Below are 239,581 nucleotides of genomic sequence, written 5' to 3' on the forward strand. Positions count from 1 at the left end.
TCAACATATGTTTTCTTTCAGATAGATGGATCACATTACATAGGGAACACACACAAAATGTATTAACAATGTTGGAGCTTTCAATAATAGTATGTACTTAAGATTACGAGACATTTTACTACAACATTACAAACAGCTGCATAGCACATTTTAGTGCTACAACTGGATTCGTAAAATAGCATCGTTGCCTGGTTACATTAATCATGTAATCCATACTAAGCATCTGAATTTCTTCAGCAGAGACACTGTCACTGAGCTTACCAACAGAGAACATGGGAAGTGTGTGTATTACTTTTCTATCAGGTACTATCACTGTTTCTAGACCTCTGTAGTATCTGTATTTCTGTAGGCTCTTGCAGAGGTTACAAGAAGAATATCCTAGCAGGCGGAGAGCAAAATGTGAATTTACAATTCAAAGTTCACCTAGATAAAGTCATCAGAAAGGGAAAGTAACTGCTGTCAGACGCAAATGCACACCTTTCTCAACCTTCAGTGAATTGACTTATCAGCCTAGTGAATACTACTCATGTTTGCTCTGACCACTGCTTTATCTGAAAAAGCAGAAAAGCATAGTTTTAAGGTGAATATAATTGCTACAGCTAATCTGTAGATACTGGCACCTCTGCTCATGTATACAGAAAAGGGCAGGAGCCCTGTCCTCCACTCGTGTTCAGCTACCCTGTAACACTGTGTGAGTTAGCCTTCATCCTCCCAGGTTGGCAGCTGTGCAGTAGGAGAGAGGTGCAGTGTTTCTGAGTGAACAAGTAGTCAGCTTTAAAATAAAACTATTCTTACATTTTCCCTTAGCAAATAAGATAAATATTTGAACTAATGTTACGGTGTTATGTCATGTTATTTAATGCTGTCCTCTTGTAAAATATGGTAGGATAGCCACATATTACAATATTGTTGTGCACAATTATTACTGCTGTGAATTTTTCATTCTGTTCCACTTCTGAGACATGTTAGAGTATCATGTATTTCACCCACCTCTTAAATATATGTGTAAAGTCTGCAGGCAGGCATTACTCATGGTGAGCTTTTCCACAGGACCTCCCATTCAGGTGAAAAAGGTCTGTAAAGCTTCTGAGGTTTTTGGATGACAGTTCACCCTCATGAACTAAGGGTTAGCACATTTATCATCCATTAGAAAGGCCAGATTAGTTTCAGAGGGAAAATATTAATGACAAATGTGGGTGTTGGTTGCAGAATATATGTGAAATGACGTAATGTTCCTGTTGTAGAGCTATATCTGTTAACAGGCTCACTCACCCGCAGAAGAATTGTGATCCTGATTACTAAGGAAAACCATGCCAAAGTTTTACAAACCTAACTAGAAACCATTTTTATGGGGTCGATTTAGAACTATCCATCATCAACCGTGATATTTCAGATGCATTAAAGTAATGAAAAACAAACCAAATGACTTTGTAGAAGTAATAAACTTCTAAAGAGAATTGGTTCAAGAACCCGTCCTTACTTTCATAAGACTTCTCCTATCACCTTCCCAACCCCCTTCCCAAATAAAAAAATAAAGAAAAATAGCCCCATCCTGCCAGCACCCATACTGTAAGGCTTTTTCTTTGATGAAACACTTTATATTTAAAAGCTACAGCATTACATCCAAATACAAACTTTCAGCCAAAAAGCAGGGAAGACTTTTCCACAGGAAAATTCACAAGGTACTTTTGCCTCACAGCGAATCAAACCCTGGCCACCTCCTATGGGTTAAATCACGGCAGACCATAAACTGAGAGTAACTAGCGTAATTGTTTCTGGTAGGTATTCAACAGCATTACTTAATCCCCATCTGTTCAAAGTGAGAAGTATTCTATAGCGATAGGCCTGTGTGCTTTTTAATAAAATGACATATATAATGACATATCATCTATTCAGCATATAGCCTACTATTCTAATATGTGTGTGTCTATAAGATATAAAGTTAGAGAAAGTGGGTTAGGCAGTGTTTTTTTATTACAAACATTACAAACAGAAACTGTGTGAAGTCTCTTGTGTTGTTGTTTAGAACAAATACCTTATCAAATTCCTTCTTTGTAATTTAAATTGGTTATTGTTATTGAAATGAGGAATGATCATTAGATCAGCCCTGGAAGAGTAACATGATGTTAAAAGTTGTCCCTCACAGTTTTGTATTACATTTAGATTAGTGAGGGAAAGAAAAACAATTAACACAAAAAGGTAAATGATGTGTTCTAGCCATTCCAACTGATAAGTCACATTCAAGCCAGTTAACTGATTATATTAATTTTTTGCAGCCATACTACTAAAGACAAAACATATTACAAATTGAGGCTTCCTCACAGAAATAGACTTAACAAGTTAGTTGGCTTCAGGAATTACTACAGTATTGAATCAGCACATCTGTCAAGAGCTTCAGAATCACTTGTATCCCAGGCATGAGAAATATCCTGGTGGTGTAATATAAAATTCCCCCTTTTTTACATCATGGTGGAATTACAGTTGAAGAAAACCAGCAGCTGCTTTTGACCCACAATGCATGCTGCCAAGTGTTATGCAAGGAGTTCAGACTTATTAGATTTGCTTGCTCTGTACTCTTTTATAATGACTATGAAACATGAGCCCAATTCACAGGCTCTTTTGCCACAAACACTATTGCCTCCCTTACAAGATACTCCTATACACAAGGCTAAACAACCTGAGTGGTTTCCTGAACAGCTAAATGATGTCAAAAGCCTCGCCCAATCTCCATGTCTAAACATCACTGAGCTTTTATAGAATGTTTCACTTCTTATGTTCCTCAGAGATTTTCTTCTCCTTGATCTCTAAAAGAAATGGACTTTAAGTAGTGGAAAAATGCACCAGAAAGGAATGGCTGCATTCCAGCAGGACTCAAAGCAGAGGTTGGCTATACTACTTACGAGGGACTTGGCAACTACTTATTGTTAGTATACATTACTATGTCAAGTCCTGATTGGCCTCTTTCTCTCTCTCTCTCTCTCATATGTATGTGTGTGTATATATATATATATATGTATATAAATGATTTCTAAAAAAATTTTTATAAAAAAATTATTAGCAATCAGACCAAATGTCTTCAGCTCTAACAAGCTTATACAACCAGGCCTAGGTAATCTTGCCAGTCTCCCTTCTAAAGATTTTGCTGTAATTCACCACAGCTGTCTCTGAAATGCAAACCTCATGTGAAGCAACACTGGTATGTACTAAAGTTCCAACCACTTAATGCACGAAAAGACTTGCAGACTGACACACTACTGACCGCACATGGAACTGAGCCACGGAGCTTTCTTCAGTCTTTGATCTTTTCACTTTCTCATTGCATATCATAAGTTTGGTGGCATGGGAAAACCCTTCACTGGTGAACATTTGACATTTTCTACTATAGTATATAGAACTGAAACTGGAGTTTTATTTGAACATATGTAACTCAACCAGAAGTAAAGTTATAGCATTTTACAATCTGGTTATGCACAAAAGTGAAAAGTGAGAAAAGTCTTTGTTATCTCTTCTGTCTTTGTTATCTCTTCACTCAACTGGTCTCTGTGAATGTATCCTTCTTTGTTTTATTTGCATCACAGACATTTTGACAGCTGGTATTTGATTTCAAACTAAATTGTTGTACATACACTATTTCACTGTGGCACATAACTATACAAAAAAACTGACAGCTTGACATTCATTGCATGAGAAAAGCACACATCTAGCAACGTTTTTGACGTGCACGCAGGCTGACTGCATTGTTAAACTGGCTCCTTACCTGATGGGATATTTGCAGGCATACAGTCAAGGCAGGGTTACAAGGTAGCCTAGCTAATGCCTAAAATAAAAACATTTCAATGTCATTTTGGTAAAATAGTTTAGTTTTTCTTAAATAGAGATGTCAAAGTATATTATTGGAAGGAAACCCACTATTGGTCAAAACCTGATTTTTCATCATTTTTGGCTTTTTTCCTGAATTCAGCCATAGTGATGAATGAACTGCTACACATATAGTATTCATGTGTGAATACAAGCCTTTTTTTCAGGGCAGTTGCCTATTTCATAGTTGCCTTTGTTGTCATTGGACCTTTTGCACAGAAAAAGCCCTGGAGATGATGAGAAGGAGGTTAGATCTTTTAAGAAGTGTGTTACTTGGCTGATGTGAGAATGCCACAAACGCATGTACAGGTGGTGGTTGAGAGTTTAATAGAATTACACTGTGTTATTATGATTACAGCTCCCATGGCCAAGCTTATGTCAGAACAAACCGATTAATTCTGATGTTCATGGGCTCCCATGAGAAGATATAGAAGATGTGTGGGCATGTATGAATGTCTGTGTATATCTGTATGTGCGACAGAGGAGAGGAATCCTCCCTGTTCACGCTGAGCAAAACAGGATTTATGAGGGATACATTTTGCTGGATCACTCTTGTTTCAGTTCCAAAAGCACAGACATGGGAATATCCTGCAGTGAGCAATTTCCCCCATGCGTAACTGGAACTCTTCTTGGCCGGTGGCCTCGATTCATTTCTTCCCACTCTACTTTCTCATGCTGTATCTGTCTCTCCCTTGCTCATTCTCTCCCATTTTGTTCCATGGATTAAAATGAGGTTTTAATCAATTTCACTAAACACATACATCAATCTAAGACTCCTAGAAAGTCTTAGATTGTCTTACAGCAGGCATCCTCTCTTCCACTTAAAATATATTAGGAGAAAGAGAGAAGGAGAAAGAGAATGAAGGTGAGTCTGTTGCCAAATCAGCTGAGGTTCAGTACATAATGCCAAGAGGTGCATGTGTCATCACACTACTACAAATTTTGTACAGTCAGCTACTACTGTTCTACTGCATAGACACAGACACAAGTAACATAGACACAAGTAACATAGACAGGTTTCTCTAGCTAATCTACAAGTGTAGCTAGTTTCTAGCTAGATAGATAGTACTAGAATACCTCATTTGGTCAACCCTTACCCTTTTCCAGTGGCTGAGTTCTGGGCAGTGGTAGCTCAGTGGTTAAACTGTTGGACTTCTGATTGGAAGGTTGTGAGTTCAAATTCCAGCACCACCAAGCTGCCACTGCTGGGCCCACGAGCAAGGCCCTTAACCCTCAGTTGTATAAATGAGACGAATGTAAGTTGCTCTGGCTAAGTGCTGTACCTGTAGTTCTAGCAACAAATTTTGGTGCTAATGCTAGTTACACAGACTAATTACATAGATAGGTAGGCTAGCTAGTTAACATTATTTTACACGTAATGGTGTCATCTATCTTGACCAATCGTTTCATTTAGTATTAAAACTAAAACCATAGTACTAAAGCATTCATTGGCTTAAATGGGAGTCAGAGAAAGTGAATGAAGAGAAGAGAAGAGAAGAGAAGAGGGAAGTTGGAGTGACAGCATTTCAAATATATTAACAGCATGGGTGGTGCAATGGACTGCTCCCACCACAAGCACACTGTCTTTTCATGCATGCATTTGTAATACCTTCAAAAATGGGCTTATTTTAGCTAATAAGATAAGAGTTTTTTTTTAAAAAAATAAACTAACATCTTGTTTCTATCCACTTCTGTTTCTCCAATCTCTTTTCCACCAAAATGTGCAAACCAGGATATTATTAAACGTGAGAAGGAGATTAGAACATTATCAGAATCCAGGTGCATAGCAACACAGCACAATCATTTAAACAATCATATTAAAATGAAATGTAAAAACAGTGAATATATACTCCTAAAATAAAGTGTGGGGGCTTTATGTTTTCTGGCTTAATCTAAATAAATCACACTTAAACCTCCTTTTCTGTGGGAAAATTTTCATGAAACCATGATTCAATCCATTAGAGAGGATCTGCCCAGCTGCTGATTTTTTGTGTTTTTTACACACTTAATCAAGTGGAAAGGTTGTTACTTATAATCCCCTTTACAGGAAACACAGGGTGTCTTATGGGATGACGACATTCTGGAAGGTCAAATTTCAGGGAATTTTATGGTCTCTTATCAGCCTATGTACAAGAGGTGGAACTAACAGAGCACACTGGAATGGATTGCTTATGGTGATCATTCAAAAACTGGTTTATGATGATATCTTGTACCATGTTGTATACATAAAATGTGAAATTAAATGTTGATATATTTTTTCTTAGGTTCTAAGCTCATATATTAAACCACAACTGACAGTGAGATATACATAAGATATACATTTATATGCTTTTTAGCTAATCATATTCAAGCAAGACTAGCAAAAATATAATAATTATTTTGGTCTTAGGGCACTAAACAGCACAGAAAATACTATGTAGATAAGCGTAGGCTCTTGTTTAAGCTTAGGCTCCAGTCTTATATCTACAGTTGTTCTTGGCTGTCTGAGTTTCCTTCAGCTGAAACTCCAGTAGAAGAGAAAGGGGAGAGTAGGAATGGTGGCTTTTTAAACAATGAACATCATGGGTGGTGCAAGAGGAAGGAACACCACCATTTGCTACTGATCCTCCAAACTCTGTTATTTTATACATTTATTAAATCATCACCTTTTTTTAAAGCAATACTTCCAAAAAATTGCATATTTTAGCTAAAGGCTTGTTCTTTTCAAAAGGTTATTTTATCTCTTAGGCTCTAAATCAGGGGTTCTGAAACATTTTGCAACCAAGGACCTCATTAAATAAATTCCATGATCCCCCTCAGTACAGATTTAATTCATAAACATAATCAAACAATTCTAATATTAGGTATTTCTTCAGTCTCTATTCCTATAAAATGAGCAAACCAGAATTTAAAAACATCTGTTCCCTCTGAGACCCTCACTGACCTGATTACTTGGGGTAAAAATAAGTTATAACTTTAAGACTATTTTGAAACTGCTAATTGGTGCTACGATTAATTTTTTGTGCACAAACTCAAATGTAGTGGGAAAATATAAACTAGGATTCAGTAGTGTGTAAGTTGAACAGGCTCAACAGGCTGCAGGTCTGCATATAGTGAAAAAGAGATGTACTCAGTCATCCAGTTCACTGTTGCTACTAAGCATGAGTATATCAGAGTAAGTCAGAGACCACCCTTTTGTTTTCAGTCAGTTTTTAGTTTGATTCAGTGGCAAACAATCAATGGGGAAATGTACAGTACAAAAATTCCATTTTCAGTTAAACAGCCATTAATTATTTATTACTTAGCCAGTACTTATTTATCCAGGTCAATATTAAAGTTAGTATTACAAATAAAATATTTACAGATTTCATACTATTTCTACTGTTGAAGAACTTGACCTGTAATAACAACATAACAACAACAACAAACATTTTTAAAAAGGCATCAAATCATTATGATATTTGATAAAATGAAATGTCTTCAGGACAGAGAACTTCGCAGGTTCTGGGTTCTCTGTAATATGATGAACTATTCAACTGAGAAAAATAGTAAAAGCAAATATTGCATGAAGATGAAATCTATCCAAATCTGCTGTTCACACCCAATTTCCAAATAGTCAGATAGTTAAATGCTAACACACACTTTTAATGCCCAATGTTAATTGTTGCTTCTAACAACTAACATATGACATTTATTCAGTCACTATATGGTCCTTTATTCATTATAATATTAGTCAGTTAAGAAAATCAGAAACAATAATAAAGAATAATGTAGCTTGCATAAGAAATACACTATATGGTCAAAAGTTTGTGGACACCTGACCATTCACACCCATATGTGCCTTCTGAACGTCACATTCAAGATTTATTGCCCCATTTTTGCTGTTATAATAACCTCCACTCTTCTGGGAAGACTTTCCACTAGATTTTGGTGCATGCCTGTGGGGGTTTGTTCATTCACTCATAGGAGCATTAGTGAGGTCAGGTACTGATGTCAAGCAAGGAGGTCTTGGGTGCAGTCGTGGTTCTTGTTCATCCAAAAGGTGATCCAGGGGGTTGAGGTCAGGGCTCTGTGAAGGACACTCGAAGTTCTTCCACTCCAACTTTGACAAACTATGTCTTTATAGACCTTACTTTGTGCACAAGGGCAGTGTCATGCTGGAACATTTTTGGGCTTCTTAGTTCCACTGAAGGGAAATCTTAATGCTATAGCATACAAGGACATTCTATACAATTGTGTCCTTCCAACTTTGTAGCAACAGTTTGGGGAAGAACCACATATGGGTGTGATGATTAGGTGTCCATAAACCTTTGGCCATACAGTGTATATGTTGCTGACTTTTGTTGTAGTCATAAGATAAAATAACTGCAGTTTGTGATAGTGGACTGAGATTTTTGGCCCTGCCCTATATATTACCAAAGGTGCAACTCATACTTTTCTAGGCCACTAGATGGGGTATTTAAGCTCTGTACTGAGAGTACTGAACAATGCAATACATTCTAAATTGATCTGTCTTGGTATGATGGTCTAACTTTCAGTAACCACTGATCAGGGCTGTGGTGTATATCCCTGGAGCCTATCCTGGGAACAGTGGGTGTAAGGCAGGAATACACCCCAGATTGACCTCCATCACAGTGCATCACACATACAGTACATACACACATTCACTTCTAGCCAATCAACCTTCTGACATGTTTTTGGTAGGAAACTCATGTAGAGAACATGCACAGAAACTCCACACAGACTCAGACTCGAACCCGGGTGCTGTTCGGCACCAACGCTACCCACTGTGCCAATTTATTGTACATTAAATTTGAAGCTATTTTAATAAAAAGAAAAAGAACAAAGCTCTGCGACTCTGACCGGGGGGGGGGGGCATGGTGGCCTAGTGTTTAACACCGTTGCCTCACACCTCCAGGGTTGGGAGTTCGAACCTCGCCTCTGCCTTGTGGGCGTGGAGTTTACATGTTCTTCCTGTGCTTTGGGGGTTTTCTCCGTGTACTCTGGTTTCCTCCGCCAGTCCAGAGACATGCGTTGTAGACTGATTGGCATTTCCAAATTGCCCGTATTGTGTGAATGGGTGTGTGTGTGTATGTGGTTGTGCCCTGCGATGGATTGGCACCATGTCCAGGGTTTCCCTACTTTGTTCCCAGCGTCCCCTGGGATAGACTCCAGGCTCCCCACGACCCTGTAGAATAAGCAGTACAGAGAATGGACGGGTGGATGGATGGATAGATGGATGGATGGAGAGATGGATGGCTGGATTGACTCTGACCAGCTTACTGAAAGTGAGTTAGAGACTGAGAGCAGTGCGTTTCTGAGGTTGAGCGCTTTCATGTGCACTTCCCGTGTTCGCCGCACGGGGGCAGTGTTGTCTAAGCGGATATTCAGGCTCTCTCTTGCGAAGCAGGAAGAGGCGAAAGCGGATCATTGACGTCCGAGCAGCCGCAGGAGCAGAGGTGCGGTGTCGACGCTCTCAACTTCACTTACGAGCGAGCCACCTGCAGAACAGAGCCACAACACACTACCTGCTCAGAGAGCTGCCCTGGAGCTGACACCCCGGACTTTTTCTTCTCTCCTCCTCACTGAGGCGTTTACTTTCATTTCGTGAAGCACAGCTGAGGAAGCGAGACGTTAGACCTGACTGCTGCTCAGATTTGTGCTGGCTGTCTCTCTCAGCATGGCTGCGACCACCTGTACCAGGTTCACCGACGAATACCAGCTCTATGAAGAACTGGGCAAGTAAGTTTACGAGTGCACTTTAGACACCATGAAAAAACAACAGCCCTGGGCTTTATGGCTGCTGATTTAGTCTTGATATTTTTTTTTTCAATGCTTTGCATAGTTTACTATCTAACTCCTGCTCTGAAATTTGCATTTTTATACTCTATACTTGTGCAAAAATTCAGATTTTATTGTGCATTTTAGTTTGCAACAAACATACTTTTTAATTCTCGTTTTTTATATGAACTCCGACGCTAGAAACAGCTGCACTGTCTTAGTGTTTATTGGATTAATGCCTGAAGCACTAAACACCCCATTGCTCAATAAAACATCAAACCCAGGGCTTTTCCACACGTAGGCTACAGTGTGTAGGAGCCGTCAACCAATCAGAGCCAAGCAAGCTGTGCTGTGCTGCATTCTCATTGGCCAGCGCTGAATGAAGTGTAGGAAAGGTACTCTAACATCTTATATTAATGTATACTGTAGCCTACATGAGCCGAGCTAAGCATGACCAGACAGTTTCAACTATTTGAATGTGGGGTTTTTTTTGGCAAAGAAAGTACTTTTACATGACAGTTCATCTTTCATACAATTCTAAATGAAGTACAACAGGATACTGAGTGGAAATCTTATGGCCAAGCTTATGGCCTAACAGAAATAGTAGTTAGGTAGGTCACCTCTCCAGACCTGACCGGCTAACGTTAGAGAAGCATACAGACACTTTCTCTGTAAAATAGTTAAAAATTAAGTAGCATTGTTGGTCAGGCAGCACAGAGGCACCTTGAGGGTTTCCTCTGGGTTTTCCGGTTTCCTCCCACCTCCCAAAAACAAGCCAGTAGGTGGACTGGCAACTCTAAATCGCCCCTTGGTGTGAGTGTGTGTGTGTGCGCGTGTGTGTGCGCGTGTGTGCACACACATGGTGCCCTGTGATGTATTAGTGTCCCATCCAGGGCATATTCCCTCCTCGCGCCCAGTGTTCCTGGGATAGACTCTGGATACACTGTGACCCTGACCAGGATAAAGAGCTTACTGAAAGTGAATGAATATTGACAGTCACAATATTAACACTGGATAAATCACTGATCTGAACTTTTCCGATTTTTGCTATGATACCCATATCAGTGCCTGATGAATACTGGCTGATGCCTGATATTGATCTGATACTGACATCCTTGCAGTAAGTCAGTGGGATGATGGTGATGTGCTTTAAGCCAACTTGTGTCCAGTGTTTACATATAAGACTGGCAGTCAATATAACTTGTGTTCAGCACATAAAATATGTCAGCTCTGATTTGATATCAGAATTTCAGGCCTGTACTGGTCTTAGTACTGATACATTATTGATCTGGTGTATCTCTACTTCTGTAGAACTCTCAGATAACTCTATGCTTATGTAATCTTAAACCTTAATGGTTCTACCATGTGCAAAAAATCACTGAGGGGGAATAAATAAGACCGTAAAGAAGGATGTGGACAGAGACAAAAGTCCAAGTACAATTTGTGCTACAAGAATAAATTAACTGAACTGCTCAGTTCAAGCTGACACTTTATTGATCCCGAGGGAAATTGTAGTGTTACTGTAGCAGCACAACACTTTACATGTCATAACGCTATAATATTAGAAGTGTTTTATAAGGCATGAGAATCTTTACAAAAGTACCAAAGATTGCAGTTATTAAATAATCATTAAAAAAAATACTGCGCTTTAAATTATTGCCTTGAAGCCGCGGATGTCTTCAGATCCTACTAATGGCTCCGGCTTGTGCATTAAAGCTTATTTAAACCGCTTATCTATCTGTGCATTAGACACAAAATTGCTTTTTGTTGCAAGTTTCTGCTTTCCATTATGAGAAGGGAGAATTGACCACTTCCGCTAGACTATTATAAGCCTATTTATCTATGCATTAAGCACTAGATGTGGATTTCCCCCTAATGCTAATCTTCATATTTGAGAAAAGTTGAAGGTGATGTTGCAAGGATGTAAAAAGGAAGATTTGGTGAAAGATCTAACGTGAGGTTCAAATGAAAGTGTAGAGTCAAGAGGAACACCGAACAACCTGCACATTTAACAGACACGCCATTAATGTCAACGGAAAATTCAGACAGTCAGGATATTTGGGTTTTGGAACCTTCTTTCCAAACATAGACTTATTCTCCATCACTAAATTGTTCTAGTAATGTTGACTCTCCATTGAAAATGCTTCATAACACATATTCAGTTATGAATAGTCAGTATATTAAATAACTATGATTATGAGCCCTGTGTATAGGAATATTAAACCCACTTGGCTTGATATGGCTGTAGCCGTATGTACTTTACCATAATTACTTATTTTACTGATTGTCTAATCATGGTGTTTAATGTTACACTTATGGAAAAAAAAACATTTTTGTGAAAAAGGGGAATTCCTTTAGCTTTTATCGTATCATGTCTGATGCCATGCGCTTGCTTGTCCACGTGTTTCCTCACAACTGATTGCTAGCTTTCAGTTTAGATAAATGAAGCATTTAATAAAAATAATTTGAAGTGCCTGTGAAGTGCTAATAATAACGAATACCACAGCAGTGTTGAATTCTTGAATCTGACTGGTCAGAAGGTGTTGATTAATTTTCTCTAACAATAGTGCCAGCTGCAAGGCAAATTACAGATTTATACCGATGTGCTCATTCTAGTCTCGTTAGGCTTGTGCGATATAACGATTAAATCATCTCTACACAATAGTAGAGTGCCACGATGTCCCGTAACTTTTACTCCAATTATGTTATATTATATTACCAGACCTGCTAACCTTTACACATTTTGCGTAGGAGCGTCACAATTTAACATCGGAGTACATTAGTGTGAGTTATCACTCGAACGTAGGCAGAAAGAGCTTCCCAATAAAATAGGAGATGAGCCAAACAACATATGAAATGATTTGCGCAGGTGTTTTGAACACTCTGATATTAACTGACAGCACCTGTAAGCCCCGCCCCCTTCCTGTAATTTATATTTACATTATATTTGTTAGGACTGCCATCGAAAAATTGATCTGTGATGTTTATTTAGTATTTTTGGAAGGGGTCCACAGTCTGTAAACGGATAAAAGTTATAAGATGTCATTCTTTAATAAATAAAGAAATTGTGATAATGGGAAATTGGCAAACAAATCACTTTGTGATGTGGTGTTACTGGAAGATAATCATCTTTGGGATGCTTACGCTATCTATGCTTTAGTCAGGCCTCATCAAACCACCCCACTGAGGATTATTTTCCTATGACGACATATTCTGTCATGTAAATTCCTTACAGATCATCTGATTCATTAAAAACCGCAAGTATACTGCTACATTAATAATTTTCCTACATTAATTTGAGCGAAATTATTACTCTCTTTGGATATTGTGAAATAATCATCTACTCTATCTGAGGTTGGTCAGGATGCATTTTTTGTTGTGTTTGCGTATTTGTACTTGCGTTATTGTCATTAACACAAATGCCAATATTGTGATAATGTGAAATAGCTCAGAAATAACAAATTCTTTAATTGGTAATGTCATTAAAAAATTAAAAAAATAAAAAGACATTTGTTTTTCTTACTTGTTTCCCTTAATGAGGCAGTATGGTGATTGATGCTAATAAAAGATATAAGAGGAAGGAAGAATAGCACTTCTACACTATACCTCATACATGTTATGAAACAGGAAGAATGTCCTCTGACAGCAGAGCAAGTGTTTCACTGATCTTTAACATATTAACACGTAGTTGGTTCAAGCAATTACAGCTTCACTGTATCTTGTGCAGGCCTGTTCGAGTCAGTTGTTTACACGTTTTTTTTTTTTTTAATTAAATAGCTACATTTTTTTTTTTTTACTTTTAAAACCTCACATATTTGCATATCCTTGAATCTCACAGTTTCAGTCTAGCTTCCTGAAGCCCCACATCAGCAGCAGGGAGTAACACTTACACCTTATTCATTCTTGGTCGACTGCTTCTTTATAACACTATTTAGCAGCTCGTTGAGCTACTATAAATGTTTAAACTAGGTTTTGCCTTTGTCTTACAGAGGAGCCTTCTCAGTGGTGAGACGATGTATGAAAATCTCCACTGGACAGGAGTACGCTGCCAAAATTATCAACACCAAGAAGCTGTCTGCCAGGGGTGAGCTCTGAAGTCTGATTGTTTCAAGTGGTCCTTGTTTGGAGAGCAAAAATCTTGAAATTAAGCCTTTGGAGATTCATGAAGCGCAGGTTTACCAAAAAGTGACGGAATGAAGTATGTGCTTAGACCAGTGTAAATATTGTTCATTCACTATTAAAGCGCTGGACTAAGTGATAAGTGCCTGTTGAAAGGTTTGTCTAGCGGTCCAGTAGAACACGGATCACTTCAGGGGTTTTACTTTCATTAACGTCTTTTCGGAGTATGATTCTATCATGATCATACTGTATTTGTACTATAGCTGGAGCGCTTGGTCATGAGTATGCTGTACGTCTTTTCTTTAGTGTACACCTGAACAGTATGATCAGTGGTTTTTAATACAGTTGTCTTCTGTCATATTTACCAGAAAAGAAACCTGAGGATGGGTGTATGGATTTTATATAATATTCTCTTAATTACATTAACCTAGCCTGATCAGTGATGATGTAATTATAAGCAAGAAATGCTGTAGTAAAATAAATCATACCTCAGGCAGCATATAGAGACCCCAACTAAATAATATGTTTTAAAATGTGTCAGTTTTACTCACCAAGTCTTGGCCCACAACCCAGCACCCACTCTGTGAGCTGTCTGGCCAGCTTCCTCACCTCTCTGGCACATTGTGACTCAGTTTGCCAATATCATGATGAAGCTGGGGACTGAAATTCTGTCTTTTCATGTGTGTCAGTGGCTTTCACTGGCAGCTGTTTACTGCCAGAGTATGAGTGTGTGAGAGTGTGTGAGAGTGTGGGACGGCTCTGATGTCTCTCTGTTGACTCACAGTGAATCCTTAATAGACCGCTGAGAAATGGAGGTTCTGTGTGCAAAGGAAAAGGTGGCTTGTCTGCTTGTTTTTTTGCACGAGAAGTGGGGTAGAGTGAGTGGCGTGTGACAGACGGAGAGGAGTGTGTGTGTGTGTGTATGTGTGTGTGTGTGTGTCTGAGTGAAAACTGAAAACGGTAATGTACAGTATGTTGATTTACTCTTGATTTGTCGGTTGACATTTCCCGGGGTTGAAATATCTGCAAGTAAGTGTGTGTGTATGTGTGTGTATGTGTGTGTATGTGTGTGTATGTGTGTGTATGTGTGTGTATGTGTGTGTGTGTGTGTGTGTGTGTGTGTGTAAGAGAGAGAGAGAGAGAGAGAGGCAGATGGAAAGAGAGCGAGATGGAGAGGGAGATGGAGAGAGGAAGATGGAGAGAGATGTTGAGAGAGGGGGAGAGGGAGATGGAGAGAGGCAGATGGAGAGAGAGGAAGATGGAAAGAGAGATGGAGAGAGGAAGATGGAGAGAGATGTGGAGAGAGAGGGAGAGGCAGATGGAGAGAGAGGAAGATAGAGAGAGGAAGATGGAAAGAGAGAGAGATGGAGAGAGGAAGATGGACAGAGAGATGTAGAGAGAGGGATGGAGAGAGGGAGATGGAGAATGATTGAGAGAGATGGATAGAGGAAGATGGAGAGAGATGTGGAGAGAGAGGGAGAGGGAGATGGAGAGAGGCAGATGGAGAGAGAGGAAGATGGAAAGACAGAGAGAGATGGAGAGAGATTGAAAGAGGTATGGAGAGGGAGACAAATCTCTTTCTCTGCCGTGTGTTGAAGGTCAGCTCTGAGACTCGGAGGAGGGATTCCCCTTATTTCGCAGCTCTGTGCTCTGAATAGAAATGAAGCTCAGGATCAGAATCCGTCTCTGCTGAGATTCATCAATACTGAGCCATGGAGCCAAAGCGCAAACTTTTTTTCAGACCCTGTGTGTGAGATTTAATGACATAACAGTAAATTAAGGAATTGAAGAGTATTATTTTGGAAACCTTTGACTTTGATTGCATATGTTTATTTAACAGGCACAAATTATAAGTGCAGCAAAATGCAATTCTATCATAGAGCTGAAGCTTGAGTATATGCTCTCACATCCTTCCAGACACCAGTGCAAAACACAGCTGTTATTTCCCAGAGCATAGCTTTCCTTCCTGAATTGACATGCCATCTGTTTAGAAAAGTAATTCCTGTGTTGGTGTTGATTTGTGCCGTAAAAATAACTTTGTGGTTTTTGAGGTATTATAACAGCTAGGCTGTATTACAGTGCAAGCTCTATGGCTGAGAGTTCCTTCCACACATACAGATTTTTTTTTTTGAAAAACATAGTTTTGGCTTTTTACCCTGGCTCACTGAAAATGAAGTCCTCAAAAGTAGATAAATTTTAAAATTCTCTTTTCATGTGGATGGGAAGAACTTATGTTATTGATTAGTCTTAATCTGTGCTAGCGAAACTGATGTTCTAAATGCAAGCAGTGAATGAAAGTCTGTATAAAGTCTCCTCATTATGTGCTTGTGTCTTTAATAGTTAACACTTTAATAGTTATGAAGCACTTTAAAATCCATAGACATTCCTCTTGCCTTCAGGGAGCCCAATTTGGGTCATCACCTGAGAATGGTGACTGGAATTGAGAGCAGCTTCAATCATTTTTGTTAGCCTTTAGGGTAAACCGACTCGCTAACCTAGACTACTTTTGGGTTCTTCGGTATAACTTAAGAAGATTAATCACTTTCCGTCCCTCGTGTGTTCCCTGGTCCTCAAAAGACACGTTGATGCCCCTGAGCTTCACTGGATTTGGTTTGTAACCAATTCCAGTTCCAGCAATCTGCACTGGTTTTAGCCTCAGTTTTTTTTTTCTTCTTTTTTTTTTTGTGTGTGTGTGTGTGTGTGTGTGTGTGTGTGTGTGTGTGTGTGCGCATGCCTGTATTGCCTGGGCTCATCGTAGCAGTGCACTGCCCATTAGTGAGGACAAAAAAGCCCTGACATTTTGTTCTAGTTAAATCATGAAAGTGATTTTGTTTGAGTTGGATGAGACTCTCAGTTCAGTTTCTGAGATCAAATTGCTTTGTTCTAGATGATCATATGGCAGACATGTAGATTAGTGCTTTATTCTCTAAAACTGACCAAAGGATTTGTAAAATCTGTTATCTAGAAGCCTTGCAGCACTGTTTAAGATGTTTCATATACCAGAGATCAAAACATTTTGTACCTTCTGCCATAATAATCTGTCCAGACACCTTGCAATGTGTTTTCCATCCTTCTGATGGGGATTAGAGTTGCAGATGTTACTGTCAGCTCAGTACAGAAGTGTTCATCAGTAAGCCTCAGTCGGTGTTGCTCCCAAACACACTCAGGACTAATAATATTAATGTGACTAAAACATGTATTATTTGGAAGGTGTATGTATATTTCGAATCGGTATGGAGATCTTCAGTCCATTTGAGAATCCTCTGGCTCTGCCCCCGTGAGAAGAAGCTTATAGACTTGTTTATGTGATTAATTCTGCTTAGAGTGATTTTCAGATTACCTTGTTTGGTCAGACTATTTTTGTTTTATGTTGTATTGTTCAGCCCAATGACTGAAATTTCATCTGCTCTCTTGCCATTCACTAAATCTCAAACGCAGTTTCTGTCACTATCTGCTTGGCATCTGCTTCGGAGCGAGTTCATTTTCAAGAAAAGCAAGATCCTGCTCCCAGTGTGGGTTGTGAAATGCTTTCATTTCTTGACCTCTCCTGGCACAAAAACAACAACAACAAAAAAAAAATTGTAGCAGCTTGCTGTCAGCCAGTGCACTTCACCATGCGAAGAGCATGGCTGGGAATGAAATTCACACATCTTATATTGCAGTGTATACTTTGCATTTCTCTGTTCTGTTTTCTCCACACAGAGCTTTCCGGAAATTTATGCCATGCAGAAATATACTACTTAGTATTTAGCCTTTTACATTTCTTCCTCACTCAGTTAAATAGCTTGTGGTTGACTATCTATCTGCAGTGTAGAGATTTCCCAGTGATAATCCCTAATTAGCAGAAAATGGAACATTTCCTGTTATGCTACTTTGTGCTTGATAAAACTATGGGCTCTCAACAATTCAACAACATTTGTGATATTTTTCAATCTACTGAAAAAGGCTCAGAAGTTAATGGTGAGTGTGGAATTCTATCATGGCTAGAATTGTGTGAACTGAAAAGGACCAATATTAGCAGCTTCATAAAAGCAAATTTCTCTTTTAAAATGGTTCAGTTGCGCAAACCCTGCATCAGATTCCCTTTTTCTAATACATTTATAATGAATATTCTGTTTTTCTGTCCCCATTTTAAGTTCAGAAACACTGAATTTTGTACTGTTGTTTTTCTAAATAAAATGAAGTTTGCCCTTTTGTCCAAATCTCAATTATAGTCAGTAAAGTGGTCAAAGGTACTGATAGCAACGATGGCTATAGATGAAATAAATATTAGTAATGCGCATTGAGGGAATTGCACTGTTGCCATGGTAAATGAGATGTGTAGAGGGAAGGGTGACATTTTGACAGGTAGAAATAATGTTTCTGTCTAATGCTGAATTCACACCTGCATGTCCCAAAGCTTTGTTGCTGTGTCCTGAGAGTTGTCAGATCAATCCACAACGTACATACTACAGGCATGACAGTGCATTTTATTTTTATCAAGGAAAGTATTGTCCAAATGTACAAACATGTCAGTGAAACATAGGGGATGGGGACAGCCGTTTTTGGACTGGATGTAATTACAACACGGCTCAATAAAAACATGACATGAGATGGTGGGGTAGAGAATAAACAGCCTCTTCTCCATGAGTATCACTACTGTACAAACACTTTTCTACGAATCTACAGGTAGCACAGTTGTCCCGTCTTTGTAGATTATCACAGCAACCTTTACGCATTTTGTGTAGGAGCTCCACATTTAAACATCGGAATACCGTTATCACTCTAGAATATGCCAAAAGAGTTTTCTTTTTATCAAAAAAAAAAAAAAAAAGGCAGATGAGCCAATCTGCATATGAATCTGGAGTGACTGACATCTCAGGGGTTTTGTACTCTCTGATGTTAACTGACCTCATGAAAGCCCCGCCCCCTTCTCCCTATCTCACAATAGTATCGTGTAGCATGAGTATCGTTAGCATTAGTGTCTTGTCTCGACTCTGCACTGATGCGCCTCCCTCGATTTCTGTCACAGTAAATGGAGGATATTTTGGGTTCATTAACGTGCAATAAAATCTATCAAGTGTGTTTGACTTGAGTATATAGTTAACATCAGTGCTAAAACTAACACTGTACAAATAATTATAATGGTAATGATAATTAGAAGGTGTCGGTCAGCGCAGACTCATTCAAACCCTGTCATTTGCTGTAAAACCCTGTATATACGTGCACTCCAGTTTCTACCTATGACAAGTGAATTCGAGAAATAGGATAACGTTTTTCAGTGTATAGAAAGTCTGATTTTAATGGATTTCAAAGGATTTCTATGGTTTCCACTTTACTTAGGTGTGTGCGTGGAAAAGGTGTACAACAAAGGCCGCACAATAAACACAACCTCATGCTTTGTTTTTTGTTTTTTGTAATTATGGAGTGGATCTAATGCAGCTGGTGTGGACTGAAAAAAAATGTAACTGCCATGTGTTTCTATTAAATTGTAAATTGTTTGTTTTTTGTAGCTGTTCGCTAGCATGAAATGCTCTACCATATTTATACTACTACATTATGCAACGCAGTGTTATTTAGCTATAGGATGTTCAGTACATTATGACACAGCAGCTCTCTGATACACATTACTAGCTACATTACCCCCACCATAGCTACATTACCCCCACCATACTTCTCCCCATCATGCAGTACTTCTCCCTAGCGTGCTCTTCTTCTCCCCATCATGATTTACTTCTCCCCAGTGTGCTGTTCTTCTCCCCACCATGATTTACTTCTCCCCAGCGAGCTGTACTTCTCCCCGACCAGGCTGTACTGCTCCCGAGCGCACTGTACTGCTCCCTGAGCACGCCGTTCTTCTCCCTACCATGATGTACTTCTCCCCGAGCACACTGTACTTCTCCCCGAGCGCGCTGTACTGCTCCCCGAGCGCTCTGTACTTCTCTCCGAGCAGGCCGTACTTCTCCCCAGTGCGCTGTACTTCTCTCCACCACACTGTACTTCATCCCGAGCGCTGTACTTCTCCCCGAGCAGGCCGTACTTCTCCCCGAGCAGGCCGTACTTCTCCCCAGCACGCCGTACTTCTCCCCGAGCGCGCTGTACTGCTCCCCAGCGTGCCGTACTTCTCTCCGAGCAGGCCGTACTTCTCCCCAGTGCGCTGTACTTCTCTCCACCACACTGTACTTCATCCCAAGTGCCGTACTTCTCCCCGAGCAGGCCGTACTTCTCCCCGAGCAGGCCGTACTTCTCCCCGAGCAGGCCGTACTTCTCCCCGAGCAGGCCGTACTTCTCCCCGAGCGCGCTGTACTGCTCCCCAGCGTGCCGTACTTCTCTCCACCATGCTGTACTGCTCTCTGAGCGGGCTGTACTTCTCCCTGAGCGCGCCGTACTGCTCCCCAGCGCGCCGTACTGCTCCCCAGCGCGCCGTACTGCTCTCCACCATGCTGTACTGCTGTCTGAGCGGGCTGTACTGCTCTCTGAGCGGGCTGTACTGCTCTCTGAGCGGGCTGTACTGCTCCCCAGCATGCCGCACTGCTCCCCGAGCACGCTGTACTGCTCCCCGAGCACGCTGTACTGCTCCCCGAGCACGCTGTACTGCTCCCCGAGCACGCCGTACTGCTCTCTGAGCAGGCTGTACTTCTCTCCACCACGCTGTACTTCTCCCTGAGCACGCTGTACTTCTCTCCACCACGCTGTACTTCTCCCTGAGCACGCTGTACTGCTCCCCAACACGCTGTACTTCTCTGCCTCCAAAGCATGTGTGTTCATTTCTGTCACACAAAAACAGCTGAGTGAAAAAACCGAATGCCTGCAGGACAACAGAGCCTTACCTTATTATTATTATTATTATTATTATTATATACATAATGGGATGATCAGATCAGGACATTTTGGAGGGATTTGAGCAGATACCCAGATACAGTTAAGGGGTTCGCAACTTTCCTTACATCTCAGCGTGGTATTTTATGTGGCATTGTACATGCAGACACTTTGAGAAGGATGTGAATTTGCTTTTGTAAGTGGCTCTGTTCCTCTGAATTCCTGTCTGGCTTTTTTCTCAGGCAGTAAGTTGAGTCATCTCAGAGAGTATGTCAAAAGGGATGGACCGATGAAGCTTTTTCAGTATCTGTCAGTCACATTTCCTTCTCTTTTATTTCAGTACTGAAGTTTCTGGGAGTTCAAAACACACATTTGCACAGGAATTTATGAAGTCTGGTGATCAGTTGGATGGAATGTTGTTATTTCTGCACACATCTGTGTTTATATGTAAATACACGTCTTGAGATGCATGCTTTTATGCATGTTGTCTTAGGCGTTAGAGCTCAGTGGATAATCTCACCGGGATGCTGTAGACTTGTACCCAGGAACTGCTGCTGTAATTAGAAAGACTATGATGTTCATATTAAACATATTTTAAGAGAGAGTAATGAGTAGGAGAGTAATGATCTGACATTGCTTTTTGAGTCTCAAGGTTTCTTCCTCTTGTCATCACAGGGGGTTTTTCCTCGCTACTGTCACCTCTGGTTTGCTCTTTGCAGATCTAAATCTCCATCCAGATTTCTGTAAAGCTGCTTTGTGACAATATCTATTGTTAGAAGCACTTTACAAACAAAACTGAATTGAATTGACATTACATCAATCACTCGGTGCAAGTAAATAAAATTGAATACAAATTCATGCTTGCTATTAAATTTGCACACACTGAGGTTTCCTGTTGGCATTTCAAAGCTTATATTAAAAGAATTCAAACAGAATTTTAACAATAATCTGTCAATTATATGGCTGATCTCATGTGGCTCAACCACAAAAGCAAAACCATACCTATATACGGACTTCTATGAGTCTTCTAAGCACACATTATATAACATTCTCATTAGTCTTTTCTTAGCTCATTAGACAGGAAACCACAGCAGGAGTCATGCATGAATGAATAAATGAATGAAAGGTTTGTACTATTACACCAGTGGCAGGTGGGCTCATGAGATGTAGAGCTGCTCGTTTTGTTTCTCAGTGGAATTCAGTTCAAGAACAGCTTTGATTCTGCATTTTCACACAGGCGACCATTGCACAAAACAGCATGGCACTATTCCTCCTTATTCTCTGTGACCAGCAACCTCACACACACAAAGCCCAGCGAGTGCACAGAAGAAAAAAGGAGAGAAACAGAAAGCTAAGCTGGAAGTGAATTTGAAAATGACTCAAATGCCTGCTTTATTGTGAGTGGGAATAAATTCGTTTTAAACAAACGTTTAATTATTGGCATTTCCAATTACTAAACAAACTATGACTACATGTATGAACGCAGGTGAGTGAATCATGACTGCACATGCTGTGTTGCTCAAAACTCATCTGTGATGCATTACACATACAGCGCATTTAGAGTAGTTTATGAGTCGATCTTGGCAGAAGAACAGAAGTAGCGACTAATTATTTAACCAGCTGTTAATGTTGTTGGTTTCCTTGTAAATTTGCGAGGACACGCTGCGGTCTCGACACTCTAAAGTGATTAAAGCTTTATACTAAATAGGACTTTGGGTATTGCAGCTATAAATAATTCAAAATGCAGATGTTTATTCACATAAGTCTACTAGGAAAATATAGCTACTACACTCTGTTACAGTAACATACGAATTTAATATTACGCATATTTTTCCTTAGAAGAATCTTGAGTGAGAATCGTGATCGCAATTCTAAGACAAAAAATTGTGTTTCCTGTATTTCCTCAAGAATTGCACAGCCCTAATGTAATGCTAGTAAAACACTGTGTTTGTGATCTGTGACGTTAAGACCTACCACAGAGCCCCCATGGCTGAGCACAGCATGGGCTTGCTAAAAATAGCTCTTTTAAGGCTAGAGAGTGCAGTGAAGTGAAAGACACTGATGAATGTATACAGGGGTTTTACTTGAATTCTCTCTGAAGAAATCCTTCATGCCTCGTTTGAGTCGTTCTCCCTCCTCCTGCCTTTCTCAGTGGCAGATCACATCTGTCTGTGTGGGAGACTCATATGTGACGAGACATCCTTCAAACAGTGAGAGCATGACAAACATATTCCTATGTTCGCATTTTCTCATTTCCTTCCATTTTGAAGTATTTTTGCTGAATTCGAAGGTTCAATTTGTAATAAGAATCTGAAATGAAATGTTCAGATGCGATACCTAAAATATTATCGGAGGTTTCGTAGATTCATTTTAAGGCATGAAGCAGTACGGAAATAAATCTTATCATCATTTGTCTCTCTTTAGTTTCTGCCTTTCTATATGTGGATATTGAATCCATGGAGAGATCCACTTAGCCTGCCAGATGAGAGAGCGAGAGAGAGATGGATGTGTGTTATATAACCAGAGATTTCTCTCATTCACAAATTCAGCAAAGCCAGAATACGAGCATGGACCCTGGTCTTTCTCATGCTATCTGTGTTGCTCTTCTTTTCTGCTCTGTTCATGCTGAATACAAATCATAGAACATTTGCAGTTTTGTGCAGTTTCATTCATTTGCAGTTTTGCGCTTTGTATTTTTTTTCTTGTGTTTGCTGATAGAAATGAATGTACAGATAAGCTGGAGATAATAGAAAAGATCATAATAATGCCATCTGCTAAACATCGTAATGACTTGTAAGTCTGTTTTCTTTTAACAAACTGTCTGGAAAGGGCCATAGAGTGTTTTCTCTAAGGAGCCATCTCAACTCTGTAATGAGCTACAAATTGTCCCTCTGATTATCTCACTGGCTGTTAGTAAGAGAGTAAATGCCTGGCAATTGTTGATTACATCAATTCTGCCATGTTTCTGCATTTAAAATGATGAAATGCTGGTTGTGGAGTATACAGTACTGTGCAAGAGTCAGAGACCACCTTTTCAGTTTTCACTCAAATGACCATGCAATATTTTGTTAATTATTTGGTGGGTCAATATTAAAGTTTAATATTATAAATAAAATATTTACAGATTTCAAACTGTTTTTGCTGTTAAAGACCTTTGTGTGATTTTCTGTTAAATACATTCTCCCAGCATTATAGTTCAATATTGTTATTGTTCATAAATCAAACATATGTCTAGCTAACAGCCTCACCATATGTTATTACATTATGATAGCTACCACTTATTAGCCTATAGTCAATTATGTTTCTGGGCAACCGGTACATGGGACTGGTTAGCACACTGGAGCTTTTATTTGCCTAGTGGGCTCGCCAATTATGATTTTCCAACCCCTGAACAGGACATATGTTTGAGAATCTTTAAGGGAAATCCAGTAATTGTTGTCATAGCGTGGGTCAAGATATTGGACATGGGACACAGTTAACAACACAGTTAATTGAGAAAACAGGCACGTAATCGAAAACCAGGCGAATGGACTTATAGAAGATGATGGCTCTGACCTGAAGGTGCAGAGTAATACCCATAACAAAACTTTGCAAACTTTGGTAATTGAAATGCACAGGCTAATAAGAACACAATTCAGGAAGGAGATAAGCCCAAAACAGAAACTAAAAACTGGAAGCCAAGATGCAGAACAGGGAATCCAAGATAGTAAACATATAGTAGAAATATTTGTACTATAAAATGACGCCTCATTCTCTGTTCATCAGTTTAACAGCAACCAGATGCGATTAGATCCTAGTCTGAGTTTGCTGGTTTGCTGAGTGTTTTTTTTTTTTTGACAATATCTATCGCATCTATATCAATATCTATGGATGAAATATGATATTTAGCGAGTTGTATCCATAGTATAAACAATTCTGACTGCATTACCAACAGCGTTGCTTCATAAGGTTTTGATCAGAGTTCAGATTTTATTACCTGTCAAATGGATGATATTTGGGAGTGAATAGGTTCTTAGTCATGACACCTTCAAATGCATTTACCAAGTTACTTTTTAAGTGTAAATTGGTTGTCTAAAGCAAAAGTGCTGAAAGTAGGAATGTTATTTATCTAATCTCTATCGAATGATTTATCAGCACTATGTGATAGATGAGGAAGAAAGTCCACAGCTATGGGGGAACCACAAGATGTCAACAAGTCAATAGTAAGTCTTTGATCATTAGTCACAGTCCACCAAAGCAGACCCCTCGAGCTGAAAATATGCAGGCATGAATCCATAAATATGTGGCCAGGTGTCTGTGTAATGGTTTTGTGTAAACCTGCTGTAGTCAGAAATGGCATAAGAAAGGTGAAGGTCCCAAAATCTAAATAAAAAGTGACTCAGCAGGTAGATGAGGCTTTTGTATCTTGTGCACCACTTAAGCACGCACCCGAATCACAAGCAAAGGGGGATTGATCCCTTGAGTGTTCAGTTGACATCCTAATTTACACAAGTAGGCCAGTGGCCCTGAGGAGAGTTTAGCTTGGCTTAAATAGAACCTTTTTGTCTTTCAGAGTATCAGTCTTCGGAGGTCCAGAGATGTCAAGCCACTTTACAATAAACAATAATCTCTTCTCTAATTCAGAATTTCTCATGTAGAAAGGTTCGATGTTTGTGATATTGCACACTGTTTGAACAGAAACCAACAAACATTCTTATTTTTTTTCTTAAGACATGTCTAAATGTGTCATTGAAGCACTGAAGTTCCATGGAAGAAGCATATCACTTTATATAATAACCAATATAACTGAATTTCATACCAAATGACTGTAGGCTTGTTAATGAGTGAGGTCTGTTTGACTGTAGGCTTTGCACTTTCTCACTTAAATATTAATGCATGTTTGACAGATGGTTCTTGTTGAGAACTGGATGAACATTTGCTCCTCTTTCACTCAGAATGATCACAGTGTAAACAAAAACCACCACAATGTTTTCATATACGCTCACATTTATTATTACTGAACACATTATTGTAACATTTCAAACACAGACATCTGTTTATTGGTGGTTGCTGCTTATTTTTTGTTAATTAGCATATATATTATTGAAATTCAGAAGAAAAGAGTGGACAAAAACAGAAAGCCTGTGGTTATGTCAATTCAAGGAGATGTAAGTAAGGGAAAGTGGACAGGTAGCATTAGTGGTAGTATCTAATTTTTTTTTAAGTATCACAGCAAGGGTTTGTGAAGGAGTTAATTCTAGTTTCATCACTTTGGGAGGAAATGAAGTTTTATTGAATTTCCATATTATTCTTGGAAGGCCTATAAATTCAGTAGCAGAACATTAGACCCGATAAAAAAAAGTTTTAAGTTTATTAGAACTCACTGCCTGACCTTTCTTTACTAATAAGAAGTAGATGTATAATTATAAAGTTTAAGATTAGGATAGGAAAAGCTTCTATGCAGCATATCGTGATACAATTAGAAAAAACAGTCATATATTGTCTGTATTTTAAACTGTAATTAGATTATTAGTCACTTTGTACAGAACGTGCTGGAAACAGAACTTCGAGTGTGTTCATGAAGCCCTGTCAAACTGCTTCTTCAGTCTCTGATCCATCCATCCTGACAGGTTGTCGCTAAAATATTAGAGCAGCTTGTGCTTTACACTTCCTGTCAGCTATCTTCTGGGATTTTTTTTAAAGGATCTGACAGTGTAAAAAGCATGACAGGCTTTTTTATACGCTAAAACCTGTCCAAGATAAGCAAAAATATAGTGCTTACATTGTTTTTTCTATTCCATTCCAGGTAATGCAGCTTTATTGAATTTTTTCACATTCACATTTTTTTACATTCCAGGTAATGCAGCTTTATTGAATTCCAGGTAATACAGCTTCTACCAATAAACATTTTCGGATTAATCTTCATTCTTGGAGCCAGATATAAATACACGCTTAAGAAATTACGAACGCTTATAGGTTCTTTGGTCGTCTCTCTGGTGGAACCCTTATTAGTGCTATGTGTAATGTTTCTCTGTCACTACATGGAAAGGGTTCAAGCAGATCCTTTTTGAAGGCTATGAACTCGTAATTATCCACTGAACCCTCACTTTTTGTTGTGGTTGACTGTGGCTTCTGTAACATTTAGAAAAAATGTCACAAGAGTTTAATGTGTTGAATTTTTTGTTAGATGTGATCAAATGAATGAACATGTTTCTGTAAATTATCGTGCCACTAATTTACACCTGGTATGTTCTATTACGCAAAATTGTGGCAAAATCTCACACCTGGGAGCAAACACTGCCTACAGCTCTGAGATGCTAATTTGCACCTGGTTTTGCGAGTCTGACATTATCACACCCAAAACTAGCTGCTACTAATTTTCCAAAGTACATCAAACGGAATATGTAATTATCCACAATTTCTTACAAGTTCTCCACCCTTTTTTTGTGCAGACCTCCTACTTTTTGTGTGATCCTGCCTCAAATGCATTTGTATGAAGAGGAAAACGGTGCTTGAATTTGTTATTTAGACTTGTACATCTTACATGCAAAGTTTTCACACAGAATGCAGAATAATTACACCTGAAACAGGCAAAAACAGCTTGTAAAACCTGGTACTCAGTCTCTGGCTCACAAGACAGTGATGACCATTAGACAACAATTACAGTGTTGAATCAGCCTGAGAGCTGAGATCTGAGCAAGGAATGGAAAAACGAATGTCTCCTCTAGTAATTACCTCTGTCTGAGCAGCTCTCTCAGAAAAATATCAGCCTGCTGGACAAGGAAGTACATAGAAAAGAAACAGAGATTTAAAGAGATTTCCAGGCTGTGTGCTCTTCCTACCATGTATATTTGTGTCATTCGACTATTCTTTTTTACCATTTTGTTAAATGGTAAAATGTTATTGTTGCCATATGGCAACAACGCACGATAATGGAACTCTGGTACAGTGGATATAAAAAGTCTACACACCCCTGTTAAAATAGTAATGTAAAAAAAAAAGAAACCAAGATAAATCAAGATACATCATGTAACTTTTCCACCCTCAATGTGAAATTACGACATATAAAAATTTAGTGAAATACAATCAGAAACATTTTAGGAAAAAGAGGAAGAATAAAAAACAATACCCTGGTTGCATAAGTGTGCACACCCCTAAACTAATACTTTGTTGAAGCACCTTTTGATTATATTACACCACTCAGTCTTTTGGCTAAGAGTCTATCAGCATGGAACATCTTGACTTAGCAATATTCTTGCAAAAACATTCTAGATCCATCATATTGTAAGAGTATCTCCTGTGCACAGCCTGCTTTAGCTCACCCCACAGATTTTTAGTTGGATTCAGGCCTGGGCTCTGGCTAGGCCATTCAAAAACATTGATGATCTTTTGGTTAAGCCATTCATTTGTTGATTTGGATGTATGCTTTGGGTCATTGTCGTGCTAAAAGGGGACATACCTTGTCATCTTCAGCTTACTAGCAGACACCTGAAGGTTTTGCACTAAAATTGGCTGTTATCTGTAGCTATTCATTTCCTCCACCTTGATAAAAGCCCCAGTTCCAGCTAAAGAAAGAATGGTTTCTTTTTTTTTTTTTTTTACATCACAGAAACCTGCCATTTTAACAGGGGTATGTTGACTTGACTTTTTATATCCATTGTATGTGTATTCGTGAATTGAAACAGGCCTACACAGCAAATAGACACTAGACTTCTCTAATAGTATATTTACATTTTTCACACTCAAAGTAAGAAAACCTGTAGTAATTTCAGACATTTTGAAATTAAATTAAAGACATACGTCATCCAAAACATCTCTTGGATTAGCCATACTAAACTCTGTTGACTCTTTTGAGTATGGGAGAAGAAAAGCAAGTCATCATTTCCTATGTCTTTATATCACGCAACCTGTTTCTGTGTAAGCTGTGAAGATATAGATATATGTGATCTTCAGTGCTGTTCAAGATTTATTTGTAATTTGTAAAAATTCTGAGTTGACTTTTTTAATTTAAACTTTCATGGTTTTCACTTTGGTCATCAGCTTCCTACATGACCTTGACTGCCTTTTGGCTACCGGCTTACAGTGGCACCAATGGACTTTGGCCCTCAGTTCATCTCTACATAAAAGGACTAGTGCAGCAATCCTTTAGTCTTTTAGTCTGTACAGGTCTGTCACCTCCTCATCTGTACACTCCGCTCAAACAGATAAGGTTCCAAATTTCAACTTTGATGCCAATACCACTCTCAGCACCATTGTGCTTGTTGTCTCGTACATAGATCGCTAACTAGCTGGGCCAAGTATTTGTCGTAACTTGTTGTATAGCTGCATTACATTCTGGAACTTGAAGTCCAATGTTTGCTGTCTCCACTACTTCTTCTACTCCTTTCTCATTGATATGACGTTGAACGTTGCTGGAAAATGGCGAGTACAATAAGAAGCCCCTGCTATTTTGTTTTTAGGAGGTAACGGCATGACCTGACTGTTATTCCTTATATTTGATATTGTTGAATTTTTTTTTTTCTCCCATTAAATGTCATTGTAACTGCACTAGCAATGTCCCCTTGTGACATCATCATGGGACACAACGGCTGACTTCTCACAGGAATAAGAAAAATAAAGTACCAGTCAACAAATTAGCACCAGAATCTCTATGCACACAAACATTCACAAATATTTAACTATGAAAATATTTCTTTCTCTCAGGCTGGAGATTTCCTTTAAGGAGGACACTGAATGTGGTCTCTGATGTTTCTGACTTATCTTGTACATCATAGTTGAATCTAGCACACCTACAATCAACACCCCATTGGGCTGCTTAATTATTTAACCTGTTGACTGACAGGTTTGACTGTCACACAGCATGCAGGGAAGCCCCATAATTAGGTTATTAATATATTTGCAATGTTTAGATAGGTGATTACTGCCATTACTGGCGTAAATTAAAAACTAAGGTATACCAAACATTCACACCTGACAGATCTTCCTGTTTCTGATTTGCACTACATTTACTGATAGATGTTATGCCTTTGTTTAAGACAAAAGCTCTGTTTGGATGGGATAAGATTTCCTTGCAGGGGTTATGTTTGGGTAGTTTTGGTGAATGACAGGTGAAGGACATCTACTGTCTTCTATTATAATGATCATCATTATAACAACCAAATTTGGAACTGGAATTGGAATTGTGTTTAATCATTTCATGTTTGATTGTTTAAAGCAAAGTGTATTTATTTTGCTAGTATAAAAGAATTATTACATCATGTATCTTTGCCAGAAAAGAAGTTTGATATCACTTTGATAAGCTTAAAGTCTGGCCAAATAATTATGTTATTGTTAAAATGTTACATTAGGCCTGTAACACAGATGTACATATATCAGAACCTGCTTTAATTCCACTTCCATGATACTAATGAAAGAAGTAGCGCTTCCAGTGTAACCCCTGTGGATCTGATTGTAGTCTCCACCCAAAATAACCTGAGCCGATGCCAACAGTGCAAATCCACCTGGGCCAAAGTACACAAAATGAACTCATACCAACCCCAGGGGTAAAAGCATGTACTGAGGTGTGTCTGTGTACAAAGCGTATTTGTACAATTATACTGTACCTGTGAAAATGAAATCTCGGCTATAACTAATAACAACAAAAATTTATTTCTTATTGCTGATCCTCACGAGAACATACATGTCTTTATTTTATGGAAGTGATTTGTTCTAAGTGGTGTTTTGTTCTCAGTGCTACTTAAGTGTACAATAGGGCAAGTTCATCAGTGCCTAGTTTAATTACCTCAGTATTTTTAGTTATACATGACTGGAAGTTCAGACTAGCATGATTATGAAAATTTTGAATATTAGTAGTCTTCATACATTTAAAAAAATTATACATATTAACTATGTTTATATTGAAACATTTGTGATTTGCTTAGTGATCCTGTTCCTGGCTGGCAGGAGTAAAACTCGATGTGGTCTTTTGCTGTTGTAGCCCATCCACCTCAAGGTTCGACGTTTTTGCATTCTGAGATGCTTTTCTGTTCACCACAGTTGTAAAGAGTGATTATTTGAATTACTGTGGTCTTCCTGTCAGCTTGAACCAGTCTGGCCATTCTCCTCTGACTCCTTTTATCAACAAGGCATTTCCGCTCACTGCTGTTCAGTGGATGTTTTTCGCACCATTTGGGCTAAACACTGTTGTGTGGGAAAATCCCAGGAGATCAGCAGTTTCTGAAATGCTCTAAACAGCCCATCTGGCACCAACATCCATGCCACAGAGATCACATTTTTTCCCAGTTCTCATGTTTAACGTGATAATTGCATGAATGAGCAGGTGTACAGGTGCATAAGGGGTGTGGTGATTTTTGCAAGACCAAACTGCGCAAGCAAACCCAAGGACACGTTACATTTCCCTTTTTCTTGCCATCTGTTGTCACAGACTTGTACACTGATTGCAGCTGATAGCTGTCTCCTGACATTACGTTTAATACACTGGCACTACATCCTGCATTGTGATTCACTGCAGTGAAATCATTGCAGAAAGAGTCACAGCTCGTTTCCGGAGGAATCAAATTTGTTCATTTTTATTTATTTATTTATTTTTAAATGCACTTTTGTTTCTTTTCATTGGACTGCTGATTCAGACACATTATTTATGATATTATCTGAGGGATAGTCAGAGCTGAGCAGTGCTGAAAATAAGCTGGGTGACTTTCAGTTGCACTTTATTTAATGTTGTGCTGATGATTATAATCAAGTTTCACTTCACAGTGGAAAAAGCACCGTATTCACATCAACATGGCCATTTTTTTCATGTTATGAATAGGTGGGTCAGCAATGCTGTCTTGAATTGAACTCCACTGTACCACTGCTGTGCAGCTGGTTTATAGGTTCTTAAAATTTTTTTATTTGATGGCGCTTTACAGATATTTGCCTTGAAAAATAATACACAATGCATCTAAGTTTAGTGCATTTTCAATTCAGTGTCCAAAATATATTTTACTGCAAATAATCTCAAGCAGAGAATCCTAAAATCGTTTTCAACATATTTTCATGCAGACTCTTTGTCATTAATGATTGATCTACCAGCAGGTTTTTAAATGTTCATTTTTTCAGCTGTAATGTGGTTCATAGTTAAAGTGTCTAGACTGTGGCTTACAGTGGAAAGTAGATAGCAGCTGGAGTTTGTTGCTTGTATAAACTGTGCTGGTCCTAATGACTGATTCTTAATGACAAAGCTGGCATCTTGTTTCCTGTAGAAATGATGTTTTTAATATAAGTGGCTTATTTTCAGGGCGGAGCTACTTTTCTGAGTATAAATAAACAGTATTTTTGATTTGACATGAGTTTTTAAAAATCCAATGTTCAACTTCGCGACATTTATTTACAATCACTGATAAAGGGTAAAAAAAAAAAGTAATTTAGCCCCAGAAGTATAAGTCAAAGGACAAAAAGATTTTATGTAATTAAATTTCAAAGCCCGAACAAAATAAAGCAGTTTCCTGATGAAAGTCTGCACTTCAGACACCAAATGTTTAGTCAGCAGCGAAAATGTCTGAGACAGTGGAGACAGATGAGTATCTCTGGCCCAATTTATCAGGTATCTTCAGTTTTAAATGGAAACAACATGGTAATAATCTGTAAATGGAGATATCAACATTTCATAGCTCAACATTCAATGGAAACAGTTAAGCCATTATCTAGCTGAAGTGAGTTAGTCTAGCTAGCTCTAGCTAGCTAGATCTTTTGATGTTTTACAGTATGATCTGTATTAAGTCTAAGATGTCACTTTGATATCTGTTAGCTACTGCTTGTTGTGTTAAATATATGTAATTACTGCTACAGTCTATTGGTAACTCGCATGTATGAAGTAACATGAGCTCGCTAGCTAGGTAATAAACCTTACAAGTTACCGAAACCCATTCAGCATTTGGCAAAGTTAGATAGCCAGCTAACGTTATTTTTTACAAGCTGTTGATTAATCAAGGTAGTGTTCAATTCCGTTTAGCTCATTTGGTCAGTTAATGTAATTGTTTAAAAAATGCATTCCTCAGATATTTTTGGATTAGTTGTGTCTAGTGTAGAGATGTAAAGTTAAAAAAAAAAAAAAAAAGTTGTTTCAAAAGTAATTACTTAGGTAGTTTTTCACCAGAAACTTTAGACTTAATCAGTCTGATTGATCTGGTTACTGATCAGAAGGACAGAGGTTCAAGCCCCAGCGCTGCCAAGCTGCCTCTGTTGGGCCCTTGAGCGAGGCCCTTAACCCTTTCTGCTCCAAGGGCACCGTATCATGGCTGACGCTGTGCCCTGACCCCAGCTTCCTAACGAGCGGGGATACGTGAATAAAAGAAATTCACTGTGCTATAACGTATATGTGACAAAAGCTTCTTCTTCTTCCAACATTGCTCATTTTGCATTTGGATTAGGTCAGAGGATCAAGATTGAGCTGGACTTGACTTCTGATGCAAATAAACCTCATGACTTTCTATGTTTTTTTTTTCTTTTGCTTTGCATAGCAGGAACATCAAATTAGTCTTTCTTCCACATTAGTTTTATCATGAGTGATTTTTCCATGGTGGTTTCATGTAGTCTAAACTTACTAATAGTGTACATCTTAGTAATATGTCTTCTTTGACTCCTTACATACAGTATGTGTTGTGGAAAGATGCTGCATAACCTAAAGAATCTGGCCTGTTGCTTTAAAATAAGAGCCCACGACTGTATGCAAATGATTTATTTAAATTTGGTGTGAGACATTTACATAAATGGAAATCTGCACTTTGAATACGGAAACTAGTCCATTGATGTGCTATTGCATTCTGTGCAAAACTCCTTCTTTACTCATTCTTACATTTTACCTTTTAAAAACGAGCACATTTTTAAACCTGTTTGTCATCTGAAGCAATCAGATGTTGTTTACTAAATACAGAACTTGATCTTCAACTGTGCATAACAGCAGCTGCACGGACTCTTAGACGGTTCATTGGAGCAGAGGACCAAAACATGAAAGATAAAGAATGGAAGATGATAAAGCTAGACTAAAGAAGGTTTATGGTTGAAGATTAGAAAAGGAGAATCCAAAGTTTGCTAAGAATTAAGTAAGAAGTATTAGACCAGCATGTCGTGTTTTATCATTGTTCCTAGGAAGCTGGCTGACTAATGTTTTGTGCTTTAAAAGTTGAAATAGTTATGATTTGTCTAAGATGGCTCATGACTGTGGTTGTAACAGTGCAAAATGGAAACTTCTAACCAGGGCTGATTCAAACTGTCTAAACCACCACAGTAGCAGGTCATATCAAGTGTGACTGTAATCTAAGCAGCACTAGTTTGAATGTGACTCACTGATGTTTGAGGTTTTTTTTTTTTTTGCTGGGAGGGAACAGGAAAGGTTAGAATGTGTACATGCATGTGTGTAAGTGTGTGTATAATATATAAATTATGACTACCTCTATTCTGTCAATTTTAATGTCTGACCATAATACTGCAACCTGACAATGTTTAGACTTTTATTTTTATTTATTCAACTTTATTTCTATCATGGGAGGTTTGAATTTGTGTTTCTGATTTGTCAGTAAGTGTTCATTAAATTTTATTTATACCACAGCACATTTGAATTCTCTAATCACAAGGTGACGATTAATTTTCTATAACAGCAGCTCTGACAGTAGCTGTAACATAAATGATAGGGTTACATCAATGCATTCGTTCTAATAACAGAAGAAGAAGCCTTTATTTGTCACATGTACAATACAGCCCCTGGAGCAGAGATGGTTAAGGGCCTTCCTCAAAGGCCCAACAGTGGCAGCTTGGTGGTACTGAGGCTTGAACCCCCAACCTTCTGTTATCATTTCTATAGCAACAGCTCTTTCACAGGGACTTGTATGGCAGACTTGTACTGTATGTTCGACATCATTTTAGCCTAATTCTAAACAGTTTTTAAAAAATAAAATCTGTTATTTATCAATGAAAAACATTTAATCATTTGATTTTTGTTAGAATCCATTTATGTAACATTTATGGGAGGAGTCTCAGGTGTCAGGGCTTGGTAAAGGTAAATTTTTTGCCAAAGGAAAGTTTTCAGCCTGGTGAGGGAAAGATCGTTTAAAGCTTCTTTAAAGTAAATGATTACAAGAACTAGCTTGCTTACTAACTCGTGGACGTTCCATAACATTAAATGTAACTATAAAAGGTTAAAAAGTGCAATGTAATTTAATTGTTCATTAAAATAAAATTTTAATTGTAATCGTTCACAAATCCGTGTGGTATAAGTGGAACAATGCACTACCACAATTTGTTTATGTGACAGAAAGCCCTATGTAACAGTTATGGAAGGAGACTCCAGTGCCAGTACTTTGTAAGAGTTAAATGTATAGTTGTTTCTTTAAAGTATTTCTGGAGAGGGAAAGATTTGAATGAAAGACAAAAAGAGAGGTAATTTTTGGTGAGGGTTTAACAGTTTATAGCTAAGACAAGTGATAGTGAGGCCTAGCTTGTTTTGAGTTTCACTAAATGTAACAAGCAGAAAAAAATAGATTAATATTAAATGCTGTTCTTTAACAAAGAAAAATGTATAATTTGCAAGTTGTTGCCATGGTATACGCACAATAGAGCACACTGATTCGTGCACCATCACCCCACACTGTTGTTAATTTTCCTATAACTGCACTCATTATTGGCTTTTATGCATTTATTATTTACTTTGTCCTAATGCATGGGCACTCACCTGATCCACTGAAGCTCGGTACTGCTTCAGAGGTGTATCACACCTGATGACCTTTTTGTCAGGTTTTTTTTTTTTTGCACTGACAACACAACGAGAATGTCAATGTCTCTAGCTATTGACCTAGCTGTAGTGAAGCTATCAGCCACCCACCGACTTCCTGAATGTCTGCCAGCCTAATGTATTTACACCAATCGTTGTAAAATGCCTTGTTTGCTTAGTGACTCATGTTATATCCACTGTCCCAGCTGACCCTGCCCCGAACAAGTCCACTGAAAACATGGTCTCCTCAACTCAACACAGCACCAATATCAGATTGCCCTATTTTGATTTCAGCACATTCATCTCATACCAAACTCAGTCCACTTGGGCTCCATAAAGTACTCAGCAATTCAATCTGGGACTTTTAGGCAAATCTTAATGTTAAATAGGGTTTTGTAGGATTCTGTATCTATATCTACTAACTAAGGATGTAACCAATTATGAACACATGTCTACCTCTCGGTTTTTTGTCCAGTGTTTTCCAGTGTTCCTGGGGGCATAGTGTTAGGGTACAAATTTAATTTAAAAAAAATACAAACAAAAAAAAAGGCACAAACAAATGAATGAACTAATGAACAAAAAAACTCGCATACTTGCATTCTTATGTATTTGCTTAGTACTTACTTATTTATTACTTACTTACTTATAATTTTCATACTTTCTTACTGCTTATGTACTTATTATATATTCACTTTTTACTTATGCACTTACATACATAGTTACCTACTTACTTACTTACTTACTTACTTACTTACAGCTTTAAATCTGCATACATATACGAATATTTGGAGCCCAAAACAGATACAGTTAGACTCATTGTGTTGCACCCATACTACCAACACCTCCTCTTGACTGTACCACACTGCAAACTTCTCCAGAAAGTAGTCATGTCTGTCTTTCATATTAACAGTCCACCATTTCATTTGGTTTTTACTTGTGTGAGAAATCCTGCAAGAACGTGCAAACTCATTTGGGGCTTCAGGCAGCCCAAGCAAAACCTCCACTGCTGTCTGACTAATGACACCAGAACATCTGGTGCTGGTCTGGCTGCCTCAGAGATGGCTTCTACCCCCAGTCTGTGTATTTTCCTTTGTGTGCTTATAACTTTTTGCCATCTACTGAACGGTCTTTGCTTCATAGTCTTTAACTGAATGTTTTGAAGTTTCTCAGCATTATCTTGTTCCTGTCTGTAGAATCTGGGTGTTCAAAGGGTGTTGTTAGTTTGCTCCATTGGGATACTAATCCCTGAGTCAGATTACTCTCTTCTCTTACTGTATGCGTATATTTATGAAATGTCAGATTTCTCATGTGGACCTTGAAGTCAGAAATCCTTACTCTGTAGGTACTATCTGGTTAAATCTCTTAACAAAGCTTTGGAGCCATACACACCAGGATGACTCCAGCAAACCAGCCTCAAACATCTAAAATACAGCACACACCCACACACACTACTGGTCACCAAGTTTACCCTTGTCCCAGTTTGAACCAAGCATGCAATACTATTGCTTTATGAACAATTTGGCTGGTACCACAACTGTGTGGTATTTGTGAGTCAGACTGCCAACGCAAGTGTAAACGTGCCCTCCACTTTAACCCCCCTCCAGCTTTCCTTTTTAGTACACTCTTCAGATCTCTCTGGCTTTCTCTGTGCACACGCACACACACACACACCAACAGTCATATGCACTCCCACCCTCCTACGTCCCCACTTAAGCGCACACACACCGCTACACCTCCGCTCTCTGGAAATCCCTTTAGAAAACAGTTATCCTTGTGTACACACATACTGTCCATATTGATTCCACATCTGGCCTTCCTCCTCTGTGAACACACACACAGTCTGGTCCCTAATGGAGATGTCTGTAAACTCTGTAGTCTGTTTGCCAAGTCTGTAATCACTCTTAATGAAAGCTTAGTTTGTACGAAGATATCTGAGATAATAATGATATATAATAATAACATAATGGTACAGATAATTTAATATCTGATTATCAAATACTCAGTTAACATCGTAATACAAAAGAAAGCTAGGTGAGTTAGTAAGCTGCAGGGGTGTTTGTTTATTTTGACATTTCTCCTAATTTTGCTATGTGGGAATTGGAACTGCATTTAGAAGGAACTGGTGAGGAACAAGAGCTGAATAAAATATGAAAGCCTTCGATTCAAATTGCAGCACTGGGAAGACAAAGATTGCATTGCAGCACTGTTAATAAGCATAACTAAAGGTAATGGTCTTCATCACAGTTCCTCAGAGGTGTATTTATTAATTTGGTCATGGAGCTGGAATTCCATTGTGTGTATTTAACAGCCCTCTGTTTTCCATTTCCATGGAGTTAATGATGACAAATGTGTTTCCAAGTTCATTCTGTGTAACTTTGCCCAGAAACACATCACACCATCCACGACTCTTGTGAAGGTTTTCTTGCACATTTAGTCCCCCACTCCCTACTGATCCCCTCCCCATCCACCTTTTCCCATGTACATACCAGACAGCAGGAAAGGCAGGTGTAGACTTGTGTGGAATCCAGGTGCAGTTGTCAAAAATACAGGATATTATAGAAACGTACATTTCTGTGCTGTGCTTTATTCTTGACTTTGAGCCACAATGCATCGGACACTTCTGTTCGAAGTAGACATACAAGTTAACAAAGAGCTGTTGTGGAGCTGACAGTGATGCAGGATGAATGAAATTTCCACCAACTGACTCTAATTGTAAGGTTCTAGCAAGAACAATGAGAGCCCCATGAAGGTAGAAGCAAGTGAACAAGTGTTTGCAAGTGCAAAATTGCTAATTTCTTTCATGTCTTTCAAGCCAGGAGTGCGATTCAGCCGACTCAGAGTCTCTAATTATCTAATTAAGAGTTAGGTTTATTTGTTAGAACAGGAAAAAAATGAGCTGTGCAGTACTGATGGAATTCCTCAGCCCTGATTGTACAATTATGTTGGCAGCTTGAAATTTAATATCATTACACAATCACTGAAAGGGTTAGAATCTAACTATGTACCATGTATACTAATAGAATCTAACTACAAACTCCATGCATTCGTCTTAAACCTGGTTAGGGTCATAGTGGATCTGGAACCTATCCTGGGAACACTGAGCATGAGACAGGAATATACCCTTGACAGAACGGCAGTCCATTTCAGGGCACCATGAGCACACATTCAAACCCAGGGCCAGTTTAGAGTCACCAGTTCACCTACTGACATATTTCTGGGAGGTGAGAGGAAACAGGAGAACCCAGATGAAACCCACATTGACATGGAGAAGGAAAAAAAAATGCAAAATTTAGAACATACAGTAACTTGACCTCAAGCTCAAACCGTGGACTAGCTATATACTCCAAACACTATTTATACAGAAAAGTATGGTATGTTTCGAAACAAATAACATCATGATAAACATTCTCTAAAATATAACATTCATCGTCCATTTTTAAAACACCGTTTCCTCTCTCTCACATACACACCCATAACCCAACACTGGAGTGGGTGAGGAATCGAGCACTCGCTCGTCTCACAGCTGGACTTCGTAAACATGTCAGGATACACACACACCCCGACACCGGGATACACACAGACGTGTATATATACAGAGAGAGAGGTAGGGGGATGAAAAGGAGACTTTTGGTATCCGTAGTGGAATAATCCTACGCCGTTGCTATAGTGACTGTCAGATGGTCCTTTGAGCCATGACATCATCCCACCTTCTAACAAGCAAACACACTCAAATCTGTGTTTTCTCTGCATGCATTTGAATGCTTGCTCTGATTAATCATGTTTAGATTAAACATGAATGACTAGGAATGGGAAAAATAAAGGGATTATTTTATATCTTGATTCTCTGTCAAGATTCAGCACCATGGCACAAAATGTGACTGGCTTATACATAGCGTTAAAAAGCCAGCATTGCAAGGAGGCAGTGACATACTTTTATCAGAAACTTTAATCTTTTAGGTTTGTTTTTATTTATTTACCCATACACAACTCGTATTGCTCAGGATTCATGTAAAAATCTACCATCTTGAGCAGCTGTGTAAAATCTAACTTTACCCCTGACCCCTGACCCCCAACACAGTGTAACATGGTGTTATAGAATCTGTGTAGTACACAATATGTCTGATGAAACGATATTTGAGATTCAATTACAGAAACAGCATGACCCTGAGTGCCTGTTCGAAAATGTTCTGCTTTCATATGCCAACTGTATATACTTTGTTCAACATTTATACATTTAAACCTAGAAAAGTATGCTAGAGATGATGTGCTTTTTTTTTAACCTTCCTTTCTACTTTGGCCAAAAGGTACATACTTGTTCTGACTTGTTTTTACTTGTTAGGCAACTAACAGTAGAACATGGGATGGAATGTTGAACGTTTCAGTTTGATTTTTTTTTCTTCTTCAAATAGATAAATATTCTAAAAATGTTAATAGTATTTGAACACTGAAATTCCTTCTGACAGCCCTCATGGAAAGACAAGCTCAAGCCTAGTGCTTTTCATGACAAAGGAAAATGATCATAATATGCTAGTGGACACGTTCTAATGTAGGTTTTAAAAATAGAAGGCATAAAGAATTGTTTACTATTAATGTCATGGCTCACTAACTGGAAATCAAATCACGAGATCCCTAGAGATTTGCACTTCTCAGATTGAGAAGAGTGAAATAACTGATGATAAGAAGTCTGGATGTGGTTTTCATATATTTCTTTTAAACACCTAGTAAATCTGTGCAGAAATGTTATAATTGATTCATTAGATGAATCTTTTCTGTGGCATTATTTGGGCATATGTTTAGTTGATTGGCCATCTGAATATGGGACATCTAGTGAGATCATTCCAAAATGTGTGATTATATGACGTGCATTCATTTGCTTATACTGTAAAATGAATATTACTGCATCTCAGGTGTGTGGGAAATCTTACTTTCATTCCAGACAAAAACCATGAGGGATGGACATTTCATAAATCCGTTAAGTAGCCCACCTGGCAAATTAAAGCCCCACTGTGCTGCCCAGTTTGGAGGCCCAATTAATTATGCTAAAAAGTGGTGACTAATGTAATTGAACTCAAAGATATTACAAGCAAATTATGTGCATTAATATGGACTATGGAAAATGAGTGACTACTTGAATCCCTGGGAAGATTGGACTTATGTAACCAAAGTCTTTATCCTCTACAGATAATGTCTCTGGAGATGAAGCTTTATGCCCTTGACAAAAAGGCAGAACATTTTTTTGGATAACATTAGGGCTATAAGCTGTGGTGTTCCCTCATTGCACAAAAAAAATGTTATTTGAGTCTGACTAGCATCTTCATCTTTGCTTGATGAATTTTTTAGATGCGAGTAGTGTGTATAGTGCTAGCGTTAGCGTTATGTAACAGTTTTTGTGCTTCACTGTTCTGTATTTTGCTCAGTTTAGTCACTGTTTCTGCAATCCTTAGTATTTCTGATTCTGGAAATATTGTCTAACATCTATTAAAAAGACTTGGAAAAGAGCGGCCCATGCCACAGCATTGAGAAGCTCTGCACTACTGAGAATTACTCTATATGGCCAAAAGTATGTGGACACTTGACCATCACACACATATGTGGTTCTTCCCCAAACTGTTGCCACAAAGTTGGAAGCACACAATTGTATAGAATGTCTTAGTTTGGTGTAGCATTACAATTTCCTTTCACTGGAACTAAGGGGCCCAAACCTGTTCCAGCATGACACTGCCCCTGTGAGGTCTATGAAGACATGATAAGGTTGATGTGGAAGAACTTGAGTGGCCTGCACAGAGCCCTGACTTCAACCACACTGAACACCTTTGGGATGAACTGGAACAAACTGCACCCCAGGCCTCCTCACCCGACATCACTGCCTGACCTCGCTAATGCTCTTGTGGCCAAATGAGCACAAATCCCCACAGTCATGCTCCAAAATCTAGTGGAAAGCCTTCCCAGAAGAATGGAGGTTATTATAACACTGAAGGGTTACTAAATCTGGAATGGGATGTTCAACAAGCACATATGAATGTGATGGTCAGGTGTCCACAAACAGTGTTTGTGTTCCTTCAAATCTCTCAAATTACAGATCTGAAAGTGCCACAATAATTTATCCAAAGAGTATGAATTTAAATAATAAATCTATCTTACAGATCCTGCTTAAATAGTTGGGAACAATAGTGTTACATCTTTAAATTATGATAATTGTACACTGTTCATATCCTCTAACTATGCTGTCTGTCGACACTGTGGGGAAAAAATGCATCTACAGTATACAGGAATGACAGGCTTAAATGAACCAGGCTTAAATGTACATTATGAATATTTGTGATGCAGCTAAAGCTGGATTTACACTGCTTTTGTTTGTCACAGACAAAATCACATATCGTATAAGAATTCTTTGGTCGTGAGTTGAGATCATAGGTCTTAGAAGACACAATGAAAGGCACACACCGGTGGCTAATTTAGTGCCACTGCACTAAATCCAAGTTCTTGTAGAATCAGAAGTTTTAAAATGAAAATCTAAGTGTGACTAGCACATGGTGAAACATAAACGAAACATGGGATTTAAAATAAGAGCGGTTTGTTGAATCGTGGCAGCAGAGAGAATGTCTCTTTGATTTCTCATCAGAGTTCTACCACAACAGACAAAAAGATGACGCAACATGGAAAGAAATAGCGGGAGAATTACTGCTTCCTGTTTCCTTATTACATAAAGCACATGTTGAATTTGCATTCATGTTGTCCTCATGTTTTCCCTAGCCAGGAACAGCGCCTCCTCTTTGCCTGTTAAAAAACGTTTAGTCACTGTTACCCTAAGAACCTGTTTCTGTGTACATGAGTCCATTTTCTGCATAAGCTAACATTGCACTGAAAGATGATGTAAGCAGAACGTAGTAATCGTTAATCACAGGCCTATCGTTAGAGGATATTCATCATATAGAATTCAGCCAAGGTTTTATTGGGATCATCTCATATAATGTGACATATAGTCATTTTATAAGACTGCTGAGATCACGTAGTGTGAAACTGGTTTAAGAGAAACAGTCTAAGGCTGTTGCAGCCATGCAGAGAAATATTCTGCTTAGTGGGGAAAACTGCTATTTATACATTGCAAATGATTGCAAACAACACTGCTGTATATATATGATGAATCTCTGAATAATGATTACCATTAAGTGATTTTATAAACAGACATTGCATAAATATTTATCAGGACTACTGATATGGCTCCTGGGTATGAAAATGTTTGTAAGGAAATTGTGTAGTTCTCCCCCGCCCTTTACTTTTTCGTTTTGTTCTTGTGTGTAACCTGCATCATCAGGCTTTTGAAATGAATTTGTTTATTGGTGGGGAAAACAATGCTTTGTGTGAGTCTGGAGCTCATTTGCATAGGCTTGGTGCTATCAGATGAGGATTTGCATATTCAGATGTGGGGGAGGTAGCCAAAATTAGAGCAGTTTAAAAAAAAAAAACTCTTAATAAAACCCACAGAAAAATGAAGGGGACTCGGCAGAATTGTAGCACCTCAGAGAGTCTCTGTAGACAGCATTAATCATGAGCCTGAGAGAGAGAGAGAGAGAGAGAGAGAGAGAGAGAGACCGGAAACAGAGAAGTGGATTAATGCTGCATTCTACACAAGTACATAAGATTCAGAGACAAAATCAGACAGAAATAAGGATGACTGAGATCGAAGGATAAATAATGGAGATTTCATAACTCGTAAGAAACCAGATTTTAATCAAAGGGTTCGTTCAGGAAATGGCAAGCATCCATCATCCTGTACAAAGAGTAAGACAATGAAGGACCTGTGTTATAAAAAATTTACTTTTTTAAGCAAGGGCTTAGGAATGTCTGCAGGGGGTGAAATAGATATGTGTGTGTACACATCATGCTCTTTAATAGGTCTTGGGTTTGATCACTGCTGCAGTAATTCGATCATGTGTTTCACGGGTTTCTCTCATTCTTTCTGGAGCGCCACTGACTGAGCAACTGCCTGTGGTCTGTTTGTGTGTGTCAGCTAACAGCAGGAGGTCTTTTCCTATTTATCATCATGCTGAGTGTTTTGCACACTTTTTTTCGTGTCTTACTTGCCCAGGCAGTTAGCCTCATTTCCATAGAGACACATACATATCTAATATTTCTGTCTAATATTTCTGGAGCATGATTAAAAGCTCCTATCAGTTTACAGTTCATTATTCATTAGCGAGCCCACAGGGAAAGTGAACGCTCCAGTATATACTTGCCCAGTTCGGTGTTTTTATATAGGCGACTCGTATGGAGTCACAGTTATGAGGTTACAACTTTGTGTGAAAGGAGCACAGGGGAAATATCAACAGGAGTTCGCCCTGGGAACCCAGACAATAAGGAAGTAGAATTATTTCATGGCATTCATAATGAGGGCTTAATAGTATTTAAATTATTTCCTCTTTCCCTTTCCCTCAAACTTCAGAGTTCAAAGTCATGTGATGTATATCAAGTATTAGCTGAAACCGTACTGAATATCATCCTTAAAATTGATTCTGTACAATATTTCTTGACAAGGAATTATCCCACAGTTACTTTATATATCGGGTATAGGTCATTATTCATTATTTAAGCTCCAGTGTACTTGCCCAGTTTCATGTTTTTGTTGCCCAGACTAGGCTAACCTAACGTAATGCAATAACATATGGAGAGCTAGCTATTGAGTTAAGTGTATTAATACAGATTAAGGCAAACAAACAAGTGTATGAATTCCCGGGGAGGGGATGACTGTGTAGCCATAGTCTCTATACTCTTCTGATAAAGCACATCATGTTTGCACCCTCGACAAAAAGTGATCGTCACCCAGTTATTGTCAGATTTTTCAGCCATGGTGTTTTCTCTTCGCATCTTTTGACATGTTTAGAATGAGGTGACTGCGTGTAGGAAGTGGGCCAGTAATATTTGATCTGCAATTTTTGCGCAGCTGATTTTTCTGCCTGGCTAATCTCTTTTGTGTGTCTGTGTGTGTCTGTGTGTGTATTCTGATGCCACACAGTCCTATTAATAGAAACTTGTACACGTACACGTAAACACGCACACATTGCTCTTTTTATTCTTTATTCATCACTTACCATTTTTTGATTTTTTCTTTCCTCTTTTCACTGTTCATTTTCCTATCATGCAAAAATACACCTGTTCCTTTTTCTACTCAATACAAAAAATTTTGCTCCTTGTGCATACTTACACGTTGTATTGCAATGCTAATTGAATAAATGAATGATCTTGAACTACCTTGAGAGAATTTCAGGAGAATTATGAAACTTCTTTTTTTCATTCATTGCATTGATGCATGACATTTAAAGCTCCACACCATAAAGATTAATCAAACATTGTTTTTTCGTGTCGTGTCTGTGTGTGTTTTTTGTCTTACAATTATCATGCCAATTTGAGAGCTGACTCAGAAGCTCTCCTCAGGAATGCTTACGGGACCAAACATGTCAAGCCACTGTGTACTGAGTATAGAAAAATCCACCTGAATCTGTCTCGGTGAAAGCAGTCCAAGAGAAAATTCCTCCTATTATATCTGGAAAAGCATAGCTTTTTGTTCTTTGAGATCTATATGAAGGAGCTATTGAGAGTTTTTGTGTTTTGCAGGTAATCCCTATTAAATCCATTATTACAAACAAGGAAAGGATATGGTAGTCTCTTTCCATTTTTCAAGAAGGGTCTCTGCCTAGAGGAAGCCATCCACCAAAACTCTGTGACTGGTTGAAGAAGGAATTAGTCAGAAAAGTGGCCAAGGCAAAGTTTAACATGATGCTACCACCACCATGCTTCACTATGCGGATGGTAGTTTAAGGTTGATGATCAGAGTATTGTTTCTGCCAAGCATAGTGTTTTGTGCCAAGTTCAGTTTTGATCTCATCAGACCAGAGAACTTTTTTCCGCATGTTTGCTGAGTCTCCAAGATGTTTTGGGCAAACTCCAGGTTGGATTTCTTATGGCTAACCACTCTTCAATAAAGCCCAGCTTTGTAGAGTGTCTGGCTTATATGGCTGTTTTCATAGCACCTTGGTCTTCATGATGTGTGTTCTCTAACAAACTCTTGAGATCATGTTGCAATCTAATTGCACACACATCGATTAATTATTTATATATATATATATATATATATATATATATATATATATATATATATATATATATATATATATATTTTATATATATATATATATTTTATTTTATTTATATCTTTTATGGCTCTTCTGAACTGTTTCAGTGTATGAAATATGCTATATAAGTAAAGAACATTTATATAGCTAGTAATTATGGTTAGTAATTTAGTAATTTAATAATTGAAACTGAATTTTGAGTCTAATTTGAGAGCAGATCACGTCTCACTTTTGACTGCTCCTCTCTTAACAAATGGGTGAACTGCATCAATAGTCATACAGCTGTTGGTGTGTACACACACAAACACACACACACACACACACACACACACACAGACCATGCCTGAATGAGTTTGCAGAATGATGAATGGCACATTGCCATGGAAACATTTGTCTATTTATAGTTCCTGTCAGAGTACAGTAATGATTGAAATCATTACCATATTCATGAACGCACATCACCTTTTTAGGTCTTCTGATCTTCAGTGTCCGCCTTTAATTCTGCTCCTCCTGTAGTTAAGACGGCCTACATCAGGAATAGTTTCCCTCCTTCTTTCTTTCTTCCCTCCAGGCTAAGAGAGACAATCTTCATGGGAATGGCCACATTTATAGACCTTAATCTAGATAATCTTTAATATGATTTTTAATGAGGGAGACTCCTAGTTTCTGTGTGTTTTTCCGTTTTTAAATGGCTGCCTGTCCCTTTTTCAGCAAGGTATTTTTTTCTCTGCTTGAGTTGGAGATAATAATGAGGTTTATGGCATAGAAAAGTGGTGGTGTGTGGGAGAACAGGAATATGTGTTTTTGTCCTGTATTGTAATATAATTATATTTAGACAGCCCTGGGATTAGTGATTTTTTTCCCATGGAAATCCATTCTTTTGTATCACTTACACTACCTGTCATAAATTAGGGGATTTCTAGCCTTTCACAATGGCTTTAATAAATTGTCTTTGTCTGTTTGCGATAACATGGCATATAATAAATTACCCAGGTTGGGAATAAGTATCGCACTTGTAAGTATTTACAGTAAATAAACAAAAAACAAACAAAAAAACATAGCAGCTATAGCACCTACCTTTACAGTTTATTCAATTAATGTAGTATTTGTCGTCAATATACTCAATTAAGGTACTATAAGTGTTGAAATTATTACAGAAAGGCATTCTTAAAAGCCTGGTAGAGGTTAGAAAGAAGATAATATCCAACCATGGTCAACTTAAAGGGACCACCAGTAAAGAGCTTGCTATTTCTGTGACCAGTGTTGCCGTTTTAAAGCCCATGGGATTGTAGCCAACATTGGGAAATTGACCCAAGATTGAAGAAAATAATTCTTTGAATGGTGGTGGGGAAAAAAGCACAGTTTCAGTCATTCTGCTTGTCGTTGTCTGAAGGAACTTGGGCTCCATGATAAGAGACCCAGGAGGATCTTACTTTTAAGAGAGAAACAAAAAAGGGCCTGACTGGAATTTGAAAAATGTATGTTGATAAGCTACAGCCATTCTTGGCAAAAAAAAAAGAACAACTCCCCAAATCGTTCACAGAAAGGAACACTATCATTACGTCAAACATTGAGGAGGCTCACTGATATTTTCGGATTGCATTGCTGCCTCAGGCGTTAAGTGTCTTAACTCTGTGTTTTGGAGCGAAGCGTACAGCCCTGTGTCAGAAAGATGTGTCTTAGTCACAGGCCATGGGTGTTCCAGCAGGATGATGACTCAAAACATACCTTTTAAAAGCAACCAAGAATGGTTGAGAAGAAAACATGGACTGTTCTGAAGTGGCCTGCTAAGAGTTCTGTACTGACTCCAAGTGAACATGTGTGGAATAGCTGAAATTTGCAGAAAATTGGAGCTGTTTGTTCAAGAAGAGTGGGCTAAGCTACTGGTCGAGAAGTGTAGGAATCTTACTTAGAGCTACAGAAAGCACTTGACTGCAGTTATTGCCTCCAAAGCCTGTATTTTTCTCTGTGCCATTTTCATTTATTTAGTTAAGTCAGAAATCAAAAGCAAAGCTTCTGTTCTATTAAATGTGAAATTAAAAAAATGGTGGATGCCAAATACTTTTGTCAGTTTTTACTTAGTTCAGAGAAAATGAGTTTTTTTAATTAATGGGAAGTGTAGCAAAACCTTTGTCTGTATAACATTTATATGCAGTTCTTTTTCTGGCTTTCAAGCAGTTTACACAGCAATTTAAAAAACTAAAATTTTTAAGTGCTGAGCAAGTCATCATACGTTTTTTTAAGGAACGTCTACCCAGGCAATTTACTACAGGTCACCCACACCAACACCAACTGTGAAAAGTACCTCAGATTAAATAAGGTACTAGATCTCTTAGAAGCCTGGTGTTTTGAGATATGAAGTGTAGCAATATATAATGCAGTCTGTAGTACTGACGCTTGAGTGTAAGTACAAGATGAATATTTTTTGTGCTCTAGGAATATGGATTTTTCACTGCTTGTGATTTACCGTAAAATCATATACAGAAATAAACCATCACCCATAACCCATAGCCTAAAAAAATGAACATTTGCACCATTTCAGGTTTAAGGAGAATAGGGTAGGGCGTAATACTACTACTACTACTACTACTACTACTAATAATAATAATAATAATAATAATAATAATAATAATAATAAGCTGTGAAGTCAGGAACTGCTTGCTGGCAGTGGCAATCACAAAAACTGGTGGATGGTGGATTTTTTGGTGATTATGCAATAATGGGAAGTAAAAATTAAAAAACATGAGTGCATATTCGATCTAATCCTTAAAGATTGTTTGTCTAATGTCCACATGGTCTAACATGTACCATGTCACACTTCGTTAAAGGCCTATTAATAATTTTAGGTTAAAAAAAAAAAAATTCATTTTCTTTCACCATTTTCTACTGAAATTATTTTGATGTATCTCTTATAAATATAGTGTATTGTTAACTGATGTTAACTATATACTTGTCTAGTGTTAGCTAAGCCAAACATACATTGAACATACCTTGATAGATTTTACACCTGGGGCTTCCAGGTGGTGTTTGTTAATATTGGAGTTAAAAACACCTGTGCAAATCTTTTCAGGTTAATGTGTCATTTTGTTCATCTTACATTTTATTAGGGAGATTGCTCTTTGGGCGTATTTTGGAGTGATAACTTGTACTAGTATGCTGCAGTGTTAAATTTCGGAGTTCCTGCGCAAAATGCCTAATTATTGACAGGTCTGGTAAACATCACTGGACATCATGGCAGTGAAAGGTAGTATAGTGAATATTAAATTGTTATATCATATAAGCCTATAGGTCTATTGTATATTTTAGCAGTTCCATATAATAAGCCATTTAAACTAATATATAAGCTATATATATATATAAATATATATATATATTATATATTATGTACAGATCTGTTTTCAGCCCTACTTACCCCTATATGTTTAGTTAGAGCGGAAGTGAAAGAGGGGCTCCATTTATGAATGTATGCTTCATTTTTGTTTTTAATACAGAATTCTGATAGATAACTCTTTCTACCAGAGCAGTGTTATCGGTGTGTGTGTGTGTGTGTGTGTGTGTGTGTGTGTGTTGTGTTTGTATGGGTGTTACTGTTCAGTTTACAATAGAGTCTTTACATTGTTTGTATTGTAGGTGTACAGGCGCCGTGTTGCTCGTTGACGAGGCCCGTGTGACACGATTGAAAATAGCCGCTCCATTTCCCGCATTCTCTCTCCGTCATTTGGGATATTTGTGAACTGGGTCACTTTTAATATGTGGAAGATCTAGATCTCAATGATGCTCATGGAGTCAGTAACAACTACTGAGAATAATGATGTGCCAACACTTAGCGCGATCAAGACATAATTATCAAAGTTGATATTCTCTAAGGCATCAAAGCATTGGTGTGAAAGGATGTACTCTAAGCAGATGCACTTGCAACAAATAAACTTTAATTGCTGAAATCGCTCTTGGTCACCAATTCACTATTCACCATATCATCGCTGTCTCACAAACAATCCCAATATTAAAAATGACCTGGTGAGCTGACGTCGCAAGAATACAGAAGTATTATAACCGATTTTCTGTTTTAAATACACTATTAACGTGTACCTATTGGCTTAACTTATTACATTTTTTCTTATATTCATTACCAGACATTGGTATTCATCTTGACAAGTACATTACAAGCTGAAAGAAATAGCTATGCATTGTGTTTTTAGTGTGTATAAGCTATATTTTAGTATAAGATGTATAGAAATTACAGTGCATTATGGGTCGTAATATAGTGGATTATACAGAACATATTGTATAAGGATATATATATAATATAATGTATACTGACAATGATACAAAGTGGATGGTACTCAGTAGTGCACTATATGGTAAACAGGGTACAAATGCAGACATAGCAGCGGACTTGTTCATTGTCCTTCTGCAGTTTCTCTTACGCTAGGGCTTAATGTTCATGTTAAGTGCAATAGCGTGCAGTAAGGGTGAGAGATCTGAACATGGACAAGTGTGTGTAATCCGGTTATGTCACAGATTACCCATCATCCCTTGTGAGGACAAATAAGATGACTTGGGCCAGCTGCACTGAAGTGGTTCACACAGGATTATGACTGTTGAAGCGGATGTGATTGGGTAGAATACATAGTGTTGTGAATCACATTTGATTCCATTGGTCAGGATTCTGGTTGAGGAAGGGAACTGGAAGAGTAATACCTCTGGGAGGAATTTTGATTGGCTAAGGAAGTGTGGAGGTAAAACCTCACTGGTGTTTTACGCAGTACTCTAAATACTGTGATTATAATCTGGATTATGGGACTCCAGAGTTTAAGGTTCCCATCTGTGGCCTTCCTCTCTCTCCTGTGAGAGTGACAGTAGGCCTGGAAATGGAAATAGTGCCCAACTTCCTAGTCCCCAAAAACATTATAGTGAAGTATGGCTGTTCTATACCTACTCGGCAACATTACTCAGTTATTTTCTCCACTGTGCTTTTGACCGTGATAAATAGTGCAAAATAGTGCAAAATAGTGCACTCTATAGTGAATAGGGTGTGGCTTTGTGCACACTTTCAGGCACAACCTGTAGGCCCTTGTTTTTTTTTTTTTTTTTTTTTTTTGAAAATAGGGGTAGGAATTATGCAAGGACTAAATAGGAGGAAAACTGGATAAAACAAATTTGGATTTTGCTATTAAACTATTTTAACTGAATACTCACTGGATTAGGGATGTAACCGAATATGGTCTTTGGAGGAGGGACATTTGTGTTGGTGTTTTTTTTTTTTATTTTTTTTATAAAGAAACTTGCCAAAAAGGATCACAGGGCATCTGGTTGAGTCTTAGGAGTTTGCATCAGGACTGGAATCTTGTGGGACACAGCAAAAAGCCACACAATTGTGGTTTTTCTCACGACACAGGAAGCTCACAAGATGAACTTAAACTTTGTTTAGACTTTGTGCAAAATAAGTAAATTTGTTAGAACATATCGTGGACAAAACAAAAATAACAACTGCTCAAGTGGGATTAAAAAACACTCCTGCCCACTTTTCGCGAGTGACGTAGCTGAGATTGAGGAGCAGTCACTTTGAGTTTATACCCAAATACACATTCAAATATTTGCAGAAGTAACAAATACAGATAGTGACATTGTGCTACACCCCTTGTTACACCATTGTATCCCCAATGAATATTTGCTCTGTTTGCATTCTGTATATTTCTTTCTCTAACCTTGTGTCTACAACCCATGATTCCATGTTGGACACTTTCTCTCTGAAGCTGAAAGTAATTTTCTTCACCACTCCCTCGCTCCTCAAATTTCCGCCAGTCAATATATGACTCAGCTCACATCAAGCAGCTGAAATAGTTATTAAACTTTACTAAATGGAACAAGTAAAGGATCCAGTGAGTTCATTTGGAAGGCAGTCACAGCGATCATGCTGTGGAAACTATTCGTGCTCTGTTGTAGAATCCATTTGAAGTGCTGTAGTTAGTTTGTCTAACCTTGTGCTTATATATTTAATATGGACATTCATAACATATAATGAGACCTTTAAACTGATTCTGGCTTTGTAGAATAATAAAAATATTCCTAATAAAATCAGGGAAAGACCTTTTTTTGGGAAACATCTCCATGGCCTGTGACTAAGAACCGCTGCTTTAGGGTAGATCTGTAGGGCAAACTAAGGTACTGTTTCTATTGTAAGACAGATATTGTCCTTGTTTTCCTGCAAAGTCTGAGAGAAAGAAGAAAATGTGCCTCCCTTTTTCATGTCCTGAATTGTTTGGGCTAGGTTCAGGTGTTTTTTTTTTTTTTTTGTGGTTTTTCAGATGTAGGAAAATTTGCCTGAAACCTGGCAACCCTGGTTAATTATGTTAGCTCTACTGTGTATGTCTCACACACTGAAAACACACCGGCTGTACTGAAAATAGTTGAACAAAAGTGCATCTAAAACTGCTCAAAATGAGCTTTTTTTTTTGGCTTTGGCAAAACCCTCACTGGGGCCTGTGGAACCTCACTGGGGTCTGTGGAACCTCACTGGGGCCTGTGGGACCTCACTGGGGTCTGTGGAACCTCACTGGGGCCTGTGGGACCTCACTGGGGTCTGTGGGACCTCACTGGGGTCTGTGGGACCTCACTGGGGCCTGTGTGTTGGGACTTGCTCATCAAGGGCGCTGTTACAATCAAGAAAGAATGCAAAATAGTATGCATGGTAATAGTGTCATGTTAAAGTGACTTGTCATGTTTACAGTGTATTTAACATATAACATTTTTGGCTTATTTTAATGTGCTGTTTCTATTTTCATAGATCACCAGAAGTTGGAACGTGAGGCTCGCATTTGTCGTCTGCTTAAACACCCCAACATTGGTGAGTGCCATCGTACACAGAATAAATTTACATGCAAACGTTCAAATCCAGCTCAGGGTAAAATGCGTTTACCCTTTTCTTCATTTTCCACTGAAAATGGACATGTTGGCTGGAAGCATAAAAAATGTCACTGCACATACTCTTGATAAACTACATCAACAGATTTTAACCTCTTTATTAAAAGCTCAAGAATAAATTTCCTTTTACTGAAGAGGTGTAAATATGGTATCAAAGCATCGATGAGTAAGATAGACACAGTATCCCTCCTCACACACAGTTGCTCGGCGTAATGAAGCCTGTTGAGAATACCATGTTTTACACTATTCAAAGGTTTTTTACCTTACAAGAAAAGAAATCTAAAGGTGGCACTGATTAATGCTTTAATATGGTTTTTCATTGTCGGAGTAGTAACAGTGTACAGTCAGTTGTTTTGAGTAAAAGAACACGTTAGACAGAAGTCATGCCTGGGAATATTGTTTTGTGGGTTGATCAATATTAGGCAGTCTGTAATTCTAGATTTATTGGAGGAAAAACTGAAGGCTTTACTGAGGTTATTTATTATTGCCTTGCTCTCGTTTGACATTTTTATGAGATTATATATGTATATATATTTTCCATGTTTCACTCCACACCACATATACCTGTAATGAATTTGAATCAGGCCTAGACCAGACAGGATAATGTTCTACATCCTACCTCGGGATGTTTTATGTAAAATGAGTCTCACTAGTTCCACATTAAGCTTTGCAATCTCGAGCCAAATGATTTTCTATTATAGTTGCTATTAAAATCATTCATACTTTACAACATTACAGCAGTGTCTATTCTCACATCGAGTCTCCCAAATTATAGTGGTTGCTCCCTTTTTTTTCCTTATAACAGTTGCTAGGAAAGCCTGTCTCCCACAGTTTCTATGGAAACAAGAGAGAGACATGGTGAATCACTGCTGAGAGGAAATGCCTGAGAAATTGAGACTAAGGGGATTCCTCTTCCACTTTCTTGGTTTCTCTGGCTTGCTTTGTACACTCCTATCAAAAGTCAAACCACATACATACTTTTCAACATACATATTGTTGAAAAGGGTTGGGTGAAATTATAAGAAAGACACTTGTCTTACCTGTATTTTGCATACAGTGGGTTCATGAAGTATTCAGACCCCTTCATTTTTTCCACATTTAACTGTATTATATATTTAATTTAAAATGGATTGAATTACTTTTTCTTGGGCATTAATCTACACATAATAATACATATTGACAACATGAACATGTTTTTAGAAATTATTGCAAATGTTATAAAAACAAAAAAATGAAATCCTTCATTTAGTATTCAGACCCATGGCTAAGACACTCCAAATTGAGCTCAGGTGCATCATGTTTGCTTTGATTGTGTCTATAGAACACAATTGAATTTCTGTGGCTAATAAAATTGATTGGACATGACTTAGAAAGGAACACACCTGTGTGTATAAGGTCCCGCAATTTGCATGTCAGACCAAAACCAAGCCATGGAGTCCAAGGAACTCTCCATAGAATTCTGTAATCAAATTGTGTCAAGACATAGATCTGGGTATAGATATAAATCCATTTCTATAGCTTTGAATGTTCCCATGAGCACAATCAGTGCCATCAGTGTGAAACGGAGGAACTCTATAGAGATCTGGCCAAAGTCAGTAACTGGGCAAGAAGGGCTTTGGTCGGGGAGGTGACCAAGAACCTAGTAGAACTCTAGCAGAGCTTTAGAAGTCCCCTGCTGAGATAGGAGAACTTGATGGAAGGACAACCATCTCAGAAATACTTTATTAATCTAGAGGGACTAGATGGAAGCCACTTCAGAGTAAAAGGTGTATAAAGGACTCTATCAGTATGGTGAAGCATGATGGTGGCAGCATAATTCTATGGGAGTGCTTCTCAGAATGTATCTGCTGAATGCAGCCAAATGTAGAGAGGTCCTTGAAGAAAACCTGCTCCAGAGTGCACACGACCTCTGACTGGGGCGATGGTTCACCTTTCAACACAAAGACAAACCAAAGCATATGGCTAAGATAATGCTGTTGTGGCTTCAGCACAAGTCTCTGAATGTCCATAGACTGAGACCTAAAAATGGCAGTTCTCAGAACCTCCCCATCCAGTCTGAGTGTGAGAGGATCTGCCAGGAAGAATGGGAGAAACTCTTCAAATCCTGGTGTGCAAAGCTTGAAGAGACTTACCCAGGAAGACTCTAAGCTGTAATTGCTGCCTAAGGTGCTTCTTCAAATTACTGAATAAAAGGTCAGAATACTTATCTAAGTGAGACATTTCAGTTTTTGATTTTTAATAAAGTTGCAAAAAAAAATTTAAAAAACTTGTCACTTTGTCATTATGAGTTATTGTGTTTAGACTGATGGCCAAAAGAAGTAAATGTAATCTTTAATTTAAATCTCTAACACAATAAAGTGTGTAAAAACTGAAGGAGTCTGAATACTTTTCAAAGCCACTGCATATTATAAATCTATATAAATGCTATTTTTATGGTTACTTGTGGTTATTTATGGTTTACTTTTGTTTTGATAAGAGACAAATGATGTTTGGACATCAGGCTTGTATAAAAAGTGATATATTTGAGATATGTAGAGGTTTGTGTCAGTACATAATAAAGATGTATGTGTTTATTTAGGCTTAAAGGGGTTTGTAGATGGAATATAGACAGATCTGTGTATAGTGTGGGAATTGAAATTGGTCTAATGGATGAGATCTTCTCTTGTAGACATCTGTCTATAGCACACTCTCTTTCTCACACATGCATTCATGCACGTACACAGTGAGACTAAATGAATTGGAAAGTGGGTGCGTCTGTATCCTGTGTTAAATCTAATCAGCCATCTCTTTACATCTCTTTCGATCCCTCTGCCCCTTACAGTGAGACTCCATGACAGCATATCCGAAGAGGGATTCCACTACCTCGTCTTTGATTTGTAAGTAACTGTGTGCATGTGTGTGTGTACGTGCTTATCTTGGTGGCCAATAAGGGTGAAAATACACCACACTGGCATGCAATTCAGGGTCAGCTCCTCCCGTTATCAAATATAACCAGAATTGAGGGTCTGGCAGCCTGCTAATGAGCACTGTTGGCAGTCTGGATGAACCCACACTAATTGGCTGCATTGTGTGTGTGTGTGTGTGTGTGTGTGTGTGTGTGTGTGTGTGTGTGTGTGTGTTCCAGCTGAGATGTAACAAGAGATAACTAAGCAGCTAATCAAATCCCTTTTTTGACATCCTTTCACCTGAAACTGGTTGGGACCAGTGAAAAACACTTCCTTATTTATTTAGTTAAGTTCAACACAAAACATCAGATTTATGGCATAGGAACGTGGAAAAAAGTATGGAAATTACAAAAAATATTAAGTATGTTGTAAGTATGGGATTTAGTACTGAAACTCGTGAATGCTTTTGATATGGGAAGGCAAACACACCATGCGGTCATTATTCAAGTGGTTAGAGTCTTGAGAATGCTGTTGCTAAGTGACTGGAACATATGGACACATTCTAAAGACTACAGCTAATAGTTTATGTTGCTAGGACGTTGCGGTTAAGTCTTTTCTAAGACGATGTAAAAGCACATTGTCAACTTACAATTTTACAACTTACAGCGAGCTGTGTAATGTGAGAAACATCACAGCTTATCTAGGGTGTTACAATTTGAAATTTTCACTAGTCTAAAAATATCATGGTTTCGTGGTATCACTGTAGTAACCCGAATGTTGTGCGTTTTGACATGCTTTTCTGCTTGCCACAGTCAACGATAAGTAATTGTCTGATCATACACCGTGACTAACCATGTAGCCATGACACTGTATCAGCCTTACTCTCAGCTCACATGAAATCTACTCATAAACATGTTGAACACACACCTTCATTTGAATGTATCATAAGACCTAAGATACAAAGGTTCTAAATCTATTGTCTTTGAACAATATTTTCTGCCCTAATGCAGCCTCTGTAATGCATATCTAATGCACATTTAATGTTTTGCCATTTCATGATGCATGCAATGACCTTTAAAAGCAAGAATGATGTACACTGAAGCATTAAGTGTAAGAACAGATGTAGCTCTTAAGTGTTAACTTGGAGAATTGAGTTTTAACTGTTTCTGAGTATATCTATAGAATATCTACACTTTTTTTCCCTTCATTCTACCTTATGTAAAGCTGGTTTAGTTTTTTTCTAATGCTGACTGGTGCTGCTAAACAAATATCTAATTGTGCTCAAAGAGCAAAAGATCATATTGACTAGAGACTTGCATATTGACAAGGAGTCAATTGACTTGCTTCACAGTGTGACAATCCAAATGCCACCAAATGTTTTGCCCTTTACTGAATCTGTATATCGATATTCCCTCCATAAGAGCACTTTTTTCCATCAGTCCTTCTCCTCTTTCAGACAGTCTGTCTTTGTCTGTGCCTCTCACTCGTACCATCACAATCTTATCTTGATTGTTTCTTATATTGTGACTAGAATTATTTAGACCTTTTTTAACTGTTTGCTTTCACTGCCTTAAAAAAGAGTAATTTAGCCAATTAGGCTGTTTTCAGTTCTGCTTTTTAGTTTGAGTACATACATTCAGTTAAGCATATAAAACCTCTTTGTTGCCATTCAGTGTGTCTCAGTGGTCTCACTCGAATAGACCATATGCTTGTACAAAGAATGAACTTTGCACAAATTGTAACTGAATAACTTTTAGACTAATAATTGTGCTGTTAGGAAGCACAAACAAGCAGAGATGCAGGTCTTTGATGGGCCTTGCACTATGGAAACGACTTCCAGTATAGCAAAGACTACCCAGGTCAATATATACACTATATACTATACATGCACCCCTATGTATACACTAACTATTTATCCACCAAAGCATTCTTAGCAAGTGTGCTACACAGGTCTGTTGTTTGTGCTGGAAGCATGCTAGAGTATTATTAATGTCTCTTATTTTCCCTGAACCACAGAATGAGGTTTTAGTACAGGCCATGTATATACTGTATACAATGGAGGGGATCCTGTAATGTGTTAGCTATATCTAGCTTTTTCATAATTCACTTCAGGTCACCAATATTGGACAAGAAAATGAGTAGAATATAATCTGTTTCATATAATGTCTGTGGGATTAAGGTAGCATTTCAATTAAAAAAAATCATAACAAAATACATTAAAATACCAATCATTAGTTTGGGATATGTGTAATTTGCTTTTTACCATAAAATGTCAGGAAGATGGCTGCAGGGTGAAGAGAAATGACTGTGTTAAATTTTAGGTCTGTCAGCTATACTTGGCCAAGACCAAACAGGGGAACTGTTCTGAAATGTTGCTATATTACAGAAACATATGTTTTACCTGTTGTTTCCTTTTAAGCACCTCTGGCTTACCCATCACAAAAGGGATAAAACCTACACTGGCACAACAGGTGGCATTGGTGGCTCACAGCTCCAGGGTCCATGGTTTGTTTCTGAGCTCGGGTTGTTGTCTATGTGGAGCTGTGCATGTTCTCCCCCATGTCCGTGTGGGTTTCCTCTGGGTTCTCCAGTTACTTCCCACCTCCCAAAAAAAAAAACATGCTAGTAGATGGATTTTACACTTTGAGTGTGTGAAAGGTTGTAAATGGTGCCCTGTGATGGACTCGTGTCCCATCCAGGGTGTATTTCCGCCTCACACACAGCGTTGCCAGGATAGGCTCCGGATGCCCTGAGACTATTATCTGGATAAAGTGGTTACTGAAAATGAATTAATGCTAAAATGCAACTGAAAGGTACTGGAAGCTATTATGGAATTCACACGTTCATTCTAATACTTTTCAGAGTCACAGGAGGGGAGCTGTTTGAAGATATTGTGGCCAGAGAGTACTATAGTGAAGCCGATGCCAGGTTAGTATCCTCACACCATGGTAATGAATGGTTTTATATATACCACTGTTTATATTAAATACAGTACTGATATAATGATTTCAATATATTATTTGGGGTGCCACGAGTGTCTTATCAAGAGTTGCATCATTTTTCAGAACTAGGAAATTACTGTTTATGCTGTTATGCTGACAAATAACAAAATGTGCTAGTGACTTAACATCTTGAATAAGATAAAAAAAGAATTTGATCTACATACAAAATGTGAGCAATGACCGTTAAAATGTGTGTTTTTTGTTGAGTATCTTGCTTGCTGTGCACCTATATCCTTTCATACTTTCTTGTCATGAGCTATACCCTAATGCTTTTAATGTTTGTTTCATTCCTGGTTAATGTAGGTAGAGTTGTTTAAAAGAAAATTTAACTGGTGTTTTTGCAACAGTGAAAGTACTCTGCCCTGTTTTATATTTGTTAAATGTTTGGTGTTCATTGTGAAAAGTCTGTAGTGTATGTTTTATTCACTTAAATAACCTTGCATTCAGTAAGATGTAAACAATAACCAAATAATCATATAAACTGAAGGATTTTTCCTGCGTTTTACGTTTTCCATTTGTGGGACGTTTTGTCATATGTTTGATTGTGCTTGCTGAACTGTACTTCTCCTCTTTTGCTTTCCTGCCATGTCTTTCTCTCCCTCAGTCATTGCATACAGCAGATTCTAGAGAGTGTAAATCATTGTCACCTAAGTGGTATTGTCCATCGAGACCTGAAGGTTAGTATGACAGGTGGAAACGTATGAAATCCTGGCTTGGCTCTCCAGATGAACAATTAACAACCACTTGACACTGTGGATGCTGTGCTCTTTTAAGCTCACTGCACCCACCTTATCTTCTTCTGGTCTGCATCGGGGGTTGTAAAGGGGGGAAATACAAAACCAACATGCATGTAGTGTCAGAGAGACATGCTCTAACCAGTGGCTGTGAGGTTTGACTCGATGGGATGTTTAGATGGAGTAGCCTATAATCTGATAGAGTAGCTTATCAACTTTTTAGGAAGTAATTAACATTGGAATCGAATATCAGTATCCTAACAGGGTCAAGCCCACAGCCACCCCTAGCACAAACACCACTTCTGCTTTGAGATCAATGAAAGCAGGACAGGGAGAAAACTGATAGCAATGATACCTGGAAAACCGAGTTATCTCCAAATATGAGCTCAGTATTTTGACATTGCTCAATTTCCAATCAGGTTCTTGTCTAAAAGTGCATTGACTACAATAGGGTTAGTGCCCCACTGCTCATTTATGTTCATACATTGTAATTGTTTTTTTAAAAGTTAAAACATCCTCAACATTTTCAAGCTTAATAAATCAAAGCTCTTTCTAGAGGCCATGTTGAGCCTACTTTCATCTAGTCCCGTTTGGTCAACTTCATGACTTCTCTAGCTTCCCTGGTCTCAATGCAAATGCAGAGTGTGTGTGAGCTCATGACTAACCCACACCCCCCTGGTGTTTGCATGCAGTCATTGCATTCAGCAGATCCTTGAGGCCGTTCTCCACTGCCACCAGATGGGAGTGGTCCATCGCGACCTGAAGGTGAGTAGATGCATTAGGGGGTCTCAAACACTAAATTCCTTATTCTCTTTTAATCTGTGCTTTGATAAACCAATCAAGGGACATTTTTCTGTGCCGCTCTTTGATTATGTTGATGAGCTGGTGTTCCTTGATGTTCCTTCAGGTCACTTAATTTCCCATTTCAGAATGTCTGGGGTGCTGGAGCATACAAAATAACACCCAATGATGATCAGATAAAATTGTTTTAGATTCTTGGCTACTGAGATCATTCCAAAAGTTATGCACATTTTAAAAAATCCACCCCATTTTCCACCAATAATGGCAGTGTTTTCAGTGTTGTTCCATCTAGTCAAAGCCTAAATTTAGCCTTAGTTATTCACTAAAAGTCTTGATTTCTAGATTAAGTAGTGGTCAGTAATGTTATCTTGAGACATAATACGATAAACTTGCATCGTAAAGTTTTGTATGACTTAAAATAGGCAGCTATAAATGAACAATAGTGTATGCCAAGATATATCTTCGCCTAGTGCATGATAATGTTATGTTAGCTGAAACTACATCTTCCATCCCCCAATGCACCAGTGCCAAGGTTCCGAGTCCTGAACATTAATTTGCTAATCAAATGAGCCAGGTGCAGCTACGAGTGTAATCCTTCCCCTGCGTTTAGAGTCCAGATTCTGTCGTGTGATTGGTCGTTGCTACAGTGTTACCATGGCAAACACGCCGAGGATTGGGTGTGGTGGTGGGGAAGTCATTAGAGACAAAATATTAAAAGAAAAGAGAATATTGTTTACAATGGGAAACTAATTTAGATATTTATGTTTGTGCAAATATGTCTGGCTGGCATTATGTTATTGTTACACACACGCACACACACGATGCAGTTACATTTGTCCAGATTCATCCACTTTAGTTCAGCGAGCATGAAAGCATAACACAACTGTATGAGCATCGTAAGCATCCACCCTTTTTTTGGTTCAGGTTTTTCCATTTTATTCTCAGCTTTAAGACGTCAAACCCCCACACCAGACCTTTCTCTCTGTCTCTCTCTGTCTTTCTCTCTCTCTCTCTCTCTCTCTCTCTCTCTCTCTCTCATTCACTGTCTTTTTTCCACATATTTTTTACACACAGCCACAAAATCTAATCACTGCTCGTAAGCTCTGTTAAGCTCAGGTGTTTGCGCTTTATTTGTTAAAGCTCTTCTGAAGTAGAAATGGAGATTATTATGGAGATAAAGGCACTCAGAATGAATTTACATGTCAGTAGAGCAGGTTGTTGAAAGGCCATTTATTTGTCTTTGCTCTAAAGCAAATTTGAGCATACGTCTATATTTTGGCACACTGCAATATAAATAGATTTGTTCAATTATTACATGCGCACTATTTTTTCATTGTCTTCAGTTGGACCATTTTTGAGATTTGGCCGTTTCTGCAGGTCAGGAATACTGTGAGAAGGTGTTTATCCTGGCTTGCACTGCCATGTCTGCACCCCCTACCCCCATTCCAAAAATATGTGAAGAATGAATATAGGAAGGGCATCATGGTTTGCTTTTTATTGTTAATTTGAGAGCATGTATTCTATTACATAATGCCTCTTGTACACAAGACTTACCAGATGTCCTTTTTTTATTGTAAAAATAAGAACCGATTGGAATTGTACACTTCATACCAGTTTTAGACTGAGGTATCTGGGTTTAAAAGGTATGCAAAAGCAATGGCTGCACTGTTGATGTTAATGTAGCAATGGCTGCATTAACATTGATTGGACTCCCCGTAGCATGTTAGCACCTTATTAGCACAAACGTTTCTGCATGAGTCACAGAGAATGACTGCCAACCTAACTGCACCCAAATGAGCTAACCTCTGGACACTTTTGTTAGAACATTAGTTCAGCTTCTTTTAGTATTGTGCAATGTACCTAGATAAGTTATGTACAGTCTCAATTACATATCACTGAAATAAAAGCTGAATGACACATTCATTAGCATCTATCACATTCACTAGCCAATTCTTATTACTTATAGGGACTCGTTGGTAATATTTAGAAATCTGTATGGGTTGTGCATGTACTTTTGTATTGTCCATAGATGTATTTTCAGTTTCACTTGTTTATTGGGTTATGCATAAGTTCTCTGTCCAGGTGACACATATATTAGATGGGGGATCATAACATTTTATATTTGTTTAGTATAATATTTTTTAATCTAAAGCATATTTCATTAACAGCTTCATCTTAAAAGTTTTTAAGTGCAGCTGATGATGATTTATTGGCTGCACCGGTACACTGATGCACCTACCCTGTTCTCAAGGATCTTTTTAATGACTTTAATTTAAGCTTTGATCACGTCTTTTATACATCTTCAACTTCATTGGTAGCACTAGTGCATAACCCTGTGGGCAAATGTTTTGAGAATGACCTGGGTCAAAAATGATTCTCTTAAGAAAGAGCATTTTATCTTTATAAATATTTATTAAACTGTGACCACAAACATGTGAAGCCATGGTGGGTGGGAATATAATTTATAGCATAATTTACACTCACCATCCACTTTATTAGTGGATATACATTCATGCAGTTATCCAATCAGCCAATCATGTGTCAGCAGCACAATGCATAAAATCATGCAGATACAGGTCAAGAACTTCAGTTAATGCTCACATCAAACAACAAAATGGGGTAAAATGTGATCTCTGTGACTTTAACCATGGCATGATTGTTGGTGCCAAATGAGGTGGTTTGAGTATTTCAGAAACTGTTGATCTCCTGGGAATTCCAACACAACGGTCTCCAGAGTTTACACAGAATTGTGCAAAAATCGAAAAAACATTGAGCGAACCACAGTTCTGTGGGTAGAAATGCCTTGCTAATGAGAGAGGTCAGAGGAAAATGGCCAGATTGATTTGAGCTGCCAGGAAGGATATAGTAATTCAAATAATCACTCTTTACAACCATGGTGAGTAGACAAGCATGTCAGCATGCACAAAACATCGAACCTTGACGTGGATGGGCTACAACAGCAGAAGACCACATTGGGTTCTACTACTGTCACCCAAGAACAGAAAACCGAGGGTATCTTGGGCACAGGCTCACAGAAACTTGACAGTTGAAGATTAGGAAAAAAATCATCTAGTCTTTTTCCAGTCATAAACTGTCCAGTTTCGGTGAGTCTGTGCTCATGATAGCCTTGGATTCCTGTTCTTGAATGACAGGAGTGGAACCTGATGTGGTCTTCTGTTGCTGTAGTCCATCCATCTCAAGGTTTGATGTGTTGTGGGTTCTGAGATGCTTTTCTGCTCACCATGGTTGTAAAGAGTGCTTATTTGACTCAGCTCAGACCAGTCTGGTCATTCTAATCTGGTCATCTCTCTCATCAACAAGGTGTTTCAGCCTGCAGACCCTCCACTCACAGGATGTTTTTTGTTTTTTGCACCATTCTGTGTAAGCTCTAGACACTGTTGTGTATGAAATTCCCAGGAGATCAGCATTTTCTGAAATATTCAAACCAGCCCATCAGGCTCCAACAACCATGCCACGGTTAAGGTCACTGAGATCACTTTTTTTCGCATTCTGTTGTTTGATGTGAGCATTAACTTAAGCTCTTGACCTGTATCTGCATGATTTTAAATGCATTGCCTTGCTACCACATGATTGGCTGATTGGATAACTGCATAAACAAGCAGGTGTACAAGTGTTCCTATTAAAGTGGACAGTGAGTGTGTAAATCAGTATTTTGGGCTTTACATTATGTTCCTTAACATATGCAAATCTTATTACTTAGTAATGAAGAATTTCAAAGATTCTATGAACATTCTTGATCCAGGTCTTGTAAAAGACAAACTCAACATAATGGTTCTTTGAATGTAAATCACTCTGGTCCCAAGTCACATCTAAAGCTGATATCTTTGCCTTTGCACCTAAAGCCAGAGAACCTGCTTTTAGCCAGCAAACTCAAGGGAGCTGCAGTGAAACTGGCTGACTTTGGCTTGGCCATTGAGGTGCAGGGAGACCAGCAAGCATGGTTCGGTGCGTATCTATCTCGACACACAGCCATTGTGTTCATTGTAATTCAAATTACTCCTAGCTGAATTCACTAATATAACTGTGTTTCGTGTGTGTGTGTGTGTGTGTGTGTGTACACATATATATATATATATATATATATATATATATATATATATATATATATATATATATATATATATATATATCTCAGAAGGGGGGAGAAAATGTGATCTCAGTGACTTTGATTGTGGCATAGTTGGTGTCAAATGAGCTGGATTGAGCATTTCAGAAATCTCATGGGATTTTCAAACACAGCAGTCTGTGGAGATGGACAGTTTGAAATGGACAAGTTGTAAAAATGTTGTCTTGTCTTTTTCCAATCTTCAGCTGTCAGTTTGGGTGAGCCTGTGCCCACTGTACCCTCAGATGCCTGTTCTTTGCTGACAGGAGTGGAACCAGATGTGGCTTTCTGCTGTTGTAGCCTATCCACCTTAATGTTTGATATGTTGTGCATACTGAGATGCTTTTCTGCTCACCACAGTTGTAAAGAGTGGTTATGAGTTACCATAGCCTTCCTGTCAGCTTGAACAATTCTGGCCATTCTCTTCTGAGCTCTCTCATCAACAAGGCATTTTCACCCGCAGAACTGCTGCTGACTGTATGTTTTTTAACACCGTTCTGTATAAACTCCAGAGACCAGAGTAGAGACTAAACTCTAGAAAATTCTGAAATACTCAATCCGGCCTGCTTGGCACCTACAAAAACACAGTCAAAGTTACTGAGATCACATTTTCCCTATTTGAATGTTTGACGTGAACATTAACTGATGCTCTTGTCCAGTATCTGCATGATTTTATGCATTGCACTGCTGCCACATGTAGTGATTGGATGAGCATGAATGAGTAAATGTACAGGTGTTCCTAATAAAGTGGAAATTGGGTGTATATTACAGTATAAAATATATGAAGGCCTTCTCATTTGTGCTTATTTCTTGATTTAAATCTATTAATACAACGTTACTAAGGAAATAAGCAAAGCTCTATATGGCTTAATGGATTCTTCATCTTAGAGCAACATTGACATTCTTCTGTAATTTTTTCTCTCATTTTATTCCTCTCACAGTGGACAGGAATTAAGTAGTTGAAAATGTTTGATATCTAAGAAGGGATATCTGCATGATCTTTTATTTATATTGACTTGGGTGTTGGTTCATCATTGGTTCATTCAGTTGCAAAAATATTTCTGTAAATATATCTGCTATTATTAATATTATAATGATCAAACTCTGTTCTTTGATGCATGAATGCTTATTGGATAAGTCCATTTCCTATCTTTTCTGCCCAGGTTACTAGTGTTCAATCACAAACTAGGATTTTGTCTCATGCTGTAGTGTTTGTTACAGTATCACATACACAACATGGTGGTAGATGCTTAAATAACAATTGTATTAATTATTTAATATAAATCTGTAATGTAAACAGATGAACCAAGCGAGTCTTCCAGACACACCTTGAGCATAGAAGAAAAGGGCTTTTGATGGAAAATCCCAAGTAATTATATATTTCAATAGACTAACATAATGCACGTTCAGCCCCTGGTGTCACGAAGCAGCCAACTCTTTAATATACAATGAGCCAGCTGATACTCAAAAGGACCAGGCTAAACCAAAAAGAAGAAGCCTTTATATAGGTGCTGCACAGTGTTTGTTCTATTCACCTTTAATTCTTTTCTAATATGGCTGCCTTATTTATACATACTTGTTTCCTAATGAATGAAGGGACATTATTTTAGAATTTATTTATATAATTATTTTGCTAATAGACCGCGGAACAAAAACATATGTGACACTTAAAGGATTCACATTTAGTAGACCGTTTTATTGGTTGCTCAAATCCTTAATTTTGAGAATTATTAATAAAAATAATTTTTTTTATTTCTCTCTTTTTCTTTTTCTCTTTGTTTGTTTGTCTCAAAGGATTTGCTGGCACTCCTGGTTACTTGTCTCCTGAGGTGTTAAGGAAGGAACCCTATGGGAAGCCAGTTGATATGTGGGCCTGTGGTATGTGTTTCACATCTGGTGTGTTTTTACTGTCATAAATACACTGTTGATTTTTTTTCCCGCTCTCCACCTTGTGTATGCATGATGACATATAGTCAAATATCAGGAAACATTTATAGGCAGGCAAAAGTTGAATGATACTTACTAATCATACATAATATGACCCAAAGGTTACATTAGCCAGATGACAGTTGACTTTATAATCCCTTATCTTTCTGTGATTACACAAGCATTGGAAGGTCACAGCTCCTTTGACTAGCAGCTAAGCCTTTCTTATCATTGTTTCGTTCAGTTTCATGTGTGATAGAGAAGGTGTGGATGAGGGAATTAAAGAAGTGTCTGTTTTGACAATGAGAAAATGATGACTATAATAGAAGGCATGCCGAAATTTCCTCCACCACAAAACAGTGATACGGATTAAACACTAGGTTGTTTCTGCCTGTCGCCTGTTGAGTATAAACATGTTTGAAAGCATTTTATCTCCATTACAATACCTATCCATATCCAAAAGTAGTCTTAACTGACATTTTGCAGGCATTAAATAAAATGCATTTTTCACTCCAGAACATGTAGGAATCCAAACATATATTTGGACAGATATTGTACTTCTCTTGCCTTATCTTTTTGCACCAGATGTATAAAGGAAGGGAACAAATTTATTTGCCGAGTGCTGTAGGAAAACTTTAAAACTTCACAAATTATATGTTTTCTATTTCATACCAGCCTTTTCATTCTAACTCTGTCTATTCTAGGTACTTAATTTAAAGATGAACACTTGTGACCATGCTGTTTTTTTTCCTTTGATGGAGAGAGTAGAGGAAAAGTCAGCAGCAAAGGTGTATAGCTATAACACCAGATGTTTCATGGTCAGTGACTGCATACCTACAAAGGGACTTGTATCTGGGGTCCTCAATCTTATCCACAAAGGATTGGCGTGGCTGCAGGCTTTCATTCCAACCAAGCAGGAGTCCCGCCTGATTCCATTTATTTAATTAGTTGATCTTAGTCTTCAAATGACTGTTTGGTGTGTCTCCTGTTTGGCTAGGATGAAAGCCTGCAGCCACAAGGCTCCTTTGGGGATAAGATTAAAGACTCCTGACTTATTCGGTGCCCTCCAGAGTTATTGGAATTATGTAAATGAGCAAACACTAATATATTTAAAAAAAAAAGAAAAACATGCAGTAAGTGAAATGTGAGGTCAAACATACAGGGACAGTTCATGTTGCAGTCGATCTTTACAGGGTCCCCTGTATCACCAGTCAAAGCACTCCCAAAAATGATGGTTATCAGGTGCTTTTCCTTGTCTGCGGTCACCAAACATGCTAATGGTATGCATGACTATAAAGTTTGATTCTGGTCTCATCTAACCACAACACACAATGCCAGTTATAGTTTCACTGACTCTTGGTAGAGTTCAGTTACTGCATGTTGTGAGATGTTCTCAGGAAGGGCAAGTTTTATTATTATTATAAGAGTAGCAGTTTTTCTGGGTCTTTCCTGACCAGCATAAAGGCACATAAAGTGCCAGACAAGTAGGCATGTGTTATCGGTCAGCATACAGTGTCTGCATTGAGGACCAGAGTTTAATTATGTCACACTGGCCAAACTCGAAATTCCTACCACAAAAGTTGATACACCAGTATATCTATAAAACGATCGAAATATCTGCTCAAAGAACAGTATCAGCACAAGAGTGATTTTCATCCGCAACAGCCTTAAGAACACTTTAAGTGATTCTCAGTCTCAGTCTCAAAGTATTGTAGTTGTACCATTTATGTTACAAACTCTTTGATACATGACCTCCACTAGCTTTAAGGAATCCATCCAGGTGATCCGGTACAAAAGGAAGTAGAAGGAAGGAAAAGCATGATACAGCAGAAGCCTTTTATAGGCTCATTTATAGGCTGCACAGGTGTGATCATGGTCATGAGGTGAAAACTTTGCTGTTAGTAGTTCCTCAGCAAGGAAATTAGCAAATTTCACTAGCTACAAAGGAAATCTCCCTGGCAGTTTTCCACTCAGTTGTATTTGAATCATTGTGTAATATGTTTATTTTATACAATCAGTTTTGCTCATTTTTATGAAGGGTACTGTGTGGTAGATGGTACTCAAGTAAGGTAGGTGTACTGAATAAACCGAGTCAGCGTGTGTCAGTGCATCATATTTAGCTCTCATTGTTGCCAACAGGTGTGATTCTCTACATATTGCTGGTGGGTTATCCTCCGTTCTGGGATGAGGATCAACATAGACTTTATCAGCAGATCAAGGCTGGTGCATATGATGTGAGTTTTTACACACACACACACACACACACACACACACACACACACACACGACACCAACAAAAATATATTCTTCAATCTCTAAACATTCAACATTATGTTGCAGATAGGGTGAAAGAGATGTGACAGGGACAGAACACTATATTATCCAGCTTGGCTTTGCCTCAGAGCACCTAAATAAACTCTATTTAAACCTTCATTATTTTCCCAAACCTCTTCACCTTTCGGTTCCTGTGCAAGGTTCCTCTTTTCATCCTGCAACTGGAGGTTTTGCTTTCATAATTACAGCTGCTGCTGAAGTTCTTCCATAGCTTCTGCTATATGTTAGTCACTTCTATATCTGCTGCCCCTGAAGACTCCTGATGGTAGTATATAGGTGGTCTCTGTACAGTGGATACACAGTAGTAACTCTAAGATGTTACAGTTTGGCACTTTGATAATGTCCTGGAATCTCTGCATGTGCATGACAAAGCAGCAGTTAAAACTCCTTGGGAATCGGCTGTTACGTACACAGACATTGACCTGATCTTATGTTCACATTAGGAGCAGACTTGTGTATACCTACCTCACATGGATGGATTGATTGAGGCTCATTTGAAGCTGGAAAAAGCCATTTTATATAGAAATGCCAAACAACTAGTATTGCTTTATACAGTTGTACAGTCACACGATGGCTAACTAGCTGTAAGCTACACCTATGTACGCTGAGCATAACCAAGCATATACATACAGTCTTAGACCTGCAACTGATGCATTTATGTTGCCTGCTACTGTTTTCTAGCCAGTGTTAGCAGTGCCTAATATTAGCAGCTTAGAGCATGGTCAAGCAGTCACATTCACATTCATTAGCCATGTCTGCTCTTACACTGCTGCCTTCCACATCTTCACACACATCCTCTGAATGAAAATGAAATTGTGTGTATATATATATATATATATATATATATATATATATATATATATATATATATATATATATATATATTTCATCTATATTCCATCAAGACTGCATAATTCATGGAATGTGTGTGTTGTGTGCAGTTTCCTTCTCCTGAGTGGGACACGGTGACCCCAGAGGCCAAAGATCTGATTAATAAGATGCTGACTATCAACCCTGCCAAACGCATTACTGCTGCAGAGGCCCTCAAACACCCATGGATCTGTGTATGTATTGTCTTTCCCTCTCTGTCTTCATTTCTCTTTCTGACACACACACACCACAAAAGCTGTCTCTTATTAACAAGTTCAATTTCAATCTTTAGACGTAATCTGATGGCTTATCCTTTCAGCCCTGCGTATTATTGCTCCTAATTTTTGCCTTATTCCTAATCTTGTTCTGTTTTATTTTAATATTACGTTATATGTCCTGTTGAACAGCCTTTGTGATTTTCATTCCCCTTAAAGTGTACTGGTAATTTTTCTTTACTGACGTACACATACCTCTGCATTATACACTAATCTATTATTACAGCTGCCTACATGCACTATGTATAAACATGTCTAGCAGTGTACTATTTATATATAGAAATGTTTTTAACTAATTCCTCTGTTTCCATAGCAACGTTCTACAGTGGCCTCCATGATGCACAGACAGGAGACTGTGGAATGCCTGAAGAAGTTCAACGCCAGGAGAAAGCTAAAGGTCACACACATACACACGCTCACACACAAACACATACACACACAGTGGGCCAGAGCCTTAATATTCAGACTAAGTTGTGTTAAGTTTGTTGTGTTAAGTGTACTTTTGGTGCAGCTGTATGAAATACTAGGGAAAAAAATCAATCATCAAAAAATAGGAGGACTGTCACCTTCTTGGACTTAATCATTGCCTCCTTGACTAATGTTTCACACAGTCATGACCTGAGCCAGTTTAAAGTCTCTCGCACTCCTCTGCTCTATATTCACTCTTACAGGGAGCGATCCTGACCACCATGCTCGCCACAAAGACCTTCTCAAGTAAGACTTGACCCTGTTTTTTTTTTCTGTTTTCTTGTTTTTAAATGCTTTTTGAGTTTGTCGGATATTTCTATTCTTCTGTCAGTAGAGTAGATGCAACAGGTTCCTCCAATATGATTTAGAGACAAGCTGTCCATAAGAAGTCTGTTGCAAAATTCTCTGTGAAACCGTCACATTAGAATAAAGAATATATGTTAGTGCCCGCATATGTCTGCTTTAAACTACTAGAAAAAGGTTAAATCTAGTGCTCAAAAGGTTTCTTAAGTTTGTTTAAAAAAATGTTTTGTAAAAGGTTTCATAAAAGCCCATTTCGAAAGCTAGAACTATCAACCAATTAAAGACCCCTTGAGGAACCATGTTTTCTAAGAGTGTATTATTACTGTGTCTAACCACTGTGGGAAGAATCATTGCTATTAGCCTGGCACGTACATAATGTTGTAATCAGCTATGCAAGCAGGAGTTAGCATTATTGTAGTAGCACTGATTTAGACTAAGAATGATTAAGGTTGTGCTTATCATGGAAGAGGAATTGAGAAGAGCTGAAGGCTTCAGCTCAGTAAACAGTAAAGTGTAGGACTAAGGTAACACCAACAAGATAAACAGTAAACTACACTCAATAGACAGTATTAAAATGAGTTTCAGAAGTGTTATTCCCAGAGACACCAAAACTGTCCTGTAAGCAATTTGCATTTCTTAAGCATTAGTTTTATGGGACGATTACGTTTGTCAGTTAGTGACTTCCCCAGAGATCAATGATTCACCATCAAGTTCTCTTTTGTCAAGTACATGTAATATGTAGGGCAATGCAGTTCTGTTTGCTAGTCTTAGTGAATGGGCTTCAGATTGAAATTTCTATATTTCATGTTCCCTCAATGATCAGCTGATGTATAATAATATAGAAGAATTGGTTTCATATTAATATATGCTATTATTCATTGTTTTGGTTCTAAAAATCTAATCAGCTAAGCTAAAATCCTCGATATACACACACCTGTGACCACACCACAATAATTGACTTCTGTAATAATACTACAGGTTTTCCCCCCAATTTGGTTCCACCAATTCTCACTCACTTGCCAGCTCTCTCTTATCACGCGTGCTTCCTCTAAGACACGTGAAGTCAAAGTGTGCGTCTTTTTGAACTGCTCATGCTGCATCACAGGGCAGCGAAACACACTCGGAGGAAAACGCTCTGTAAAACGCTCCGGCCATGGGTGGCTGTGGCATCGTCCGCATTCAAACTCGCAATCTCCCGATGATAGGGCAGTATCCCAATGACTTTTCTGTTGTTCTACTCGGGAGCATTGCACCAAGATTTAGAACTAATAAAACTGTTATGCTACATCCATCGTTCTGTCCATAGAAGAATCTTTGTCCACTATGTCACTTAGCAACCAAAGCTTACTCTTGACAGACTGCATTGCCTGGAGAAAGAATTGTTTACAGTGAATATTATCAACAATTAATTAATTTATTTATTTAAGCCTGGATTTTATCATATTGTTTTTGTCACTGTTTTATAAAAGCCACTTGGCGTCATGCCTAGGAATGTGCATACCTGTGATAAAATCAGTGTAACACATGCCCTCGAGTGACTTATTGCTTTAATAATTTGTTGTGCTCTTAGTGTGTTAATGCAGCTGTATTTCTGATACCTTTGGCATAGCTCTCTGTAGCCAAAAAACAAATTTTAGTAATACAAAACAAACTTTTACTTGTCACTAAATCATCTATATTCCTTTGTGATTTTCTTTTTTAAGTGAATCTAAATATTCAAGATCTCATGTGTGTTTGTGTGTGATTGTGTGTGTGTGGGCACTACATGAAACTCAGATTTCCACAGATAATTGCACAGTAGATTGAATAATTATAGTTGCATTACATAAATTACATTGTCAATCAAAAGCTATTTTTCTCTTTTTATAAGCGCTTTTGTCTCACTGTCACCACCTCCACTTGCGCACGCTTCAGAGTGTGAGAGAGTACACTCCTAGTTCGCCACCTGCTACAGAGGGAGATGTGTGTGTATGTGTGCGTGTGTGTTGAGGTCACTGAGATGAGAGGGTTGATAATGTTAATGATCCACTCTCTTACTTTAGTACTTACTTTTATATGACTCTTTTCTCTTACTCAGAAGGGAATCCATACAAGAAGCCTGATAGTGTTAAGGTAGGTTGAGTACTCTTTCTATTAGTCATTTAAAACTTTATAAAGATGTAAAATAATGCATGGTGTTGAACCTTGAGGCTTCGGTTTATATCATTTTTCAAGCTTGATTGCAAAAGCCTACTTTCCTTTCTTTCCTTGCATTGCAATACAGCACATTGCAACTGTTATACTGACAGACATGCAACTGTACTCAGATCTCCATTTCACATGCGAAGCCCCAAAGTTAATGTAACCCCCTCAACCGTACACTTCCTCTCTGTCATCCCCTAACATTTGTCCTTCTTTGCTCTATACCAGTCAGCTATTTGAACTTCATTCATGGTGGGAAATTTACATCTAACGCCACGTGCAATGTTGTGATGAGTAGCAGAAGGTTGTACATCTGCTGTGTGAAAAATCCAGGCCTGTGCCATTCAGTGAGAGTAGTTTATGATGAGTGTGGAGGATCTGAAGCCTCTTTTCTCCAGTTTTCAGTTTGCTTGGATAATGAAAGCATTTTAGACAAAATCAAGGGTACCAGATACCCTTGGGTCATCCCAAATACCAGAGGGATGAAGGAATGTTTTCTCCATTTTCATATAGAATGAAGGATGGGAAAGTTGTGTTTATTTTAGTGCTATTTGTACAGATGAAAAAGATCTGATGAGTATGCACACAAGAATCAATTTCCTGATTACCGAATGAGCATGTTGTTTTTGTTTCTCAACTTTGTAATGCAGAAAAGGAAGTCTTTTGCAGAGTTTGCAGTGGTGAGAATTCTGAGGTGAACGTGTAAGGCCCTGTACTTCCTAGTAGCTTTAATATAGTTTTTAAAAGCAATTTGTAGTATAATGTCCTCCAATAGAAAAGTTTATGCAGCAGTAGATTAATAAAATAAATTTATCTTCAGCTTCATTGCCATAGAGGACAGTTGTATTTGAAATTCCTGTAGAAATAAGTCTATGTATTTAGAGCAATAAAACAAGTGTGCAGTGGGTCTCTTTAGACATATCTGTGCCTCAGTGATGAAATAATTAATTTTATCTTTCTGTTGACCAGGTTAACTGTAAGGTGGCTGTCGTGCTGAAATAGAGACTAGGCCCTCGCCCAGAACATGTGGCTTATCAGGGCTGAATAAAAATTCACTTAAATTTTACTTACTGTCTTGACTGTTGTGTCTCATAGAACCCCATTTATTGTTCTAATAGAAAGTGAATTTACCTGGGCTGAGACTGAAGTGAGGGATTCTGATATCATTTTGATATGGGATTATTATTTATTCCTTAAGAAGGTGTACTTTATTATGTTCAATTCCAGTTTCTGTCTCTGTTCTGAAAGTCCTTTTTGTCAAAGAAAATGGATAAAATAATGAATACTGAATCACTTAAATAAGATCAGCGTGCATAATCTTTTGTGGTTTTCTTGGAACGATTCAGACTGACCTCATTCTACCTCAGCAGGAAACAGCAGCCTGGAAAATGGACTGTATTGTATCAAGAAAAAAAAATAATTCTAACAAAAGTCAGGTTCTTTGCTTCCTTCAGGAAATAACTGAACAACTTACAAAAACATCTCTGTTGTCAATTTCATCATTTTTCACCCTTTTCCCACTGTAAAAGGCACTCTTATAGTCAGACATTTTATTTAGTCATAGTTAACAATAACCTTGTATGACATCAAACCTGTAGTGCTAATGCCAAACTAACTTTTTGGACTCAGTTGGCTGAAACTTATGATAAATTGTTACTGTCCATTTGGCGACTTATTAATTTACATCACATTAGTAAAGGGATAATTAGCTGGAACAGTTCACAGTTTCTAATCAGCTACTGTACATACTGCTTACTGATCAATAGCTCCACACATATGCAGAATGGGTCGCACCATTTCCTGTTTCCTCATTGGACAGCTTTGCGTGTCTTGTTTCTGTCCATTCCCCCTTTTAGATCAACAACAAAGGCAACGTAGTCACCAGCCCTAAAGAGCCAGTCCCCTCTCCTGCTCTGGTACTCTTTGTCTGTGTGTCTCTGATCTCATTATGCCTCATGTTTTCTGCCTTTGTTTGAGCATTTCATCCCTTTCTTGTGTAATAATGAGTGGCACGTCAGTCAGAGTAATTACTGAAACAGGAAGCACTAATTATTAAACACTAATTATTAAAACAGGAAGGCACGGTTAAAATATGAATTATGCTTGTGATACCTTTTTAAGTGTAATTTATATGGCGTTTAAACAGTATCATTAATAGAGAGCTAGTGATTCAAGATGAATTTTGAGACTTGAATATAAGCAAGCTCACGGACACTGTTCTGTGCTGCCCTCATGCTCTCTGTTAATGATGGTGTTACTCTGTAAATTTTGTGCCACTGTTTACTCACTAACAAATTATTACACTTGAAGGTGGAACTGCTTTGTTATGTGTGGATTAAATTACAGTGGGCCATAAGTGCATTAACAAACTTTAAAACACAACAGCGAATCGGAAAACGCAACAACAAAAACACAGCGTCAGCATTAACTGAAACAGAAAAGTTAGGTCCTGATTGAACATCACATGCTCGTTGCTGATTGGACACGGCAAATGACTATGACAGGGAAAAAGAATTACAATTTTTCAGTCTGTTATCTAAGCTACCTATTTTATTATTGCATAAATAAAAGCATCCGTAGATCCATTTAGGCTCATATTTCCTCTTACTGTAAACATACTCCATCTCTGCTTCCCAATGTCTCTCAGTAGCCAATCAGCAACGAGCATGTGACATTCAATAAGGACCTCCCTTTTCCGTTTTGAGTTAATGTTGATGTTTGTGATTTTGCTGTGGCGTTTTCGCATTTGTTGTGGTGTTTTTGGTTTTGCCGTTGTGTTCTTGGTTTTGCTGTTATTGTTGCTGTTGTATTGTTGTCGTGTTTTCTGATTTGCTGTTGCGTTTTTTTGTTTTTTTTTGCTGTATTTTGCACTGTATTTTGGCTACCAGCTCTAGCTCTACTAGAAACTGAACAACTGTATGTTAATGCCGTTTATCATTTATTTTCATTAATTTCAGATATTTTTAGTCATCAGTTTGCATGTTTTCCACACACACACACATCTTTTTGATCATGGTGTGGCTACAACCTTCCACTGTACAGTACTTACAGTCCAGTGTTTTTGGACAACCACACACAGAAGCTGTTCATGTGACATTTATTTAGTGAGGTTCATTTAGGTTAAATATCTCCTGTCACTTTATGTGACACTTGTCTCCTTCCTACAGTGCTTTGTGTGCTCCAGCTAGCACTACTGGCAATGTACTCACTAAATGCCATAGTCTTTCTCAGTGCTGTGTTGTGTTACTTAATTCTAGTAAATAGTAAGTATGCCTGAGTTTTTGTTACAGATAAACAGAAGTGCACAGCAACTTTTCACACTCTTGGTGTGTTCCAGTTGTATGTTGTTTTATTGTAAACAGGATTTATACATCTTGTGATTATAATGCTTCCTCTAACCTCATCACTAACATTTAGAGAGATGCTGTATTAAGGTTTAGATGTCATTTTGGGATGTTTAAATAATACTCAGGTTCTGATCTGTAGTTCCTTAATATTGTTAGCATGCCTTAAACAGTGTCCTTGTCTGCCATACATTGTAACCTTAAAGCCAAGCAAACATTGTACAATTTTAGAAATTGTATTTGATGACAGCTGGAACTGCATGTTTGAATTGCCTCTAATGGATGACATATATCTACTAATTTTATGCTAACACTGCACGGTTAGCCTAAAATGTCAGACAATTCAATTTACTTGTCAGATAGCTCAGTCAGAGATCATTTGAGCAGTTCATTGGACATTATGACTCCTTCACACTGCATGTCAGACAGCTTATGATCATTGCCCAGTGACCACTAAATCAGGTTTAAAAAACTGCCTTAAATCATATAGTGTCCATCTGGCTTCATTTTAGCATATTGTGGTCATGATCTATACCTGCTTTCTTATCATTCTTCTGCTGTAGTCTTTTTTTTTTCCCTAAAGACCATCAAGCATACTTGAATGTAGTTTTGAGTTGGCTAAAAATTTCCACTTTGGTAATATATTTTTTTAAAATGGCTATTAAATAGCTGCTAATGTATTTTTGGATAATGCTTTAATGGGTTTTATTTGTAATTAACATTTCAATTATTTTAAGTATGTTTAAGATAAGATAAATGAAACATGTTTTTCCCAAGTTTAATCCAGAACAAAGTAATGCTTGGTGACCTTTACACTTTCACATTCTATGTACAAGAATGTCATTTCTCAGTCTGTCTCCCTGATCCTCTTGACTCTCTTCCTTTTCTCTCTGCACCTCTTGATCAGGAGCCTCAAACTACTGTTATCCACAATCCAACTGACGGAAACAAGGTATTATGTATATAAACGGGTTTGCTAGGATCAAGCTTGCTCCATCGTGAATTTTACCTAAAGGGATAGCTGGTTTAATGACTTTAAGGGCTGGCAAGACTTTTTTCTGTCCTAAATCCATTAGCATCGCCTCATTAGAAGCTGCTGAGCAGAACAACAGATTTTGAACATAGGATTAGATGTCATCTTGCAAAGTATATCATTATCCACTAATGTGTAGAGGATGCTGTGCATGCCTGTGTTGCAAATCTTGTTTTCTTTTTTATGAAGTCTTACGTGGTACTTATGTGGTACGCTGGAACTTTTCAGCACATTTCTTGCATGTTCGTATGCTTTTCGTACATTTTGTGCGCTGTGCATGGGGTGTGTATTTTGTGGCCTGCCTCATAGGGAAGATGTTTTCCAGACAGTGTGGAAGCTGTTTAAAGGGGTTGTTAATATGTTTGGGGAAAATGCAGACTAATAAAACATGTCTCTCCAAGTTTCCTCATGATAAAACGACAAACAGCATCAAGAGCACTGAAGTATATCTGAACAACATGATATTTTGAAATGATCCTTACTATGCCTTTGAACCATAATGTTAATTTATGTTATATGTATCCATGTTAAATTCATATTAATATTCCTCTTCAGGAGTCCTCAGAGAGTGCCAACACCACCATAGAAGATGAGGATGTGAAAGGTAAATTATACACGTTACACACTTTAGTTAGCAGTGTGGAGTTTCAGATTTTGATTCTGCTCACTCATGCTTCTGTTTGCTCCATTTAATAACCATCACTGACATCCATCTTCCTGTTAATCAGCTCAGTTTATTTCTTCATCAGGTTACCACTGACTTATTTTTGGCTGTGATCACAGCTGACCCTATTTAGCCACCTTTATGCAAAAATTAGTTAGACTGACTGATTAAATGAAGGTTACAAGTTGAGTATTACTATTTAAAGTTGTAGTAATTTTAGTATTCAAGTTGATTTCAGTGTGTAAACTGATGTTTAACTGTCTACAAAGCCAGTTGGTTGGTGGCTGGTTGGTGGATTCATTGTTTAACATTGTTTAACTCATACACATTTAACCAAAAAGATTTAAATATAAATGATTTTTTTTAATTGAATTATTTGTGCCATGCTTAAAAAAGTTATCTGTGTAGCTGTGCCGTATAATGGCATGACCATGCGTGAATAGCAGACATACCGAAAGCATACCACAGTTTCTCTTTATCGTGAAGCAGCCTATTAAAGAAACGCCAGGCTTACTGGTGCTTATTAACAAGGAAGTGTTCCCTGTTCAGTCCTTATCTCCCTCCCTGTCTGATACTTTTTGTTTTTCTTTCGCTGCTCCTGCAGTCATTATGAGACGAAGTATTGAAATCAGCCCCAAGCAGCAATTTTCTGTGTGTGTGTGTGTGTGTGTGTGTGTGTGTGTGTGTGTGTGTGTGTGTGTGTGTGTGTGTGTGTGTGTGTAGGAGTGACTGATGTTCATAGGGTCTTAATCTCTGTCAGCTCATTAGTGAATTGTCTGTGCAATGTGCTGTCCAACAAAGCAATTACTGTCTACTGCTGGTTACAGCCTGATCCTTTCACAGGAGAGCAAAAAAAAAAAAAAATTGGAATCATATCTTTTTTCCTGCTTTTGTCTTTGGCAAAGCTGAGATCAGTGAAATTAATATTTACTGCTGCACATATTTGCAAAAATGCTTTTGAAAAGGTTGTCTACCTATCTTTCTGCCTATCTTTATCTTGTTGGGAAACTATCTTTAGTCTTAGGATTGAGGTCTGCTGTGGTCTGTGGTCTGCATTACTCTCAGTGGTGGATTGTCTGTTTTGTTTGGTGAGTTGCTTAAATAGTAATGCACTTAAATAGTTGAATAGTGAATAGTACTTAAATAGTAACTTCTCGAGTAGACTAGTGGACTGGAAAACCATGTCAGGTTGGATTTTGGCTCCCAAGTGGCGCAGGAGAAGATTGCAAACCTCCAACACCCATTCTTGGCAAAGAGTGTGAGAGAGCAAAAGCTGGCCATGTTCACTGGGTGGGAGGAACGGCATTACTCTTTCCACTAACAATCAGCCTGACACTAACTAATTGTGGCCATCAGTGAGCTTGTGTATGTGGAAGACGGCACATAGTGCTTTTCTCCAAGTGTGTTCAGCTGCCCTGAGTGGAAAAAAAGATGCTGTGTCTGGCTGGAAGCATGTGCTAGCTCAGCTTTGAGACAAATGACTAGATTGGGAGAAAATGGGGTAATAAGACAATATGGGAGTATGAACTTGATGCAGATTTAGCACTTTGTATCCTCTGGTTATTGCATCCCTTAATCATGATCACAGATGTCCAGCAGAGTCCCATGCTAATACACCTGCAAATTACCTGGCTGTACATAAACAGTTAATCCAAGAGAAGTCACCAAACTAGGGTACATACAATACATTTACATGCAAAACAAACCATAATCCTCACCAAAAGCCTGAGTTAAAACTATAAAGTTCCCTTGTTAATCCAAAAGCACTGGAAACATTCTAAGAGTTGGAAAGTCAGTCTTGATGCCAAAATGTTAGAAAAATCCCTTTAACTACATACAGATTCTGAAAGATAAAAGCTGTGACTGAAATGATCGTTGTAGGGAGCAAAGTATGCAAAACCTACCATACTCTTTTTGCATTTTTCCACTGTTCCTTCTGACTTTCAAGGTTTTCAGCAAGTTCCTTGGAAGTAAACTATATTAATGATGATATAATGATACATTTCCACTTATTCATATCCTTTTGTTTTTTCTTTTTCTTTCTCCTTACACTTTTACTGTTGTTTTATCCCTTCACCTTTATTCCATGTACAATTATATGCAAATATATCCACCGACCTATACACCTACCACAACCCCATACTTCACCTTCTCATTCCTCATTTGTCTGACAAGTGCACCACCTGCTGGATGTTACTAGAACCTACAAGCACAGGCGCTCTTTCTCCCGTTCCTCCTCTTCCTGCTCTTCCTCCTCTTCCTCTGTCTGGTGCCTCCCTGTCGCATTGCCAGGAGCAGAGGAGTGCTGCAGCTATACACTCAAACTGCTCCTGGTTGTTTATTTGTTAGTCTCCCTCTCTGCCTTCCTGGCATTTCTCAACATGAACTGCGTAGAAAGTTGTGGTCAGTGCTTTAACCTTGAGCCCCCACTCAAACAGCCTCAGCCACTTCACAACCACATCGCCATCCAGTGTAAGTGTCTCAGGGACGAGTACACAAGAATTAACACAGCTCTGAGCAGATTAGTTGGAGTCATGATAAATAATAATCATCTTTATGTGTAAAGATTCTTTGTTGGGTTTAAGATCAATTTAAAATTTTGCCAAAAACACTCATGATCATGTTGAAAGAATGTACGAATAAAAATTTGTTTAAATTTTGAGTTGTTTGTTATTTTATAGATTTTTGTTTTTTCCAGTTATTAGGCTTCAACGTTTAGTAGCTTTACTTCTGGTCATGCATTTTGAGCATGACCTATACAGCAAATGCGGTGGCAGGAGATGAATGTGTTCTAGCAGTGCTCTCTGCTGGTGGAAGTCAACATCACACCATTCCCAGTCTAGTACACTGTGCAGTGTCACTAATAAGCTCAGCGATACGTGTGTTGGGATTCAGAGATTTAGAGTAAATGCTAAGGGTGACTTAAAGCTTTTTAGCACACAAATACATTTTTTGTAAATGTATTTTTGAATGCATTTTTGTAAATGTATTTATTTATTTTTGAATCTGTCTTGTTAACATTAAAGCCTGTGGAAGACTTTACTGGTTCTTTTGTGATATTAGTACTGCTCGTGAAAGTCCTTCTTAAGAATTTACTGATGTGCTGTTATCTGTACATAGATTAGGCTTATCTTTTGTTGAAGCCCATTTGTTTAAGATACTTGTGCTTAGGATTTAAAGGACTTTTAAGGAAACTTCTGGAAACCCCTCAATTTGAATACCCTCTGTTGGTTCTCCTGTGCATGAATGTGCATAGGCATGCATTTGCTTACTTAATCAGTAATATCAATATAGTATTGAATAACAAGCATTTTCCTACAAACCCGTCTTCTGCAATAGACATCTGTTGATTGTTTTTGAATGTGCAAATTTGGGTCGTTTGCCTAGATTTAATTCATGCCCATATACGTCCTAAGGGCCTCCATGGACCAGGAATCACAGCAGCCAGTTATGGTGCTGCTAAGTGTTTTTATGAGCTTTCTTTCTCATTATAATCATTAGGACCTAATGACAAGCAGAATAAATATAAACAGTTGAGCAGACACACGAATCGTTTTCTGAGACAGCACCTAGTATGGCCACCATGTTGCGAGCTCCTGAAAAAATCTTTTAGTATTTTCGTATCTTTCATCTTTTAGCATTTTACTTTTCCCTTTACCTGTACTTTATTCTTAGTCTTACTCACCATACATTACTCTTTTAATGTGTAGTGCTTATAGGAAGGTTTTTCTTTTCCTAATACACTTTTGCAATCCACATTCATAATTATTTATAAAGCTCAATGAGTCTAACTAATACCTCATTTATATTAATAGCCTTATACATAAAACATAACATAAAAGTCATGATTAATATATACAAAATTAATATATTCAGGAATTAAATACATAAAGCTTGTGTGTGTTTGTGTGTGTTTGTCTGTTTTGTAGAGCAATTAGTCACATTTTTGTGTATGCAGTTATATAATCCAACCTCACATGCATGGATATGTCTGATTTTTTATTTATTTATTTATTTATTTTTTAACTCATGCCTAAAAGCCATTTTGACATTTTCACACCAACATGTCGCTTGTTTTCTCTTCAGCACGGAAGCAGGAGATTATCAAAGTGACCGAGCAGCTGATCGAGGCCATCAACAATGGAGATTTTGAAGCTTATACGTGAGTCCATTTTCTCTCCATCAGATCACTGATATTACAGCTGTCCATTCATGTAGTAAAACGGTTTCTGTGCCCTGTTTATGTTTGACAGCAAGATCTGTGACCCTGGACTGACCTCTTTTGAACCTGAGGCTTTGGGGAACCTGGTGGAGGGAACAGACTTCCACAGGTTCTACTTCGAGAACTGTAAGCTATCACTGAATAGATTAAGTGCCAAAGCAAAGTACAGTTGAGTGCAAAAGGTCACCCGTTGTAGTGTTTTGTTAAAAACAGTGACAGTATTTCCAACATAGCTATTTTAAGTTAGCAAGTCTTTGTTAGCAAGCTCAAGAGTTTGTATTGTCAGTAATATGCTGTAGTTCATTTTTTTATTATTGCAAATGAGACTATCAGCAGTAATTTGAGAGAAAAGGAAAATCTGACCTTTTGTACAAAAGAGTTAACATGGTCACTATCACAGATTTGCTTAATTTTAAATTGTGATTTAGAAACAGTGCAGATTCTTCAATACTGAATATTCAAAATATTGAACATTTCGTTTCGTTACTTTTAAGTTTTATATGTAAAATGTTTATAAGTTTTATCAGAGAGTTTACACACACAGTTACATCACAGTAACAAATCAGGGAAATCAGGAAAACAGCCATCACAAGAAAAATGTCGACCTTTCCCTGAGCTGAAGAAGGAGTTAAAAAGATGTCATTGTGTCCACCAATGGTGAAAACCATAATTAAGAAACACAGTCATAAAGAATATTTCCAAAGAGTGAAAAAAGTGCCAGGCTTAGAAAAGGTGTTTAGTGGCAAATGGAATAAAAGTTCACGGTTATATCACATTTGAAACTCTGACTAGGATAAACCAGTTACTAAAGATGAGTGAATGAAAATATTTTTATGACTTTTACTAGTATACTGCTTGTGATAATGAAGGATTAACATGTTTAGCATTTAATGTCTTGTTGTTTCATCATTTTAGTAGTGCATAACCTAATGATAATAATTCAGCATTCTTTTTGTCTTTTTCTGTTTTCAGCTCTCTCCAAAAGCCACAGACGTACCATCCACACTATCTTGCTGAATCCTCACGTGCACCTGCTGGGAGAAGACGCTGCCTGTATAGCCTACATCAGACTCACACAGTACATCGATGCTAACAACATGCCTCGCACCATGCAGTCAGAGGAGACTCGGGTGTGGCATCGCCGTGATGGCAAGTGGCAGAACATTCACTTCCACCGCTCAGGCTCGCCAACCGTGCCCACCAAGTGAGTATGTGTGGGTGTGTATTGTTTATATATTTGTGTGTGCATGTGCGTACAGTTGCAAATGTTTGGACATCCCTCACCAAATTACCTCTGCAACAAACTATTAAAAAAAAAAGACATTTTCTGCAAATGAGTTTTGACAACCTTCTAACTCAGTACTCAGTAACACCCCTTTGCTATCACAGCTTGCAGATGCTTTTTGTAGCCAGCTTTGAGTCTTTCTATTCTTGTTTTAGGAATTTCTTGGGCCATTCTATTCTTGGGCCATCTTGCATGCACAGAATATTTAAGATCTCTTACATACACTATATGTGTCAAAAGTATGTGGACACCCACAACCTTGTGGGCCTTCCCCAAACTGTCGCCTCAAAATTGGATGCATACAATTGTCTAGAATGTCTTTTGGAACTAAAGGTCCTAGCCAAAACCTGTTCCAGCATGACAATACCCCTGTGCACAAAGTGAGGACCATGAAGACGCAGTGTGCCAAGGCTGGTGTGGAAGATCTGGAGCGTCAGTACCTGACCTCACTAAAGCTCTTGTGACTGAATGAGCACAAATCCCCTCAGCCACGCTCCAAAATCTAGTGGAAAGTCTTCTCAGAGTGGAGGAACTCAGTATTAATGCCCATGGTATGTTTTGGATCATTGTTCTGTTGTAGAACCCAGTATTTTTTCAGCTTCAGTTTCTTTACTGACAGTGTCACATTTGTTTCTAGAATTTGCTGATATTTACTGGAATCCATTCTTTCATCTACCTGTGCAATGTTTCCTTTGCCACTGGCTGCCACACAACCTCAATCAAATGCTGCTACTTTTTTCTCCAAACATACCTTTGGTGATTGTGGCCAAACATTTCCATTTTTACTAATTGCACTAATTGCCAAAACTAATTTCCAAACTTTTGTGCCCAATTACAATTTATTTTTCTATTTTTTATATTTATGAAATATAGAGGAACTCTACATTAATATTTGCTGAAAAATGTTATTTTTTAAAATAATTTGTTGCAGAGGTGTTTACGTGTGTGTGTGTGTGTGTGTGTGTGTGTGTGTGTGTGTGTGTGTGAGACTACAGTATGACTGTAACACATATTTCACTGTTTCACAGTTAACGAGGCGTCCTGAGCCACGCTGCTCAGTCTAAGGGACTTCATGTTAGATGGCCACTGAGTGTCTGCTTTATTCAAACCCCACCTTTACAACTTCTCTACCCTGTCAGTCTTGTTTACATATCATCACTGCTGGACTTTAGCCTACATACAGGTGGGGAATTAATATCATTTTGTATTAGGACATGTGTGTATGTGTGCTACTCGCACGCTCTCCTCATAAACCATTGATGTTGAAAACGTATACATTTTTTTTCTTTTTTTTTTTTTTTAAATTTAATGTTTCCATTTTCTATGGTGTGAAAGTAGGGAGTCACACTTGCTGATATATCTTTGGGTGTGTGGGTACATCAGGAAATGAAATGTTTGATCGCTGTACACAATCAGATACAAAGTCAAACAGTACACAGACAAATCTGGGTGCATGTATGACATGATCATATTAGAGTGATTATTAATCTAGGCACAATATCCATCACTGATCTTGAGGATATGATTAACAGCAAATCACAGCCACTTCAGTCTTGTTTCAGTGCTTTTCTATCTTAAGTGCAATATGGCAGAAAAAAAAATATATGAATATGACAAATGAGCTTGCTTTTGTTTTTTTGGTGATGTTTTTGTGAAGTTGTGTGAAGTGCTATTCCTGCTTTATCTTTTAGAGAATTGACAGTTGACCGTAATCTTAGTTCTGCGAGCTTTGTTCTGTTTTAGGCTGCTATGGCCTAATGGGTTTAGCATCAGTAATGTGTAAAACTGACAAAGGAAGCACATTAGCCTACAGTTCGCTATTTTATTCTGATGCTTTCAAACTCATCACATTAACACAGTAGAAAAATTGAAAAATTTCAGTTAAAGAATGTACTTTACCAATCAACACGAATAACAGGTAAATCAAACTGTTTTATTTCAGTCACTTATTGTGAGTTTTATGCTTCTGTTTTGATTTTTATATTGTTTACTAACACTTGATGGGGGTATTCTGAAAAAAAAAATGTGTTTTCTGTATTTTTTCACTCCTTCCTTAATTAATTAGCATTAGCTGTTATCATGTAAAGTATGAAACATCTTTTACCAACTCATTTTACTTTTATGTACTTCTTTGTTCCTCAGTGTCATATGTATGCTCTTGTGATGGTTCCCTGCTCAAGGGTGAAGTAGAATAAATGGTTTATGCTTTATATTCCAGACTGTCCATTTAAACTGAATGAGAGATGAGTAGTTAGTCCCATAAAGTGGTTGCAAAACCTATTACTATTATCAGTGCAAAATTGCAACAAAAAAAAATGCAAAATAGGAAAATTTGTAAGTAGAAACATTTCACAGATTAATATAAGCACAGTTGATATTATTTGGTTTGATAAGTATTGGATTTAAATAAAGCTTGAGTTTGTTTACTCTTGATTAAGACCTAATGCTTTATAACATCAGTTTGTGAAAACCATAGGGAGAAAACCTGAATTTGAGACTGATAATCAATGTTGACTTTAGATTCAGTGTCTGAAATGCTGTCAGCGGTTTGAGACATGAAGAAAATCAGTTGTTATTTTGTTCCATTTTATTTGCTTTATTTTTTAATTTTAGTTATTTTTGTTACTTTTTTTATTCTAGTCCAGTTCCCTTTGAGCTTTTTTTGCTGTAACTAGAAAAAAATCCCCAGTTACACAAACCTGTACACTAATCAGAAGTACAAATACTCAAGCAGTTAAAAAGGACACAATAAAGTAAATAAATAAACTGTGAAAACACCCTTGTGTTTGTCAGTTAATAAATATTCATTTAAGATTAAGAACATTAAGAGATATAAATAGTTTGTATATGTGGATGCATAGAACAACATATTACTGTGCACAGAAAAACATATTACCACCACAATGCATGAATAAAATATTCCTGCCTAATTTTTTTTTTTTTTAATGTTAATCTTCAATTGGGTTAAAAGTCAGGTCTAATGGAAACCTGTTAGCAATTTTGTTGTTTCTGTACATAAAAAAGAATAAGTAAATAAAGTAACGGTTTTTCTTTCATTTTTTTGTGTAAACATTTTTATAAGGTGTGTCCCATGTTAAATAAAAAGCCCCAGGCACCAGCATGTGATCTACATGATATCATTTATTATCCGTCATTTACACACTGCAGCTGCTGTTTTTTGTTTATTAGTCATGAACACATGCCTTTATAGATGTTCATCAGCCTAGAAACAAGCTTATTCATGAAACAGCTGTTGTTTTCAAACAGTAAATGTCCTGCGCTGCGTTAATTATTAATCAGATATTCAGAGTCTGGCTGCACCCCCCAGATCTCCCAGATGAATTACACAGGATTTTCATTTGAAGCTTGAAATAAATTTCAAGAATAGCTTTATAGTACACATGCTAAATGTCCATCATAAAAAGATAACTTGCTACTCATAAAGACCACTGAAAATTTCACATACACACTTATACACACATTCTCTATGGGCAATGAACAAAATGTAGGAGTTAAGAAGTCGAGTAAACAAAAATTTGTATCATTTGCTATTATTTGTTACTCATGCCTTCTTAGTTGAGATAGGTTGTACCTTTGTGGCCATCAGAGCCAACATTTGTTTCCATTGTCACTGTAAATAGACCATCAAATTTGACAGATTCACAAAACATGATAAGAGAATAAAACTGCTACCACTGCATTCACTAAAACCGTTGTTTATAGGCAAAAACAGGTATATTAAAGGATAAAGACTGACCACAACCCGAAGGCGAGAGATTGTAGTTTACAGTTCTTACAGTCCCTTCTTAGCCGTCTACTTATCAGTAATATTAAAACTTTTGCAGCGAGCAGAGTAGCTATGATCCTGATATGTGAGGCAAGAGAATTGGCAATATGAAACCATAAAAGTTGCTGACCTTGAAGGATTTCCCCTTACTTTTTCATCACATTTCACAGTGTGTTTAAAACCATTTAGTTGTTTTTTGTGTGACTGTGTGTGTGTGAAGTTTTAATCGTCTAAAGTCCTTAGGGATTTCTTTTTTTGTGATTTTATGAATGGATATTTCAAAGTATTCAGAACTGATCATAGTTAGCTATAAGTTTGTAGGGTAGTGTGATAGCCATAGCAGATTGAGTTGACTACAACCTAGAGAGGAGGTGGTGTTATTTAAGCTTTGTTTTAGTTTACAGAGTTAATCTAAAAGCAGGTCAGTGTGTCTACACTGCAGCTTATAATGTTCATTTTTTGAACATTAGAGAGTTATGATCATGAGTCATTAATAACAACTATCCTTTAAATATTAGTGAACATGTTGAAAAATTGGAGGGAGCAACAAAATTGATAAAGTTACCTTTAATCATTGCTAATTTCTTACGTGCAGACGAGGAGTAGAAGTGTTGTGACTGGAGATTAACATGGTGAAGAAACACACACACACACACACACACACACGCACACGCACACGCACACGCACGCACAGAGTAAATAGGGCAGACTGAATCCACTGTGCCAAGCTGTTGTTGCCTTTTAGAACAATATGTGAAGGACCAACAGAAAACGAGCAGGAACAATGTGCTAAGCTTTCATTCAATATGACTCCCAAAAAGCACATTAAAAGCTGGCATCTAGCATTTTTTTTTGTGTGTGATTTTACATTTATACTGCATACAAGTTACTCAAGCTCATTCTGGGTATCATGATGAACTATGACATTCATTCTGTTTTTTACATGATCTCAATACTGTCCAAATGTCTTGCATTTGTGGTGCACAATAAACATGCCCCAGTAACAGACATTAAAAAGTCAGTTATCCAAAGCCTGTGGACAGAATTTGAGCTAATGAACCGTAACATGTTTAACCGCAGTAGTGCATTGGTGCAGTTTTACGGCATGTATGTAGACAGTGCAGTGCATGTTGGGATATTTTTCCATTTCCATTCTAATATTTACACATCTCGTTATTTCAGCTCTTAAAGAAAGGGGTTTGTGGAAGAGGGTAATGTCCAAGATGTTTAGTTGCTTTTTTCCATATTTAGGATTATTTTCTAGCCAAAATGTTAATTTAAAATAAGGTAAAGCTATCTTTGGTCACAAAGTAAGAAAAATAGGAAAACATCGCATCAACAAAAATATTCTAGCACACAAATCTTTCCTTTTTTGAAACGGAGGAAAAAATTTTATATAAATAAACAAAAAGAAGGGTCAGGAACATGGGAAGTTGCTGTCATGGTAATAGTGAGAGACAAAGTGACAAAAGAGGACAATCTGATCTATTCTGCCAAGGATTTTGGGAGGCTTGCCACAGCGCAAATAAATGAAAAGGTAATAGAAATCAGTCGTCTGTGTCCTGCTTTTCCTCTCTCTCCTCCACCTCCTCTGCCTCCTCCTCCTCCACTTCTGGTGTGCAGTAGCGTTGGAGCAGTTGGTGTAGGTGCTGCTGCAGGTTGTCAGGTTGTAGGGACTCCGGAGTGTCCTCCAGTCGCTCCAGGTGGATGTGTTTGCTCTGGCCGTCCCTCACCACAGTCTTCTTCTGAGTGCGTGTCTTACGCATGCGGGTCCTGCAGGTAGATGATCACAAAGAAAAGTGAATATACTTACTGTACATGATAGTATTTAATCTCAACACCATTCCTCCACTCTTCATTTTGACCTTTTCCTGTATATATCTGAGAACATACAAAATATACTAGTGAAGTTAATAAGGCACATCATTACATACACATTCGTAAGTTCACAAAAGCCAAGCAATATTAGATTGATTTTATCATGCTAGTGTTAATAGGTTACAAATATATTCGTTTATATTATCAGGGCTTTCACTTTATTTCTGAATTCTGATGTATAAGATCTACATTTACTAGGCTTTCTATTAGTAAACCTAAAGCTAATGCTGTTTCCTGATTGAAGCTTTAAAAAAGTACTTTACTGACACATATGCAAGCATGCTTAGCAGGTATTAAAGAGCTATAAGCTATACTGAGGTCTGCAATCTGCTTTCACGCCACACTCTACAAGTTTAAATTCATTCATTGTTATGTTATTCTCATATATCACACCAAAGCACTATCCCAACCTTCTGATCATAGATCCATCCTCCTTCACGATCTCTTTCTCCACTAAATGAGGCAAGAGCACTTTGTCAAAGCCCCCTGCATAACTCAAAGCCTGGACATTATAGGACAAGTGTGAAAGAAAGCAGTTCAGAGGTAGGAGGGTAAGTCAAAAAAGGCAAGTGTTTACATTGGGGTCCAAAATTTGGGACCACATTGAAAATCTGGATTTTTTTTTTCCAGTTAAAATTGGAAATAAACAGAAGGTTTTAGAATTTTGAAATATTTAAAACAAAGACAGTAAATGTTCATGATCTTGCATCTTTAATATTCAAGATACTGCACTATGTCTAGGTCCCTATAAATGTACAAAATGTGTGATATTGGCATTGTTAACTGCTTTTGTACAAAAGGTCAGCTTTTCCTCATGGGTAATCTCTTCTCTTGAAGCATGTGTTCAGACGACACTCAGATGGATTTGGTCTAAAATCATAAGGTTTTGCACAAACTTGTGGCGTCCATGCCAGCTCAAGTGCACAATGTCATTAAAGCAAAATGGGGACATACCAAATACTACGAAAATCTGAAATTCATGTAGATATTTCAAAGGTTCTCCTTTTTGCTCAAGTTGTCACTAATATAATTTGTAATGAAAATTGTTGCATTAAATAAGAAAAGAATGCAAGAATAGAAGCATTTTTGCTAGTGGTCTCACTAGACCCCACTCTATACAATTGAGTGTAAAAAGAGTATAATAGTAAACTTTTGCAATAAAAAAGTATATTTATTATAGATATGCTCTTGGATTAGAGGGATCCTCAAAGGATTTTTTAAGGCTGCTTTGGTTTCTGAAGGGTTTCATCCTGGAACCCTCTGCATAGCATCTTTAAGGGTCCCTGAAGAGCGAGAACACTGGTCCTAGAGAACCCCCTGTACTGTACATTTTAGTGTTTTCCCTGCTCTGCTAAAGCTAAACTGTGCAAAACAGGGTTCTCCTTGACTATGGTTGGGAACCTCTGCACCAGAGGAACAAGGTGAAGAACGTTTATGGCTTGTAGATTTAACTCCTTTTTGTTAGAGTGCATATATATGATATTTTCTGATATCGTCCAGTTTTGAGTTTTGGGGGAAAAAACAGTACTATGCTAATTTATTGATGATTGAAATTATGAATCATAGAATTATTTCACATAGTGTTTTAACACATTTTACAGACTGCATCTGAATAAATGCCACAGAATTCAGCTGTGAACCTTTTCAAAGTCTTCTTTTGCCGAAGGGAGGTCTGCTGACAACGAGGAGTCGCCAATTTGCTTTTCCATCCTCTCACCCTGCACCACCATGGTTTTGATGACCTTGCTTACTTTACGACCTTGGGCATTCTCTCCTTCAAATTCGGAGGCTGTTGCCTCGCCAACAGGTACAGGTTCAGAAAACGTCACCTGAAAACATATTTTATTTCAAATGACAGACCTTATCAAAGTCTAGGAATTTGCTTTTTCCAAAGACAGAAAATATGCTCTACACACATGTACCTCAGTCTGGTCTCCAGCACTCCTCACTACTGTCCTTTTCACCACTTTGGAAAAACCATCAGCATCATCTACAGTGATAGCTTCTTGCTGAGCTCCCTCCACCATCATTTCCTCTCGCTCTACTCCGTCTGCGGACACATACTTACGGATAATTTTCCTTGTGATCTGTGTGAATGCAACAAAAGACATAACAGCATCAGTACAGACAAAGGAAAGATGGTACAGGAAAAAGAACAGATTGTATGCACTATGGGATGGTACACTTTACATTACATTAAGGAGTATTAAATATGGAAATAATACTAATTGCAACTAAACACCTGAAGTCCACAGTGTGTTCACTGAAGTGAATAACATAAAAAATACCACCCTCAATACCAGAACTGATTTGATAGGTCTCAGAAACGTGGTAGGAAGTCTTACAGGTCAATACAAAAGAAAACTTAAAATTAAGGTTAGATCTTGGGGCAGAATTTGTGTTCCTATTTTTTACTTATATGCAATACAATATATTTGTACATTTGTATATTTTTTATGACTGAACTTTATTCATGCATTAGTACATTGTAGTTTCACCAGAATACAGGTGCCGTAACATTAAGCATTACCATTTTACTCCACCCTAAAATGAAAACTATTAATTTACCTTTTTGATGACTATGTTTCCATGCTCATCTGTGTATTGCTCCTCTGTCACTCTGTGAGGGGAAATTTCTGGCAATTCATCTCCCTAGATAAAAGCAAAACACCAAATATAAATTATACTAGACAGAACAGAGTCTGTGTGTAGTTTTAAATGTTGTATATGTTTGAAAAGCCCAGACTGCCTGATACACTATAAATTCACACAGTGAATTAGTATTAATTGTGAAGATGCTGAAAACACTGTAAGTCATTTGAGTCATTAAAAATAAAAATAAAATAAAATAAAATAAAAAACACTTAAAAAATGAGAATGTAATTAAAATATTTTATTGTTTTTATTATTTTTATTTTATTTTATTGACATATGGTAAGTGTTAGTATTTACCACCTTCCAGTTTCTCTAATGTACTCTATTTGCACCAACTAGGTATACATCTATCTTATCTCCATGAGCAATATTATGCAAGAACACCAGGTGCAGCTAACATACTGTAACAAAATGTGATGTCTTATGTGGCAAGCACACCAAAAATGAAGTGAACGGACAAGATAGAGTGCAAAACAAGTGTGACTCATGTTATCTCTAACCAAGTTTAATGCAAAATCAGTACATACACAGTTAACAAAGATCATTTTCACTTGTGAGTAATATCAAAATATTATATTTCGCACACCTAAACAAATACCTGGATTATAACTCTGCGTCGAACCACTCGGGTGGTCAACACCTCTTCCTCTGAACTATCAGACAGCAAGCCTAGCTCCTCTGCTATTTCCTGAGAACCCGACATGTGTAATTGTTATAAGAAAAAAATTTTTATATATTCTTAAATACTTGTAACACCAAGCCAAGCCAATGCACTACACAGCTTCCGTTTTACCACTTTTTTGCATTTCATGTTAGCTGATTGCTCACACTGAGCCTCATTTATCAAGCTGGATACAGACACATTTATTCATAAATCATTTGTTTGAATAACAAAAGATTTATTTATAACTACAAAAGAAGTCTGGTATTCATGAAAATCCTGTAATTTCAGAAAAACATTCATATCATGCTCCTGGGTGTGTGAATTTACATATAAGAAGACTAACTAATGTACACCTTGATTAATTGTATTCAAATCATATCAATTGAGATGAATTACTACACATTTATATGCGGATTATGTTTAAATAGCTGTTTAAATAGCTGTGTATTTCTGTTAATTCGTTCGTTTCATGTTAATGGCATATTAATAAAGAAATATTAAATATAAATGAAAAAAAGAAAGCAAGTCAACATAAATCCATAAATTAAGAAAATTAAGACCAGTCATTCAAATAAGAATGCCACTGAATAAAAGAATGACATGCTATAATGGTATTTTCTTTTTATGTTGTGCAACACTTCAGTAGAACCAGCACTAAGCGACCAATAAGTGACCGATCTTTTATGTGTCAGGCTGCAATGTGCCGTATAATGCCTAGTACGCTGCGTGACTTCCTATGACATATAGGATACACACAGGCTGCATGACTTCCTATGATACCCTCCTGCTTTCCTAAAACAGCCTCAGGGAGGGCACATGGGCACATTATTAAAATAGTAAAAAAAATTATACCTTATATATATATATATATATGAGGTAATAGTTTCCCTACACGATGTGCTTGGCATCCATGATCACCTGGGTATATTATATATTTACATTGATGTTAAACCATTTTCTTTCATTTCTTTCACACAATTTCTATAATTCGGCTCCAGATTTTGGCCTTTTCAAGGGGTTGTTACGCTGTTAAATAGTAGATATATTTATTGGCTTAGACAATTTGCCTTTTAATTATTGTTTCAGTACTGTTTGCTTTGCCTTTTGTGGGGTTTTTGGGCATCACTAAATGGGTGATTGTTATTCATCAACAAGATCAAACAAAATCTTCATTTTTTTGAAACTTTTACAAATCTGGTGGAAATTTTTTTGTTTGGTTTGGCTTAAATATTCACACACAACTTTACCAAAAGATTGATAAATGAGGCCCATTTTTTGTATTTTATCTTTTCATCAGCATTATTTTAGACAAAATACTGGATAAGGACTGTTTAAGGTTAATATACATTACATGAAGACACTGTGGAATTTTAAGCTGTTAAGCAGAAAACAGGTAAAGAATAAAAAAAGGCAGTAATCAAGTTCAGAAGGTGAGCTTGGTTAGAAAGTCATTCACACAATTTGCATTTAAAGTCCCCATGAAATCAAAATTAGTGTTTTAGAGCTTTTTTATGAGACACTTGCTGCTATAAACACCAATAACACAGCATATATATTTATATATTTAAAAATGTGTTTGATAGATATTCTTTTAATTTTATGGATAATGATTTCTGAGGAAATTGTGAAAAATCATCTATAATTCACCCTGTACTCATCCAATTCGCACCCAGTCAAATGCTCTTTAGAACACATCTGTACTGCCCTTTGTAAAAAAAAATATATATATATATATATATATATATATATATATATATATATATATATATATACATATATATATATATATATATATATATATATATATATATATATATATAATTTTTTTTAAAAAACTGGATGGGTGGGACAAGTTAGCATTAAACATGATCATTTGTGTAGCTGTGGTTGCACAGCCTCCTGCATGTTATTCTCTTTCCAAATAATCCCTTGCTGTTCTGAAAATATGGTTGGAGTTTACATGAAATTATACTACGGTACAGAATATGACAAAATCGTAGTGGGCAAATTGCCAGTGTGGCATCCTATGCAGTTGAAAACAAGCTTTATTCAAACATGTGGCCTCTGATTTAGCTGCTTTGCTAAGCCACAGTTGAGTCTGTTTTGATTTGGAATGAGGCGTGGCATTTCTCTAATTGGCTGTTGTGGAAATCAGTCAACCTCTTCAACCCCTTTCCCTCCCTGACTTCCTGTTTCAAAAGGAAATACTTTGGATAATATGGAATAAAATCATGGATTTTCATGGGCACTTTATCTGTACTGAGTAGTTATGTGTCATCCATCAGTGTTGCACTACTCAGATGTCAAGTATCAGTATCAGGTCAGTATATTAGATTCAGTCATGGGACAGCTACTCTCAACCTGGGAAGCAAACTGTGCAAGCTCTAGTTTCACTTATGCGCAAAGGCTTACCCTTCCTAGGGAATCATCATCTTCATCATATTGGCCTCCCTGCCTTGGAGGTAGCTCTTCAGCATAGGAGTGCTCATCTGCATACCCATAAGGATATGCTATCTCTTCATCATGTTCACCTACACACTCATCCTCTGGTTCAAGAACAATGGGCAAATCAGTTTCCTCACTTCCCCAGGATGCTGGGCATGGGCTATCTTGGCTGTCTAATTCTGACTTTTCTGTTATTTTGGGCGTGGCTGACAAACAGTCATAGGCTGGAGTGTATGGTAAGGATGAGGATTCTTCAACATGGTAAACAGTTTCAGAATCAAAAAGTTTTTCTGATCTCAGCTCTGGTTCAGATACATCTGAAAATGTTTGTTGACAATCAAAGAACTCAGTATCTGACTCTAAACTATCTGCTTGGACAGGCCTTCGGTTGGCTTTCAGGTCAACATCCATCAAACTCTCATCTGTAGATTGAGATATCTCAGATGAACTAGGAGCCAAAGCAGTTTCCATGGGACTTATTTCACTGGAGACTAACTTTGGGTCATCAGTACTAAGTGCAGACACTGTTTTCTCAAATTCAGAAATTACATAAGGAAAAGTGTCAAAATACTGCTTCTCAGTGGATAATTGTGAATTAGTAGGTAGCTCTTGGTTAGAACATAATTCACTAGACACAGATGTCACAGAACCCAGACCAGTGGGTAACACTCTACTGCCTAAAAATGGTGTTCTCCTAGAACTTGACATCACATCTCTGCCATCAGAAGAGGGAGAACTTGAAATGGATAAATTAGGAGTCACTGTCCTGTGAGATTGTCTATGATTGAAGTGGAAAGGAGTTGTATGTATTTGACATAATCCAGATGTTTCCTTTGGCTGCTCGAGTGACTGCTTGAGTGGTATCATGGGACATCCAGTTTCCAGATTAGTACTAACAACTGTTCTTCCCTCAGGTATAAAGTGTAGTGACTTTGGGTCACTTACACCTGGTTCTATGTTACCTTCACTGGTCAAAGTAGATACAATTGCTTTTTGTTCTAAAATGGTCACACTGGCACTTTGATTTTGGATTTGTGAGGAGTCATCCTCACTGCCACTGGTATTTTTAATTTTTATTTCTATATTATGTTTTTTTGACTTAATATCCTTTTCTGAAACGTTATCCTGCAGAGCCTGAAAGGGAGGATAAGCATGAAATCAGATATATACTTTGCTACATTATTTGCATCAGATTCATGCAGACATATGCACTCTCATGATAACTGCACTATGTATTGAGAACACCAAATCACACAAGACTTGTTTTACAATTGAGAATTGTTTCACAATTAACCATGCAGATATTAGATATAAAGCCTTTTGAAAGGTCTCAGGACATGTTAGATTGCATTCAAAGAATTCGCCACACTAATTGTACAGCTCCTAAGGGTGAATTCACATTGTTGGTAAATTAGTGGATCAAGAAGAATCAAAAAGATCTTTCTGTCATGACACAAACATTATCCAAACATTTCTCCAAGGTGTCATACACTGCAACTAAACCACGGTGGCATGCTAAGCTGCTTACCCTTGTTTTGAATTCCTGCTGGCCTATTTTGGAGGTAGGGCTGTCAGATCTTTCTTCAAGACCCTGCTTGTGCTGAAGCTCCAACTCCTGTTCAACTATCTTAATTCTCTGATGATCTCCTTGGGTGCTTAAAATACTTCTACCATCTCCATCATATGCAGATATTTTCTTTACTTTGTTCATCGCTGGAGAGGATGCCTCTCTGGGTTCAATAAGCTTGGCCTCTTGTTCTGGTTCCAAGACAAATTCATGCCAACAGGGCAGTGTTCTGCTACCACTATTTAGGACATAATTGAAATTTCTCTGGCTCTGTGCTGATGTTGCCAAGTCAAGCAATGCATCATCACTTGCCGAGTCAGATGTGTTGTCTGGCATGGAGTCTTTACACTGTGTTTGAGATGTTACTGACTCAGGGGATTCTGGGCGGCAATCAATATCAAATATCAGAGAGTCAGGTGTAATATATACAGTGGGTTCTCTCTCTCTCAGTGCTTCAGGGGATGGACCTCTGCATGTAGACTCAAAGGAAAAAGTGGGGGATGATAACGATCTTGAGTCGCATTCTGATAATTCATAACCAGGTGATACTGGCCTTTGCTCAGTCTCTGGCCAAAGTGATGCATATGCTGAAGACATCCAATTTATATCACATTTTTGTAAATCAGACATTACTGGTGATATATGTATTAAATTTGTCACTGACAACTGCCTGAATTGGACGTCATGTTCATATGGAACTGGTGAAGGGGCTAAGAATTCAGGTATAGGAGAGTCTGGGGAAAGTCTTTGAAATTCATTTACAGATGACACAGACTCTGGGGAAGGGGGTCGACTTCCATACTGAAAAATCATTGTATAAGGTAATAAAGGCATATGCTCAGGTATAGGCGAATCAGGTGTGACAGGTCTGAATTCATGTACAGATCTAACAGACTCTGGTGATGAAGCTCTGAGATCATCTGAACTTTCCAGATATTCATGCCCCTCAGGTGTATACCGAGATATAGAATCAGCAGAGTTTTCTTCAGGAAATTCAAAAGATTCCCTATCATATTTCCTTGACTGTGTTAAGGGTAAAGTTGAGAATGCTGTTTGATTTTCAGGTATAGTCAAAATCTTGTGGGCTTGCTTAGAAATTTGAGAAGTCTCATGAGTAAGGGCTGGTATTTTATAACTCCCTTGATCAGTGATGCCATTAGACTCATCCATTTTGCAAGTCTGAACAATTTCCATTCTACAGCCAGTATACTCAAACACACCTGTTTTGGGACTGAACATTTCACCCTTGTAATGGGGGTCATGTATGTGAGATATAAGGTTCAAAGGAATAGTTTTGTATACGAGTTTGTATTCAGGCACCATTTTGATAGTCTCTTGAAATTGAGGATATGACGTAGGTCCAGATGAGTCAAATGACTCTCTACTTTGTTCAGCAGTAAATAAATCTCCTTCATAACCTTTACATTCTCTAGTTTCTGAATGTACTGATTCAGCTGAATATGTTTTATATCCACACACTGGCCAAGTACTGTCAAACAGTATTGTCTGAAATTCTGAAATAGGTGAGTCAGGCGACAGTGGTCTATTTTCATCTGCTGATACTACTGAATCAGGTGAAGCTGGTCTACAATCAGAAGGAACAGCAGTGAAAACATTAAACTCATAATCTTCATGTGAAACCATAGATTCAGGAGAGGATGATCTATATCCTGTTACTGACACAAAATCAACCAACATTGTTGAGTACTCTGGTATTGGTGAATCTGGAGAAAGTGGTCTACATGCAGTAACTGAATCTGGTGAAGATCCTCTAATCTCCGATGCCGAGATCATAGACTGTGGTGACATAGCAAATAATTCATATTGTACTGAATTAGTAAATAATGATTCAGGTGAACATGATCTATATCCAGAAACTGGCAGAGTACTCTCAAAGAAAGATGGTCTGAATGCTTGGATAGGCGAGTCAGGTGATAATCGTGTGTTCTCATCTATTGATGCCATTGAGTCAGGAGATGATGGTCTATGATCAGAATCTGCAGTACTGACAATGTTAACCTCATAATCTTTATCTGAAGCCACAGACTCAGGAGAGGCTGATCTATGTCCTGTTACTAACACTAAATCAACCAACATTGCTGAGTACTGTGGTACTGGTGAATCTGGAGATAGTGATCTACATGAGCTAATTGAATCTGGTGAGGATCCTCTAAAGTCTGAAGCTAAGATCATAGATTCAGGTGAAATAGGCCTGTACTCTGAGGCGGAGTCAGGGCTAAGGGGTCTAGCTTCAAATTCTGACTGAACTGAGTCAGGTGACGCTGGCCTTTGCTCAACAATAAAAAAGTATCCAGGAAATGATTCATGTTCTATTGAATTGGACCATACTGACTCAGGTGAACATGATCTATACCCAGAAACTGGCAAACTACTCTCAGGAAAAAATGGTCTGAACTGTTGTATAGGTGAGTCAGGAGATAATGGTCTATTCTCATCTGCTGATTTCATGGAATAAGGTGATGATGCCCTAGAAACTGTGACAGCATTTGTCTCATTATCATCATCTTCATCATAATTTTTATCTGAAGCCATAGACTCAGGAGAGGATGGTCTATGTCCTATTACTGGCATTAACTCACAGAATAATCCTGAGTACTGTGGTATTGGTGAATCTGGAGATAGTGGTCTACATGCACTAAATGAATCTGGTGAAGATCCTCTAATATCTGAATCTAAGATCAAAGATTCACGTGACATAGGCCTGTACTCTGGGATGGAGTCAGGGCTAAAGGGTCTAGCTTCAAATTCTGATTGAATTGAGTCAGGTGACTCTGGCCTTTGCTCAACATCAAACAGGTCTCCAGAACATGATTCATTTTCTATTGAATAAGAACATACTGATTCAGGCGAACATGATCTATACCCATAACCTGGAAGTGCATGCTCAGGAAACAAAGATCTAAAATCTGGTATAGGTGAGTCTGGGGGTAAGTAGTCATTAGCAACTAATGATGCTACAGATTGAGGTGAGGTTCTACAATCAGAACTTATGGAACTCAAAATATTTAATTCATAATCTGAACCTGACCCTAAAGATTCAAGTGAGGATGATCTACAGCCTGTTACTGGAACCAGTTCAGAGAACACTGCTGAGTACTGTGGTATTGGTGAATCTGGAGATAGTGGTCTACATGCACTAATTGAATCTGGTGAAGATCCTCTAATGTCTGATTCTGGGATCATAGATACAGGTGACATAGGCCTGTACTCCGGGATGGAGTCAGGGCTAAGGGGTCTAGCTTCAACTTCTGATTGAAATGAGTCAGGTGACGCTGGCCTTTGCTCGATGACAAACAGTCCTTCAGGAAATGATTCATTTTCTATTGAATTAGAATGTACTGATTCTGGCGAACATGATCTGTATCCAGAAACTGGCAAACTACTCTCAGGAAAAAATGGTCTAAACTGCTGTATGGGTGAATCAGGTGATAATGGTCTATTTTCCTTTGCTGATTTCATGGAATCAGGTGATGATGCTCTAGATACTGTCCAAGTAACAGCATTTAACTCATAATCATCATCTTCATCATAATCTTTATCTGAAGCCATAGACCCAGGAGAGGACAAGCTATGTCCTATTACTGGCATTAAATCACAGAATAATCCTGAGTACTGTGGTATTGGTGAATCTGGAGATAGTGGTCTACATGCACTAAATGAATCTGGTGAAGATCCTCTAATATCTGAATCTAAGATCAAAGATTCACGTGACATAGGCCTGTACTCTGGGATGGAGTCAGGGCTAAGGGGTCTAGCTTCAAATTCTGATTGAATTGAGTCAGGTGACTTTGGCCTTTGCTCAACAACAAACAGGTCTCCAGAACATGATTCATTTTCTATTGAATAAGAACATACTGATTCAGGCGAACATGATCTATACCCATAACCTGGAAGTGCATGCTCAGGAAACAAAGATCTAAAATCTGGTATAGGTGAGTCTGGGGGTAAGTAGTCATTAGCAACTAATGATGCTACAGATTGAGGTGAGGTTCTACAATCAGAACTTATGGAACTCAAAATATTTAATTCATAATCTGAACCTGACCCTAAAGATTCAAGTGAGGATGATCTACAGCCTGTTACTGGAACCAGTTCAGAGAACACTGCTGAGTACTGTGGTATTGGTGAATCTGGAGATAGTGGTCTACATGTACTAAATGAATCTGGTGAAGATCCTCTAATATCTGAATCTAAGATCATAGATTCAGGTGACATAGGCCTGTACTCTGGGATGGAGTCAGGACTAAGGGGTCTAGCTTCAAATTCTGATTGAACTGAGTCAGGTGACTCTGGCCTTTGCTCGATATCAAACAGGTCTTCAGGAAATGATTCATTTTCTATTGAATTAGAATGTACTGATTCTGGCGAACATGATCTGTATCCAGAAACTGGCAAACTACTCTCAGGAAAAAATGTTCTAAACTGCTGTATGGGTGAGTCAGGTGATAATGGTCTATTTTCCTTTGCTGATTTCATGGAATCAGGTGATGATGCTCTAGATACTGTCCAAGTAACAGCATTTAACTCATAATCATCATCTTCATCATAATTTTTATCTGAAGCCATAGACTCAGGAGAGGACGGTCTATGTCCTATTACTGGCATTAACTCACAGAATAATCCTGAGTACTGTGGTATTGGTGAATCTGGAGATAGTGGTCTACATGCACTAAATGAATCTGGTGAAGATCCTCTAATATCTGAATCTAAGATCATAGATTCAGGTGAAATAGGCCTGTACTCTGGGATGGAGTCAGGGCTAAGGGGTCTAGCTTCAAATTCTGATTGAATTGAGTCAGGTGACTTTGGCCTTTGCTCAACATCAAACAGGTCTCCAGAACATGATTCAGTTTCTATTGAATAAGAACATACTGATTCAGGCGAACATGATCTATACCCATAACCTGGAAGTGCATGCTCAGGAAACAAAGATCTAAAATCTGGTATAGGTGAGTCTGGGGGTAAGTAGTCATTAGCAACTAATGATGCTACAGATTGAGGTGAGGTTCTACAATCAGAACTTATGGAACTCAAAATATTTAATTCATAATCTGAACCTGACCCTAAAGATTCAAGTGAGGATGATCTACAGCCTGTTACTGGAACCAGTTCAGAGAACAATGCTGAGTACTGTGGTATTGGTGAATCTGGAGATAGTGGTCTACATGTACTAAATGAATCTGGTGAAGATCCTCTAATATCTGAATCTAAGATCATAGATTCAGGTGAAATAGGCCTGTACTCTGGGATGGAGTCAGGACTAAGGGGTCTAGCTTCAAATTCTGATTGAACTGAGTCAGGTGACTCTGGCCTTTGCTCGATATCAAACAGGTCTTCAGGAAATGATTCATTTTCTATTGAATTAGAATGTACTGATTCTGGCGAACATGATCTGTATCCAGAAACTGGCAAACTACTCTCAGGAAAAAATGGTCTAAACTGCTGTATGGGTGAGTCAGGTGATAATGGTCTATTTTCCTTTGCTGATTTCATGGAATCAGGTGATGATGCTCTAGATACTGTCCAAGTAACAGCATTTAACTCATAATCATCATCTTCATCATAATTTTTATCTGAAGCCATAGACTCAGGAGAGGACGGTCTATGTCCTATTACTGGCATTAACTCACAGAATAATCCTGAGTACTGTGGTATTGGTGAATCTGGAGATAGTGGTCTACATGCACTAAATGAATCTGGTGAAGATCCTCTAATATCTGAATCTAAGATCAAAGATTCACGTGACATAGGCCTGTACTCTGGGATGAAGTCAGGGCTAAGGGGTCTAGCTTCAAATTCTGATTGAATTGAGTCAGGTGACTTTGGCCTTTGCTCAACATCAAACAGGTCTCCAGAACATGATTCATTTTCTATGGAATAAGAACATACTGATTCAGGCGAACATGATCTATACCCATAACCTGGAAGTGCATGCTCTGGAAACAAAGATCTAAAATCTGGTATAGGTGAGTCTGGGGGTAAGTAGTCATTAGCAACTAATGATGCTACAGATTGAGGTGAGGTTCTACAATAAGAACTTATGGAACTCAAAATATTTAATTCATAATCTGAACCTGACCCTAAAGATTCAAGTGAGGATGATCTACAGCCTGTTACTGGAACCAGTTCAGAGAACACTGCTGAGTACTGTGGTATTGGTGAATCTGGACATAGTGGTCTACATGCACTAAATGAATCTGGTGAAGATCCTCTAATATCAGATTGTAATAACACTGACTCGGGTGACATAGGTCTGTATTCAGGTGAAGATCCTCTAATATCTGAATCTAAGATCATAGATTCAGGTGAAATAGGCCTGTACTCTGGGATGGAGTCAGGGCTAAGGGGTCTAGATTCAAATTCTGATTGAAATGAGTGAGGTGATGCTGGCCTTCGCTCGACATCAAACAGGTCTCCAGCAAATGATTCATTTTCTATTAAATTAGAAGATATTGATTCAGGTGAACATGATCTGTATGCAGAAACTAGCACACTACTCTCAGGAAAAAATGGTCTTAACTGCTGTATAGGCAAAACTGGTGATAATGGTCTGTTCTCTGCTGTTTTCACACTGTATTCAAAAACAGTAGTGTTGGGGCAGAATGTTTTACCTTTGTACTGGGGATCATGTACTTTACTCATAAGATTATGAGCTTTTCTCTTAGTGGCTGCAACTTCACTTTCCTTGGTTGAGAATGTTTCAAGATTAAATGGGTTTTGGATTTGCCCTGTTACACTAGGCCTACCTTCTGACAACCTGATTGTATTCGGTTCATGATTGGACACAGAGTCACATGGATCTGTGGTTAAGGTTTCAGCATCTGCTCCTTTTAATGGCATACTTAATTTACAGTCTTTCTGACTACCAAGTCTATGTGTCAAAGTAGATTCAACCTGTTCAGGTAGCTGGGTATTCCCTTTTTCTTGTGTTTCATTTTTTGATAACTTTTTTATCTTTTGACATTTTTCAACAGGTACCTTAGCAGATAAATCTAAACTCATTGGTTTTTTGATGTTTTCAGAGTCACTGGATGTTAACTCTTTTTCAGATTCCATGTGTGCTGTCTGTTTGATTAAATGTTTGGTAGAATCAGGAAGTAAGGGATGTTCTAAAGCACATTTATTTAAGCAGTTATCAATTTCCAAAATATCAGGGGATTGCTGCCTGAAACCATGGCTTTGCAACAACTTAGGTTCAGCATCTGATGTAAGAATATTTGATAATTCTGTCTGTAATATTAAATCTGGTGAAAGTGGTCCAGGGATATTTAATGATGATTCTGAATCTGGTGAAGATGGCTGATTCTCAAACAGTTTTCTTGTGGGTGTGTCTTGTGGGATCAATTTGTGTGCTTTGTCTGAAAGATCTGACTCAAGTGATTCAGAGTGATATTCTAAAGATGTATACAATTCACAAATTGGTACTGAAAAGTTTGGTGTTGTGGAATCAGGTGAAAGAGGTATGTGTTCATTTACAGATGAAAATGAATCAGGTGACAAAGGTCGACATTCCTCTGAAAATGGTATAGGTGAAATAAGTTCACATTCTTTGTCTGAAGGATCAGATACAGATAAAGATCTACATTCTTTTATAGGCATGAATTCATATACATTTTGAACAAATCTAGGTAGAGGTGAATCAGGGCAAAGGCCTGAATTCCATTCATTGCCCAATGCTGCTGATTCAGGAGATGATGGTCGACCTGCAAACAACCATTCTGAAGACAATTCATACCCTAAATCTGAAATCTCAGATTGAGGCGATGATGATATAGATCCTTTCACTTGTGTAAGATAGTCAGATACTTCTGGTGTAAAACTGGGTATTGGTGAGTCACAGGAAAGCGACTTATACTCATTCAATGATACTGTTGATCCAGGGTCAGATGATCTATCCACAAAGATATCAGAAATCCAAGGGTCATGCTCAGAGTCCAGGGGAGTCTCAGGGGATAATTCTCTGTCTAACCTGTCAATGGTAAAGGACCCAGGAGAAAAAGATCCATTTGATTCAGGTGTAAATGATCTACATTCAGTCCATGATCCTGGTGAAACTGGTCTATCTATTTCATCAGTAACCATTAAAAAATATCTTTGTGGACTGAATTGAGTGCTTGACTCATGCACATGAAAAGAGTACAACTGATCCGAGTCAGCAGAAATCCTAGTTGTGTCCACTTGCATAGTAAATTCTGGTGCTGTGTATTTACAAACTGGTGGTAGAGGTGAATGTGGTCTAAAATCAGGTACAGGAGAATCAGGAGAGAGAAGTTTATGTTCAGTACCTGATGCTACAGATTCAGGTGAACATGCTCTTAATTCATCTATCAGCATACATGAGTCTAGTGAGCCTGATCTGTACTCAAATGGAATTGGTGAGTCTGGTGGTAGTGAAACAGTAGATTCAGGCGATAAGGATCTATATTCATGCAAAGATATTTCCAAGTCACCTTCATATCCAGATACAGAAACTGGTGATGATGATCTACACTCAGTTGGAGACATCAAATAATCTTGCATGAAAGGCTTAGACTGGGGTATGTGTACTTCAAAATCGGTACTGAACTTTAGAGAGTCTGACTCATCCATGATAGGATTTGATAAAGAATTTGTCTGCCCAGTTGCTGAGTCAAGTGACATCTGAGTACATGTAGGGTCAATATTACTTGCTGCAATTTCACCCTCATGCCAAGGCAACACCTGATTTGGGGGTGAACTACAAACTGTCTTAACATTTTGCAGTTGCTCCTTGGTGGAAATATTTGTGTCGGTTGTTTCTGAGGATACAGAACCAACTTGATCAACATTTAAGGCCTCTGCTGCATCCACTTTGTTCTCAGTGAAGTCCTCATGTTCATATGATTCAAAACTCTCTGTAACTATGTTAATATCTTTGCCAAGAGTCTTTGCATAAACATAATCTTCACCAAATAGGGCTCTGTAGAATTGATCAGAAATCTCCTCAACATGGCGCTTCATGTACTCAACACTTGGCTTCTGGTTACATGGCAGCTCACACACAGATTTTACCTCGGCTTTTGGGATTGGTATTTCCATCTCACAATGTGGATTTTCTGTTATTGATGAAGCTTGTGCTAGTGTAACTCTGTCAGAAACCATTTTGTTTGATGGCTGAAAGAATGGAAGTGATGTAGGAGACACATTATGGGAAACATAATCCTCAGGTGCTTGTTTGAGGTCTGCAGAGAGCTCACTGAAATCTGCCTCACTATGCTCCGATTCCAACAAGGTCTCTTCAAAATCTGTCATTTTTATTTCTTTTTGCTTTTGTCTGCAGTCCCTGGGTAATTCAGTGGATGTAATGATCTCTCCAATATACTCATTAATAGGGATGTGCTCAGATTGTCCCCCAGCTGCTCCTAACTCTTGTAGTGCCTCATCGTAAATGGGATTTAAGTGCTGTGACGGAATTTTGGAATGTGATTTGAACTGCTGTGATGGTACTTTGGAAACAGCTCCCTTTTTGTAAACTGGGCCATATTGTTGAGACTGGAGCTTCCATGGTGCAGTTTTGTACAGGGTAAAGAAAGGACTTACTTTTTTGACAGTGCCAGGGAACTGTTGTCTTAGGCCAATCATCTCAAAACCAGACAGTGTTGAGCCTGCAGCCACCCTGTAAATAAATATGATTTTAAAAATAAAGTAGATTTAAAGCTATTGGTTTGATAAATGACTGAGTGAGATCTTCAAATGACTCACTCTTCAGCTTTATCTATGTGCAGCTGCAACTTCTCTTTCTGGGTATCACTGAGTGAAGATACACTAGAAGAGAGATCCTCGACAGATACTAATGGAGGGTGACGCCCAGACTTTGGCCTTCTTGAAGTGAGCTCTGTGTGGCGGACTGGCCTAGGGCTGTCGATGTCCTCGTGAAGAGCTGAGAAACCTGGATGGGGATATAACACTGTTGTAATTCTGGCTTTAAAAATTAAGGCAAGACACTGTGAGCTACAAATTGAGCAATAGTTCCACATCTTAACTTGGGGTTACAACTGCAATTATATCTGCCTAATCTTATCTTCTCTTCTTTTAAATTATATATTATTTATTTTCATATTTGTCAAAGTGGATGTTATGGTTACCTTCACTGTGGTCCAGTGATATAGACTGCTCCATTTCTGCATAGGTATGTGATGAGTGGTCCTGAGTGGACTGTACGATCTTTGCTTCGATGAGATGTACAATGTCCATACGGTTAATCTTTGTGAGCTTTGAGATTAAAATGCTTTCTGTGGAGAATTTGAAAAGATTCAACAAATTAAATGCGCATTCTGTTTATGATCCATTTGACCATTCAAATCTGAGATTTAAGCTAAATAAAGATAGTTATGTCTGATCCCATAATGTCTAATAACAATATTATCCACTTTTTAGGACATATTATCTTGTGTTGATGACCTACAAGTCAAGTGGATATTTTTATTATGACATACAGTACTATTCTACAATGTCTTGGTTTCTATTTGTGGCAAATAAAAAGTAGAACCAGTGAGCTAATCATTTAAATGAGTATTTAATACACTACTTGGAATAATTGTGACATTTTTATTTACTTTTAGAACGTGATTAACAATCCTACCTGTAGCGTTTGTCCCCTCTCTTTTTGTCCATAGTCTTATGAGTGCATGACTTTGGTCTTGTAATGAGTTTGGATTCTCTACTCTTATCTGACTGACCTGCTCTTCATCAAATTCAAGTTCACGAGCCAGCTCTAGAGGAACAATAGAGAACACGGCAATGTTTGAAAGAAGACAGTTTGAAAGACTGTAGAGCAAATAATATTGCTGGAATTTTAAAGGGAGTAAGAGCTAATTTGACTTACTGATGTCAGAGTTCTGTTTAAATTGTACATACAGTATTTATGAATACAAAGCCATCCGACCCACTGTGTGTTATCATATCTGCCAACTTACTGAAAGCAAGTAATAAACCCATCAGAGCACACATATAATGTGTGATTTTAAATCTGCTAGAGGTACACAGGATATGGGTGATGTATGGATCTTTGGACCATGAATCTTTCTGTCAATGTTCCTGTGATATCACCAAATACTAATGCTGCTTTTACCTGTCCAGCTGAAACCAAGATGATCAGCCATTACAGCCAATCGTCCTTCCTTCCTGTCAAGCTCATCCTGTGGATCCACTGCAAATACCATGGTCAAGACACATAAGATGCCATCACCAAAACACATACTAAAGAACTAAGAAAAAAATGGTCCCTATAATTTTGAATAGAAGCAGTCACAAAAAAGATCATATCCACCACCAATATACACAAAATATAAATGAAATACAGGTAGGTGACAAATTAAAAGGGAAAAAAAGTACTGAAAAGTGTTGACCCACTGCAAGATGCCAGAATAGCTTTGATATGACTTGACACAAGTGTCTGGGACTGTACTGGAAAAATGGTGGGGCACTTTTTAAAAAGATAATTGCTTAGTTGGTGTTTTGATGATGGTGGTGAAAAGCGCTGTCTAACACATTGAGATCTGGTGGCTGCAATGATCGAAGTATAATATTTACATAGTTTTTAAAACATTCAGTGAGCCCTTGTGCCCTGTAGATGGGGCATTGCCATCCTGAAAGAGGTCAATCTCATCCCATCCCACTCTACACTCTAAGGTGACAAGTGAACACAAACCATGCTAGCAAAATATCTCCCACAGAATAATAGAGCTACCAGTTTTTCCTTTAATTTGTCACCCATCTGTATATAATCACTGGCTTTCTCTTGCTTTTACTTTTACTATATGTTTTTAAATGTGTTTGAATTATGTTTGAATTCTAACCAAAAATCATCAAACAGATATCAGAGGTATTGTGATTAGCTAGATTAGCTGTGATTAGGCAGGATTTCCAGTATGCATTTTCAGATATATGTCAGATATATATATATGTCAGATATATTCTCTGAGAATACTGTAAAGGTTTTTTGTTCTGGTGTATACTATGAACTATAATGCACTGCAGGAAATTTCAGGGAAAATATTGTAATTTGCCAGTAAACTTAATTCCATATGTGTATCCCTAAATGTATAGATGTATGGCAGCAGCCATTTCAGCATGCTATGAAGTTTAATACTTTAATACATATAGCATTTATAAAATCATTCTTGAAAATAGTCTAACACATACAAGGAAAAGAGACAGACACAAACACAATTCAAACGTCACAAAAGCACCAGAAAGAGTTGAAGCTTTAGCTACAAGACAGAGAGGCAGCACCTTCATTGCTAATGTGCTGAGGCAGATGAGAGAGAGAGAATGGGCCCCTTATGATGGGGATACCTTGACTTTGGACTTGGGCTTTATCAGCAGGGATTCTTTCCATCTGCGTCTCAACAGGGTCGTCCCATCGAGGCCTAATGACCAATGGGTCCTCAGGAAGAGGCATCTGCATGTCAGGGAAAGGCTCACTTTCTATTACTGAGACATCTATGGTGCTGCTTTCATCGTCCGACATGGAATCTGCCTCCTCTTTCTCTTTTTCTGCTTGGGCCAACCTTTCCACTAGCTTAGCTGCCTCATCACTAATCTCCTCAAAAAAATCAATAGACTTCTTGCGCCTCTCGGATGGCTGATCTTTTTTGCCAGTTGTAGTGGTCTGAGTTGGTTGACCAGGCTTTCCCCTGACAGGTAGCTTCGATGGTAATGTCTTATACTTGTTGGGCAACTCAGTACCTGCTGGACGACCCTGGTCCTTTTTTGCTGGTTTCTTTGTAGAATCACTTTCACAGTAGCTCTTGGCTTTGATAGACCTTGTCACTCTGGAGCTTACAGAGGGACCTGTGTCTGTCTCAGATTTTCTCCTTGTTTCAGGTTTTACAGGCAATTTAGACTTTTTCTCCTTGGGAGATTTCACAGATAAATCATGCTCTGTCTCCAATTTGTGGGATATAGCTTTTATAGGGATTCTTGATTTTGGCTTCTCCTCGTCCTTAGAGAAGGACTTTTTCTGAGTAGATGCAGTATTACCTTTAGAGTCAGGCTTTGGTTTTGACTTTGATATCATTTTGGAAGTTTGGTATGTCTTTTCAGGGGCTTTGGGTAGTTCTATCACTGAGTGCTCATCCTCTGGGGAGGAATCTGAGGACTCTTGGTCCTGCTGGGAATAAACTGATCGGGTTACTGTTGACACTGCTGTCTGGACATCAGTTATGATAGTGTCTGAAGAACCAAGATCAGTCCCTGAAGAACTATCTTCAGGTAACTTGTCTGTTTTTATTTCTACAGCTTCTTTTGCAATGTGGTTTTTATTTGTTTTGGGTGAAGCAGAAACAGCCAAATTAAAGGGGATTGTAGACTGTGAGGCATCTGACTTAGAAGCTATACTTGATTGATCATCCTTAGCTGTGGAGTGAAGGGATATGTCTGTAGCCGCATTTAAAAATTCCTCAGTGTCTTCTGGTTTAATCTGCACAGTGAGGTTTATGGCAACCTCTTTTTCTGCTCTAGTATATTCTGCACCAGATTCTTCCCTAATCTCTTCTATAAGTGCCTCTTCAATTGGTTGCTCTCCTATTTGAAAATAAGCAAAACCTTCCTCCTCATATCCCCTTTTGGTCATGTCTATTGCTCCACTTCTAGTCATTTCAAATAGTTTACCCTCTTGAAAAAGGAAAGGGTTTTGTTCACTTGTTGGCGTGCCTTCCTCGGTGGGCGTCCTTCCCGGTGTGGTGTCTGGAGTTGCACCTTGGGACTGTCGATCTACTGCCAGACCCAAAATCTTTTGCTCCTCTTCTTTGACTCTTGCTGCAAAGGCATCATCATCTTCCCGCATAGCATTCCAGTTGTCTGCCAGAGTTTTTGCAGTTACCCCTCTAGACTTTGTTTTAGGAAGTTCTTCCTCTAAATCATCTTCTTCAGTGTCATCATAAATACATATTTGTGGTTTAAATGTTTCCCTAGCTTGCCCAATAATACTAGAATCACTTTCAGCCCTTACACTTTCCCTGCTTAAACCTAGATCAGATGTCCCTGCAGGCCTTAAGTGATCACCTTTAACATCATCTGTTATATTACATTCTATCTGACTATGTGATTTGCTATAAACTCCGTGGTAGTCTGAAGCATCTTTTTGCATTTCACCCTTATCATCATATTTGCTTTCCCTTGACTTTCTATGGCTTTCCTCTTTTACTTCAGGAGGTATATTGACTGTCCCTTCATTGCTTAATAATTGTTTGTTGGTCTGTTCTAACTCTTTCATACTAAGTGAATGCATTTCTTTTTGTAGAAGAATCTGATGGGCTTTTGCTGTGTGCTTTTCTGAGACAGACTGAGGTCCCTCCATTGCGGATTCATCTGTTGATGCTGCAGTGTGGGCCATGTCCTCAGATGTTTGAGGGATCTCATGCACACCTGCTGGAAAAGGAGAGGGAGGTTGTACTTTAATAGTAGGTTCAACAGACTGTGCTACCTCTGACCCTTGTTTTGTCTCAGTAGGCCCAAGGCCATCCACTGAGGCTGTTTCAACTTTGGATTCAGGCCCAATCAATATGATGCTTTCATGTCCTCTTTCAGACTCATTCATGGTCTGAGAGAAGATATCTTTGCTATTGCCCTTTCTGTCTTTTTCATCTTGCTCCATCTCATCAAATGTTTTTATTTTTGCAGCCATTTTAAACATCTCTTCCTCAGGGGTGAATTTCCTCTGGGTAATGACACACTCCAACACATCTCCCTCTGCATCCTCAGGTATGACAGATGGAATTAGGAACTTGGAAAGGACCATAGGGTCTGGGGTTTTGGGATTGAGCTCATAACTTACCTCTTCAGAACTTGGGGTGTCAGGGGAAAAAGGACTCTTACCCGAACTCATCAGCTGGGATGTCTGCTTGCAACTGTCATCGTCGACACTACACTTCTGGTCTCTGGGGAGTCTATGCAAATTTTCTGGGGGTAACTCGGAAGCTTTGGAGGATGTCGGGTGCCCTGCAGTCACACTGGGTTGCTCTACTGTAGCAGGCAAGGCGATGATGTTTTTTTGTTCTATAGGGCTGCCTTCTAGAGAGTCACAGCATGGGGAGTCTTTAGTTGGACTAGGTTCAATTGAGTCTGGGGATTTATGGGAGGAGTTGTCTTCCATAAGGGGACTACCTTCTAATGAGTCCTTATGACTAATGGTTATAGAATCATCAGCTACTGGACTAATGGTCTCTGAATCTTGATGTCTAAGAGGCAATACTAAACCACTATGACCCTGTGTATCAGCCCTTGTAGCCAGGTAGTCAGCTGAAGTTGACAGGTGTTGACCATCTGATGGTTCTTCGTCACTCAAAAAACTGTCTATTGTTTCAGAACCCCTTTTCATTAGTTTTTGAGATTTTGGTGGTTTAGTTGATGTCAAAAGAATGTCCTCATCAACAGAGAATTTTTCATTAACAAATTTAACAGTTTTGCCCTGAGAAGCAGACACAGACTCACTTTTTGAAGGATAATCCACTGCATTTTTCACAGATAAGCATCCAAGAGTTGCTGTAGATGCCTGATCATCAGCTGTCATTGCACCAGTGGAAGAGGAGTCAGACAGTTTACTTGTCTCATCTTTGGCTGTAACTGTTTCTACTTTTGAGAGCTCTCCATCTATATATTGACCTGGCCGTTTGGGTGATGATGAAAGGCTTTCAGGACTTGTATCCAGAGTTTCTGCCATGCCTTCATGTTTGTCACTGTCCTCTGAGCTCATGTGAACTTCGCCTTCACCTATGCTGGCACAAGGGGAAACAGCTTGCCCTTCAATTTTGTGACTGTCAGAGCTGTCATCAAGTGCATCTGGGCCACTATAAAGTTCAGACACTCTAGTACCCTTAGACAAATCTTGGGTTACTGGAGTAGCCAAATTTCTCTGGACTGTAGGCTCTGCTGATTGTAAGGCAGAAGTGACCTCATCTTGTGTTTTTGGCATTTTAAGTTCTTGATACTGAACACTGTCTTCTGGTTCTGCTCTTACATTGGAACTTACATCTTGAGAATGTTGTATCTCTGTGCTAATCTGAAGTGCTTTTATTTTCTGTGGGTCAACACATTTTATAGTTTCAAGTGACTCTTCTTGTCCAAGTGATGATGCTTGAGACTGGGACTGTGTGGACAGAGTCTCCTTTATTTGAACTGTTTTTGTGTGCTTTGGTCCAGAACTTGCTTTATGTTCAAAAAGTCCAGACTTTCCCTTCGAAGGGTCTTGTCCTGTCTGAAATGCCTGCATGAGTTCCCTTACTGACATAGTCTCTTCTAGTCTCTCTGACTCAATTTTTGGTGATTTTATGGGCGCTTGTGTTTTTTTCGTGGTTGGTGTTTTTTGCTCTTTAATAACAGGAGATGATTTTTTTTCTGAAGACCCAGGAGAGGGTTTGCTGATAGGCTGCTTGCGGCCTCTTTGTTCCTCCTCCACCTTCTTTTGAAGAGCTTTAACTTTATCTTTAATTGAGCCAATGGGTGTTTCTTCAACTACTGGAGAAACAGGTGACATTTTTTGGTTTGTGGGGGCATGTAAGAGGCCATCATCTCGATGTGTTTTTTCTGTTCTCTCAATAACAGAACCTGTTTTTGAAGTGGGCACATTGTATTCGTCACTCTGTCCATGAGGCCCTTTTCTTCGAATGGGCTTTTTCACTTCAGCCACATGTATTTTCGTATCTTTGATCAGAGTCGGTACAATTTTTTTGCCACCTTTGCGCAAAACAACTTCGGTGAACTTTTCCTGTACCACACTCTTCGGCACTGTAGCACCAGAAGTCACAGGTACATCTAGAAAGTATTCTTTATGGTCTCCATCACCCTTTTGTGTCTGTGAACCTCGGCTACCTCGAATATCCTTAAGAAGTGCTTCTTGGGTCTCAAAAGCTGCCATCATTTTGGCCTCCTCAATTTCACAGTCTGAAAGAAGAACCCACTCCTCATCCTTTCTATATTGACGACTTTCTGCTTCTGCTGATTCTTCAACAACCTTATCTTCATATGTCCCACTCCTTAGAATTTCATTAACTTTCTCCAAATCCTCTTTTACCTTTTCCATTATTTCAAAAGGCTCCCCTGACACCTCCTCCACCCCTTTCTCTAGACTACCCCCATGCATAGAGTTTGACTTCTCAGAGGGATCAGTGGTCAGAATGGCAGTCATTTTGATCAGATCTTGTTTCATCTCTGACACCTCAGAGAGTAAATCTGGGCTTGCAAGGGCAGGAGAATCTCGAATCAATTGAGTTTTCAGGATGGATGTCTCTGTAGAATTTTCAGTATCTTCATCATCTTCCATTTACAAGGAGGACATTTAAGGAGCAAATTAAACAAAAATTTAAATTAAAGGGAACAAAGATTTGAAAAAGAGATCAGGTTTGGATTGGCACAAAGTTTCAAGGAACACAACAGGATTGAATGTTGTAAGAGTGAAGTAAAGACTAGAAGGACAGACAACAGACTTACAGGGATGAATAACAACTGCAAAGCAAATTATAGGCAAATCTTATAGACCTTAGGGGAATAAGCAGGAAATAACTTGCTTATCTGAAGTCCGCACAAAAGCACATTCACACATTCAAGACAATGGAAAAAAATCAACTAAAATACCAATTTAAATAAATAAAAATAAATAAAAACAAACATAGGTTCTCATACAGTGGAGGGCCAACACAGATAATCATTTGCTCAAGTAAACTCACAAATAAACTCAGGTTTACTACAGAAATTAATTAGGGTGAACGAGAGAAATAAACAATGTGTTCAAAAACTTTTTTACTTTCCAAAAGAAAGCCAGTGATATAACATTAGTGTTTGTTTTTCAGGAATAAAGTGATGGAAGTAATGATAAATTACTTGTCTGTGATCTAGTCAAGCTTAAATTAAAACCTAATAAAAATAATAATAAATAAATAAAATATCAGTAGATATAACTAGAACAACATGCAATGAAGAAGGTAATGTTAAGCAAGCTGTCAAACATAAAGATGATTATACTGTTTGCACCCATTCCCAACAACATTCACACACACTTTATGTAAGTCAAGTTATTTCCATGCAAAGCTTATTAACTTCTAATAGGTAAGTATCTAGTAGGTACTGATTCCAGCCCATATAAACAATTAGACACTTCATTATATTAAATAGTGTGGTAATGAAAGAGATCACATGCCTTAATCAATCTATGCAAATAAATGTAAATGAATTCCATATGAATTCAAGATCATGTCACCATTTTTACTTTCTGTCAATCACACACTGATGTGCACATGCATGCATATTAATTACTTTAATTACATACTAATTTGATGTTAGTTTGATGGATATAGTTGAGGCCAAAGTTTACATACACCTTGGCTAATGACATTCAAAATCAATTGACTTAAAAAAAACTCAACCGTAATTGACTTGCCAAATAAAATGTATGGTAACGTGAATTCAGTGGAGCTGTGAAAGACTGATATTTATTTTCTTTAGTCTAGGTGTATGTAGACATTTGGCCATAAATGGGTGGGTGGATGGATGGATAGATAAGATATACTAAACACAGGAAAAAGGAAACTACTTTGCTTTGCAGTTTGTTATAAATTTGATGGTAGGTGGAAAGCTATTTAATGACACAAATATCACATTATGAATTGAATTTCATGTTGCATGTTCATACAGGGACAGTATCTTTTTTAAAACTTGCCAAGAATTGAGGGAACCAGGGATGTGGGAAGGCATTTTACATTGGAGGTGCTGGAATTTTAAGCAGCATACACATGGTGTGTTCTATGATGTCACATCCAAGTGTAGTCAATATTATATACAACAGAGCAGTTGAATTCTCGAATCTGAAGGTGTTGATTAATTTTTTATAACAGCATGTATTTTATAACTGAGTATTTGCAACTGTAATATGAAAGATGATATGTATATATTAATGCACTCTTTCTAGTACAACATATCATTCCTATAACAGCTCATTTACAGGAACTTGTATGACAGACACTCCAGATAATCAAAGCCTAATAAACGTTATATAACAAAAAAAAAAAAAAAGGTGTATACTCATTGATATGGTGAACCTTTCCATTAAGAGACAATTATTGAGCATCAGCACTTTGAAAAATTCAGTAAATTTCCTGACACAGGAGTTAGTTCCTGTTAACACTTACAATATAGCAGCTATAAACAGTTATTCCCTATAAACATGCTACTTGTCATGTTACTGAGAAACCAAAAAGTGCAAACTCCTCTGTCCTGAAGACTCGAATCTCATGGATGTAAATGTAACTACGAGCAGTTGAAAAGTGCAATGTGTCTTTTTCTTTAATAAATTAAAAATTGTAATCACTGGCAAATCTCTTAGTTATAAGAGGAATACTATATCCAACATACAAACTCAAAAAGTACTCAAAATACTAAATTTTAAAGTTAGCATATTTTTTTATTCGTTTATCTATATATTATTATTATTTTAGCATTTTCAGTTAAAGGAATCCTAAAACACCTGGGTGCTGCAACACCCTGACCTCCCACATCCTTGGAGGGAACATAATGGAAAATGAGCGAAAGCTTCAAAAGATTATACTGTCTTACTTAAGTCGTGACAAGCTAGAGGTGGGTTAAATGGGATGCTGTGCAGCACCTCATTACCATTGTTATAACTGCTAAATTATAAATGGCAAATTATGCAGCACATTCTTTAGTAGTTAATCTGTATGTGAGTTGGTTAAAAGCAAACTTGTTTAATGAATGACAGATTAGAACTAGAAAAGAGAAGTGTCTTACATCTTCCAAGTGTTTGGCTAGTCTGCAAAGATAAGCAAGTAAAATAATTGTGATTAGTTGTAAACTACTGACTAGATGGAAACATCAATAAAAGAGAACAGAAACAGCCATGATCCTATTAGGTTTGGATAGGGAGGAACTCATTGGGCAAAACAACAAACACATTTTGCTATAAATAAAATATGAATTCTGTATATATTTCACTACAAATATACTTTATACAATATACAGTGGTAGCTCAGTGGTTAAGGCGTCAGGCTACTCATTGGAAATCCTAGCATCACCAAGTTGCCACTGTTGCGCGCTTGAGCAAGGCCCATAATCCCTAAATTGCTCAGTTGTATCCTTTCTCAACTGTAAGTTGCTTTAGATAAAAGCTTCATACAAATGACTAAAGAGTAAATTACATATGCTTTTTAAAGCTCAGTCACTGAAGATCCGGTGATCAACATATGCTCCGTTTTAGAAAAATATAATAATTTGACAATCTGTGAATATGTAAAACATTTTGTAACAATCCGAGCTAGAGGCAAAATGTATTATTTAGTAATTACAGTGGCGGACCTTAACTGTCTACAATTATAGAATTAAGCTATATAATAGCTACACACTATAAATTTCTATTATTCCTGAGGACTATGCATTTTTCACCTGGCCATGACAATTATTTGAATATTTGTAGTATAATATAAGCGAAGCAATTGAAAATAATAATATTTGTAAAAAAAAAAAATAATAAAAAAGGGAACTATTGTTCAATCATTATACTACAGAGGAAATAGAACATCCAAAAGTGTGGATGTTAAGAGAATAGAGGAAAATATCTCCACTGTTACCTCCTCATCAGGCTCTTGGTCTGAATCTGATTCCTTTGAGGAGCAAGTAGCAGTAAAAGAGAAGGAGTAGAGAGAGAGAGGGGGAGAGAGATTGAAAGGGAGACAGAGGAAAGGATAGAGAGAAGAAAAAAGAGAGAGCATGCAAAGCAGTTACCATAGCAACAGAACTCTTGAGCCAGCCTCTGAGGCATAGTATGAGAGGGGGTATTTGTGGAGGACATACACAGCCTAAAATGCTCTCACAGATACTGTTTTTGTTACCATTACTGATTAGTGATTATTTGTAAAATGACTTATTTGCAAATAGTTATTCACCTAATCATAACTAAAACATACATTACATAATTATAATTAATATAATTTTAACCAAATCATAAATCCCTAATCTAATCAGAATCCTAACCCTAGTATTACTGCATCTTAAAAGTGAAATGTATAGGCTTGTAGACCATAACTGAGCATGACGTTAAAATTGTGTAATATTATGTTTTAAAGTCTCCATTGTGTTAATTTCAGTTAGACTAAACTGAAACATAGCTTAATGTAACAGTGTGCAGTAGATATTCCAAAAGATTAAACTGTGAAATCAATATTTCATTTGATAGAAATAGTGAAGTACAAGCATAAATATTATAAGAATTCATGCACTCATTAAATGTAATAAAATAGAGAAGCCAGAAAGCATTCAAGAGACATCAGACATTAGATTTGTTGTGGTCACAGGTGTGTTTTTGGTTTTTATACAGTATCATTACCATGCATTATAAAGTGAGTGGTGGTTAAATTACCTTAGCATAAGCTGGTAGAGTAATATTTAGGTTGCATATAGCATTGTGGGCCAAACTCCTATATGATCTCGGCTCTTTCATGAAGGACAATCGACCACAAGGCTCCTGAGTATTATCTCGTATCTGGAAGATTTCCAACAAATAACCAAAACATTTTAGCAACAAAAATGTTACTCAGAACAAAATACCTCTTAACTTGCTCCTACAAGGAAGTAAATGTTTTCAAAAGAAATACACACAGCATGAATATGTTAGGGAGCTTACCTTTATAAAGAGGGCGAGTCGGTTTTCTTTGAAGGCAAAAAAGCTGAAGATATGATGTTGGCCGCTCTTGGTGAGGGGGACTAGATTCCCAAAGCAGTCTGCATAGATGGGTTTTCCTTCTAATACCTTCAATGGAACATCACAAGGATTATACCATTAAGATTTAGCCCTTATTATACAGGCTTCAATAGCTTACTTAAACATTTAATTTTTCAGAAATGAAGACAATTTTTACAGTGTTGCTAAAATGTAAAATGAGAGTTTTATGACATTTTATTTATTTTTTTTTATTGGGTATTAGTTTTTATTTCAGTAGAACAGACAGATAATGAATGGATATGTACAGTACTGTGAAGACCCAAAGTAGTTTTTAAAAGATGGTGAGCTCTACAATATACAAGCAGTGAGATGGTGCTTTTAGAAATGTGCCAAAATGCCTCTTTATGCTCTACAATACTTGTAAAGAGAAAACAGCTCATTTAATTTAGAAAATTCATTTCTTTCCTTCTGGGATTAATAAAGTGATCTATCTATCTATCTGCCTGCCTGCCTGCCTGCCTGTCTGTCTGTCTGTCTGTTGGTCTCTCTGTCTAGTTAATAAACTAAGACATAGTGAGTTTCACATTACAAATCTTACAGAGAACACCTGGGATGAATTTCTAAAAGACCGAACACATAATTTAGCCTGGTGAACAATTTAGTAAATAGCATTTCATGTTACCAAGTACTTTTGATAACATGAACCTCTACCATACCTCTACATCCCGACTTCGAGCCACCTCTGTGAAGTTCTCCTGCTGCTCCAGAGTTTTATCTATCTTGTCATCAGTCATGCAGAAACAGCGCAGGCGTGCCTCTATTGGATCATGGGTTTTGGCAAAGATGACAAATTTGGCCATGTAGGGCACACAGATTATCTCCCGATACACCTGTGTGGCGAAGTTGACTGACTCGTGGGCCTGTCGACAATCTATTAGCCAGAATCTAAATAGTGAGAGTTAGAAAACACAAGTGCTTTGATTGTCCTGTGATTAAAAAAATGTAACATGGATTGATATTAAACAGAATTACATAAAACTACCAATCTACCTTGCAGAGACATTTGTGGTGAATGACACACAGTCATTGATAAAAGTTAAAGGTGTGGTTCCAGTAATATCCTCCCACTGAGCTGGTGTCGTTCCACCTTGTTGAACACAGAGCAGTGGAGAACACTAAGAACTGAATTCTTAATCACAGGCCCCTCCTGTTCACAATTATTTATTTGTCTATAAAAACATAAAAACATGTTCTGTTCATTGTTTAGCAACAGATATACTGTTGACCCGGACACCTCTCTTGATTTCAAAGCAATATAATTCAAAAATATAGTTAACATAGCAAATACATACTAAATCTATCTCAATTATCAGACATTTAGGAAAACAGACACAGACAAAGCTCTTTGCATGATCCTCCTGATTGGAGAGGCACATGAAAGATGGAGATCTTTCTAGAACTTCTGTACTATAAATATGCTTTTTTAATAAATATTTAATTTATTAGAGAAATTCATTAGAGAAATTCAATTTAATATAATGAAAATTTGAAATTGGATTAATAAGCCGTTGTTCATTTGTTTATACAGTTTTGCTCCCTCACCTGTGATACTGCATAGCAAGCGCAGTGTTGGTGTATCTCCTCCAAAGCCATTGTGTATAGGGTCAGTGGAAGTCTTGGGGACAGGAATGGTCATGGTGATGGGTTTATGGAACTTCCGCCTACGGGGCTCCAGGGTGACTATAGGACTAAATGTAGCTTTGTTCCCCAAGATCTTTCTCACCATGTCTACATTCACGGGCTGAGCCTAATTAAGAGAAATAAGTAAACCAAATACCAGGACTTTCGTTGTAAAATACAGTGGTAATGCAGCTGAACAGAGAGAGTACTTTCTAGTTTCCTGACCTGAAACCAATAAGGCAATAACTACTGAAATACTGAAAGTAAGAATAACACTACTTCTTGAAAAAGGAATGTAAAAATGAACTGCAATACCTGTAATCCAACTCGAATACGTTTTGTAAGTGCTCCTTCTGGGAAGACAGCCTGGACTTGTGGTACCACTGTGCTGCTCAAAATCCCACCCTCTGGCCCAATCAAATTACTGTCCTGTTTGATCCGTGAGACCACCGCAAAGTACTGTGGGAAGTCCCGGGTTATTATGCGGCAAACACGCTTCCTCTCCAGCTCTTCTGGAGGGTCCAGGTCTGATGATACAGGACAATGCCATACAATTATTATGAGATGTGGAATAAGAAATGAAAATATTTTGAAATGACATATAAGCCAACCACAAGCTTAAACAATGAGCAATTTATTGAAATCTGAGAGGATGAGAAGTAAATAGATTATACTCCATGTTGAATATCATTATATTCTTTTCCATAAAGCAGAACTTAATTTCATAATTCTATCCTCAGATTCAAAAGATTTTATTTTATCCTTCCTGACCAACAAGGTTAGTGACAATCACCCAGATAATGTATGCAATGTCAAAAGGAACCAACACATATTCAGACTAACTGAAAACGTGTTTGGCAATAATTGCCACAATCAGGCCACTGGGATGGGAGATGTTAATGTTGCAGAACCTGGAAAAGGTGTACAGTGATACCGAGGTACCAGCAGCGCAGACTTCCTGCAGTGACATTCCTCTAAATAATCTGCATGACCAGGAGGCGCTCCTTGTAGAGTGGCATGTCCAGCCAGTCTATAGGCCATTTGATGATGGCACCACCCAGTGGGCAAGTCTTTGCCTAAACAAGGGTTAGGGTAAGTATCCTGTGTTTCTGCTGTATGATAGATGAACAATTGCTCTGAAGATGGGATGGCTGTCATCCAGTCTAAATAGTACTGTAGGATGTATACTGGACACACGTTTACCTTACAAAATTGGGTGATGTGACCTTAGACAGAAATCCTGGATTCAACCACAATGTCTCCCTAGAGTAATCTGGCCAACAACCCATGCATGGAAATCCTGTTGCCATAGCATGTGGTTCTCCTACTATTTTTGTTGAAAAAATGCAGTTTTCAGAGACATCCCTAGGCTCCTAAAAGGTGGCATTAAGCTACTCCAGCACAAGAGGAAGATCCCACACCTGTGTTTGGAGTTATTAAGGGGTGAATACAGGCATTAGGAAAATGCTTCTTATTTATCTTATTACAGGAAGGTTGTAATAAACTTATGAGACCCCACAGAGGTATTGTCCTCGTTGCTGTGGTATGCTGAGATGGCATCCACTTACATTAGCATTAGGGTGCATGCCATTCAAGGAACAGCGAGCATCTTCAACAGGAACTGGTACGATGGATTAAGGGAAACTGTATTTCAGCCCCAGTGTTGCATGTTAGAGGAATGTAGCTAACTTAGCCAGCTCAGTATTGAAAGTCCAAGGTATGGCAAGAGAACCATGGAAGTGACACAGAGTCACAGGCCCACTAGTCAGCTAGATGTTGCAGGATGTGAAATACTTGAAGGAGAGAGCACTGAGGGATAAACTAACCCAGTGGGGAGAAGTGCCACTACAGAGCATCAACACAGGGCAGATTTGTAGAGATAAGCAGCATTGCTCATAGTCTCAGAACAGGCAGAGTTAATCAGTGACAATCCAGAGGCAAGGCCAGGCGGCAGACTAAAAAGCTAAAATACACCTAATGTGTATGTAGCATTGAATGAACTAGTCCCCGGGATACAGCTACATACATGTAAGAAATATAATGTCACTACATGATGCAGAAAAACCAGTTCATGTCTTTGTTATCTTCAGGTTGGATCTAGGCTCATATCTAGGTTGGCATAAACAAGCTCCACTTAGTCCTTACTAGAATCAGAAGAATTGATCAGATCATCTCTATCTTATCCACACTGCAGTGGCTCCCAGTTAAATTTCTCATTGTTTATAAAATAACTCTAATGACCTCTAAAGCACTTAATGGTCTTGCACCACAGTACCTGAGAAATCTTTTGGTCTTTTATTATTTGCCACACCTACTTTGATAAAAAAAGTGCAGGCTCTTCATTAGTATCTAGAATAATGAAGACTACAGCAAAGAGCAGAGCCTTTCCTTACAAAGCCCCCCAGTTGTGGAACAGCCTTCCAATTAGTGTTCAAGACTCAGGCACAGTCTCAGTCTTTAGGTCAAGGCTGAAATCCTATTTGTTTAGTCAAGCCTTTTGTTAATATGCTTTTCTCTTAGGTAAAGTTGCAGATCTGGAGACTTCATAGTCATATAGTGTTTTGGCAAACTGTTTGGATACTGTCTCACCCTGACTCTCAAGCATTCACTCAGGTTTGTTGATGGAGGAGTGGTGGACCTCTTTATGTCCCAGGATGCCCTAATGCCTGTGTTCTGGCTCTCCCTTTTAGTTATGCTGTCAAAGCTTGTCCGGCTGGAGTCCCTGCTCGCAATTTGTATACAATCTACATCCTCTTAAACCACTATAGGACAAGAGCATACCTAATAATTTGTTCTCAAACCTTTCCCTTTTCTCTCTTTTCACTCTCTGGCTCTCTCTCTCTCTCTGTCTATCAAGTTGCACATGTTGCTCTTGTGGCCTGATGAGATGCCAGTGATCCTGAATCTTACTGCCCTCTTGATCTGTCTGATTTATCTTCTTCCAACTTCTCTTTGGAGCTTCCTTCACCTGAAAATCACTTGCTGCTTCTGACGATGGCCCCACATGGATAGTCTAAATTTTGCCATGAGACTGCTATAGATGACAAATTACTACACCACATGAATACCCTAAACATTGTCGTTGATGGTCTCACTTGGATAGTCTAAAGATTGCACTTACTGAAAACAGTCTATACTCACTCACCATGTCTCATTCATTATTCAGTGGATAACTTCACTTACTGTAGATACTTAAAGCACACCATATGGAGTTATCTGTTTATCATCTTGTCACTACAGTCAGACAGGTATCCTGTCTGATAGTGTCCTCTCATTTCATCTGCCTCAATGAGTGTATATTTTATACATTATGCCTTTCTAGTGATACGCTATATAAGTCAAGTTGGCTTTCCCTCATTAGCATTGATGGCCTTATTAGCATCTCTCACTGCACTGTTTGCAAAAATATTTTCAATTTTCAATTCAATTTATTTATATAGTGTTTTTAACAATGGACATTATCACAAAGCTACAGAAATCCAGATATGGATTTAGATACCTAATGAACAAGTCAGAGGCAACAGTGGCCAGGAAAAACCACCTGAGATGACATGAGGAAGGAATGGAATAATGGCTGTATGACAGTTGTATTTATTGCAAATACTTTGTGACTTTGTTAAATGTTATTGTCATGCATGTGTACATATGTGCACAAGAAGGTATCCATAAAATAGAACTGCATTTTTCATGTCAGAAGCCCACCTTCATCCATGCCATTAAGGATTTGATTGAGCTCCTCCTCTGTATATTCACACTGATGCTCTTTCCAGCTTTCTCCTGTCTCACTGCGCAGGATCACCAGTTCTCTCTCCTTCCCCCTCAGAGCAGCAAAATGTGGAATCTCAACAATCACTGGTCTGTAAAAATTACATGAAAATGGGTTTAATTAAAGATACATTCTGCAAAAAGTATTAGTATGTGTCTTAATTATATGCCAGCTATATATTACTTGGTTGTTCATGTACTGAAACACAAGTTACCACACGTGTCAAACTGAAGATATAACACACATGTAGCACATATACAGATAGAACTGGAGCTGATTGTAGTGTTCATTCCAGATGTTTTAGTGCTGACGTAAAAGCATACAGAATCATCTGAAGGCAGTCCAACAACAAAATAAGTCTAGGTGAAAAAATATGCAACTTTAATGGCATAGAGTGTAGTTATGTATATTTTGAAACACAATGACTACAAGGACTATAACCATAGATATAAACATGTTAGATGCCTCATTAGCCTGAGCCAGACCTTTAAAACAGCTCATTGGTTTTAATTGGGCTTTGTATCTCACAATCAATTTTCAGAAAAATGCCATGAATTGTGCAGCTTGTTATATGAATATAACAAGATGCAATTTTTCATAGGTAATATCTGGGACGTTATGTGGGAATTAAAGCTAGGGTCACCTAGCTTCTTTTAATTGACTTTATGTTACAAGTTGATTAATTCATTAACAGTTTTTAACTGCGTTAATTCCATGATTTTGTTATTGCTGATATTATTGTTATATGAAATAAATGACTGCCTTGCATTCTTTACTCTGATTTATTATTATTATTATTATTATTATTATTATTAGACTAATATCATAGTCATATTAATAATTGGTTTGATAGATTTAAATGTACCTAAAAAGTACAAAGTCTAAGAAAAATTTTGTGGCAATCAGTTAAACATAATGTAAATTAGGGTAGCCGTGCATCTCTCCAGAATTTTAATGGATAGCAAATCTAACTCTCCAATTTGGTGGATGCACTGGCGTATTACTGTAGCTAGCAACAGTGGCTACTGCAGCATCTACTGTTCCTATATCTATGGCAACAACACAAACCATTTCAATGCATGTTTAAGAAGCCTGCCATGCTGTGCAGAACTCCCACTTTTCTGCAACAGGGTTAGACATAAATCATGATGCAAGGCCAAAAAAATGAAATGGAAAAAACACCAATGTAAACTAAAAAAAACATTAAAAAACAAATTATTACAGTCTACTATCAACACACACACTAATTTGTGAGGGAAGAGACTTTTAAAATAAAAGAAAGACAGAAAAAAAAGGGATATGGGACCAGCATCCATGGATTGTTTCATATGTGTCACTCCTACCCCAGGAATTTGGTCCCTGGTGGCCCCAGCTGAAGGATGCGGCTAACCAAACTCTCACCCTCATTCAGAGGGGGCGGGGCAGTAGGGAGATGGAGCTTACTGTCATCCAACAGCAGCGGAGGGAAAAGAGAGCACAAACAGTTTGGGGCTGAATTCCCATCTTCAGTGACATTTTCTATCTAGGCCTCCCGAATTGTGGGTTAATTATACCCCCCTTTCATAAAGTTGCTTCAAAAATATTTTAAATTGTGTTGTTGTTTGTCATAACTTAAATCATCATTTTTTTATCCATAAGAAAATGTTTCAGGGTCATATTCAGAGTTATGCATGTATATTATGTGCTTCTCTTATTACAATCTTATTAAAAATGTGGCATCTTAATTGGAGACAATACTCATATATATATATATATATCATGCTAATTCTTGCATTAAAATTTGGAACTCCACCTACTTAAATGTGCCATATTTATAGCAGATGGCTACTTAGTCGTCTTATACATTCAACCATCGGCATGTTTTCTTTAAAGAAGTGCAAAATTGCTCAAAACGTTGGCATTTGCACATTGAGCTTTTTAATGTCTGCCAGTATTGGTACAAATATTAGACTATTTCTAGTTCATTGTGCAAAAATAGGATGTGCTCTGTCAAGCAGCCAATCGATGTGTATGGAACACATTGCTAAATTAAGAAATTTGCAGCAATCACGTGATTACCACAACTAGTACCCTTTCTGTTTCCTGATCTTGACAATCAGCCTTATTAAAGACCTATTCACAATATATTAGAGTCCTATTAGATGTTTATTAGCATTGCTTTTAAGATACCTCATATTGTAATTAACAGCACATGGGAGAAAATGCAATCTGTTTTGTCAGGTTTATTTCTGGCTTAAAGGAAAGTGCTTGTGTTAAGCCAGTAATCCAGACACAACTGAAAACCCCCTGTACCAAGAGCTCTATGGAAATAAAGGCAACCTCAGATGTTTCAACTGCACACAGGTAATTATCTGAATGGACCTCCCAGACATTCACCTGCGTGAGCTGACTCTGAGTACGGAAAAAAAACATGTACATATTGGTGTCATTCATGAGCTAAGTTAAGATGTCAACCCTGAATATGGCCCTCAATCCATAAAACAGCTTCTACTGGCATTTAGTCATCCACAATAAACATATCAAATCAATCATGGATTGTTTTTATTAGTGGGGAGTTTTGCTTTGCAAAATGGATAATCAAGCCTTAGGGTTTTCCTTATGGCAAGCTGTGAAGCAAACAAAAGTCTTGAATGTTACTGCAAATGTGTCTGATTAAGCGCAGATAGGAAATACAAGCTTTTTTAATGGAGGCAAAGGAGAGGTAAGTCTTTGAAATTTATGCAAAAACAGGAAAAAGCCATTGTATATAATGTTATATAGTTAGACTGTACAGATGTTCAGCCCTTGAGTATTAAATAAACCATTCAGAATCAATAAAAAAATTTTATTTAGTGATGAAGTTTTCAGGTGATCATCAGCCTTTGGTTAGGTTTTCGTCATCTCACATACATGACTGTTACTGTAAAATCAGAAGGGCTTACCCAAGAAATTGAGCACCAGATGGTCCAACCTCAATAATTCGGCTAGCTAACCCATCTCCTTCGACCATCGGGGGCATGGTCGCTAAGCGATGTCGTTTCACTAGTCGACAGGTTACTCGTGTTGGAGCACTGCACTTCCTGGGGGGGATGATGATGCGCAGGCCATTATGGCGACACCCTCGCATGGCACCACCTCGGGCATCCACCATAAAACTGACAAGAAAGCTGCAAATGAGGCAAACATCTATGTCAGCATAAAAAATCTGCTTTAATATAACAGTGCAAGCTTTTGCTCCTAAATTGAAATTTCATTGTGATGTTCTTTTCCATGCAAAGACACACCAAAAAGGAAGCTAAATGTGGCAGGGTAAACCTGTGTGCACAACACACACACACACACATTAAATACCACATTCAACAGTAGAAACATTCCCCGGCATGCTTGAAATGTATGGTACTGGTACACTGTCAGGATTCACATGGGCACAGCATTCAGATGACTGTGTGTAAATTTAGGGAAAACAAGACAGTCATAGTGGGGTAGAGAAGGATAATGATGTAATGGTGTGAAAACATCTTGAAAGGTGAATGGGTTGTAAAGCATTCAACACAGGTATTGGAAATACTATGTAGTGTATTTCTATGTTGGAACTCATATTATCCATACTAGTATTGTGAATATAAGATCAAATATATAAAATATGCTTTCCAGTTTAACCAACTGTACACAACTGCACAGCAATATTGAATACTTTATAATATTTAACTTGATAGAGATAGTTAAGGGAAAGCATACAACACAGCTAGAGTTGAACATCATTAATGACCTAACAGGGAGTAGACAATAAATGATAAAACAGATAACATATGTTAGTGTGTTTCTGGTGCAATGCACAGTTTAATAAAATGATAAGTACATTCACTGCCATAAATGTGAGATTTTTTAACCTGCAATGATTTGGGCAGATAATAATGAGTTAAACACCATATCCATGTTAGCACCTTAGGCATTAACAGGTCACAGCAGACACTGTAAATATGTTTCTGTATTTTAATTTGGGATTGATAGAGCTGACAGGCAAAACAGATGGTTTGCACAGTGCAAGAGACGGGGGTCAAAGGTCATATGTCAAAATGCAGCCAGTCACCTGCTGCTGTCATGTTCATGGCACGGAGAGGAATGGCTGGAGAGAGAACAAAATACTCATCAGAATATAAGAGAGAGAGAGCAAGAGAGACAGAGAGAGAGATGGAGAAGCAGGGAAGCATATAAAGTGGAGAAATAAGCTAGGGAAACTGAGATCTTTTATAACTTACAATTTCATAAAATCTTGATAAAAATCTTCCAACAGGTAAACACCTTAAACAAGCCTTCACCTGGGCTCCAATGTTGTCATTCTTAGTAGAGGTTGATGCCTCAGAGGAGGGTGTGGGAGCCATATTATCTCAACGCCAAGGAACCTCAGCTAAGATGCATAACTTAACATATTTTTCAAAAAACTTTGTAGTCTACACTGACTCACCCCAAGACATGCCTAATGGGCCAGTCTTCTTTAACACTCTCAACTTTACATTCTCATATCATCTAGATTCCAAGAATGTCAAAGCGGATGCAATATCACACATGTGAACAGCAGATCCAAAACCCACCACAAACAACACCATATTACCAGAGTCATGTTTCATCTCACCCATATGCTGGGATGTCAGCAACCACATTGCCTGGGTCTTTTCACAATCACTCTGCTACTGTCAAAAGCCCTCCAAACAAGAGCTATTTCCATTTTAATCTTTGTGATGCTACTATAACCTGAGCTCATACCTCTATTGCCTTCTATAATAGAAGAGATTTATTTATAATTGCATTATCCGTTGCACCCAGATGAGGACGGGTTCCCTTTTGAGCCTGGCCCCTCTCAAAGTTTCTTCCTCATATTGTCTCAGGGAGTGTTTCCTTGCCACTGTCGCATCTGGCTTGCTCATTAGGGATAAATTCACATATTTACACTATATTTTTTGTGAATCCTTTTATTTCTGTAAAGCTGCTTTGTGACAATGTCCATCGTTAAAAGCGCTATACAAATTGAATTGAATTGAATTGAATTGAATTATTGCCACTGGCCAGCCATGGGTTTAAAGTATTGGTGGGAAACCATGCTCCAAGACATACAAAGGTTTGTTAAATCATGCTCCTTAAAAGAAGCAAAGGTTTTTTCTCCCAAATGGCAAACCCCTGCCCTTACTAGTTCCATGATGTGGTAGACTTCATCACAGATCTGCCAGTTTTCTCATGGCCAAACCACCATAATAGTGGTTATAGTCCCTTCAGCTCGTTCTCCTTCCTGTCATACCCACAACATTCTAAAACAGCTAAACTTGTTTCAGCACGTTTTCAGATATTTGGTATCCCAGAGTACAATTCACATCTGAAATATGCAAGGGATTTAGTTTGACCAATGGCTATCATCCCCAAGCTAACATATTGATCCAAGGTTCGAATATTCTGGACCTTCTGCAATGATTGCCATTGAATGCCCAGGACTCCCTATGCCATTCAACCACCAGGCTTACATGTTCAGTAATTCAACAAATCAGTGATGTAAACTACAAGTCACAATCGCCATGCAAATCTCCAAGCGTCCATGTTTCCCTTCACAAGCCTGTCAATCTTAGTCTACTACATGATGTTACCCCAGTGAACCCCACCCCAATGCTTGACATAGAAGGAACACCAGCATATTCTGTAAGAACCATCTGATTCTTGTTGTCACCAAAGGGCAACTCCAGTACCTCAATTACTGGGAGGGTTACAGCCCAGAGGAGCACTGCAGGGTTCCCGCAAATGGGGTCTAGGACCCCATTCTCAAAAAAAGAGTTTCACTCTCTTGTTTTTTTTTTATATGGTAATGTTTATTTACCAGTAAGGCAAATTAGATTATCTGTCTACAATGCAATCTATTGATTAGATATATTACATGTCTATTAGCCAAGACATTTGATAGACATTGATAATAATGGTGCTAAATCTTCTTTTATGAAGTTCAGTCATTTTCCAGCTAGAATTCTGTATGGTAACAATCAGTGAATAAGTCACAATCACATTTTCAGATATTAGAGTGTGTGGGTCTATATGCCATACCCAGATTGAGCAGCACTGGAGGAGAGTGCAATATTGTCCAGGTTTTCCATTTCCCAGTTCAGTCTAAATGGGTCCTTCTCATTAGCAAGAGATGACATCTGGACACAGTTGGTGAAGATGGTATATGAACTCCAGTTAACGCTCTAAGTCATAACTCAATTATTTTAAAGAAAACACAATAGTGGACCTCACAGGGCACAAGTGACAATAAACAGATGTTCATTAACAGTAATGCCATATTGCAAAAATTTGTATCTGTGTGATTTTACCTGGTAACTATGGATTGTATTATCCACCATCCCATCATGCTTTGGGGAGTAATAGCCATGACGATTAGACATATAGGACCTGTCCATACTGCAATGACACACAGAACAACCAATGAGTTAGGGATTCTACCAAATGCGGACAATGCCAAGATTAAAATTTCAAAATTATTGCCCTCATACCTTTGGAACCGACTATGTGAGCATTAGAAGAATCAAAAGAATTAGAAGTTAGCAGAAATTGTCTATTATAGGATCTATTAAAAAGAGATGTGAGTACTGAAAACACTGAAAAGTACAACTAAAAGTAGTACCTAAAAATATACAGTACTGTGCAAAAGTCTTAGGCACCCTATTTTTTTTAGTACAAACTTTGTTATAGATTTTTATTTTATGACTTCTACGTTATCGAGTCAGTACAAAAACATTTTAGATTTCCAGCACAAAATTAAATGTTACAGAAAAATGTATGTCAGTAAAGAAAGCAGCATATTACATAAGAGACACTTTTCAGACAAAAAACATAATGAAGGCTGCTGGGTTTTGCTGCAAAAATAAGAAGCAAGTGTGACAGTCAAAGTCTCCAGAAGAACTGTGGCTGGTTCTGCAAAATGCTCAGTAAAACTTACAGCTCATTTCCTTATAAAACTGCACAAATTGTACCTGAGACTAATTTTTTTTTTTAAAGCACAGAGTCATCACATGAAATATTGACTTTGTTCCATTTATCACTGTTTACTGCACTTTACACTAGTTATTTAATATAGAAACATTTAATATCATTACTTTTGAAGGCATCTTTTCTATACAGCATGAGTTTTGCACAGTACTGTATATATGCTCATATCAATGTTTTTTGGAATCTTGCAAATAATTCAATTTTTGTTACATATTTCAATGATGCATGTGGTACCTTTCGGACTGGCTGCCTTCTAGACTGAACCTGAGGTAATTCATGCCATCCAAGTATTGACCAGGCAGAGAGTCGTCTCCCAACTCCCTCAGGTCCTCCGCTCTCAGATATTCTCCTCCGTCGCCTGTCATAGTGTCCTCACCTGTGACATAGGCACAGACATATGAGAAACCATTAACTGAAGGTCCTCACAAATAAAATTTTGATATATTATTATATTATTATATTTGAATGTCTAACCAACATAACTAAAACGCATACATATTGAGCTGTCCTCATTGTAAACAACACACGTTATGCAATGCACCATACACACAAACAAAAGGTATGTGTGCTTGCAATAGGGGTTACTGCCTCTAGAATTTAGCATGAAGGTACTGACACTCAGCAACACTAAACTGAAAGCACACATTTCCTCTTTTTTCTGGCATCAAGAAATGCTCTACATGGCGTATTGCTTCAACAGCTCAGTGCTGACACAATCAGTAAAAATAATAAAGCATCATCGCTCCTGTTGCCAGATCTGACCAGCAGGGATAGGACTTCTAGGACTGGCAAAAAGCAGCAGGGAATATTGACAGTAAAAATCAAACATACTGAAGCCTGAGAGTGGACTTCTGTTGTCAAAAGCATAGTGGCTGCCTACAGGGTAGAACAAGAATGGATATTTATAAGAGAATAATTGTACTGTAGTATAAGGCACCCACTAGAGAGATAAGTGTCTAAAATAGTAGTTTGACATTGAATACGACTGTATCAGTCTTATACTCTAACCACAAATGCCACAAAAATATCAATTAAAAATTTTTCAACTTATCTAAAACAACTAACATGCCTACAACCAGGATCTAAATTTTTGTGAGGCCACATTGTCACAGATGATATATCACAATGCTGAATGTGTACTACATCAATTGCTAATATCTAATACAACAACTTAAACTTGAATTAACATTAAGTGTTTATACTGTATATAGCCATAAAAAAAGCTTGTAGCCTAACCCAATCAGCTAAAATTACTGCAACTAGCAATCTGATTTGGTGTCACATTGAGGTTGCATTTTACAAACCACCAATTGCCTGCATAAACACTCTCAGTTATATATTTTGTCACATATTCTCACATATTTACGTATATCATAGCTATGTCAGATGGTAGCCTGTAATATGTGTGTTGAATATATCTCAACAAAAAGTTAAAATCCACAGCATAGTGACTCATGAGAGTTATTCAGTCATTGGGCAAACATTATGCATCCTCCTCAGCTGCTCTGAGGTCAGTTGAGAACCAATTATCATTGCTGATTGGGCCTTGGATAGTTTTTCCACGTAGTAGACTACACTCTGCCACAACATTATCAGCACTTCACTGTTTCCATATTGAATATGAAAACTGGAGAGGTTTTTAAATGAGAAGCAAAAAAATAAAATAAAAAAAATAACCTACTGAAACAACCCTTCCTAAACTACTGAAGTCCAGACCTCAGTGTCCTCATAGCTAGTTATGGCCATGGCAACAGACACTAGGGCATTTCAGTAAATGAATCTGATACAGCTTCTAATTATGGAGCTAGCACTACACCATAAATATCTAGAATCTTAAGTAAGACTATACTGCAATCTATGCTGCATTACAAATAAATAGATAATTTATGAATAATTTGATAAATAAATAAATCAACAAATTATTCTCAAACCCATTATGATAATAGGATATTCAGCATACTGTAAAACTGTTACTGTGTTATAAGTTTAAGGGAAAAAAGTTTCCAACTCCATGCAATGCACACTTAGTACGTGAACAGTGTTTAAACAATTAACCATGTATTCAGTTAATTATTGCACACGTTTTTTTAAACACCTGGCAATTCTGCATAGCAACCAAGCACTAGTAGTGCCTTGTACCTTCATCAAAGGAGTCATCAGACATAGCACCATCAGCAGCCTGCTTGAGTGCTACATGACATGTCATATCAGTAATATGAGTAAAATTTATTTAGGAAAACAGACCTGCAGATTATATTTTAAAAGGAACAAAATGTTTTGCTGATTTTGAATCATACCTTCCTCATCAGACACGTCAAGGACCTCAGTCATGGTCTCTGGCACATTCAGTTTGTGTTTCTCAGTCACGGTCTGCATAAAAACACAATCATCGCTTTACCACATAGCCACAATAAACAGGATCTGTAAAACTTCATAACGTGCTGATTTTCAAATTAGACTCACTGTTGTTGTGGTAATGACCTCCTCTGTAACCACTTTTAATGTGTCCACCACTGAGATGTAACCCAGACGTCGAGCGATGGCAAGGGCCGTGTTTCCATTCTGAAAAAACAGCTTTCAAGAATTAGCGCAAATCTGCTGTGTGTGTGTGTGTGTATGTCTGTTTGTCATCTTCAGCCACTCACCGCAGTGGTAGCATTGGGTTTGGCTCCATATTGCAGCAAAACGTTGATGATATGTGTGTTGCCCTGTTGTGCAGCTTGGTGGAGAGGTGTGTATCCATTCTGAACACAGGACACAGAAATGTCACCTTCAAAATGTGTTAATTATGTTTCTTTATGCTGTTTAGGACTAATATACCTTTGTCTTGGCATTGACACTGGCATTATTCTTCAAAAGGAAGTTGACCATCTTGGCATTTCCATAGTGGCAGGCGACGATTAGCGGTGTGTACCCCAACTAGAAGAGAGATGAGTCATATATTTTTTTTTTTTAAACATTTTTGAGGCAATACAGTTGTCAACTAAAGATATGCGATATATGAAGATGTTGAACATGAATCCAATATGAATTCTATGAAGTTTGGTTAAAAAACAAGCCTAAGTTATTTATAATATTATACTTATAATCGAGTATTATATGGCAGTTTTTACCATCTATGGTAAAAAGCTGCTTTTATCTAAAGTGGCTTACAACGGGGATAGGATATAATTTAAAAATACCATGTTACGAGTCTTGGTTGAGGGCCCAAAGTGCCTCTCTGACAGCCCTAGGATTTGAACTTACAACCTTCCAGTTGGTGTCTAGTGGTTTTATCATTTTTAAATATGCAAATTTTTAAATTTGCTTTGCCCCTGCACTGTGATATGTCTAAATCACATATAATATTATGTTTTCTATCATATTTCATTATTTCCTTGGCCTTTTAAAGTGAATGCACTGCAATAATTCTCTTACTTTAGTTTGCTGGTCGAGGTTGGCACCATGTTTAACTAAGATTTCAGCAACACTGACTTTGTCTTCCTGGGCAGCAAGATGAAGAGCTGTAAGTCCACTCTTTGGAGAAAATAAACAAGCGACAATGTGATCAATAAGACAGAAACTACTACTGAACCGATACTACTTATATATTTCAGTAGCCTTCTGAATTATTAATTGTCATACAGAGTTCAATAACAATAACTACAGAGAAATTATTTACAAAACTCTACAAAAAATTAGCATAGAAAAAAAAGTTAGCATAGCGGTTGATGGTTAAATAAGAGTTTGCATGTTGCACAAATGAGTCTTGAATATACTGAATGATGGTCTCATTCAAAATCCTCAATGATAAATTAATGGAAAATTCATTTAAATGCACTATATTTATTCATTAAAGGTTAATCCATCTCATTATTTGATTCCTTCTTTCCTGTATATTAAACTAATTAGAAAGAAATGAAATACTTATATATCTGAGATGCTTCTTGACTCAGCTGCTCATCTGTCCATTGGCAATATTAATGACTGTATATACACACTATGTGTATTTCAGTATGACTAAAACTCACACTTAACTAGTTTAAAAACATCAACAGCATCCCTTCAGGTTGCATTGACAGGCATATATTACTCACTGTGGATTATAGGTTTGTTTTTCTCTTTTAGAAATGTTGAATGGTAATTAATCCAGAGCTGTGTTTATTGATAGCCTTTTTGGTAAGGATGTGCATTACCAAATTAAACATTAAAATACTATAAACTTCACCACTAATAAATCATGTTAACAATGCAACAATTTAAACAGGTATTAATAAATAAGATTATATTAATTGCCTCCATGCCTAAAAATAAGTACACAGAAATTAGCATATATTAAATGACAACATTTTCATAAATATGAATAACTGAACTCAGGTCTCTGGGCATAAACATTGGGACATATCATTCTACCTTGTTGATGAATTGTAGCAATTAATCAACCTTTTAATTGGGTGATGGTTCATATTGATTGATATGGATATACTTTACCCATAGATTAAATAATTTTTGCTTTATGTAGGTGTTCATCATTTGGCTCCTTTACTGTTTAAAAAAAATCAATGAATACAAAAGCTAATTACTTTGTTAACATCACTTACTGTAGGGCATATTAATACTTGGCTTGTTAAGTAAGGAATAAAACAATTTGGGGCTTGCTGTTATATGAAAATAATCAGCAATGGGTTTGGTTTGATGAGCACGTCCAAATAAGTGTTATATTCCACTTATACCGCAATTTGTCAGTGAATGTTGTAATTTTTTCTGTCATACTTTTGAAAGTGTACTTTTAACGGTTTATAATGTTGTGGACTAAAGTTATTTATAATGTTGTGAACTAAAGGTAGTTCCTGTTATCACTTACTATAAACAGTAGCTATAAAAAGTCGTTTCCTCATCAGCCTGTCTTTTGTCTCTCTCGAAGTTAATGAGCCCAAAAAAAGCAGTGTGTCAAGTTACCGAGAAATATATAAAGTCCTCTGTGCTTTAGACTTTCCTGTGATGGAAAACTTACTGGCTATTACAAAGCACTAACACCTGAGACTCCTTTTATAAATGTTAATTAAATGCCTACTAACAAAGATTATTAGGCTTTTGTTATGTGGAGTGCCATACAAGTCCCTGTGAATGAGATGTTACTACAGAAAAATTAACATAATTGAATGAGTGTATTCATAGAAATCTGTGATTTGAACTACATTTGGCACTACTGTTAGAGTTGTGCTGTTATAAAAAAAAAATTAATCAACACCTACTGACCAATCAGATTCAAGAATTCAAAAGTACTGTAGTATAATGTTAACTAACGTTTTGCTTACAATTCAGCTTGATAAAGTATAAGGTTCCAAACTTCAATTTTACACAAACCCAGAATCAAAATTTCTATGCTGTTGTTTTGACAGCAGCTATTTTTTATATACTGTATTGTACTGTACTTATATCAAGTTACCTTAGTGGGCACATTGACATGGGCCCCTTTCTCCAGCAGCAGGGCCACCATGTCACTGTGGCCTTCCTGAGAGGCCAGGTGAAGCGGCGTCACCCCCTGCTTGGTCTGGATGTTGGTTTCTGCTCCATACTGCAGCAGAGTAGTGGCAATCTCCATCTGGTTCTTCTTTGCAGCTATGTGAAGGGGAGTATATCCGTTCTGCAAAAAGGAGAACATGGAGATGGAATTAGAGACAGAAACTTGAGAGAGTTTACAATGAGTGAGCACCAGTGATAGAGAATTGCAGAAGGCATACCGCCACCCAACATTAGGCAAAAAAGCCCATGATGGTGCACTCTCACCTTGGCCGTTGCGTGGGGTGAAGCCCCTTTGTCCAAAAGCAGCAGTGCCACCTTCTGGTTATCATAATGTGCAGCGACATGGAGAGGCGTGAGACCGTTCTATAAGAATGAGGGTCAGTGCATACAGTTTAGAAGAAGCTGTTAGAAGTGCAAAGTCAATAAAATACACATACACACAAATGCGTATATAAGAGAGCTGTGTTACTAGAGATTGTTAATGTGTTAATCTTATGGCAACATGTTATTGTTTAGATTAATGTGCAAGCTGGGCAGGAGCTATTATCTGGTTTCTTATTAAAGAAAAGAAACAGAAATATTTGGTTTATTATTTTATAAAAGATCATATTATCACCAAATAAAACTATGCTTACCAGGGCTCTTGCAGTCAACATTGTCTCTATGGCTTTCTTTTAAACAACAGTCCAAAAGAGTCTGTGAATTAGGCTCTACTGACTATGCACAATAACATTGTAATGTATATTATATAGCAAGTCTGTGTTTCAAGAGCTGTTTGTCTCAAACATTTAGTCAAAATTACAAAGGAGTAAAGAAGTGATAGATTTAAAAAATTTTGTATATCTCAAATGCTAAGCTGATAGTTTGTCAGCCCTAAAGAGTTTTTGGAAATGCATTTATTACTTTTTGGTCCATTTCATATAGACGTTAGCATGAGAATGTTGTTCTTACTTTCCCTGATGCATCTGCAGGGGCTCGACGCTGCAGCAGGAGCTTTGCCACATCAAGGCTTCCATACTTAGATGCAACATGTAAGGGAGTAAATCCTTTCTGGAAGCGGTTAAAAAAAAAAAAAACACAACAAAGTAATTTCTTTGACAGAATTATTCGTCTGTGGGAACTATGTGCTACTTATGACTTTGTATTTTTTGTGCTATAGATTTCAAGGCCTAAGGGTGTACAGGGTGATTTAAGCATGTGCTAAGTGATCACATCTATTTATTAAATGTTCAATTAATACCTATAATTAGTTTTGACCTGCTTTGTAGGTAGGTAAACATAATTTCATTTTCACAATTTCCTTTATATAAGCTGTGCACCATAAAAAATAAAATGCTGATGCAATGTGCTGCAGTCACCTTTCTATCGCCACAATGAAAATACAAGTTCTCAGATACACACAGCAGGGGGTGCTAGTTAGTCAGTGACTAATCTCTGAAAAAGGTGTGTCCATGAAGTCACATGATCATCATGTTTAGCCCAGTTCTGTCAGAAAAAGATCCCCTAAATAATACTGCCATTCCCATTCACTATGATTTAAATACTAATGAGGAACGGAAGTGGAAGAGCATCCAAGTCAATGCAGATGAATTTATTAATAATAGCTAATTGCTGTACTGCAGTAATGTGCTGCAGCCTGAAGTGTTTTAAACCTCTTATACCACAGCAAATTGACAAAATGACAATTTTTAATTAATTAATGAATGACACACTGTGCTTTTTAACCATTTATAGCTACATTTAAAGGTGTGAAACAACCACGAGACAGGTTAGTTCCTGTTATGTTCTTCTCTCACCAGCCTCTCTTTTCTCTCTCACTTTAAGTTTTTAATAATAATAACAAAAAAAAACACCCTGGCATGTTACTGAGAAACCGGATACCCCAAAGTCTGTCCTTCCCATGTCTTTCCTGTTGTGGAAAACTTACTAACTGTTACAAAGTGCTCACACTGGAGACTCCATCCATAAATGTTACATAAACATCTCTTTACAGAGAGTTTCACCCTATCAACAGTTCAATTTTTTTTCTTTTTTACATACCAACATGGTATTTAATCAGTTTATTATTATATTATGTGCATAGAATTATGTGGAGCACCTGCCATACAAGTCCCTATGAATGAGCTGTTACTATAGAAATTATAGTGTATTAGAACATATGCATTAATATTAACCTGTGATTTGAATTACAGCTGCACTATTGTCAGAGCTGCAGTTATAAAAAAAATAAGCACCTTCTGACAGCTCTGTGGTATAAAATCTACTACAAACATGAATTCAAAAATGTTTGCTTTGGAAATTAGTCACTGGATTACACAAAAGATTTTCTAAATAAAATTAAGTGTTTCATGCAAAAGTAAATTTTAAGAAGATTTAATGAAGTATGCATATTTTTATTCATCATAAGAATTACTAACGCTTCCTAAAACATTTTAATTGCAGTTAGGTTAGCTGCCTATACATAGCATGAATTAAGCTAAACAGTCTCTGGGGTATTGCTCTTGGGTTCATTCTTAGGTGTTATAACACATTTTTATCTTTTTTTCCTCCCAAGATTACTATAAATACTCAAAAAACTAAATACTGAACAAATATCTTCACTTCGAGTGCTTAACAACAGTTAATAGATCAAACATGAGCGTTCATGAGTACCTTAGAAACAGTAAAGGTAGTGAGGGCAAGAGCATATTAAAAATAGTGTAAGGATGTAAGGATAGAACATTCCTGGCTTGAGTTACATGCTGTTCATCTCTCACCTTAGTTGGTAGGGAATGAGAAGCTCCAGCCTCAAGCAGTACTGATGCTACGTCCAGCTGCCCCTCTCGAGCAGAGATGTGCAGAGGTGTGTAGCCATTGGTTGTAGAGGCATCTGGATGAGCCATATGCTGCAGCAGAAGCTGGACAATCTCTGTTTTCCCCAACCGAGAAGCGATGTGGAGAGGAGTCTGGTCCTCCTATTAGAGTGGAGGAGATGTGGAGATCAGTGACACAGCCAAATAGAAGTACTGACATAAATGACAAAATTAATACATCAATATAGCTAAGAAAATTCAAATTTGTAAAAATGTGTCATCTTTAGAAGGATCTGGCATTCTTTCAAGGGTTTAGAAACCAGAGAAACTGTATATGCATCTTCAGGTCAGATACCAGCTGTTATAATTTCATAATTGCAACTTCATTGGTAAATGTGTGTGTCTGTTGAGTCTCTTACTCTGGCTCTTGCATCTACCATTGCTCCATTTCTTAGCAGGCAGCGCACCACTTCCACCTGGCCAGCTCGAGCAGCCATATGCAGTGCTGTCTCTCCACGCTAGAATTAAAAAAGGTATGAGTCAATTACACACACACACACACACACACACACACACACACACACACACACACACACACACTAGCAGTACTCACTATGTTGCTGACATCAGGAGAAGCTCCATTCTGAAGCAGCAGGAGAACAATGCTGAGGTGGCCCATGAAAGCTGCCACATGTATAGGGGTGAGGCCAGACTGGGGCAAAGAAAGCAAAAGGCAGGATGAGGGAAAGGTCAAATGAATACAATATCAACCAGAATTATTGGCGCCCTTCATAAAAAAATTATATTTTCCAGTCAAATAGGAGAAACTATTTTCAAACTCTCATTAGAACTACTTTATTTGAATAATAGTTTTAGCTTTTTCATAAAATAGCTTTTTCAAAAAATATGTGCCAGAATGATTAACATGCCTATGTAATATTGAAAATCAAAAATCAAACAATTGTAAACATATTTTCATTTGTTCTCAGTCACCAGGAACTATGTTGATTTCTTTAACCATGTCCTGTGTCCCAGGGGTATAAATTAGAGGTTACACACATGTAAAATCCCTTCGTCATTCTTTACAGTGGGAAAAAACAAAGAACTTTCAACTTTAAAAGACACAGATAGTTGTTGACCTGCACATATAAGACAATGGACATAAAAAACACAAAGGCAGTTCACAATACCATTAAGCACAATCAGGACCATAACAAAAATTTCCACATGTCTAAAACAGTTGGGAATTTACCACTGTGGACCCATGAGTGCACACAGTTATGAAGCAAAGGAGTCCATATTATCACAATTTTAGAAGTGCACAGTTTAACTGATTCTTGTGGATGTCTAGTTCCTAAGTACACTTTTGAATGCCACTTTCACAGCAAAAACTTTTTCTTGCAACTGTAACTTCTTGAGCTCATCTCACAATACACAACACCTGACCTTCACCAAGTGTTATGGCACTATGAGAACTATGGCATTTTGTACTGTGGTGATTTGAGCCCAAAATCAAACTTTATGGTCATGCACATCACCAGCATGTTTGATGTTATAAGGGGACTGCATAGAAGGAAAAGCATCTGATATCCCACTGTAAAATATATGGGTAGATCACTGATGCTTTGGGACTAATTTGTGGCTGACGATTTAGGGGAAATTTCATGAAATTCAACACGTACCAAAATATTTCAGCCCAAAACCTGGTTGCTCTGCCAGGAGGTTAAGACTTGACCATAGATAGAGCTTTCAGTAAGATGATGAGTGAAACTTACTTCCAAATCAATATAGAAATGGTAAAGACACACAAAAATCAGTGTTTTGCAATGACCATTTCAGTCTCTGAATTTGAATCCTACTGAAAAACTGTGGTGTGAATTGATGAACAAACCTAAGAACGTGAAGGAATTTAAAATGTTTAAAATGCAGGAGTTTCTTCCAACTTGTTAGACATTATAGGAAGAGACACAAAACATTATTTGCAAAAACGCTGATGATTTTGAAACCTGTGTTATGTAGAAAGAATTGCACTACTAACACTTGTATTTTCATTTTTTCTCATTTTAATGAATAGTGCCAATAATTCTTGACAGCGCTGTACATTTGTCGGTGTATCTGCGTGTGCACACCTCAGTGATGGCCTGAATGGAAGCTCCATACTTGACAAGAAGCTCCATCACCTTCACTCTGTTCTTCTTACAGGCGATATGAAGAGGTGTGAAGCCATTCTATAAAGCACAAAGACAGGTTCGAGAAGTAGGCAAGACACCAACGTGCACCATTATCAAGACACCGATGTGCACCAATACTATAAGCTAGGAATTCAACTAGCAATTCAGTATCTAAATCAATAAATCAAAATGCTGAAGGAATAGAATCCTGTCTTCTGTATTGTAATACATAAAATAGGGCTGAGAGTGAGGGGAATAGGAATGGTACCAGTGCCCGAGCGTTGGGATTGGCCCTTTTGTCGAGCAGAAGCTTCGTGACTCTGTAGTGGCCACAGTGGGCGGCAACATGGAGTGCGGTCAGGTAGTCCAGTGTAACATCATCCACCGGCGCCTTATGCTGCAGCAGGTGTTTAACACACTCGACATGGTCACCCTGTGCTGCCATGTGCAGAGGAGACAGGCCATTCTGGTTGGAGACAAGAAGTGAGAGGAAGAGAGAATGAGTCACACACTCGCATCATCCTATAATGCACAGGTATTTATATATTCATGTATGAGCTGGAGAATAAAATTAAAATGCCCTATGTGTGTCAGAGGGGTTTTGTTTGTTTGTTTAAAGACATTTGGTAGAAAAAAAAACATCTTTCAAAAAATGAAAGGTTTTATTTGAAAAACTAAAAGATACAAAATATTTCATCTTGGTTAAGGATATTAAGTTTAGAGTTGACTTTTGCAGTATACAGCTACAGTTATACATACGTCAACAGGAATAACCCCAGGAATAACAGGATAATAATATTAAAAATATTCTAATGTAGCTGTGTGTGTGTGTGTATATATACCTTGGTTCTGGCCAGAATTGGAGCTCCTCTTTCCAGCAAGAGCTCCACTGCTGTGTCATGTCCACTCCTTGCCGCACAGTGCAGAGGTGTGAGGCCATCCTGTAGACAGACACAGACACATACACACACACACACAGTTCAAATAAGCATTTTCATTTCAATACACCACTGGATATGACCCACTTGCCAGCACCCTCTCTCTCTCTCTCGCTTTCTCTGTCTATACACACACGCGCACACACGCACACACACACACACACACACACACACACTATGCCATGCCATGCCCTTGGACATTCTAAACTGCCTCTGTCATCAGTGTCATGTAAAAATATCTCACAGAGTGTGTTAGGTTTCCGACTGTTTTATTACAGTGAGGTTTGGTTGTTGTTTTTCTTTAGTAGTAATTAGAAGCTCTCTCTGGTGGTCTCTAACATATTTATACCTACAGTGAGTATAAAGTAAACACACCCCTGTTAAAATGGCAGGTTTTTGTGATGTAAAAAAATGAAACCAAGATAAATCATGTCAGAACTTTTTCCACCCTCAGTGTGAAATTACAATGCTGTGTTCAGAATGAACCAATCACATTCAATCTCAAGTTCAAAAGTAATTATCATACAGCTGTTATCAATGAAATTATTCTGATTAACCCCAAATAAAGACCAGCTGTTCCTATAGGATTTTCTTCACATCTTCTTGGTTTCATCTGACTTCTGAAGCCATGGTCCATAAAGAGCTTACAAAGCCTGTACAGGGTCCCACTGTCAAAAGGTATCGAACGAGAGACGTACAAAAAAAAAGGTACAAAAAAATTAAAAACATTAGATGTACCATGGAATACTCTGAAGGCCATCATCAACAAGCGGAGAAAATGGCAAAATCTTAACAGGGAAGCCGCCAAGAGACCTACAGCAACATTAAAGGAGTGCATGAATATCTTACTGAGTGCATGAATATCTTACTGATTACTGATAATAAGTACTGATTACTCTCTGCATGTGACAACAATCTCTCATATTCTTCACATGTCTGGGCTATGGGGTAGGGTGGCTAGATGGAAGCCCTTTCTCACAAAAAACATCCAAGCTCAACTAAATCACCCCAAACTATGTGGCAAAATGTGTTATGTTCTGATGAGACCAATTCCAAAAGGTAAAATAATTCCATAATTCCAAAAGATATGTTTGGTGCAAAAAAAAAAGCACATCACCAAAAGAACACCATACCCACAGTGAAGCATGGTGATGGCAGCATTAGGCTTTAGGGCTGCTTTTCTTCAGCCAGAAGTGGGTTTTTTTTTTTTCGATTTTAGTGCAAAACCTTCAGGTGACTGCTAGTAAGCTGAAGATGAACAGGAGTTTCCCCTTTTAGCACGACAATGACCCAAAGCATACATCCAAATCAACAAAGGAATGGCTAAACCAAAAGAAGATCAGTAAACATTGTAATTTCACATTGAGGGTGGAAAAATTTTGGACATGATTTATCTTGGTTTCATTTTTTTAACCTCAAAAAAACCTGCCAATTTTACAGGGTGTGTACACTTTATCTATTCAGTAGTTGGGTTTTTTTTTTCATCTGGATGATGTACTCATTCGGCATGGTCTTCAGTAGTCAGTTTGTTCTTGTTTAGACCTCTTGTTCCTTAACAATGTATCATAATGAACATTTGTTCTCATTTTCAATCCTGGCACTGACAGTTCACCTTAAAGCTGACAGGAAACAGTTTTTGTTGTTGTTTTACTTATTTTTGTGAATGAACTAATGAACTGGGCAAAACAGAACTGAGCAGCCAATGTTGAATTACCCATTGTGCCATGAAACTGTATATAAGTAGACAACTGTATATAAAAAGGGCTGTGATTTCTACACAGTTCACCTGATATGGATATATATCCCCTTCAAATTAAGCTCACTGCACTTTAGTCAGGATTTCAGATTCAGAGCCAAAACAGCAAATATATCGACCCGCTTTGTGTATTTTTCCGTAATGTATGTTGTAATTGTGAAACAGTGTGTTTAGCTCAGCACTGTACTTGGCATATTGCGATGGTAAGCACCAATTATACCATGAGAAATAAACTGAGTCATATAAAAATGGGATCTGTAAATGTGTAGTTGAAAGGTAGACAAATACCAGACACATCAGCACTACTAAAGCAACGCACCCTTGTTTTGGCATCAATCTTTGCCCCTCTGTCCAACAACAGCTGGACCATGTTTGTATTTCCCCTCTTAGATGCCACGTGTAATGGTGTGATTCCGTTCTGCAAGAAATAAGATATAAACAATCAGAGAGATAACCTTACTGAAGGTCTGCAAAGGAAGTTACATAAAACAATCTGAACAACTTAATGGAGCATTCCGAAGGTGTGGTTCATTAACTTCTCTTTGTGCAAATTAAAATGCTCCATCTTAAACAGGGACACTGCCTGCTTCTCATAATGAACAATGTCCAACCCACTTATATTCACTGTTCAGAATGATTAGAGTAAAAAAAAAGGTGCCCAGTAAATTGATTTAAACTGCAAATCATCTGCAAACATAGGGGTGGACAGATCAGTAGCTATTTGTTTTTTATCCATAGTTGCTCAGCAGACAAGTAGGTTTAACAACATGAAAAAGGGACGATTAACTTCTAACAATTTTCACTTCATTTTCACTTTCATTTTTTAAATAAAAACATATTAAATAAGCAGGATGGCACAGTGGCAGGTCCCCTCAGTTTGGGTTTATGTCTGTGTGGAGTTTCGCCTGTTCTCTCAATGCCTGTGTAGCTTTCCTATGGGTTCCCTGGGTTCTTCCCACCTCATTAAATATGCCAGTACATGGATTGGCTAGTCTAAATTGCCTTGTAGATGTGAATGAGTGTGTGAATGTGCATATGCACGGTGCCCTGCAATAGACTGGCATCATATCCAGGGATTATTCCCGCCTCACGCACAGCGACTCCACGGATAGACTCCAGATCAACCATGACCCTGACCAGGATAAAGCATTTACTAAATATGAATGAATGAAGAAAATGTGGCTCTCAACACAAGAATGACCTTAACAGGGCAGCAGATTTGGTCAGTGGTTCAGTTTAGGATGAGGGCGTGGAAAAAAAAGGACTGAATGTTCACAGAAAATGTGCAGACTCTGGCACTCTGGCATGCTGAAGAGGCATTACATTTACATCTAATATTCTTTTTAGTCAGAAAGTGTGTGTGCATGTTTATGTGTGTATGTGTGTGCACATTCCGATACACACCCTTGCAGTAAAATCTACAGCAGCTCCTCGATTTAGGAGTAACGTCGCCACATTCACGTTCCCATAGTGAGCTGCAATATGCAGTGGTGTAAATCCACTCTGCAACACAGGGGATAAAAAAGAGCGACACAGGAACACACCACTTAACACTTCACTATAAACACATGCTCCAAAGCCACACTGTCAGTAAGTGCTGATCTGAGAACAGCTTATCTGTCCCCAACATTCACTATATTATCATGAATTTACACCCATAACTTAGATCTCAAGCCTGCACTTACTGACAATATGGGCTTCGATATGAAGAAATGCATCCCTGACTTCACTTTCTATCTATTGTAGTGGCATGCACAGTCAAACATGGCATCACATATCAGAAGATGAAACAGAAAATACATTTCTAAAGGAAGTTCAGTAAAGTTATTCTGTCCTATAAATGTGGAGAAGAAAAAACGAAACATAAAAAAATGCAAACCTTACGAAGATCTCATATATAAAACTCAGATACACACATTCACAGAAACATCAGAGGTCACAGGCATGCAAAACAAAAAAGTATAAAAGCAAGTGCATACAGAACATTTTTGGTAAATATACTATTTTGTACAACAGAGGACAGGAAATGAACAAAAACGAGAATCCATAGAATTATGAGATATCCAAAATAAAAAAAAAAACAAAAAAGGAGCATTATCCCACAGTAGTTTGTATCAGGAACCGAATCAGGTTAGGAATACGAGAAGATAGAGATTGGCTGAGCAATCTGAAGAATGTGAAATTCTGGCCTTACCTTTCCATTCTGAAAGTCACAGTCCGAAGTAATGTGAAAACATCATTTACAAAAATGTGAAGGATATATTGACTATGTGATACACATTCAAAGCTGGTGCAAAAAAAATCTATGTGATGTATCATGCTATGCAATATCTGAAAATAATCAGATAATCACAACCAAACTGCTCACAGATTTTTAAAAATGTTTGCCTAGCATGCAAAACAAATCAATAAGTCATGATATAATATGGCCTATTTTAAACAATTCAACCATATTCATGCACATTTATTTTGCACTTCTTGTGTGTGATTTTGCTATTAACGTTCGTATACGTTATACATGTTACAGATAAAGATACATGCTGTACTTTTCAATATGGGAAATTGATGTTGATAAAGTTTAAATGTTAACAGATTACTTTTCATTTAAAATGGACATTTTTAATATTACAGCATAAGGATATAAATTATAATCCACTGATATGAAGAACTATGCACTGAATAAAGGCAGCATGCAGAATAAAAAGAAATCCCCAGTGTTGTGTACTTGGCTGAGCAAAGAAAGCACATTTTGACAATTAAGTATTACCCAAGTGTCAATTATCAGACTAAAATTAAATGTTTGCCATGTATTTGCCCTGTACTTTCACTTGCACTAGATACTTAAATTCACAACCATTCAATCAATTAATAGGGGTGTATTGTTAAGTTGTAAAGTATGTAGGGTTTTGTTTATTTGTTTGTTTTTAAATTTCAAAAGTGCAATCTTAATCCATGAGGGAGAAAATTATAGACGTTTGGAGGATGCAGACTGTAATATATATTGGATTTGCATCCTCAGTTTGTAACATACCCATATTGGCAAATGAATATTCATAACCATGGCATAAAAACAATGGAATGTTTCAGGCAAGCACAGTTATGATGATAGAAATAATGTACATATTGCAACTCAGCAAACCCAAAAGAAATCCAAATTATACTTAAATAAGATGGATAAAGAGCCAGCCACACAGAAGTTAAAATATTCCAGAACATTAAAAAAATAACAAAATAAATTCCACATGCAATGCCAATAAGTGTAATGTGAAAATTAAACAGCAAAAAAAAAAAAAAAAAAAGCAGATAACCTGCTGAAAAATATTTATAACTAGAGAAGATCTCTACCTCAGTAGTCCTATTGACCATCATCTGTTGCAGTAAAGAATATGAAGGGAGAAGCATTGTTATGTTTTACACACACACATACATACATACATAGAGTACTCGCATGTATTCATGTTCTGCATGCACATAATTCTCCATTTTTCTTTGGAATAATATACTTATTTCTTTACATAATTTGCACTTTCTTTGTTTTGATATTACATTAGCAGGTCAAATACTGACTAGTGGGCAGTTGTGAAGATTATTTTTAGCATCTTTAGTTTCCACTAAGTACTAGGATATAGCTTAACACACCTAGCTGCCTCCACCAGGAGGTCAAAGGCTGTACATGAATCGTTCAACAAAATCAGTTTTTTTCTGTGATAATCTCTCTGTCTGGATTTAAACCCTATTGAAAACCTGTGGTCTGAATTAAATACAAAAGACTTTGAAATGTTGTGCACTGAGCAGTCCAGGATCCTCTGTAAGTGTCTCCAATTTAGTTATACATTACAGTACAAGATTCAGTGCTGATTTTCCAGATAATAAATGCAGGAATACTGATGCTGTTAAAATAAAACTTTATAATATCCCTATATGTTTAAGCTCAAAATCTTGCTTAATGCATTTTTAAAATTCTTTTTATATATAAATTTTTGTTCATTTTCAAATAGGCCACCAGTGTGTAGCAACATACTGTGCATTGTATCAATGACTGATTTAAGAAATATTTAAACATATGTTAGTGCTACTACTGATAATTAGGATTTTTGAAAAGTATGTTTAGTGTTCATAATTATTGTAAAATGGGAAATTGGGAAGTTTGGTCTGTTTGGACAGCCAGGGGACAGTACAGCAGACAGTGCAGAGAAGAGTTGTGAAGCTTTTACTGCTTGTGTTAATTGTTTGTGTTAATAGTGTTAAAGTGTAAAAAGTGTTAAACACTATATGTTGCCACAAAGTTGAAAGCACATAACTGTATAGAATGTCTTTGTATGCTGTAGCATTAAGATTTCCTTTCACTGGAACTAAGGGGCCCAAACATGTTCCAGCAATGACACTGCCCCTGTACACAAAGCAAGCTCCATAATGACATGGTTTGCCAAGGTTGGAGTGACCTGCACAGAGCGCTGACCTCAACCCCACTGAACACCTTCTGGATGAACTGTAATGCCAACTGTGCACCAGGCCTTCTTGCCCGAAATCACTGCCCAACCTCACTAATGCTCTTGTGGGCAGGAATTCCCAGAGCCACTTTCCAAAATCTGGCCTTCCCAGAAGACTGGAGGCTGATACAGCAGGAAAAAGGGAATGGGATGTTCAACAAGCACATATGGTGTGATTGGTCAAGTCTCCACATATTTTTGGCCATACAGTGTATATACATCAAGCTCATACTTAATGAAGAGTAATACATAGTAAATAGGAACAGAAAGACAAGCTTAGACAGAAGCATTAGACAGTTCTAGCCTTAATTACCCATTACCTTTGGCCTCAGATGAGTCAGTAGTAATTTCCAGAGAAAAATGGGTACATCTAAATCAACACATGCACACATTCTTTTTATAACAAAAAAATGTAACCTTTACAGAGAACTCATGCTGAAACTAAATATGTATATGGATTTACTCAAAAGTAAAGTGTGCACAACTAAAACTGATATAGTGTTATAGTCATATAGACAAATGGAATGATAGAGAAAAGAGAGGAACCCGGATAGCATCAGGATGAAGACACAGCACACAGGCACACTGAGACTGGAGAGGAGAGACAAAGAGAAATGGAGACAAAATCTAGCGAATGAGCAACAGTACAACATAGAATACACAATAGAAACGATGATGAAAAAAAACTGTAGCACTGTAGATCAGATTCGCACATGAGCTACCCAACAGCAACATGAGCGATTTAGAGAGAAATGGACAAGATGGTATAGAAGCACCTAACAGTTAGAGGATTAAATGTAACACCATGCACATTTTTATTGCTCTTATATTCAAAACAGAGATACACTGTGATTGGTTAGCCTCATTTATTTCTTGTCCTCTGTTCCTCTACCTTGGACTGGACATCTGCATTGTGGTCATTCTGGAGCAGCAGGGCAGCTGATTTCGTGTCATCCTTACGGGCGGCAATGTGCAGGGCGGGGAGGCGCACCTTCCCCTTAGTGTCATTCTCCAGGAGGATGGAGACAACCTGATTATGACCCTGCTGTAGAGCAATGGCCAAAGGAGTGAAGCCATCCTGCAAATACGATATAGTGATAATTACATTTAATCCAATATAAAATGAGTTTTGAGGCATATAAATCCATATTGGATATCCAAGATACCTTTAACTGCATTTACATTGAGGGCCTTGACACACAATTCCAATATTTTGACACAGATCTGATTTTTGTCCTGTTTGTTTACATACACATAAAACTTGAACCAAATCCACTCCTCATGTTTACATCATTCTCGCTGCCAAAATGCACTAGGCTGAAAATGGCATTTTTTTTAACCATTAGCATCACTCTGCATATAGTGGTTCTGTTGTTTTCACAGTAATTATGTAGTATTTTGCCTTAAAGCCAGGACCAACTTACGCTTGCTCTGACATGGCCTAAGAAATGTTCTTGTAGACAGCCTGCTTACTGTAGCTACTCTGTGGGGTTTTTTAATGTTTGTATCCTCCAAGAGATTGCTAAGAAAGTTAATGTTTATATCCCCCAATAAATTGCTAAGTTCATTTATTTCATCTGGACTCCGCTGACTACCCTTTATGATCCACGTGTTGTTTGAATGCCAAATGAATTTTGGCCTAGCCTATGGTCTTTGGGAATGTTTAGATGTGAGTCAAGTGACCAGATATCAGATATGTTTTGCATTTAGAACCTCATTTATATGTGGTCCATACCAGATGTGGAAAAGTATGGATAGTTTAGGTATTAATCTGTTTCATAAGTCATTAAAAATCTGAATGGGTTGGCAATGTAAACGCAGCCTTTGATAAATGCCCAAAGACATTTCTGGCAAGGTTAGCATGGTTTGAACAATATACCAGCAAACTTGGAGTCGCTTGCTTGTTTCTTTTTGTTGCTTACCTCTGTTGCTGTGCTCTGGTTTCCTCCATTTTCCAGAATGTAGCGAACTACATCCAAATGGTTCTCTTGGGCAGCCATGTACAAGGGAGTGAAGCCATTCTGTAGCATAATGACACACAATAATTACCTTTCATTTAGCACAGCTATCAGCAAATAGCACCAGGACAAATCACTAAACACTAGGCTCACTTGTGACTGTGCATTGATGTCCGCTCCACGTTTGACCAGGATCTTTACCACATCCCCCTGGCCTGCTAGAGAGGCAATGTGGAGAGCTGTGTTTCCTTTCTGTAGGGAAAGCACACATTGTTTCACCAGAGCCAGTAAACAGAAAAAATAATCCAGTGTTGATGCCTAAATTTAAATTCAAATTTACATTTACATTTATGGCATTTGGCAGACGCCCTTAACCAGAGCAACTTACAATAGTGCTTTGAAGTCTATCAAAAATACATTCTGATATTGGCTCACTAGGTCACAAACTAGGAATACCATCAGTCCAAAACTCTGTTGGGGATTTTTTATTTATTTAGTTTTTAAATTGTGTTAACCCCACCAATATCAGCCCTTACAAAATCATCCCTTGCTTTATAGGAATATCAATTATCATCAAACATAAGCCAAAACATTTCTGTTTCATGTAATATGACATTTGTTAATATATCACAGGGACATCAATAAGCAGCAGAAGACCATATCAGGTTCCACTACTGTCAGCCAAGAACAGAACAGAGAAACATCTTGAGGCTAGAGTGGGCATAGGCTCACTGAAACTGTGCAGTTGAAGATTGGGAAAAAAAACATCACTTAGTCTTTATCCAATATTTAAATATCTTTCGCTCTTCAGCTATATTAGCCATCTGCCACAAATTTCGGAGTGTTGTCGGTTCTGAGATGCTTTTCTTCTCACCAATTTTGTAAAAAGTGGAACTGGCTAATGAGTGTATAATATTCAATAAATTAGTATTATTTATAGATTGTACAAATCTATATCTAAGTCAAAATCATACGCAAAGTAACAATATAATAACTAAAAATATATGAAGATATGTCAAAATTATTAGAATATCTTGAAATAGAAAGTTATTAAGTAAAAATGAGATATTAAGTAGAAATATTGACTTCAAGATTTTTCACAACTTGCATTTCAGGCCTTCTGTACACAAATATGCTATGTACAAACACTGCATTAACTATTTATATATGGCATGTGCTTTAATATATTTATTCAAAAGTGGGATTGGAAATAGTGCCCTGAAATAAAGTGCATCACTGCATGATTATGTGGCGCTCATAGCTAGACAGCACTTGTGATCCAATGTGAGTGATTTAAAGCTGCATGTTCATATCAGCACACTCCCACTGATGGAGCATAATAATGATAAAAGGTCTTAGTTATAAAAGGTCTTAATTAGAAAGGCTCGTAATGATAGAGAGACAAAAACAAGAGGAATGGTGATGATTTATCAATTCCAACAGAGGGAGGCTGGAGTATCCAATTAGGGATTTAACTGAGTGTGTGTGTGTGTGTGTGTGTGTGTGACTGTGTTAAAGGTTAATGATTTCTACAAACTAAGCTTAATGGCTATATGCATGAGCATGTACTGTTGGTATACGATTATTTGAGATTGTGTTTCATCACAAGACATCTAAAAGCAATTCTCCTTGGTGCCTTGGTAGCTTGAGGAGAGTAAAGCGTGTCTGATTCCCATGCTTGAGATAGCAAGTCATTTCTGAGTTATGATCTCTGGCCATCCTGTCTGGCTCCATCATTCCAGAGCAGTCAGAGAGAGTGATCATGTGACATGTATTAAGTTCAGTGCATTACACTTGACTGGAATAACCATATAATTGCTTTAAACTCCTTCTAGGATTCCTAAAGAAGCTATTAAATATTGAATTTTTAGAAACTGCACATTTTTTTTTTTTTACATAAAAAGCCTGGTAGTGTATTTTGAACATGCAGTCTCAGACAAGATAAAGTTGCTATTCTTTTTATGATGGAAAAATGTGGAATGTAACTAACAACTTGGGATGGGTTTCGCAATAACGATTAAACTTAGTAAAGAAAAACAACATGAAGGACGTACGTTATTGGGACAGTTTTGCCTGAAAGTCTTCATTATTAGAGATTTAATGAATAAGCTGTAAGTAATTCTTTGTTGACTCTGCCCAGCCCAAGTCTGGCGAAAAGCTGTACGAGTCGATAGACAAACAATCGATTCACAGTCCGTAGGTAAATTTAATAGATAAATCAGTGACGTAAACAGCGTAAACAGATGCAGACAGACAGTACTTATAAATAGCGTATGATTGAGGCTAGAGTAATCAACAATTTACAACAGAAATTGCATTTGTTTAGAATGCATACTAATTGCTTACACTAAATTTAACTTAAACAAATATCTAATCTCCTATATAAAAATACTATGTAACCCCACACACACAGTGACACAAGCTGAGGCTCAAATTTAAGACACTGCCCCTACAAAGTGGCCATGCAACCCACTGCTACACCGTGCCGTGGATGATTCTACTAGTCAAGTTAACACTACGGCAATGGATCATACTCACTCTAATTGTGATGATTTTTGCATAGAAATTAGCAACAGCAGTTGAGGTAAAATTGCACACAAGCACCGAATAACGAAGTACTTAGTGAATAACAAATAGGCCAGGTTACTCGTCAATTTCTGAACGAGTTATATACTACATTAGTTATGAAAGGTTTCTGGAAAACTCATTAATTGAAGAATGTTTTATGTTGAAACCCATCCTTGATCAGAGCGCGAAGAAATCACATTTAGCTAGCAAGTGTGTAGTTAGTTTGTAGTTAGTGTGTAGTTAATGTTTAGTTAGGCAAACTGACTGTTTTTACCACAGCATTTATTAAACTGGCTAATTACACAATGTGATCTAAATGGGAAATTCCCAAGTCGATTTCTTAAAGGTGAGGTGTTAAAATATGTTATAGGCAGAAAAACCTGATCTTTTGTCATTTATTTTTTAAGGCATAACAATTTATAGCAGTTTGGAATTTACTCCAAAATATGTTCCAGATCTTTTCCTGATGACTCATCGTAAGGGTAATGTTTCTGTCAGTGACTAATGATGTGAGATTTTAACATCAGTGCACCACACTGTGTGCTAGAATTGGCCAGGCTTTAGATACATTCCAAATTCCATACATACCAATTAGTTACGTGAACTTCAGCCCTGTATGTTCACAATCCTTGTGTTAAGACTTTGAAATACAAGAAACATAAACTGAGATGTATTGATATGAAATTTTTTGACAATACAAAAAAAAAAAACCCTTAAAACCAAAAACTTAAATTTTAAAACCAAAAAATCCAAATTTATTTAGTTTGTTAGTTAACCTTAAAAAGAAAGTGAGGCAGTTAGAGTCTTCAAATGTTTGTGTATCATTGTTTTAAGCAAATGTTATGTAACATCCTATCTTGGGTTCCAGCAATTAAGAACATATCTTACTTGCGCACATGAGATAAACAGTCTTGTCCTGAAATAGATTAGTTCTGTAGAGGCAGAAATAATTGAGCTGGTTAGATAAGTCAAGTCACTAATGTGATACTGTAACATTAAGCCAGAGTAAAACCTAACAATAGTTCATTAGCCCAGGAATCATGCTATTTCCCTAAGGTCCATTTCACTCCATTGGCTCAGTGCTCAGATGACACATCCCAATAATAGCTAGTGAGTAGTCGGTATGTTTTCATGTGGTTGCCAGTTCTAGATATTACCAACTGTCAAGGCACTGCTGCTTCAAGGGCCCACCTGTATATAACATTGCAAACCTTTCAGCAAAAGCACAGCAAGCCGTAGTCTCTTCTCATTCCTCTCACAACTAATCCTGCTACAATTTATTAATCTTCAGGAAGAACTCACCTTCGTTGCAGCATCCACTGCGGCGCCTCTATCCAGCAGCTCCTGAACAAGATCCATGTGCCCCTCCTTAGCTGCCAGATGCAGAGCATTGAGTCCATTCTGTAGAGACAAAAAAACAGTGAGGAATCAACCAGGATCATATGAAAAAAAAGAGAGGCAAACAAACCAAGTTTCTGTGTACCTCCTTATCCATTCCCTAATGTGTGTCCTGACTGGAAGACTTTACAACACTATTACACACAAGAGGTTTGACATAAATATCAAAGCAGATATGGATGATCCCGTTTATGCTGTGTCACTTTGGCACAGGGAGGTGCCAAAGGATTTTGAGGGTTCATTCAAGATATTAATAATACTGGCAATGTCAATGTATCTGGCAGCCCCACACTCAGTTGAGTAATATAAGTGTACCTTACATAAGATTGATATATAGGTTCACTGATGCCAAGCACAAAATGTGACATATTCCTTCAAATTTCATTTAAGCTATTTTTTTTAATTTAACAGAAGACCCTAAAATGCACCACAGAAACGAATGCACTAGCAAACCCATAAAAAAACTTTTAGTGCACTCCAAAACAACTACTCTGAATAAAATGGCAGATGAGCTGTATGCCCTAGGAAATCAGAGACACTGCTGCTAATCCAGTTCTACTAAGAATATTGATGTGTCTTCCCTCTTTTGTTGCAACAAAAGACCATAGCCCTATTCAGACTGGATTATATTTCCATGGGGAGCTGAGGTAATTCCATCATTTGCAGGTGCTCTTCTGGGATTTTATTTCCATCCAGATTTGCTATGTCTGTGTTTTCTCACTCCTCCCCTGAGAAAAATACAGACCAAATTACCTACTGTTTTTTGCCTAACACTTGACCACTGATGCTCACTGTATTAAGTTGCCTAGTGCACATCTTCTCGAAATGAGAAAAAGCAGAATGTTTTGGAGATGTTACTCAGCAGCTTACTTTGTATTGGTTGTATAACTTAATCTCTATGCTGCATACATTGGAAACCCATTAGCAGGAGAACTAAAATAAAATCAATCAGCAAAGCACAATACCAAATGTTCATTAAATGTGCTTTTATAATGATAGCTATAATAGGCTATAATATAATACTACAATACCGGCAGGTATAATGCCACTTTATATTCACATATACAACTTTCAGTTTCTAGAAATTAATAAATGAGCAGTTTTATCACTGTAGGTTCATTAATCATCTAACATTAGATGCTGCCAAATAAATAAACACGATCATACGATCATGTCGGACACAGTCATCTGGGTTTGTAGACAAAACAGCCTGCAGCAACTTTAACTGATATCCAGATGTGAAAGTTTTGTCAGAGACATGTCAAAAAAAAGATATTACAGATATCAACCAGTGAAACGAATTGTATGAAAACTTTTTTTTTTTTTAATTTGAGGAATATTTTTCAGTGTTGTTCAATGCAGCTTTGCGAGGATTAAGCCCAGCCAACGAGTTTCAGTTCAGCCACTCACAGCAAAACTTTTCACAAGTGTAGACCCTCTGTTTGGAATGTTTAGCTACAAAAAAAAAAGAAATTTAAACATAATACAAAAGCTGAGAGAAGACCTCATGACATGTCATTATCAAGCTACACTATATGTATAAGTTTGTGGACACCTGACCATCACACTCATACTGTGTGTGGGCATCCATAAACTGTTGCCACAAAGTTGGAAGCACACAATTGTATAGAATGTCTTTGTGTGCTGTAGCAGTACAATTTCCCTTCACTGGAACTAAGAAGCCCAAACATATTCCAGCATGACAATGCCCCTGTGCACCAATCGAGATCCATGAAGACACGGTTTGCCAAGGTTGGAGTGGAAGAACTCAAGTATCCTGCACAGAGCCCTGACCTCAACCCCACTGAACACCTTTAAGATGAACTGGAACACTGACTGCACCCCAGTCACCCCTCGCCAAACATCAGTGCCTGACCTCACTAATGCTCTTGTGGCTGAATGAGCATAAATCCTCACAGTCATGCTCGAAAATCTAGTGGAAAACCTTTCCAGAAGAATGGAGGTTATTATTACAGCAAAAGGGGACTAAATCTGGAATGGGATATTCAACAAGCACATATGAATATAATGGTCAGATGTCTATATACTTTTGGCCATATAATGTATTTCTTACCCATAAAAACAGGATCACATCATCAGAGGTGCTATGTACTGTACTGAGGCAAAGTTTTGCTAAAATCAAAATAATATTAGGGGAAATTATGAGATTTTTTTCATGCACATACTTTTTTATGTTAATGAAAAACTGTCACATCACCAGCAGATTACAATATATTCAACATGTGGCATGCCTTAACATGGTATAAAATTTCTTGAAAAATAACGTGAATTTAGATTTTTTTTCTTTAATAAAAACCAATATTGTTACTGGTGTTTAAGACATCTTATATTTGCCACAAAATATAACATAACATGTAGTATATTACACATACTTTCCTCCACTTTGGGACAGAACCCAATCACTGAGCAGAGCACATTACCCTCTGTATCAATCTATGTAAGTCTGTGAAAAATGATGTTTCTAATCTATGACTGTCCTCTGAGAGTGGTGCTGTACTGCAGGTGGGCAAAATTTATGAGGATCTCTGCTGCTCACATTCAGAGGCACTTAATCCATCTCTCTGCATACACCCCCACTCTGTCCTACATTCAGCCACCAGCAGCAACACAGCAGTTTAATCACACCAGACCAAGCATGGAAGAGCACCTGCCGAAAAGCTAAATTTGATTACCGTGTCCTCTCAAAAGCTTATTCTGTTATGCTACATAATTGCGGAGATCTGATTTAACACAGTGTTCCTAGTCATCTGTTCAGTTGGACAAGAACGAAATGTAATTTGTGAGAGATAAAAAAAAAGTCCCTGAGTGACTGACTGTTATTCTGACTACAGCAATCACTAACAAATCAACAGTGGATATCTTAATTAATCTGTAATTACATGTAATAACTTTATGTAATATGGCAAATAAGATGTATATCTACTGTGCTATAATAATGAAATGATTAATTTTAAATTCAGGGGAACAGTAAATGATGAAATAAGTGATATGTTTCCGGCAATCATGACATCAGTCCCTGTGTAATGCCTAAACCCAAAAATAACCTGAGGTAAAGACATATATTTTACTGGATTTATGAGCAGAGATTAATTTGCTACAGCACAGCTAGATGCACATGTGAGGATTTATTGATCATAATGTCTGATGTGTGACAGATCACTGTCAAAGGAACTGACTCCTAAATCACATAGGAAGGAATGACAGTAATGGGGGAAACAAACAAATATTTACAAGCGTTCTTTTGTGGTCTTTTGTGTATTTTTCTAAATCTTCATCAGAAGATGATGAATAGAGGTGAGAAAACCAACGAATTTATTTATGTCCTGGGGAGTAGTATTTCCTCCGTTAGATTTAAAATAAAATGGTTAGCACATGGCAGTTAGAAATAAAAAAGTGAATATGAAGCAAGTCAAAATTATGTTTTGATTAAATTAGGGATTAAAAAAATTATAGAGCTTCAAACCAGTGCAAGACAAATGTCTTTCTCTCTGTAAATTGCATTTATTTAATGTTTTTAATTATTTTTTTATGACTAATCATTTCATTCTCTACTGACTGAGCCGGTGCAGTGCAGCATGTGAGTCTTTCACTCACTAGAGACTGAATTATCTCTCCACATAGGTCATGGTTCTAGTGTTTCAAATGCCTGGTCAGAACAAGGACACCACCCACACGTGCATGCGTGTGCTTTTACATATCTGTGAACGAACTATCTCCAAATTTCCCTTACCATTTTGGTTGTAATGATTTAAAATATTAGTGACATGATTGCAGGTTACTCCTGGACAGCGGATAAGGAGGGAACACTCAACACCCCAGTCAGAATGTGACATGTGACTGGGCTTTAACTACTGCATACACACTGTTTCTATGGCGCCGTTGGAAATTTGCTATCTATCTGTCAATACCAGATGATGAAATACATGGTAATACATTTCTAAGTAAATGAATGCTACAATAAAAAAAGATTAAAAGCTTTGTTTTTGCAAGGTTTTTATATAATTAAATGCAAAAAAAATCATGTGGCAAAATATTTTAGCATGTGTGATCTACTTTTCCTGTTTGATCACAGCAATTTTGAGGAATTTAGCTAGAAAATCTAACCAGCCATGTAATCCTATAGACATAAACACTTGCTGTCAAGGGTGGTAGTTATCAGTAACATATCTCTTTCCATCACGTCAGCAGATATGGAGATCAAGTAAGAATATATGAACACCAGGTTTCACAAGGATAGATGTAACAGGAGTGATAGGAAATATGATAAGCAATGTCTGATATGCAGGCTTTGATACCGGAGATTGGACAGGATCAAGCTGAGAGGAGCTGTATCTGATTAATTCAGATACAGAAGAGTCTTTTAGAAGGAAGCTGTTGAGCAAGTGCTTTGAAACACTTGTGAGGCTTCATTGTGAAAGAACCAATAGAACGACTGGGGAAAGTCATTTCTAGGTCTTACTGAATTTGTCATTAAAATGTTGGAAAGTCCACACAGTCTAAGCACTTGGGCAAGAAGGCTAGATGAATTTAGGTTTGTAAAATAATTTAATAATTAAGCTCATCACTATGAGCACAGAGGTGATGTAATGGAGTGAGTAAGTGGTGGGACTTGCCTGGTCATTAGAGGTTTTCCTAAAAATACTCCTTAAAAAAAGCACTGGAAGTACCAGTGCTATTGTGGGTCATTTAATTTGCACCATTTTATGCAGTTAATTCAGTTCTAAACACACATCAAGACATTTTATTCGCTGAGATTTTGATTTTGAACGACTTTTTTAAAAATTCTCTCTCGGAGCACAGCATGTGCTTCTGTTTATGTTTTGCCTTTGTTTTGGTTTTGGTCCTGTCTCTGCTCCATCATGTCATTGGCTTGTTCCTCAGGTGTGTTCACCTGTTTTGTGTTGACACTTGATTTATACCCCAGTGTGTCTATGTCTCACTACAAAATCTTGTCAGCTGTATCATGCATTTGTGAATCTTGCGTTTTCTAGCTTTCTTTCCTTGTTCCGACCCTCGTCTGTGTTACTGTTCTTGATTAAGTATTATCCTTGTTTATTGCTGCCCGCCTGTGTTGTGATCACCACAATGGCGTTGATTACGATTGTCTTATTCATCTGGATGTTACAGATTTGCAATTCCAGTGACAGCCACTTTATTAAGAAGAGCCCTTTGATATATTATTTTTATGTGATTTAAGTCATTTAATCAATTTTATCTGCAAAGTTGCTTAAGTCTAAATATATCAAAATGCTAGGTCAGTGCAAGGATACATGCAAAGAGCCAGGTTAATTTCCCTCCAAATTTGCATTATATTGCCAGTCATCTCTAAAAGTAAGCAAGGGAAGCCCTTGGGATATACTGACCTTTGGGAGTTAGCTCAAAGTGTTACTGTAGCTTGTTGCTAAGCAACACCCTGCTTCACTGATAGCAACATAAATGATGTACTAATCACATTTGTTAACTTGAGATTTTTACATCATCCATCACAGGACAGGCACAACTGGATTCTGGAAAATACATTATGTTTAACATGCTGCTAAGACAACACTTACATAGCAACCCCCTTACCAAAAAAAAAAAAAAAAAAAACAGTTTGGTAACTGATTCAGGAGAAAGAAGCTATTTAGATACATGTTTCTTTTTCCCTCTTCACTAGAAAGGTCACATGTGTCATTTAGGACTGATGGACTAATGCTTGTGCCGCAACCCTTCAGGCATGATTAGTTATTGAGCTAAAACACAGGATTCAGGCAGGGGAATACAATATAGAGTCTACTAATGGTGGACTCTATATCACACTATAGTATCACACTCAGTATCACACTAATGAATTCATCTAGTTAGGGATTATACTGTGTATTTTTGTGAGAAATCTAACCTGATTGCAAGTGCTGATGTCCACACCGCCCTTCAGGTACTCCAGAACCTTATCGATGTTCCCAGCTCTCGCAGCCCGTAAGAAACTGGTGTTGCTGTCCGACTGGATAATAGAAAAGAGAAAATGTTATTATTAGTGAGGATTCTGCCAAATGAAATTAACCAATTGATCAGGGGTTAGAAATCCTGCCACAATCATGTTTAGTATTCTGGATAACAGTTTAATGTGTTTTTTTAGTTTAATGAGATGGCAGCTCATTATGAAGACACACTTCGTTAAGCTTACCATCCCAATGCTTTACTAATATCATATATAACTCAATAGCGGTACAATGAATTTTCTTTTTAATATAATGCCACATAAGCAATATCAAGTGATTTTAACAATATTTTAAAATAATTTGCTTAGTCATTTGGATGGATATGATCACACATGGTTCTATTTCAGATGCTGTGTTGCTGAAGAGACTGCTTGTATTTAAATAGTGTACAGCAGTGTAGAGCCATCTGGAAATGAAAACTGATCTCACTAATTCCTTCTACATTTCACCAACTAGGAATGCAGCCTTTTCCTAACTCCTGTGTTTTGTGATAGTGATTCATTACAATTCTAATCACATACCTTCATGACATAATTGCAGTATTGTACAATAATCTTTATTACTGCTTATAATAGCAGGACTTGGTTTACTGTATCAGCTGCTTCCAAAAACACAAGGTGACACTGATATATATATAAAAGCGCATGACTATGCAAGTATCAATATGATAGTCAGCACATTAATAGTTATTTCCCTAGTAGCAGCAAAAATCCAAATGAATGCTGTGTAAAGTTGCAGCGCATAAATAGCAAGAGGACAGGACATGGAACATTGTGGACAGGACATTATATATATATAGGAACATGACTAATGATAGTTAAGCTCTTTAAAAAAGTACTTTTAAGTTAAAAATGAAGTTAACTAGCTGGCACAATGCATGTAGCTTGCTAAGTGCTACTGGCTATGAAATTACACTAGCTATCTAGTTAACTCACTAGCTTCTCCAATCAATCCCCTTTCTCTAATCTCTCTAATAATGCAAATTTGACAGGACAATAAGTTTAGACAAGCCTATGCTCTCTTACAGAAAGTATGTATCAGCTGATATTCTGTCAGACATGTCCTCAGACAAAACAACCTGGATATGAAACATAAGCTTGAATAACCTTACTGTATTTTGCAATTATATAAAGATAGTTAACTAAAAATCACTGTGATAGTTAGCTAGCTAGCTACCTAGCTATGCCATTGGGGAGACAAAAGTTTGTTAGCAAAAATAAAATCTGACATTTTAGAGAAGGTATGTGTAGATACACAATTACATTACTTTATTGTTACATGAAATATAATTATGTGATTTCTCCATATGTCCCTCCTCAAGCTGAAACTGTGTCCAATGATGTCAAAGCCATATACTTAGCCATATATCCAAGCTGCACAGCAATGTCCTGACTTTCAGCTCATAGGCTTAAAAGCAGACATATTATGGTTAGCTTCAGTGTAAAACACCTGATAGACTAAAGGATAAAGTATGTTAAAAATCAGAGCATAGCAGGACAGTCTCAAAACTCCATGAACAAAAGCAATGGGTATTTAGCCATTTTCTCTGCATATTATATTGGTGGTGATGGGAGTAGTGTAGCTAACTACACATGGCCCCTAAATGAAGATTGTCCTTGAGATGCCTGGACTAAACGGTCTTCATTTTCAACAGAAGAGTGTCCGCAGTGACTACATTTTCACAACAGCCAAATATTTGTGACCCCTAAATGCGAGTGTAACAATATGACAATGAACTGAACTGTAAATTTAAATGTTTTGGATGCAAAAGATGCAAACGGGTTTTAACTGCATTTTTTATTTTTTCATTTATTCAGAATATGCATAAAAATATTAGTGAATACATAATATTTGGTCCAATTATGTCTTATGATTAGCATTCTTGAGCATTCTTATTTCAGTATGAGATTCCCAGACCAGCAGGAGGATGAGATATGGACTACATAGTGTACGTGCAGATGAATCATTATTTCCAGAAACAACAGACATGCTGTGAGAACACTTCAGACAAAGCACTTATTCATTTAAGGGGCACACAATCAAAGCTGTGTGTGTGTGTGTGCAAATTGCACCAACAGTTATGGTTTTAATCAGTTTCATTTATAGAGTATCTGGTGTGATCATCTTGAAAGGGAGGACATAAATCTGAGCATACCAAAACCATGTTGTTAGGTTTTTGTTTTTGTTTTTTTTAATCATTGCCAATTCACATGACAGCCACCAGCCAGTGTGTGTGAAGTCTATCGTTCTTTTTCTTCAAGACACATGAAGCCAGCTATAGACAAAATTGCTTTATTATTCTCAATCCTGTCAGTATATGTATATGCAATTTATGTATGAAATGAAAAATATGAATTAATAAATGTATGAAAAAACATAGTCCAAATGAGTTCAAATATCTAGGAAAACAGATATTACTGAAAACAGCTGCGTGGGTGTGTGTGTGCGAGAGAGAGAGAGAGAGAGAGAGAGAGAGAGAGAGATAGAGAAAGAGAGAGAAGCACAGGCATGGTTTAAACCAACAATTCAAACAACTTTAATGGTGTACTGGTTTTCAGTGCAGCAAGCCACATGTTTTTTACTCTAGCCACAACTTTTACTCTAATGACTATCTGCTCTCATTGTCAATTTAGACAAAAGAGTTGCCCAAACGCATATAAGAAGAATTCTCTCTTTGAGAATGACGCAACCTGTTTGTTTTGGTGGTGCCACTCCCTCAGGGGGTGGCAGCAGGCGCCAGGATCCAAGCTGGGCATGGATACACCCTGCTGTGCCTGCTATATACACAGGAGCATCCCAGGATAACACTCAGGAGAGTTAACTACTGTATCTCTCCAGGGAAGTGGGGTGATATTCAACCAACTTACACATCTTTGCTCTCAAATGTCCTCTAAGCTTGCTTTGTCTTAACATGTGAATAGAGTCTGTGTTAGTCCTGTATTAGTCTAATCTATTTAATTCCTATTCATGCCTTACTGGCTTTGCACATTAGTGACTCTCTCTGTATAAGTAACATAACTACATGTAAAGCACATGTAAAACTGCTATAACTTCACAGATCTAGGTAAAACATAATGTATATGATAAAATAATGGATAACTGCTTGACCTTGTGTCAGAAATTAATGTAATGCACCATTAAAAGCAATCCACACCACTCATTGTATGATATCATTTCGCCACTCATTGGCAAAAAAAAAAATAAAAAAATCACAGCAGTGAAAAGGGTGAAATACAATGTTCAAACTGTATTGCTTTTCAGTGACATACAGAAAATGCTCCACACTGAAAAGCAAAACCTTCCTTCAACATTTTCCATAAAATACTGCCTCATCTTATGTAAATACTTCTTCACAACTCCATTGTAGTTATTTAATTCACTAGTTAAAAATTATGTTCATCTTTTTCAAATATGTTCTTTCCAAAAAAAGAAAAATCCAGTTCACGTGTTGAACAAATAGATTCTATGTGTCACAACAAATCACTGAGTTTCTACACACAAATCAGACAGCTTGTTACTGACAATAAGGGAGTGGGCTGATTTCTTTTTTTTCTGCATTCATGAAATGAAATCAGATTAGATTAGCTGTGTGGAATATAGAAGAGAATTGTTACAAATTCACAATAGTACCAGTGACAAAGCAGCAAAACCCCCTGATAATATTCAGAAAAAGCCCCATTATGTTGCAAAGTCATACATTATCCTCAGCTAATCATCAATATGCACTACAGATAAAATATCTGCAAACAAATAAGGTTTTGTGCCCCAGATCATAAGCGAGAGCTAGGGAAAACTGGCTGATTGTCCTTAAACTCCTACATAACATATCTGTAGTCTTTCTATACAGCCAAGAAAGCTTAATAATTTTCCTAAGAATGACAGAAAAAATTTAACCTATGCAGAGACCTAGGACTGCTATATGAGTCACTCTTCTTATAGAGAGCTAAGTAGTAAAAGGTAAGTTAAACCAATCATTTAATACTTGACCCATACAAGCTAACGAAATAGCTTTCATATTATTATACTTTATAAGGCGAGGAGCATGGTTTAGTGTGATCCACCAAAGCCTAGGAGGTAAAGGTGAGGTGTATTCATGGTCAAGTACACACATATAGCTCCCACTCGATATATGGGCCAACAACATAAAACAACATTTCCTGTTGAGTAATTTTGGGAACCAACTGGCTGGGGTTTGTTCAGTTAGCTGACTTAGGACTCAGGGGACACTGACAAGTAGGGTGATATGAGGTGTGCGGTGGATGCACTTCCTGGTACGTCGTGTGACTGTGACCAGATGGAGGCAAGCAACGGGGTGCCCCTTGGGTGGAGACCAAAAAGAAGGTGATACAGTGAGACATGGTGGGGGGGTGAGAGGACCGTCCAGTGCTGTACATCAGCCATCACTCTCTGCTACTATTTATTGGGATGTCCTTTCACTCTCTGTTCTGACCACAATCTCCTGCAGTGAATCCACTACATGAAGGATGCCAATGCACGGATTACTCATTGGTATCTGGTAATGGCTTTCAACCTTTTAACTTCACAGTGATCCACAGGCTGAGTGTGCATATGGTAGTGACTGGCTTTTTCCCCCTCCGGCCTGCATCATTTGGTAGGGGTATGTGGGAGGCAGGGGCTTGTTTTCTTGTTTTTACATTACTGTCCATCTACTGTGCCAAGTGCATGAGCACAAATTAAAAAATCTCATGTGTCCTCTTGCCTTGAGTCTGCTCTGTTCTCTTAGCAATGTACTGTAAGATTGTTACACAGACAAACTCATACATAAGAACAAAAATATCAGCACTCTCAGCTTGCAGAGAGCGCACTCTTATATCTTAGCTTGAAGGCCAATGAGTGACTAGTGTTGCATAAACCATTCATCCACAGAGAGCTCATCTGCTCTAATCAGTCCACTGATTAGAAGGAGTTATGAATAATACAGCATTTCCCTGAGTAACATTGCTGAAAACATCCAAGCCCTGCCTAGTGACTAGAGAGACCACTGTCTCAGAAACCATGACAGCAGAACCTTTCATTGGGCGGATACAGTATGCTCTTATAGCAGTTATGAGTGTTTTTTATTTCAAGTTGTGTTGTTGCCTAAGAGATGAATAACATGAATCATTTTCAGAATCATACTGAAGTAAGGTTTTTCATGGAGGTGCTGTATAAGCCATAGGCGACATCACAGTCAGTTTCCCAGTGACATTTTATACTCTTATATAGCAAAAGGTTCATTTGAAAGAGACGAATATATAGAACCAGTCAAACCTGAACAGTGACTGAAGAATTGGAAGACATAAATAAGCCACATGTAAAAATGTCCCTGTGAAATGAACCTTCTCTACACCACCCAGATATGCGGTCTTCTTAAAATGGAGCTTGTGTAAGCCTGGATTGTTGTTCATTATCCATAGCCACTGCATCCAACTGCCGAGTTTTTGATTGGACTACTTACATTTATCAGGCAAGATAAATGTCCAGAAAATCTTGAGTACACACACACACACACAGACAGTGTGTGGCACCTGCGTATCATTAAAATCTATTTCTGGAAATCCTATCATCACACTGAAGCATGTGTGTTCACATGCCACCCAGCAACTATCTGCATGACATTCAAAGTGCCTTTGGGGTGCCCAGGGTGCCCATAAACAAAATAACACTCTCCAGTAACAATCATAAAGTCTTCCTCTTAGGTAGGGCTGCAACAACTAATTAACAAAATCAATAAAATCAACAATAAAAATGGTTGGCAATGAATTTCATTATCAATTAGTTGAACCGAGTTGTGAAGCTCGCTGTGACACACGCTACGTCATCTCATAAAAACACATTTGATTGAAATGGCACTCACAGAGAAAACAACAGAACCTTCTCTACAGTATGGAAACTCTTTACAGTACACTACTCTGCTGGCCTCATGGCATAACTTCTATTTTAATGTGAGTAATGTCATACTTTTGTGAGAACATGAGAAACAGTGGAAGCATGCTTGAACCATCCTCACTAACCGCCTTGTACTGAGTTTTCCAACCTCATCCAGTTTTCTGGCTGTATCGCACATTTATGGTTATATATATATCTAACTTTCCTGCCCTATCAGAAAATATATTCTCGTGCTACAAATAGGGAGCTGTTGTATGACAAGTCAATGGTTTGAAAATGAACATTGTCTCAGTTGAATGATTAGTCTTCAAAACCCAACTCATATCATGCAGTGCTATTTGAATCAATTAGCTTGTAAGAAGTTAAGCTATTTTTCCAACCCAGTAGTGCTGATAAATGATTGTGTATTCGTAGCATACACAATATATTGTATATTTTTAATATGTCTTGTGTGTCATCAAGTCTCCATTATGCTTCTGGTTCACATCAAAGTTGATAACAAAAAGAGTCAAATCACTAATTCTGGGCAATAAAACCTAAGAGTCAACCCCAAAGCTTTGGATTCTACACACAGAAAACGTTTCACCTCGCGTACACACACGGCAAGCTAAGTGGATTTAGCATCGGAGAGTGTCAGTTAGCGACATAGGTAAATTTATATTTTGCTTTTATTTTGAATTTGTCTGTTTGGAATTTGAACAAATCAGGGCTTGAAATACATAGTTAAGAAGCGTACAAAATATCATCACCTTGCGATGCTTAGTTTGAGTGTCTCATTTGGTTGACATGAGCACTCGATAATATTCTCGTGCTGTGACATTATTTGATAAATGTCAGCAATGTTGTATTGTAGCTTGTGATCTGCTATTTAATTAAGCCTAGTTAAGAAAGAGTTCTGTATTAGCACTGCAAATAAATAATTTTTAAATATATATTTGTATTTAATATATTTTTAAAAATCGGGTGATTAATCGATTATCAAAATAATGGTTAGTTACAGACCTAATCTTAGGCTAACTGCATCAGAACTAAAAAAAAAAACAAACAAAAAAAAAAAAATCCCAATAGAAAGGCATCAGAATGCAAGAAGCAGTGAATTATACTTGATTATAATAGTTCTGTCAGTAGTCAGCATCTTATACTGGAGAAATGCTTTGTATGCCACACACATAGAAATACACTTCTAAAGAACTCTAGCTGGAGCAATCTGGCTAAAGATGAATTGATTGTCCTGGTTTGATTTATACCACTCAGCCATGTGACATGATTTGATTTCATCTCTTCAGCAATACCCCAACCTCAAGGACACAGGATGTGATGAGAGGACAGTTTATCTGAGTCACTAGCCATCACAGCCAGAAGGCTGAAGCACAGTTTGACTGTTGAGATGAGCAGGGATCCTGGCACTCACTCCACTTTCCTTGTCTTTGGACAGCAACAAGGTCTAAGGTATTAAAGGTAGCATATTTTATTAACATACAAGATGGCCCCCACATGCAGTCAGTCAGTACGTTAGTAGTGCATGGCAACAGGAATGAAAATGGAGGTCCTGCTGCCCTGCGAGTTTCTTCTGACCCCAACCATCCTCTGACACATTTTTCCAGTTACAAAAACTATTCAGACTCTATAAAAAGTGTATAAAGTTAGGGGATTCTGTCTCATGCTAGAGTTTGGCACTTTGGTTTTAAACAAGATAAGATCTTAGATCCAAGATAGAGATGTACTTTTTCTATGTTATATTCGTCTCCGTTTTCCACCACATTTTTGTAGTTCACTACATAGGGTAGAGTGTACTGCTGCCCCATCCAGGGTGTATTCCTGTCTCATGTCCAGTATTCCCAGGAATTCATACACTCCAGATCCACTGAGACCCTGACCAGGATACAGAGGTTGTTCTGTGAGAATTTGGCATCTCATTCTTGTGTAGTTTTAAAGAGGAGTTTACACAGTGTACTTGTGCACATTTGTATGATATATCCACGCCTCTCCACAATGACAAATAATATTTGCATAAAATCCAACATTTCACACATTGATATGGAAACCCAGCAGCCAGGGATGCCTCAGCCTTGACTTGCCCCTAAGGGATATTACTTTTACCCTTCCACATGTACTCAAGGCATGCAGATGAGTATGTGAGCAATGCAATGTCCTAAGAGAATCCAAAGATTTCTACAAAGAAAAACCTTCATTTTTAGCAGAAAAGTAGACAGAAAGAGGGCATTAAAATACAGGATTCTGAATAATTAATAAATAACAATAAATAATTACCACGATAGCACATATATAGAGCACATAGATTTTGTGTATTGTGAGAAACAGCTTCAATGGATAAAACAATAATCTTTACATTAAAACATCCTACTCTGCTCAGCCAGGTGGCTCACTCTTCCTAACCTACAAACACAGTTTTAGACACTTAAAATAAGGCACATACCATAAAACACACTTCCTCTGTCTACCTCTATCCGGTCAGACCACTTCCATACTGTCAGACAGTGTTCTATTTTGAGGATAGGAAAGTATAGTGTCATGTAGGAATTTGGTGCATCTATGTATCTCATATTTATTTCTATGTATGTTGCAAATGAGCCAGTGGTCAAATCAGTTCTGTAACTGTAGTATTGTATCTAAGGAATCTGTTTGGCAGTCTGAGAATCCCCAAGTATCACCAAGTGAAAGCTGCAGACCTGCAGAAATCTACAGTCAGATCATCCAATCTGTACACTGCAGTTGTGATTTTCAAGCAGGAAATATGAATTGGCAAAAATAAAGATAAGTGTTTGAACATGTGCCATTCTGCAACTGTATGGATCTGATCAACTGTTCAGTCACATAACCAATTCACAGAGGCTGGCAAAAATAGCAATAGAATAGAACAGCCATAAAACATATCTGCACAACATGTAAGTATGAAAATATGTCAAACATGTCTTGCTATAGATAAACTCAGCAAGGAGCCATGCTTAAAGATTTGTTTAAAGATTAAAGTTGAATATTATGTGCAGCTGGGTTGCAAGTGGGCAACGTAATGATTTGATTTCAAGTCCAAAACACCAAGTAATGACATTAAGATGCAAATCTGCAGATTCTTACCAAGGGTTCGGTGCTCCAGCTCTGATTAGAACCATCACTAATGGAATCAGGATTATTCTGCTCTGGGCTGTCCTCCGTTTCCTTGGGCATTTTATGCATTGCTGTGTTGCCCATGGCAACTACGCTTGAACTTCATGTTATTACAAGTTTCAAGCAAAATGAATACTAACTAATACTAAACTAATATTCCTTAAGCTCCAGTCTTGTGTCCCACTGGAGAGCACCACGCCACTTTACTCACTTGTTTATTTGCTAGTGTGACATCCAGTTTCTTCCATAAACAGAAAAGACCTTCTACTGTTGGCTTCCTCACTGTTCATTTGAGCCTCAGCTATTTTTACACCCACCAACTATGCATGTGAATGGAGGGTCAGTGGTATGTTTGGAACAAGAGAGTGTACAGGAGCATGATACAACCAAGGGACTAGTGTAAAGGCCTGAAGATGGGAGCTACTCTAAATGACCAAAACAATGCTATGACACCATGACAACTCAGGCAATCATGTCCTTAGAATACCTAGTAATGGGAAAATAAATCATTATGATTTATATGTATACACTGGGCCTTATTTATTATTCTTTTAGTACAGTTTTTGCAGAGCAAACCAAATCCACAACAGATTTACAAAAGTTTCAGTAACGCTGATAAATGCAAATCACACATGCAAAGTGTGTTCGCAAAGTGTGCAAAGTGTGTTCACGACACAGCTGATATACATTAAAGTGATGCTCATCGAACTCCATAAGAGGCAAAGCTCACAGAGAGCCGAAAATGACACAATGATGACTAAACCATGTAAGAGCACCCCCTGATCACAGCGTGTGCTAAATGTTCCAGTAATTGCAGTGTGTTGGCCACCAAAGACAAGAGACACTCTCTTCCTCTTTTATAGCATGCCATTTTTTGTAATAACTGTCTAATTTTTCTATTTCGTTTTATTTGTCTTCATGTATGGATTTCTTTTGGACTGCTTTCTTTCAAGACTTTAAAATTAATGACTACATTTTTACAAAATCTTCATTAAATTTGTGTGTATAGTTGAAATAAATAAGCAATTTAAACACAACAGTATAATCTGTATATAAAATGCAATAACTCATCAGCAATCATGTATAGGATTTGCCGAAGAATTGAAGTTCACAATAATGAGTCTCCTTAAAACGCTCTTGTAGGAAATGATCATTTTTTTCCACTGTATTCTCATGAATACCATATTTCTTGTGTAAATGCTCCTACAAAAAAAATTAATGAATATATCTGTTTGTACCCAGCGTGAGATATGAGGCCCACTGTGAGTAATGCATGTGGACTCTGTGGAGCTGAGCCTGAAGTATTTTTGATTAGTGAAGATGAAGGATGAGATTACAGCATTTAGCTGTAAACAAATATTTGTTTGTTTTTGACATTCATGCAGTCCATTGAGATAATAATGGATCATGGATGATGTACCCTCTGGTTACATTATACTACTCTGGTATACCAAGTTACGCTAATGTATGACAATCATCAGCATCATCTTCAGTAACCGCTTTATCCTGGTCAGGGTTGTGGATGATCTGGGGCCTATAGCAGGAATGCTGGTAGCAAGGCAGGAATATACCATGGATGGGATAGCAGGTCATCACAGGGCACCCCATACACACTCATTCATATCTAGAGTCAACTTAGAGTAGACAGTCAACCTAATGGCATGTTTTTGGAAGATGTTTTTGGTCAAAACTCATTCACTACTAGTTAAGTTTGGGAGAAAGACCATGCCTGAAGCTCCACTTTCTTTCTAGTTAACTTCTTATAAATTCTCATCACTAGTGAAGTTTTCACACCCACACCTCCCCATCTCACCCCTACTATTCTACTATGACTATACTACTAACTCCTACCCCACAGTCTTTAGTGGGCAGCCTGGCTATCTAGCACAAAGCAGAGGTGGCCCAGAATTCCCTTTCTGTGCAAAAGTAAAATTAAATGCTTACAATGGTTCCCACACTACCCAGTTAATGTTATGAGATCTTGTGCTAGCAGTATTATATTAATTCAGGAGACTCCAAAAACATCCCCTAACACATCTATTGATCCTACTCTCATGATCAATAATTTGCAACTCGTTTAGCTTTCGACCCCAAGAGCGGCTCTTCTCATGTCTAATGTATAAAGCAGTCCCTCGAGATGTGGTATGATTTATCAAAGCTGCAGCACACTGACATGTAGGTATGTGTGGGAGGCAGAGTTAAATGTCCCCATTCTTCCTAACAGACACAGAAAAACTGAAAAACATGACCCAGCATTACACTAACTGTCTTGACCTATACAGGCTACTGTGCAAAGTCTAAGGCACATCTAAAGAAATTATGTAAAGCAAAAATGCCTTCAGAAAAAAAGTGCTGTTTTATAAGGAAATTAATTGGTACGTTGTTCCAGACTTGTAGACAAATTTGGTAGAATTCTTCTGCAAATTAAAATCTTTTTAAATTTCTTTTTTATTTTTTTCTTTTCTACTGATAATCTGGTGCAACAGTCATTGTCTTTCAGACTGTCTTCAACCTTACATTCACTCCAAACGACAAAGCAACTGGTGACCATTCATTGTCTATTCATTTGTACGTGCAAGACACAAAGCTACAATTTCAGCGAGAGTCATAAGCAACAAAGCAACATCACGACAACCAACATTTAAATTGAGATTTTTATTCAATTCTATACAAATTAGGTATGTCACATAAAAACAACGAATCCAACAACTGCCTCAAATATTACCATGGACCAATCTGATAGCGTGTGTAGTCCAACGCTTCTTCAATTCCCTTTAGTTCCGCTCACATCTTTAGTTCCTATTTGCAATTAGTTTGCTTTTCCTGTTTAAGGCACAATAGAAGAAAAATGTATAACCATGGTTTCGTCTTATCCTGTCAAATAGAATTTTAACCTGTCTTTAAATGTGTATAGACATTAGGAAGAAAAATATACCTTGAAAGGAAGTAGCACAGATCATTGGTGCCTCTGGTGATTGCACTAACTGTAGCTAGCTTGCTTAACTAATTTACACTGTCCACAAGCAACAACAGTAATTAACGATACAAGCCCCAAAGAGACAAACTACAAGAGACACAAGTGACTTGTTGTGTGCACTGGAGGGTTAGGCACTGGAAAAATCAAATTATGAGAAAAGTGACAGCTGTCAGTTTATTAGAGTTTTTATGTTTCAGTCATTCATTTATCTTCTTTCATTTCGTAATAACACTCCCTCTTATGCAGCAGTAACCACTAGTAACATTTGGATAGAGGAAGCACGCTATAATTGTGTTATGCTAGCACTTGGACACAAAAACAAAACAATCAAAAAACACCAATCACTCACATGACTCTTCCATATGTTCCTCACAAATGACCATAATGACCACTCCATCAATTAGTCTGAGCACTGATTAATCCTGAGTGCAGATTTTCTGTCAGTTTTACCCACACTACAACCAAATTGCAGTTTAATCCTTTGGTAGGTGCAGAACACAAACATGTTTAATCTGTGGTAAACCGTATGTAGGGTTGGGTGGGGGTGGTGCACTGAAAAAAGGTGTACTCTTCTGCTGAGTGAAAAAAAACATCTGTGCTAATGACTAAATGTCTATGATTACACAACGGTATAGCATTCATTACACAATCATCAGGGGTGTGGTGTAACAGGCATGCAGGGCTGGAGTTTGTTCTGTGGAATCCTACTTTTCGAGGAAAAAAGTCATAAATCACTAAATCATAATCTTTATTTCTACTTCTTTGGAAACCCTCATATGGTTTTGCAAACAACAGTCAGTAGGCATTCTGCATTTAAAATCTTAAATCTTAAGTTCTTAAGACTAGTCTATGTCTACAAAGGACTATGTACATCTTTGACATAAATTTATTCATTTCAACTACATATTCTTGCCTTGAATATCTGAAACACCCCAAAGAGTACTGCAGTCCTTATCATTTACAGTAGCTTCAGAAGTGCAGGATGTAAGGATGGAGAGTAAGGATGGAAAAAAAAGAAAGGAGTCAGGGGCTATGTTGCCATAGAAACTCAGACAGCTGGACTGCAAGAGTTTATTGCAGAGCTTGGTGTGTGTTTTTCTGTGTTTTCCACATTTAATCTGTATTACACTGGCTATACTGGATAGCTGTGGCATGGTGGAAGAAGATTAAATAAGCAGGACACATGTGTTCTAGTGCATTATTAAAGCCAAATATACAGAACTCTTTTAAAATGATGTTTATGAAAAGGGGAAATAATAGCTTGGCATTGGTTAGACATTATAGGGTTCGTGACTGACTCTGACAGACACCTGAGCAGATATGAGTTATAAAGCATTTCCTTAAAAAAATTTTTATATATATATATATATATATATATATATATATATATATATAGAGAGAGAGAGAGAGAGAGAGAGAGAGAGAGGACATAATACTAAGATTAAACTAAATAGAGTAGACAGTAGATAGTAATTTATAATTAATTAGCATTAGTTCATTTGGGAGACACATTTATCCAAAGCCATAAGTGAGCAGAATACAATCTAAACATATTGTTTCTAATTTACAAGAAACATATGACATACGACTTAGGAGGATAAATCCATTTAAGAAAATAAGTTAATCTTATATAGTCCAATTCTTTAAAAAAATCATTTAAATGAATTAAAATGGTTTTCAGACTCTGTACTATAAATTGAGTACTAATGTATTTCAGGAAATGTACACAGAGTGTAGAAATGCACAAATTGCTGTTTTACATAATGCTCTCAGATTACTGTCTAATGCACAAACGGATTGAAAGTGTATTCATTTAGAATTAAAAAAGCTGGATTATCAGACCAGTCCACAGAGCCAGATGTGGAGTATTTTAAGTCAGTTGATTTAGAAAATAAACCCGGCAGAGAAGTACACATAGCTCTACCCCCTTCATAACACAGGATCATGCTGAGCAGCAGGCTGATCCGGTCACTCGTATCACGACACGTGTTGTGCTTTTGAGTACTTCTAGACCTGACTGTGGCAGGCTGTTTACCAAAGATATATTTAAATGCATCTAAACACGACCTGAGTCCATCAAATATCTGAATATGTAATAAAAAGAACTGGAAACACTAGATTTTTAAAACACATCAAAAACATTATTTTACAATTGGCTGAAGCAGAAAAGTTGACAACATTAAAGAAGAGAAAAAAAGAACTGGTGAAAACCATTGTTTTGGATAAATTATGACTTAGCAAGTACATGTTCCAGTTTCTCTGTGTGCTTGGCTGATCTTCTGATTTCATCACCCTCTTCAGAATATTCATATTTTTAGTACACACTGAGGTTTGTGTGTCCTTCCAGCACTAAAAATTGTGATATTTAGATGGTAACACATTCAAATGTCTCAGTACAATACAGTCTGTGTATATTACAGTTTTTTTCAATGACAAATTTCTTCAAACTGAAGTCAACGCTCTCAAAAACAATTAACACTGTCTTAATTGAGCAGAACTGTGTAATTCCTTCTCATAACATATACAGTTTATAAAACAAAAAATACTCAAAACTACAGTCATGTCATCTTTTGATTAAATAATGCACTCAGCTATAACCAAACAGGTACACTAAAATATATATATGTTTTTATGGGTCTATTATATGAACTTGTCACCCCATATACATTAGTTATGAGTTTATTTCTGGGCACCTGCTGAAAAATGCAAGTTCATATCGAAAGTGCTGATTGACAAGCATTTGCCTAAATAAGCTTCATCCATAGCCTGTAGAAATGTTATTCTGTCACATTTCATATATTTTCTTTTTCCAGTAAAAGAGGAACTCTTCAATACGATTCAGAAAAGGAGGCTATGATGAAAGAAACGCCATTAGGGCACGTGAATGTGTGAACCACCACAAACATACACAATTCCAGTTGTTCCCAGTCTTGCTCTTGGGGAATGAGGATATTGATTCATTAAAATTAGCATTCTTTCTATACTGCTCCTGTCCAGCATCTCTCAGAGAGAGAGAGAGAGAGAGAGAGAGAGAGAGACCATGTCTGAGTGGCTCTCTGTGCCCTTCCTCTCTTCTCCTCTACTCCTTCTCCTCTTCCTTTTCCTCTCTACTGTTTCTCTAAAAATGACTCATATTCTTACACTGCTTATACTCCTTACCACTCTTTTCTAGGCTCCATGACATTCAAATGGGATTCTTTTTTATATACACAGGAATTTTTTTGATAGACGTGTGAACTATTTAAGCAAATTGCTCTCCCATAAACCTAGAGGTAAATATGAATTTGTTATGCAAGGGTGTGAAGACTGTGAGTTTGACACAAATGACACGTGAACATAGACAGTCCATTCATATTCTTATTATGGGTTAAAACCAACAAAAAGTCAGTTTAGGTTTTGATTACTATAGCAAAGATTTTAGTACTGGTTTTGAAAATATGGACACTTTGGTATTTGGTGTTTTATGTCTAGTGTTGTGCAATATTTTCAGCAAAATGATTAGCTGTTCAGATGAGTGTCAATTCTTTTGACAGCACTGAACTTAATTTGGAGAAATGTGCTATATCCAGTGAGGGAAAACTATAACCACACAGGTCCTCCATGCTTGTCAATTATTCAGCAGATTTATAAATAAACAGGAGCTAACTGCACAGAAGGACGTGGACTCTGTCTGGCAGAAGTTAGCAAGCACGAGAGCTTATTCTCATTTGTTTTGTAAAGCATTAAAATGGCTCCTCGCTTTGCAGTTTTCATCCCCAATGCGTGAGTTTCTACATATTCCAGCTTCTCATGTGAAATTCATGAAGAGTCTAGAGCACTTCAGAAATGCAAAAAGAAAGGAGAGGAAGGGAGGTGATTATCTGTCTGCTACTCCAGCTCTTACTTTTTAGAGGGAGCATCAGTTAAATTTTACTTAGGCGCAAATTCTTAATAAAATTCGGATTACACACATCACACCCACACACTAAAATAAATTAATGAATAAATAAATTTCAACCCAGTTTGATATTCAGCCATAACAAAGCAAAATGTAATGCAATAAAAGTGCATTTGTGTGTTCTTTCCATATTTACTTGAGCAAGATTAAAACGTAATCGCCATTGAAACTACACTTATAATATTTAAGCTACCGCTGCTGGACACGTGTTATACATAACTTGGGACTAAGATCATCTTTTTAAAACTGATCTGCCACTGCGTTTTAGTACCAATGCTTACTCACTTACTTTCTCATTCCTCATTTATTTTTACAGAAACTTGGCATTACAGCACTCATCCTATATTGTTAATAGCTAACAATATCATTTTTGGCTGTTTGCATCTTTTGGCTCTGTGGATGTTGTTCCCACCAAAGCCATTTTATAAATATCAGACCACCATTAAACCCACTTTACACAGCACTGCTCTTCAGAGTCAGGCCAACAACTGACAATTCTGTTTTATCCAGGTGCACAACCTACTGACATTTGTACAGTAAGACATGGTGAATGTCACTAATTTTTTTCTCCGCGGAGCTTACTACGGTCATTACAGGCAGCAAACTCAGGCCCCACAGTCAATCTACAACATTTTACATTTCAATACTACAAAAGTAACAAATCCTAACAGAATGCTGCTTTACTTTGCTTTACTAGGTACTGACATGGCTAAATAACTACTGAACATGAATCAGTGACCTAAATGGTAGCTCCTTGTTCCTTAATGTGACAAGTCAATAATTTGTGAAACGTTCAATTTGTGAAACATTTAATGTTTTCCCCTGCAACCCACTATTTAAAGTGCGGTTTAGTTTCTGTCCAACTGCTGCAAAGTATTGATGTTACATAATCATCAATCTCTGTGCTGAGTAAATTGCCATTTCAACAGCTTGTTTTCTGTTTCAGATTAGAAAGTCTAAATATTTTTTTTACAAAGCTGTCTTCAACAGTTCATGATTATAGTCATTTAAGCAATAAGCGCCTCAGCAAATAACAGACACAAACAAATGCCATGCAATAAAACTGCAGGAAACGTATAATTAAGTGAATGTCGAGATTTTTTTGGTTGGCTTATTTTAATGCTGACTGAAACCCATGACAACTTTGTGCTGTTTTCAGTTTTTCATACACAATGAACGAGCTTCTCTTTCGAGAGAATGAGGCGAGACAATTTTGAACGCTGTTCAATCTCCTTGGAAACAAAACATGGAGAGTGATCATATGGGAATCACTGTAAATTACATGCCTGTGTGCATGTCGTGCATCCCAAACACATCTTTATACAAACAGCCTTTCATCAAATATTAGGAATGCAGTGTTAGACATGCTGCATTCTACTGCTTCTCAAAGATATGCCCTTGATCTCACATTCCTGTGTACAATCAGTGGATTCCCAAATACACAGTCGCATAGCAGCAAATGTACTGCACGCATATGTGATGCTGCAGTAGGACTCAAACCAGGCTCAGTGTGACACCGGTCACCATGTTATGAGATTAATGAAGCAAGACAAGACAGAGATGCTGACAAAATGCTGAATGTGGTCGATTTTCATCAAAGAGGTGCTGAAAGGGTGCTTTGCTACAGTGTGAGCCAGAGGAACGGTGTGATAGAGCAGAAATATATACGCATGAAGAGAAACTGGCAAGGGCTTGATGTTAAGATATGAATAAATAAGGGGCAATGAACCAAATAGTGGCATCAGGACAGTATCTGTGCTGCCAAATTAGGTTAATTCAAATATCCTGAGGCATCAAAATCATCAGAAAGAAGGCTTCCCCTTATGACAACAAAACGTAACAGCTGCATAAGAGCTGCATAAAGAGGTGTATATGACTGAAGACTGAGAAAATGTTTAGTGGGGAGGTGAAAAAGAATATGAAAGTGGTGGAAGAATCCTGGAAATCCCTTGATTTAAAAAAAAAAACGCAGATGTAGCTGATGTAACTGGAAGTGAGATGGTAAGGGTGGAATGAAATTCAGGGACTCTAGGAAGCATCAGTGCCCATGTTGCTGATGAAGGTGGCATGAAAAAAGCCAGCTTGCCGTGTGGCGTACCTTGCGTTTGCGCTCAGCCCGTTCTCGAGAGCGTCTCCTTCTCTCACGTGCCTTCTCCAGCACCTTCGTGTCGGGCTGCTGGTCCATCTCCAACCGGGCCTTTTTGAGATGCGCCGCTGCGTGCGCCATAATGGATACACGTTCTCCACAAGAAGAAAAAAATACGAGTTGAGAGGAGAGGAGTCCTATTGGCAACGGCAGGTGACTTGACTGCCCAAGGGCAGAGAAGGACCACCTGCTCTCTTTGCAAAGGCGCAGAGAGAGAGAATGAGATAGACACAAGAGCCCTCTGAATAGACTAGTCCAGGCTCAAGATCAGCCTCCTCACTCTGGGTAACAGCGTCCAACACAGGTGACGGAGTGTATGTGAGAGAAACAATGCAAGAAGGGAGGGGTATAGGATAAGATCAGAAGTAAACCAGAGAGAGAGAGAGAGAGAGAGAAGCTGTAGTCCTCCCACGACAGCTCTCTGAATAGACTAGTCCAGATCAGACTCGTTTCTCTGGGTAACAGCGTAAGATAGGTGACGCCAAATGTGTGAGATAAAGGATGGTGTACAGAGATGGGAGAAGCTCAATAAGTAATCCCGAGAGAGACAGAGTGAGGGGGTGACCCATCCCTCTGTGGCCACACTGCGCCGCTTTAGCACTACATTGCCATTAACAGTCATCAGAAAAACATGACGATGCGACCAATCACATTTCTCACTTCCACACTGTACCCACTCGCTGGGACAAATGGATGCAACCATGCGTGAAAAAACAGAGGGGGGAGGGAGATGAAATATTAAAAGCAAGCACCTTCCCCACCATCCTTCACCACGTCTGTAAATTTCCTTCCCACCCGTCAGGAGGAGAGAATGGTGCAGTCTACTTTCACATGAAGTCAAACCGAGCTTGTAAAATCCCAACACACATACAGAATGTGGGATCCTCCTCTGATACATCTCTGTCTTTCCTCATGTTAAAGAGGCTCCAGAAGCCACATCAAAGAGAGTGTGTGTGTGTGTGTGTGTATACCACTGCATCCATAGCAATCGTTCATTCTTTATATAATGAATACAGTCTTCAGTCTGAATAATCATTAATAAAAGTATTTTAAGAATAACAAGCAACCCATGAAATGGCCAAGCCTCTGTTCATCTATAAAATTTACATTTATTTTAAGCTAAAAATAAATTATTTATTAGAAGATATGCAAACAAATTCATATATAATAAATATTTTATAAACCCTTTTCAGCAGCCATATAAAGGGATGCCAACAGTAAAACAGTGAGATCCGTGTAGCAAAAACAAACAATTTTGGCATGAAGCTTCAGCACGTCACACACACCTGGGTTTGTTTCACTATGGTGCCATCTGCTGGCTGATTCCTCTTCTTACATTAAACACTAGAAAAGAAATCAGTAACACACACAGACCCTTTTCTTTGCCATCAGAAGACATGCTTTTAAACTAATCAATAGCTATTACAATAACACTTTACTATAAAGTCCACAAATGAGGATATATTAATACTTAACTAACGCATTTATTATGCATTAGACTTAGTATTCGAATTCAAATTTTATTGGGCACACACACAACCATACACAGTACGACATGCAGTGAAATGCTTTTTTCGACCGTCCGTGACATAAAATGGAATTACATAAACCAGAATTTACTTGTATACAGGTAGAAATGGAAAATACATAAATATAATATAAGGAATATAAAAGATAGGTGTTTCAATAGTAACAACTCACAAAAGAACGTCTGTGGTGGATGCTCCACGTACTGTACACGTGTTGATATAGTGATGAAAAAAAAAACTTTTAAAACATAAAAATTAATGCAAGAATATGCCCTTTGTTGGTTATATAGCTGTCTAATACATATGTCTCTAAAACCTGTTTGTATATGGCTTCTACCTTTTTCATATCAGGGAAGAACAGGTCACTGATTACCCTAAGATAAACGGCAGGATACAAAGGCATGGTTGGTCTAACACATGCAGTTCTAAAAACCTCAGCCACATACACACACGTACATGTGCAACACACCCACACACCCTCACACACACACACACACACACACACACACACACACACACACACACACACACACACACACACACACCCCCACACCCACACACATTCAGAGCTAAAGACACAAGGAGTGTATGTTCATACAGATATATCATGACATGTTTCTCGCTAGTTCTAAGAATCACTCAGACACACTTAAGAGAGAGAGAGAGAGAGAGAGAGAGAAAGAGAGCAGATGGCTTTCCTTTTTGGCACATCCTGAAATCATGGCAGTGTCATGCGAGCCAAGAAAAAATGATTCAGATGATGGCAGGGAGATACATTCTCAAAGGTTTGATACGGGTTAGATTGGCTCACTGGTTCCCCAAAACCCTTCTGTAATGCATGGATATGTGCACACACACACACACACACACACACACACACACACACACACACACACGAACGGAAACAATTCTAATATCACAAAGTCCAGCCCAACCCATAGGTTCGGTTATATTCATGAGCATTGATTTCTCTAACTGAAATAAATTGCAGTCAATAAAGTCTCAAATCCTCCTGATAGGCTTGTGGTGTCACATGGAATTTTGGTGTATCTTTTAGTCTCATCCTGCATGACCTATAAGCACCACAGCAAGCTTCAGCAGCATCAAATGTCAGGTTTTTTCAGCACAGTGATATTTAAGCTACCAGACATAGATAGCAAATAAGTGGAACTCCGCCTAATTAGAGCAAAATCAAGCATTATTTCTACTAAAATACAAATAAATACAATATATAGCAAATATTTTTTTCTCAATTATATGACTGGTTTGCTGTTTTTATTCATTTAATAGAGTCATATCATGATATCATATTAACTCATAATAAGAATAAAAATAATAAAGGCACTACTATCATTATCCTACACTCACAATTCTTGCAAGATTTAATAAAGAAGCAATGAACGCTGTTCTGATTAGCAGTGTGATGGTAGTAGAACTTGGTCTATTTTAAGCACTGCTTCCTCCTTCGCTGTTTGCAGCTTTGAGTCCCCATGGAAACAAAGCCGAGGCGTTACCAAAGGAGACGAGCGGCCCTCCGTGCATTTTCATCCTGACTGGAAGTCCCTAGAGTTTCAGGGCATGAGCCAATCAATTCACAGCTGAATGCAGTAGGAAAAAAGTAAGAGACACATCATTTTGTGTGTGTGTGTGTGTGTGTGTGTGTTGGGAGGGGCAGGGTGTTGGTCAAATATCCCCTTAACGATAGGAATATGTAACAGTTTTGGCTTCCCCATAAGGAAATCTGCTTTTTCTAGGGAAAAAAACAGCAGCTTTTATTTAAAAAATGAAACAGCTGATTATTTTATATTATTTTATTTTCAAATCTAAAAGGGCCTCTTAGGTTTATATTTATTTATAGGAATAGCATTATTTAACTTCAGTTACACATGTGAATGGCATTACCCCACAAAGATGTTTGTGTGTGTGTGTATGCATCTGAAAGAGAGAGAGAGAGAGACAGGGATAAAGAAAGAACCTTCAGTCACAGCCAAATATAAAAAATCCCTTAAAATCCCACCTACACCGATGATCTCATTCATCGCCTGAGTACCTGGCTTGTGAACAAACACACACACACACACACACACACACACACACATGTACACACACATACTTGCTCTGTTTTGTATTGAATGCATTTCAGCTGCACAAAGACGCTCTCTGAATGAACAACACAGGCTCCTGGAAGCACAATGTTTAAACAGACTGTTTAATTATACTGATTATATTGATATATTAATCTTAAACCGGAGAGCTTGTTTTGTATAAAGATGTTGTCCTGAAATGTTCAGATATCCCATGCTCTGTAGTCTCTGGTGCACGGTAAAGAAACAAATCACAAACAATGAATGAATACACACTATAATTCATCACACATGAATCCTGTTTGAAAGCAAAACAGAGACCAGTTCTTCCACAAAAGAAGACTGTGTCCTTTAATTATTGGCAGTGCTGACAACTGAAATAAGGGGCTCGATTAGAACAGGGATTAGAGTTAATCCGGTGGTCGCATTAGGACCCGCCAACTCGCGTGCTTTTCACTGCTCTTTTTGGCTGTTGTTTGTTTAATTAACGATTTCAGCCAAAGGAAGGCAGGCACACTGGACTGGAAAAGTGGCTCGTCAGCTAAAACCCCCACACTGCTGCTGAAGATCAGAATTCACAAAGCCACAAATATAATTAATGGCAGTTAAATAGTTACTGCCACCAAGAACCCAAGGGAAAGAAAAACAGCAGATGCAGGTGATACATCTTTGAAATATTTATTTCTAAATAACAGATGTGGTTTAGTGTGATACATCTACAACACCATGCAGTAAGCAATGCACATTTCGGATCTTCTCACTGCAGCAACTCTTTCTAGTAATAAATACCTCAAAGCACTGAGATGTTAAATAGAAAGGCATGAATTTAACCAATCTTATGCTATGCATTTTTAATAAAACCAATCTGTATCTGTATTTGTTTAGTGGTCCAAATATTCATATCTGTATTCAAATCAGATGTTCTCTACCAGAAATGTTTTTTTTTTTCATGTGGACCCCACGACTATGCCCCAGAAACACTGGAAAACACTGAGGAAACAGGCCTGCTGGTATTTTTTCTTTCTCAAATTATAACAAATTATTGCAATTTGCAGAACATAACTTTATTCTATTCCTGAACCAGAATCCCTGAAGAAGCTTCTTCTATCTAATGTGCCTGAGTAAGCAAGCTGTGTTTCTGCCTCTGTGAGCTTCATACTTGTGCCTTTCAAGCATTGAATGAAAGTAAAAACCTTGTGCTTGCACAACTTTTTTCACTTCATCCTGCAGGATCCCAGTCCTGATGTACACACCTAGTCTCAACATGAAAAAAATACAGCACCTCCTATTCATATCTGTACTTATGTTCATCTAGAACCAATCTGTTCAATCTGAACAATGTATTTGCATTAATGGACACTGGATGTCGGAAATAAGAAAAGAAGCATATGATCTATCCAGTGTTTTGCACAAACCATGTCATGTATGATGTCTATGATATGGATGACAGATGGGAATAGCAATCAGTGCAACTTCATATACATTAAATCTATTGATATCACTGTTGCTTTTTAGAATTCCTATGTATTTTGCAGGAGAATGGGTTATCCTTACCTGGACAGTTGCTCGAGTCACAGTCCGTCCACTCATGTATGTTTGTGGACAAGTGCAGTCCTTTGAGCAATATCCAGACACAAAACAATGGAAGGAGGAAAGAACAGAATGAGAGGGCGGACAGATCCACTGTGAGGGAAGGCCATACAGACGGTCACTGCAAGTCGAGTGGATTACTGTTCATCAGGCTGGAGGTATTAGCACGCTGTGATATCACACACACACACAGATGCTACCGAAATAGCTTACAGGATTAAGCAGCTAGATACAGTGAAGTCTGTTCATCTGATCCAGAATCAGGCCTTAGCTTGAAGAGTGAACACACAGCCATGCTACACACTCCACACAGACCTACACACAGGACACACACCCAGGGGGACATACCCCTGAAATCCCTAGCACAGAATTTCAGCATAGATGCGATGTTTGTGATTGTGTACACACATCAGATATTTGTGTGTTTGTGTGTGTTAGGGTGTCAAATCTCCTCTTAAGCCTTCTGGATGTGAACTATAAGCACATCCACTCTACTACTGGATTCCTTAAATAACAGCACACTCTCAGAGATAAGAGTGTTTATAAGTTGCTACTTGTACTATCATGGACTAATATCAGACAAAACCTGGATGAATTAAAGAATGGTATTTGTGTGATATTCTAAGAAAATAATCAACAATAGGAGGGCCGTTACCACATCACATCATGCAGTGTTTTATTCCTCTTATAATCACAGCAATTTGGAGATGCAACAAACTGTATTTATTAAATACTGACAAATCATACTTTTTTTTTTACAGTTAATGTTGTGGAATATCCATATAGCAGCTACAAACAGTCCTTTCCTCACCAGCCTCTCTTTTCTCTCTCTCTCTTGAAGTTAATAAGACAAAAGATGCAGCTTGTCATGTTACCAAGAAACCAGAAAGTGCAGAGACCTCTGTCTTGAACTCCCGCAAGGCAGAAAAGTTAAAAGAACATCTTTTCATCAAAGTGCTGATGTAGTGTCTCCTTCCACTACAATAAGCATTAAATAAGCGTTAGATAAGCGTTCTTCTTACAGAATAAGCGTTCTTCTTACAGAAAACCTAAGCATAGCAATGACTACGCATTTTGCTTGGATGAATAACAACTCTACAGAAAAAAAGGTACTACAATGAGTACATTAATATAAACCTGCAGCCGGCCATGCTGTCCGGGCCACGCTGTTACAGAAAATGAATCAACACCTTCTGACCAATCAGAACCAAAAATTCAACAGCATTGTGATATAAGTCAAAATAATGTTAGTGTCAGCCTCAGACACTCTGTACACAGTATAGGAAAAAAAAAGCCTAACCTAAAACTAGTAGATCCTAATTGAAGTGTATTTGGAGCACTCATGTCCTATCGAGTTACTACATCATGGACATGTGATATCACATACTTCATAAATGGTCTCTAACATGAGTCAATCTAGAAACACTGAAAGGCAAAGATGCTAGATACAGATCACACATTCAACCAGTCACTTTGCAAAAACTGGGCAGTGAATCACAGCCAGAGCAGACACTGGAATGTGCGCAAGTCGTCTGGACATTATTATAATGCAATATGCATTTTTTTTACTTGGGTCATGACCTACAGTCCACTCATTATACCATATGTTGAATGGTATATAACAGACAGATTTGTATATACTGTTTATCCTGGATTGAAGTCTTAATTCTCAAAGCTGAGTCTTGAATCTAACTCATTTAATAAATGTAGTGTTGCTAATATGTTGTAAAATGTTTCAAATCTACATACTAACAAACAGTGAAATAGATGTCTAGACTTACTAGATTCCTAGATTTCTTTATAGCTTGCTATTACAAATACAAAAGAACGGTAGACACAAAATCACCCAGATTTAGTGTGACTATCCTTTGCCTTTAAAAATCGCATCAATTCTCAGGTTCAGTTGTGCAGTTTTATAAGGAAAGACCTTACTTCAAGCATCACGAAGAACCTGCCACAGTTCTTCTGGAGACTTTGACTGTCCCTCTTACTTCTTCAGAATGTGTTTAGCAATATCATAATTTGTTTATTACTGCTTTATATAAATGGCACTCAAAACTGTCTCTGCTACGTCTATTGGTTTTTAGGAAATAAATGCTTGAGAATCTAAATTTGCTCCATTCTACTGGCACAATAATGCAAAAAAATTCAATATAAGACATGCTAAAATTTTATATTTTCATGTCTACATGTGAAGATAGATAGATAGATAGATAAAAGACCTCTTCCTAGGCATGTTTCATCCTAGGCTTAAGGTGATCAGTCAGAATGACTTTGTATTGATTTGCATCGATGCTTCCCTCTAAGGGGACAAGTAGACCCAAAGCCTGCAGAAAGATAGACAGACAGATAGACAGACAGACAGACAGACAGAAAGGCAGACAGTGCTTCAACCAGGACAGTTGTGTAATTAAAAAAAAAAAGTAATAAAATAATTCCCCATATCATTGTACAGTGAACTCATGGGGAAGGTAATAGGCGCACTAAGCCAAGAGAGTTTAATCAATGAAATCCATCATAATGTGTCTAACAGGTACAAGCTTACTTGGCACAGTAGAATAATATGGAATGGGACACCTAGGACTCTTTAAACTAAGCATGTCAAACAGCAGCTAATCTGCATGCTTCACGTGAATAATTGATAATAGAAGCTAATGTCATGGTATTTTTGGCTGCTTGAAAGGACAGCCGTGAGTGGGAGGCACTTTTTAAAAGCATTAGTGCAGGTTGCCAAACTGACACCAAAATGCAAGTACTATTTAGTGTTAATTTATAGTTCACACTAATTGCACCCTAACAGCTAACTTTAACCAACATCTGCTACTAAAATATCATGACAAGTCACCAGTTTTGCAAAAGCAAAATAAAAAGTGAATGAAATAAAACCTACGTCAGAGGGAGGAGAGAGAGAGACTGTCCTATCCCGAGACACTGACAAAGTGTTTGATAATTTTAACAATGAAAGATTTTAAGAGAGAGAGAAAGAGAGAGTGGAGAGAGTTTCAACTGGGTTAAAAATATATTACCTAACATTTCTAAGCTACACATTTATTATGTACTTATATTAATATGCATTTGTTTCTACCTAAATTATCATTCATGACAGGCCATCACTCAAAAACACAAAATCAATACCCCGTTGTTCTTTTTTATAGATCCTCTTGTTTTTTCGTTGAGCTTTTCGTGGTGACATGTGGTTTGATGTGGTCCTCTACGTCTAAAAGTAGTCACCTGTCTATGAACTTTCATCCCTGAAAATAAGCATCAGCTAGGTTTTCATAAATATTTACACCTCCGAGGAACAGCAGTCAACATGGTGACATTTGCTCAAGTGGCTAATTCCCAATTTCCCATCCCTGTCGTTAGACACAAGTAGCACCCCACAGTCCCCTATGACTTAAATGAATAATGCATCAATGGATTGGGGGCAGCAGACAGACACATTATTCAAGATGGCCTGAGGCTTTGCAAAAGTGCAGGTGTATGCTGGTGCTCATTAAGACTGGATTTCATTTCCATATTTTCAATTTTGAAGGGGTTGACATTCTTCAGTCCAATCTATACATGAAAAGCAGGCAGTGAAAATTGAAATTGAGCACCTCTGACACCAGCTAATAAACCTTACGATAGACATAGATATTCCACAATGCTATGTAGCTTCTGGCTGACGTAAGATGTAATTCTACATTTCAGTGTAACAGCTGGTGAATGTGAGGTCTGACATCAAGTGAGTAAGTAGGCTTATAAATGCTGACTGTCGAGAACAGAGTTTCAAGTGCAGAGCCAAATTGCCAATCACTGTTCTGCAATCCACCTTAAACTATAAGGAAACTTTGACATTTCAGAGAAAAAATGTCACAGAGCAGTAGCAGCTCTCAACTCTGCATAGTCCTTATTCATAACTTCATGCATTTTAAATTCCATTGAAATATGGTCACTTCTGCGGCACGATTTTTTTTATGTTGCTATAAATGTTTTTATTGATTTGCTCTGATTTGTTCTAGATGCTGCACAGAGTTATTATTACACCTAGTGGTCAAAATGAGAACTTCAGCAAGTGCTAATAAATGTCCACTGTGACAGAAATCATGCTGCCCCATGTTCAGCGGAGGAGAAGGACAGTTAATGATAGGGTTGCCAGATTCAGCTAGTTGAAAAATACTCTGTCACCACTGAGATCTTGTTATATACAGAAAATAATCAGAATAAACTTTCCACAAATATAGAGAAAGGGAAGTGGGAGTTATGGAGTGGAAAATGTCCATAAATCGTCCTTATTTCCTACACAAACACTGACAAAAAGAGTAATAAAATAATAGTAAAAATGTGTCTTCCTTTTTCAATGCCTGAATTTTTTGGGGCTAGTTTCAGGTCTCTTCAGGATGGAATACACATGCTTTATTGAGCACAGTTGAACAACGGTCCATATAAAACCACTCAAAACAAGCTGCTAGACTGTATGCTGGATAACTGTATGTCGTCGTCTCTCAACTCTGCCTATTACGGGGTTATTCTAAAAAATTCACTAGATGGTAGCTTATATCATAACCAAATGTGAGAGCCTCTCAACATAATTTTGTTTGAGGCTATGACATTATTAATTTCTTTCAGTCCCACCAAAATCTATGGTCATGAGATGCTCCTGTTACAGAGGAAAGTCTTTGTGAATCATCTGAGCAAATTTCATTAAAGCAATATGGCAAAGTTGAACCAAAGTGGACAAGACAGTGTGGCATTGTGTGAGCTGAACACAACAATGCATGAAGACAGTGTGGCCTAAACAGAGGTAGAAAAGCCTCAGAATGGTGTTCCCTCTGTATCAAAAGAACATTGATAGGATCTCAACAAAGCTTTTCAAATGGGAAATGACACAGTGTCCAGTGTTTCAGCTGTCTGACATTTTCAGAAAGAGAAACCAGGCTTCAGCTCATAGTCGGATCATTATACACACTGACACACACAGTCAATAGCTTTCTTGTTCCTCTGGAACCGTCTGAAGACGCCACTCACTTTCTCACACTCTCTTCCTCTGGGTGTGTCATGCACACACAGAAAAATCCATGAATTGCAAGAGAAAAGCCATGAATCAAAAATGCCTTAGAATACCAATCGGATATAATATAAGATCGAAACAACATATATGGACTAATTTGTGCTATTTTTTAAAATGGTGTAACAGTAGATCTATTCCTGAAAACACAGAAACCATTTCCAGTAAAACCATGATCAGCACAGAGATCTTCCATTACATAAGAATTCCCATGATAGTCGATGCACACCATCACAACACACCCAGTAACAAAGAGAATCTGATAATAAAGGTTTCTTTTGGCTGTTCTTGCTGTTGTTGCATTGTAGATAAGAAACCAAGCTGTCGGAGGGCTCTGTAGTCATTAATCACAATTAGCCAACAATACACCATTCTGACAGGGCCAATGTGCGCAAATGCAGTTCGCTCCATAGCAAATGCACTGTGCTCTGTCCCAAAATAAAGCAAGCCTTGTTACATACTATGGCATCATTAGCATTTATTAATCATTTATTATCCACACACTGCACCGATTAAAGAAGAGAGATGAAGTGTGCTAATCAGTAGGGACCACTTAAAAAGTAAAAATGGGAAACACTTTAACAGAAAATGTTACCTTGTTCCCATTTTAAAAGACTGAATTAATTAATTTATTCATTCATTTGTTTATTTATTCATTCTTTTCAATAAGCAGTTTATCCTGGTCAGGTTCAGGACATGGGACTCAGGACCACAGACAGAATACACAAATTATTATTATTATTATTACTTTTTTTTTTTTCCAAATTTATTGTCAGCTCATTTTTGGTGCAATGTCTTATTGAAAGGATTTTTTTCTCAGTAATATTTTTACTCATAGTTTCACTCATTTCAGTGAAATAAGTGGTAGGTGATGGATGAAACAATGAATTCTTTATGAATTAAGAGCATATTAGAAGGAACCTTATCAAGCACTACAGAGATCGGGTTTCATAATCCCTCACTGAATTTAAAACTGCAAACTATCACACTTATCTAAAGCAGCTTTGCCTCTGGGGTTTAAGCACTGTCCTTGTCTCATTTGGTGGTAGAAATCAGATGAACTGAGCAAAATATCAGAACAAATAGGATTGCTGGACCAAATGGCTTGCTTGCTCTGAACTGGTTCTGTAACTGGATTGCATCCAACACTGTGAAGATGCAATATATATATATATATATATATATATTATGTACATATATATATATATATATATATATATATATATATATATATATATATATATATTATGTACACATACATTGATCAGCCATAACATTAAAACCACTGACAGATGAAGTGATCGAAGTGATTGTCTTGTTACAATGGCACCTGTGTTGGAAGCAGGAAAAATGGGCAAGTGTAAGGATCTGAGCCAATTGTTTGACTAGACGACTGGGTCAGAGCATCTCTAAAACACCAGGTCTTTTGGAGTGTTCCTGGTATGCAGTGGTTAGTACCTACCAAAAGTGGTCCAATGAAGTACAACCGGTGAGCCGGCGACAGGGTCATGGGCTCCCAAGGCTCACTGATGCACGTGGAGAGTGAAGGCTGTTATGCCTCTATGACCATAATGCAAATGTTGGGGGAGAGACAGTGAAAATGAGTTTGTTAAAAGACCTCACCAGTGTAATGAACACAGACATAAAGGAGAGAAAGAGAAACAGGAAATGAGGAGATATGGTTAGATGAGAGTAACAGCTGAAGTAAACGCAATGAGTGATGAAAAGCAGAAAATGAGACACCAGGCTCAGTAGGGAGGTGTGTGAAAGAGCCAAAGTAATTAAACTTTAGAAGTAATAGAAGGACGAAGGGAAAAAAGCAAGAGAGCCTTCCGGACATGGCATTGTAATCAATCAATTTAGGCAGGAGTTCCCATTTCCCAACCTTCCTCATGAGATGGAATACTGTATATGTGTGTGTCAGAATAGTAAGTAATGTCTAGTTACTCAAACATTTCCTTAGACAATAAGAATCCAGTGGAAAATTGTCAGTGAGACCAGAATGCAATAAACCAGAGATCCATTTTTTTTCTAGTAAAACAGATAATGTGTTTTACAATAAGAACCTCTGTGTGTGTGTGTGTGTGTGTGTGTGTGTGTGTGTGTGTATGTGTTGTTGGACAGGATATGTGAGGTGACAATTTATCTCTGACTGTTATAACACAGGCCTAAATATAACACTTTGTGATTGGTGTATCAGGAAATGCGTGTAATTGGAAATGTCACCATCTATCCTGTCAGAGGTAAGAAAAGTTTAAACAAATCCAATTCCATTAGACATGGCTGCCAGAAGGGTTTTTTTAATGTCTTTTGGTTACCCTTTCTGTCACTTATATAAACTCTGAACTGGAAGCTTCATGCATTTTAAACAGTGACAAAGATGCTCTGAGATCTGAAAGTGAGCTTTCTGAATTTATTCATGTGCCTTTTATGAAAATAAAACAATCTATACAGAGATATATAGGAAGAGAATCATTACTGCAAATCAGTACAAAGTTACTCTGACTTATCACCTATGATGAAACATTTCTATCCTAATAGGACTGGTCTCTTTAAAAATGATCCCACCCTCATCCACAGGGCATGAGGGCTCACTGAATGGTTTGAGGAGTATAAAAATGATATATGAATCATATGCTATGGCTGTTCCTTATCATACGACAGCTAACAACCAGAGAGTCTGAAGGTTATCACATGCTTCCTCCGAGACATGGGAAGCCAATCAAACTCATCATATCAAATTGCTGCAAATGCTGCGTCACAAGGCAGTGTAACACACTCTGAGGAATCTGTCTAAACCTCTTCCACATACATGAGCTCACAGACGCCCACGATTGGCTAATGTCACTGTGAGTGACAGGGAAGAGAGAGTATGCCATCCCGCCCACCCAGAGAGCATGGCCAATTTTCCTTCTTTGCTTCCTTAAAACAAATTGGAGTTTAAGTGAAAAGGAAACTAAACAGAGGGTAGAAATTAGGTAACTTGCAACCTGAGGAACACATTTAAGGGTTACATCACAATCATTATGTGTATATTTTTTTAAAGGACCAAACAAGAATCACCAACACAAAGACACAGCTTGTTATTCACAAGCCTTCAGTGTTGCAGTGCTCTACAAATACTGGCCTCTTACCGTGCCAATCCATTAATTCATTCATAAGCAATCTGAATTGGATAAAAAGAGATAAAAGACAAAGAATGAACACATCCATAATGTCAGTGGGAAAAGAGCCCTGTACATTTCAAAGGATCAAATAATTGCATTAGCACGAAAAGAACTTTCAAACATGAACATCAATGACACTTTCCAGACATCCAGCTCATTTTATAAATATCGCTTCCACTCATTGCACTAATTTTCCATGGCCTAAGATCCATAAAATAAATAAAACAGTGCATTAAGTAATAGCACATTAAATAAAAAAAAGACTGTTTCAGATAAACCTGCGCATATTATCGAGATTTGGAGTGCTGGAAAGCAAATTAATAATCAAATCCCTTCTATATATCATTACATACAGTGTACTGTTTCAATATAGTTCTGTTAAACTGTTTCTCATTTCATGTGAAATAGTATCTAATTACTATTTATAAGATTCAGTAAACACTGTGCAAATCAGTATGTATGAATCTGTTATTAATTTAATATAAATCACAGTGGATCACCACTATCACTAGATCACCACCACAAATCTATAAGCCAAAATCCGAATAATCCCATTTACAACTATTCAATTCCAGAGTATTTCCCCAACAATGAATATGAATATCCTTAATATTATTTTGCACATGACATGTATACAGTAACAGCTGGTCACAAAACAGAACTCTTCCACTATTTACACTATTTGCATAAAACACATGCCAAAAAGATTTTCATTTCATTATTTTTGATCAACTGTAGTTTAAGCATTGAATCTTTTACTACTCTAGCAGACCTTTGTTTTTGTCTGAATTAACCATTATTCTATTATTTTGTAAATACATTAACAGCCATGCAGGCTAAACTGTGTAAAGGTACAAATATTGACAAATGACGCTGAGCCGCTACTCATTTCCTTAGAAATTCACAAGATAACATTCAAAAAATGTGTCTTAGTTCTGCTTTCATATTTTTTCCAAAAACTGATTTCATACTGTGAATAAGCCTGAAAAATTTATAGCCTCCTTTAGAGAAGCAGCAGTCGATCTGATGAATGCCTCCTCATCCACACAAGCACATAGAGAGAAATTTATCCTCAGTATCAGACTGGCACATAATTTCACCTGACATTTTTATGGTCATTTTTTGCCTTTCTTTTGGCAAAAATAATTCAGTGTCACTGATTGAAAAGTATAGAAACCAACTGCTAGACTGAAATCATGCTGTAGAATTCACAGATATTAACTTTGCCATTTACAACTGACAGCTTATTATAGTTGTTGCAAAAATCCATAAAATCCCATCCTCTGTAGCATTCAGCACACCCCAATATACATGTGCAACAAAAGAATCAATCAACAGCATAACTGAGTCTCAGGGAAAGATCACTATATAAACTCATTTCACTTTGCAAAAATTCAGGTCACTTCATGATATTTTAGTAATTGATTTCAGGACCAAATTTGTCAGCTGACAAAGTAAGTCCAGAGTGGCAAAATCCACAGCTAATAGAAGTAGTAAAAAAAAAACTAAAGATAGCTCTGGACATGAAGTCTGGACAGATGTAGAAATGCTTTCATATTCCCTTAAACTAGATGTGTTTCTGTTCTGGAATGGAGCGACAGGATGGCAGACACAGGTGCCATGGAAACAAGAAGACAGGCTTAAACTAAAAAGAAGAAGAAGAGAGAGAGCATGGTTGGCTCTGCCCCATCCCTTGTGAACATTTATAAGCAATTTAAGCTGTGCTTGTACAGCGAGAGGAATTAGAGGTCAGAAGGTAGAAGTGCTGTTTGTGTTGTGTGTATGTAATCTGACATTCTATCAATCAGAGCCAGATTTAAAGTGAAATTAAAATTATCTCTTAGTGTTAGAGACACCACTAGGACAGTATAGCTAGAAAAAATATAAATTCTTGTTTTAATTTTATAGTTCATCACTTCTGGGGAAAAGAGTGATTCATTCTGTACTAGTCTTGCAGCCGTCAAATCAAATGCTCTATACAATGCTTTTATATCCCGCCCCCCGGGGGTGTGTCTTGCTCTACAGTAGCAGCTCATTAGCAGCAAAGATTTTTGCTGTTGGTTCTCCTTTCCAACCATCTGTTGGTGTATTCAAGGAGTTTATTTATTTCAAACAGGGTTGAATTTGTGCAAATTCTTGGTTATGCACTTTTCAGAGGAGTCTTAAATGCCAAGGATGTCTTGCTACCTAATCAAGAATGTGATTCCATCTGCATGCACGGTCTGGGCTTCTCCATCAGTAAGATTAAGTAACACAAAGTTATCAATATTTATCAAAGCCTAACCCTTTATCTATAAGCCTAGCACTATCATGTGTCAGATGCCTCCCGGGGATGATCCTGTAGCTCTCTGTCACTGTCGCATACAGTCAACTTCAGCTCAAACATACGGCATACAGCATAAATCCAAAAACACACGGCCACACACTTCACCATCTAGGTTATTGAGCTTGTTGAAATTCACAGGCTTGGGTGAATCCACAGCTGAAAAAAAAGGCTCTTGTTAAACTTTTCACTGTGCTCCATATTTAGCTACTTGGCTGAAGAACTGTAAAATCAGTTAAGTACTTCAACACCCCATCATCCTCACTTCCTGTTTCAAAAGGAAATACATCAACTTCCAAGCCATTTCACAGGAACTTCAAGGAAAGCCTGAACAGTACAAAAGCAGTTCTGAGTTTATTCATTGTCCTTCCTCAGGCTTTTCATTCACTGGCCTGGAGATGAAGGACTGTAATTAATTAGCAAAGCTAAAATAGGTCTATACATACATTACTGTCCTAGAAGTCAGACAATATACCTGACACGACTGTGACTGATAGGCGGCAGATATACAGTCTGGGCTTTTAAATAAAATGAGCCCAAGCCTCACTTCGTCATACCATTCTGTATATTTTTCTTACAAACGTTGGTGGAGCTGTTGCGCTTGATTTTGATTCCACAAAAGATCATAATAATCTGCCTTAAGACATTTGTTAACAGCAAATAATCTGATGTGGATGCCAGAAATGAAACCTGATATCTTTCTTTCTTTGAAAGCAGGGTGGAAGGGGCTTAGCCCTGTTAGTCCATTTATACCAGCTGCCTCTGCTTGGTGCGCATTATCATTTATTATTCATTGGTACTAATGAAATTGCACTAATGCATTACAATGCCATAATTTACACACCCCTTCACAAAGTTACTTAAAACAATAGCATTTGTGTTAATTTAAACAATTAATAATGCAACGACTGACAAATAGCTATACCCTTGAATGAACAAAAACAAAAAGTAAATGCAATGGGGCGTGAACACTGGCCTCCCTGTGATGCTTGTCATTAAGGGGTATTAAGTGTGCGCCTCTATAAAAGCACTGCTGGCCTACTTTGTCTCAGCTGGTCAGACCGCAGGTTCTAATCACTAGCTGCTTTATGGGGTGCTGCTAGATTGATGGTGATACATTAAGTGACTTCTCACTTTCTAGATACACAAAACAAGGCTTACAAACAAGCGCACACTGCTGATTCACACAGTCTATGTTTTTCTCTTACATCTATCTGTTTCTCTGCCTTCAGACAAAGGGATCGTTCATAAACAGGGTGGGGCTTCTCTCTCTATTTTCTCTCTCTCTCTTTCTCTCTGCATCTCCTTCTCTCTCAGATTTGGTATGAATTTCAAATTAGACAAATCTCTGGCCAGAGTGCATGCGATCATGTCAACGATGATCAATATCTCTCCCTCATGCCTCCTCCTCTTTGATTATCTCACTCCATCTTCTACCCCCATCCCTCTTCGATGGGCCATGTTATGGACCAATCCTCATAGAGCATGACTGTTGTCTAGGTTACGGGCCCCACCCTGTCTAATGCAGGAGAGCATGCATGGGGCAGTTGAATCTGGACATCCCTATATTCTTGTTTCATGTGACAAGGTAAGCAGAGAGAAAACTACAGACAGTTGAAAATTCAATTTTGATGCAATTTGATCTCTGATCTTTGTTTTGCTACGGCATTTTGTTGCCATGGAAACAGATGAGCTTCATGGGTATTTCCCATCTGTGTTGCTATTTGCCTTCCAGAAGACGCTTCAGGAAGGCGTCATGGTGAGATGGTCAAGAGAGCATCGCCAAACAAGCACAGACACAAGCGCCAGGTCTTTCATGTAGTGTGCAGATCACATGACTACATGACCGAGCCCCACCCATTGTGCTCCCAGTTCTGGCTATGCATATGCAGTGTTCTGTTACTGGCTTAATGACCAATGTCATCTTTTTCTGAAAGTGGTGTTGTGTTAGTGAAGCTAGTTCAGTTACCTGTTTTCACTCATCTGTAGTAAAAAGAACACAAGCAACCGAAAAAAAAACAAAAAAAAACAAAGGGTGTGGCTAAGTCTGATATATTTGGAAAAATAATACAACACATAAATTATACAGTACAGACATAAAGACAGATATAAATGATCAGCTGCGTAACCAGAGCAGAAACCTTCCAGACAAGTCCCAGAATGGACTGGAAGCTTCCATGACGATTAATGCTTTCTGAAAGGCATCACCTCCCTGCAACTCACACTTCACGTGGTGCTTTGCTGTTTCCCAGTGAAACAAGAGCTCGTAAGCTCAATATAGAAAACCACCTTACACAGTGTAATGCTTTCACTGTGGGTACAGACCAATGGGCCACATGCGTGGCAACAGTTTCAAGAACTGCATGATTCCATTCACGCCCTTTGGATAAACTGTATTACTGTTGCAAAGCTCTGAGCCAGAAACACATCACCTACAGTTTCAAACATTACAGGAACAAGCTCTCAAACATCAGAGTCGATTCTGCTGTGCCCGCTTGTTGAGGCCAAGCTATACGACTATACCCACTGCAGAAAACAAGCTCATGAGTGAAGCATAATAATAAATAAACTCTTAATTACGACCTAAGCATATCCTGATACGATTAATTGAATATGACACTATTTTAACTATAATGTTCATAATAAAAATTGAAATCTGGGCCTGTATCTAAAAAATCAACAATAGAAACATTAATATTGCACATTTGAAGATGTGACTTCCATTTACTGCACCATAAGTTTCAAGATCTAGGCTGAATAGGTTATAGTAACACAAATTAAATCAGGCCCTTCCATGGCCTAGTAATTCTGCAGTGTCGATCGATACCTCTTCTCCAATTAGGATTGAGTCATGCTATCACTGCATCCCAGCAATTTTCAATCTCTCCGTTTTACCAAACTTGAAAAGAATTTTTTCAAATCTATCACACTAGTGAGAGGGCTTGATCTCAGATGCTCAGTTTTAAAAACAGAATCTCGGATTTCTTGCTAAACGTTTAGCATCATACAGAGCATCATTTCAGTTAGTTAAGCCACAAGCTATGAGGATAAAACTGCACATTTAGAAGTCCTGTACATGAAATTAGGTAGATATTATCCCTTAAAGTAAGAACTTATTATTCAGATACTTACCTTTCATCATAATATTAAGTAACTACTACGAATTATTCAGGAGCTACAGTAGACTAGTCTAGACCCACATGATGGGTCCTGGCAGTGTGTTAGGTTAAAAATCTGACAATGCGAATTTTATACTTATTTTATACATTTTGAACAGAGTTGCACATATTTCAACCTGTTATTACTTCAGCCAGAGATAAAGGCACTCTGTATTTCTACAGCGTTCATCAGAACAAGAGCTTCTTCGTCAGCAACATCTTCATCAGCCTTTAAACCTGCTGCTGAGTGTACACTGCTTTGAATGCGATATGCTAAAGTGCTAACTGGCCCCCTGGGAACATGATGCTGTAAGAGATGATGGATGCGAAGAAAATCATATATACTTTGCTCCTTAATTATGCATGCCTTCAAGAAGTTTGACTAAAGCATTTTGCAGCTGTTCTGAAAGTGTTGCACCCACTTACAACTGAAAGACTGGAAATTAAGGAAGCAAAACTGTAACAGTGTGACCATGGCAAAAATGCTGTACATTGCCATCAAAAAATTACAGCATGTATGTATATTGTTGCTAGCCATCTTTGCATTGGACCTACAACTTAAATCAATGCACAAACATGAGGACCTTTGGTCAATTCTCAGCCACTAGATTTAGGCACAATAAAGCTTTGACATGCTTTTAGACATCTATTCTCAATTGCATTCCTAGTGTTCTACGGGCTTGGATTGATACACTGTCAACAGGCACCCCATGCAATGTGACTGACAGCAAATTTGCTACTTTACAAACTCAAAAATATGATGTGAGCGATTTAAAACAAAATGTAACAAATGACTCATGCTTGAGTTTTAACACATTTTGCATTACTAACATCAATGACATTCCACAATATTAACCATAATAAACATAATTCATTAATTCATTCATCTTCAGTAGCCACTTTATCCTGGTCAAGGTTTGCAGTGGATCTGGAGCCTATCCCAGCAACACTGGGTGTGAGGAAGGAATACAACCTGGATGGGATGTCAGGCCATTGCAGGGCACAGTACACACACACATATTCACACCTAGGGGCAATTTTATGTAGCCAATCCACCTACCGGCACGTTTTTGGGAAGTGAAAGAAAACTGAAGAACCTGGTGGAAACCCACAGGCATGAGGAGAACATGTGAATGTTTGCACAGACAGTAACCCAAGCTCACGATGGACCTGGGGATGCTGAAGCTGTGACGAGGCAACACTACCTGCTGAGCGAATGTGCTGCACATAAATATAATTAATTCTACTGTCGAATCTACTGTATATTTGTCAGTGTTTATGTATCTTATTTGACAAGTAAACACTGACATGTTAAGGAGATGACGTGAACCTTTATTTTGTTAATGATATTTTAGAATCAAATAAGCTCAGTATGGTCTAAATGGGCCACTCATTAGCTGAACTGTGTAAATACATGCCATTAAAACCTAACAGACCTGTGCACTTGTGCTTAACCCTGTCCTTCCTTCCCTCATTAGTGCTACACACAGAGAAACACTACTCCACCCTTCTCTTCTGCACTGATTAAACCCCAGTCGCCTTGCCCCTGAGCCTGTGGAGGGTTCAGTGGGGGAGGGCATATCAATAATTCAAATACTGAGCCCTCTTTGCCCTCTGCATCAAGAAAGAGACTCGGGATAAACGAGGGTGTGCTCATTCTGCTTAAAGCCATTGTTTCTGCACTGCAGCCGTGACAGTCGCCCTACAGCAAAACATTCTGACAAACTGGAAACTACCAAGGTCTTCCAGCATCATAGGAACAGACCAACAGACCATGCTGTATCTGAGCAAACAAATCCAAATAATTCTACTCATAGGAATTGAGAAAAGTGATTGCCATATTGAGCAAATTCTATAAATAAAAGCTTCTGTTTACACTTTTTTTCTCTTATGATGCTGGACTTAAGGGACACCCAGTTTTATTAGCTGAAAATGTCTTGTTAATGTGATGCTTTCAGAACAGTGGGCAATGTGAGACAATGCTATTGTATTTTATGCACAATAACTGACTATTTTGTATAAATAATACATAATAAAATGTTATATTGTGCAAGTACGACAGCAGGAATTACCACACTTTCCATTCCTCCTTTTAAAAATGGTATTGTTTATGAAAGCGTTGCTAATAATATTCCAGTTCACAATTAAGACCATGTGATGAGTCACCAGGACCGTAACCAATCCAATAAGCTTAACTGCAGTTTGATTGGTTCGTGAGATCCACTGGATGTGGTATTGTCGATGAGATCATACACAGAAACAAAGATCATACATGGAAACATCAAATATTTCCTAATATCCAGCAGCATTTAACTATGAATGCACTATGAATTCTCGTCCAGGAGTAATTAAGTATTAATACACAGGTGCAAGAGACAAGAACAGCATTCTTTCACTAGCACGCCCACCTCAACAAAACACCCACACCCCAGTGCATACAACGCTTAGAGAAACACACAAAATACCTCATTTATTCTTGATTTTTTGAACAGAGGAGCTATGTACAATAACAAACACAAAGAGACGTGGACCCGCCCCATATTCAGAACTGATCACCACCATGAGGAACAAAGGTGCTTCACGACATTCCATAATAAATGAGTGAGAGTCTGTTAGAGCCACCGTTTAATGCATCAGAATTTTAATGGAAACACTCGATATAGAAAAGCAGTGCCATATATATTAATTTAACCACAGATAGGAGGGAGTACACTCTGGAGGATATGTAGCAATAAACACAGGGAAGAACAACATGATCAGCACTTCTTTTGGACACACACGCACACAAACACACACACACACACACACATATAAAATTCATCTATTGTCATTGCATCTTTATTCCCAAAACAGAATCCTCATTAAGGCAAGCGCCCTGCAAATAATAACATCTGGGCATCAAGCCACACACCCACCCACACACACACACACACACACATACACACACACACACACACACACACACACACATGCACACCCAGCATGGCACCTGCCTACCAGTCAGCCTCATGGGACAGCATCAGGCAGTGCTGCCCAGAAATGAATCTCTCAACATAGCACAAACAACACTGCTTCCCTGCGTTTCCTCAGACCTGCTGCTCTAATACTAACTGTCTTAAATTTACTTTTAAACACCATGCCACTAAATCAAAAAATATGACTGAACCATTTCTAAAAGATTCCTGAGAACATAACAGGTGTTAGTCAACTGCACCAAAAGTGATTCATCATTTCATTAACGGAAAACACTATTTGTCAATACTCAAAACCTCTCTCCATATCTCAGGTACTTAGAGATGTGCACACATCCATTCCAGAAACCAATCCCTCCCAAGTGGAGTTGCTGTTTACCTTTTTGGGTTTCCTCCTTCTTCCTCCAAGCCCGTTTAATCTGTCTGTAGCCTCCATCCTCAGATGGGACTGGGTGTCTTCATTCATCCCCCAAAACTCTACTTTTTGTTATTTTGACTTTTTAAGTCACTAAGTGGTTCATCTGCTCCTCCATCCAACAGAGCTCCTTCCACACCCTCCACTCTATTAGTCTATACTGACACAGGCACTGAGTGGAGCGCAAAGCACTGGAAAAAGGGGGAGTGGCTCAAGGATGCCGAGAGAGAGAGAGAGAGAGAGAGAGAGAGAGAGAGAGAGAAGGGGGGAGGGGGAGAGGCAAAGGGGAAGAGCACAATGGTGTTGCCATGGCAGCAGCTGCCACTAATGTTTATCTGGAAGTGTAAGAGAAGCAGCACGACACACCAGCTCATGGCATGTATGTGCTTGTGCATATATGAAATATACATGTATGAAATATATATACACACACACACACACACACACACACAAACAGTCAGGTCTATATGTATTTGGACAAGTAAAACACAATTTTTGTAATTTTGCCTCTGTATACCACCACAATGGATTGAAGCAATCATGATATCATTGACTTTCAGCTTTAATTTAAGGAGTTAAACAAAAATATTGTACTAATGGTTTAGAAATTACAACCTTTTTTCACATAAATCCTCCATTTTCACAGGCTCATGATATTTTTAATACTTAGATACAAATCCTTTGCAGTCAATCAAGTCTGGAAATGCTGAATTTCCTCCTTTGAGATGCCAGGCATTTACTTCAGCTGCCTTCAGTTGATGTTTTTCAATAGAATCTTTAAATTAAATTTTCTGCCATTTCACTTTTTGGGGTTACTAGACTTTAAAATGCTGTAACATTCCCTCAGAAGGGATACCTGCAAATAGTAGAAAATGTAGTATATACTGTAGTGTATTAGAAAATACATTTATACAAAACAACCTGGCAAATGGAGTTCATGCCCAGTCCCTCCAAATATCTGTCTCCCTCTCTTTCTCTCTCTGCCTCATTCTTTCATCAGTCTTATGATTCACTGATCTAGATTCGTCACTACTCTTGTTTTTCACTGTTCCCACTGAAAAGCCTCCAGCAGCAGACGGCATGTGCTCTGATTGGCAGGAGGTTGCTCTTGACCAGACACTAGCAGAGGATAAAATGACTGTCTTAATTATGAAGAATTCTGAATCAAACTGTGAAAACTGTGTTCAAAGAATGTAATTATCATTGCACCTCTGTCAGTCAGAGCAGATGTGAGCTGAGAACTTGTTTAATTGGGTTAATTGGAGCTGTTAGCGTACGGACATGAGGCTTGCTCTGCCTTACTGTAATACGGCAACATCACCACTGCCTCCTTGTGGACATACACTTTTAACTACATCCTAGACATAAAGATGCTCCCATTTATAAAAAACAAACAAAAAAAAAACTATGACCTTTTAATAACTGTTTTGGCCTAATTCTGCTCTTATTATGTATAGGATATGAATAACACAGCAAGTGACCACTCTAAAGCGTTTATTAAAAAAAAAAAGTTAGAATGTCAAAAATTCCATTTTACAGCTTATATTATAATAAAACTGAGAGTATATATACACACACACACACCACCCACCATGCCGATGATAGCCTCAGATTCCTGTTCTTGACTGAAAGGAGTGGAACCCAATGTGGTCTTCTGCTGTGGAGCCCAATGTGGTCTTTTTCAGCATTTTGTGCTACAGTAGCTCTTCTGTGAGATCGGACTAGCCTTCGCTCCCCACGCACATCAGTGACCCTTGGGCGCTCATGACGCTGTCACTGGTTCACCGGTTGTCCTTCCTCGGACCACTTTTGGTAGGTACTAACCACTGCATAAAGGGAACACCCCACTAGACCTGGCGTTTTGGAGATGCTCTGACCCAGTCATCTAGCCATCACAATTTGGACCTTGTCAAAGTCGCTCAGATCCTTACACTTGCCCATTTTTCCTGCTTCCAACACATCAACTTTGAGAACTGACTGTTCATTTGCTGCCTAATATAGCCTAACTCTTAAAAAATGCCATTGTAACAAGATAATCAATGTTATTCACGTCACCTGTCAGTGGTTTTAATGTTAGGGCTGATCGGTGTGTGTGTGTAAGGTTGCGCATATATATATATATATATATATATATATATATATATATATATATATACATATATATATATATATATATATATATATATATATATATAAGCAACCTTGTATTTAATGAGCAACTTTGTTTTTAGTTTAACATTCAATGCCTCCTTTATCTTAGAGCACATAGATTCTGTCTATTTTTAAATGACCTTTAAAAAACACTCCATTTTGTAGTGTATAATTACAAGAGCCATGAAAAATGCATGACCTCAAAAGTTCTATAGCTTTACTGAGAACTGTAGCCTGTTTCTGTTATTCCATCTTTTTATGAGGCTTTCATAAGAATGAGGTATGAGGTTATAATATGTTTTGTTTGGTTCACAGATCTAGGCAACATGAGCAACATTCATTCATTCATTCATCTATTTTCAGTAACCTCTTTATCTTGGTCTGGGTCACAGTGGAACTCAAGGCACGAGGCAAAAATACACCCTGGATGCCAGTCCATCACAGAGCACCATGCACACACACATTCACACCCAGAGGCAATTTATAGTCACCAATACACCTACATGCATGTTTTAGGAAACAGGGAGAACATGCACAGATAATTCAAAATGACAGAAAGCCGAACTCAAGATTGAGTCTGTATCTCTGGAACTGTGAAGTGGCAAAGTTACCGGCGCATCACTGCGCAATTAAGCAAAAACCTCAGCTTGCACAAATCACCAATGTCATTATGTCCATTTACATAAAAAAAAGAAATGTAATGTATTTTAAATTAAGCCACAATTATTGATTGGAAAGTTTTTTTTAGAATATATAGTGTAAACTTTTTACTGCCATATGGACTCTTTAGAACTTTTTTCCTCTCTGAATATATGATTTGGCCAGTAAACATCTGTATGAGACAAAAGAAAAATGTTAGTGGTATCATATACTATTTATTTTCTGTAAAATGTTTTTGTTGAAATATACATTGTAATATAATGTAAACACTAATACAATAAACACTAATTATTGTAGTGTAAAATATAAAAATATATAATTTTGACACTAGACACTATATACCATAAAGCAGTCTGAGTTAGAGTACAGATGTGGCATGACTTTTCTATAACTGACACAGGTCTCCTGCCATGGGTGGATGTGCATTCACTAACACTTACTTTATATAACAGAGATTGACACCAGGCTTATTTAATGTTTCTATATGTAGGCCATTCAATGCTATTTGAGCTCAAGGGTTAAGGAAAAATCAATGCTAACATGCATCATTTGGCCACCAGTGACATACAGTCCAGATACTGTATGTATACAATATGTCTGTGATCATGTTATTTTTTCTCATTTTTAATAAGCAGTTCATGGAATATTCAACATTTTTCCACATACAGCAGCAAAGACGTAGCAGTGAAGACTTAGATATCAATTAAGTGTCTTTGTAAATGATAAAGAAGTACAATTCTACAAGATGTATATATGTAATTCTGGTTGTTGTTATGTTGTTACTGTAGTTATTATGTGCTACAACCCAAGAAAGGCAACATAAAATCAGAAATTGGTGTCAGAAAAATTCTAGTTCATTGAGAGGTTTGTGTGTATGTGTGTGTTTTTGTCACAGACACAGGACAGTCAAAGTGTAGCTGTCGTCAAGGCAACGGGGCTCTCTTCAAAAAGCTTTAAACCTCTTGACTGGCCTTCGCCAGCACACACACCAACAGACACACATACACTCACACACACACACATACACACACACACACACTTGACTGACAGCCTTGTGTTATGTGTGATTCAAGGCCATCTTTGACAGGCAAGTAGCGGCTGCCTGGAAGTGCATCGTTATATTAAGATATATTTATTTATATAATAAATTATCCTTCCTTACATGATTACAGCTTGGGGTCCCTGGAGGACTACTGGTTAGGCCTCGGTGCTCTCATCACCGCGGCCTGGGTTTGATTCCTGGCCAGGTAAACAACCCCAGGGTTGTACATGACAGTGCACTTCCAGTGCCAGTCCCAAGCCCTAGATAAAACTGGTGTAAAAACAGTGCCAAATCAAATATGCGAACCAATAATCCGCTGTGGCGACCCCTAACGGGAGCAGCCGAAAGGACAGCAACCTTGGGAGTGTAATCATTATTCCTGTAAACACAGAGACAATTAAGAATGGAAAGACAAATAGTTATGCATATTAATACTTTTCTGTAAAATAAACCACCTTTGTATGTATAAAAGATATGTCTCATCTTTCACCACTGTCCAAGCTATAAAAAATTACTCTACAGCAATAAAGTCATAAGTGTAAGTATGGTTATTATTAGTAGTAACCTCTTCCGTTTACTCCCACAGCATGGGTGTTCTTTAGAATATCTACACCAGCCCTCAAATAAAACTACAGTTTCAATAGGAATGCAATATCTCACAGTTTCCGCTTCACAGGACTCGGAAGGAATATTGAAAAGAAAAAAACCCTTGCTAATTGCCTGCCTAGTGCTTAAAGCTGTTTTGAAGCCAGCTGAATGGATTAGTCTTTTACTTAATGGAATTGATATAAAAAAAATGTATAAAAATGCCAACAAAAGAGGAAGTATAATAAAGAACCAGACAGGTATAAACACTGTAAACTAGTTCAATCAGTAAATGCTTAAATTAGCTTCATAATTAAATAGCCAATGCTTAAGAAGCAGATATAAACTCCGTTCGGACTAATTATGTCAGTGTGTGTGTGTGTGTGTGTGTGTGTGTGTGTGTGTGTGCGTGTGCCTGTTTATCAGCACCACAGCTAAATGAAGAGCTTGTTTTTGCACGCTGTCATCCCCTGACAGTGTGACAGAGGGCTACAGGCTGGCATCATGGAAAGTGTACCCTCACGCCTGTAAGTGGTCACTACACATCTGGACTGAAGTCAAAGTGTAACAATTTTATGAAATAAAAGTTGTTACAAACACACTCAGTCATGTATGAAAATTCTTCCTTACACAGTAATATCTACTCAGTATAACTCTGCTATACTACAGTATATATACATGTTCAGTCAAGACTGAAGTCCTGCTTAAAAAGTGCTTTTGCACACAACATACCCACACCACACTCACTCACACACACACACACACACACACACTCCATTAACCAAAAGGTCAAAACTGGTCTAACAAGCCTTCAACTGAAACATACAGAGTGACATAGTATGCACTGAACACCTCTTCAAAAGTATCCTTTTGTAAAAGTATGTACATCTTGAACACTTTTGTTCTTGCTGTCTGTCCTACACACTGACTTTCTCTCAGCAGGATGCAGAATTACCTGACGTGGTTACACACGCATGCTGAATTACACTTGCATGTGTAACACATAAGCTGAAAGGCAATGCCTACTCTCACTCCTTCTTCTTCTTGCATTTCTTCTCATTTTACTAATGTCCCACAAAGATGTAGGAGGAGGTTAACAGGCCCCTAGTGTTCTGGCAGTGTGAAAGCGTGTAGTCAATAGAGTGAGAGTGAACTCCAGGCCCACACTGAAAAAGGGGTAATTGACTCAGTAGGCACACCCTTCCCCCAAAGCTAAGCTCAATGGATACACACACACACACACACACACACTTTATTGCCTGTTTCTGGAATCCATAGGGACCCTGAGGCTCAGTTAATATCCACCCTTGTTGTTTCTTCATCCCATCCTTGCATTTGTCTAATTTATCTTGCATTTCCTATTATAAAAATATTTCTTTTGCTAATTTCAAGCTTGAAATAGTCTTGTTCTATATATATACACGTACACATACATACATACAGACACACATACATACATACATACATACATACATATACACACGTTTAAATTGAAAATATTAAATTGAAATACTATTCTCTACAGCACAATCTGGTGTGATCTGTGTTCGATCTAAGTAATAGCCTCACATATACAGCTGTGCTGATTGCCAATAATCAACATATATCAACTCTAACAGCTTCTGAGTCTGTGTACTAAACAACAACTGAGTCAGACCTACCCATATGAAAATGTATATATTGGTGGTATTCCAAAATGCAAATAAAATAGTTTTGAGTATATGGCAGTTTTGTATGGGACAAATGTCTATATTATGTTTAACTGTGTGTGTCCTCCACTAGATAGCAGCATTGCTATATTAGTGGGGTGATACGTGTAATGTATATTACTGTGTGTATAACATGCACATATCATTACCAGTGTCTATAAACTCGTCTACACATATCTCATACAATACTATGCAATACTTGTATTGTGTTTATTATCATATATAAAAATGTTCCAATACTCTCCATCTGAGCCCAAGTATGGGCAATTGTAACCTCTAACAATATTTATATATCAGTTACAGGACTGTGAATCAGCTGGCCATGGTAACCATGGCAATCACCATGGCAAGACCCCTCTAAAACAACATCAGCCATTCCTGGCTCACTGCCATGGACATTGTGGCCCAGGTGACTGTTGGCAAGGCAACCCGAACCTCCCCAGGTGACTGTTGGCATGTCAACCTGAACTGCCCCAGGCAACCACTGGCAAAGCAGCCTCCCTTCCTCAATAAATTACCTATGTTACCCAGTCCATAGAGCATCATTAGGTAGAGAAATATGGAACCACTGGAAACATGCAAGGGCAACAGAGACATCAGGATAAAGAGCTCGTCCAGTGTGGAGAAGATAATAGCCTTCTCCAAAGAGTTGAGTAATTATCAGGCAGTTACTGTGAATAAGTGAATGTTGTTTATTCCAGCAGTCAGAACAATAACCATCTCAGAAATGGGATGGATTATTTTACTGTACCCAACTATTAAGTTTCCTGCTACATTGTACTATAAAGAAATTTCTCTTCTTTTTCAAGAACAATTTTTGAAAAAACTCACCTACTTTGTCAAGAAAATAAGGCTGGAATGTCGTAAACAAGAAATCTCAGTAAAAGCACTTCTATTTGCTCTTTCAAAAGAAAATCTGGTCCAGCTCACTCATTGGACCATAGTAACTCCATATTCAATTTGTCACACTCTCTCTAAAGGTAGCTTTTCGTTGTTAGAAACATGCTGTCATAATTTTGGCCTCGTGACTCAATGCTGTTTCTCTGAATGACATGCTGGCTATTTTATAACTTATTTGTTCAAAATTTGTACTTATTTGCCTTACTATAAGGGTTTTTATGGGGAGGGGTATTACTTTTATTCTTAAAATGCAGGGCATGGTTTGACAAAGCTATGCAAATGTACTTGCATGCAGTATGATTCCTAGCACTTTTGTTTTCTTGGTTTTCGACTTGTTTATTATGGATTTTACTATGATAACTTTGGCTATCTGTGTTTTGACCCATGCAATGGACATTGACGATGATTTCTGGATTTGCTCATATACACTGAGTTTTGCATCCTGCCTCAAATTTGATTGGCCTCAAATTTTCACTTTTGTCAAAATGTCATGATTATTTGTACTGCTTTACACATAACTTCAAAGTTTGTCTACTCATTGCAAATTAAAAGTAACACAAATTAATTATTCATAGGAAATCCTTCTAATGTAGTGTCTTATTTATCTATATAGACAAATGCCCCAAAATTACTGAAAATATTGAAGTTGTTTTCTTCACATTCTGACATGATTCTGGAGCAGTGCGATGTAGTGAATTTTACAGAGAAAGATCTCAAAAGATCTATAAAACTAAAAAAAAAAATCCTAACTTATACTTTAACACTGAGACAGTGGAACATGAAACTTTTCTGTTAATGCACGTTGAATATATTTGATTTTCTTCAGGAAAAATACCTTTTTGTTTTCACCCACAGTCTTTTGACATTTGATATTCCTTTTCCCAATAGTAGTGATGCCCATATTTAATATCATGCCAAGCATGATGACAAAGCTTCATTGGATTTTCTTACTTTCCCGAGGGTGCTTGATTGAATAATGGCAGGGTAAAGAGAGCTTGAGGCTTTTTCCCAGAAATTGCTCCCAGTACTGAATTAACATCACCTTCATAGAGACCAACACCCAACATCTCTGTCACAAAAGAGAGGATCGAACTAATCTCAGATCAAAAGCATGTTTTAATGACCAAAATCAAACCTGATAGCATCAGCAGTCCATCATTCTGCAACAAGAACCCCATTTACAATAAGATCTGGATAAGGTCACTGTAGAGAAGAGTTAATGAAGGAGCTAATAGACTATAATGTCCCTCCTTGGGCAAAAAAAAAAAATTGCGAGCATAGAGTTTCACACATACACTAGGAGGAAATAATATCTCTCCACGCTCATGGTTACAGAGTAACTCGGAAATATGAAGACAAGAGCAAAGTAAAAAAACTACTTTTAGTAGAATCACAAGTGCAAACAAAATACAACATACAGTACACAGTATACACTAAGTAAACAAAACAACAGGATAATTGTATGAAGAACTGGTTATTGTGTAAACCTGAACAGACAGACTGTGCAGATTGGGTGTGTCTGTAAATAATCATTAGCAGAATTTGGATTTTAGTAAGAGCATTGCTTTCCAATCCTTGTCCACAATGGGCACAATATTAATAAAACATAGTAACAATGCCAAAGATGTGTGTTTGGGCAAGCATTATTTATTCACAAAGTGGCTACAAGAAACAATGGAAAATTCCTCATGGCAGAAGATGGCAGCAAAAGCATGGTTTCACTCTGGCCTAGGCTTTCTGCAAAATGCTGTATTCATTTATGATATAGCACATATGCTGGCCAGTATATTGAGAATACTTATTAGGCACTGAGCAAAAAAGACAAACTGCACTCTGGCCACTGAAGTTTGAAAATCAGAGATTAAATCAGTGCATTAAAGTGATTAAATGGTACCTTATATTATCAACCCAACTATTATGATTACTATGATTATGATATTGTGAAATGCACCCAGGAAAATCATACTTTTTAGCATGCTGAATTATAAAATTGTGTGTGGTATTAAACCAGCATTTCATATCTGTCAAATTTTGTCTGTGTCTCAAAATGTAGACTATTTTACACAGTACCTCAATGTGGCATTTAGTGAAGTGGAAAAGTGTTGGGGCGCCATCTTTTGAACTCACCTAAAAGAGAGAGAAAAGGAATTTAAGTATTTTATAAAAGTGTGTTTGTGTCTGACAGTAATATCTGACAGTTTTGATGTGGGGACATTTGGCTGGTACCAGTAAGGAAAACTGCTTTTTTGGTTTTTTTTTGTTTTTTTTTACAAAGCTGCAGCAAAAATGTATTTTCTTTGAAAAAAAAAAAATAATAATAAAATAAATATTATTTATATAAGAGCCAAAATCATTTGGTTACTAAGGTTAAGGTTAGGTTTAGATATGTGTGTGTGTGTGTGTGTGTGAGAGAGAGCGAGAGAGAGAGAGAGAGAATGTGAGGAACAATACTACATTTTTGCTGCATATGAACCCCCAACAATTGTGGCATTTATAGTTTGACAGTAAGACAGAAAGAAATTGAACCTCTCAAGCTGTTCTGGTTTTAGAGGGTTTAGAAGATACACTAAGGAACACAAGAAGGAACATTTTAGGGAAGTGTAACTAATGAACAAAACAGATAGACTTCTGGCACTGAAACAATACATCTGCCTGTCAATCTGCCATGCAAAGCACACCAGTCTGGACATTAGATACAGTCATTAAATCAATGTTGATCTCATCAAATGCAAATTATATTTCTCACATCACTGAAAGTGTCTTATTTCTTCAGCAGCTTCTTCTCCAGAGCAAGGAAAGCAGAGATACCCTGATAGAAAACTGCTGCATTAAAATACTTTTTTCAGGGGAAATTTGTCTCATATTGAATTAAGTATCAAGTGTAAAAGTAATTCACTGCTCTGGCAGTAAAAATTAGGACTATTAAAACCCAAACTAATAAGTTAGAAGAAGGAACATTTATCTACTGTTGTATTCTTATGTATACTAGTTCACAAAGTGCTTTACAGAAAATAACAATAATGTAAGAGAGAAAAATAAATCAATGAATTTATGATAAAAAATAATTTTTAGAATTAAAATATAGTCAGCGTCAGGCAGCTGAGACAGCTGCAGTTGTGAGTGTTACTGAGAGTAGAAATAAGCAAATCAATCCAAAACACTTAAAAACATAGTCAAGAGAAGGCAGATTTATAAACATGTCCAAGGCAAAACCAGAATCACAAAAACCAGAATAGCAAACATGCTGGGTATGTCAGAGGCAAAATACAGAGCTGCACAGATACATCACACTGAACAACTGCGCATAGTCTCTATTTATAGTGTGTGTGTATATACGTGTGTGTGTGTGTGTGTGTGTGTGTGTGTGTGTGTGTGTGATTGGGACCAGGTGTGCTGCGTCAGTAATCAGGCGAGAATGAACCTGTCAGTGTGTGAGGCAGCTGGGTGTTGTAGTCCATGGCAGCCATATTTGTAGGCTGCAGTGTTCTGTGTGGAATGGAGTCCGACCCCAATTCCGTCATCAGTATGATAGTTAGACACAATAGTAAACAAGCAACAAGGCTATAACACAAGAATGAGAACCCAGGCAGTTTATTTTGAGAAATATCCACAAATTACATAGAAGCAAAAAAAGACATGAAAAAGATCATGATTTTCAGAACTCAGTAGATTAACCCCAACAAACAGAACTCAAATACATCTGTCCCAGATGTACATATAGCCCAGTCCCAGAGCTGACTCTTGGATGTTGAAGCAATCATACTGTAGGAGAGCCATAACTAAGTGTTATCAGAGTGAGCTTCTGGGGGAAATGGATGAGGATATGAGGAAGGCTGCTGGCTTACTGGCAGATCTCAAAGCCATTTGAGGGAAGCAGTTGGGAGTTTGTCTCATAGTTGCCTCGCTTCTGTCTGGGATGAGAAATTATCTACAGGACATAGAAACACTTCTCAGTGGAGTTCCAGACATCTTCTTCCTCCTTGGTGTGGTCCAGGATGTTAACTTACCTCTGGAAAGTGTAAGTAGCACTACAAGAGAAGCATGTAGTGTCAGAGGGCAACACCTTCCATTTATAGACAGCTGGATTTACATCACACTTTAGATCCATTCATTCATTCATTCATTTTCAGTAAATGCTTTATCCTGGTTGGGGTCACAGTGGATCCTGAGCCTATCCCATAGTGTGCCACCCATGAGCTCAACTTTGTAAGTCAATGGTCCAGTTTGCTCCTTACCTACAGCAGTGACCCACTTACAGTCTCCCTTGCACAGTCTCTTCAACTGTAAAGCTCCGTGTGGCTCTGGCAGAGTTAGACACAGGGTCAGCTGTTTCAGTCATCTCTGAGATTGATTACAAAGATTTTTCAACAAAGAGAAGCTCAACCCATCTTACATTGTTCTCAAAAAGTATAATGGCAAAAAAGTGAAACCACTGGGTGTGCTGCTTGTGACAGCTTTGCTGATATACAACAATACCTTCAATGAGAATCAGTACATCCCAGAGCACCATGCACACACACATTTACACATGCATTCAGACCTAGGAGCAATTTAAAACCGGAGAACCTGGGGTAAACCCAATCAGACACAGGGAGAACATGTGAAAACCCACACAGACAGAAACCCAAACTCATGATCAAGCCAGGGGGACCGCACTGCTTTGAAGTTACCAACCCCTTGGGAACATTACATAAAAAACACAAGATTACAGCAGTCTACTGGGTGATCTTGAACTGACCCTCATAGGTCAGAGCAAATTTGCACTCTGTTCAACTAACCTTGTTGGGGAAAAGTAATGATGTAAGGGAATTTGGCTATGACCTGTTTTTTGAGCCATTAATGAAGGCTCAAAAATATAATTATGGTTTCTTAGCTTTCAAAGGAACCCTTTCTGACACTCTGTTGTAGGATTCTACATAGAATTCATTGGTTCATTGGATAATTACGGGTTCTTCAGTTGTCCCGCTGGAGAACCCTTAAATTCTATGTAGACTCCTACAACAGAGTGTTCACCAATAACAAAAAGGATGTACAGACACTTGAGAGAGAGGGTTTGTATGTAGATCAGTTTGGGGAAAATATCAAAGGAACTGTTGTGATCATCTCTGCAGACAATCTTGGGGCACATGGCCTAGCAGGATTCCAGGAAAGTTTTCATGTTGATAAGTTTTGTAGGTTTTGTCTCGCTACTATCAATGACATTCAGACCACTGATGTGAGCATGGGACTTTTTCCCTTAAGAAGTATAGAAAGATGTATAGAACAGCACAATCAATTTATTGAGGAGCTGAAAACAAACCCAACTCATTTCAAACAAATCATATAATGCATTCCACCAGATCTATTACATGACTTGTTTGGAGGAATTGTGCCATTCAAGTTGTCTTTGTGTCTCCAGAAGTTAATAGCTGAAAAGTTCTTTACCCTTGACCAGTTGAACAGTATAATTCAGTCTTTCCTTTACTGCTTCTCTGACAAGGTGAACCGCCCTCAAAAGAATCCCCAAAACATTCTCCTCCAAAAAAACATTGGTGGACATGGGCATGAAAATTGGATACCCATTAGGCACATACCACTCATGATTGGTCACACTGTTCCAGAAACTGAGAGATGGCAACTGTTGATGGATCTTAAAGATATAGTGGAGCTGACTGCCTCACCCAGGTTTTTAGAGGCCAGTCTATTTTAGGAAACTAAAATATCTGATCATCGCAACGTTTTTACAGAAGTGTTTCCAAACGAAAAACTGAAACCAAAACACCATTCTCTGGAACACTACCCAAGCCTCGCACGCGGTTTGGTCCTTGTGTAGAGTTGTGGACAATGCACTTTGAAGCAAACCACAGTTTCTTTAAACGGGTTGTCCATAACATGCACAGTTTCAAAAACATACTGCAGACATTGTCTACCCAGCATCCTCTCTAGAAAGAAGGGTGAAAATGGCTGTTCGGAAAAAATATGCTCACCTTAACGCAGTATCTCTAGTATCAAGTGCTGTTTTGGATGGGACCTCGTATTCCAAAGGTATGATGGTGTCTTTTGGACACTGTGGTGGCTTGCTAGAATTTGGAAGAATCCACTGCATTTTATTTGTTGACAGTAAAGCTTCTTTTGTGCTGGAGAGATTTCCTTCTTGGTATTTTGAACATCTTAGGGCCTTTAAGGTTGAAGACCTTTCATATGAAGATCTGGCTGTTACTGAGCTGAAGGATTTAAATGACTTCTACCCACTTGCAGACTACAGTATTGGGAGAAACCCTTGGTGTCACCTAAACATTTTTTGTTACATTAAAGTGTGCTGTCTCCATTGGATTGCTAGCAGCATAATGTGATTACACATTTTAGCAAGAACATTATTTGATCTTAATCACTAAATGTTACATTTTGTTTCAAATGTTTTTTGTTTTTTTCCTCCAGAAAACCACAATATTGCTGTGGCTAATCGTGACTCCAGAGTGCATAAAGAAGCTGACACTCCCCAATCAGTAGATGCCATCATCAGTAGATGAGCTCAGAGACGTTCTTTGGGACAAACTAAAATAGATCTTTTTCAAAACTTTGTCATCTAGTATGAGGACCCTGATTTTGGTGGTCTTCTGAATTTGAATGACATAGCAGAACGTCCAGCTGATAAGGTCACACCTAAAATTATCTGGGAACTGCTCAAAAATACTTCACGAGCAGAACCACCAAGAAATGAAAGCACAGGGTCAGACACTGATTTTACCCTAGAAGCAGCAATCATCTCATCCAGTCTGTCCAGTCCATCCCCTTCTACAGCCAGGGAAGAGCGCTGGCCACATATTTTCCTAATACCAAATTTCTCCTATGAGGTGGCTTTCAGACTGAGAAAAGCTAATGAAGTCTATGAAAAACAGAAATATACTCTGGATGTTACATGAGATATCAAGACAAAAATGCTGGAACAGTTGGCAGAAACAATGTACTCTTCTAAAGCTTACCCAAGTGATTCTGAAATTGAGCAAGTGGCAGTCACATTAGTTTCCAGACATCCATGTCTAAAGCAGCTTGGCTGTGACACAGGATGGAAGATGAGTTTAAAATTTAAAATGGGAAATTACCTACAAAAATTGTGTAATGCTGAATGTACTAAGCATGACAATAGAAGAAATGATGGTTCAAGAGTTCCTCAGAAGATCAGAAATCAACTTTCTTTCAGACAATCCTGTTGGTGTGGATGGTGCTGCACTGGAACATGAAAGGGAACAGCTTGAGCTTGAAGTGAAGAAAAGTAAGATGGACATGATAATGTACCTCTTTCGGCTGTTCCCGTTAGGGGTCACCACAGGGGATCATTGGTCCGCGTATTTGATTTGGCATCGCCAATTTCATCCAGGCTTGGGCCCTTTGTGGGATTGGGAGAAAACTGCACCAACAGAGTTCAGTCCTTAGAAAAATAAGCTTTTCAAAATATAGTGACTTTTTCAGATGTTTTTATTGATAATGGGTCCCTTCGGAATCATAATGTTGTTTGTTTAGATGTGACCATATTTTGTGTACTGGGGCATTTTGAATTTTATTGACCACCTTGAATTCTTTTGAAAGTCAAATGCTTATTTATTTACTTGATATTCGTTTACTTGATATACTGTTCAGTCATACAAAAAGTTTCATATTTGGAGGTGGCAGTGTTTTCTAGATTGGTGCACTTTTATTTCAAAGACCATCCTTAAAATTTTAAAAGGAAAATACAAGTTTGTGTTCCTCCTACATGCTACTGTTGTTTTTTTTAAAAACAGTTCTAACTGCATTGTTTCATTTTAATAGTGCTTGAATCACTTTGGCTTAAATCTTTGTGAATTTAAAAACATGGTATCACAGGATCTTTTATGTGATGTTGATAGCAATACCTTTTTTGGGGGATTGGTTCAATATAAAAATTTTGTCACCTGTGGGCAATATTTAAAGGAAATAGTTAACCCAAAATGATAATTCTGTCATCATTTACTCACTCTGTGCTGTCTCAAACTCATATGACTTTCTTTTCCAGAACATAAACAAAGATATTTCCATAGACTGATATGTTTATACCCATACAACGCAAGTAAATGGGGTTCAAAGCTTTCAAGCTATATATTATTACTATATATTATATATTGCTTCAGAAGACATGGATTAAACCACTGGAGTCATTTGGATTACCTTTATTTCCTCTATATAGCTTGAAACTTTTGAACCTTGTATTGTATGGATAAAATAAACATTGACACTTATTAAATATTTTTGTGTGTGTTCCGCAGAAGAAAGAAACTCATATGAGTTTGAGACATACAGGAGTAAATGATGAGAGAATTATCATTTTTGGGTGAACTATCCCTTTAAGAGAAATTGTAATCATCATGATGAGTAATTGAAATTGCATTTAATTGCCTTCAACAGATTGGTGAAATAATGTTTTTTAAACATTGTCCCAAACTGCTTTTTGGAATTTTTTTTTTTGTTTTGTTACCATTGTCTCTTTGTTTTCAGTTTTTGACTTGGGCAATGTTACTGTAGTTTTCAATCGTAACATAATATTACATAGTACCAATTTCCAATAGCATTTTTTTTGTTCACTCAAGTTCAGAAATTTGAGTTCCACAGAAAAAGAAATCTGAATTGGCACAACTTAAAAAGGTTTGTTATTTAAAAGTTGCACCTCTCAAGAAGACTAACAATCTGAAGTTAACTCAACTAAACATCACTAACAACTTCTTTTCAGTCAGTATATCTGTTATTTACAAAAGTTGAGTAACCAAGAAAGCTAGGAGAAATTAGTACTAAGAGTTTTTTTGCTGTGCAGGCTTAAATTGCTTTACAGTGAGAAGGATGTGGTAGTAGTGAGTGTGCACCCTGTGACCTATCTGAGCCAGGTTCCAGAGGCTCATCCATTATTCTGTTCTGGCCATACTTTATGATCATCTGTCTGGGCCCAGTGGAATTGAGCAGGACACTGGAAATGGCCCAGCAGCAAGTACATAAGAGGTGGCAGAAGTGAGAGTAGCCAAACATCACGGTTTGCCACGGCTCAGCAACTAATACAAACCAAGGTCTATCCATATACTGGCTGAGTTTGTGTCTGTTGTTATCACATAACTCTACCCATGAATGTAGGAGGAGTTTATCTGGAGATTCTAGTGTGGTGATTTGATAGCCATAGGAGTAAAATACTACCTGAAATTTAAATAATAACAATTTTGAAATGAAACCAGGGATATCTAATTTGATGTTAAAATGCATATGGCATTTATCTCTCATGGAGTGAAAGTAAGCTTGAGGCACAGCCATATTGTTTTAATGGTATTGTAGAAATATGACAATACTTTAATATTTTGAGAAACTCAAGAGCAGCAAACTTTCACTTAATGGTTGCCTAGACACCCAAACACAGCTAAGTGTGACAATACTTCAATCTTTAGTGAAAATACAGAGATGTTTGAGTGCAAACCTGAGCCTATGTTAAAACACACACACACTTGTGAATTTTCTGGGGCTGAATCTGAAATGTTTTTCTATACTATTTGTGATGACATTAGCTAAGTAGGCCGTTCAGCTCCGTTATGTTGTATCCTATGTAGGCCACAAACAAAGTGAATCAGAAACCATTTGGGATTTGCCCCAACTAGAATATGGCTGATTTGTCTTGCATCATGGGGAAGAAAATAGTATAGAGAAAAATTATTACATTGATGCTTAAAACTTAAAATAGCCCACTACTGAAGATTTTTGTACAGAGAAGCAATTTCAGCTCTACCCATATGTCCCAGCTTGCTTTGTATGGTACCTGGGTAAGATGGGTAACTGCTCGCATCATGGTGGAATATTGACAAAGGGACTATGGGACTTAAGTTCTTTTACGTATGGAGGGTGGGGCTTATTGCAGGTGCTGTAAGAGAAGGTTGTAGTTAAGAAAACTTTTAGCGACTGAATGTGTACAATCAGTTCTCTCACACAAACAGACCCTGGTCAAGAATGTGTGAGATACACAGTCAAGACTGAATTATTTGTGCTTTTTGTGCTTTTTGGACAAGAAAAGAAGGGAAAAGGGATAAAGCAGCTCAGATAAATAATTTCTTGAATTAAAAAGGATGAAAACAAGCAGTACACTGAGGCACAGTCAATACCAGGGCAGTGAAACAATAATATGACAAATGTGCTGGAGATTTCCAGGGGAGTCTAAAAAGAAAAACAGAAAATAAAAAGAAGGGGCAGAAGAGAACAGAGGTCCTGTTCTTCTTTCTGGAAATGGCGAGACTTAAAAATACTATTTAATCCTCCCCTTCTTGGCTCAGACAAAAGACACACACACATGCCAGACATCCACGGAATGGGCAGTCAGCTCTCACAGGCCTCCTCAGGATTGTAACACACTCTAATGTGAGTGTTGTGTTTGTGCACATGTTCTTACCCTTAATGAAATTTGTTCAAGCACAGTAAACAATTCATGCAGCAAATAACTTTTGCAGTTCTGCATTCACTGTGTTGGCTTCTGTTTCTGCTACTCTTTAAATAAATAAATAAATAAATAAATAACCATGTATGCTAGGATCCAAAAGTCTGAATCCACTACCAATAAGTGCTCTTGTTTTATCAGTAATTAAAACCTAAACGAATTTTGACAGTATCTACCAAGTGCTTGAGTTTGTGCCATATCAGGCAGTCTAGAATTGCCTAGTTCTTGCCTAGCCTACATTGCCATGTCTAACATTGGACTTATCATCAGTTTTCGAGAGTTTGATGTATTATCGATTGCATCCAGCCCTATTGGTTTGTTCATGTTCAGGTCTTATTACTTCTAGGTTCTCTCACTCACTCACTTCCAGCACCCGCTTTATCCTATTTATGGTCACGGTGGATCCGGAGCATATCCTGGGAACACTGGGCATGTGGTGGGAATTCATGCTGAATGGGAGGCCAGTTCATCATAGGCCACCGTGCACACACACTTACACATTCATTCGCACCTAGGAACAACTAATCTTAGGCAATCCACCTACTGGCATGTTTTGAGAGGTGGGAGAAAACCAGAGGATCTTGAGGAAACCCACGAAGACACAGGGAGAACATGGAAACTCTGCACAGACAGTAACCTGAGATCAGGATTGCACCGAGTCCCTGGAGTTGTATGGCAACAACGCAACCCACTGCACCACTCTGCCACTCCTACTTCTGAATTTGTTCAGATATTTTATTATCTCTGGTCTCCTTATCTTGCTCATTTACCTTACCATACTCTAGTTTCTTACACTTAGTTTTTGTTTATTTACCTCATTTTGCCCTCTGTCTTGTTTCCTGGATATTCTGACTGTTGTTATACTTATCAATAAATCCTCAGGCAATGGCTCTAGTATAAGAGGAAGAAAACATTTTGGACATGCTGTTATAGAAAATTCCTGGGTGATAGCAGTAACTCTGCTTTGTGTTGGGCCACATCACACCACTCTGTCATTGATTATTTTCCTATAATTGTACTCCCCATCATGTTACATAACCTTATACTGAAGCCTTGGGCTGGACAAACTTAACAGACACAGAGTCTGCCCAAACATTAGCTACATTAGCTAAGAGCCAATATGACATGATGGCATTGTCTTGTATTGATCTGCTGCTGTGGTTTATCCAACCAATGGTTCAGTGTGATGATGGATCTGAATGCCAAATGTGTGTTCGTGTGTGTGAGGGTGTGCTTGTCTGCATTGCGAAAAGAGAGCAGAAGTACTCAGAGAAACAGAGATATGCAAAAAAATAAAAAAGTCCTCTCAATGCTATTTGTTCATTCGACTGGGTTTTATCTCTGGATCTAACTTTATGACCCTCTCTGACCTTTAGGCAATGTCATGGTAGTAGCTCCTCCTTGTCAGTAGAATGACTGTCATGATCCAAACTTAACATTAGTTCATGAATAGTGCAGGATTTATAACGTTGCTAAGCTAAAGCCATGCCAGTGACTCAACTGAATCCTGCAGTTCGCTGCAATCAACACTCCTTTGCCACATGCCTGTTTTTTTTTCTTTTCCTGTTTATTTTGCATGGCTTAATACTTTAATCATTTCTCCTGACCGTAAACCTGGTAATATCAGTTTCTTATTTTAGGAAGATTTCAGCTCATGTATGTAATAAAATATTATGTAAAAATATTTTTAATGACATTTTTATGAAGCATTATTCCCTGAGCTCACAAAAGGAAGCAAGAATTTTATTCATTACAGATAAACTATGGATGCAAAGAAGCTTAAAACTACATAATAAGGTACTAAGCAGAGTTCTTTGGTACAGTTGAATAGAGGTCAGATATAAAGTTTCACCTTCACCACTGGTAGTCATTCTGAGCTGAGCTACACTGAACTGCTGCTCACACTTCGGTGTCAAACTTGGACGTATGACAGCATGATAGTTCACAGGCCTCTAGCATGCATGTAGTAAGCAGAATTAACCTCCTTATTTTACACAGCAGTGTGCTGAACCCATGCTGTGCTACATTTAGTTGTGAAGTGCACAGCTGATAAGGTGGGAATATGTACAGTTAAGGCCAAAAGTTTACATAAACCTAGGCGAAAGATATTCAATCTCAGTTTTTCTCCACATTCCACACATTTCATGTTACCATACACTTCTTTTAGCAAATCAGTTTGTTCATATACTTTGCATATACTCAATTAGCAATTTAGTAATTTTAAAACAATCAGTTATAGATGACTTTAATTCACTATAGCAGATAAGAGAACAGATTTGAGCCCCTCAACTCCAGTAAAAGGGAAGTCATAATGCTACAGCATACAAAGACATTCTAGACAATTGTGTGCTTCAAACTTTGTGGCAACAGTTTGGGGAAGAACCACGACTGGGTGTGATGGGCAGGTGTCCACAAACTTTTGACCATATAGTGTAGATGCCATCATGAGGAAGGAGTCGCAACTGGGTCACAACTGGGTCTTCCAGTAGGACAATGATTCTAAGCATATCACCAAAGCTGTAACAAAACGGATTAAAGACAAAAAACAGTGAAAGTACTGGAGAGGCCATCACAAAGCTCTGACCTGAATCCCATTGAAAATATATGCCTCTATGGTTGGTCTGCACTCTGAGATGCTTTTCTGCTCACCATGGTTGTAAAAAGTGCTCATTTAGTTACTGTAGCCCTTCCGTCAGCTTGAACCAGTCTGGCCATTTTCCTCTGACTTCTCGTAAACTCTCTCAACTTCCTAATAATGTGGCCAGTGAGTGTAATTCATCATATAATTTAAAACAAGAGAAATGTGTTAGCTGTAATAGATGAGTAAATCAATCAATAAATAAATTTTTAAAAAATGAATGTTCCATGGCATGAAGGTGTGAAGGTTTCTAATTTTGGAACTGGCACTGCTGTGACTGTGACAAAACCCTATTGAAGGGAGTGGAGTTAACGTGACTGTCATACCATGGCATAGAAGAGGCAAATGGGTTTCTCTCTCTCTCTCTCTCTCTCTCTCTGTGTATGTACATGGCTGTTGTGTAACATGTCACGTGTAACATTTATCCATTTAGTAGCACACTTTCCTATTTCAACTTAAAACTAACCAAAATGAATCATGAAATATGTTTGTTTTAAAAATATACTGTATATATTAATGTTTGAACAATATTCTTTACAGTAAAATCAAACTATTATAATTACATACATTATGCTTCAACACAATTATTACCACAACAAGAAGGGATACGGTAGCCTATAAGACATGAATTATTCATATCATCCAATTGGGCAGCCTGAGCAGAACCCATTTTTCTGTGGAAAAAATGACACCCCATTAAGCATGGATAATGTCTTATTCTTGTTCTGAAGGGAACAGGGCGCGCGCGCGTGTGTGTGTGTGTGTGTGTGTGTGTGTGTGTGTGTGTGTGTGCGTGGTCAATTTTTACCGTAACTACATCTAAATAGTAAACTATAAAATAATCCTGAGATGCATAACACTGTGCACTGTTCATATTCTTACTTTTGCACTTCTGCGGCACTAATGTTGCAGCCAGAAAAGGAGAAAATCAGTCTAAAGATATGACAGGAATGGGTGAGGTAGCAAGAAATCAACACATGGTTATCATTTTCTTTTTCAGTATTTGAAGAAAAGGCTTCAGGAGCACTTGACACTCCTCAAAAGTAATAATAATAATAATAATAATAATAATAATAATAATAATAAATCTTTATTTTAATTTGTAACTATGTGTAACAATTATTCTCTCATCAATGAAAAGAATAGAAGGTATTATCATTTTTTTAAAGAGAGAATATTTCTTTCATGCTTTGCAAAGCAATCTCTAAAAACCCAGATACTAATATATCTAGAACCTGGGACAGATTAGCTGTTCAAAAACATGCCTGTGCACAAAGAGGAAATAAGTGTGCACATTCCTCACTGCTACAGTAATGGGGCGCTGCATGAAAAGTTTTATTAATATGGCATCATACCTTCTGCAGTGAAACTGACTGAAAAGCATTCATTCAAAGCATCCAGTTCTGTCATAGCTCACCTGCTCACTTTTCCATATCCACATAAAAACTATGATTTCTATTTGTGGAACTGACTTGGAAATAAAACATGAACAGGTTTTTCTTTGTCACTAGCAACTTGACTTGTCACTTGAAGTTGTGTCGTAAAAATCTTATTATGTTCAAAATATTCTGTAAGGCAGATATAATCCAGCAACCCGACTAAATCAAATTTTAGTGATGAGTTTTCAGTCTCTCTAGTGTCAGTATCATGACTCAGTAAACTATATAGTTAGTGCCAAAACACAACAACCAAGGTGCTGATTTTGTTAAGCAAAGTTTGAAAATATTACAGATTTTACCACAGAAATATAATATAGGGGGTTTGGCAAAAAGCAGCACATAATCATCAGTGTAAGGTAGTTTATTTACAGGTATGAAATTCACAAGTAACAGAAAGGGAAGATTTTAGAAAGTAGAGGTGTGGAATGGGGCAAGAGGCTTATTAGGTATGCTGGTCATTTGGTCCATATTTGCTGAGTCATTTCACTCAGCCCTAAATATTTATGGTGTCTGTATGGGTACTCCATGAGCCAGTGCTTCACTATTTGGCTAACTATATACTATTTCTGTGTTTTTATTATATTAGTCCACTTTATACAGTACTGCATATTAATTGCCGTAATTAATTAATCCCAGAGGCACACTATCTATCATAAAGATTTAGCATTTCACTATTTGTCACTAGATAAAAGAAAAGTTTTGGCACAATAATAACCAGTTAGAAAAACACGTCTGCCCAGTAATCATTCATACCAAACGGTACACAAGCTTGCCATTTCCTAGTTCTGTCAGTGAGCCATGTCTTGTGAAAATGCTAATCTAATTGTTGCGCTGGCTTTCATTAGATTACTAGTCTGTCCCTTGAGATTGAAAAATGGAGACAGATAGACAGAGAGAGAGAGAGAGAAAGAGAGAGAGAGAGAGAGCTCATATCCACAACCATGTAGAAAGTAAAGGTCTCTTGAGCTTGTGTGTAATGTAATTCAACCATGACAAATGTAAGTGCACGGCCAGGTCTACAGACTCTTAGGTGAACGAGACAGTCAGACAGATCAGTAAAAGCAATTAGTGTGGCTTTAAGGTAAAGGGAACACATTACTGTTATGCAAAGTGTGTTAAGTGTGTGAGTAATTGGGGTTGAACTTTTGACTTCTTGTCTTTGGGGTCATCCCTAAGTTATGACTGTGGAGATTTGAAATGATTTAAAGCAATATTATATTTTTGTGCTTATTGGAACTTTTTATTTACTTTAAGAGTGTTGCTACTACTTTATTTTCGAAGTGAAAATACTTTGAATACTGAATACTTTATTCATAAATAAGCCATCATGTTTACAGTAATTACAGCCCATTTTCACTAATGAAATAATCCAAAAATGTATTTTAGTAATACATTACAAATCACAAACAAGTAGAACTCAATGCCAATGGCATCAGTGGGGATGACTCTGCTGCCAACAAAGACTAGTCCTTCTTGTTACTAATTTGTATGCCTGAAATACCCTTAAAATGTACTTCAAACAGGAAGTTAGCTACTGAAGAAAAACTATTTCAGACATTTGACCTTGCTGTGACCTTGACACTGTTTGCATCAATTCCAAAATCTGCTGGATGCAACGATAATTCCATATTAAATTCCATATAAATCCTATGTACATTCAACCACTCGTTCTTTAGATATTGCGTTAACAAGAATCTCGGACGAAGGACACAGATGAACAGACAACCTGAAAATACAATACCTCCAACCAATGGTGCCAAAAACAAAAACATCCAGTGAGTGGCAGTTCTGCGGAGAATGACCAGACTGGATCGAGCTAACAGGAAGGCTACAGTAACTCAAATAACTACTGTGTACAACTGTGGTGAGCGGAAAAGGATCACAGAAGGTACAACATGTGAAAGCATTGAGGTGGATGGGCTTCAACAGCAGAAGACCACATTAGGTTCCACTCCTGTCAGCCAGGAACAGGAATATGAGGCTACAGTAGGCACAGTTTCACTGAATGTCAGAAACGCAAAGACAAGGCTAAGAGTGTATTTACTAAGTTTCCTCCATAATTGTAGTATAGTCTACACTCTTTAATTCACTCCTAAAGGGTGAACTAAAGTGACCTGGACAATGATGGACATTTAGAGGGGTGGACTGGAAAGCACTATCAGTAATGTGTGTATCAATATTTAGTATTATCTATTAAAAGACAGTTTCACAGACTGAGTCAAATACTGATGGGCATTTTGATTTTTACAGCTGGTATACAGCTGGTGTTCATTATACTCACAGCAGTCTGACAGCAGTTGTAAAAAATGCTGAATCCTTACACACTGTGAAACACTGCAATGAATTGGATAGGACAAAGAGCATGTAACTATAGGAGAGCACATAGTGCTAATCATTAAAATTGCCATTAATAATTAATAATTAATTAATAAGTGTAATTATGCAGGATTATCAAACTCATGTTCCAAAGAATTCTCTCTCTCTTAAATACTAATTCATAAAGCAAATTTACTTTATACATTCTAGGATTTGTGTGCAATACCAGCCAAATCTGTACTGTCACCAATCTCTGTTTGCAAAACATCACTTCATTCAAGCTGAAATAATTTTACCAATGGAAGCATTTGGGAAGTGAAAGAACAGAGGAGGCCAAACTCCATCCTGCCTGTGTGTGACAGAGTGAATGAAGTGTGACTGGTGGAATTCCTGGAGGGCACAAGATAAGAGCTTCCAAATTTAGCTACGGCCCTGAAAGGCTCTTTGCAAAAACAGCACCTAATGAATAGTTTCCATAATCTGTACTCAAAGGAAGTGTTCTTAATGGCTAGAACATCATTAATCAGGCAGAACACCTGAATATCCATTATACTGAGATATAAATAATAATAATGCAAATCACTTATTTAACTAGACTACTAGAGGACACCTAAAATGTCATGTACAGTACTGATAAGGAAAAGCATTTCAGATTTGTACATCACGAGTTTCTACGAAACTGATAAGCATCAGAGCAACAATATTGTGGGTCTGGGGCCCATTGTGAGTCTCGGGTCAGTCTCAGGCCAGCATGTGGGATGAGCCACAGTGTTTCGTTTCACAAAGTGACTGGAATGCACCATGCTGGTGGCAAACTAAATCTTTACTGGAGTCGGTCAGCGTGAAAGAATTTCCTCCCAGATTGAAGAAATAGGGAATGCAGAATTGGGTTTGCTATGCTGGGAGATCGCCTCTCACTGATGAAGACAAGCCACATTATTTGCAACTGGGATTGAAAAGAACCCATTCAGATACACACATACACACACACAAATAGCAACACATCAACTAGCCATCCTCCCTTGGCATTATTGGTCGATGGTTGCCTGCTTGCCAAGATTGAACTGTACACAGAGGCTTGTCAACTCAGGCTAAATAAAAGCTGCATAAATAATTTCACATATTCCTAAAAGGGATATAGGAGTGGTTTACAATCATCTTTGATCGACAGCAACCTATTATGTAAGGAAGTATATAAGTATCAGCAGTAAGCAGAAATGAATACAGCTCAGTGCCCCCATGTTTAACTTCTTACACTTTAAAAGTCAAAATAGTTTACTGAAATGTACTACAAGTTTATCCAAAATGCACTTTCACCCTTCCAGACTGATTTTGATCATGTGATAGGAAGTAGCTAGAATTAATCTTAGAATTAAATTTAGAATTAAATTTCTTTAACACACTCAACATGTACATTCATATTAACATGTAGTTTACTGTTGAGTAAAGTAATATATGTAGTATAGAAACATAAAAAATGTTAAAGTTACGCATGTAATATAAGTAGTATATGGCTAGTGTACAAGTACATTCAAGGTGTTCTTTAGGGTTAAAAACATGTAAACAAGTTTACTTACAAGTACAATTTGTCCAGATTTAGTTGAGAGAACTAGTAAAAGATTGTATACTATATAAAGTGGCAAACTTTATGTGTACTTTCAGTATAATATACACTATATGGCCAAAAGTATGTGGACACCTCACCAGCACACCCATACGTTTGTTGAACATCCAATTTCAAAACCATGGGCATGGAGTTGGTCACCCCTTTGCTGCTATAACATCCTCCACTCTTCTGGAAACTCTTTCCACTAGATTTTGGAGCGTGGCTGTGGGGATTTGTGCTCATTCAGCTACAAGAGCATTAGTGGCTGATGTCAGTCGGCATTCCAGTTCATCTCAAAGGTGCTCATTGGGGTTGAGGTCAAGGCTCTGTGCAGGTCACTCAAGTTCTTCCACTCCAACTTTGATAAACCATGTGTCATGGACCTCGCTTTGTGCACAGGGACATTGTCATGCTGGAACAGATTTGGGCCCTTTAGTTCCAGTGAAGGGAATTCTTAATATTACAGCATACAAATACATTAGTATATACTATATATATATATATATATATATATATATATATATATATATATATATATATATATATATATACTAAGGGGAGGTCACATGATTTCATTATTATTTCATTACTAGCCCACCAGAAAAGCTCCAGTGCTCTGTCCAGTCCCATGTTTTTGGTTGCCTGTAAAACTAATGCTAAAAAGTGGTACTAAAAAACTAATACTAAAAAGTGTTAGCTAACAATGTTAGCTAGTAATGTGCATTAATACAGACTAATAGAAACAAATATATGATCATGTACACATGTTCCTGATCCTGAAAGGATGATTTGTCATCCATGCATGCTGTAAAAACTGTTCAACCATTAGCTCCTTGAGCAGCAGGACAGAAATTGCCCAAGAAATTATAAATTGTTAGAATTAATAAAAAATAATAACGTTCAGGTATAGTAGGCTAAATCAAGCACACAGTTTCTCAAAAAGCCCAGTGTGATTTGACTGCATGCTGAGCTACCACTGTCCCCATACTGTATGTCCTGAATACAGAAGTATGGGAGTTACAAAGCTACTAGCTTAACTACATTTCCCATTTCCCATGGGGAAATTGTAGTTTAACTATTTCATCAATCTACAAGCAATGTAGATTGAAGTTGTCAGAGCTTCTTGTTACTAAATGTTATCATTATTATTATTAGGCTACTGTTCTAATTGATAGTATCAGGCTATTAATCTTCAGGGCAATAAAATCTAAAACAAAATTAAGGTTGTTTCTTAAAAACAAAAGGAAATGGGACTGCGGAAGACAGCATGACTGGGCAAAATGTATACGAGTAGGGAGGAGGGAGAGAGAGAGAGTCAGGACACAGGATCAGAAACACAGAGAAACTGCAGTGCATAAAAACCAGCTATGATGAAACTAAACCATGGTGTATCATTATAAATGAAACATAACACCTACTGCTTCACTACATGTGGTACATAACATAACTTTAGGATGTGTAAGTAATGTCTTTTTATTCATGAGTATGAAGCATGGAGTAACTGTCAGGTTTAGTATAAGCAGATTTGACACAAGCAGCACTTGAAAAAAACAGGGACCTTTCATACTGCTGGAAGTCTAAATGTGCCCACTGTGCCATGCGACCGCGGGATGCCTCTCCACACAGTAGGCATTCAGGCACCTGAGTCATGTGACACACTAATGTTGAAAGCAGCCAGTCGTTGGCTCACTAAATTCTCAATTCCATGCCTCATATTCATCCATCCAGTCACCCCACCCAGTGTTACTTAATACAGTCCACTCAGAGATGCAGTGTTTGCCATATTTCATTAAAGAGACTCCACTGGGTCTTATAAAATCAACTAGTGTGCAGGGTAGAAAAGTACTGCAGCCCTGTGAGTCCCTCTGAGTGACTTACCCATGATCTAAGAAAAGTCCTAGCTCAATAAGGTACCTTTAGCTCTAAATGTTTTTACATAGTAGTACATACAATGCAATCTGGAAGATCCCAAAAACAAACACTATGCACACAAGCAGATTACACTCCTAGGGGCAATTTAGAGTAGTCAGTTCACCTACTGGTGTGTTTATGGGAGGTGGGAGAAAACATAAAGAACCCAGAAGAAATCCACACAGAAACAAGGAGAACTCCACACAAACAGTAACCTGAGCTCAGGATTGAATCTGGATCCTAGAGCTGTGAGGGCAATACCACTATGCCACCATGCCGCCCAAGGTTTATATTGTAATGGATAAAATGATATGTGACAGTCTATCTCATGATGTAATGTAATTGCAGAAGAGGAGTTCAACAGCTTTCGTGCATATTCCATGAGGTACTCAAACTAGAAAACATGAAGGGGGATTTTTCAAGCAGTGTAAAAATCTAGCTGTGCAGAAAAACCCTGTATGAGTAATGTGTTATGTATAAATGCATGATTAAATATTTCCAACTCAATCTGGTGCACATGCTTTATACCTATCCTAACTTTGGGCTGGAATGATGATTAGTTATGGCAACATGGTGTGTACATCTCAAATATGGATGGAATTAAAATATCATGACATGAAGCCAAAGATGGTGGACAAGCAGGATGGTAGTTTTACAAAGGGGGAGTTTGTCATGTTTTTGAAATAGATCAACCAATTAACTAAACATTTTTTTAACTTGAATTGTACTGTTTTTGTTACTATACGACCTCATTGCATTAACAACTCTCTTACAGGGGTTTACCTTGATAATATTCTTAGACCCTGACCTGTTTGTACTAGCAGGAGGATATGTTTACCATGGAAGCTACAAAGCATGTCTGTAAGTCGCTCTGGATACAAGATTCTGTCAAGTACTGTAAATATAAATGTAATTTTAACTCATGCTGTCTGCTGGATTTGATCTGCAGGACACTGGAAAGCCTTAACTGGGAGTCTAAGAACAAAAACAGCATAATTATAAGCAACCCTTCAAGCAATGTTTGGGGAACTGCCAAAAATATTCCATTTTTAGAGGTATCAGAGCAGTCCTCTGACACCAAAGCTCTTCTTCGTCTTCTTCTTAAATAAAAAACAATACTTTTCAAAGAAACAAAAGACAACTCACTCTAAGAAACAATACTAAACCATATGTCTCTCTCTCTCTCTCCCTCTCCCTTTCATCCATCTGTTTCTGTCTCAGCCTTTTTTCTCTCTATTATTTTATTCTCCATTTCCCCTCCTCCTGTTTCATCTGTCTCTATCTTGGACATAACCACACTGGGCAGGATGTCAAATCTGCAGTTCACTATTCAAGCCTGATAATCCATCTCTCAGCCTCTCATTTTGACTGAATGCATCACCTCATATACTTTTATGACTCCTCCCCTGCCATTTTTCTCTCTTTCCACAGCATCAACTTCCTCCATCTACCTCTCAATATCTCTCCCTTGCTCATCTTTACAGTGATCACTGACTGTATTATAAGTGAGCCGGAAAGAGGGGCAGATGTCCACCACAGGAGCAGATTTGGTGACAGCCCGCCATTTATTTTGTCTATGCATCAAACACATACACACTATATACTGACCTGTGAACACACACCGTAAGTCCGTTCATCAAAACTATACACATCATTTTTTTCCCCATAGCCACAGTAAAATGTGTGTGTTTTGTGCTCATAGACACACTTGACTGACCATGATGTCACTGGCATATTCTCGACAGACAGCTCTGCCAAACAATCTGCTGCCATGGAGTTGAGGAGCCGTGCCTCCTTGGTGATCTGGGCTGGCAGCTCTCACCTGCTGTGCTCTGCAGTTCTCACCTCTAATCTCCAAAGCAGTCAAAGCATGTCCTCTCTGTAAACATCTATGTTTAATTTTTTTTAACTTCAGCATTCACTTTCAGAGATCACTAATCCATCAGTAAATACTCAAATCAAACGTCATTGTGCCGTGAGCAGCATTTTCAATTCTATCAAACTAGCATTCTCTAGGTTTAATTACCAGGCTCAGGCTTACGTGAAGCTGAAATACACACTAATATCTATTCTGGATCTGCTCGGGGTTTCTGGATGAAGAAACTTTGGTGTAAACAAAATATGATCTCATGACCTCCACAGACCATATGATCTCATTACACCCATAACATCTGCAAAAGTAATATGAGACAAATTAAGTAACAATAATTCAAATAGCCTGATCCTGATGACCTAATAGTAATGTGGGACTTTTGAGTGCCCTAAAAAAGCAAACCCTGGTAGTATTCCAGAGAACACTGAACAAAAGTTTTCGTGGGCGAGGGGAGGCTGGTATAAATGAGCTAGCAGCGCTAAGCTCCTTCTGCCATTTAAAGATAAAGACATCAATAAAGGTTTTATTTTTGGCATCCACATCATATTGCTTGCTGGTAACAAAAGTCTTAATGCGGATTATTATGGATTTTTGTAAAAATCAAGAAAAATACACAGAATGTCATGAAAAAGCAAAGCTGGGGCTGATTTCTTTCTAGCCCAGGCAATAGATGTCAGTGACAGTCATGTCAGGTGATTACACAGAGTGAAAGGCTACCTAGAATTTGTGGGCATTGGGACCGATATTAAGCTGGCATGTCCATCAGCAGTGATTGAGAATGTGCATGTGAAACACAGCCATGGGTGTAATGAATGTGAAAGAAGGGGATTATTTAATCTATCATCCTTTTATCATCCAAAACATTGTTGGAGGAGAAACTGAAAGCACACATTGTCCAATCCAAGTAAAAATTGCACAAAAGGACAGACAACAGGATGTAAGTTTAGTGTTTTTTGTTTTGAACTAATGACTTACAACTTTTCTGTTTAGCATATTCGGAGAAAACACAGCATAAATCCTGTAGAGTATTATTAAAAATTGTGGGCTACAGACTGTGTTTCAGGCACTGGAACATAAGTGGTTTGGTTTCAAGTAGCCAAGGACTGGACCACGACCACTAATAATGTCCCGATGGCTGAAGTATATGTTACTATGCAACCTGTAGGCTTGCAGAATCTTCATATCATATCTTCATATGATATCTACTACAGTATTAATCAACTGTAGATCAAATGTAACACAACAAGTTAAAAACACAGCTGGTACCAGTGATGTGAAGATAATTTTGAAAGCTGCATGGATTACATAATTTGTTTTGAGAGAAAACCTAAAAGTGGTCAGGGTTTGTGGTGGATTTGGAGCTTATCCCGGGAACACTGGACGCAAAACAGGAATACACCCTGAATAGGCCACCAGTCCATCACATGGCAAGACACATACACATATTCACACTCTCATTCTCAATTAGACACAAGTTAGAGTTGCCAAACCCAAGCTTAGGATGGAACCTTGGACCTCTGTGCTGTGAGGTGATAACACTACCTGCTGTGTGACTGTGCCACCCAGCTCCACAAAGTCAAAAGTTAAAACTTGTAGGTCTTTTGCAATTTTGAAGAAAGAATGCTCAAGGGTTGTTCGGATGGTTGTGTCAGCCTTCCAAATGACTTCTACTTGAAAACCTTTGTAAAAGGAAAACTCCCTGTTAGAGGAACAAACAGAAGAACCCTTTTGACTGCTAGACTAAACTTTGCATTCTAAAAACTTATTGTGCTGAAGTTACTTGCTCCAAATCAGGACAAAAGGGATGCCATTTTTATCTTTGCTGGCACACTACAAACAAAATGTCTTATTGGAGTAACCCTTAAAAGTACCTCCAGAAACATGAACAATATAAATAAGAACCACCAAAATTTCTTAAAAAGTGCCTCCAGGAACAATGTTGCAAAGGTTCTTAATGTCAGATTGTCCCTGTAATATCAGTCTTTCACCTGGGAAAGTGAATGTAGTATCTATAAACTTTTACTACTTTATAATACTAATTCCAGGTACACAGTGTCAGTCCTGCAGGGACACGGAGGTGCAGCCACCATGTAGGTTTCCTCCGGTTCTCCAGTTTCCTCTCACCACCCAAAAACATGCTGCTACATTAAATTGCACCTGGATGTGAATGAGTCTGTGTGCATGGTGCTCCGCGACAGACTGGAGTCCCATCCAGGGTGTATTCCCACCTTATCCCAGTGTTCCCGGGATAGATTCCGGATCCATCACGAGCCTGACCCTGACCCTGAAGAGATAAAAGACGCCACTGACAGTAGCCTACTGCCTCACTGACTGGGAAAAGTGCAGTTTAGTATTTTTCTGAGGGTGCAGCAGGTCAGAGTGTACAGTAATTGTGCTGCTGCACCTGGTATTTAATACACCACCACTCCAGTAACAACGTTTCCATACAGGCTTTAGCAATATCAGTAGACACACGTGAGATTTCCTCAAACTGCTCACCCAGACCTGTAGCTGACTTTTAGCTGTCTGCCTCAGAAACAGAAAAACAAACAGCTCTCAACTTTGACTTCAGAAACAAGAAGTGAAGCTGCTCGGTCGCCATGGAGACGCCGTTTCCGCGTGCCGCGTGTCGTCCAGCGCGGGACAGAGCGAACCTGCTACAGCCGCCATCGTCGTTACCACCATCATCATCACCATCATCATCATCATCACTATCATTATCATCACTGTCCCCATCACCGACCTTGCGCTTGCTCTTTTATGTTTATAAACTCGCCATGCCTTGCTTGTCTCCTACCTGACGGACTCGGTCCTCGTGTGCAGTTGGGGACGGAGTTTCTGCCTCGGGAGACGCCATGTGACAGCCGCATAGAGCCGCTCGAGCCTCTGCAGCTCCCCGAGCGCACGAGCGCGTTTATCCACGCGGCTAGAGCTCACTGAGGGCGCTGCCGCAGGGGACACACGCCATCAGCCGCACCACTGCCTCTCTGTTACTGCTGTCCTTCAAGTGGGACAGAGGAGTAAGCAAGACCAAACAATGAGCGCGGAGACGCACTGATTCACCCTGCACTGAGAGAGACAGCAGAGACTCTCTCCCTTTCTCCCTCTCTCTCCCTCTCTCTCTCTGAAAGTGCATAACCCAATCAAAGCCCGCGTCATAACAGCAAGTGAATAGTAATAACAGCACATGGCACAGCATGAAAATAAATACAGCAACATCAACATTAATACGATTAGAATTACAGAAAAGTCTATTTGTAAGTAGGTGTGTGTAAGTAACATTTAGATGTAGCATAAGAGTAATTACCTGCATTAATAATAATGTCAGTGGAAGGCCCTCACAAGTAAGACAAGTGTGTGTGGTGTGTGTGTGTGTAGTAGGAGAAGTACTAGAAGTATCAGTAGTTACAATAGTGGCAGTAGTAGAAAGTTGTAGTTGTAGCAGTAGTAGCAATAGTTGTAGTAATAGTAGTAGTAGTAGAAGTAGCAGTAGTTATAGTAGTAGCAGTAGTAGTTATAGTAGTAGTAGTAGAAGTAGCAGTAGTTATAGTAGTAGCAGTAGTAGAAATAGTTGTAGTAGTAATAGAAGTAGTTACAGCAGTAGTAGCAATAGTTGTAGTAATAGTAGTAGTAGTAGAAGTAGCAGTAGTTATAGTAGTAGCAGTAGTAGAAATAGTTATAGTAATAGTAGTAGTAGTAGAAGTAGCAGTAGTTATAGTAGTAGCAGTAGTAGTTATAGTAGTAGTAGTAGAAGTAGCAGTAGAAGTAGTAGTAGTAGTAGCAGTAGTACTAGCAGTAGTTCTAGTAGTAGTAGCAGTAGTAGCAATAGTTGTCGTTGTAGTAGCAGTAGTTATAGTAGAAGTAGTAATAGATTACAGTATTAGTACTGAGATAAATTACACATCAGTACTTTCATGACTTACTCAACTGTTGCTCACTATATGAGTAGCTGACTGAATGGTTTGTAACAAAACTTTTAAAACCAACACTTTTTCTGTGTGAATTGAATTTTTCAAAAATTTTTAAAGCAAAATGGAGGGGAGTGGGGTTTCACATGCATATTGTCTGTAGTTTTTGTACAATTACACATTTTTGCTATATTTGTGGTACAGCTGCATGATAATAGGCCACTGTTTGTATTATGTATTTAAAAAAATGTCAAGTATCATAAGATATTTTTGCCCCTAGTGTGAAGTCTTGCCACTCACAGAGCTTATAAATTACCTGTAGTAGGATACTGTTTAGTAGGATACATGGTTTCAGTTGTCAACAGGGCTGCCTCTGCATGATATAATTCAACGTGACCCCTACTCCCTGAAGTGAGAGGCCACATCAAAGCCTGGAGTTGTTTTTCACGTACGTTTGATTTTCCTGTTGTGTCAGTGTTCTGAAATGCTGGGGAGTCTGAGAGACTCATTCAGCCCAACTAGAAAACATAAGACATTTAAACCCTGCTTTCAGAGACAGTAAGTCAATATTAAATATGTTCAATGATATAAAGTAACTGTGGGCTGTGAGATGGCTAGGATTTGATATTCTATAACAGGAAGAGCACAATCTGTTATAGAATATCAGTCATTGCCGGGAAAACTCTTGCCTGGAGTAATATGCATTAAGGCCACTACAGTCTCTTGGTGATACACAGGAAACCCATTTTTGTGCAGGTCTGTTCTAGTTTTTTTTTTTTTTTTTTTTTTCAGAGCCTGTAAACATTTCTGGCTAGAAAAGTCTCAACTCAAAATTCTGAAATTCTCAATCCTGAAAGTATGGATAACAAACTATGGAAGAATTTATGCAATAATACTCCTTTCTTCTAACTATTATATTCCTACAGTCCACTATCATTCCCAATGACAGGATTTAGCACTGCGGTGTTGGCATTACTGAAAAGAATCTTTGCTTATGCTGTTTGTCTGTGTAGTGTTAGCCTATCCATGTATGTAAACAAAACAATGCGAAAATCCACTCTGAATGTCATTATGTCATATTACATCATTGCGTAATTCATTATAATCTACTTCCTGCAAGTTGGTTTCCATGTAATGGCATCACCCTGGCAGTAAGGTCTGGCTAAATTCATTACTGCTGTCGAGACATGATGATGTCCTGCCATAATTTCCCTCCCCTCTTCCTGTAAAATATCCATCTGCCCCTGCTGTCATTTTGTATTCAGTCACTCTCAGTTTAAGAAAGTGCAGATGGCACAGTGTTTATTAATCTGCTCGGAACCAGAATTTTTGTTGATATTTTACCCATTTGATCTTATTATAGAAAAGCATATATCCTGGCTCCTTTAATAATTCATACAGTGCGCTGACACAACTGTCCCTAGAAGAACCACACAGAAAACTGTTTGACCTTTTATATGATGGCATAATACAGCTTATATGCACGGCAGCCTGGGAAAACCCATCACATGGTGAAATGTGGATATTTCCAACTACATGTATTTTTAAATTTTATTGTAATTTTTATTTTTACATCTGTGTGCATGTGTGTGTACTGTGGTAGGTGTGTGTACTGTGGTGGACCAGAAGACCAGTCAAAAAGCTGCTATTTTTATAGACTACTGAGAGGACTCAGGCTTCACTTCCCTGTCATTGAGCATTAAGGTGAATTATCCTGCAAGCTATCCCTGTGTGTGTGTGTGTGTGTGTGTTGTACTTACACTTTTCCAAACCAGGATACACAGAAACAGAAGAGGAAGTGATTCATTACACTCTGTTGACCAAAAAGATTGTTTCAGTGACTGTGATTAAAATATGAAATATATCTATATATTTCTCCCTCATTTGCTTCCTTTTCATTACTTTCAAACATATCCTCTAACAGGCCCGATATTTCAAACAAATACTCATACAAAGTTTTAAATTAACTAATTAAAAAAGTTTATGACCAGTATATCCAAAATCTTGTCTTGCGTGTACCATTAGTGTAGCAATATTGAATTTCTTAAATGTTTTTAAATTTGTTTTTCAGATTATATACACTTTACACTCAAATTGTTCTTACATTCACAAAAATGCCACATTTATGCAAAATGCTTTCACCTGCACAGTTTACCTCACACATACACACATATTTATATCATACGTTCTAACATACACAAACTGCTACGCAAGTCACCTCTCACATTTACACATAGTGCTATCATATACACACTTTACCTCATATATACACATAAATTGCCATCACAAACTACTTTACCTCACATTTACATATTCATTGATATCACATATGCACTTCATTGCACACATTCACACAAAATGCCATCATACACACTTACAAACATTTTTACACAAAATGTTATCACATACACACTATATCACACATACGCTATATTGCCAAAAGTTTTGGGACATCTGCCTTTACATGCACATGAACTTTAATGACATCCCATTCTTAATCCGTAGGGTTTAATATGGAGTTGGCCCACCCGTTGCAGCTATAACAGCTTCAACTCTTCTGGGAAGGCTTTCCACAAGGTTTAGGAGTGTGTTTATGGGAATTTTTGACCATTCTTCCAGAAGCGCATTTGTGAGGTCAGGCACTGATGTTGGGCGAGAAGGCCTGGCTCGCAGTCTCCGCTCTAATTCATCCCAAAGGTGTTCTATCAGGATGAGGTCAGGACTCTGTGCAGGCCAGTCAAGTTCCTCCACACCAAACTTGCTCATCCATGTCTTTATGGACCTTGCTTTGTGCACTGGTGCGCAGTCATGTTGGAACAGGAAGGGGCCATCCCCAAACTGTTCCCACAAACTTGGGAGCATGAAATTGTCCAAAATGTCTTAGAATGAAGAAGCATTAAGAGTTCCTTTCACTGGAACTAAGGGTCCAAGCCCAACCCCTGAAAAACAACCCCACACCATAATCCCCCTCCACCAAACTTTACACTTGGCACAATGCAGTCAGGCAAGTACTGTTCTCCTGGCAACTGCCAAACCCAGACTCGTCCTTCGGATTGGCAGACAGAGAAGCGTGATTCATCACTCCAGAGAACACGTCTCCACTGCTCCAGAGTCCAGTGGCGGCGTACTTTACACCACTGCATCCGACGCTTTGCATTGCACTTGGTGATGTAAGGCTTGGATGCAGCTGCTCGGCCATGGAAACCCATTCCATGAAGCTCTCTACGCACTGTTCTTGAGCTAATCTGAAGGCCACACGATGTTTGGAGGTCTGTAGCTATTGACTCAGGAGAAAGTTGGCGACCTCTGCGCACTGTGTGCCTCAGCATGCGCTGACCCCGCTCTATGATTTTACGTGGCCTACCACTTCGTGGCTGAGTTGCTGTTGTTCCCAATTGCTTGACAGTTGACCGTGGAATATTTAGTAGTGAGGAAATTTCACGAATGGACTTATTGCACAGGTGGCAACCTATCACGGTACCACGCTTGAATTCACTGAGCTCCTGAGAGCGACCCATTCTTTCACAAATGTTTGTAGAAGCAGTCTGCATGCCTAGGTGCTTGATTTTATACACCTGTGGCCATGGAAGTGATTGGTAAACATGCAAGATACAGTATAGAACAAATTACCTTAGTTCACATTTACAACAATTATTGATATCACATACACTCTTTACCTCACATATACACAAACAAAAGGCTCTTACATCCACAATTTACCTCACCCCTACACACAAAATGTTATCACATAAACTTCTTTACTTCACACCTAGACACTATCACATATGCACTTTACCTCACACATTTACATAAACATGATATCACAATACATACTCACATTACATGCTATTATGCACTTACCACACATGTTTACACAAAATGTTATAACAAACTATTTACTTTACATATACACACACTTTACCACACACATTTACACAAAATGCTATCACAAAAACACTTACCCTCACACATACACACAAAAAGTTATAACAAACAATTTACTTCACATATACACACAAATTACCACACACACATGTACATGAAATGCTATCACATACACACAGTGTTCTCATATCCTTCTCACACATGCTTCAATATCAATCTCTGTACCTTTCCCATACAAATTATGAACACTAGGCTGTTTGTGACAGACTAGTGATGTGAAAGTGTTTTGTGTGTATTTGAGAGGTAACTTTTGAATGACAGCCTAAATAGACTGACTAGTCTGACCAAGCTAGCATATAAAGCTGCATACAAAGACAGAAAGCCTCTGATTTGCCCAAATTAACCAAACAAATAAATTAACATTTGAGATATTTGGTGATATTTTTAACTAACCTTATCAAATGTCAGGAATTGCACAAGCTTAGACGCAAACACAGAGTTTTGTTTATCAAAACCAGAGCAAACTAAAATGGAAAGTCAGGATAAAGCTCTTGACTGACTGAATAAATGAATGGAAAGGAGGGAAGGATGGATGAATGGTCAGAATTGTGGCCCTTTCCCAAACTGTTGCCACAAAACTGGAAGCACACAATAGTATAGAATGTCTTTGTATGCTGTAGCATTACAATTTCCCTTCACTGGAACTAATGGCCCAAAAATGTTCCAGCATGACAATTCCCCTGTGCATAAAGACCTGGTTTACCAAAGTTGGAGTGGAAGAACTCGAGTCGCCTGCACAGAGCGCTGACCTCAACCCCACTGAACACCTTTGGGATGCCAGGCCTTCTTACCTAACATCAGTGCCTGACCTCATTAATGCTCTTGTGGCTGAATGAACACAAATCCCCTCAGCCACATTGCAAAATCTAGTGGAAAGCCTTTCCAGAAGAGTGGAGGTTATTATAACAGCAAAAGGGGGACTAAATCTGGAAAGGGATGTTCAACAAGCACATATGAATGTTATGGTCAGGTGTCCACATACTTTTGGCCATGTAGTGTACATCCATTTTTATACTATTGTGACTTGTTCAACTGTAATTAATTTGTCAATTTATTAAACACAAAAAAAACAGAAGTGTACAGTTGTGATTGTCACATGCACAGCTTTAGCAGTAATGTTCTCTAAATAGACTAGAGCTCCTTCAACACTGCAGTGCATCACACATTCCTGATATAATGTATGTGTAGTTTCCACAAGAAAATGTAAAAATAGTCTCAAGGACAAAAAGTGTCCTTTGCTTTATTGTTACATCTATAGCTGAAGTGAACTAGCACCAGAATATTAAGCATCATCACACCCACAGTTACCCAGACATAATTTTGTGAACAACTAAAATAAATGATGTTCATAAAAGCAGATCTATTACTTACCTATTGGACTAGTAAGAAGAAATATTTCTCAGTTATATTTTGAACACAATCTAATTTTTTTTTTTTTTCTAATTTACTGATCAACTGAATAATAAGTTCTAGCATTTTAGCAGTTTAAGCATTTTCCTATTTTTGTCTGTTTGTCTTTTCTTATTCCTTTCTCTTACACAACTTTCTGTCTGTTTCTGTTTATCTAATTTAACAACACCAGCACGCTCCACTAAATTATCCACAAAATCTCCACTAAAACTAGAAACTATTAAATTAAAAAATACCCACACACTTGTATAATTGTATAATGGAATTAAAAACTCAGTTAAAACCAAAATAATGTTTGCTGACAATAAAACAAAAGGAAAATCTGTGAGAGATAATTATATACACAAACACTGAAATTATGTCTTAAAATTGTGCAATTTTCTGATGAGAAATCAAACTTAGAAACTTAGACAGTGCCTATGAAAAGTGATAGATAATATCTAGTATATATGATATCTGAGTATGCTGTACATCAGACTACAGGATGGTCATTGTACTATGTACGTCTACTAAAGACACTGAAATATATAAAAATGAATTCAAAACGCAAACTAAAATTCCTCCATTGCGATTGGAAAACTGAAAGCAATACAGAAATAAAACTACATCACTGGCATCTAATAAGACAAACACCAATGAATGAATGAATGTTATCTGGTCCTTAACAGTCACATAGTGTTGGGTACAAGATATCATCTGCTCACATGGCTTTTCTTTCTTTGTATCTGGTGGCCAGTTAGAGATTATCTCCGTGTCACAGGTGTGTAATTGTTCCATGAGCTGTCTGAGTGGAAGAATGCACTGGATGAATGTCACCCAAACAGAATGAGCTGTCAGTCAAAGGCCAGTCACCTTCAGTTCAGCTGGAACTTACTGATAGATGAGGGTATATTTAAGGTCAGGACAAGTCTTAAATAGCTGACCTATGGACATTTACAGATAAATTAAGCTAGGCGTAGGTAATTTGCTTTGCTAATATGAAGTACACGAGTAGAAACAAAGATGCATTCTTTGCATCCAAGCATTTCTTAGAAATGCCTAAAGTGAAATCCAATTTCACTAAGTGGCAAAGTCACATATTATCCAGTAGATACTCTTTCAGAATGTGATGTTTCTGAAGACAAACTGCAAAGCTTAAGCTATGGTTTCTAAACACGGGTCAAACATAATCTCTGCC

General features: G+C 37.9%; 2 protein-coding genes across 14 annotated transcripts; one reads left to right on the forward strand and one right to left on the reverse strand.

Moving 5' to 3' along the window:
* Nucleotides 1-9,239: 9,239 nt before the first annotated feature.
* Nucleotides 9,240-85,893, forward strand: camk2d1 (calcium/calmodulin-dependent protein kinase (CaM kinase) II delta 1). Of its 6 annotated transcripts, none has more exons than XM_026937309.3 (20): nt 9,240-9,579; nt 13,608-13,702; nt 52,178-52,237; nt 55,136-55,190; nt 58,062-58,127; nt 58,806-58,878; nt 63,600-63,702; nt 65,657-65,740; nt 67,928-68,022; nt 69,064-69,186; nt 69,581-69,664; nt 69,939-69,981; nt 72,116-72,150; nt 74,076-74,135; nt 76,471-76,518; nt 77,152-77,200; nt 81,347-81,422; nt 81,514-81,608; nt 82,455-82,686; nt 83,796-85,893. In XM_026937309.3, exons 1-20 carry the CDS (start codon nt 9,518-9,520, stop codon nt 83,797-83,799), a joined length of 1,542 nt encoding a protein of 513 aa, XP_026793110.1. In that variant the 5' UTR covers nt 9,240-9,517; the 3' UTR covers nt 83,800-85,893. The 6 variants fall into 6 exon arrangements, with proteins under 6 accessions (XP_026793110.1, XP_026793109.1, XP_026793112.1 ...); XM_026937308.3 differs by lacking the exon at nt 58,806-58,878 and adding an exon at nt 59,628-59,700; XM_026937311.3 differs by lacking the exon at nt 74,076-74,135 and having other exon boundaries at nt 9,241-9,579.
* ank2b (ankyrin 2b, neuronal) lies at nt 85,889-200,020 on the reverse strand. Of its 8 annotated transcripts, none has more exons than XM_053233144.1 (53): nt 199,823-200,020; nt 159,396-159,497; nt 153,401-153,499; nt 149,684-149,782; nt 149,495-149,593; nt 148,465-148,650; nt 146,428-146,451; nt 144,487-144,585; nt 143,402-143,500; nt 141,231-141,329; nt 140,657-140,854; nt 140,347-140,445; nt 138,831-138,929; nt 138,637-138,735; nt 138,182-138,379; nt 136,377-136,475; nt 135,690-135,788; nt 135,349-135,546; nt 133,338-133,436; nt 132,741-132,839; nt 132,566-132,664; nt 132,384-132,482; nt 132,218-132,290; nt 132,060-132,110; nt 130,155-130,296; nt 129,425-129,436; nt 129,245-129,332; nt 128,976-129,073; nt 126,985-127,020; nt 125,837-126,061; nt 124,259-124,357; nt 122,852-123,006; nt 119,465-119,676; nt 119,072-119,276; nt 118,520-118,616; nt 118,186-118,414; nt 117,431-117,556; nt 117,167-117,289; nt 116,379-116,411; nt 115,543-115,564; nt 108,100-113,058; nt 106,874-106,951; nt 106,385-106,516; nt 105,888-106,034; nt 105,505-105,691; nt 105,343-105,418; nt 94,164-95,330; nt 91,686-91,775; nt 91,001-91,084; nt 90,355-90,519; nt 90,073-90,261; nt 88,843-88,934; nt 85,889-88,327 (listed from the first exon to the last, which is right to left on the reverse strand). In XM_053233144.1, exons 1-53 carry the CDS (start codon nt 199,907-199,909, stop codon nt 88,102-88,104), a joined length of 12,096 nt encoding a protein of 4,031 aa, XP_053089119.1. In that variant the 5' UTR covers nt 199,910-200,020; the 3' UTR covers nt 85,889-88,101. The 8 variants fall into 8 exon arrangements, with proteins under 8 accessions (XP_053089119.1, XP_034159255.2, XP_034159258.2 ...); XM_034303364.2 differs by lacking the exon at nt 199,823-200,020 and adding an exon at nt 177,523-178,549; XM_034303367.2 differs by lacking the exons at nt 146,428-146,451; nt 199,823-200,020 and adding an exon at nt 177,523-178,548.
* Nucleotides 200,021-239,581: the final 39,561 nt, after the last annotated feature.

The sequence above is a fragment of the Pangasianodon hypophthalmus genome, chromosome 4 (genome assembly GCF_027358585.1).
Source record: "Pangasianodon hypophthalmus isolate fPanHyp1 chromosome 4, fPanHyp1.pri, whole genome shotgun sequence".
In the NCBI taxonomy this organism is placed as follows: domain Eukaryota; kingdom Metazoa; phylum Chordata; class Actinopteri; order Siluriformes; family Pangasiidae; genus Pangasianodon; species Pangasianodon hypophthalmus.

Bases quoted from the DNA above. Each gene is read 5' to 3' on its own strand.
- camk2d1 (XM_026937309.3), top strand. From the start codon at position 9,518: ATGGCTGCGACCACCTGTACCAGGTTCACCGACGAATACCAGCTCTAT. The intron at 9,580-13,607 runs GTAAGTTTACGA...TTTGTCTTACAG, and splicing joins CTCTATGAAGAACTGGGCAA to AGGAGCCTTCTCAGTGGTGA. The intron at 68,023-69,063 runs GTGAGTTTTTAC...TGTTGTGTGCAG, and splicing joins TCAAGGCTGGTGCATATGAT to TTTCCTTCTCCTGAGTGGGA.
- ank2b (XM_034303364.2), bottom strand. From the start codon at position 177,651: ATGGCGCACGCAGCGGCGCATCTCAAAAAGGCCCGGTTGGAGATGGAC. The intron at 124,358-125,836 runs GTAAGCCCTTCT...GTTGGATGACAG, and splicing joins TCTGGTGCTCAATTTCTTGG to TAAGCTCCATCTCCCTACTG. The intron at 91,776-94,163 runs GTAAGCCTTTGC...TCGGGTTCTCAG, and splicing joins ATGATGATTCCCTAGGAAGG to GAAATAGCAGAGGAGCTAGG.